This window comes from Dermacentor variabilis, chromosome 4 (assembly GCF_050947875.1).
Source record: "Dermacentor variabilis isolate Ectoservices chromosome 4, ASM5094787v1, whole genome shotgun sequence".
Classification (NCBI taxonomy): Eukaryota; Metazoa; Arthropoda; class Arachnida; order Ixodida; family Ixodidae; genus Dermacentor; species Dermacentor variabilis.
This window is the reverse complement of record NC_134571.1, coordinates 61723852-61954048: the sequence shown is the minus strand read 5'-3', so window position 1 is coordinate 61954048 and position 230197 is coordinate 61723852. Positions and strand designations below refer to the sequence as shown.

At 46.8% G+C, this 230197-nt stretch overlaps 4 protein-coding genes across 7 annotated transcripts; 2 read left to right on the top strand and 2 right to left on the bottom strand.

Moving 5' to 3' along the window:
- Positions 1 to 13147: 13147 nt before the first annotated feature.
- LOC142579255 (transmembrane protein 184C) lies at positions 13148 to 35333 on the bottom strand. 2 transcript variants are annotated; one of them, XM_075689277.1, is made up of 9 exons: positions 34738 to 35332; positions 32095 to 32131; positions 31809 to 32014; positions 30773 to 30847; positions 30569 to 30662; positions 29721 to 29833; positions 28913 to 29012; positions 20549 to 20723; positions 13148 to 14302 (listed from the first exon to the last, which is right to left on the bottom strand). In XM_075689277.1, the coding sequence occupies exons 1-9, from the start codon at positions 34989 to 34991 to the stop codon at positions 14115 to 14117; spliced, it is 1242 nt and encodes a 413-aa protein (XP_075545392.1). In that variant the 5' UTR covers positions 34992 to 35332; the 3' UTR covers positions 13148 to 14114. The 2 variants fall into 2 exon arrangements, with proteins under 2 accessions (XP_075545392.1, XP_075545393.1); XM_075689278.1 differs by having other exon boundaries at positions 14164 to 14302; positions 20455 to 20723; positions 34738 to 35333.
- A 211-nt stretch (positions 35334 to 35544) lies between these two features.
- On the top strand, positions 35545 to 40181 carry Alg11 (ALG11 alpha-1,2-mannosyltransferase). Its single transcript, XM_075689276.1, has 4 exons — positions 35545 to 35870; positions 35938 to 36153; positions 37203 to 38143; positions 39824 to 40181. The coding sequence occupies exons 2-4, from the start codon at positions 35948 to 35950 to the stop codon at positions 40102 to 40104; spliced, it is 1428 nt and encodes a 475-aa protein (XP_075545391.1). The 5' UTR covers positions 35545 to 35870; positions 35938 to 35947; the 3' UTR covers positions 40105 to 40181.
- Positions 40182 to 41693: 1512 nt separating this feature from the next.
- On the bottom strand, positions 41694 to 53365 carry LOC142579252 (fucose-1-phosphate guanylyltransferase-like). The gene is made up of 4 exons (XM_075689275.1): positions 53133 to 53365; positions 50293 to 50463; positions 47130 to 47639; positions 41694 to 44824 (listed from the first exon to the last, which is right to left on the bottom strand). Exons 1-4 carry the CDS (start codon positions 53191 to 53193, stop codon positions 43857 to 43859), a joined length of 1710 nt encoding a protein of 569 aa, XP_075545390.1. The 5' UTR covers positions 53194 to 53365; the 3' UTR covers positions 41694 to 43856.
- Positions 53366 to 53752: 387 nt separating this feature from the next.
- On the top strand, positions 53753 to 227893 carry LOC142579251 (putative polypeptide N-acetylgalactosaminyltransferase 10). 3 transcript variants are annotated; one of them, XM_075689272.1, is made up of 10 exons: positions 53753 to 54113; positions 89913 to 90190; positions 135326 to 135397; positions 169324 to 169592; positions 198473 to 198639; positions 204567 to 204933; positions 206431 to 206680; positions 210838 to 211038; positions 221639 to 221893; positions 222456 to 227893. In XM_075689272.1, the coding sequence occupies exons 2-10, from the start codon at positions 90014 to 90016 to the stop codon at positions 222606 to 222608; spliced, it is 1911 nt and encodes a 636-aa protein (XP_075545387.1). In that variant the 5' UTR covers positions 53753 to 54113; positions 89913 to 90013; the 3' UTR covers positions 222609 to 227893. The 3 variants fall into 3 exon arrangements, with proteins under 3 accessions (XP_075545387.1, XP_075545389.1, XP_075545388.1); XM_075689273.1 differs by lacking the exon at positions 53753 to 54113 and adding an exon at positions 56634 to 56778; XM_075689274.1 differs by lacking the exon at positions 135326 to 135397.
- The last annotated feature ends 2304 nt before the right edge of the window (positions 227894 to 230197 follow it).

Below are 230197 nucleotides of genomic sequence, written 5' to 3'. Positions count from 1 at the left end.
GATGTTATTCACATTTGCTTGGGTGCATGACACCATGCATGTTAATTTAGTTAGTGTGCCTGTGTTTACAAGTTTTTATGGCCGATAAAACTACTATCCTTACTTTATATAGCTGTTCACTAATTTGCTATTGCAATTGATGCTCGCGCAAGGACATTACTTGGTTAACTGATGGGGACGATGGTGTTGTACATCCGCCTAGTTGCATGCATGGGTAATAACTACCCTTCTGCCTCAGTAAAAAATGCTTAATACTTTTCTTTATTGTAGAGAATGTAATCAAGCGAAACACAGAATTTTGTGTGCACATTACCTAATATGTGCCATATAGTTTAAAATGTAAACTTTGTGTAACACGGGGTTCCCACAGGACACTGGAAAACTGAGAAAGTTTACACAACACTTCCGAGCACAAGGTTTTAAAGCGAAGCTGTCTGTGGCTAGGATACTGGGATTTTTTTTGTGTCCGTCACATCGACAGAGTACCCAGTGGCCTGATCCCGGCGGCAGTGCAGGGCCAGGAGCAATGGCTCATAACCCCCTAATGTCGAGGCGTGAAGCGAACATGCAGCACAGCTTTCGTTTCAATATGAAATCATGATTAAAAAATAAGCCATCAAACTACATGACTGATCACGAGGTGTGCGCACTTCTGCGTTGATCAATGTACATTGCCACCAATTCCTTGCGGATGGTCATTGTCACAGACTTTAATGTAGACATCTCAAAACTGGAAACAAAGCAGTGGTTCACCCACTTCGTGAAAGAGTTTGGCTTCAGCTACTTCAACGATCTGATTAAACCAGCTACTGTGCACGGGTTATTCATCAATTTATTTTGGCCAAAAACATTTCTCAAATAAGAAAGGAAAACATCTGTTTATATTATAGTGACCACAAAGAAGTAATTTCAAGGTAATAAATGAAATAAAGGTTTTGTAAACTGCACTGAAACGTGTTTGTGTCATATATCATTTTGAAGAGCAATGTGCATAATGGGCACACATCATGGGATCAGTGTTTGACAAGTTCCCCTACATTAGGTGCAACATATCTACAGCTTCACTGACCAACCACCTTCACAGGAGTGGATTGGCGATTTTCTTTCTTTCTTATCCTCCAGTCACATCATTGATGTTTCCTGCTTTTGCAAACTACCGCGTGTTCTCGGTAAAATAGAAAGCAAGAGAAGTCCTTCCTTGTATGCAAAATTTGAGATCGGCAGGTTTTGTGTTACACTTTCCCTATAAGAAGTTGACTTCCAACCAGCTTTTCCAGAATGGCATTAAGCTAAGTGATAAACAGCTGTAAAAAAAATGTGCTGGGCTAGGATACATGCTGGAATATATGTGAAGCAAAACATTAGTGAAGCGGTAAAATAAAATGCTTTCCATGCATACAATTTTCTTTCATCCTATGCAACATGTAATCTCATGCAATGCTTATGTTTATTGACTACAAACTTCACAAATTTATTATAAGGCAATTTTTATGTTGTCTTGCATCGTCTCTTGTCACAGCGGCACATATTCACTCTGGAGGATTGGCGAAGAATGGGCACACACCTAGTGGCACATACCGAATGGCTAAATCAAAGAAAATGAAGTAAATCAATATCTCAACTATAATGCCTTAATCTATTAATAGATTGTGCTTTAGATACCTGTGATCTGACATATGTTCTGGTTTTATGTAGAGAGAGAGAAATAAACTTTACTGTTGGACCTGGCTTCTTGAGCCCAAAGGTGGGTGGCCTCCTCAGTCCAGATAGCCATGGCTCGCTGCCGCCACCTGAGCCCTGTTCACCAATCGTAGCTGGTTGTCAGGGTCTTGCATCACCAGCAGAGCCTCCCACTGGTCTTCCAATTCTTCCCCTGAATCTGCTTCTTTCTGCATGTTATGGCCTGGTGGTGATGATGACGGTGGTACTTCTCGATTATTCCTGCACCCCAGCACCATATGGCGCAAGGTGTTGGGCGTGTCTGGCGGGCAGAACTTGCAGTCTCACCTGTAGGTGCCCGGATACATGGCGTGCAGCAGTGTTCCATGTGGGTAGGTTCCAGCCCGGAGTCTTCTCCGGGTTACCGCATGTTCCTTACTTATCGTCTTACGCGCGGGCAGGTAGCGACGCCTCTGCTTCCTGTAGTGTGCCGCCAAGATATCCGAGTACTTCTTGGATACCCGATCATCATCCTTGTCACAGTCGTTGGTCTGTGTTCTCTGCATGTCGGAGATGGTTCGGTGTGCATGACCTTGAGCCGTGGCGTGCACCACTTGGTTCCCCGCGAGAGACACGTGTCCCGGCATCCAGAGGGTTTGTGCTGCTTCTATCTCAGTATTGTTCAAGACCTAAGTGCTGCCTTTCCGATCCTTCCGTTCATATACCTTCTACGTGCTTCTTGCGAGTCTGTCACCACGGTAACCAGGGTCTTCTTGCACGTTGCAATGGCCAGGGCTATGCCCAGCTCTTCTGCTGTGCCCGCGTCCTTGGCACGCATGGATATGGCTGTAAGTTGTTCACCCTTATTGTCGAACACGCTGATTGCAAATTGGTTGTTTGTCCTGTACGCAGCTGCGTCCGTGTATATACGTTTCCTTCTTTATTGTTGCTGCATTCGAGTATGTGCTTGAGCACTTGTATTCTCACCTGTCTCCTTTCCTTGTCATACTCAGGATGCATATTTCTGGGAATGGTACTTATGTGTAGCTTGTCTCTGATCTCGTGTGGGATACGCTGAGGTAGGTGCCTCTCATCCTCGACTTGGTAGCCCAGATCTTGGAGCAAGACGTACAAAGACGGGAAGAGCCCTGCCCCAAGATCTGGTTTTATGTAGGAATTTTTTTTTGTGATGCAGAACAGAGGCACATTAATTGCACTACTTTATAGGTCAGCACAAGGCCATAACTAAGGGGGCGTTTAAGGGGTCCTGACCTCCTCCCCAAAGTTTTTTTCATGCTTTAACTTTTTGGGTGATACTAAAATATATACATGCCATCACTGCAACCATGAGTTGCCAAAATTTTTCATACACTAACTTCCCTGATATTACTTCCCTCCTCTTCCTTTGTTCAAGCCTTCCCTTTTACAAGGCTACCTTTGATTTGATCATCGACACTAGGGGCAGCAGCTGCGAGCGTGCACGAGCGAACCTGTGCAAAGCCTGATAATAAGCATTTACTATTCCCTGCACAGGTGGGCTTTGGTTTTCGTTTTTTGCTAACTCTTGCACATCGTGGCTGCTGCCACTACTGGGTTTACGTCTCTGTGCTCTGTTTGCATCATGCCCTCATATGCTGAACTCGCGAAACGTCTTGATGCGCTTGAAAGTGTTCTGCAGGGAAAACAGGCAACTGTAGTCCAAGAAATCCTTGCGAGCGTTAAGTCAAAGATATCTATTGAACCTGAAACGACTGTTGGTGCCTTTAAGAAAGACTTTGAGTAATTCCAGGGGAGCCTGGCTTACTTAAATGAAACTGGTGAGGAATTGAAGTCTGAGAACGAACAACAGAAAATTGCGAACTCGGCACTTACAGATAGAAATGCAGCCTTGGAAAAGAAAATAAGTGAGCTGGAGCAATACTCATGCAAAGATAATGCTGAGCTAAAGTGTAGGCCCTGCACTCAAGGTGAAGACTATGGCAATTCTTCAGGCTGTTGGAAGCAAAATTGACTGCCTGGTATCAAGGGACTACATCGACCTTGCCCATCGAGTGCCATCTGCCTCAAGGACGAAAAACTTGATCGTAAGGTTCACATCGAAGGCAAAGAAAGCAGAATTCTTAAGAAAGACGTGTAAGGCACGTCTTTAGACTCGCGATATAGGCTTTCAAAAAACAGAACCAAAGCCGATCTAGGTCAACAACCATCTGAACAGGAAAACAAAAATATATTTTCGAAAGCTTCATCTCTGAAAAAAGAACATCACTGGCAGTTCCTATGGGCAGACGACTGCCTAATCAAGGCAAGGAAGACAAGACGGGACTGATCTGGGAATTTTTACTAACCATGCGTAAAAGCACTTCTTCGCTTCTTGCAACATGGCTTACGTTTAATCAAACGAACTAGCATCATTGTTGTCAAATTCAAGCTACACAGCTATCTATTTCAATGCAAGAAGTCTCAGAAAACACTATGATGAATTTCACCTGCTGTTATCAATACAAGTTTCCTTTTCACTGGTTTGTGTCACAGAGACATGGTTAAGTGATAATGATAAGAATTTGTATTCATTTCCATCGTACCCTCTTGAATACTGTCATCGCGTGTCATCCAGTCACGGCAGTTCCACAAGCTTTATTTCACAAGACATAGAGTAAAACGCAGACTAGATTTAAACCTTAGTACGGCTGATTGCGAATCGGTATGGATTGAAACCAATAATTCATGCTTCAATACTGGTGAAAAAATCACTGTATTTGGCTGCATCTACCTATCATCACCAAGCTCGTGTGTAAACATGTTTTGCTGCGCTCTAGATAAAATTTTGCATACTGTTTCGAATGAAGACAAAAACATTGTTACCACGGGAGACATAAGTATCAATCCTCTGGATGAGGACTGCGCTTACAGAAAAGAATACATTAGTATCTGTCATGGATACAGTATTGAGTCATTTGAGTCACTTATAATCACTTAAAAATGCGAAGACTTACTATGAAAATGCAATAGATCAAACCGGGAAAGACTCCCGAAAGCAATGGCAGGTACTAAATGTGTTTCTGAATAAGAATCCTACTAGGAGTAGAATAACTGAAATTCAAGAAAAAGACTGCATACTTACAAACCCTAAAGATATTGCACGTGCATTCAGCAACTTTTTTGATACTGTGCCTGATATTCCTCGCAGTAATGACACTCACATTCGCACTTGTCACAACAGTCGTTTTCTCTTTTCCCAACTACACGCGGTGAAGTTCGTGCAACCATTATGAATCTTAAATATTGTAGTCCTGGATTAGATTCCATATGCTCGTATCATATTAAGGAACTTGTTGACTGCATATGTGAAGCTTTCAGTCACGTTGTCAACTTAATCTTTAAAACTTCCGTTTTCCCTAGTGACTTCAAAAGATCAAAGTAATTCCCATGTATAAAAAAGGAGACGTCACCTTGCTGGCAAATTACAGGTCAATATCCGCCTTGCCGTGTTTTAGTAAAGTAGTAGAAAAACTAATAATAGAACAGCGCCTCTCTAACTACTTGGACAAGTTCAAACTATTAGCACCAAGACAATTTGGTTTTCGTCCTGGATATTCCACTAACCTAGCTTTAATAACGCTCACCGACAAGATCAAAGCAGAAATTGATGGGGGCAGATTTGTAAGGTCTGTATTTATCGATTACTAGAAGGCATTCGATTCCCTTAATCACAACATTTTCTTTGCTAAACTCAGTGTATATGGCATAGCGGGTCCATCTTCAGATCTACTGCGGAGTTATTTGCACGACCGACAGCAGCAGGTTTGCATTTCAGGAGTAGTCTGACATAAAAATCATCAACACTGGCGTTCCACAGGGGTCCATACTCGGCCCTCTCTAGTTTCTTACGTTTCTTAATGATTTACCAAGCTGCCTAACTTCTACAGCATGTCTTCTGTATGCAGATGACACCACTGTTTACACCTCCCTTAACGACATTTGTACACTAACTGAGCGTTTAAATAATGAACTAAATAATATCAGTAGTTGGTGTAAAAAAAATTAATTTCTCATTAACCCTCAGAAAACAGTTTATGGTTTTTAGTTCACAAACTAAACCTCAACCTAACCTTCCCCCAGTGTACATAGCATCTCAACCAATATTACCATGTAATGAGTGCTCATTTTTAGGTGTTCAATTAGACTCCTTCCTAAAATTTAATTTGCATGCCAGCTTCGTAAAAAAGAAAACCGCTTGTGGTATTAGGCTGCTCTTGACGGCCAGACACTACTTTCAAAAGCATTATCCTGACATTGTATTGTGCCTTTATTTATAGCCATTTAAACTATATCAGTTCCTGGGGTCTTACATCACTGTCATATAGCTCCATTGCAGCACATCCAAAATAACGCTGTGTGTATCATCGCATCAGCTCCTTATAACGCTCGTGTTACCCCCATCTTCACCGAGTTAAATCACCTCACAATAAATAAAATGATCTGGTACAATCACAGCATTATCATTTACTGCCTACTTAAAAACCCACAATTACATCACGTCATTGGAAGACTTAGGCTTGCTAACACTAACACTACTAAGTTCTTCTTACAAAATAATCTTTTATTTCCAAAATCGCGCAGTAACTATGGAAAACTAACTGCTGGTTTTGCCAGTGTGAAAATGTGGAATAATTTACTGGCTCATGTGAAATCTTCACCTACACTATCATGTTATCTAGCTTGTTTTGTCCTATTCACCTGACATTATTGGTATCACCGAAACTTAGTTACATGCGGGTATTCATGACTCGGAGTTTACACCACCAGGTTACATCACCGTGCGAAATGATCGTCATAATCAAAGAGGTGGTGGAGTTGCATTGCTTTTTCGCTCTGATTTCAAATTCAAAGTCCTCTTCTCTCCGCTAGACATAGAATCAGTCTGCTGCAGACTTTACTACGGTAAACAATTCTTAAACGTATGCGTTTTCTATCGTCCCCCTAATAGTTCGTTGGAAACTCTTGACAACCTGGACCAATTTTTACTGCAAGAGAATTTAGTTTCCTCAAATTTCATCTTACTGGGTGATTTTAATGCTCCCGGAATCGACTGGACGTCTCTCTCATTTTTTGATCATGGTAATGCATTAAACAGGACATTTGTTGAATTATCGTTATCTCTTGGCTTAAAGCAGGTTGTTCACAGTCCCACACGTGGTGACGCAGTACTGGATTTGATTTTTCCCAGCACTGATTTTGCCAAGACGGGTTACAAGTACGAAATAATTGATGGTATCTCGGATCACAATGCTGTTTTTCTATGTGTAAACCGGCCAATCCATAACCAAAGTTTTACGCTGTCCACGTTTCGAGACTTTTCCAGAGCTGATGACGTCCGTATCACGGATGAACTATCCAATAATTTCGACGCATTTTTGGCACTTGGACTATCTAGTGACGTTGATGCGCTCGTGGCGTGTTTTGAAAGCATAGTAAAATCATGTATATATCGATTCGTTCCTTTGAAAACTAAGAAAAAAAACATTAACCTTCCCTGGATGAACCGAGAACTGCTGCACTTATCGCGACGTGCTGGTAGACTTCGCACTAAACGCTCGAATAATCCTGAGGCATGCGTTTTGTACGCTCAGGTAAAAAATGAACTCCACAAAAAAACCACCTCGGCCAAAAATTTCTTCTATCATGTTCAGTTGCCGAAACTGCTCAAGTCTAACCCCCGTAAATTCTGGTCTTTCATATCTCCTGGCTCTTCTTCTTCCACATCTTTTAAACTCAACAACAAATGTTGTTAACGATCCATTAGAGATTTCAGAAGCGTTTAATACATATTTTCAGTCAGTATTCGCCTCGGATGATTCCAGTCGTTCAACATTTGCAACTAACGATTCATATGCAATTGATGATATCAACATTAGCCTAGAAGGTGTTTTGAATCTCATACTAAACTTAGATACTAAAAAGCCAGCCGGCCCTGATGGAATTCCAAATTCCTTTTTAGTACGATTCTCGCAAGGGACATCTAAATATCTGTTTATTATATGTCAGAAGTCCCTTAATAGTGGTGTTGTGCCTTCTTCCTGGAAAAGAGCTAAAGTACTACCTTTATATAAATCTGGTGACAGGCAGCTTTTATCTAACTATAGGCCCATTTCTTTAACTGCAGCCTCATGTAAAATACTAGAACACATAATCTATAAGCATATAATACTGTTCCTTGAAAATAATAACCTATTGAACAGCTTTCAGCACGGCTTCAGGCGCGGTTTTAGTACTGTAACACAACTTACGGAGTTCACTCATGACCTTTCCCATTACATCGACTTAGGTAATCAGATTGACACCATTTTCATTGACTTTAGCAAAGCTTTTGACACTGTACTACATTCTAAATTGCTTTTGAAACTCCATAATATTCTAAATAACCCTCAGTTAGTGTCTTGGATTTCCAGTTTCCTTTCTTTGCGTTCCCAATTCGTGTGCTATGATTCTGCGGATTCGTCGGTAGTCGATGTCACCTCAGGAGTCCCACAGGGATCCGTACTTGGCCCTCTACTATTCTTATTGTTCATTAACGACCTTCCAGACCATGTTACTTCTAAAATACGCCTCTATGCAGATGATTGTGTTATGTACAGCCCAGTTGACTCACTCGCTGATCATCAGCGCCTTAAAGATTCCTTTGTTTCATTTTGTGACTGGTGTGCGACTTGGAAAATGAGCATAAATTTTGATAAAACTGTTCTAATGTCTTTTACTCACAGACACATGCCCGTATGTTATGATTATATATGCAACGGTGTACCACTAACACAAGTTTTTCAATACAAATATTTAGGCATCATTTTTACACCCACCTTGTCTTGGTCTAAACATATAGATTACATTTGTAGTAAAGCGTTAAAAAAACTTGGTTACATCCGCCGGATGTTGTCTCCTGCTCCGAGGGACACTAAATTAGTAGCATATAAAACACTGATTCGCCCAATTTTAGAATATGCTTCCTCCGTATGGAGCCCATATAAACAATGTGAAATTAATTGTATTGAGTCTGTCCAGAGGAAGGCTATTCGTTTTGTTTACCGTCGCTTCGACCGAGACTTTTCACCGTCAGCTGCTCTTACGGAATTAAGCCTCCAGTTTCTTTCTAGGCGGCGGCACATAGAATCTCTGAAGATTTTCTATTCTTATAAGAACTCTCTTTGTCACCTATCAGATCCCTCCCTTTCAATGCGTGCTTGCCCAACTTCAACTAGAGCTTATCACGCCTCTAATATCAGACCACTCCATCCACGCACTAACACTTTCCAATACAGTTTTTTTCCCCGCATGATTGAACAGTGGAATTTGTTACCTGCCAAAGTTCGTTTGTTACCGATTTCTCAATTTTTAAATGCTATTGCTGATGTATAGTTCCTTCAGATTTTTATATTTCGTTTGTTACCCATTTCTCAATTTTTAAAATGCTATTGCTGATGTATAGTTCCTTCACATCTTTATATTTCTAGGTTCTTGTTTCTCCATATTATAATCAGTTTTCTTCGCATGTAAACCCACTCCTGCCATAGCCCTAACGGGCTGCAGTATGTATAAATAAATAAAAATCATACCAATGTTCAATGAGAGATTATATTACTACCTTGCAAACTGCGTCTGTTCTTTGATGTATATTTTTATGTAACTTATTATGTACATTTTTCATTATGACGTGTTGCCATAGGTTTTAATGCTTTAACACTGTAGAAATTGTGAAATCCATTCTTTGTTTGTTCGTAACCCCAAATGGTGGCTTTTTAGTCATATATTATTGTGTAACTAAGGGCAAGGGGTCCCGCTGCAGTTCATAACTGTAGCACCTCTTTCTATACAACATCTTCTGTATAGATGTACCTGTAATGAAACAATAAAACTTGAACTTAAGCGCTCCCTCTCCCACCCGCCTGCCTTGCGCAGCCTTGCACCTCACCGTCACATTCCTTCGTGTCTTAATTTTTTTCATCTTTCACCCCATGGCAGCTCTTTTGTAGGTTACCGATGCTTTCCCTGCCCACTGCCCCTCAAGAAGTTCTTCGCCTGTGTGGACTGCGCTTGATGGCTTCGAGCCCTTGTGAAAAACGTGTACGTCTCTTCCAATGGTGGCGGCAAGTGCATGCATTCATCGACAGTGAAATTGCAACTAGTGTTCGGAACTGCAACGAAAAACACATTTCGCTGACTATATAAAACTATTTTGCTCACAGCTTCTACTATAAAGGCATGGTGCACGGTAACGGCATGGAAAAGGTAATTAGCTTTCATTCATTAAGCCGGTGTCCCCGGCTTTGGTGGCGGCATCAACCGAACTTTTATTCCTTGCCTTAACCAAATTTGAATTTAAAGGGACACTAAAGTGAAAAATTATTTCTTCTGTATAAGTAAATTACCGTTCTACAACACCAAAAACACCACTCTTGCAACGCTAAGACGTTTGGTAAGCCAGAAAAAGCGATAGAATGAAATATGGGTGGCGACGCCTACTTAAGTTCCTGTGCCTGGGGGCTGTGATGTCTTGGATTTTGATGGCATCTTCTAGGGCCTACTAATTATATATAGCAGTACAAATTGACTACATTGTGTTCTAAAGGAACCAAATATTAAACATGGCAAGTTTCAGAAACCTTTATTCAGCCAACGCGGCCCAAATGCGAAAACATACTTTGGAATCTCTGACGTCACGCTGACGTACTGGCGCTGGGGTTTTGGTGCGAAATTCAAATACCGATACTTGGACCTTCCTTTTCTCATCTAATAATAAAACTATTTTTTGGAAATGACTGCCTGCAGGGTTCTCAAACAATGTTTCATTAGTCTAAACTGATATATTGTTTCGCTTTAGTGTCCCTTTAACATACCATTTTTTTTAAAGTTACTTAGGTACAGCTAATGTAAATGTACCCTCTAATTATTATATGAAAGTGATGTGCTTGATTCACTCACGAAAATAAGCCAGTATAAATTTGTATACGGTGCACGTATAACCTTTATATATATATATATATGCATGTTAATATACTGACCGACCCATCAGCAGACAGCAACAGCCACGACAATACTGGTGGAAGAGTAAGCAAAGCTTTGCTGCAAAATTTTTAAAGGTCCCCTCACCAGGTCTGGCCATTTTGAGCTGACAAGCGCAGGGCATACAGTGCGTGCCAATGATCGTGTTTGCAAAGAATTACATCGCTACGCGCTGCAGAAAGGCCTGAAATTTCAATCTCAACGCCGCATCCCTCTTCATTCACGGCAAATCTGCCCGGAGAGGTACGGTGATGTAGTCGAGCTCCTGCACCTACGCAATCGTGTCCGCCGTGTGACGTCGCTCGTGGTGACACGCAACTTCAAGAATTATTCAAGACAACATCTGTTATCTGTGCAATCTGTTGCTTGAATTGACAAAATGAAGTTTAGAGAAATAATGAAACACACAAACGGAGTGTCTGCATGTTTTTTGTTTTACTTCGCACTGGAGAAAGAGAGATGTACTTCTGCTTCATCTGCTTGTTCCCATGGTTGTGCGGTCACATGCGCAGGTAACGGAACTATGCCATTTTCTACCGTGTTCCAGCGCATGATCACGCTCTACGATCCGTTTGTTCTGCCTAAGTATTCGTGTAGCTCTGAATTATACTGCTAGTCATGTTTCCTTGTACACAGCATGCAAAATCATGCGCTGCGTGAACGAGACAACAGCTTGCGCGCGGCGTGGTCAGCAGAAATACATATCGCAGGAAAAAAAAAAAAAGCGAGGAGAAAAAAAATTAAGGCATATATGTGACGTATGCGACACGCGATCCTCGAGGTCTGGTATGGGAGAATGCAGGGAAGGAATTTCGCTTGCGAAGGCAGACAGGGCGAGTGGAGAGAGCGTCTTGCTTGGCAGTGGAGCCCGCCTGCTGAAATCATGGGTTCGCGGCACTGAAAGATTTTTATCCCGGCTATTAATTAGCCAATTTGAAAAATTTTTGCAGCAGAATGCTCCCTAGAGGACACGTAACAACTTCCAGCATATAACCAAAATTTGCTACGGGGCCCTTTAAGAGAGGAGGCATAAAAGAAAACTAAAATACAGGATGCCAAACTGGAAGAGGCAAAAGCTGTGGCCTTTTGTCAAGACTCCAGTATGCTGTGGTGCCGAAAGTGTGTTTTGATGCACTGCGGGACATGAGTGACCAAAGTGAGGGCAAGAGCAAGGCAGTGGGAAAAGATATGTCCCCATTTGGTTTGGGTATACACATTGGCTAAGGCTAAGTTTAGGCAACCAAACCAGACTATCCCTTTAATTTAGGCTCTAAACTGTCCTGAACCAAAGTACCAGGCTGTATCTTACCAACAGGCTTTCTTACAAGCATAACTTGAAGAGTTATCGGTATGCAGATTACTCGCAAAATGCTAGGAATGTTTCCTGTAGCTGACACGACAAGAGAAACTGCCTATCCGGGGATTGCCATCACTTCTTTGCTCAACTGTCAAAAATGTCAGCTTTCTGTCAGAATAGCTCAGTGCCAACAATATCGAAACTTGAAGTCTGTATATATCAGAGCACACAGAAGCTGCATACTGCAGGAGTGCGCTGAACTGAGTTGGTTGGTGAGTGTTTAGAAGGGAATCGAACAGTAAAAAGATCGGACTAATGAAGACGACCAATGCTATGCCGATTGTTGCTAGTCAGTGCTGCTTCTGTTGTCTTTACTACGGAAACAACATGCTGTTGGCACTGTGTCTGTTCCTCTTCATTATGTAGAGTATTTTGCAATGTTCGATTCCCTCTAAACACCCACTAACCCATGATGACCAAAGTGGAGAGAATGCTTACATTCGTGTCAAATAAAACACTGCCCTGAAAGTACAAGGGGTGTTTATTTTCAGTGCATGGTTTAACTGAATTTAAAATACACTAATAATAATTTAAAATACAATAATATTCTGCAACGTTCATTGTTCCCTTTAAAGCTTTTAGCATTGGTCTGATATGTGCAAATATGAAATTATGGTCAAGAGCACGAAGAAAAGTATTTGAGGAGGGGAATCTGCTAGGCCACGACAGCATGCATGCGTGGCTCGATAAAGTCACAGTCGGGGGACGAGGAAATGATGGCAAGACACCCGACACATCGGCTGTCGTGCTTCAGTGAAAACTGCGTTTACATGTTGTTCTAAGGACGTTATGCACAAAAATCGTGATATCATCTGACATACTGCCTCTTCAGAGAGCGCGCCGCACCTGTTTTGCCATCTCAGCGAGCCAACTCATGATAGAGGGCACATAGGCGTTGTGCCCAATGCCATGACTTTACTTGGACGCCCGAGTGACCGCTTTTTCAGCTGCTCAATAATTCTTGCTCCGTGGCCAAGAGTAGGAAACAATTTTCAAACAAAGCATCCATACTATGAAACATGGATAGGAAACAGCAACTTCCTATGAGAAGTATATGGACACTCCTATACCACAGAGCACAAAGGTTGAATAAATTTATTTCCACATCAAAGAAATAGAGATACGTGACAAGCATTCACACACAGTGGCTGAATAAGGCACTCCTTATGCAAATGTTCAGAACAGTCATGCCATATACACGATGCCACGGTCATTTTGGGATGACTAGAGATGCCAGCGGTAAAATTAACAGATCACATTACAAAGTGACAAGTCTCGGCAGCACAAAAATGTGCCTGCGAAGCAGATCAGAGTGGCCAGGACCATTTTACCTAAGTTCTGCTAAAAGCATAACAGTAAAACTATAACTCCTCTCACATCAAACAAACTTAAGATCAAGCAGCTCGTATGCGGCTAGCGCTGCACACCACATGAAGCTCAGTAGCTGTACGGCTGTGTCTAGCCAAAGCTAATTATGTCGTGTGTTTTGTCAGGTAACTTACAATGGTACAAACACTGCACACACAATATATTAGAATTTATGCCACTAGTGTTCCATGAAAAGGGCTTTGGTGAAAGGCAAGATTAACCTGTACATTACCATTTACACTTGCACACACACACACACACCACTTTAGAATTGCTCCGAGAAATGCATAAATAATATGTGCAGTAACACCACAATAGTTATTAATAACTAGGCAGAAACAAGGGAGAAAGGAGGACCCCACAGCAGTAGTAACAAAGCAAACAGGTGTGCTTGGCAAAAAATATACATTAAAGCTCTGGTTGCCCTGAAGTCTCTAAAACGCAAGGAAAACTGCGGGGCACAAGAAGGCAGCAAGCTGCTGCAGTTTCCTCTGAAGTGTCAGCCGGGCTGGCCAATAAAAAAAGAAGAAAACTGTCAAACTCTGATATTCGCTGATGGTGCAACCATTATCAATATCCTCTCGGTTGCTATGTGCACAACCATACAAACAACGGCAGGCAGCTGACAAATCTGTCATCACATAATAACCAATCTCCAACTTTTGGAAAGGCAACCCTAAGTAACATGTGCATTTGTAGAGCTGCCTGCAATGCTCAGATACCCACTTCGAGATGGCCTGTCGTTCAGAAAGTCGCCGGGCTCATTCACCGGAATGTAGGTATCATCTGAAAAGCTTCCCAGCAGAAGTTTTCGCTCGCTGAAGTAGTCAGGCTTGCGTTGGACTGTATTCTTCACAGTGTTGCCTGTAAACAGTAAAAATGAATGCACATTGAGTAACAGACTACTTGTGTTAATCTATGTTCTGCTTTTACAGATGTATCAAACTGAATGAGCAGAACAATAACATAACATGTAAAAGGAATGGCCCACTACTGTTGTTGCTGCAGTTTTTCTCAACATTTTATGGCTAGAAATTACACTTATATGTACGTTTCATTCGGTTCAAAGACTAGCTGACAAGTCTGTTCACATTTGATATGCTTTATGAAAACCATAAGATGAAGCGCAGTAGAAGAAGTGGCAAAAGCCCTTCTCCAAGTGAGGACAATAGTTTTTTAACAGTTCTGCAGAATGCAAATCTTTCACAAACTTATGTTTCACAAACATTGATTAGGTCACCTCCTTTTGATAATCATCAACGGCTATCCTTCTCAGTGTTTTGTTCCTACCTATTTACTTCACCAAGTGGGTTCTGAACATGACAGAAGGAACACACGTGTGGCGAGATGCAACAGTGACTAAAGCTCAATTCTCAAACACAATAAATCTTTTCAATTACGAACGATAACAACAGTATTGGGTAATTCCATCACATGGCAGACGTAAAAGGTCTTGCTTTAACAATAGTGGGCAAATGGTGGAACCATGGCTACTAATATTCCGATACACACAATGCACACGATTTTGATACAGATGATTGTAGAGGTTCTTTGGCAGAAAGTTACGGATTAGAGCACTACTTCAGAAAACTGGTGCTGTGACTTGTACACTATTGCAACTCTTTAAAAAAAGAACTGTGCATACAAATGCTGGCATAACAACTCATTCTATGAAGATGTTAGGAAATGCAATTGCATTAAATTTCAGCCCATACAAATATTAACACATGATCCTGACATCGTACATCACCTCTATTTGTTCGTTTCATTAATAAATTTGAAACCTGGAACCTGGCAGAATGGTGCTACCTTCACCTACACGACTTGGTCTACAATGTGTACCTAAAATTGAACTGCACTTTAGTGGCCCTTTAAAGACGTTCAGCAGTGCCTTTTATGAACTTTGAAAATGCCTTTGGTACAAGAGGCCACCACCTCATGCAAGTCCTTCTACAAGAACATTTTGCATCCCCACTTAAGAGCCAAACTGTTGCTCCCAAGTCATCTTGGCTGCTCTAGCTCTCTGCCATTCCTAGCGCTCTGGAACCTGCAGCTCTCTGGCCAGAGAGTGCAATTCCCCACCAGGTGATGTCACTGGCGGAAAGGCCGCATGATGTGGTGCTTTGCTTCTCTCACTTGCATGCCTGATTGACTATAACTAGCTGGAGGTGAGAAATCACTATGTTTGCCAGATCTGTTTTCCCTGTTGCCTTGATTAATAATTCTATTTAAGTTTTTTTTCTTCTATAACTTGTTGTGGCTGCAGCTATATGGAAGCTGACACAAAGTGGTCATGGCTACTAAAGTAAGTTTGTCTGGCTCACTTGTATAAAAAAGGATATCACATTGCTTATAACTTCACAGTAAGAAAATCTCGAAGATATCAACATGAAGAAGCTGATGAAAGAAGGGGTGACTGACAGAGAATGTCTAGGAAACCAAAAGCACTGACACCATATACAAATGAGATGCAGCTGGTGGAAGAAGAGTACATGCTTGGAAAACGAAACAATGATCCAACCAGCTTGCAAAGCTGGCCTAAGTTCAAAGGCCTTTTGTAGCTATCATTTGGGTAGGGAAACAAGGAGTCACCTTGCTTGCATCCCTCTCTGACCATCGATATCAAGGTCAGAAGTTGATATATCTACTAGAAGGGGCAGCTCCTACTGTAAGCTACATGGCTGACTCAGATTGTAAGGCATGGTGCATACTCAAGAGACCATCAGGGCCTATCCCTTCATTAACTACCATATTTACTTGAATATGACGCGCACTTTTTTTCCAATACAACGTCCAAAAGTTGCGTGCGTGTTAGAATCGAGTACGATCTAAATCTGCATTACAACATTGCCATTCACATTTCAAAATGGCCGCCTCGTATGCGCTACGAGTCTAGCTGCCGAAGGTTCCTGCGTAGATTCCCGTTTTCTGCGTTTGCTCTGTCAGCGTGGAAGCACCGGCGGCGAAGACATGTCACACCACAATTAAAAGGAAAGTGATCATGTGTGCGGAGACAGACGGAAATCGGGCCAATCACAGGTGTTCGAGTTCCCGAAACTTCTGTGTGGGACTAGCACAAACACAAGAGCTGTTCTACTCCGGTAGCTGCTTTGTATGGTGCGGCCACACGGCCCCTATCTCGAAATCATCTGCGATGGAGACAGAGTGTACGCATCTAGGTGCACTGCACTGCATTCTTATTGCTTGGCTTGTGTTGAAGTAAGAGGTGCACAAAGGTCAATTCACTCACTCCTGCTACAGTACTTCCTCACTGCAACGCTTTGATAAAAGAGTTTCCGTGGTCACCAAGTGAGACGTGTTCATATTTGCTTGTGCGTGCGTGATGCCATGCTTGTTAATTTAGTTAGTAAGTGAATGTTTAAAAGTTTATACGGCCAATAAAACTACTATCTTTACTTGTCATATAGCTATCTACTAATTTGCTATCGCAATCAATGCCATGTCACCTTTCGGGCGAAACTGTGACTTTTTGTATTTATTGCAACTTTAGTGTACTGGGAGTAAATTTTTGTTTACAAATGAAAGTTGTATTTCTGTATGAAAGAATGAGGTGCACGGTACTGTAAAGGACGTTTGTTTTTTTACGTTATGGCAAACAGATGCACGTTACAATCGAGTAAATATGGTATGCATAAATGCCGACAATGTGGTCTTGCCCAATGAAAACATTGTGTTTTTTGTGAAGATGGTAAGCCTGTGTTATCCTCACAATTATCAGTTGTGACTGGCTCCACTACTACGACAAAACATTGGCCTTTTCCATGCCTTCCTCTGGCTTAAGTCAGAGTTGTCAAATTCCACACGAGGTGCCTTCAGTGGTGACAGATTTTAACATAATACTAATTCTTGACTGTTGAATTCATTCAGTCACCGCTCAAAAACCACCTGCCTCACCCACACAAAACATTCAAACAGCTCTAGCATGTTAGCAATGACATGCCCTACATGACCCTAATGCAATATTATTCCTAAAGATTGTACAGGAAATAGCTGTTGCAGATATCAAACGAGACAATACAAAATTGTATTGGCCGCTGAGTAGTAACACTAGCATCATGGGGAACATGGAACAGGTCTTGATATATTGCTGTAACTTTTATCTCCTACTTGACCTCATTCTTCATGGAGAGGGATGCGAGCATGTGGACAAGACAGAGGTGCAAATCTACAAGTAAGAAGCTGTGATTTGGTGTCTATTCTATTAACGACTTCATAGAGAGCTGTCCCGATTTGCACTTTTCAGTGGACAGTGCTGCCTGGCTGTCGTGTGGGTTGTTTCCCCATGGCTATGCTTGATGGCTGCATACAGAGGCAGCCATCAGCAATGGGCAAGGCCACATTGTCAGCATTTATGCATACCATATTAACTCGATTCTAATGTGCCCTCAATTCTAACGCACATCTGTTTGCCATGTTTCATCATAGTTGTGGAGCCAGTCACAACTGATAATTGTGAGGATAACACAGGCTTACCATCTTCACAAAAAACACAGTGTTTTCATTGGGCAAGGCCACATTGTCGGCACTTGTGCATACCATATTTACTCGATTCTAATGCGCCCTCGATTGTAACTCGCATCTGTTTGCTATGGCGTAAAAAAACAAACGTCCTTTACAGTACCGTGCACCTCATTCTTTCATACAGAAATACAACTTTCATTTGTAAAAACGAAAATTTACTCCCAATACACTAAAGTTGCGATAAATACCTGCCCAGTGCAGCATACGTCCCCTTACAATGTTGTGTGTGTGTGTGGCTCATTCATGGCTCATTCATGTTACTACAGAGGACTGCCATAGTTGTGAACAGTAAACATTGCTTCTGAGATTCCCATCTGGTCTTTCAGCAGAGAAAATGTTTTGGGTGGTGTGACATTCATGCAGACAAAGGACAACTATGAAAGCTTCTTGTAGCCCTTCCTTATAGTGGCATCATGTCTTGTTATTAAGTATAAGCACCCTACCTGCCTTTCTTTTGTGTTCTTCCTGTGAGCAGTGTCACAATATCTTGACTGCAAGTTAATTACTGAAGTCGCATTAGTTACGCTCGTGTGATACTTTTCCGATTTATTTACATACCAGCTCCTAGGTAGCACTGGAGGACAGCGCAAGTGGTTGCTTGTGATGACACATAACGTTGAGCTTTTGTCACTAGTGCCATGCACAGTGCTTAGCTAACCAATATATTTAAAGTCAGTTGAGGAACTCAAACAACGAGAACTAAAGGGGCTTTGCCAATGTGCAACTAGCATGTTCACTTGTTCCCAAGGCCATGTTAATTCCAGCTCTGTAGTTGAGGGAGAAGCGAGAGTGATGTTCACAGTACATCTCACTGCTGTGCTGACTTATTTCAGTACTAATGCATGATGCCTTCACTTGGAAGTTGGTGACAGCAGACAGTTATATCTCTGCATAAGTGCTGGTTAAAGGGTTGCACAGTGGGCAGGTTTAGCCAGCATGTCATACCAACTTCCTCCATGTGTCTGTGATATGCTGTTGTCAACTGGCTACATAGCCTTTCATTGAGGAGTTGGAGCTTAAGCCCTATTTCTCAACTCTGCTGCCCCTTATTATGCTATGTGGCAAACTGGCATTTAAAAAAGAAATACAGTCAACTCTCATTACAATGGACCCTGATAATTCGACAAAAAACCAAAGTTTTATACGAAGTCCGTAATATCCGGAACGCCTCCCTTCCGAAACTTTCGTTGCAATGTCTAACAATGTTATTGCAATGTTACTGCAAAGAGTGAGTGACGAACATCCAAAGTAAAAAATGAACAGAATAAAGTCACAGTTTCGCCCGCAAGGTGAAGCATCGATTGCAATAGCGAATTAGTAGACAGCTATGTTAAGTAAGGATAATAGTTTTATCTTGCTCGATGACTGTGGAAGGTAGCTGTCAAAACGTTGGAGTGAGGAAGCGCGACAGCAGCAGCGAGTGAATTGACCTTTGTACTGTCTCGCTTCAATGCAAACTAAACGTCGAAAGCACAGCACACACGAAGCTACTGGAACTGGGCTCACTTTGTCTACATTGCAGATCGCTTTGAAGATGAGGCCCGCACAAGCACACACTTCATCCGCATTACAGATCGCTTTCAAGATACCGCGGCCACGCAGCCCCGCCGTAAGCAGCAGCTGCCAGAGAGAAACCCCCTCTCCCTTGCCTCTCTCAGTGCCTTGCATGTGAGAGAACACAGCACATTTCTGTCTCGCCTTCTTATCTTACACATGTGATATTGAGCCGCGATCTTCGGCTGACCCTCACAAGCCAGTTGTCAGCCCGTGTCGACACGGCAAAAGTATGTTTTATACACCTGATTAAAAAAAAAAAAATTGCAGCTAGTGTCGTCCACTGCAGCCAATAGTCCGTTGTAGCGCGATCCGGTAAAAGCGAACTTCGTTGCATTAATAAAATAGGTAGAGCAAACTAAGGTTGAAATAAGGTCCATTATATCCGAAAGTTTGTTGTACACAGGTCCATTGTAACGAACGTAGACTGTATTCATCTCGAAATGAAATGCAGAAAGAAGTGACCTCACCAGCAATGGAGTTCACAGGAGCGTTTTAGTTGTCTTTGTTTAGCCATTTCTTAGTCACACAACTTCCATTTCTGTGCTCCAGTTTTCAGAATTGTTCTTGAACTTATGTGCCACGCAGGCATCTCTGTGACATCGTAACTTCACCATGCATCTCTGTGACACACAAGTGTATTAACTGTTGCCATTAACAAATTACTGTATAGCTTCCTCGTGTAAGAGCAGCATGCACTTATCTCGGATCAAGTAAATGCAACAGTCAGGTTTACTCTTGTACATAAGCTAGTATTTGCTGTAGCAGCAGAGTTTCACCACAGTGGGTACTACACAGCCAAGTCCACGCAGACAGGAGACAGCTAGAGAAAGCAGGGACAGAACAGCCTTAGCTTGAGGCGTGTGTGGTACATGCGCCCATCCCAGGTAGAGTAAAGCACATATAGTAGCCTGCCTTACCGCCATGGCTAGCACGGCCTCTCATACATCCTGTGTCAGGTCAGAGGTCCCGCGCGGCCATGAATGAGAGGCAGCAGGGAGTAGCCCGCCTTACCGACATGTCTAATATGGTCAGACACGTCCTGCGTCACGTCGGACACGTCCCACATGGCCATGAACGACAGGCAGCAGGGAATGGGCCGCGCGTGTGGGTCCACGTACGGGACATGTGAGAAGGCAAAGTAGTGGGCAACCGCGGCCACAAACATCTCTATGCAGATCAGGAAGTCCTGAAAGGAGTGCGCAAACAAAAGAGCTTCTTGTTACTTTTGCCCATCATCCCCAGTACAAGCACAATGTATTTCTGTGTGCAGCACACAAGCGCAGCACACTCACTCAATGTATTCTAACTGTATTTACCTATTATTCTAAATGTATTTACCCAAATCTAATAAGTACTTTTTCCAAGGAAAATGGGCCAAGAACTTACTGGACAATAAAATCCAATCCAAAACCAACACTGCAGCCATGGCATTAGAAGAGGCCTACAGTAAAAGCCAAGATCTATGGCACTGTTATCACAAGATAGCGACAGAGAACATTTTTGTGTAGGCTGGTGGTGATGACATGCTGCTTTCCTTACAAAGCCTCATACAACAGAAAAGCTGTTTTAGATGTTAAGCTAGCAGCAACAGAACTATGTCAAATGTTTTTTATGTTCCGGAGATGTATGTATCTTTGGATGAATTGACAAGGTAGTTAGTTGAGGTGTGAGACACAGTCCCATTTGTGATGGTTGCATAGAGTTGTTTTAGGAATACACAATATTTAACACAACGAATGGAAAGGAAGATGACATGTTGTGGTCCATTGAGCACAGTAATTAGCTGACTGAGAGGGATGTCAATGAACATTACATGCAAATGAATTTCCACACTGTGAAAGAAAATCATGTACTTTTTTTATGATTTCACCAATCATGCACACTTTTTGTGTTAAAAAAAAATCAGGTGCACATAAGATTTGGGCTCCACATTATTTTTTTACTTTCAACACACAAAAAACTTGGTGTGCATTAGATTCAAGCAAATATGGCAATCATTGCGATGCCTACATGTGCAACAAAACCCATTGCCAAAACATTGCCCTTGAGACTGTTCTGCAGATGTGGCCGATCAGGGAATGCTACGTGCAATTGAATTATCATGACCAGTGGCCGGCGCATTTCAACAAAATGATAATTACATTACTCTCGAAAAACTGTGCTGCGGCTCAATGCTTTTATATGTGCCATATTCACACAGTATTTATTTAATTATAATACATACTTTCAAGGCCTGTAGGCACTAGTGAAAAGAGTGGTAATACAGTTGAACCCACTTATAACAATAGTCAAGTGCCACGAAAATATTATTGTTATAACTGATAATTGTTATAACCAGGTTGCATGAAAACAAAAAATTCAAAATGGCAGATGGTGTAGCTGTTGCGAGAAAACTTTAATAGCGGGGAGGCTAGTTCTTCCCCTCACCACCTTCCTCCATCTGGCTTCTGATTGTGTTGACTCATTTAACTGTTCAACTCTGCTTCCTACACGCTCTGATCGCATGTTGTTAACAAGCCGTGGCTGCCGGCGTTCAAGAATGGCACTGCTATAACTGCAAAGAGGGGTCACGGGCAGCAAGTGACATACGAGCTCCGCCGAGCATCGCCTTGGTGGCGCCACAAGGCACCCTGTAAAAAATGCGGGAAGGTTACCGCGGCAGCATCTCGGCTTGAGAAATCCAGAAGAAATGCTGGGACTTGATCGGCACAAGCATCTCACCATGTACTTCCCCCTATCTTGCCCAAGAAAAACTGCATGTCTGTCAGCCTTGCTTGTTTTATGCGAAGCTTGCTGACATCCTTCTCCAAGGCATCCTGGTGCCCCATGTAGTGAAGCAGAAAGTCCCTCGCGAAAACAAGGCCATGAGGGACTGAATCATCTACAGGACTTTCTGCATGCTGTTGAGGCAGCATGCCCTACAGCGTCAGCGCTGCCGTCGTGGCCATAACTGTCACTATCCCATGCAAGCACATTCACGATGATCGCCTCATCTGTTAGATGAGGACGGCATCAAATGCCTTGCGTATATCCACTGTGACAACGGCTCGTGGGTGCACTGAATTGCAGTCGAGGACGTCCTGTTTGAGGCGGGCTAGCACATATTGTGTTGATAGCCCACGGCGAAATCCATACAGTGTAGGAGACAAGAGGTCGCGATCTTTATGGTACCACATCAAGCGTGTGTTGACCATGCTCTCCATTACTTTACAGACACACGAGGTCAAAGAGATCGGACGGAGGTTGGATAAGGTATGTGGTGGTTTACCAGGCTTAGGAATGGGCTTAACCACCCAAAACTTCCAAGTGGAGGGCAGTATCCCGGTATCCCAGACTCGATTAAATTCTTCGAGAAGAGCGTGCTTGTGCTCAAGGGGCAGATTGCGTAGATGAGCCACACCCACCTCATCAACCCCTGGAGCACTATGTACGTTAGCACGCTGCAAGGCATGCTCCAGCTCGATCATGGTGAAGGGGCTGTTAAGTGGTTCACTATCTTCAGCATGTGCATCCTTCTGGTATGTGGTGTTGATGGGGTGAGACGTCTGTGGGAAAAACACTTCAGCGGCCTGTTCGGCAAGTTCCTGAGTGCTGATGCCTTCGCGGAGGGCCACAAGAGCCGCGCCATTGTTGGTCTTGCGCTGGCCGAGAAGAGAGCGCAGGATGGCCCAAACCTTGGACGTGTGAGTCTGTCCATCGATGGATTCGCAAATTCCCATCCAGCGGTCTGACGCGAGCATAGTCGTATATTCTTCGATCAAACACTGTATTTTGCGCAACCATGCTTTTTGGTGAGCAGTGCGACCAGACCGCCTGTACTGGGCGAGAATACGGTGCCTTCTATTCCATAAGGTAAGCAGATGTCTATCAGGCTCTCGGTGGTCAGAGGGAACCCGTAAGTGTTTGGTGGCTCTTCGCTTCGCTATGCATAGCTGTGATACCAGATGGTCAATGTTCTTGGCTGGAGACTGCTGCTGCAGTAACTCGCGGTATTTGTGCCAGTGTGTTATGTGGCTTAGCCGTGTAGTGGCGTGTGGCTTCATCTTTGGATTGGCATGGCCTGCGCGAAAGCGTATGAGGATCGGAAAGTGGTCGCTCCCCATGCAATCGTCCAGCACCTCCCATCGAAAAAGCTGCGGACGAGTACTCCAGGTAAGATCTGGTGATGTGTCTGCTTGGTGAACACAGCCTCGTGTGTGCTTGAGGCATGTTGAGGAGTGGCAGCCCATACTCCGAGGTATCTTACATGATGCGCCGACCGTGCAGGCTGCATTTGTTGTATCCCCAGGCGATGTGCTGAGCGTTAAAGTCCCCGCACAACAATATGGTGTCTTGCGGATATATCTTCTTAAAGTGGGAGGTGAAGCTGAGATCAACAAGTGCCCTAGTTGCCTTATTCCTTGTGTTCTCGGGAACCACATAGACACAAAAGATGAGCATTGTACGCTGTGATGAGACTTCAAACCGCCTCACCCGCTTCGTCTCAAACTGACCCTGTTCACCAGCATGTGTACACAGACTCCCAGGCTGCCCATCGGGCATGTGCTAATGTTATTTACACAGATCCCGTACTGCAGAAGATCCGGCACCAGGCACGCCTGCTCCGCGAATGCGGTCACGATGTTACCATCCACTGGGTCCCTGCGCACTGCGGTATCCCCAGAAAAGAGAAGGCTCATAGACTGGCGCGCGCTCATCTCTCTACCACGCTAGCCAGGGCCTCCGATACTCATCCTCTCCTAGCTGCCACACCTGAGGTAGCAGACCCGATGGCAGACAAGCATGCGATCAAACAATGACGTGCCGCCTACCTCATAACAGTGGGCAATCCACTCTCTATACCGTCGCTTCCACCGAAGGTATTCCCACGGCGAGAGTCAGTCTTGCTTCGGAGAATTCAGACAGGCACCCTCCTTACTCCTCACTTGTTGAACCGTTTCCACAGGGGTGGCACACCACCACCCATAAGTGGGTTCTGTTCCATGTGCACATGTCGTGCTGATCTCAACCACCTTTGTTGGGAGTGACCCCTCTACATCCCACCAAGGCTTCGTGCCATGGCCACCATACAGCGGGGACCCTGGCCTTCTTCTCTCCGGACTTGGGCTTGCCCGGATACCACGTCTCTGGACCATGCCATCGAGCTCTGGCGAGCACTGCTGTTGTTTTTTCAGGACCCGGCGGCACCACTCGTTGGCGATCGGCTCTGCGACAGCCACAAGCATCATGCGGCCCCCACTTAGCTGCCTCCAGGACGTTCGTTAATAAAATGGAGGCAGCCTTACCCTTCCCCTTTTGTAATAACACCCTTCCCCTTTCCACCGCAGCATCTTCTGTGCATTTTATTGTGGAATAAACGTGGTTTCATTCATTCATTACTCATCTGCTAGAAGCACTTTGTTTCCAAATCTATGCAGTGCGCTTTCTTTTCACCGGCAAGTCAAACAAGGTTGAGAAATGACGTGGTTAGGAACGACTTCAACACAACAAACAAAGACAAGCACGAGTGACTTAATCCATTAGCAGAATTTCGCAGAATGAGGGCCACAGAATAAAGAACCAACTGTGAGGGCCCAGCCATAGATCTGGAAGCAGCGCTGGCAGTGCAGTTGGCGCGGTTCATTTGTGTTTCTGAGGGTGGCACGGCGCATAGCTATGGGTGCAGCCCATTCATGTTCAGAGGGGTGGAAAGGTGACGGGAGACGTGCGCGTAAGGCTGGAGTGCATCTCTCATGGTGAGAAGAGCGTGGTGGCAGTTGTGGTGGCGGGTGATCGTGCAGCGGCTTGCATTTCCCTTTTTCTTATTTCTTTTCAGACATTTTGTATTCCATTGCCTTTCAGCACGGACACTCCGCAGCCAGACTTCATCGTTATAACAGATAATGTGGCATGGGGACATTGTAGTAAGCGAGTTATTTTCTCATAAAAAGCATACAAAAAGTGATGGTGCAGCAGCTTTTCATTGTTATAGCTGATATATTGTTAAAACCAGTATCGTTATAAGTGGGTTCGACTGTAAATCAAAAAGTGAAGACAAATGTGTGGACATTAGAGTTTTAGAATAGGGGCCCCAAACGTTTTTTTTGGGGCCCCAAAGAAATAGCGTCGAAGCCACTGCGCATGCGCAAGGCGCAAACTCCGTTTGGGTTTTGCGTTGGGAATGCTATTTCACCGATTTAGCGGGAGCCCAAATAGCGGTCCCAAAAGCTTTGCGTCGGCAAACATGGCTTCACCCATCGAAGCGACGGCTCTAACCTAGCACAAAACTCGGTTCGATTCGCGGTAACGCGTGAGGTTCGCAAGCTAGGAGAAGTGACTGCGGTTATCGCTTTCTCTCAACTAGCGTGTGTTATGAAGATTGACTCATTAGACGCTGCTGATTTTGAATTCGATTGTGGATTTTATGGTTCGTAGGCCTAACACGGCTAAGCTTGGCTGGTGAAGGCTAGTAAAGTTGGTTTGCTCAAAACTAAGCGCAACTAATTGTTTGCTGCTTACAGAATAACCTCTAAATCGTAATTAAACGCGAATACACGCAAGTCAAAATTATTATTCCTATCATAAAATGGTATATTTTATTTAATTATTTCCAATAGCTTTTCTTTGACGCCGTAGTGGCGCTGTCAGCACAAGACGCTATCCGCAAACGTAAAACCCTATTCTAAAACTCTTCAGTCCTACGTGCCCCAACGCTAACACCCGCAAAGCTCTCTGGGGCCCCAAACTATTGGGGCCCCTATTCTAAAACTCCCTATTATAATAGTACATAGCTTAAAGAACAGGCAGCCACATCAACTGATGTACAAAGAAAGGCTGCATGGCATAACTTACATGTTTGTAAATATATTCATTAAAGTAGACAGGATTCCTGATACACTTGAACACTTACACATAGTGAGCTCGGTGATGTCATACTTTGCCTAGCATTGGCCTTTTTTTATTCATTCATTTGCGGCAACAGTAATAAGGACAGTATAACTTTTCTTGCCTCCCCTTATTGTTTCACTGCAACAGCATCTGTGACTTAGAAGATGGGGCAATCGCGGCCACTTGTGCATTTGTTCGTCACATTTTAGTTCAGCCATGACCCGACGTAATGGAAGCAAAGCTATTTGACCTTGAATTAAACTAATGATTGTGCATTTTCATGCCAGAAATCTAGCCACTACATAACAAGTGCTTTCCATACACAGATAATGTCACAGCATACAGCTGTGGACAGCGTTGATTGAGACACAGTGCCCGAAACATTGGTACTTGTGCACCGTGCCATGCTCTTTCTACACTCCAATAGCATTTGAATTGCTTTGTCAGTGCTGCATAAGGGACGTAAGAGTTCATGAAGCAAATCCATGGTGCTCTTAGGCCATATGTAATATCGCATATCAATGTGATACTACAGAAGTTAGGTGTGATAACGGGAATTCTGAACTGAAATTGCTACTTAATTCCGAAGTCAATAAAATTGATCTATAATGCCCTCTTCGCTTCGTATCTAAACTACTGTCATGCGATCTGGGGGATTACTACGCAATCGAACTTCGCGCGACTATTAGTAATGCAAAAAAGAGTTTAGAGAATAATTGAGAATGTGCCAATGTGGCATTCTACTGTGGAGCTCTTTAAGAAATTCTGAATAATTGGAGCACAAGACACATATGAATATAGATTGTTGCGTGAATATCGCCTTAACTATGACTGTCATAATTCTCTCTTCTTGGAGTTAGTAGATCTCCATCTGAAGGAAGCGTTATGTACGGTAATACAAGAACAACAGAAATATGGAATGTTCCATATTGTTGCACTGGCTACAGTCAGCAAATGCTTCTTAACAAACTTCCATGTCTACTAAATGACTATAATGAAAAACAAATCGATATTCGCAAAGTAAAATTGTTTGACTTGTACACATTTATCTTAGCCTACCATTGACCTCTAGAGCAGTTTATGATTTTATTTAATTATATTGTTTTAATGCCACTATTACTACACTTATGTTGTTATGAAATGTTGTGCTGCCATTTGATGCTGAGGCGAAGCGACGTATGTTAACGCATGATGCCTTATGTAGGGCAGTGACTAGTGATGTGTTTAATTTTAAGGTTTTGTCAAAGTGCATGACAATGTTGTGTTTAATGTGATGGTTTTGCGAAAGTGGATGACCATATGAATAAAATGTATGTGTCTCTGATGCTGTCTTTGCCAGTATGGGGGCGAAGGACTCCCTCAAGCCATCCTTGAACGGCTTTTCCCTTCGCCTCCCATCACATGTATGTGAGATAAACCAATAAAGAATCAATCAGTCAATGAATCAATATCCCTTGCACCAAAAAACACATCATCATCATCATGAAGGAAATGCAAAAGAAAACAACAAGAAAAAGAAAAGTGCCAGAAATGAAGGCAAGTCATCTCTTGGAAGGCTCACTAATGGGCATGTCATGCATGTCCTGCTTGCACATGGCTGGCACAATGGTTACAAATGGCCTGCTGCTTTTAAGCTAGCTGCATACTTCTCTAGATTGTCGAGGAGTCTCAAAATTGTCCAGGTATTCCTAGGAGCCCTATTCGGGTAGCTCCAGTGCTACATGAATAGAGCTCCAAGGATTCTCCCCTCGAGGTCATATGGGATTCTCTAAATGTAACAAGGAGTTGGGGGCTCACATTTGCTATTCAGAGCAATTAAATCCAAACAATAAACAAACAACTCAAATTTGTTTTTGTTTTTTCTAGTTTTCTGCTCCTACACACACCTATATTCAAAAGTACAAGGTAGTAGTATATACACCCGTGAGCAAAGGTATATGAACCACAGGGCCGCTGAAAACTGGATTTCTTTGTAATTAACACATATAAACAGAAACCGAAGATTACACTAGAAAATTCGTAATGCCAAGTTTAGATTGCAGTCTTTCATTTGAAGCTGCATTAACTGACAGAGAAAACTAGTTTTATCACGCAATCCCTGGTCCGTATACTTTTGCTCACGGGTGTACGTAGAACAGGATGGAAACATGGATGCCAGCCTTAATGTTATTTTCAGAAAATACCATGTTATATCTTCATAAAGCATCACTGATACCAATGCTGGTGGAATTTCCACCAATCACAGCCATGGATAAACCCATTTGCAGAAAGAGTTTAATTAGCAAATTATAGTGAGCTCAGACTGGTTACTTTTCATAAATATTTTGAGGGCATGGACGACCTAGTATTGCACACTGTGGTTAAGGGATTAGCTTGGAAGGTTACTAGATGCCCAGTTTTTTTCTTGTGTTACAACCTAGATGATTTTTAGACATGCTGTTCCACTGAGATTGAAAACTAAAAAAGATTGCTATACCTAGTTACCTTGCTGAAAGGCACGATGCTTACCTGAAGACCTCTGTTCACATCACCAGCAGTTCCTTTTTCACTAAAGAAGGAGGGGGACACTATGCCCGTGTAAATCAACAGTGAGATGATCACTGATTGGCTGAAAAAGTAAAACAACTGTTTTTATATCTTATAGGAATACAGAAAACAAAAAGAGTTAGAGCTAATCCAATCACATTAAGACTCTATCTCTGCATTTCAACAAAAGCTTACATTTTACTCTATGCATGTCGTGTTTCTTAACTACTAAAAGGGGCCAACCATGATCACTGGCAGAGCTACGAGCAGTCAAGCAGCACATGAATATACTGGTAAATTCCTGTTAGGGTGAATGTAAAGGGACACTGAAGATCTTTGTCTTACCATGAGTCATCTTGACAGAGGTGAACAGAATCTACACGAAGCTAAACAAATGTTGCTGAACTCTTCAGTTCAAAAGAGAACTTATCTGAACAAGATTTATCTCAAACGAAGTTATCGCATACACTTCAAACTTACACAAGTAAAACACTGAGCTAGCTTCAAAAAGCATTCTAAACCTTTGAACATTATTTTTGTGTTTGAATGTGAGAGTAAACAAACATGATTTGCTTCGAGCTAAATTTATGTCACGTGAACCTTCATAATTATTTTTTTTTTCTTCATGTCCGTGTGATCTGAACGAGAGAACACTAAGCACTGTATAGTACCTTTTTAGCTGCATTACTAGATGTACATGATGAGTAGCATAAACCTTGCAAGGTGTTGCTGCACATTTTAATACTTTCATTACACAAAGCAGTATATAACTACAGGAAGTCTTACTTACAAGAAAGAAAAAAAGACGACCGCTTTGATGCACAGAAATTTCGGTATTGGTGACATTGGTGTCAGTTCAGTCCTATAGGCCTTGTAAAACAAGACTAGGCTGTACATAGCAATCTGTGAAAAAACAGTGCATGCAGGTTGAAAGGATGATATCAGCACAAAACAGCCCACATGATGAACAAAAAGGAAGTGCCTACTGTATGATTTAACCTCCTGAGACTCTCTGTATTGCATGTTGGCTTCAACCATTTTCAAAGTTAATTTGCAACTGTTTACGTAAAATATTCGCACCGAATATGAAGTCAGATGCCTGAGGAAGTATACGTAAGTGGTCTGGTCACATTCTTGCAGCCAGCTTTTGAGAAAATTGACGCCAATTTAACGAAGGCCGTTGTGTTGTCACAAATGATGAAAAGCCACCATAAAATGTGTTTCAAATACTGTGAAATGACCATGAAAACCCAGGATGTGGAGCAAACATGGCAACCACAACACGATGTTGCATCCTCACCTCTCTGTTTGTGCAAACAAAAGCAGTTGTTATCATATCATAAACAAGCATAATCGCTTTGTCCATGTACGTGGAGGTCCTGCTTCTGGCATCTGAGACATTTAAATAAAGATTGGTTTTACCTGTTCGTTACATACGATTCAGTAATAAGAACAGACTTGCAAAGCAATTATGACTTTGAGTTGCCTTCAGTTCTTTGAAGGTTAAGTTAAAATTAAAAATTAAATTGTGGGGTTTTATGTGCCAAATGTACATGGTGATTTAAAGCAACCGGTAACAAATGTTAGGACACATGCTACAGAGAAGAAAAAGAAATGAGTAAGGAAGCTTATGCTTACAAACTGCGATATGTTGTTTATAACCACGATATATGGGTACGCATATCCGAAATCAAACTTTCCTTCTCCATATTTTCCAAACATTTCAGTTACGCTGCAAAAAAAGAGAAATGAGACACAGAGACAAAAAGGAAAAAATTTTGAGGATGCTGCAATGCACATGAAAAATCTTTCAAAATATTATGAAAAAGGTTAAGAACTCACAGGGCCAATGCTGTTGTGATTGGTCTGATTACTGTGTACTGAAGAATACCATGTCGACAGGAATTGATAAAGCGCCTAAAAGAAAATAACACAAGCTCTGGTTTACCAGAGAAACATGTGCAAATGGGTGTTGCTCTGTAAACATCACAATTCACAACTGCTAAATTAGCATGAATCCTATTTTCATGCATGCAGCAGTAACATCATATGAGAAAATGAGCACCAAAAGCCTACAGCCAAGCTTTAACAGCAGCTTTTCAAAAAAATTTTGAAGAGGCAGATTCCTTTACAAAGGGGTAAGAACATGATTTGCTTGATGGCACAAGTACCAGTGAACAAATGCAGTTTAGACACATTTAAGTACACCGATGCGTGCCGCAGCAGCTCATTCCTCAGCACCAAGTCACTGGTAAGATCTATGGCTACTGTGGCTGCATGTTGGCAGGCATGGAATCTAAAAACAGTCGTGAGCTTAGAAATCCAAGATTGGTTTGCATTTGCCCATTTGTAATGTTACTGAAGAGTTGATAAGCTTTGTGGCGATAACAGTAAATTGCTTCACAGTAGGCTGTTATCAAGTACTGAAGCAGTGAAGCACACATGAAAATTGTTATTTCTGTAGCTCAACAACTTACAGTGAGGCAATTTGCTGTCAATGATCAACCAGGGAAATTTGTCCGTGAGTAAAATGCTTCACGGTTGCAGCCCCAGGGGCAAAAATGATTTTGGGTCTTTCCAAATTGTAGTGCATCTCATATTTGAGGTATTGCTTTAAAGATAATAGTATTGTGCTTTAGTTGAAGATTAAAAAGCTCCAAGTGGTCCAAATTAATCCGTAACCCCTACACTATGACATCCCTCACAACCCACTATGCAGTTTCAATATGTTTAACCCCCATTAATTAATTCCACCATTCAATCAACTTAGAGACACCGATAGCAAGAAGCAGTTAGTCCTGAACACAAATGTTTTTATGCCTTCTAAACAGTGAAAAACATAGAAGAAAGCATGCTGCACATGAGAAGGCTGACTTACAAGCCACCAGGGCAGGGCCGGAGAAAGCAGAGTGGGAAAATGTGCTTTACAGATGGCCTGTGCTCATCTGGAGATATTTCCATTTCCAGCTCTCGGTGCAGAAAATTCAACAGGAACACCATGAAGTTGTATATCACATAGGCTTCGTAGCACTCCCTAATTGTGTCAAGGTATATTCCAGTCTTTGGCCATGTCAGAGCAAGCCACTGCGGTAGAGACAAGAACGGGAAAATGCAATGATGCATCACAGTGCCACTATTTCTTCCTTAGTAGTGACTGTACTTACGCAGTTGAGCGAATAGATTGGTACCATCCATAGGATTCTGCAAGCAAAAATCAGCACCATGAGAACTACTATGTTACTTCACTGCTGAAATTTATTTCAGAGAATATAAATATTAAAGGAAGCAAGCTTAAAGCAAAAGTCCACTTATTTTCACTACATTAACAAAAGGTTGATATCCCTCCACCAGGCATTAAATTTTTTAGGTATGATGTAAAACGTTTAGGACATATTGGCCACAAAAACACATTGCAATTATCTTAGCCACTACTTTATTCTCTCAAAGATAAGCACCCCTCGTTTGCTTTCATGCCAAAGATGATCACTGCAAGATAGGTAATTTATATGCATAGCAGCTAAAGAGAGATGTTACAATGTATAAGCAACAAATAATACTTTCACTTAGAGGACCTTTAAATTACGTAGTCCAACACCATTTCAAAAGCTAGAAAAAGTTCAAATTTATTGGGTAACTTATGTGCCATCACTGCATTCTGTCATGGTCACTGGTTACTTGACATGGAGTTCTTCAAGGCATTGCCTGCGCTGATGCCCTCGCTGCTATCATAACAAATTGTTTTATGAAAATGAGTCGTTTAAATTTGCTACACTTTCCAAAACAGCAAATATGCCACTATACTGGCTTGAATGCTGACAGCCACTTGAATAAACATGACTGATTTGCATTAACACATTTTTCCGTCTTCCTTCTTGAGAATGACATGGGAGCACAGGTTCGAAAATGTTTACATTTTAGAAAATAGCGTTTATTTATCTTTTCCAGAAAAAACATGGTACACACTTGTACCACTAACTCCATAAGCAGCAATATTTTACTGAACTGTAGCACTCACTGACTCATGCCCACAAAACAAATTCACTTTTTGTCATAACTTAAAAGTTTTACAATAATTCATATGTGTAACTGAATCAAACACATTTAACACAAGGAGGCCAGAGGCATGCTTCTCCAGCCAACCTCTCAGCCTTCCCTCTCATTAACCTTTCTTCTCTCTCCCTTGATAGAAGTGTGTTGTTCTGTCAATAAAGTTTATAGTTGTTAGGTAGCCAACTGGACGTACTTCTGTCTTTTCTTCTTTAACTCTTTTGTGCACACATTTCGAGCTTGTGAAAAAAACAAGTATGATTTACAGCGTCAAACCTCATAATTGGTATTCTGGTAAAACACATTGCTGGGATAGTTGGTGCATTGTATTTAAGAAAAAACCCAGCCGTCCCACCCCCCCCCTTCCAAAAAAAAAAACGCACACAGGAAACATACAAAAAGACAGGAAAGAGGCTGGATTACCAACTGTGGAAAAGAGGACCAGAAACAGCTGGTATTCTAGCCTCTTTCCTGTCTTCTTGTATGCTTCCTGTGTGCATCATTCTTTTTGCTGGGTTTTTCCTTAAAAAAAATCATAATTGGGTGTCTGTTCCAAAGCTTCTCTGAAGATGGTGTACAGTGCACCATGATTGCAACGTGATGAACAGGCCACATAACAGCCAGCACTTCTTGCACCAATGGAGGGGGGACCAAATGCAGCGACATTGCATCACAATGGCTCTGGCTTTCATCACATATTACAATGCATCATATCAGTGTCTCCAGTGCCTACCGGTGGCCCAAAAAGTGCCAGCCGCCATAAGCTCCGAGCATCGCATTTCAAACACCAGGCACTGTACATTACATATACAGCGCTGACCACGGTAAAAGGGCACACCTAATTTGTATTCCAATGGATGCTGCCCCAAGGTTTTTTTCAACACTATGAGAAAGACTCGACCAATATGATTTCTTTTATATCTACTATATGAAAGATTATTCTGCATGCCGTCACGCAAATTTCAAGCTGCTATCAGTGCCAGAATACAAATGAGGGATTCACCTTAGAAAAGTAAACGATACTGCATGTGATCATTACCACAGGGAATTGTCACTTGTTTACTTGCTGCATTGACGTAGAATGCAAGATATAAATGCGGTATATATAAGGATAGATTACAACATGAAAAACAAAACAGGCCTATACTAGCACCACTCTTTGACTGCAGCTGCCTGAACAGCATCACAGTGGTACACACTTGTACCACTGTGCCGCAAAGGCTGCTGTGTGCTTAAGACAATGTTTGTCGCTTGGCTATGCAGATGTTCAGTGTTTGCTAGCAAACTCACCAGCAGGTGGATGTTATCCTAGTATGTTGCGATGTAAACTACTTTTGGGAGAGAAACAAGTCGCTTGAACAGCAAGATTGCCACATAAATGTGGTAAGCACATTCCGAAGGAAATGCCACACCAGACCTCAGAATTCAATACGCCTCGTTTAAAAAAGTTATTATAGCCGATGTAACGAAAGTAGAGGCACAGATAAATTGACGCGGAGCATAGTAGCACTGTAGCAGATATTTCCTTTACTGTGCCATCTCGGACCGATGAACGTTTTATAAGAGCTAAAAAGTTCAGTCTCAATGTTTACATTCAGCGGGTGCAGTGGGGGTGAACAGTTAATTTCATAAAACCTGGAAGCGAGACTATTGAAGCTACGGTGGAAGCTAGTGAGAAAGGTCGGGAGCCATGAAGACGATGTAAACACGACACCCGCCCACACTGGTTTAATTCATCAAACAAGAAACGGCGCACCTACCTAATTATGTGTTTCTGAAGGTGCGGCTTCGTGTAGTTTAGTATGTGCTGGATTATTTCCCAGAAAGTAATGGGAAGGGTCAAGAGAACAAAAACGCCGCTGCTGAACCAGGCCTGAACGTCTGCACTGGCACCTTTGTTCATCAGCTGGACGCTGATAAGTGGCACCACGACGAGGATCACAAGCCCGTAGGCCAGGGCTACGACGAACTGTATCCACAGTTTCCATCTTGAGAGGCACCACGAAAGGGGCATGGCGTTCTCCTCTTACGTTTTGCACGATATAAACAAAATGTTATCACTAGGTAGATCTGAGTCGTCAGAATGACGCATAACTGGCAACACCACCCAAACGCGACGACTGAGTCACACGTTAGCTCGCGGCCTGCAATCTACAAGTCGTACTGACCACACAAGCCACTCTTCTGTTCACAATCAAGTGAGGATTTATCACACAAACCATCACTAACAATTACAGACAAATATTCTTAGCAGCATCGGCGCTGAAATACGTAAGGCAAAAGAGCAACGAACAGCGCACAGCTGCAAGCCCACCGCCATTATCGCGTCTGTGCGTTGCATAGCAGAGAAATGAGAGAGACCTGCAGTGAGCTATGATAGACTGAATCAAATTTTCTCATACCCAGAATTTTCTTAAATATATTGCACTAAACGTCCCGCTTTAACGTAAGGTGTTGCCTAAGATGAACCCGAAGTATGTAAACTGCTTCGAAACTTTGCTCGGTGCTATTTTTTTTAATAGTTTCGCTTCATTCCGGCGCCGCCTTGAAGCGAAACGAGCCAAGTCCGAACATCCTTCCTGAGGTGCCCACTCGCCTACCCTTCTCCGCTATCGCTGACGCGTATGCAGGCAGGCGTATGCGTGAAGTGCTCTGATACGTCTGTCCATGCCTGTACCTTGTACCTGTGCGATTTCTCTGTTTTCGGGTCTCACCCCGGGCATTCACTGTTGTTTCACGCCTTGGCGATTGTGTGCACACGCTGCACACACCGTGCGCACTCTTGCTTGACTTGAACTCCAATGGCAAATTTTGCCGGTTGTGTACAGTGCAACGAAAGCAGAAGCTTTCCCGCGTTTACAAATAGATCGTCCGTGTAGGGGCGCGCTACGTGGTGAGTTTGAATAGTTGTGACGGAGTGATTGCAGTCACGTTGACGTGTCGGTCTGTTGATCTTCCAGAGTGTGCACTATGGCATTCCTGCTCCTCTGTTTCTTCATCCTGTGCCTCCCCTTGGCTCTTCCTTTGCTGTGGCTTCGGATAAGGACAGTCAAACGCACCAGCCGCCAAAGATTCGGAGAAGCAACACAAACTTGGGGCTTCTTTCACCCCTACGCCAATGCCTGCGGAGGTGGAGAGAAGGTGCTCTGGTCAGCGGTTCGAGCGATCCAAGAAAAGTACGCATGGTTTGATGGTCAAGTCTACTAGTTTGTACGCTTTACAAGTAATAGGTCGCATATTGCAGTGCTACATGCCTTTGTTCCTTTCCTTCGATCGTTAACTGCAAGAAATCTCTGGAGAGAACAATACAGGCATATTTTAACTTTCGTTAAGAAGCTTTAGCTCCAGCCCAACTCCGATGCGTCCGATTCGAATACACGCAAAAGCGCTTTTCTGAGATAACCCCTGGACCGATTTTAATAAAATTTGTTGCATTTGAGAGAGAAAGTTAAATTCTAGTGACATTTACAATCGGTATTTTGATTTAGGGCCTGTATGTTGTTAAAATAATCTTAAAGAATTTGCAAGTTCGAAAAAAATAGACGCACGAAGTTTATAAATAGCTCTGCATCAAGAACAGAAATCGCGGTTCTGTAAACGGCATCCATTAGACCATTCCAAGTGGACAGAGTCAATGTCAATTTATATCTTACGTGAATTTGTTACGTTATGTGCAAGGGTTCTGCAAAAGCTGTATTTCTATATTACTGAATTATTTTGGATTGATGTGTAACATATCAATTTCGTCCGCTTTAGATGTACTATCATATGTAATTTATGGAATTGTGATATCATTTTTACTTGCCGAGTTAGAGAGTTGTAAATTTGACAGTTTCGTTTTCTGAAACTTATCGACACTTGCAAATTTTTAACGAAAAATTGACGCGCTAAATCAGAAATTCGAAACCAACAGTCACTAGATTTTAAGTTTAGTTTTTAAATGCAAGAAACCTCATCAAATTGGGTGTAGTGGTTGCCGAAAAAAACAAATTCTCCTTTTACACGCATTTAGATAGGAGCACCCGAGCTAAAGCTTCCTCTTAATAAGGAGCACACGAACATTTCAGAGGGACAATGCCAGCATTGGCTGTGTTTTATGTATTTTCAGGCTGAAGCATGACATGATGCTTTGTACCCTTGCTAAACTTAAAACTTATCTGCAATTAATGTCACTTATGGCGACTTCGAGCCCTCTCAATGAATATTTTATTTTATGTTTTTGCAGATACCCAAGTCATCAGTGTGTTGTATATACAGGTGACCACGGTGTTTCCGGGGACCAGATAATAGAAAATGCTGAAAAGCGTTTCAATGTCAAGCTCAGCAAGTCTGCTGTTCACTTTGTGTTTCTACGCAGACGTTCACTAGTTGAAGCACGACTCTATCCAGTGTTCACTATACTGGGCCAGAGTCTTGGATCAGTGATGCTAGGTCTGGAAGCCATTCTCACCTTTGTTCCTACCATTTTCGTTGACAGCACTGGCTATGCATTCACAATGCCCATATTCAAGTTTTTTGGTGGTTGCAAGGTGATGTGCTACACACATTATCCAACTATCAGCACAGACATGTTGAGCTCAGTTGAAAGGAGAATACAGGCCCACAACAACAGGGGACTCATCTCGAGGAGTGCAGTCCTTACGCCCATCAAGCTGCTGTACTACCGCACATTTGCCAAGTTGTATGCATACTGCGGCTGGTGCGCAGACCTTGTGATGGTGAATTCCACCTGGACAAAAGGACACATCCTCGAGCTGTGGCAGTTGCCAACACGGACTGTTTTGGTGTATCCCCCGTGCAGCGTTGGGGACTTTAAGGCATTGCCAATAATGGACAAAGACAGTGTGTCCAGTGCCGAATTCAGAGTGCTTTCCTTGTCACAGTTTCGTCCAGAAAAGGACCATGAGCTGCAGTTGAAAGTGCTGGTAGAGCTCAAGGAGCAGTTACCCGACTCAGAGTTTTCTAGAATTAGATTTGTCATGATAGGTGGCTGCAGGAACCAGGAAGATGAGCAACGGGTCACCAGGCTCAAGCATCTCGCTGCAGAGATGGGTGTTGAAGACAATGTGGAGTTCAGGCTGAATGCTCCCTTTGCAGACTTGATGTCTGAAATGAAGAGAGCTTCTGCAGCTATTCACACCATGTGGAATGAGCACTTTGGAATGTGTAAGTCTGTGTTGCTTACATTGCTAACTGTATATGTTTACCCACTAGATGTTTTGCAGCTCACACAATGAATGCTTATAGAAAAAGAAAAAAGAAAGAACTTGCAAAGACTCATTCTGCTTTGACAAATAACAGTGAGGTAGAGCCGTCGTGCGGTCAGCTTAACCTGAACAATGAAGACACGTATATGGCAGCTTACCATCGAGTTACCAGTGAGTTAATGACATCTTAGATGAAATCAAGAAAAAGAAATGGGGGCCTGGGCAGGACATGTAATGAGGAGGGAAGATAACCGATGTTCATTAAGGGTTACGGACTGGATTCCAAGGGAAGGGAAGCGTAGCAGGGGGCGGCAGAAAGCTACGTGGGCGGATGAGATTAAGAAGTTTGCAGGGACGACGTGACCACAATTAGTACATGACCGGGGTAGTTGGAGAAGTATGGGAGAGGCCTTTGCCCTGCAGTGGGTATAACCAGGCTGATGATGATGATGATGATGATGATGATGATGATGATGACGACCATTAACAAACTAGGCTGTATGGAGCAAACATCAAATGCTCTAGAAAGAAGACTCATTAGGCTCACATATTCAAGGTATCCCAATTGTAAATCTCTAGCACCCTTTGCAGCAGAAGCAAAAGCACTTAAAGGCAAACAGCAACAATATCTCAGTTTAGATGATATTGATTATAAATGAGTAGCCTATACTGTTGAAGCAGCTTTGACAAGGCTGCAGGGCTAGCACTTGTATAACTTCTCTATTAACAGCCTTTAAATAGCACATAAGCAGATGATGTACGCAGCTGGTGATTAGCGGGTGTTAAGCCTCAGCACTTCACCTCCGAGGCTTCTCAGTGCGCCGTGGGCAGCCACAGGCAACACCTAATCCCTGGTGTTTTTTTTTCTTCTTCCTTTTTCAGTTTAGCTATCAAAAAATGTCAACTTTTGCAAGCTTTTCCTGATGCATCCCCTCATATTTTAAGCAAAATTTTGCCCGGAGGTTCCTCTATATCTACACTATCTGAAACAAAGCTTTTTACGCACCCAGAGTTTTCTTGCAGTTGGCCTTTAAGGCCTGTCTGGGCTAAATATGAGGATGACCGTACACTTAGTTCCTCTAGAAATTGAGTGAAAATTATGCTTTCTAGCATACAATAGTATTTACTAATTTTTAAAAGAAAAGTTTGTGGTAATCATTGCTTTATTTATGTTGAAGTTTTGCAGCAAAATAGAATTTTTCGGTTTACATTGTTCAATAAGAACACTTAGCATCTTTGCTTGCCTGGTTTGATATGGAAAAGAAAAAGAAATCATGGCTGTAAGTGCACTTCACCATCCGAGAAGCTAGCTGCTACAAGATGCAGACTGGCACACAACTTCTCAGCTATTATGTTAAGTGCTTTATTGAACAATGCAAATCTTGTTGCAAAATTTAAGCAATAAAGCACGAGTTCGTACAAGATCTTCTAAAGTTGTTAGAATGAAAACACAAGTTGCTATAAATTCAGCAGTGCTTGTTTTCATTGATTATGTTCAACATGCAACTTGTAACTGTTATTTTATAATGTGCTCGGTGTAATGAAATCAAGTTTCATTCAAGGAATTTAAACAGGGCAATGCTATTTTAGTCTTGATACACGTCTTTTTTTTTTTTTTTTTTTTCCTTTCAAATTTCAGGTGTAGTTGAATGCATGGCTGCAGGCCTACTTGTGGTGGCCCACAATTCTGGAGGGCCGAAAATGGACATTGTGACCGATTATGACAACAAGCGCACTGGATTTCTGGCGGACAGCGTTTCCAGCTACACAGCTGCCTTTAGGGCCATTCTGGAAATGGTACCTGACGAGAGAAGGCAGACCAGAGAAACTGCAAGGCTTTCATCAGAAAGGTTTTCTGATGAGGTTTTTAACAAGTCTTTTCTGTCTGCTGTAGAGCCTCTGACTTCAAAAATTAATTAACGACTACTGTGCCTCAGCAGTTAGAATGTTTGATATGCGCATTCTAAGGTGAATAAATACCTTATTTTGCAAGGAGAGCGTGCTTGCAGTTAGCCATACTTGCAGCTCATAGGTGAGCAAGACTGTGGACGATTTTGGGTCAATAAGAAACTGTCTTGGCACCATAGGTCGGCAAACTGACGAGTTGTCTTGCTCAGACTAGCACGAACCTGCGAGTCATAGCGAGTTGAGGAGAGTCACAGCAAGTGCAAGTCTGAGCGCAGTGAATTAGAGCTTGTGCGAGTCCAGGTGGGTTGAAGTATGTCCGAACAACGTGTGATCGCACGTGTTTCTGTGTTCACAAAACTATGGGAGGATGACTTTGCATGATTTGAGAAAATTGGTGTGTATATTTACAAAATGTGTCTGTTGTAGCAATGCTTGCGACTGAGAACATGGGAATAACAGAGTTATGTTTGTTAAATAAAGCTTTACAAATATGATATGCCAGGATATACAGGAAACTGCATAAGCCTATTTTTGTTGTCATAAAGACCGTAATATAGGTAGGACAGGAATATAGATAGACCCCCCAAGCTTTAATACTAGAAAAAGAAAACTGTATAAACTGGTAAAATAATGACAGGTATGTAAGACGGTATGTAGGTTGTCCTTTTGCCACAGTATTTTTACCTATATTTCGATCTTTATGGTAATTAAGGACCTTGGTAAGAGTTAGCTTCTAAACTGGTTGGTACTCCCTACATCCTGGGTCTCCAGGTTTCTCTGTGGTGTAGTTCTCAGGCATGTGTACTTGCATGATTTTGCCACTGCGCATCTGTTGATAAAGAATGTTTATCCGCACAAATATGTGTACATATATTGTAAGCTTAACACACAGATGGTATTGTCTAAAAGATAAGGTAGAAATGGGTGCACTTTTGTCACACCTCCAAAATAGCAAGCAGTTTTTCAGTCTTTCTTAAACAAAAATACTTGTAGAATTCTGTAAGAGTGTGCTGAACTGGGCTGGTTGGTTATATATATATATATATATATATATCCTTGTGCCTATATATTGCACTGGCAATATATAAGCACAAGGATAAAGAATTTTCATCTGAAATTGCACATGGGCCTTCCTGTAGTAGGAATGTTGCTGATGATGCATACAATGAAAGTTTCAGTAGCCTTCAAGTGGCAAATCCTGTTGTAGCAGAAAGTTATTGTAAAAAGCTGTGAAATGCATGCATCCATACCTGCATTACATGATTGCCTTAGGGTTTTAGACCTTTCCCATGAGAGCACCCAGGATGCTGCCATTATTCCATCTGGACTATTGTAAGCCTGTCAAGAGCACTATGAACACTGGCAGCATGTGCACTTTGTACCTATGTGCATCAGCCCGGAGATGCACTCTTGTGCCCTGGTGGAAAGGTGTACACAATCTTGTGGAGAAAAAATGACCTTCACGAGTGTTTGCTGAGCTCTAATTAGTTCAATAACTTGTGAGTCTGTCAGACTCACAAGCTCAATTACTAGGAATGTAGCACCAGGCATGCCATTTCAGTAAAAATGCGACCGGCTGCACCAATTAAGAAACATTGTCAATCGATAAATCAACCTTTAATTTCAGTTTTGTGGTACAAAAACATATATAATGAATAGGGGTTAACACAAGAATAAAATGGCATTAACTATATTAGTTACTGTATTTATGTGAACCTTACACTAATAATAGTGTGTGTAATCTCCACCTACTTTCTTACACACTTCTATTTCATCTGTAGCGCACCTATGCAACCTTCTAACAATTATGCCAGTGCACATTGATCTGAATTTGAGTAGCACTATCGTTTCACTGAACTGATGATTCCATATCCATGCGAGTTACGAGCCTGTGAAGCTTTAGTTTTCAAATGAGTGAATTCACAATTTCATGAGGTTGAATGAATCTGAGTGAATCCGTGAGGCTGAGAGCTGAAGTGAGTGAAGGTCTAAGTGGGTCTGCTTTCTCCGAGTCTGAGTGAGCCTGGCTGGGTGTGATATCTGGCGAGTTCGAGTCCGAATGAGCCGAAGTGCGCCTGATCTTGGTCTGGTCTTGAGTTTAAGCAAATATTGCCTTGTTCAATTTCTTGCAAGTCTGAATCCAAGTGAGCCAGACAAGCAGATTTCGGCGAGTCTGAACGAGTTCCATTTATTTTGCCAATTTATGTACGGCACATTCATCACGTAATGTGAACTTCAGTGGGCTGCTCAAGAAAGTTGACAAAAACGTGCTTTTCGGGAATACTTATCAAAATGTAATTGACTGCTGTAAATTAACTTTGGAATTTCTGGCATGCTGCTAAAATGCGTGCAGCTTGCCCAGCAGCATACATAATAAATCACTTCTGAACCACTGAAGTTTGCTAAACATCGCTACCCCTTTATTGGATACACCCAAGTTTCACAAGTAACAAATAACGAACTTGTAAGACATAACTGTACAGTCAAACCCGACTATATCGAACCCATTTACATTAAATTATTCTGTATATGGAACAATTTCTGAACACGGTATAGTTACAATGAGTATATATAGCAAAAATTACGCTTAGTGAACAAAAATAGCAGTGAAACCCGATATATTGAACGTCAAGCAGCGCAAAAGTGCCCCCAGAAGTTGGCTTTCCCTTGCTGTGGCGGCGGGGAAACCCGGCGGTGTGGCTCCACCCAACTGCTCTCTCTACTGTGACCGCGCAGTGTCAGGCGAGCCGTCGACACTATCCTGCAAAAAAATGATCCTGGCTCGCCTGCAGTGCTTGCTCAGACAGTCAATCACGCTCTTGTGCCCTCGTCGTACAAGATGGCGCAAGTGAGAGTTTGCGAGCGCTGCATTTCTGGTTCAATGTGTTTGCACCTTGTGGGCCTTCTCCCACAGTGTTGCCGTGATCAAGCGGCAGAACTTGCCTTTTGCTGTGAAGCTCGAAATTATAAATCGAGTCGAACATGGTGAGAAGTCGGATGTACCCGCAGCGTGTAAAATTACGAGGAGCACTCTCGGCACGATCTTGAAGAATAAAGGGGAGATTAGGACTAAAGTGGACAAACTCGCGACCCGGTGCCCGGGGCGCCGGATGTGTACACAAGGCCATGTACAAGTGGCTCATCCGAAACTGCTTCAGACGTGCCAGCTTTTGTGTGCCTGGTGATGACTAAATTCTGATGACTACGACGAAGCTGTTGTCGATGTTGCCGAAGCTTGGAGTGAGCTGTCAGAATTTCTGGAAGCCATTGACGAATCAACAGTCGACGAGTTTGTGAGTGCAGATGATGGTGTTGCGACCACAGGAGAGCTGGAAAACGAAGACTGCATTGCTGACATCGTACCGAGCACAAGTGAAAGTGGGCAAAATGAGGAAAGCAACGGCGGTCCTTTGCCCACATACTCCGAGGTGATTGGTGCACTCGCACTAGTCCAGTGCTTCTGCACAAATGTGGAAGGTTGTGGCCTCAGCTGCTTCGACTCTTTAGACAATGTGGAGAAGTGCGTGCATCGCAGGTAGCGAAATTGTGCAAGCAGAAGAAAATGCAGGACCATTTCATGCAAAACTAAGCTAGTTTCATCAATAAAGTGATCTTATAAATGGTATGTGCTTTTATGACGTCCACTTCTTTAGCAGGCTTATATCGAATTATGCCCTATATCGAACTAATAGGCATTTTTTGCGAGTTCAATATAGCTGGGTTTGACAGTAGTACGAATGCCATGCAATAACTTAGTCACTTTATTAACTAAATATTGTACTTTGGTGCCTAAGAAGTGCTCGTATGTCTTTCCATTTTAATACATCTTCCATGCTCACCTCCACACTGTTCTTTTGTTTGGGCACTTGAGGCACATCTTGTACTACTGCTTGCACCAATTCTAACGTTGACAGAAATGCTTCTGTCATTGTGGGCTTCAATGAAAAAAGTTTTGCTTCCCAGAGAGATGATGCAGCACAATAGGTGGTAAATAGTGAGTTGCACATAACGAGCTTGGAATTTTCCAACAGACCCAGCTTCTTTCCAAAGTAGGACAGTTCCTTTACATCACTTGCCACTAACTTCAAGTCATCATCAATTCCAAAAGCAAGTGTGGCATACCCTTTCCAAGTGGCACTTTTTATACTGATGGTGAATATAATAGCATTACCTGGAACTTCCACCACCTTGTTGCCTAATTTTTCCAGTCGGCAATTGCTGAGAATGCACCTATCTCCCATCTTAATTGGCACTTCCAACCTACAGTGTTCTACAACTGCCGAACGTGGAATGGTAGATCTTGGGTTAATTAGGGAGTGCATTATTACTCCAGAAATGTTACTAGGCACACAAACCTCAAAAGGAATAAGCTTGCTGTGCACAAACCTAGAGGTTTGCAACTCCTCTGCAAAAGTCTCACTGAAACACAAGTTCTCTATGTACTCCTGCATTGTTCCAAGGTGGTAAAACCTTGACAATGGCAGCACCACTATGTGCAGCTCACAGCCTTGGAGGATTTGCTGGACCCTGGGCAGATCACCTGCTCCACCTTCACCAGTCTTTGAAACACATCCCCTTGAACGACTACCTAGAAGCTGCAGAAAATCTCTGTAGGCGTCAATTTCTTGGGTCACTGGCTTGATCTGGGTGTAGAACTTGACGAGTTTGTCCACCACAGAGCAATCAAAGAAGAACACACTGTCGGTGTACACGAACTCTTTGGCACTATCTCCTGTATATGAACACAAATACAAAACAACCTCACTATAAGTTGCACCCAACATTAAAGCACCTTCATTCTATCTGATATTTACTGTAAGCATGAATTCATTACATGCTAATAATTGGCGAGACATTGCATATTTTTTCGTTGTAATTAATAATTTGTTACAGTATAGAGGTTTTACTGCACGCTTTCAATTTTCACGTAGTAGTTCTGCGGAAACCCGCAAGGTGGAGAGAAGTAATTAATAAAGGGAAAATCAGACATCCACCCGTATGTAGCAATTGCTACAAAGGAAACCCATACGGGTTCCTCGAAAGAAAAGCCTCAGAGTTGAAGAAAAATTCATCCTGGTCCGGGACTCGAACCCGGGACCACCGCCTTTCCGGGGCAGCCGCTCTACCATCTAACTTCTCTCCACCTTGCGGGTTTCCGCAGAACTACTACGTCAAACACTTGCCTTTGCTTCGTGTGTTGTCGACAAATTCGACTTCGCCCTGCCATCTGCTAGCCGCCTGGTAATTACTTCTCTCCACCTTGCGGGTTTCTGCAGAACTACTACGTCAAACACTTGCCTTTGCTTCGTGTGTTGTCGACAAATTCGACTTCGCCCTGCCATCTGCTAGCCGCCTGGTTAGCTCAGATGGTAGAGCGGCTGCCCCGGAAAGGCGGTGGTCCCGGGTTCGAGTCCCGGACCAGCACGAATTTTTCTTCAACTCTGAGGCTTTTCTTTCGAGGAACCCGTATGGGTTTCCTTTGTGGCAATTGCTACATACGGGTGGATGTCTGATTTTCCCCTTATTAACTTTCAATTTTCACATCAAATCAACAGTCACAACAAAGCAATAAACAATTGCAGACTCAGGGACACCAACTACCCTTTCAAGATCTGATATTCGAAAAAAAATATTTATAAATGAATAAGAATAGCATAAGGTCACACTGACTGACCTTTTGGGAGAAAACCAACATTATTGCATAATAATAACAGGACTAATTGGACGTGACGGCCATGAAAATTGTTTCCATGTGTAGGTTAATTTTTTATCCTGTTATTTCAGATTTGTTGAAGCTACAGGACGAGTCCTCTGTGACATAACTGATTTCCTTTGCATAAATGATGTTTACTGTGAAAAGTCATTAACAAGGCTGATTAATTTTAAAGGCACACTATACAGATATAAATTCATGCATGTTGACAGATGCGCTTTTGAATTTCAAATAGGCCAGTCTTACAGTGAGCTTGAAAGTCACAAGAGGTGCTAAACTAAACAAAAAATAGCTGGTCATGCTATCCTCTAATCTTGTACCAGCTCTCTATGACATTATTATTTTTGGAAGCAACTTATTGGCACTGCTAAAGAAGGACAAAATTGCAGTTGAAGATAAGCAAATACTCTGCTTGGCAATATGTGATATTTCCTGGTACAAAGAGAAAGTAATGCGAGATGTGTGACGCTACGGTGACATTATTGCTGCTTGGTATAGGCACCAAATTTAAAAAGGGACATTTGGCCTTTATTTTTTTGGGCAACAGTCAACCTGTCTCTGTCAAAGGAGTTAACATTTTTTAACTACTCATTACCGATTTAGTATTTATTTAGTGTAGTACCTCAGAAGGCCAGCTGCAACGAAATGTTGAACTGCTTAAAAACTCAATTTTTTGATAGTGTAATTATAAGGCAACCTCCAGGCAAAATTTTAAGCTAGAAATACGAGTAGATGTGTCATAAATAGCTGGAAAAAATGGATGTTTCTGATACCGGAACTGAAAAAGGGCACCGCCATTATTGCTCACTGGCAGTGATGCATGACCAAGACCGTTGAGAAGCAGCATGGCTCCTAGGCATACCTTCCGAGACTGGGCAGCATCCGTTGCTTCTCGTGGTGTGCTTGAAAATCTCAGAAGCAAAATGCTGGGATTTACGTCGTATTTGCTGACCACCAGACGCACGCATTGTTTATTTGCTATTTAAAAGCTGCTATTATGGAAATTCTGCGTTTATCAGCCCTGCAGCATTGCTATGAATTCTTTGAGTACATACCTCTCTCTCTCTCTCTCTCTCTCTATATATATATATATATATATATATATATATATATATATAGATAAGGAAATTCTTGTAGCATATACATTTTGTTACTAACATGATAGTAACATGAATGAAGGCTACTGTACACAGAATGCCAATAGCTACGGAGATATCCTGGAAGCCCTTTTAAGTTGGCATATTTGTAACCAATTTTGGCCAAAGTGAAATTTCGTTGCAGTTGGCCTTTGAGTCTGAGCTCAGTAAGCAGCAGCTCCTCTTACCTTCTCCTTTTTTGAAAATCGCACCCTTGTCATGCATAAGCTTCTCTGTGGGCTTCTGCAGAACTTCAAGGCACTTGGTTGTCAGGCACACAGAGCTACATTGTACTTCCTCTGGCAGGACATAGACTCCATGTGTTAACCCCACTGAAATTGGGGATGGATGTGCAAGTGCGGTGAATCCGGAGTTGTCAAAGCTCCACTGGCCTGACTGTGCCGTTTCTTCGAGAAGAGGAAGTGTGTACGTCTCTATATCATCTGAGCAAGTCAAAAACACTCCGGCTCTCATCTTGGCCAGGAATGGAGAGTACATGGCCATCTTTAGGTCAAACATTTGTAACTCGGTGGCAGCTATGACTGGCAGAAGTGCAAACAGCTTTCCCAGAGCACTGTGGCTTGGGAGGCGCTTGCTCTGACCACCAGTATGAATAAGCAAGATTCTCATATGACTTTGTTCTTCTCCATATATGTTACGAAGTTGCTCAAGTATGTGAAGGGTTGCACCACCTGAACCTGAAAAATAATATAAAATTATGAATACTTATATCTACCTTTGCTTCAGCAAAAATGATTTCATCATTACTGCAGTTCTTGCTAAAAGAAGTGCTGGACGTAAAATTTTAATCTCGTCATTCTTGTATAGCTGTCGAACAAATATTGATTGTGTGAAGCTTTAACTGCTCTTGCCGTGATGAGTAATTATATCACCCTTTAGTATCGCCTGTATTAGTTTAAAACATGCGAAGTGTTGCTTGGGTGACACAATGTCACTGCAATCAGAGTTTGATACAATGTTGTGTTGCACACTGGGTTGAAAGAGTGCACTCGGACAAACTGCACCACTGAAAGCTTAGTGTGTCATCTCCTGAACTGCAAAATTTATTTTCTATTGGCCTTACGTGAAGGCTGTCCACAGTCAGCACTGCGGAAGAGAAATGACTGGGAAGGGAGAGAACCTGTGGAGATGCTGGAAGTTCACAATGAAGCACCAGTGAAAAAACCCTTTAAAACAGGCTTATTCTTATGTGGGGTGCGAAGAAACACAAGGGAAGGGCCTACTTTACAGCAATGGAGATTGTTCAAAGCACTCGCATTGGGTGGCATGGTGTAGCCTGTAACCAGTATGACGCCATGTGCATGAGTGGCTAATAATACTACACAATCACTCCCTGTTATTGCCATGACATTGCTTTAACTCATGAAGCCCTATACTGCATTTTGGTGTGTACATTGAGCTATAGTTACTGAAAATTCAAGAATGCTGCAGAAATGGCCCTTAAAGGGAACATGTACAGCTGCCGTCAGACTTAACCAGAACAATCGAGATACACCTTTAGCAGATTAATTCTAACACAGGCTGCAAGGAGGAAACAATGAAAGCTTTGGAAGGAAGATGCATTAAGTTAGCAGCTTCAAGGTATCCCAGCAAGAAAGCTCCAGCTCCACGCACAGGAAAAATGAAAAGGCACTTAAGAAGGCATATGTTTGGTTAAGTATGCCAGAAGCTGTACATATATACCAGCCATTCACTTTTGGAGAAGGAAATCTCATTTATTCATTAAGTACAGGCACAGGTGGGCACAGCCTTTCAACAGCCTCTCACAGGCTGTTGAGGGGGTACGCAAATCCACTACCAAAATTTGTAAAGTAGGCTGCACTGCAAAGTGTTTTGATTTTGTTTTCAACCAACACATTAGCTACCCAACTACCTTTCCGCTGCAGTTGTGATGCACCTGGTAGAAAGCGTCAAGAGCGTGTAGCTTCAATCAACTTCAATGCGCCTTCTTGAATTTTTTTTTTCTTCCTTCGAGGGGAAGGCGTTGTAATGAAGGGGAGGGCGCTGCAATGGGCCTTGTCCGTCCCTTAGTGGGTAACCCTGCATATGTGTATGTGTATAGAGTAATCCACTCTCAAGAACATCACTACTATTTGATACAACTTCGTAATCTCGTCTACTTATATGTGGAAAAAGGTAGAGGCCTTATTTTGAAAGTCTAAGATGCCAGAAGCATTTGAACACTAATGATATTGTGGTGGTGGTGGTGGTGGTGGTAATGAAACTTTGTTAATACAGAAATCTATGCGTGGTTATTCCTGGTTGGTTCCCTCTGACAGGGCTCCACTGGCAATCGCGACTCGCTAGGCCTGTTCGAGAGACACCACATGGCTTCCCGGGTCCAGTTCGGAGAGTCTTGCTTCCCAAGACCACGTAGTCAGTGCTTGTGCTGTGACTCATGGCGAGATAATGAGGACTTTCTTCCAAGAGCGACCAACCCTGTACAAATGACACCTTCCATGGTGCGTCTTATTGGCTGCAGAATGCGTGTTGCTGTTTGCACTCTTGAAAAGGTAGTGAGGAAATATTTTTTGGAGAATGCACTCTAGAAAAGGCAGTGAGGAAATTTTTTTTTTGAGAAGTCAGGATAATTCCTCTCTTAATATCCTTCAGAGTACCTCATACTACAGTGCACACATTAGCTCTGTGGGACATTTTCATTCCCACAGCTGCAGATATGTATTAGTGTTCAAGCGTCTCGTGAGTGATCACAGCATGTATGTTGTAGGTGAAGCACTGGGACAACACCTCACTATGCCTGCACAATCTGTAAAGGAATTACCTTCTGGAAGAGTATAAAGGTGGAAAAAAGGTTCAGCATGCTTTTGTGGGAGAACCAGTGCAGCATCCTTAAGACATCGCAAACTATGTTTGCATATGGTATGATATAATTAATTCTGTGCTGGAGTAATTTATGCTTTATACTGTGATTTCTATAGAAAGTTTTAGGTACTGCACACTCAAAGTTAGGGGATGTAAACTACCTGCATACAAATGATTGCAAAAAGATATACAAAAGAATGCAAGCAGAGCGTGGGGCTTTTGGTGCGCAAGGATGTTTGGGTGTACTATTTCTAAAATTTCCCGATGTCGACAGCTACCCGTTAGAAGCAAAAACAAAGCAAAATACAAAAATTCACACCAGTACTTCTCGAAAAAAACTGCAACAGTGACATCTGTAGCCAACTTTACCCAGTTCTTAGGAGTGTGTTGATGCTTGGCTGTATGGGTATACACAATAGTAAACATATGTTCGGCTGATTCTAACAGTCATAACCAAATGACACTCTCTCCCACACACACAAACACGCAAAAGAGAGTTCTGCTTACCAACTTTTGGTCCAGGTGGATCTGAGAACACATGATATGGCACAAGAGGTATGAGACTCTTCTCTTTCCTTTGAATGATTTGTTCACGGAATGCAGCAGCTTGTTCTTCATCAGCAGCTGACATAACAACGGCATCCCAGAAGGTAATTCCCACTTCACTTGGGACCTTCCCTACAACATAGAGAGCTTGTGAAAATGTCTGTGCTTCACTGATATGACAGTTGCAAAAAATAAATAACAAAGGACCCCTGGCACCAATATCTAAGTTTCCGACATACATAGCAAACAACTGAGCTTTCTACTATGAGTCCAAGTGCAACTGCTGTGCTGGAAAAGATGCGAAAATAAGTACGCAAACATCCGGGCAGGAAAGAACATTCCTTCCTATGTGTCGCTTTCTTCCTTGCTTTTGTGTCTTTGCCACTGAGAGAAGTATGAAACATCTAGTCCAGCAACAAGTGCTGATACTGTACACAACTTTTGCTTCTCTTTAATAAGTCTTTTTAGTGGCCAGCCACTGTTGGTTCTTATTGCATCAGCTGGCATGACCAGCTTAGTGCACACGAGCAATATACACTTTTGTCTTTTAAAAATATTTAAATGAGTACCAAATTTTATGTGAAGCCTTTCAATACATTTATATCATCTAATGGTTGTTTTCAATTTATGATCCCGTTTTCTTGCTTTATTTTTACAAACAGCACTCGTTGCAAAAACAGTGTTCTCTGCCCCACCACTTCCCCAGTGCCAGTTTATTTTTCTCAGCAAGATGGCAACTGTGATTATGTCAGTAACATAGTTGGAAACAAAGTTGCAATATGCCAGGTATAAAAAGTGTTGATTATGCATCACATGTACTTTCTCGGAGCTGAAGGCTGCATTACTTAGGGTGCTGTATGACCATGTGTATTGCTGTACTCTAACACACACCAACAGTATAAAAGAAAGTCCAGCTCATTATGACAGCTCACTTTGTTTACTTAAAGATGTGCATTTGTGCACTGACATGATGAAAACTATGTGCAGCCAGTGCAGTGATATAATTAATATGGAAGAATTTGCCAATGCAGTGCTGCCACCTCAAACAGACACGATTGCATAGAATTTACTGTCATACTTTGTATGTCAGTCAGATTAATACATGAAAAATATTGGCATGCACAGAAATTAAGGGTTCAAGATGCGTTGCATCGAGAACCATACTATTGCCAAAGTGACTGCATCGTTTAGGACTATTTGATGCAATTAGATTACAATATTCAGTCATGGCACATTTCATTCCTCACCTTAACTCTTCATACTAGCTGTCAGGCTTTGCCAGTGCTCTTTGAAAACATGTCTCCAGTTGTGGTGGTATTGTTGTTGTTAAAGCACAAAGGAAAAATTAGTTCAGTTGATGATTCATATAAACTTGTATTGGCCTGACAACATGTCATTCTTACTGCATATTCAGCACTTGTGCATCCTCCAAGGAACCAATGGCTCATTGCACATATGTGCTTTTCTTACCACATTCTTGTAATGGCTGATAGTTCTCAAAATTGTGTGATTAATTGTGACAGTTTTTGAATGCACAGGATAGTGATGATTTTGTTCTCAATGCCTCTAGAGTATATAAAATCAGTTCTTACAGAGCAAGAGATTGATAACTGCCCAACATACACTGATTATGTAAGCTTATCATTCGCCCAATTTTTTATTTCGGTAAAGAAGGTGAGGAACACTTCTGTTTTAGGTTTACATGACACTGTAGTTGTTTCGAGGATTTGTTGTTGTGCATTACGTGCTCTGAACATTATTTTTCATAGTGAAACATCACCTAGTGAATAATCACAGCTGCCACAACATATGCACAAGTATCTTTGTGCAGTGAGGAAGTTGTTTCCAGATTATCATCACGACTAAGTTTCAATAACTACGATTATGCACATGAGGGAGGTTCAAAGCCCTTATTCATTAAGATTTGGGTTATTGGAGCCAAAACATTTTAGCACCAACATGACATTGCAGCGACATGAGAAGTGTGCAGAAGGGCACCCCATTATTTGTAACTGCTAGTAAAGCATTTTTCAGACTGAAGAAATAAAGAAAAAGGAAAAGGTTAAGGCTGGGTGATTAATTTTCAGTAGAACCATTTTATATATGATGGGCAATCATTTACTATGACTTATGGATAGTTCAATATAAGCTGCACCTGGAACTCAAAGGCAGCATTTGTGCTGAACACACACACAAGTTTTCACATACGAACGTTTCGCCAGCCGACAATATATTATGAGAGGCGGTACTTTTTCTGTGTACCGTGTAACACTAGGTTGTACATGTGCACAATGATTGCCTATGCTTTGTGAATCTGGCGAAACAAGCCCATTAGTTGGAACGATTCAGGCGTGCCTAAAAGGCAAACATTGGCGTGGGAGCCAGCGGCATCCTCCCGTTTACGATTAGCAAAATAACTGCTGTAATCAGTTTATACAATGGTTTATACAAGCCACACGCAGATGGGACCACTAAAATTGTCTGCTTTTCGTTGTCGGCAGGTGGCGATGGCGGTTCACATCTCGCAACATTTCGTGCGTGCAAACTTTTGAAGAGAAATGTAATTAATACCAATACGCTTCACAGCCACCATTCTGGTTATCGTTGCTGCACGCTCGCTTTGATTTCAAGAAACAGGGAGAAACCGATCGATGGCAAAACTTGTGATGTTTGAATAGCAGCGCTATATTTGAAAGCTGCGTACGTACGAACAACATGACAGTTCTAATTAAACGATACTTAAGCAACATCAGAAGACTGTTTTAGAAAACGAACTAAACAAGTCGCCCAACAATTCATACCTCTAAGCGCTTCGTAGGAGTCAATACACCTTTTCATAAAGGCGGGTACTGTGAGCTCCATGTTTGAATTAAAATCGCACCTTGTGCGAGCAAGACAGTGCTCAGTGGTTTCGAAAGTAAAAGACAGCGCAACGCCGAGACAGAGGGAGTGTTGGCGTACAGTGGGAGTTGCCACGCATTCGCGATGTCATAGAATAAACAACCAACTGCGATGTCGCGATCTAAACGAAACGCGCGACATGCACGCGGTTCGTAGTGTGCTGCCATCTCTGTTTTGTAAAAGAAAGTGTAGCTGATGCAGCCTTGTCAACTGCACCTTAAAGAAATGTTAAACAAATAAAATAAAATACAATATTTTTTAGCTTTTGATAAAAAAAACATTGCATGCTTTTACGTTTGTGAAGAAATACGACAGCACACAACATAGCGTGCAGCGCCATTTTCTAAGAAAAAATAACAGTAGAGTTATATTTATAAGAAAATATTAAGCCGCATTTGGGGCAGAAGTTGTTATAAATATGTGATTTTTTATTAAGGTTACTGAAAGAAGGTCATAAATGTGGCACTGAACATCAGATGATTGTATTTTAGCTCGTTAGATGGCGCCAAGTAACAACGCCCGAAAGGAACGTTTACACGTGCGGAGAAGCCAGCCTCTGGGCACGCATTGGTCGGCGCTTGCCGGCTTCAAAGACTCGGAAGAACGCGGCTGGTGTGCGGCGCGAGGTGATTGTTGAGGCCCGAGCAGCTGCTGAAGTCTCTGCGATCGGTGGAACCAATGTCAACTACTGTGACCTGTGACGTGTGTCGAAACGCTTGCGGAGTTCGTGTGCTAGTGCGGCAAACCTCCGACTGAGCATGCAGCTTTGGACCGAGCCCAGCTGAGGCCGTGTGTGCAGTTTGTGATCGCGGCGCGTCGTTGCCTTCATATCGCGACGCCTCGAAGAACTGGTTTCCAGCAAGACGTGTGGATTAAAATAGGTGAGTAAATACGTTGCTAGCTCCCATTCTATGCGTGGTCACTCAGTGTTTAATGAGTGGCGGGTGGCAAAGACACATCCGAAACCAGTGGCCGAAATATGAGCCTTAATTCTTGTGTGTTCGTGTCGATCTGTCATGAGGAGCTCGCGCTCACGTTCCGATTTGCATGCTCCCATTACACGCGCACGCACGCTTTGCATGCTGCGCTTTACCTGACACGTTTTAGAGCGGCGCACGTTCTAATATGTTTCTTGGAGCAGCTCACGACAGTTTTTCTCACGCACTCTTCTCGCGCTTCGAGCACGCGTTGCGTCACTTATTACTATAATTCTCGTGTTTAACATCACATGAAGAAAGTCATCTGAACAATCACGTATTTGACGTTTTCGCTTTAGCTGTCATTCAAAGCTATTGTGCTTTCGAATCATCTTCATTTCGTATGGTCGTTTGTATGGGTAGGCCGCAACAACACCGGCGCGCGGACTTCGACGTCAGCTGCACCTTTCATTGTCCTTTTTGCCGGAGATATGGGTTTTAATCTAAACGACTTTTATTTACAGTTATCACTTATACGTGTATGCGCTTAGCTTGGCAAAGCGAGGTACTGCAATTGTAGTTCCAGGAATTCCGATTGATGCCCGAATGAGATTATCAGACGCACACATTCCCCTAGAAGCCAGCCACATTTGTGGGCGTCGTTGTCCGAGCCATGTGATAAGACGGCCCTGTAAAAGGAAAATCTCGACGGCGTTTTGATGGCCGAGCCATGGCTCGCATAGATTTTCTGTGGCCCAGCCGGCCTAGCTTCTAGAGAAAGCGCGGTCGTGGCGCTGACGTGCGTTCAATGCGATATATCATTCCGATGTGCACGTAATAGAAAGCGAAACTAAGAAGGAGAAAGGAGTCTGCTTTAGTGAACGTAACTGGATTATGATCCGCGGTGACACGTGCGGGTGACAGATGTGTAATCAGCAGCAGAAGATTCCAATAGAGGTTCAAGGGCGTAGAATTTATTTTCATAACTTCAGTTTTCACGGCCCCTGTTCCCTAGTCCCAAGTCGCAGAATAAATTGCAACCACGAAACGGTTTGTTTATAGTCTATTTTCACATAGAAAGCAGCTCCATTAATCAGCCGTCCTTCGTTAAATAGAGCATTTAGGTTACACACGCGTTCTGATGGCTTTCTGGAATGTCGCTGATTCCGTTCACCTTCAATATCCTTTTTCAAGCTCCGGCGTCGCGACTTTCCTTCTATCTAGTGGCGTTTCCAAATGCGCCTCACTTAGTTTCAGAATGTGCACAGTTTTCTTGTAGTGAGCGTAGCCGGAGAGCAGCCTAGCGAGCCTCAAATTTTCTCTGTCTCGTAACCCATTTCTCTATGCAACCGCAAAACTCTCATGAAGCTTCATCTTCGGTACTCAACAGAGCGTCGGCGGGGAGCCAGTATCAATCTGTGTCACGAAGGACTTGCTCGAGGCGATACAGTTGGAGCTTGAAATCGACGTTTGACATTCGTCCAAGATGGGAAAACTTGTCAGATCTTGTTCCAAAGTAGGAACGTGCGTGTAGCAAGCATCCTGGAGGAAAACCGTGTTACGAACACGTAGACGTAACGAAGAGACATACAGAAGCAGAGGAAATACTTGTTTTATCAGTTCATTTTTAGCCGCCTTCCTGACCGTTGTTACGGCCCGAAGTCCCATTTGACTTTCTCGAGCCGTTCGACGCCGTCGCACGTGGTCCAGCGTGTTGACGTGAACCCGGAAACAAGAAAGGCCGCGTGTTTGATGAAGCGTGCTTTTGCGTGACGGTGCAGTGTCGTTTTTACCGGGGCGATTTGCACGGAAAATGGAGGGAGTGAAAAAAGAGAGAGAGAGACAAAGAAAAAGAAATAACAGGAACCCGTTATGGCGGGAAATAGAACCTGTTATGCGGAAACTGAGACCCGTTATTCACGACGCCACCTGGTTTAAAATATCGGCGGCAATCATATAGGTGTCTTTCATTGGTCGTGGCCTGTTGGGAAGCGATGGCGTGCGGTGAGCTACGTGACTAGCGTAGATCCGTGTTGGTAGCAGCTACGGTTCCTGTCGGCCATACGTTTTAAATCTTTCTCCTTCTATTCATTCCTTGTTTAATATTATTTTGTTACCAATCGTTCTGCTGTTACCAATGTTCTGCTCTTGATGGAAAAGAGGTGACGACACTGACAGTTAATAAAAAAGAAGATTAAAGACACAGGGCTTTAACATATTTGGGCATGACACATCTCCTCCCTTTCTCCCCCTCTTTCTTTTCTTTTCTTAAAGGTCATTACCAAACCGGCCGCGCGTTTTCTTGGCGAGTTCGAAAATTCGCGAACTGTCGCACTTTTGAGGCATCTCTGTGAGCAGCTGCCTCGGTATCATATGAGACCTATATAGAGCCTCATTGCTGTTTTATTCCATTGCTATATGTGAGATGACCTTCTCAAGCGCCAACTGTACATTTTAGTTTTCTCTCTTTTGGGTAAGCGCCTGCAGCCGGAAGGCTTCGCGAATCGCCGTCGTCACTTCGCTTTTCCTTCAGAGCGGACGTAGTTCGTTGTTGGGATCGTTGTGTCTGTACTTCCGATTTTGCACGAGACACCGAGGGGGGCATACGCATTCAGTTGTTGGAAAAGCGGCAAGTATTTTTATTTTTATTGGCGCGTACTGGCTGCATATTCGGCTTCGCGTCTGAAACGGGCGTCGAGTCAAAACACGCGAGAAAGCCTGTTAGAATGCAGACATTGATAACTCGAGCTTCTCGCGTGTGTAGGTTCAGGTTCGGCAGCAAAACCGGAGTGACCAGACCGTGACGGCGTCGTTAAAGGGTGCATAGCAGGCGCGTACTTTGCTGTATAGTTTGCAGCACTATGTAAAAAGCGCGCGTCCGGCTCTACGGCTTCACGGGCTTGTGCGCCTTAAAGCCCGAAATTGTAACGGTCGGGATGGTATCGCCGTTACACGAATCCCCGCTGCGAGCGAGCCGGCCTTCAGAGAAATACTCGCACTAATACAAGTAGGAATGAGTTTCAACTGCAAGCTGGCCGTTTTTATGTACTTTTCTTCACGTCTTGTCCTGCCTTGAAATACAAGGTTAATGCATGCATCTCAGAGCGATACGGGTTTTATCTGCGAATCCCCGCCATGGGTATCGGCGCGCTCGTTTGAGAGAAAGGTCCCGCGAGCGGGCCTATGTGGCGTGTGCGAGTTATATTTTACGACAGAGTCCGTGCTCGGCATTAAAAAAAAAAAAAAAAAAAAAACGAGGGCATCGTTGTACATACGCACATAAAATCGAGGGAAGGCGTCGCGCTTGTATTTGTGTGTGTGTTATGTCTTATGTGTATACCGAGTTTTTCGTTCAGCTGAGGTCTTACTTGCTTTACTGCTGTTGCTGTGCTGTTTGATTTATGCCCCAGTCGACGAATTGCAAAATCAAAACACACTCGAGAACGACTATGAAATTTTGGCATCGCTGACATATTCGCTTCCTTGGTAACAAACGCAGCTGAATTAATTTTCTTTAGAGTTTGCAAAAATACACGAGCACTGAAAGTGGTGAGCGGAGGAGACTTGTAGTAAGATTTTAATGGGCGTCGAAGTTTTTATTGCTTGAAAGATAACAACAGGATACGAGACATGTTGGCGTATGGCTCCTTCGAAAGTATGGGCCTTCGGGTCTGCTCACGGCGGCCTTTCGCGGCAGTACACTGGTATATGTCTTGCATGTTACCGTTACCGCGTTGTTCACATTTATAGTTTGTTCGCAGCATATTCGTTCGCGAATAGTGTGTGACCCGCGGCCATCTGGCATTCTGCATGCAATACAGGCCGCAAAGCACGCGCGTCATCAACATTTGTGTCAGCATCGTCGTCGTCCTGTTTTCCCCACCGCCTGTCTTGTCTGTAACCTTTAGATAAAAGTTGACTGTGTATGAAGGGCTGTCGCCGAGACATCCGTTTCTGCTTTTTTCTTTCCTCCGTTTTATTTTTTACTTTGGCGTCTCGTCGTTTGTTTTCTCCTTGACTTTATTTACAGAAAGAAAGAAAGAAGGAAGGAAAGGAAGTTGAAATGGACGTCACGAAAATCGTACATCACTTTGCACCGAAGAACGTCGGGTGCCGCTCGCACAGTTCCCGCATTTTCCGTCACGCTGATTGACGTGGGCGCAGCCGTGTTTAGAAAGAGCGAGAGGCCCGGTGCGCGCTCTGCCGAGCGTGGAAAAGGTCATATATATCACTGCGACGCAGGGCATGTGCACATGTATCCGTTGCAGCACCAAACGAACCACGACACCAGCACATGAGAAAGGCTCGAAAGGCAGAAACGTGTTATAGGTTGGTTATCTCGTTCTGATTTATTGTTCCGGTCATATATATATATATATATATATATATATATATATATATATATATATATATATATATATATATATATATATATATAATCGTTGGTCCGTATATCACGTGCTGCGCCTCGCATATCGACGCAGTTATTCGTTACGTGACGACGAGAGCAAGAAGTGTCGGAGGTGGTTCTGAAAGGATTCTCAACCTGCTGACACATTATATAGGAGCGCGCGTTCGCGCATAAAATGTTTTTGGAAGCGGCTGAATGAGGGAATAAAGGCACAGCCTTGTAGTAGTTGAGGGACACGTCGTGCTGCAGGCGACGACCCATTCGAGCGACCAGATGCAATCTATGCAAGTGCACACGCGCTCTTATACATGTCGAGCTGAGAAAACGAAACGTTTTTTTTTTATATATATATGTAACGGTTATTGTGACTCGCATCGTGGGATGTCTCGGTATAGAGCTAGAATTTGTTTCTGTTATGTAAAGAAGGGCTTCGCGCATAATTCGCGGGTCATACACACGTGCTCCGAGAGAGAGAGAGAGAGAGAGAGAGCGAGCGAGAGAGCGAGAGAGAGAGAGAGAGAGAGAGAGAGAGAGAGAGAGAGAGAGAGAGAGAGAGTCACCGTGTTGTTGTTACACACTGTAGTTGTTGCTGGCGAAAAATAATAAAATACAAACTTCTTATTTCCCGGAGAGAGCTAGAGCGGGTCAATGTCTTTGCTAGGGAGACTACACAATTGCGTAATACGGTTATGACAAAATGCTGAAATATAGGATATTCACAGCCATCATACTCTCTCAGGCAACGGACATGTCGGTAAACTACTGAGAAACTCACTTTCTCTCTCTACCTCAGAAATGTGAATACTCGAAATTTCTCCATACCCGATGAAATATTTCTTTTGTGCATCATGTAGTTTTCTTCATTTGATCTCTTACCAAATTAGGAAAACGTCGATTTATTATTCGTACTGGCTCGTATACTTTTCGGGAAGTAAACGTTTGTAATAGAGACTCAGAAAGTACTTTTGTGCAGCTTATGTTTTAGTGCGCGCAAAGGGCGCAGCTGCCCGAAACACCCTTCCCCTCTCCTCCCTAAAAACAAACAAACAAAAAAAAAACAGGCGTTTTATTTTATTACTCCGCTACCAACCCACATCTACTTCATTGTGCAAGGCAGAGAACTCTTATAAGCTCAGACGTTTCGTTTTCTGGAAGAAGGCGTTTTACTCCCGATGTTTGCTTGGCACAGTACAGCGAAAGCCTATACGGGTTGCACGTCAGCGAAGGAGGAGGCAGAACCTGCTGTTCGCTTGTCCCGCCCCAAATTTAGCCCATAATCCCTCCGTTGGAGCAATTGGTTGTTTCAAGGAGGGATAACGAGGAAGGGTTATTGGCACGCGAACAAGAGGCACCGGAAATGCGCTGCCGAATGTCTCGTATCCGATTGGCTGACGCGACATGGGTTGTATTCTCTATTGATCACATTTGGGGATAGCAGGGTATACCGTGTTGTTGGACCCGCTGGTATGCCGTACTTAAATTTTTTAAACATAACAATACCGGCGTGAAAAAGGCGAAGACAGATCGAAAAAGGCGATGGAGAGAAAAGTGCAGCCTTTGTATATATGTCGCTTTCTTCATCTCGTACGTGATTAAAAAAATATATATATATATATATATATATATATATATATATATATATATATATATATATATATATATATATATATATATATATATTTCCGGGACAGTTTCACCTTTGCGCGATGTGGCGGGGGTCCCGGAGCTGCGCCTCATACTGGAGCTAGAAACATTATTTCCACTGGCTTAGCCAATCAGCGACCACTGAAACTGACGCCCGCGAAAGTGGTCGATATAGAGTGTGGCTTCTGGCGAAACGTATAGATTTATTGACTCATATTGTTTACACCGCCAAGCCCGCCCTGGTATTTTAGTGGCTGCGGCACTGTGCTATTTTTCACGGGCTCGGATTTCGTCCCGGATGTATTGAACTACACTTCCGAACACGCGCAGCGTCGTTCTCTCTGAATGACGAACTGCGTATAACAAGACCTGCCATTAATGGCCGACCGCCTATCGCGAATGTAGTGGCAGCGTCGACATTTGGGAGATTGAACAACTTGTTCGGACAAGTTGGGGGTAATTGTATGAACTGCGGTGTCGATACAGGAGACGAATCCGTTTTCTTTCTTTCCCTTTTTTTTTTAGACGGATATTCCGTATAAGTTCGTTGCTTTAATTATAGGATCGTGTGAAGTCTTCTGGCCTATCGGCAAGAATCGAAGCGTTGGGCACACAGTCGGTCCATCCATCAAGGTGGCGTACGTTCGTATAACGACGCGGCTGTGATCGGATACCCGTCACTATAGCACGCCCAGCATGAGTCAGTCTTACAGCCGAAAAGCCCAACAGAAAAGGCTTTGTCGGGGAAGACGGGGATGTCCTTTTCGTCCGTTGACACCGACAACAGGGAGTCTATGCAGACTTGGTGACGGAAATTTATGCCGTAGCCGGTGAATCGGTCGCCCCTGCACTCTGCTGTCGTGGCCGGCGCCCTAACAACGACATGCATATGTTTATGTCGTTGGCGGGCAGTAGCGTAGCTAGAAATGTTTTTCGAGGGGAAGGGGGGAGGCGAGCACGCTCATGACGGGAGTATAGGGTGTGGGACAGGCGGGTGTTGTCCTACGTCGGTTTAAGCCAGATATCCCTAGCACACACTGCAGAAACATCAGGTTAGGGGGGCACATATTTCAATGTAACACGACCGAACATGCTAATCGGTGTAAAAACCCTTTTCTTATATGGTGTACAAAACGCCTTAACGGGGGGCTTAATTGTACGTGCAACAACGAGAGCAGACTTTAAAAACATTCATTCAGAAACCTTATAAGTGTTACTCTTTTTATTGTTTTTTTTTCTTTCGCACACCCACTGTTATTAAGGGTTATTTACTATATACATGGGTGTTAAATTGACTGTTGTGCCTGAATGCGTAAAACGATGTTTTGTTAAGAAAGTAACTGGAACGCCAATGCATTCCTCCGCAGAGTTCGGAAATTAATATCTCGAAACTGGTGTCATCCTAAGAATTCGTTCCAAGTGAATCCGCCTTGCGAACTTCACGGCTAGAATTTGTAAATTGCAATATGGGACATAAAATAATTACTTAAAACGTAATAGCGAATTTTTGTTAGTCGATTATGCATTTAAAATCTTTTATTTTGCAAGTAATGTTCGCCTCTCAGAGTAGAACAACTCATGAACTAGGATTGCGCTATCTTCTACAGGCAACCTTTAAAAGAAGTTTTGAAAGTGTTCGCTGAAACAGCAGGTATATAGATGGTGGAAGTTTAAAGCTTTACTCCACAACGCGGCTCTGAACCGAACGTCCCTCGCTGAAATGAATCGCTTCGCCAGGAAGGGCGCTATAAGTCTCCTGCGCCCTGCGCAAAACTCGTGTCCGCTCTCCGGGGGCCGTTCATGGGTTTTCGCCGTTTCCGAGCGCGCGCGCGCTATTTTGTAAAGCCAGAGTCTTGCAATGCCGCAGCGGCGACGCGGCGCGCATTCGCGTCACGTCTCGGTATCGCTTCCGAACGGCGCGCCATTCCTAGTGGCACCGCGGGGCATAAGCGCCGGCGCGGGTCTTGTGCGTGAATTCGCATCGCTGATGTGGGGGTCCCTGTTGCGCCGTTTTGTGTGCGCAACGGGCAGCGCTCCTGATGCGGGTCGCCCAGTGTGCGCGACGGCAACGTGGGGGCCGAGTTGGAACGACTCAGTTAGTGAACTGAGCGCTTCGCGGAGGGGCGCATTTGTACACGCGTATCTCGTTTCGCGGACATCCGCGCGCGGGCGCTCGGAAGTTCTTTGGTGCGTCGGCCTGTACGTGTGCGCTCGGCGCTCTGCGTCGCCTGCATCTCTCGCAGGAATGCAGCGACATCCAACGCGTGACAGCACATATTCGTGTGGGTGGCATGGCGCAGGGGCCATCGTTGAATTGAGAAAGATGGTAGGCGACCCTAATCTTTCACTTGGGTGTTTCTTAGTGGCACTCGCACCTCGGCGTTGGTGTTCGTTAGGTTAAGCGAGCGAACTTGTTTCTCCTGGCACGATATGCGGGCTAGGAGCGAAGGAGGGCGAGGAGGAAGCGCAGGACGCGCCACCTGGCGGCGCGTAGCCCCTTAGCGAGCGGCGCAAGAAGCTCAATGTACGCGCTCTCTCCGGTACTGACGTCAGAGCATGTAACGAGTGCGCGCGCAGCTCTTGTGAGCAAGCAAGCGAGCGAGCGAGCGAGCAGGTGAGCGCCGGGAGAGAATCGAGAGAGGAGGGTGTGACGTCACATCCACTCTGTTAGGCAGATGTTCAGTCTGTGCCAGGCAACTGTTTTCCATCCAGTTTTCCAGCCAGTTAAATATTGTGCAACCTTCTTGTACGTGACGTCATTAGTGATGTCATTACTTCCGGGTTTCCAGGAATTTCGCCCGAGTCTTGCTCACGTGGTGGGTCTCTAAAGTTTGCGAGTCTGTGCTTGGTGTGCGGTAATGAGCGATTTCTAATTGATTCTAATTATTCCGGACACTTCAGCAAGTGAACTTGTAACTAAACTTATGCTCTGATATCATATCATATCTATAATGAAACCCATTAATGTTGTACTGTACTATTCTTTAAGATTTATTTTGAATTTCGTCCTCGGTCGTCTCAGGAGGTGAACCGGAAGTGCTGCGCAAGAAATAAGAGTGTCACTTAATGCTCGTGCCTTTAAATATTCGGCAGAGACACTTAAGACTGGTTACGTGGGGGAATGCGAAAACATTGTGCCGTTTACAGACCTCGGAACGCCGTGGACGCGCTCATGTTATGTACTCATGACGTGGCGCCAACTGCTCCCCATTATCTGCGACGTGACGTGCACAATGACGCACGCACTAGACCAAACCTTTAGTCAGCCGGATGGCTGTGACGTGACGTGTGCGTTGGTGCACGCACTAGACCAAACCTTTAGTCAGCCGGATGGCTGTGACGTGACGTGTGCGTTGGTGCACGCACTAGACCAAACCTTTAGCCAGCCGGATGGCTGCGACGTGACGTGTGCGTTGGTGCACGCACTAGACCAAACCTTTAGTCAGCCGGATGGCTGCGACGTGACGTGTGCGTTGGTGCACGCACTAGACCAAACCTTTAGTCAGCCGGATGGCTGCGACGTGACGTGTGCGTTGGTGCACGCACTAGACCAAACCTTTAGTCAGCCGGATGGCTGCGACGTGACGTGTGCGTTGGTGCACGCACTAGACTAAACCTTTAGTCAGCCAGATGGCTGCGACGTGACGTGTGCGTTGGTGCACGCACTAGACCAAACCTTTAGTCAGCCGGATGGCTGCGACGTGACGTGTGCGTTGGTGCACGCACTAGACCAAACCTTTAGTCAGCCGGATGGCTGCGACGTGACGTGTGCGTTGGTGCACGCACTAGACCAAACCTTTAGTCAGCCGGATGGCTGCGACGTGACGTGTGCGTTGGTGCACGCACTAGACCAAACCTTTAGTCAGCCAGATGGCTGCGACGTGACGTGTGCGTTGGTGCACGCACTAGACCAAACCTTTCTTTAGTCAGCCAGATGGCTGCGACGTAACCTGGCCAATGATGCACGCACTAGACTACACCTTTAGTCAGCCAGAACCGTGGAGCCACTTTGGCGTCGGGGAAGCGTCAGGGAAGCGTACTCGTCTCGCACCCCTTAGGGATTCCCACCTAGACAGAAGTTTACCAAATGTTTATTTTAAAGTCATTAATTTACTTTGTTTACAGGAAACTTCCTGAGAAATTTGAAGTCTATCGGAGTATTTTTTGACGTGTTTTACTATTTGCGCCGTCGGCCATTTTTGGTACCGCCTTTCGGTCACGCCGACGGCGACGGATTTTCGCGTAATGGGGCATATAATGCGTTCGCATTGAAACGGTCCGGTATATTCTATATCTGTGTAGTAACATTAATTTCGCACGTCACAGTACGCAGTACTATATCATACAGAAACGTGATTTCTGTCTCAAAGGGGAAGTCAAAGCATGATTTATCCAAACATCTTGCGCTCTCTAAAATCGCAACATCTTTAATTATCTTTTCAAATATTCTTTCAAATATTCCATTTTCTTTGATACATATATATTAAATGACTGCACTATTTCTCAGTCACACTCTCCTCTGTAACCGCTGGTTTCTCAGGCAAATCACCCGTTTTGGTTTACCGCAATTTGCAAAACGAGTAAGCGTGCTAACCCGTCGGTCTGATTGCGTACTGTGATATTATAAAATTGATGTAGGCCACGTGTAGCAGACAAGAATTGCGAGTTTCAGCACATAACGGCTATTCCTGCCGGCTATTAAAGTCTTCGTTTGGTAGTTGCCCGGAAAGTGAAACCGTCTCAGCGAGGTTTCCATGGCGCTATATAATTTTTGTATCAATGGGATATCTTGCACAAAATTGTAAATGCTAATGTATGTGTCGCCCGTTGATATTTGTAAGTTGAGCGAGACAATAAGAGAGGCGTTATATATAGAACTGTTTGTTAAACCTTGGGGTTTAGCGAACAGCCTCTGTCAGGCTCTTAAGAACGATTACTTGAGTCATATCACTATGAGCGTTTTTTTACGAACGGTTTCACTGTAAGCTGTGTGCGTTGTGAGCAAAAAAATGCTTTTTATTCTTATGGACGTTGTCCTATCTTTGTATACGCGGCGTATTTTTCGTTTCTCTGCTTGTTCTCACTAACCAAGTGTGGTCTACGCCACGTAGATCGCCGGGAAAAGCTTCGATAACAGAGAATTCCGAAGAAAAGGAAACAGAAAGAAAAATTGGGACTTAACGATCTCTCGCTTTTGCTTGAGCTACTTCAACACGCTGTCAAATGTCGCAAATTGCGGATGCACACGCATAGACACAAATCGTTAGCCTTGAATGGGAGCGACGCCGCTGTCGCGCACTTACTGACACCTATCAGCCTGCGTCGGTCTCAAGTTTGTGGAAAGAAAAAAAGAAGGGCGGTATTGTATGCACGAAGCGAAACACAGAGTAGCAGCTGCGCTGCGTTGATTTCTCTTACCGTCAGCGAGCCCCCCCCCCCCCCCCTCCCCTTTAAAAAAAAAAGAAAGAAAAAGAAAGGCATCCATGCGGCCAGGCGCAGCTGTCTTCCGCGCAGTGGCTGTATTCGCTAGCCGCGGGACCTGTTTATTTTTTTCCCCCTTTCTTTCTTCATTTTGCTGCTCCTTTCTCTACAGAGTGCATCCGTGTCACGCGTTTCACGATGTGTCGGCAGCATTTCGGTCAAGAACATTTCAGCGTTCGTGTGCCGAAGTCGGTTGCTCGGATCTCCTCGCGCATTTCTATTGCTTTTCCACGAAATGAGGGCGAAATGATAAATCACATGAGGGTCGTCGTAACACTGCGACACTGCAATAGATCAACGACACTGTAACTCCGGGCTTCTGTAGCCTAGATGTTGCAGGGGTAATCGCCGCTTGAGCACAGGCTAGGTGTTTCCTTTCAGATTGAGTGATTGATTGATGAATTAGTTAATTCGTGACGTTTAACGTCCTAATCCAACGTTGGGGCTATGAGAGACGCCGTAGCGGATGGTTAGGCATTAATTTTGAGCACCGGAAGTTTTCTAACGCTCATTTAAATCTAAGCACAGGAGTGTTTCTGCATTTTGCACCCACCAAAATGCGGTGCTGCCTCCGGGAATCGAACGTACAACCTCGTGCTCAGTAGCATGAGCGGCATGATCACTCAGCCACCGTAGCGATTCCTTTCGTTGTCGATCGACCTGCACGACGCTATATGCGTGAGTAACAGAAGTCCGTATGGAGGCGTCGGGTGTGCGTGATATAGATTATTTTTTTCCTTTCTTTATTTATTTGCTTTTCTGACGAGGCTGAATACACACAAAAAAAATATCGAGGCTTGTGAAAGGCGTTGGAGCTGAAGCAATTGTTCGCCTGGCTTTAGAGGCCGCACCAGCCGAATCGCAGTGTTCACAGGCCGAGTGTACGCCTTGTAGTGTAAAGCGTGATGACGTGAAGTAGTGAAATCTGCGTTGTGCTCCAGCTAGGACAGTGCATACGCTGATTCACGCACAATAGCAAACAATCGATAATGACTATAAGTACGTGACATATATTGTTTTAGTGCGGAAGCGTTAAATGGCTCATGATGCGAAAAATCCGGCGTTGACGGCGTGGCCACGCGATGGTACAAAAGGGCTACGAACACTCAGCCTTTGGTGGGAGTCGAACCCACGACCTTGCGTAGTGGCATAATGTCTAAGCATCGCGCGGTGGTCGCAATGTTTTCGCTATCATCAACGTAGGGATAACTAAGTGCCCCTTGATATTTTTTTTATTTGAAGTACATTATAGGCCCGTAGGGCATTGTGTAATGGGGAGGCGGAAAATCCCAACAGCGCATACACAACCGGAAGAAAAAGGTACTATACATGGTAAATAAAATTTGTGCACATAATAGCAGTAAAGAAGAGGGGACTAAGCAATGCGGAAATGACGAGAATAAATATGGTACATAGTTTAAACGCACACGATAACATAAAAAGCGCATGGCGCATGTATAAGTGCGCAATTCATCAAGCGTGTTATAGCAAATGTAAAAAAAAAGAAAAAAAAGGGGGAAACGAAATGCTTAACTTCAAAATATGAACTGAAATATGAACTGAAATATAAACTGAAATATGAATATGAAACATGAATAAACATGAGCTGAAACATGAATATATGAAACATGCTAAACGATGGCTTCAGTGAAATGTGTAATAAGCTGGTGATGGAATGTGTCAGGATTAGACAGAGATGCAATGCTGTCTGGTATATTATTCCATAATCTGATGGCTCGTGGAAGTGACGATGAATTAAAAGCTAAAGTGTCACCATAGATCCGTGTAACACCCGCCGTGGTTGCTCACTGGCTATGTTCTTGGGCTGCTGAGCACAAGGTCGCGGGATCGAATCCCGGCCACGGCGGCCGCATTTCGATGGGGGCGAAAACACCTGTGTGCTTAAATTTAGGTGCACGTTAAAGAACCCCAGGTGGTAGAAATTTCCGGAGTCCTTCGCTACTGCGTGCCTCATAATCAGAAAGTGGTTTTGGCACGTAAAACCCCGTAATTAAATTTTTTTTAGATCCGTGTAAGACTCAAATAATTGTGCAATCTTTTGGGCGTGCGGGATGGGACATCGAGGTGAAAGGAAATGGTGTTCTGTATTTATTTATAGCGCGTTTTAAAAGCAACCGAGAACAGTTACTCTGTACTCAGCTACTCTGTCGCGAAGAAAAACAGAGTCATTGGTTAAAGTCGATGTTGGCAGTTTCAAACGGAGAGACGAGAAGAATAAGGTGAGCCCACGCAATCTTAATTTCATCTTATCTCGCGTTCTAGGAGACATCCTTTGTATGCTAACTGCTCTAAAGACGTTCAGAACAACATCCTTAGTGAAAAGCCTTGTCGACAGGCATACGCTTAAATGTTCTGCAAGGATTACAGTATACTGCCGTATTTCCTTACCGTATACGAATTAGTAAATCTACAGAGAAATATAAAATGCGAATCGGTCATTGTGTAGCGTCTTTCTTATTTTTTTACACCTTTATCAATAATGGGAAGTTATTTGCCCAGCATGTTGCACGCAGATCTGGCGTAAGGCAAACAAGAATATCGCGTATACGTATAATCTCAAAAGCGTCGTTTCGTTCAGCCTGCATGCGATGCATTCAACACGTATTTGGTAAAACAGAGTACTCGTACTAGACATCACATTTAAATTAATTTTGGTGAGGACAGTCGGGCTAGTTGGTTCGCTTTCGAATGCTTTAGGACAAAACTGAGCTTGATAACATACGATGGTCGAGAGGACAGAATGCTATATAGCTTTAGCTGGCGTTTACTGATCATACACGCTCGACTTTTACATACATTGAAGGCGTCATCAGTCAGCGACTTTCGTCGCAGAAACGCATTTCTTAAACGAACATGCTGTCAGTCAAATAACTCTTATTGGACACTTTCGCATTTCTTCCGGTGTAGCTTCATAGAGATAGTTTTTTTCCCCATAGGAGAGAGACTCCGAGGGAGCACTACGTAATCGGTATATAGGTTGTAGCTTATATGACACATGCTGATAGGGTAACTTAGCGGCCATATCGGGCCATCGCCATTCTGCTCACTCTAGCCAATTTAAGGAAGCCAAAATTCATTTTCAGCTCCACTTCTCCGTTGTTATCCGTAATTGAAGTGCTTCCAAGGTTGCTCCATGTCAAGGCGCTCGTGCTAACCTTCTTCGCCGGCCGGAGGTGTGGTGGCGATGGCGGCTCGAGCAGGGGCAAGGCGAGGGGCACTAAAAAAAGAAAAAAAAACTAGATGAGTCGTATTACTAAATTGCGCTCCTACAGTGCCAAAAGATCGCAGTCTTGCCCAAAAGGCGAAGTATTGTTAGCGATGGAAAAGTATCACACAGCTGCATGAAGTAACGTTCGTAGTCTTATAGGCCGCATATATTGTAGTAAACGCTCCCTTACTAATTAAATTAACAAGCATGGTGTCACGAACACATGAACACATCTCACTCGATGACCGAGAATACTGGCATGATGAAGAACGCAGACAGCTGGGATAGAACGCTCCGTGATCTCGGCTGTAGTAGGAGACGATCATAGGACGCGCGATAGGATGTTATCGCACTTGGACTTTATACAGAACATTACGGCGACGACTACAACATACCGTGTACCGTGTATTCCCGTGTACACTCTTAAACACCCTTTGGGGTGTATATTTGCCACACAACAGTAATTGTCATCTGTCTTGCTTGCGTTTCCTTTCTTGAAAACGCTGCGCTCGCTACTTCCCTGTCGAAAATGCTGTGTCATGCTGATAACGCGCCTGCCGTTCGTGACCTGGAAGTGCCGGGCTCGCGGCGTTAAAGAAAGGAAATGCGGACAAGACAGATGACGATTATTGTTGTGTGGCAAAATACGACCCAAATGGTGTAATTTTGCTTAAGAGTGTACCATGTATTCCCGTGTACCGTGCATTGGGTCCACATTAACGTACCCCAGGTGGCCGAAATTAATCCGTAGTCTCCCGCTATACGATGTGCCTCGTAATCATATAAAGGTATCTAAACGCTATCGAAGTTGTTTGAGTTTGCTGTTTCAGGCAATATGTAATCGCATTGCCCACGAGCCAATATACTAAAGCGAAGCTTGTCTCCTGAGGTTTTGTCTCACAGGGCCTTGACCAGCTGCTGTGACTCACGGTAGACACACAATGGTGAATATACATACAATGGTGAAACATTGTGCTGAAACATTGAGACAAGTCTGCCAGGTTTTCTTACATAATGTTGCGCCCTGTAGCTTTCGCTCACGTTTTGCGGAACATTCGTTTATGACGACGGAGCGTGCAGATTACCGCTCTCCGTTTAATCTCATTTTCGTGCGTAGCGAAGGCGGCTGTTTATCTGTCGCTACATAACTAAACAGTTCCAATACGAAATGTGTAAACGTACAGATAACGAAGCAGCTTTACCTTCGAATGTCGTGGCAGGCGCGCCATGCCCTGGATAGTCTTGTTGATGTGGGACGGGGGGGTGGTGCAGGCGCGCTTTGCGCCGAGCGGCGTTTTCCGCAGACGCTGGATCTGTTCTCTCTCCCCCTTGCGCCGCCCATCGCTTTCGGAGGTGTTTAGAGCCGTGGGGAGGAAGCGGCATCGCCAGCGGTCCGCGCGCCTCCAAATTAAGAACCGCGTTGCCCGAGGCACCGAGCGCGAGATAGCGACGTGGCGTCACGTCGGACCCTCATCCATCACCGGGCCCGTGCTCAAACGCAGGCTTCTCGGGGCGAGACCGCGAGTGAGGGAGGACTGCGCAGTGGTTCGTAAACGGCTTCAGTGACAGGCATGCATGCCAAAGGCAGGCCAAGCTGGGTTGTGCGTGCTGCAACAGCAACGCCCGATCTTTAGGGCACCAGTCGGCAGGAAGGAAGCAAGTTTGCGTTCTGGGTCACACGTTATGGATCGTTCGCGTTTTGTGGATGTATTTTCACTTTCCTTCTTCCTCTCCCGGCCGTGGCAGCCGCATTCCAATATGGACAAAATGCGAGAGACTCATCTTTACTCCGGTTTAGACGCCTGTGAGAGAATCCGAAGCTGTCAAGTTAGAATATCATGTTGTGGTTGTTAGTGCATCTCTAGATGCTGCTGATCCGACTCCTAGCCGCCGCGGTCGCACTCGACAGAATGCTAAAGACGTCCGTGGCCCACGATATCGCAATGGTCCGCAGCCATCCATTACATACCATCATTTTTGGCTCATGTATTATGAAAATGATGTCCTCAGGTCTTAATGGGAGGGTTATTTATTTATTTATTTATTTATTGAATGATTGAATGAATGAATGAATGAATGAATGAATGAATGAATGAATGAATGAATGAATGAATGAATGCAGACGCGTTAAACTCGTACGTTCGAATCGTAGGCGTAGCGATACAGCAATTTCAGCGGCACAATTGCCCGCCGGTTGAAGCGTCCGCTATTGCTAATGTCGCATAATCACATGGCTCCAGCAATTCTGATCTTCTGTTGTGTTTGCCGAATATTCGAAACTTGTTCTAAAGTCTCGCTGCTCTTCACGCGTCTGTCTCTCCCGCATCTCCGTGGCTGCGTCACGCAGTGTACAGGTTCACGAGCTGTCTGGTCGCATTCTCTATGGGTTGAACGGTCTCGTTATTGTGCTGTCTGCCAGTTTAATGGTGCCGCATTGCTGTTCGAAAACTTTGAAGAAACCTGCTTTCGCTAACGCGTTCGCGAGCACCTATAGCCTTACATATATGCATGAACGCGCGGGACGCATTGAAAGGCGGTTCGTCTGGCTTTGCGGGTGGATTTACTGCTCGCGCTCGGGCGCTTATTACGCTCGGGCGCTTATTACGCTCGGGCACGCGCGTAATCCCATTTGCATGGCTACTCGATCGCAAGGCTAAGGCAGTCGGCGCATTCGTGAGTGAATACGACGGAGTGGCTTGTGAATGCGCGGCAGGACCCTACGCGTATAATGACATGCACGCCCTGCATTGCGTTCGCGCGCACCGACCCGATTTCGATTCAGCCGCCGCGGCTGTTGTGCTGGCACGAAATCGCCATATCCGCGCACAGATTTTATCTGAAGCGAAGGGGCGTCATCACATTGGACTGTCTCATACGGGGTTTATGCGTCGACGCATTCTTTTTATAGGCTTGATTGCCGATGTCGAAATAGCGGCAAAGGCGACTTTGACGCGGCATTCGTGCGTGAACTTGGGGATGCGAAGACAGAAAGGGGGGGGGGGGCGGGGAAGAGGAAAGGAAATGCAGGAAGGCTAACTACCTATGCGTTGTACCCCGTTTGCTATCCTACGCAGGGCGAGGGGTGGAGGGAACATTAAACGTGAGGAGAACAGAAAACGACAGCGTGTGAAGGCACGCTTGCACGTACGTAAGTGTTGTGCAGTCCAGTTGAGCAGCGCTCTTGTATATTTATGCACGTATAGATGAGGCCTGAGCTCAGGGTTCTAGTACCCTTCGCACCTAACACGGTCTGTTGTCTACTTGCTAGCCTAGCCGACAAAGTGTGTGTGTGTGTTTCTTTGGGCATCGGTGGAAGGGATCGAATTTGCTCGATACTTCCCTCGCGACCGCAAGTGTTGCGAGCTGCACTGTCAGTCATTCCGGTAAGAAATTGAATAAGCGTAGCGCGAAGGTGACGAATACGATAGAAAAACAATAGAAGGCTGGGCAAGAAGTTCGTGCACGATGAACATGCTGGGCACAGCACCGAGACAGCCGCATTTACGTGAAGGAGGAGCGTACAGAACGACACGTCGAGCGTTGTTGGTTGGCATCACCGCGCGCGACATCCAGGAAACGCTCTCAGGAAATGTTCCCCTCGTGCGACCCAGCGGTTCAAGCAACGGCTGTGCTCATCCAACGACGCTGAAACGGCCTCTACAGGGAGCTGTCATGCTGTGAGCCCGAGCACGTTCTACTGACAGACCGAGAGTTCCGGTGCTATACGTATAATCCGGCACGTGTTTGCTATCGAAACGCGCTGCCCGCGCGCTGGGTGAGCGCGTATATAGAAATCCTGCGCCAGGCAGTCTCGGTCACGATTCGTTGCCGGTATTTTGCGAGCGAGCGCTGCAACGCGCGCCCAGCTCGTTGGTTTGCGAAGCGTGGCGTTTTTCCTCGTCCCTGTTTGTCAGCGCTCCTTCTCTCCCACCTCTCTTTCATTATTTTGGCGTTAGCTCCTTTAACGATGCAGCGAGCCTGCTATTGTGGGCTGTGATGCGTTAGCGCTATGGCGGGAAGCTCGGTGGAGCCGCGCGCGTTCCATCAGTGTCAGTCGCGTCTGGGATGCGGAGGACGCAGCGCGTGTCAACAGCGGCAAACAAATGGGAAATCTTGCGGTGTCGGAAGAATCGTACACATTGTCGACGAACCGATGCCACGTCGCGTTGGCGGTTGTTGTGCGCGTGACCAGCCTGGTGCTTTCGCTTTTGGGCGATGGACAAGGAGATGTACGCGGAATGTATGATCTGCCCGCGGCCCGACAGAAAGAGAAGAAGAAGAAGAATGCACAATGACGTAACACTTTTAGAAATAGGCTCTTCTTACCGACCGGTCTGTTAACGAAAAATGGAAGAACTCACGGAAGCAAAACGAGTCTGCTCTGAGATACACATTTGGAAAACGTGTATAATATACGGACAGCCGGCCAATAAAAACAGTTAAGAAGAGAATTCGTAGTTGTTTCATTGTTTGATTGTCAAAGCGGAGAAGATGCTCGCTGCAATTCTACAGAGATGATAGAGAAACAAAGTGGTGCGATGGCGGCACTTGCTTGTTTATAATACGTCGCTGTTTGTTTCGAAAGATTAAAAACAACACACGCACACGCACACACACACACACACACACACACACACACACACACACACACACACACACACACACACACACACACACACACACACACACACACACACACACACACACACACACACACACACACACACACACACACACACACACACACACACACACACACACACACCGCCACGCCATAGCTGAACCGTTGGATACCTTGGTCATATCGCTGATACAGAGTAATTTATATTAGCTGCAGTTGTTCATCGGTGGTTCTTTATCGATTTGCTTCTATTAAGCAGATCGTGTGGCCTACAGTCGTGAAACACAAGTCGAAAGATAAGCTCTATCTTGCTGCGCTGTACACGCGAACAGGCGGTATAAACGCGTTACACTTGCGTCATACCTGCCGGCTTATAAGCTTAAAAATTCCTAAAAACTCAGCGAAATGGACGGACGGGGGGGGGGGGTGGAATTACACGTATTCTTATGAATTTTACCTTGAGCACACACCTTTTGGGATACACATTCGCACTTTAATAACGAATATTTACATTATAAGTAGCACGCAAGCAGCAGCAAACTTGGAACAGCCGAGACTGACACACGACACATTGTCTGTAGATCGCACTGAGTTTTTCAGACTTTACTTTTGCCACTCTTGCCTGCTTCAGGAACTGTTGAATAAAGTTGCTCGAAGCAAGTACCCCACTAGTAAATACGGCATCACACAAGAAGGTGACGCAAGTACCATCACAGTTCCTTTTTACATGCATGTATTTTGTTGTTTTGCGATCCTGTACCATCGTATCTTTCAACGCCTTTTTTCAACACTATTCACAAAATCTTTCAACACTATTCTTTATCGTAATACATCGACGCAACATTCGTAAAATCGCGTAACAAGCCCAAATACATTACGGAGAAATTAGGAAGCGTTGGCAGGCATGCACTGGTCTAGCAGAAATATATACCCATTATGGCGCGCGCAATAGCAACGTGGCGTAGAAAGAGGGGAAACAGTGATAACACTGACGACATCCACTGCACGACCGACTTCGGCGCTTGATTCCAGGTTGTCTTATATGCGCTTGAGCTGCGCAGCTTTCGACGAAGACAGGCGGCATTCCGACCGCTCTACTGCAGAGCCCGCACCGCGCGATTCGTTCTTCGTTCGCAGCGCGAGCAAAAACCGCCGGCCAGAGCAGCGCGCGTGATACGCGGTACATTTCTCCGCTCGCGCCTCGACCGCGGCTGCCGCTACCGATACGCGCGATGAATAAATTACGGGGACACGTTTTGCGTCACGCTCCCGTACTGCGTTGGCGACCCACGTAGATGTATGCGCGCGCTCCGGCAGCGTGCCGCTTTGATTATCTGCGCCGAGGACATGCTTGCGTTCTCCCCGCGTCTTTTGTTCTTCGCATTCATTGTTCGGCCCTTTTGGCGTTTCGAACGTTGATTTGCCACGCTTGCAGTGTACAGGTATCTCCGATGTGTAAGTGCCTCCTAAGAAAGAAAGAAAGAAAGAAAGAAAGAAAGAAAGAAAGAAAGAAAGAAAGAAAGAAAGAAAGAAAGAAAGAAAGAAGCAAACAAAGGCGCTGCACGAGAACGAATGTGCGAACGGCGACCTTCAGGTGGTCGACGAAAGACTGCTGAAAAAAAGTCGCAGTTCCGCCCGAAAGGCGGAACATTGATTGCGATAGCAAATTATTCGACAGGTATATACAGTAAGGTTAGTAAATTTATCATCTGTCTAAACTGCTCCGAACATTCGCCTATGTAACTAAATTGACAAACGTGGTGTCACACGCGCCCAGGCAAACGCGAACACATCTCACTCGACGACCGCGGACACACGCTGTCAGCGCCGGCGGGATGAAGAGCGGCTGCAGCGGCGAGCCGCATTCCTTTTCGAGCTGCCTTCTCGCTTCAACGCGACCTATAGGTGCGCGAAAACAGAGTGCACGCGACGAACCCTCCCTCTCTCTCCTCGAGAAAATGCCGCCGACACTAAGCTACACAGTGTACTAACAAGCCACAATCCTTCTTCGCTCACCGTCGCGTGCTTTCCATTGCGTCTACAGCACATGGCGCGCGGCCGCGATCTTTTCGCGCTTGCACTTTATACGGAACATGACGGCGACGCCGACGGTGAAGAGCCGCCTGGAGTGTACATATAGTTGCTCTCGCTATACATGTACAGCCCGTGACCGATGCGGACTCCAGTCGGAGTGGCGTTTTAATGACCACGCGTTCTTTTCTTGAGGGCCGTCGTCTTGAGAGTCGATGTAAGAGCGCTGTCTTATTTAAGAAACGAAACGAGCCAGAGAGCGATGAGAGCGAAAGGAGTAGTGGACGGCGGACATAGCGGCGGGTGTCGGTGCTCTTCTTGCGGTCATTAGCGGCGGCCCCCTTTGAATCGTATACTGTTGGCGGAGAACCGACGACAAAACGTTGGAGCTGCCAGCGTGTCGTCGCACGCGCGGCCACTTGCTTTACGACAAGATGTTTACAGAGGGCGGTGGAGTTTGCCGAGATGGAAAGGGAAGAGCATGCAGCGCTTTGGAGACATCAGTATAACGGCATTTTGCTGCTCATCTCGGCACGTCGCCGTCGCGATCTTTAGCGAGCAAGTCGTTTACACTGCGTACAAGTAGAGACACCGTGGTAGCGACGTGGAACTTTCTCACTGCTGGGTGGTTGTTGCGTTTTCCGGCGTTTGTACCGCTGAGTGAGGTCTCTTGGCCGGGATCACGCAAGCCCACACGCTTTCGTGATCGTGTTTTCTTAGTTTGTGTCTTGTTGGAATGAACTTGACATACACTATGTTTGTCTCGCTGCGCACGGGAGCTGAGAAAAACACGAGATCTGAGAAAAAGCTGAACATCTGCGCAACCTCACAACACAGCCTATAGGATTCACATGTACAGCCTCTACTAGTATATGTTAACAACATTGGGATGTTCGGTTTCACTGACGAAGTACTGTTGTACTGTTGCAGGCTCCTCGGAAACCGAACGTTTTCTGAGATTCCGTGGTCCGTAAAGTTTTGTGCTTGGCTGTGCGTACTATATACCAGGGTTCTTAATTCCTTTTATCCGCGTATATCTCAAGACAAGTCGTGCAACTACCGCAGGCACTTCCCGGCGGCGCCTGCAGGCGTTGTGTGCACGTGATCGCGCCAGCACGGAATCGTCGGCGTCTTGGAATTCTTTGATGGAGCGCACACGCGTTCCGAGTCTATAGCTGCCCATTCCTCGGAGCCTCGCCGGCGCTCGTTTTGTTGTGCGCATTGATCGGCTAGTTAGGCGATTCTGTCCGCGTCGCGCGTCAGCTCAATCGGAGGTCCCCTTGTGCGGATCGGGTTGCTGCTGCTGTCGGCCTCTTGTTTGTCCCTCGTTTGGTCCGTGTGGGCTTGTGACGGATGCTGTCTGTCTGCATGCAGCGCGAGGGCTCTGGACGCGCGCTGTTCGTCGAACACCGAACAGCTCGGTTCGTGCGTGACCAGGCCGCAAGGCGCCGTTGCGGCGGCAGCCAGCTGTTTCGACGTTGATGGAAAGGCCAGATACTCGCGTAATTCTCTCGAAAAATGCGCACGTGGTACCTGCAGTAACTGTGGTAAAAACCGAGGGTGCGTTTGTGGCAAGGACTTTCGCAAAACCCCTGCCGCGTGGCCGTGTGGCCACATGCCGATATACCTGCATTACCCGGTGTATATGAACATTTCAGCTTGTACGTGCACGGGACCTCTGTTTGCATTGTGTGAACAAGGAGTTCACTTATCAGAATTTTTCGTTCGTACCTACTGTTTGTTCGATCGCCTTCACCGTAATGCTTTAGGCCAAGTATCACGACTGCGAACTCCTCAAGCTTATATATGAACTGCTTTCGGCGCAGATCTCCATAGGCTAAGGGCCGACTTACGCTTAATCCGCACGGCCTTCCGCACGCGTGCGGACATGCGGAAAACTGCACATCTCGCACACTTCCGCAGAAATTTTGTTTTACACTGGGTCTGCGCGAGCACCGCAAACCGAAACTGGTGCCTTTGTGTGCGGCATGTACTACAGTTTTTCGCACGTCAGCACGCTCGCGGAAGGTCGTGCGGATATAGGCTAAGTCTGTGAACGCACGCATCCCTGTACAGCGTCATGAAGCCGTACTTCTTCCACTTCCCATGTGTAGAGCATCGTGATGAAACAAATTTGACTGTTCCATTTGATGTTGTTTAGTAATGCCTAGTAATGCACCCAGCAACCTCACGAGGCTTTGATAGACACTTGGCGCTTTGGTACGATGCGTGCCTCTTTGTGGTGAAGCGAGATAGCAGCTTCCTGCCCCATCGTGTCCCTAAATTTCGATAGTATACAAGGTGTGCTTACACTGACGTCCGTGCTTTGTATGCGAACTGGCGCATATGCAAATGAGCTTAGGATATGGCCCTATCGACTCGTGTGCTTGGCGCCCCGACGAGTAGCAACTCAGCTTACTATAGAAAAAGCGCACATTTAGCCGAATAAAAATTTGTGTAGATTCCAAAGCTTTTCAGTATAAATTTGGAATGTCTGTACACGTGCTTATATAGGGAAGCCCGTCTCAACGCGCATACCTTAACCCGAGCGCACTTAATCGTATGTATTTCGAAGCATCTTAGCCACACACCGAGTTTCACCAATCTTTTCCCAGTAGGTATGTCGCTCGACGCTATATAATCGAGCTACAAATTACGTCGCCTGTGCATGGCGAGATGAGCACCCGACGTCTCTTATAGAGCGCTTTGTTGTTTTATCTATCATTTTGTTTGCTTCTTGTTTGGAGTGCGTCGGCCGTTTGGAAGAAAAACAAACAAACAAACAAAACAAAACAAACAAGAACGTTTACATCGTGGACTCTCTTTATGCGCTCAGCGAAAAGATCGGAGGCGTTTCACGCTGTCAGAAATGACGTGTTTGGGCTCGAAGTTGCTATATAACTATGGGAACAGCTGTTCGGTTTGAAATTTATGATGCGTCCCTTCACGCAGCATATATATATTAAAATGGCGGGCGTGCAGTTACTTAAAAGCGACGGCGCTTGACAGTTATACGCGCGCGCGTTAGCGCCGCGGCAGTCATGCGTGATTTGCTCTTCTCGTGCGTTATTCAGACGCTGGGACGACGTCACGCACACACACACACCCAGCCTTAGCGCGCGCGCTGTTCCCACCGTCGCGAACTGTGGACGTGTGGGCGACGCGCACGCATATTGTTGTACGCGTTTATGCGTGTGTCCGCGCTACGTGCACGTTCGACGCGTGTGTGTACGACAGGTATGACGCAGGTATATAGTGTCCTTCGATGCCCGGCGCAGCGTGGAACACGCTGTTGTTTTTTTTTTTTTCGCTAGTGTTCTCGCTAGTGTTTTCGCGAACTTGATCCGTGGCATGTCCGTGACTGAGCCGCACGTGAGCTCATTCCGCTAGGTGCCGTGTCACTGCCGCCCCACTGATTGGGAGCAGACCTTCAGGTAAGCTTTCGTGGAGGCTCCGTAACAATTGGCATGGTAAAGTTTGGGCTTGATGGTTGATAATCCTAATTATTCTTGCAGAGCGAGGCTGAATGTATAGACAGAGACAAGAAACAACATGGACAGCGCTGCCTTCCAAGTGGTTTTATTCGCGGAATGGACACTCGTACCGGACTGTGCGATGAAAACACCAAAATTACCGCATTATACCTATAATGCTGCTGGGTTGGGCCTTTTATGAAGCTAGAGAATCGCAGAGCAAAATTAGTTTTTTACCAAAGAGTCAGGAACTTGGGCGAAAAGAAATGGGTGGCCATATAGTGCCCAAGTATCTATACCTCAAAGCGCAGACACGGAATGGAGGAAGAGGTCAAGAAAGTTGGAAATCAAGTACAGGGTAATTGATGGTGTGCATAGACAACCAGGAGTCTACAAAAAGAAAACGAGAGGAACAGAGACGGTAAATTAAATTCCAGAAGGATGAAAAAAAAATACAATGGAGATTTACAGATCCTACAAGAAAGAAATCAGGAGGGAGAATCTGTACGATAACACAAACGGGGTAACTTGCTATTTGAGGCCTGAGCTGGCTGACTGAGGACAACTCGGCACATTGTAAAGGAATGCCAAGATACTCACCCTGCCGGGACCGTAAGGAACGTCTGCATTCCTGTAGCGCCGGGATTCAAAGCTGGTTGGAGCGTTTACTTGGCAGTGGTCGAGGTAAGCAAGATACGTTTAGAGTATTGGTGGAAAAATAGATAGGCAGTGAATATATGGAGCCGGGGTCATTGCAGGCATAGGTAACCTTATAATTAGAGATGGAGATTTTAATGGATAGATAGAATATAAATTAGAGATAGGCGAAATGCTAGACTGCAATAGATGTAGTAAAACCTGATTAGTTCAAGCAGGCTATGTAGGTGACTATTTGTCGCCGCCCTGTTTCAAAGGGGATATCATTATATATTATCGTCATCAACTGACCCTTTTGTTCTTGAGTGTCCTTGTTTCCATTTTACCGAGCGTGGCTTGGTATCAACGTCATGATCTAAAAGGCGGAGAAAGCGCCTCGCGAACTCATGACCTCGTATATCTGTATTGCTTTGTATACCATAATAAATTACTCCCCCCCCCCCCCCCCCCCCCGCCCCGCACCTCTTGTACAAAAGCGAAATACAAGTTAAAGAGATTGCTTAGGCGTATCTCTTTGTAAAGGCGTATTTGTTTCTTCATTTACCGTTATTTCTTGTGTTTGCATGTGCAATCCCTTTGTACCATGGCAGGCTGATTGGTGTATGCTTATATATTATCGTATGGTCATTTTGTTGACACGCATTGCTGTGTTTCTGCGTTTCTTTATGCTCGATGAAATCCTTTTCATAGACACTGCATAAGTTTTAATCATCTTTTTCTCTCATACGCTATGCTCGAGTTCGCTGCATAGTGTTATTCTGTTAATGTGCCGTGTATCGTTTTGCTGCCTGCAAGCTCTGCCTCTGAAACCTTCGATGTCTTTGGCAGGCCTGAATAAATGTAGTTTTTATCAGTGGTGATAAAAGTATCATCATCATCATCATCATCATCATCATCATCATCATCATCATCATCATCATCATCATCATCATCATCATCATTGCGGGGAATGACTCAGGCGCAGCTCATCGTGGCTGGCACTGCCATCGTCCTCTGTTGTTTCTTTTTTCACTTCAACGGTACGACACTGCACAATGACACCACTTGTTTTTTTTTTTTTGTTGCGTTCTTTAAGTTCTGTACAATATCGCCTAGTCGTACATTGCCGTGGATCTAAAAAAAGAAAATGAATTCAGAGGTTTTACTTGCCAAAACCCCGGTCTGTTTTTGAGGCACACCATAGGGGGGGGGGGGGTACTCCGGATTAATTTTGACCACGTGGGGTTCTTTAACGTGCACCAAATGCACGGTACACGGGCGTTTCTGCATTTCGTGCCGCTGATGTACGGACTGACCTAGCGCGTTGCGACAGTGTGTGAAGGCGCGTAGTGCTAACTGATTTAAGAGGACGTTGAAACGTTATACTTCTGAGCACACTTATTTCCATAGTGTCCGGTTTACGGTCTGTCTTTCTTTTTTATGGTTGGTCGTGCGCCAGCGAATGTGCTTCTTGTAGATATCGTATAATATGCTCATACCTCAGAACTGTCTGAAAATAGCAACACATTCCGCCGTTTCCGGTATTTCTGAACGCCTTATATGCGCTTCTTTATTCTGCAATGGAATTGCGTTTCATATATATGCGCTGAATGTTCTACTGACACGCATAGCAGGTTCAGCGAGAAGTTTACAAAACAAACAGGTGTCGATATTGACGCACCGTTAACGGTTCCGAGGTCTGCACGAGTCCTTGTGGCCGTACGTTCAAACATTCCGCGCTTGGGTAATTTCTTTCCTTTCTGCGGCAAAAACTCGGCTTAATTTCACGCATCTCGCATTTCCCCAGCGCTTACAAGTTTCCCGAACTTATAGCTTTGTTCGGGTGCGCGCGTGAAACACGGCCGCTTGCACAACGTGATTGCAGGAACTCTGTCGCACGGACCGGCTCGTGCTCGCGACGTTCCGCGTATCTACGGCATTAATATAAAAAAAAAAGGAAGGAAAAAGAAAAAAAAAAGAAAGGAAGGCGCCTGTGTGCCGTAAACTGGGTCCACGTTAAAGATCCCGAAGTGGTCAAAATTAATGGGCAGTCTCCCGCTATATACGGCCCCCCACGTAATCATTTCATGGTTTTGGCACGTAAAACCGCGGAGTTTGATTAACAGGGGAGGTATACTACGCTGTGCCCGATAATGCAATGAACGTTTTGGGCGAAAGTTGTGCTATGCACTCGCCCTTTGTCCTTTGTCGGCATAGATGTCGTCAAGATGAAGGTGGAAACACAGTGGCGTGTATTTTAATTGATTCATTCCGAAAAATAAAATGATAGAAAAAAGGCGAAAAAAGAAAGGTTAAAATGAAACGCCCAATCCTCAGCCGGCTGTGGCTCCCCGAAATGCTCGCTTGCGTGGGCGTTTTTTCTTTCTTTTTTTTTCGTAGAAACCCGATGTGGGGGGGGGGGGGGGACGTGTGCTCTCGTATTGCACGCAGCGGTATTGTCCGCGCCCTCAGTAATCGTGCGCACTGCTGGGGGCCCTGGAGTGAAACGTTACGAAGACCGCCTTTTATACGAAATCTAGTTCTAAAGTAATTATACACAGCTGTAGTTCCATGGAATTTTTCATGCGAAGCATTCTTTGCGGAAGGTCGCCTCGCTTTAGTATTTAAAAAAAAATGACGTGTCACCGACGGTGGAATCGATTCTCTTCCTTTGAGCGCTGCAGCTCGGTGCTCTTACCATTAGGCCACGATTATTTTTATTGTTATTATTATTATTATTTTCCCTTTTTGTGATCGCACGCATACTTCTCGCGTTGCAAAAGCAGCCATCTCTTCGCAACACTGGCATCTGCGCCCCGTGTCCCTTTCTTGTCTCCTTTCTTTGGGACATAGCCGGCGCTTTGAGGAATCTTGTTCGACTGCACTATCTCCGGGATCAGCCCACCTTCACCAGTACTCTCGTCGTAGCGGCTTGCGCTACGCAGGAACTGTGACACGTTGTACCGACTTCATGATCGCCCAAGTCAATCGTCTTTTTTAACATTTCCTCGCCGGGACACAAACGCAATTGTCGTTTTACCATACACACCCAGCCTTAGTGACGTTCAATTGTATAACGGGGAGTCCCTGATGACTTCAGAAGCCGTGTTCCTCTCGTTTCGCGCTCTTCCACTGTCTGTGTAGAACTCGACAGTCGCTGTGTCTTCAGCTCACGTCTAACGGCCGGCGCAGAAATCTTGCCTTTGCCGCCATACGATCGTTTTCGACGTGGTCGTTTTCGTGTTGCTGTCGTCACACACACACACGCACACACACGCACACAAAGCTGTAAAATTTGGGCAAGTCCACCTGGTATCGGTTTGCAGAACTCTTAAACAATGCTGGATTGCAAGGTACCTACAGGATGCTTCGCGTCAGGTCGATTCCCACAGTTCGTGGGGTCTCTACAATTTTTTATTCTCTTCCTCCCCGCCCCTTCCCTCCCTTTTTTCGTTTGTTTGTTAGGTATGGTCGTTCCCGTCTTTGTATGTTTCCTGCGTTTGGTGGATCGCTCTACGGTGGCGCGTATATAGAGTAATCGGGAAACACCTGGAGGCCGCAACCATTAGAAGGCAGAATACTCTTGGGCTTTGAGCTGTGACGTAACGCGGGAAGGCCGACAGCCTGTTCTTAGCTGGAGCGTCTGCCTTCCATGATGACGCCGCAGTCAGCGCGCGCAAGCGTTCTGTTGTCTAGAAGCGCGAGACTCGTGCTATACAGCGCATGTTATTTCGAAATACTGCGCACCCGCGCGAGTAGCCTATTTAAACCAGAGGGCACCACCGATCGCCTCGGCCGCCGCCATCGCCATCATCAAAATCATTGCGTCATCATCATTTAAATGCACTGCTGTTACTGCAAGCCAAGCACTCATATCCCAGAGGTCTCCGATTACCTCTGCCCTGCTTCATCAGTGAACTCGCGCTATGCTTCGAAATTTTCTACTCACTGCTCCATCCTTGCCGCCCGCGACTGTACTTTCCGTTCCTGGGCAGCAATTTGGACTCGGTAATAGTATAGCGATCTTCGATTTCATGAGGTTCTCGAAAAAAGAAAAATGCTAGAGGGAACTCTGGCGCTATAGTGCTTACGAGAACTGCAAATACGGCGGTTCAGTCAGCATGGGAATGATATAGCTCGTGAATTTAGTAATCTTTGTACTTCAGACTTAAAACGGCTTTGTGATTGCAAAAAGATGGATTGTACTGTTGTCGGTAAAACATTGCGTCGTATAAATGCTACAATGCAATGTGATCATACATGTGGGGAGAAACTTATAGTCTTTAGACGTTTAGAACTAAAGTATGATTGCGTGAAAAATTTAGAAAGATACCGCGTAATAAATAACGCGACAAGAACGTCTGATGACGCAAGCACGCTAATTAGGTAAATCCATGTGTACTGCCCAATAACTCCCGTGGTGGCTGAACGATCGCGGCACCCTGCAGAGCTACCTCTAGTAATCTTCTTAGGAAACACGATTATCGGTTTTATTCTTTCCACAAGCTGCTTAACTCGGCAGAACGACAGTCAGAATGGCAACCATGTCGCCCGCCGCTGTGGCGCAGCCACTACGGAATTGTGCTGCTGAGCGCGATGTCGCGACTTGGATTCCCGGCTTCATTTCGATGCGGAAGAAGTGCAATAACGCTTGTATATTCTTGGATTTTCTTGCGCGTGAAGAAACCCCAGGTGGTCAAAGCCAATCCGCAGACCCTCCACTACGGCGTCTCTCAAATAGCGCCGAGCGTTGCTTTGGGACGTTCAATTCCACGAATGAATCAGTCGTGCAGTCACGTTTGTAACGCGTTTAACTGCGAGAGGTGAGCCGTCTGCTTTTTGTTCTGCGACAGTAGTGCTGACATCGCAACCGTTGATAATGTGGTCTATACGTACTTGGTTTATGCGCCTGCTCTGCTGCTGCTGAGGTTCCCGCTTCAACGGGGACGCGCTCGCCGCATGGTCGCTCTACTTTAGACGCGACAGAGCGCGGACGCTTCCTAACCGCCAGTGTCCCATTTTAGACGACCCCGCGGATTCGACGGAGAGCTCATTTCGGCAACTTGTCAAGGCTGGTTTAGAGGTCTTCCCTCACCCTCGCGGATTCCGAGTTACGCAGAAAGAAAACTAGAGCCCTGTTCAGGTCACGCGGCGGGGGGGGGGGGGGGGGGGGGGGTCGATTATCTCGTGGTGCCCCGAATTGCGCTGTCGTGCGCAGGTGTGATATAAGAAGAGGAGGAAAAAAAAGTCGCGTTTGCTCTGCTGTTATTAGAGGCGTAACGGAGGAAGGCCATAAACGTGTCTGCCATATAGGCGGCGTAGCCCTAGGCTTGAGGATGGCACGCGAGTGGTACGAGAATATGGAGAGCTGTAAAGTCGCCATTATGTACCGCACATGTCCGTGTATAGGAACGCTGCCAGCCTCGAATGCTGCTCCACAAAGGCGCCGCTATAGAACAAGCGTGCTGCGTGCGACCAAAGCTGATCGATTGCGAAATAATTACCACACGACGCAACGAGACACCGTCTTTGGCGAAGAGTTTCGAGTTCGGGTCAGGCTGACGAATGGCGCCCGCTTCCTCTGTACTCGCTGAGGATACTCGACGCCGTTCGGGGTCCTTCATTAGTCGGGTCGGCTGCGTAATTCGCGTGAAGGCGTTGTCGTCTTCATAAGAGTCGTAAAGCAGAGTATAATGATCGCACATCGCGCAGTAAGCTTCCAGGTGTACAGAAGGCTGCGTGTTTCCTCCGTCGGGCTCGCGAGACTGACCGGTTGTTAGGTTACAGTAAGATTGGTCATTAGGAGAAAATGTTGACCTCGTGCTCCCAATAGTCCCGAAAGCGAAATATGGAGTCGGAGCTGAAGGAGGAGGAGGAGGAGGAGGAGGAGGAGGAAACAACTTTGTTGACACCAAGGACTGGGTCCGGTGAGGGGGGATAGGAGTCAGGGGAAGAGGAAGACAGCGGGCCATCAGGCCGCTCTAGGTGGCCGAAAGTCCTTGTGCTTCGGCGACCCCTATGGCCCAGCATACGATCCGGAGTTGATCTCCCGGCCGTGAGCTGCGCAGAGCAGCCTCATAACGCTCCCGTCGCTCAGCCCCCTCAAAGGGCGGGGTAGGTTTGTTTGGGCAATAACGATATATACGATTAAAGTCGGCTCGCGGACTCGAGATGAGACGACAATGGGGTAAGGCGCCACCCTGATGAATTGGAGAATTGATGAAATGAGAAACGAAAGCTGAAGAAAAATGTATTTTCACGACTGTATTCATTGCTGAGAGGATAAACAGCTTGAAGGGGGATGGTTGGCACGCTTTCTGAGGACAGTGGACTATGGTCGATCATAACAATGCCGTTGTGGATAGGCGGCCACAATACGAGCCTCAGGCTATGTTCTTTCCATGCTTAAAATGACCGAGGTTGAAAAAAAAAAAGGAGAGAGAGGACGCGTTATGTCGTACGCTAGTCGTTATCACGTGCTACTTCAAAAGGCCAGCGCAGCTATTGATGCGCGTGCAAGGCGCTTACACTGAGCACTGTCGACGACCTTCATAGATGATGGCACCTCACAACGAATTTGCTGCAAAAAGGTTCTAGCATTGAAAAGGGCGCTGAACAAGAGCAACACTAAATCAATTTTGACTGGAATAACGTTTCTCTCAACATTCTACAGGGTGTCCCACGTAACTTGAGCCAAGATATTAAATATGAAAGGCGCGTTTTAAGCGAGTTGAACCGAACGCATACTATTCGCATTGGCCTATAGTAACTCAGGCAATCTTTTGTTTTCCCCGTAACTCACTAATTAATTAATTACCCGATATCTTAATTATTGGCTGGGAACCCCAATTATGATACGCAGATTTGTAGTGCACCTTCAGAAACCACCGATCGGGTTGTTTCCTTTACGATACGTCTCACGTAGTCGTTTTTTCGGGGTTGCAAAGAAAGCCCGCGAAATATGAGAAAAAATCCACGTGACAGAGAGCTTGCGCAGTCGTATCCTGCTGCTCTCAAGCATGCGTTCGGTGAACAAGGTCGGCTGCATCGTGACTGGGGACGAGGAAGAGGCAGGGCGTCCTTTATCTCATCGGCAGCACTCGGCCAGCAGCGTGCATTTTCGCCCTCATCCGACGCGAGCCGACCTTGTTCACCGAGCGCACGCTTGAGAGCAGCACGATACCACTGCGTTATTGCGGTGTAACCATAAAACGAAGTAAACTGTTGAAGAAAGGAAGGTGGCTGCGTAAAGCAACGGGATCCCGCAACTGAGCCCAGAGTCGTTGCCAGGCCAGCCCCGACAGTTTTGGGCTGACACACAAGGATTCTCTTGGATGAGCAGCTGCCTTGGTTCATTTCATTTTTTTTTAATTACTGGATGAGCCTGGCGCGTGGAGCGGATCAAGTTGGTGCAGTGTCAATGGATGAAAGAAATTCAGCGAATGATCGCATTCCAATCCTTATTGGAGCCAAGTAGACAAAATAAACTAATTGGGTGTATTTCACCAACGCGAACTTTACTGGTTGGTAAAAAATAGAGAAAAAAAAGGGGGGGGGGGAAGAAGACTTCTCTATTTCTTTAGACTAATTGTTAGAAGACGCTGTGAAAATTTGTTGTTTCATTTCTCGGGGCGAACGACATCCGTCTCGAAGCAGAATTAATAAGTATATAAAGCGACGATCACGTTCTGTCGCACGTGCATGCTAAATGTATAACCATAAAAGTGTTGATGGACTGGATTGTGGCGTAACATAACGGAACTCAAGCAGCTGCAGGGCACAAACGGCGTTGGTGCGGAACGTTCAGCGTTGGGACGTCTTTTTTTTTTTTTTTTTAGGCGTCGTTTCGGCCACAATCTCATTAGCGGCTCGCCTTGAGCACCTCGTCGAGACGCCCGCAATCAGCTTGTTTTCTACCTCCCGGCCTTTCTTCGTGAATGTGTCAGCCCAAAAGGAAAACGTGTCATTCTTCTTTCTCCGATAATGGGATCGGAGGGCGCACTTTACGAATTGACGTGCGGATTTGAGAGCGCCAATCCTCCGTCGCGTATTTCCTTCCGCATCGTTTTGCCCTGTTGGACGCGTCGTCGTTCGTTTCTTCTCAATGTCGTTCGTGGCCACCCGTGTGCCTATGCCGTTACGTACGAAGAAGTGCGCGGGTAAGTTACGTCACTGTGGGCGTTGAATTGTTTGTCTGCTCAAGCACGTTTTCCGCTAGGCGATGAGCCATATCTGGCGTTCGTTTGGACCAGAGGTCGTTTTGTTATTACGACTATTATTAATTTTTTTAAAACCCTGAATGCGTTTATTCCCCTCCGTCGAGCCACCGTATCATAAGCGAGATACGCTAAGCTGGTTCAGCTCGTGCGAGATATGAGAACGTCATCACTACGTTATGTGCTTCGTAGTACTGCATACTTCAGGCGGAGCGTTCGTGCCGCTCTGAAATATTGAGCGGGCGCTGCGCGCTTTAAAGGCTTTCGTTTACGTTATCAACTGCCGCGGGCTATTTCTTCCTTCCTTATTTATATTTTTTTTGTAGAATTATGTTTTGTGTAGGCGCTGTTACGCGGCTGATGCAACAACAACAACAACAACAACAACAACAACAACAACAACAACAACAACAACAACAACAACAACAACAACAACAACAATGACAACAACAACAACAATGACAACAACAACAACAATGACAACAACAACAACAACAACAACAACAACAACAACAACGACAACAACAACAATGACAACAACAATGACAACAACAATGACAACAACAACAACAACAATGACAACAACAATGACAACAACGACGACGACGACGACGACGACGACGACGTTCTCATCAACACGCACATCAGTGGCTGAAGAGGCAGCGGCAGAGAGTGACAACGGGTGACGGATCTTGCACACACATAAGAAAAGTGGCATATATAACTTAGCGCCCCTAAAGATTGATAAATTGAAATAATTGATATTCCTAAAATTACTGTACCAGAAGTACACGGCAAAAAGCGTTTTGAAAGGAAATGTTGGCATTGCACCTACATGGCTGTAAACCAACGCTACGTTCAGGTATACCTAGAGCAAGTGCAGTTTCCTAACTTGCCTCGGCCTCGCGCATTTCCGGGGAACTAATCTGGTGTATTGAGGAAGGCTTTTGAAAAAAAAAAATAAACTGTAGCCCCAATATACATACCTTGCATCGAGATTTGTAAACTGATATCTTGGAACTGGATTTAATTATGTTATTGAAGGCGTCCCTAGTAAATGATATCTTTAAAAAAAAGAACTATCAAGATTCATTTCCACAGCTACATCTGTTAAAAAGCTGTTAACGAAGAAACTAATTTATCTATTTAACGTAATGAAAAAAAAACTGAATGACTATCATACAATATTTAACGCGCGCTTGAGCGAGTATATGCAGTAACACAATTTGTTTTCTACTAACTTTCCCTTTAGAAAACTTTGTTTGCCTTTTCTGATAATTTGAAGATTTTCGCTCGATTAAAAAAAAGTCTTTCGTTGACGTGCCGTCAAACTTTTTTTATTATATATATAAATAAAAAAAAACGTATGCCTATAGCTAATCTTGAAAAGCACACATCGCCCGCTGCAAACGAAATTATGAGCGTGCACTTCATTCAACTGATATTGCGGCAGCTCGTTAGGTTAGGAAACGTCCTAGATCGTAGCGGTATCGGCGCCTTCTTCATATCTTAGACAATGTGTCATTTTTTTTCCTGTTATGTTGCTGTGTCTGGTCGCGGGCTTCTGTACCTGACGCTTCTTGCGCATGATTGCAAAGATGCCTTTTTTTTTCTACTTGGACATACATGACCTGTTGGTTCTGCTTGAATTATAACTCGCTTCCCGTTTTTGGTTTAAATGATTGAACTTTCACTGCTCTACTGTTTTATTCGATAGACTCCGGGGTCTCGTCAAAATACAATATCCCGTTCGCTCTCCATGTCACTCACTCATTTTCTTCTTCTCAATGACCAGCGCCTAAATAATTTAACGATTGCTTTCGCTCGATTATATTCCCTGCTTATCATACACAGTTCACGGCCGACCGATCCTGGCGATAACGTGTATGTAGCGCTGCTCGGACCACTTTCGAAGCACGAGAAGGAATAGCGTCGGAGTGTGTAATCGTTACGTTACATGCCAGCAGAGTACAGACTTTTCGTAAGTGATAACCAGTCCTATCCCTTCTTGTGTTGCACAGGCTAGCCGCCGACTGCTCGAGCGGGGGGGAACATCTCCGCAAGAAGGATGCCCGGGAGTCGCCGCTGTTCCTCCTGACGACGCTAGCGCCCCACAGCAGCCATGCGCCGTAACACGCGGCGTATGCTGAAGCTGGCGCTGACGGCGCTGGCGTTGGTGCTGTGCACCACGCTTCTGTTCCGCAGCCTAGCCGGCAGCGGGAACCCGGTGCTGGACTTTGTGCCTGGCGGTGCCTCCTTCCTGCCCAAGGCGCCACGGGAACCCAACGTCGGCGCCGAGGTTAGAGCCCTTCCGCCTATCTATCTGGCTCGTGGCCTGGCCTTTATACTCCTGACTTGGAGCGAAAAAAAAAAAAAGGGGGGGGGGGATCGTGGGAGGAGCGACTACGTCTCACCCATAGAGTCAATTCCTACAAAAATTACCAGAGGGAAATTTGAAGCGCTGGCGCCTACGGGAGCTGCAAATTTTGTGGTTATTCGGCCAGCGTGGGAACGACGGTTGGTGCGAGGACCTGCGGATTTGCCTAAATTGTGTCCTTCTGATTTCAAACGTCTTGGTGACTTTGCAAGGTTATCACTTTCGAGGAAGTCCTGCATTACGAAAGCGACAATTTGCAATGAATATGCGTGTGCGCGGAAACTTAATTAATATGCCGTACTGCATTTGGAAAACTTCGATTTCTTGGAAATTGCATGGGACAGGTAAAGTGCTGTAAATAACGCCGCGACAACGTCTCAAGCCACAAGCGCGGATGTTAGACAAATCCGTCCACTGCCCATCGTTCACATGGTGTATAGCGGCTCAGCTCGTGACCATTGATGGTGTTAATTTTATTGGGAGTATTTCCTAAGGTAACACACACATATTGTTCTGGCTGACTTACCGATCGACGCTGCCATCGACTCCAAATTACGCTTTTCTTTCTCGTCTAGCACAGCGCAGAGCCAAGGTGTCATTTGCTGCGGCGACGTGCGCTCGTTCAGAATGCAAGTGAATTTGCTCGCCTGACTTGGGTAAAATTTGGTCAAGTCTGACGAAGTATGCTTCGAATGCTTGATTTTAATTTATTTGGCGTAATAATATTGGTCACTAGCAGGATAATTCAGGCGCAAAACTTGGCATGTTGAATCGCGCTCCACAACCTTAACGACGGTGCGTTAGTGTGACGCCATGGACTTCGAACTATTTTCGCTTCTTTTTTTTTTGACTGTTTTTGTTAAAGGAAAGAAATATTCTCCATGTTCAGCTGGTTGAGTCTTTAATGCCTTTATAATGATCTGTAACCTTTGCGCATCGATCGACTAATAACGAGACCTGGGCGGATGCTGTCAAACTCTCATGACGTCAGAAAGAAAAACTAGCGCGGAATTAGAGGTCATCTTTCGTTCTTGCGTCATTTTTGGCGTACAGAGTCTCCGCTCACGCCGGGACCTATGTATGTGGTATACCAGGAATGTAATAATCCATCCATCCTCGAGGCGTGTACTGACATGTATATTCGAAGCTTTACTAAAACTCTGCCATACGCTTCTCGCTCCGTAAAAGGTGAAACATAGCAAATATGAAGGTTGGAAACAATTATAAGATATTTTCAATTTGATACTGAAGTGCGGTACCTCATGTCATCGACATTATTGTGACATTGTGACACAGGGTAAAATTTGCTGACGTATCGCAACGATAAGGCTAGGCGTGATGGTGTTATGTGATATATAGCACCGTGTGATATATAGCTCGAATGTGGCAGGCACTGCAATCATACGAGCGGAGTGAAGTAAGCTAGTGTATCATGACGTCGTGACGCATACACCTAGGTACTGAAACCGAAGCTGGTTCGGAAAAAAATAGTATTATGGTAAATTAGTCAGGCCGCTGTGGCGCTTGTTTACGTTCATGCTTTTCTTAAACGTATATAGTTGTTCCTTCGTCGCAGTGGAGAATAATTGTTGAGGCGGAAGTCGGCGAAACTTATTCTGCCTCGAGAAACGCGTGTGCAATGCGTGAAAGATGGAACAGAGAAGATTTATGGCAGCGCAAAGAAGGCGCAAAGGAGGATAAACGAGAGAGCAGCGTTGGACGATGGTGCCACGCTGCACCGCTATCGCCAGGCAGCAAGAATGTGTGCGTGCGACTTCGCAGAAGAGGGACCGTGCAGCGCTTCTGAGAAAAAATATATACGGAAAGAATGAACATAGTTCACTTAAAGCACCGTACTTTCGTACTGGTTCACAATATTCTTTCTTTCTTTCTTTCTTTCTTTCTTTCTTTCTTTCTTTCTTTCTTTGCTTTCGAGGTGTTCCCTTCACGAAGAAAGGAAGATAAATATTTAGCGCGCTTGGGAAGCGACGAGCCACCAATGTGTTGCTCCAGTCGAGCCTACGCTGGGCCTCCCAAGTCGTTAGCGCGTTGGAGAGAGAGCGCCGCCACGGGGACTTGGCGTAGGCGACCGCATATCGTCGCTTCTTCGGAGGGACGCCGCCAAGTTTCCGACCGCGGTGATTTTTCGCGCTGGCGAGCAGGTGGCAGGTCGGTTGCGAGCACTCTCTGCGCGTCAAAGCCACCACTAATATAAGTGCTTGAGAGTCTTAGAAAGTCTATAGGTATTTTACTACGGTTACTATAAATGGGTCAATCCATTGACAGACTGTGAACTGCTGGTCTTACACATTTTTTTATCGACTAATATCTATAGATCCACTGGAAACAGCGTGTCCAGGAGATGTGTGGACCACAGCTAGGACATATTAAAATGAGCTTGTTAACGACTTCATTTTTTTTCTCGCGACAATGTGTAGGCTGCCAAAAGAAAAAAAAAATGTCCGTGGCCTTGGCGTTCTCCAGCTGTGCACGAGGTCGCGGATTCGATTCGTGTCTGCGGCGTCATCAATCCGCTGATAACGGAGCGCAAAGGCTCTCGTGTCCCATGCTTTGGGTGTGAGTTAGAGAACTTCCAAATGGTCGAAATTAATCAGTAGCGTCCTGCAACGTTGTTTGTCTGAGACTGTGTGTTGCTTGGGAACGTTAAACGCAAAAAAAAAAAGAAAATGAATTTTGATTTTGACACAAGGCTGGCAAAACGTGGACTGGCGTCGCTTTTTGCTTGCAAGAGAGAAAGAAAAAAGAACGAGAAGTTGAATGTGTTCGTTCAGGCTTTTCCAACTGATTGCAACACAAATCCAGTCATCGTGACATCCGCGTGTCGAATTTGGCGCTGCACAGGGTTCAACGCTGGGTCCGTTCTCATTTCTAATCCATTTCAGCGGCACAAGAAACGCATCTCTCACCGTGAAAATATTCGCGGACGACTGTATTATGCACCGAAGAACGAGCGAGACTGGAGATAAGAACGCATTGCAATCAGACCGAATATACTTTTATTTTGGTTCCACTAGTCGCACGTAGAGCTTCTCTAAAACAAAGACCATGATGTTTACAACCGCAAATAACTTTGAACCGAGGTACCATACGCGATTCGGGCCATTCCTTCTCAAAGTGTATCCACATACAGATGCCTGACAGTCCATTTACTTTCTGATATATCCTGGAACGAGCACATTATTACCATGACCAGCAGGCCATCCGAGGCACCTGGGTTCATTGAACGTAACTTGTATTTGGCCAACTTTTCCACTAAACTAATGGTATGCAGTACGCTTGTCCGCCCAAAGGCAGAATACGCCACGATAATTTGGAAACCCCGTCTGACGTATCTGTTCACTAAAGTAGAAGCAATACGAAAAAAAAAAAGCGCAATGATTTATCTCAAAAGAAAAATAATTCGCGCAACTGTGCAGCATCGCACCATATCAAGGAATCACTTTCATTGCTCTCCATTCAAAATCGCAAACATCTGACGCTATTATCAAACATTCATCTGCTTTATCGCAGTAAATCCTTGTCGCACGAATCTCACATGAACAGAGCTTATAGTGTTTTTGTGCGGTAAAGTCACGCCTTTAAAAGTGCAGCCAAAGAGAGCGACCTTCAAACTCAGTTACCGAGTACGTACCGACGATTCACTACGGCGTTACTTTCCGCTGCCTTCCATGCACTAATGTTTGTTTCTTGCGCATAAACTTTCCAGTGCATGGCGTTTCCCCGACGATGAAAGCATCAAAGACACCGCGCGCAGTTATCACACCCACCGTTGGCGGCGGCATCCTTTGACACTGCGTTCGAGTCTGAAAATGCTCTGGCGCTGCTCCGACAAGTGCCTTAATAATGGTAGAAGCGACACACAAAAGTGGGTTACGTAGTGTGGTGATGTGAGAAGGAAAAGGCAGCTCCGAAACGGTTTCTTCGTATTTTTGAGCAGTCAGTCTGAACGCACTCTGGACAACCCCATTACATCGCTCTCTGGGGTGATTGGGAGCGTACATTGAGGAAACATTGAGCCGTTTCGTGGATGATGTTGGACCAGTGAAAGGCAATCGACTTAGGGATCGTATTGTCATCGACTGGCTGCACGCCGGCATCTCTTGCGCTTCATGCGTTAGTCGCTCGATCCCGTGGCGGTGTACATAGTTTTCGAAAACGTCCTTGAACGTACGACATTTGAATTGAATATCCTGCAGTTATGTCCAGCTTGTTACAATCCGAAACTCGCCTTGAAGGCTATAGGTGAATGGTGATATACAGACGTAAGTAATGCAGACAGTAAAACTTAAAAAGAAAAATTGTTGAACTTCCCGACAATGCACATTGGGTTATGAAGGACGTTGCGTGTTGTTGAAGGGATCTGGAATAAGCTTAAAGGGGTTGAGACACCAAATTTTGAGGCTATAAAAAGCCTGTTGTAGGCTGCTTCTGTATGCGAGGACACCCACAACGAGGTATTGTGCTCCGTAAATATTTCAAAATAATTGTAATTCAGCTCCAAAAGTCGCTAAAAGCTCCTTCTCGTGGTCGAGACCTATCGCTAGCGCGGCTGCTACGACGTCACAGCGGAGGAACGGAAATATTGACGTCATAGCACACTAGCACAAGAACGTGACGTATGATCAATAGCGATGAAATGTCGATTACGGAGCCTGCTGAACCGAGAAACCGAGCATAGATAGCCTCCACTATGACCGAGCTACATGCATATAGAAATACTTTCTTAATGCAAAGGGGTAAGACGTGCAGACGCGGACACAAGAGGAGAGAAGTGGACAACACGAACGCCGCACGGCGGCCCGCGAACGGCAAGCGGCGTGCGGCGAGTTGCCGTGCCGGCTCCGAAAGGGACTAGGATATGCAGCCATTCGTGTCCACCTTTCTCCTCTTGTGTCCGTGTTTGAATGCCTTACCCCTTCTTTGCGTTATGAACCCTTACCAACTAGATCAGCTTTCTGTCGTTCTAAAAGTCTTTTCTCTATGCTACAGGCTTCTAGAACACTCTAACGGAGCTAACCCTGGCCCCTGCAGGCTAACCGAGACATGCACAGCGCTGTAGCGCAGTCGACGCAGCGTCTTCGAGTTGCATAGTTCGGAAACTCGGAGCGGTCTCTCGTTTGCTTGGCGTTCGTCAACGTGTAAAGGCCCGTCCACGTTACCGGCGCGGCAACTCGCCGCACGCGCGCGCACGCCGTGTGTGTGCGCGCGCGTGCCTGTGTGCGTGCCTACGTGCGTGCCTGCGTGCACTTTAATTCCCAGTAATTCCATTCGTACAAGTTGAATTCAAAATCTTCTCGTTGGAAAACACTCGTGAAGAGATGTTCTTTAATAGAAGATAATTCAACATCTTTCATGAGGAACGTTGCAAGACCCGTTTAAGGGACAGCCGCTAAGTTTTTACACAAGCGTTTTTCTTTTTTCATTTCTTCTTAACCCAGTCGCTCTAAAGTCTTCACGTTGTTGTTATGTTGACAGTGTGGTGTATAACGTGTGGTACAAGATACCTCGTCGGATGGTTTATCGTAAATGTAAAACACCCGATAAGAAAGAAGAAAGAGCAGCGCGGAATGCCCATGCCAGGCGAATAAGTTACGACAGCCGTTACCAAGCGCGAGAAACGACCTGCGCTAACCAACAAAATCTGACGCGAACGAACAACGCCGTACCGCGGTCCCGTCGGCCGAGGCAACAGCAGTTGGGAAGCTGTTGATCTGCCCAGAGCTCAAGGCTGCGTCGATGGAACTTTGTGCGAGGAAAGCGCGCGACAGCCGGTCGCCACTTTACGGACGGCCTGGCCGAGCGTCAGGGAGAAACGTCGACGACATTTCCACTCCGCCAACCGCATTAGTGCTACGCTGCTTTTGCAACCCCCCCCCCCCCCCCCCCGCCCCCCCGGGCGCCACAACCAGCCGTCGCGAAGCAGCGACCGGAGGTCCGATTGCGCTCATTACGGTGACTGGACGACAGGGCGCCGACTTTTTTTCTTAATTTTTTTTTTTATGGGGCCCGCGCCCACTCGTTGACGTCGATTCCGGGCTCGTCCGTCGGTTGGCCTCCCTTCTTTCTATACGTGATGCGACGGGCCCCCCCCCCCCCCCCCCCCCCCGTTGCGATGATGACAGATGCGCGGATTGGAGGACGGTCGGTGTGCTTATGGCGCGGGGCGAGCGTTCTCCCAACGGTGGCGACACCGGGCACTGCTCCGTGGCGTGCGCAAAGGCCAATCGGCCGCTCCCTCGAAGTTGTCGCGCGAGCACAGACGACACTAATTTGACATTCGTGTGGCCTTTTTTTTTCTTTTTGGTATAACGCAGAAGTCTGTGGCAGAAAAGTTCGACGAGTTCTGAACGGTTTGTTGCCTGGAAAAGGGCATAGACGGGAGAAGTCAGAAAACCGTATTATATATATATATATATATATATATATATATATATATATATATATATATATATATATATATATATATATATATATGCGCCGATGAGTCGGTATGTACGATGTTAACTCTCCTTTCTTCTGTAGTAATGATGTTGCTCCTGATCTCTTGATTGACAGACAAAGTTAAATGTTTAACACTTCAGAGATAGGCCTCACCGAGCATCATCGGAGGAAGAGCCGCCGCTGGGTACTGCAAACGTCTGGGCGTGGGAGGATCGTTTGACTAGGTTCCACGGCATCACGACACACTACCAGTTACAAAGACGCGTATACCCATTCCCTCACGCTGGGTTGGACAGGATGCAAGCAGTACACTTCAGACAATTACAAACAGATTCTTACAGAAACCCCAGACTCATGCACGCCATATATCCAGACATGTACACTACAAACAGATGCACATCGTGTGGCGAGGTTGCCACACTAAATAACATGTTATGGGAGTGTTGGGACTTAACAAGTCGGGCAGTGCCGACCCCTCCGTCTCTTCCACCGCCAGCCTCCGGTCACGCTGGAAGACCGCACTGCTCAGCTCGAACCTGACAGCACAACTCTGGGCCGTCTAGCGAGCCGAGGAAGCCGCTTCGAGACAAGGTCTCGGAACCGCGTCCGAGGCGGGTGCCTAGACCCACTAAAAGGACGCCGGATTCAAATCTTATTGACTTGAAAATAAAGTTTACGCTCTCAGAGATAAGAACTCTGGTGGCATAGGCAATGTTGCAGAGGCCCTGGCTGAGAAGCAACCAAGCAGCATAAAAGAGGTTAAGTTTTTTAGCTGATCTAGTGGGGAGACTCGGTGTGTTTTGAACGGAAGTGAAAGGCAACAAATTAATCGCGATACCAAGAAAGGGCAAGAAAAAAAAAATAAAGTGAGCTCGTCTCTTTTCCGGGTCTGTTGTTATACTGCGCCGTTTTGAATTTCTTTTTCTCTCTCGTTGACGTTTAGAACTCTTCACACTTAGCTTTCTACTTCTTTTTTTTTCATCAGTGATACATTTTTCAGTGTGCTTCTTGTATTGCGGAAGTGTCGTTACTTGTATACCTTTGAGTATGTGCATGCACGTGTTTCGAAGTTTTATATTCCTCTTTTTGTAGTGTACCACTCCCCTCAATAATGCCCATGTCGCCATAAGGGTACCTGGAATAAATAAATAAATAAATAAATAAATAAATAAATAAATAAATAAATAAAGTATGCGTTTAGTGATTTTGTGCATATGGTCACGCATGCATACAAACAGCGATACAACTCCCATTGGCGTGCACGACAGAGGTATGTACCAGTCATTCTCACCAGCGCCTGTGCGGCGTGCGCTCCTTCTCTCTTGCGTTCACGCTGACGTCGACGCCCCGTATGCGCCAACCTTGCTTTGTCGCTGAAGGCTCCACTACGGCAGGGGCGTTGACCTCTGCGGTTACTGGAGGGGCGTCGCCAGTCAGGCAGTTGGTTATGCAGTGAAGGCAATGAGAACAGCGGATATGAAGTTTTCCTTTCTTTTTTACTGAACTGCGTAATTAAATAGGCGATTTTTAAAGATGTGTGAAGCTTCCTGTTCTCATCAAAGGAAAAGGCAAACGAAAAGTAAAAAAAAAAGACAGCATTGTCGGTGGCTGGAAGGCGAACCGCACAACATGCGCATTAGGAATCGAGAGTGTGTTTTCGCCCTCTTGGCTGTGGAAGAAACAGCGGAATTCATATCAGCCAGATCGCAGGAATTGACTACGTGGCTCTCTTGGCTGTCGTTTAGTACTCGGAAAAATTGAGATCAGACCCTTTCCACACAACGAAAAATCGACGGGTCCCCAGTGACTCTTTGTGTCAAGTCGAACTTTTCCCGTGAACACGGTGTATGCGGTCGATATATAGCAGTCCGCTAATACAGCAGCACGTGCTAGTTTTCTTTTTTTTGCTTTATTAGTGCTTTACCGCTGTTTCGTTGTTTTTCTACCGGACAGACCTAATTTCTCTGCTCCGTGATGATCATGTGACTGCATATTGTGGCGGTCCATTTCGTTTCGCCTTTCTCAGCATTGCCTTGGAGGTTGTCACGTCGCTGTTATTCCGACTATCGGCCGCTGCTTGCCAACGAGTGATAAGAACGCAAGAACTGAAAACAAAATGAATTGTTGGAAGAATACGACTTCAGTGTGACTTAATTGCACGACGAAAAAAAAAATTATGGGGTTTTACGTGCCAAAACCACTTTCTGATTATGAAGCACGCCGTAGTGGGGGACTCCGGAAATTTCGACCACCCGGGGTTCTTTAACGTGCACCTAAATCTAAGTACACGGGTGTTTTCGCATTTCACCCCCATCGAAATGCGGCCGCCGTGGCCGGGATTCGATCCCGCGACCTCGTGCTTAGGAGCCCAACAACATAGCCACTAAGCAACCACGCCGGGTTAATTGCACGACGAAGTAGAGGGTTTGCAGACTATCACAGAATTTAGGTTTTTTTAAATTTCTTTTCTCCCTATGGTTGCAAATGAAACAGTTTCTACGCTTATGCAAAGGAAAAAAAAAACGCAAACGTTAATTGTGGCGCAACGTCCAACGGCCGCAAACGCCAGCCGAGAATAATGCATGAGACGTTCGGTCGTCTGTTGTATTAAACGGCTTTGTCTGCCGCGTAGCAGCGCAGGCGGCATTCATGGCTAGCGGTGTAGCTTTCAGGAGAGAGAAAAAAAAATGAATAAACCGCCGTCTCATACACGCGCTTCATTTCCGCGCAGCCTAAGCATGTGGCCTTGGCAACAGGTTTATGTGCGTGCGTCGTGCGCTGCGTTACACACTGCATAGGCCGGCCTCGTGGGTTTTTGCAGCGACGCCGCTGCCGGCGATTGCGGCGATTGCGGAAGTTGCTTTTGCAGTGAGAATAAACAAAAGGGAAAATCGGCGTGGGACGGGGGGAAAGGTGAGCGAAGTTCACTGAAGGGGGCGGGGGGCTTCCGCGCCGCGTTTCTCCCCCCTCACGAGTTGCCGTCTTCTTGGCCGGCCAAAGAAGTGGGACACCGCCGCCGCGAATGCGCGCTCGGTCCGTTTGTCTGCGGTCACGACGGCTTGGACCGGTCGCTTCCTCGCCGCCTCTCAGCCGTTTCGCCTGCTCGTGAGATCCCCGCCGGCGCTGCTTCCGACGTTCGTTTTGTTTTTTAGTCGTAAGTGTAGTAGGCTCCCGCTCCCCACCTACTCTTACCGCCTACCTCTGTCTGCTTTTGCGTCATCACTTGATTGCACGTTGTTGCGTTCCGCGATTCCCTTTGTTTATTTCAGGCCGCCGGTGGTGGCCCAGTCAGTGGCTGGGGCACTCTGCTGCTGGGCGCGCGGTTTCGGGTTCGCCTTTCGGCTGCGGCGTCCACGTCCGGACAGGGAGACGATGCAAAACCGCACGTGTAATTTTAGATTTACGTGTGCTTTAAGAGAACCTAGGTAAGATGGGTCAAACCCGCAGCGCACCTACACTAGGGTATTTCTAATAGCTGAAGCGTTGCTTTGAAATGGTAAAGACAATCAATCAATCAATCAATCAATCAATCAATCAATCAATCAATCAATCAATCAATCAATCAATCAATCAATCAATCAATCAATCAATCAATCAATCAATCAATCCCTATTTTACGCGTTCATCACTATAGGAGCTAAGCTTGCTGTTTTCAGCTCAACCTGCGCGTATAATTCAAGGAAGGCTGTCGGGAGTTTGCTGGGACAACGCTCAAGAGAACGCCGCTGACTATGAACCTGGTGGTTGCACTTCGTGGCCGGGGGGGGATATGACTGCTGCGGGAAAGCGGACTCGACTGCATAACCAGGGCTGATGTTCCAGCGACGAGAGATCGATAAGGCAGAATTCAGGGTCGAATGTTCGTTTTCGTTTTCCCAAGGCGCTGTTTACGAGGCCGCCAGCGCGGTGGACGACGTGGCACGGAGCTTGCGAACTGGTCTGCCCGTACTTCCTGCTATTGCGACGAAAAGATGTGCGTGATAGGTATCGTAAGCCTGTCTCTAGCACAGAAGTGGTGTAGCAGCGTAAGACGCGACTGTGCCCTTGGACGTGCGCACCGAGAGAGCTACATATTTTTTTCCTTGAGATGTTTCGCTGCGGCGGTTTGTGTCGCATACTGTAAGGTCACAGCCTTCATGCTATAATCAGAGTAAGGCACGCTGTTCACGGGTCATGCTGAAAAGCTCTGTGGCTGTTGACACTGGTCGATTACGGTTTCCGGCCCCATCTTCGTTTAATCACCTGTAAATAACATTTTATTTCCAAAACAAACGAACAAACACAGCTTGCGTCAGCCAGTCAGGAACGAGAACCAGAAGGTATACACTTCCCCGTTTCGAGCGACTAATCTTCCCGTGTGGGACGCGCTTTGATCGCAGGGGTGACGGAACGGTTCACAGCGCACAGTGGACAAGCCTTTCTCTGAGATATGCTGCCGGTTTTCGTTCCTGTCTGGCTGATGCGATATCCGCGTAGCAGTCTGCGCGATGCACAGCGATTATGAGACGGAGTGTACAGCTCCCGTTCGGTGGCGAGTTTACAGCGCGATGAACCGGAAGCAGTATATGGGCGCATCGTGACAGTCTTCAGCGTTGTTCCGAAAGAAAGCGAAGGAGTCCACATAAGAAAGAGGAGCTTGGCCGGAAACCGTAGGGAACGTGACCGTTATACCCCTCTCTCGGCGGTCGTAAAACGGCGCGGCTTTGGCTTCGACGGCTGGCCTGATGGTGCCATTAGCCTTAACGGTGGCGGCAGAAAGGGGAGGGGGGGGGGGGGGGGGAGTCCCTTCTCGCTTTGTGAGGTTGGTAAAGGGAAGGAGGTTCTGTTTGAGGAGGAGGGGCGGCGACGGGTACAGGCGAGCATTTTTCTTGGACTATGCGATGGTCAGGCCAGAGATCCCGAGCGTATATTCAGACTCTGCTGTAGAGCATACTTGCAAGTGCGGAACTGTTGTAAACGGAGTCGAAGCGAAACATGTACCGCGACCCAAACGCAGAGAGGCATGGAATATGCCTGCGTTTTGGGACGAAGAAGCGTACGTGGAACGAGCGCTCAAGCACTTTAGTGTCTCTTGGTGAGTCTTCCGGAGAAAACAAGTGATCGGCTGCCGGGTTCCACGGCTGTGATTGCGTTGTACTGCTGCTGTTCCTTTTCTTTCTTTTTCTTGTTGTACGTATGTACGTCAACTCGTAAACTGATTTTCAGTTTTTGTAATAAACTGCGTTTGTGAGTTAAAAAAAAAGTTTCGGCATGAATCACTTTCGGCAGCACCTTTGCCGAGTTTTCTAGAGCGGCGCACATGGATTAGTCGAGAGGATGCCTTGTCCCGACTTCAGCGTAGCGAGAGATTGCGCACAGGCCGTCGACGTTGGAAAGAAGCTCTGGAGCGAGATTATATATTGATGGAGCGGGCGAGGGAGACGCGGGAGCGTTCCCGTTTCCACTCTAATGGCTCTCTAATTAGCGTAATTCGGAAAAAGCCGGCCGAGTGAGCGCGCCAGGCGGTGGTTGCGGCGCAGCTGAGTTGCTGCGGATGGACGACCGAGGCGGCCCTCTAATAAGCCTAGCCGCACGCACGCCTGGCCGTGATCGCTCTTCTTACGCTGCAGCTTTCCATCGCATGCCGAAATCCTTTGCCATCTCAGCAACGCTTGCCGCGCGCTATAGGCTCCGCGCGCGTCCCAGTTTCGTACGTGCGCGTCCGTTAGGTGCGCTCGTGCGAAGAAGCGCGGACATTGGCGCCAGAATGAAATGTGAGCCTGTGTCATTGAAGGCAGGTTTCTTGCACGCCGCTTTGCTTCAGCCCCGTTTGGCATTAGGCAAATGAATGCAGGTGCCGACTCTCTGGCGCTCGCGTGGGAACGCGAACACGGATCTTCCCGTGTGCTTGGGGCAGCTGGCGAGTCTGCAAGGTTTGGGATACGCGTATCTGCGCTCGTGGCTTATTTCGGGCAGGAATGCTCGAGAAAGTCGTCCACGGTCCGATGCCGGGTGCTTGGCTGATTCCGGCCTAACGCATGGCGCGCGCGTGCGCGTTGCTTTGCATGCGAAGGCTCTGGAATCTGCTTAATCTTTTCAGAAAAATGGAAGACAAGGAGCTTGGATGAGGGGAGGTCCCACGCGAAGGCAGATTCTCGGACATGCGCTATCGGCCGTCTTTACGCTGCATGTAGACAAGATATATGCAAAGTCAATAGCGCTTCGATCGAACAGCCCAATGATTCCTCTGGAAATCTGCAAGGTAAAGTCAGTTGGTTATTCTAAAGAAAACGGTAACTAACACCGACCAAGCCGAACAAATTATGAAATGCTTGAGGTTTCGACCCCCCACACGGCAGCTTTGTGGACAATGCTCCCGTTTTTCTTCGGCTCGGTCGACGTAAGTTCGATTTTCTTCCCGATTCTTCCCGACCAAACGAAGGGCCGTGAGACTCTCGACTTCATCGATTGGTTATTTGTTTCGTCATTATGGTGGGCCATCGTTTGGAGCTGTCGATTAAGTGCTTCTTTCTTTTCCTGGTGCCGCGCACCATCTTAGTGGGCAGAGTGACCGTACCGGAAAGATGGTGCAAATTGCTGGTTGCGTGCCGCACTAGGACACGTTTTCCTTCCGCTGCAAAACTTCTCGCCAATTCCGCACCCGTTTCTTTTATAGTTTCATGCTTCTTTCACATGAGTGCCACTTCACTTCCGTGTTTTTTTTGTTTTTTCGTCGAGCGCGGTGGCCGTTCTTTACGCTCTTGCACAATGTAGTCCCCTCTTCGGAGGGCTCCACTATAGCTTAACAATTTACGTTCCTCCGAAGTATACTCTAGCCGTCAATGACCTACAACGCCTCTCCGTCGACCGACGTTCGCTTTCTATCGGTTGTGTGTGGAGCAGCGCGCACCGATGCCTGCTTATTTGCCTGTCGAGCTCTCCTCCAACCGCCTCGATGGAGCCGCTCGCCTTTTGATCATCTCTAAAACAGCCTATAGCGGATAACGGTCCGTCTTCCTTCCTCTGCCTTCGCCTGCGTTCGTATATAGCGTCACCCACCACTTGCTGGAGACCGGAGAAGATTGGCGCACCGGCGCGCTCCGCGAGCAGGAGGCACATAAATCGTTCGCCGCCGCTACCGCCGAGATTTGTCGGCGGTAGGCTGGAGGAGGCGTCGGTTCATCGGAACGAGTTGAACACGTGTATGGATTGTTTGCCGGAGCGCGCGCCTCGAGTGCTCTTTTATGGCGGCCCAATCGCGGTTCGGAGAGCCCGCGCACATTTTGAGGTTCCGCGGAGCGAGCTGGCCGAGGCCGGCATTGAGCGATGTGTCTCGGCGCGGCACTCTCACGTGTATGGGTCGGATGCGTTCCCGCTTGGCGGTCCAAGGCGCGCGGGGAAAACGCTTGCCTCGGTTTGTTTGCATCCACCAGGTTTCGCAAAACAACAACAACAACAACAACAACAACAACAACAACAACAACAACAACAACAACAACAACAACAACAACAACAACAACAACAACAACAACAACAACAACCTGCGGCTGGGCGGGCACGCGAGCGCCACTCGACTATACTTGCGGCTCGTTGCAGGCTTTACTGGTTGAGCCTGTATTGGCTCTCCTAAATGTGTGCCCTGTTGTGCTAGCTTTAGATTTTTAACGCGACATCGTTAAGGGCCCCGTGTCTCAAAAAATACGGCGTCGGCGTGCCGCGCCAAGCGTCGACCGTCGTTTCGGGAATAATCATTCCGCACCACCCATACCCAACCACAGAGGCCCTCTGTGTAGCGCAAAGAAGTTACTGAACTAATCGAATTTCTTAAAGTAAGATGCGTCAGAAAAAATCGCAAAGTACGACTTACAACCTACAGACATGATAGCGTCGGATTGTAATTTGAATATACGAGACAAGATTATTCTCTTACGCGGAAACTCAAACACGAACCCCTTTTAACGTGATAGCGTTGTCCACCTGCTGTTCGAGATCTCTTTTAATGGGAGCAGCGCGGCCTTCTCGGTTTCTTGCACACCAGCAAAAGAAAAGAAAGAAAAAAAAGACATAAAGGAACAGGAAGACCCCACCACAAAGCTCACCTTCGTGCATAGCGTTTGCCGCTAGCGTTTCTCGGTAAACATTACGGTAAGCTCAAGCGTGCTTTGCTTTTTTGTGAACCTATGGCATATGACGTTTTCTGGGGAAACTAATATTACTTATCGAGGAGGACTAGTTAAGGTAAAGAACTGCAGCGTTTTGTTCAGGCTTATGAACAACATGGGGAACTGTTCAACGGCCGTACTTGAATATGAATGTCTAGTCACTCCTGGTTTATTTGGCGCTCTAATTCACGATACAGAATGCTGCCATCTGTCCCATTTGCTTGAATGGAACTAGGTAAGTGGAAGCGACTGCTGGCGCGGGCGCGCTTCGGTATCTAGTTTTTGAAGAAACGTCGAATTTAGCTCGGCTGTTATCGGACAACTCGAAAAGCTGCGCTGACGGCGCGCCCTCTTGCGTCGTGCTTTGTTCGGCGCGGTGTGACAGCTGTTCTAAACGACAAGCGGAGTCATAAGCGATTACTATTTTCAGCGACGTTTCGTTCTGTGCGCGTATTCGTCGGCTCTATTCGAGGGCTGCGCTGCTTTCGGAAATTTTCGACTCGCTGTTCACAGCCCACATTGCAGTAATTCGGTGTGTGCAGCGCACACAGTTGCAGTGCATGCTATATGTTACTCCTCTAAGCGTGTTTTCTCGGATCGGTGCAAGTGGGTTCGCTTCGTTATAGGCAACGTCTTCGCATGTATGTTAGTGCACGTGCGTTCGCGGCGTGCGCGGTGCGACGTTAGTTTCGCTGCTACGATTTTAAAATGCCTCTCGCTGAGTGATTCTCGTATGACGTACCCTGCAGGCGGTCGAAAAAAAAAAGAGTTCTTGCAAGGAGTTATTGCTTCAAATAGAAAGGAAACAGAGAGCGTGTTCCCTGTCTGCGTTGCCTTCTACGCTTGCTGTATTTATCATTGTGCTGCATCGAAGAAGGATTGTTTGACTAGCCGGTTGAGCGCTGGGTCGATCTGTCGTGTGGCGGCGACCGCAGCTGTGGAGAAAGGAAGAAGACTGGCGCGGTCACAGCGTCCGTAGTTGTAACACTTTTGTTTAGATTTTTTTCCCACGCTCAGTGTCTTTCGACGAGTCTCCCAAGTTTAGACAGCGTTATTTAGTCTTCGGGCGTAACGGATTCGTACGTGAGTGTTACGCGGTGCCATATACAAATGAATTGTACACGTTGCGACATAATTTACTAAATCATTATTGCGTTTCTGGTGTAGCTGCACATAACGTGCACCGTGACGTCCCAATAGCATGACTGGCCTTCCCGCAAAACGCACTCATTCCTTGGTGGTAGCTCGGTCTGCCAATACGGGGGGAGTATTTTCATTTGATGGCTTTCGGCGGTGCCGCCTTCAGTGCGCGCTTATTGACCACTTTAGTCTATGTGTATGTGTCCAACCTAATAATACACTTTCCATCAGTGTTTTTACGTTGCGTAATTGTATAAAGCGCTGAAGCGATGCTCGTCACTGTCCAGTGAGAAAACTTTATTGACGTTACGTGTCAGAAAATTGAGTAGATGCACAAAATTTAGTATCCCGAAACTGAGACATAGAGAATACGGTCATAAAATGTGTTTCGCTGTGCCCGGTGTGCCACATTTCGGTGTGCTTGTGTCTGTGGTATTAGCCTTGTTGTGCTGTCTTCGATGCTGTTGCAAGTATTGGCATTAGGGCTAAAGTGAACGGATGCGCTTACAGTTGTTCGTTCCTCGCTTTTCGAACTTCTCTCTAGCCCACAATGCTGATTCACTAAATCCATGCGTCGATGAAAAGCCATAAAACTAGATCTTCTAGATAGTAGCCTGTGAAATTACTGTATACCTGTATATTTAAATTTATTCGACAGCTTTTTTTGTAAGTGTCTGTACAAATGTGATTGACGCCTTGAAAGCTGTCTTTGCCGCAGTTTGAGGTTTTGTAGGGAGAAGCCAGTTTCTGTAATTTTTGTTTTTGTACAAACGGTATAATTTGTGTGTGCTGGTGAACGAGGACGTTAGGGGGACAGCAGTACACGTAATTCTCAACGAATAGAGCTGTTTTAAAGGTACACCATTAAGGCACAAGAAGAACCTTCCTGTATTCGCTAAAATGCGCCTCGTGACGCAACGTAAGGTGCGTGTGATTTGTTCAGAAAGGAGGTGATTTCAGCAACGAGTAGGCGACCGCTGATGTGGCGAATAGGGCGTGTAGCCAAGCTAGGACACATTAAGCGGGGACATGTAGCGTAGTACAGAGGCGAGACTGAACTTCATGAAAGATTTTGCAACAATAATGGGTGATTAGAAGGCTCGTAGTGTATAGACAATCAGAAGATTGTTGAATCTCAACTAAGTGAACTTGGACTCAAGTATAGAACATTATGAGGTGCATTCGAAGAGAGCACTGAGGCTTCTTAGCAGTTTACAAGTACCCGTTCTACCCGCCGTGGTTGCTCAGTGGCTATGGTGTTAGGCTGCTGAGCACGAGGTCGCGGGATCGAATCCCGGCCACGGCGGCCGCATTTCGATGGGGGCGAAATGCGAAAACACCCGTGTACTTAGATTTAGGTGCACGTTAAAGAACCCCAGGTGGTCGAAATTTCCGGAGTCCCCCACTACGGCGTGCCTCATAATCAGAAAGTGGTTTTGGCACGTAAAACCCCATAATTTAATTTTTAAGTACCCGTTCACTGAAATTCATTATATTCCGTAGCAACACGGAGGAGCCAAATGTTTTGTGTCATCTAACTCCAGTATTCATGCATTCCTTGCCATTTATTCTGTGCATACGCTGTCATATGACTAAGAAACATTGCCTTCGTTTTTTTAATACGAAGCATTATTTGATTCATTAGTGGCACTTTGCGATCGGTAGCTAAGTTCATGTCTCGCCTCGCCTAGCCTCGCTTTAATAAAAAGAGGTCATTGTGCAACCGACGTGTCCCTGATTGCGTTCGACGAAGTGATTCTTTCTGTCGAACCGAAACAATGCTGTCTGCTCCGCTCGCCGCTCACGTATATGACGACGTCAGATAATCTAAAGTCGCCTTGCACTGATTAACAGGCTCGCGGAAACGGCTTCTGGTGCGCCTTTCATTTGATCTGGCCTGCGCGGTGTGCTGGTATTTTCGGCGCGCACAACTGCGCTGCCAGAACCACCGATGCATGGTACCAGAGCCGAAAGAGCACCGAACTGTGCGGCACCGCACAGAGTGGGGCGTGCGCGTGCGCGTGCGGAGGGGGGGGGGGGGGGGGGGGGGAGGCGCCGCTACTATTGCGCGGCCAATTTGCTGTCTCGGGAGGAGCGCCGGTCTCTGCCTGCGTGCGCGCGGCGCAGCGGTGGGAAAATTGGCCGCACGGCCGTCTGCTCTCGGCGGCTTCGGGCCGAGCTCCCTCGTGACTGAGGCAGCGCGTCTGCGGAGAGCGCCACCCGCAGTCAGAGACCTTCGAGGAGAGGTGCGGTACCTTAGTTAGGAGGTCGCGCGTGACCGCTGAAAGCGCGGAGCTCTCACGCTACGCACCCCGCAGAGCTCGAGGGGAAAGTTAACGGTTCTGCGGGAGCGTAATGAACGGTGCGCCGACTCCAGACTGACTGGACACGGCAGTATATTGTGGTAGTTCGCATTCGTGCGGCACCTCAAGTGTTTTCGCTATGGCTCGGGTAATGTTCTGAGAAAGCAGTGCGTGCAAGCAGCCTTGCGCTCTTACATACTTGATTTGCATACTCGTGCTTGCATACTTGCTTTGTGAGTTCGCCTCCGCTGCATTTTTTCAGCAGGAAAAAAGATGTTTTGATTCAAGTGGAGTTGGGGTTACTTCCAGTGTGGTTACTTCCTATGGAGAGTTTTTGATTAGCGGGCGCTAGAGGCTTGCTTTCATCTGGTGCACGCAAGCCCCTTTGTTTACATCGTACTATATGAATAGAAGCGTGAATTCAGTCATTGTCTGAAGAACTGCTTCCTAACCAGTGTTCACTCTTCGGCGCGCGGATTTACTGTGAGTTAACAGCCGTCGCTAACCCGAAAAGACATTTCACAGCACTTGTTGGCGTTCATTACCAGAATGCGAACCGCCGCTTGTTCTCTCTTGCCGTTTGCAAGTAATTACGAGACGCGTTACGTACCGTTATCGGGGTTGATGGGGGAGCCATCCTCCATTCAAGCAGTGGACGCAGGCGCGCTAACACCATCCTGTTTCGCTTACAATGAGAACTCCGAACAGCCCGTTTCATGGTCGACACGCATCGTATTGCCTCGGTGTCGTTCCAACTTGACGGTTATTCGTGTCTTTTAATTTTTCTGCTATCCTTTCTTCCTCATTTTGTCGCTGTTATGCAGGTGAGTTCTGACACATTTCCCTTATATTTGCTGCCCTTATGTCACTGCTACTCACCCGCTGCGGTAGCTTGGTGACTGTTGCGTTGCGCTGCTATCTCGATGTCGCCAGTGCGTGCCCGGCTGCGGCTGCCGCATTTAGGTGGAGGCGAGACGCAAGAGCGGTCGTCTACTTGGATTTGCATGCACGTTAATTAACTTCAGGTAGTCGAAATTAATCCGGAGGATCCCCACTACGGCGTACCTCATAGTCATCATCTTGGCTTTGACACGTACACCCCAGAACTTAATTAATTGCTTCTTCTCCGACGACATTGCTCATCGAATCTATCTGATGAGAGTGACAGTATTAATTTCCCTGTAGTGATTGTTGATCTATAATTGTCTCATTTATTCATAATCTCACGCATCATTGAGAATATTTGTATATCATGATTGGCGTTGACCTTATGACAGTAGCCTATCAGCTGTAACGCCAGTTTTCAGAGCAATTTACTTAGGTGTAAATAAGTGAATAAATTGTAAGGCACATTCCTTTGCGACAGCAGCCTTTTCTGAATATATCGGGCGTTCTTGCGAAGACTGCCGAAAATTCCTGAAAATAGAGTGGTCAAGATCAAAATGTAATTTTTTTAGAAACCGTATTATCGGGAACGACGGGGTGAAAGAAATCACGTGAGCAAGAAACGCCAGCTCTTGACATCATCTAACGTCACCTGGTCTGCGCCACGAAAGCCGAACCATCTTCCCACTTGCTGATTACGGCTCGTATCGCGTCTTCTTTCAAACGTCATCGATGCGCCAAAACGAAACTTCGTGCACTAGCTGTTGGTAATGCTTGTCTAGAGTATTACTTGACGGTGCGTGGTATTGGGGCTCCCTCTTTTATTGCGATAGCAATTATATGGACACTCCAGGGGCATTTCTGCCGTCGGCGTCGCCGTGAGGTTCCGTGCAAAGTTCAAGGGCGATAAAGCCGTCGCTTCGCACCGTGTGCTGCATGTTCGAGTGAAAGCAGGTGAGGGCGAGCCAGCAAACATGGTTCAATCTCGCGTGCGCGAATGAGGAATACGGCCCGGACGTGTGCCCTCTCCTGTCGCGGTGGCGCGCGAGGCAGGGGGGTCAGGCGAGGGAGGAGGGATGTTCTTCTGCGGTGGCTGCTAGAGTGCCTCGATGTCCTCCTCGCCCGCCGCTCCGTACAGAGTGGAGACAACCGCGGCGTCTACTGCGGCGTTGGCCACGTGAATCGCGGACGCCGTAGTAGACGCCTTTGGCGGATGGCGTAGCGACGCATTGCCGGTGCAGAGTGCGCGCATTGCCGGTAGCTTCGTATGCCCTGTGCTTTCGACATTTCGTTTGCGTTGAAGCGAGAGATGCACGAAGGTCCATTCGCTTGCTGCTGCCGCGATTACTCACTCCAGGATTTTGACAGCGAATTTCCGAGCTCATAGAGGGAGGTGTTTTCATGTTTACCTGTGCCTACATGACACCATGCTGGTTAATTTAGTTAAAATACGTTAGCGGGCTAATTGGCTTGAATCTATAATAGAATGCATAAGCGCGACTGGACAAGGACGTAGAAAGGAGCAGACACACAAAGACAGCGCTGTCTGTGTGTGTGAGTTTCTTCCTACGCGCTCGTTGTCACGCTTACGCATTCTGTCATTGTTAATTTAGTTAGTAAGCGAATGTTTACAAACTTATACCGCCGCTAAAACTACTATCCTGACTTCGTACAGTTCTGACGTATAGGCTACTTTAACAGCGTCTAAAACCACGGTAGATGCTCATGACTACGCATTATTTTGATAATTGTGTTCGGCTAATATCAAGTCCAATGTTAATTTTTCCAGCGTGGGCTGCTTTTATCCATCAGTGCTTCGACAGCATATGTACAAATTATTACGAGTAAACCTTGCCGTTGTGTAGGGTTTTCCCTCACACCAGAACACGCAGTTGATTTCAGACCGACCTTCTACCGAAGCTTGGCTAGCTGTCTAGTCTCTTACGTTTTGCAAGTGCCCTTATTCATTAGTGTACAACATTGTGCAAACACTCCACATAACTATATAGCACTGTACAGGAACTGAACAAAGTATGTACAGGCTTCAGCGCCAGCTGAACGCACATTAGACCACCTTGCTTGTACAGAGAAGCTGATCCAACGCAACAATCAAGCATAAAGAGGTTTCTGCATGCTTCTTGACCTGACAATACGAAAGCCTAAAAAATGCAGTAAAAAAAATGAAAGCGGAGGCTTGCTGCAATGAGGAAAAAAATAAAAGAGCTCCATGTACAATAGAAACCCGCTTTCACAGCTAGACTTTACAAAGCCACGTGACGGTAAATGTGCTTCTCGATGTAGAGTATAGGTGGTCCTGCAGTCTGTCGAAATGTCGATTTCTATTGGGCGAACGGGCGTAACTCAGAACGACTTGAAAAGCGCTCTTCCTCCGTGGAGCCTCGGTTCGGTGATGCTGGTGCAGGGCGGTGTGGACGGACGGACAGACGGATGGACGCCCCCTGAAAATTACGAAAGTTATGAAAATAAACAGCAGATTGAAACGCCCTCTGAAATGAGGTTCTTGCTGTTCTAAGGACTTAGTGCACGTGCGTGAACATCGTTAACAGATTCGTCCATGACGTAAATTTGCTCTCTTTGATCCCTTACATGTTCTAAAAATTGAATGGACGAATGAATGAAATATGACACCCACGAAGAGGTGTTCTTATAGGAGTGATGCTCGAACTACTCTTACGTATATTCCTTTTCTCGACTTTCTCATGTTTGCCGTTTAAGTTTCGTAATTTGCTTTCAAGCGAGTGCGCGAAGAGGCCTTGCTACAAATTATGTACTTTTAAAGTGTCCGCAGGGTAACACGAGGGTCGCATACAGTTTTCTTTTTCCGATTACCTTGTTACGTCTTCCACTTTTGGAGGTCCGTAGCGTCCACAGATCGCACTGAAGGCGTACGGCTTCGTTTGAGGCGTCAATTATGCAGAGGAGCGGTAGTGAGAGAGGCAACTGTACAGCAGCAGTGTCGCACACGAGGCGGCTCGTCGTGATTAACGAAAAGAAAAAAAAACGCGTGTGCAAAGAGGCTTTCGTGTTCGCGGGTGAACTGAGCGTTGGCTCCCAAGTATGAAGGGCTCTTCATTTGAAAGAAAAACGCGTGCGTTCAGGAAATTGAGGATGAGGCAAAGGGGCTGGGGAGGCCATGGCTCTGTAGAGAGACCGTTACTTGCAAGGTCCCTACTATGTTGCTTTTGTTTGGTTCAAACTTTCTCTGAGATACTCTTAAAGGAGTCGACATGCGGGGGTTCTGTCTTGCCGTTCAAAAGCTGGTTTGCGTACTCTTAATTCTTATATTCTTAAGGAGTAATTGTAGGTACTCTTTGTTGAAGCTGAAACAGGAAAAACAAGTACCTGGGGCTTAGGTTTTTATGACTGCAGTCTGCCATTCGTAATGCTATAGGAACAATACTATTATTCAAATTATTTTTGTCCAACATAACGCACTTCGCTTATCTCTGCTCTTGTCTCTTCAATAGAACGCTCGATATTTCTTTTCTTTCTTTTCGTGGTTTATACGCGTGTGTTTACACTGGTGCTATTTATTGTACACTTCTTAATTAAAGATTACATTACACTCACACTTGTGCAATGTAGGAAATGAAACCGGCTATAGTGACTATGCCTACAGCTATTTATTTAGGACTTGAAGACATTTTTATAAGATATGGCGAGCTGTCCTTGATAAAGCACTGTTTTATTAAATTTCAGGGGCCTAATCAGGGGTCTCATCAAGGGCCTCCTTTCTCCTTATTGCGCGTATTTTTTTTTCGTGCTCGTATCTATTCTCAGGGCGGTACAGATGTTCGCAGTAGAAGTGCGATAGTAATCAATCAGCACTGGAGGTAGTCGCTTTGCTATTATTTCTCTGTAAGCTTCCGCTTAAGCAGCAATAATTTAGAGCATTCGCGCGCCGATAACTGCTTAGCCAGGGAAATTTGGTACTGAATGCAGCTCGCGCCTGGATCAGCCAAAAAATACTCGGAAATGGTACCACAATACTTTGTTTGCACATCGACAAGCTCAAACGTTCGCTTTACCTTCCTCTAACTAGTCGCTACCACGGTAGTGGCGGCTTATCGGACCGTGCGTAAAGCAGTAGTTGAAATGCGATGCAAGCAGGCTCGGCCAACTAAAGCACATCGCGTTATCTTCCCTAATATAGGATGTTTTTTTTTAGCTGCACCATATTTTTAAAAATTGCCTGTGGTAGCTATAGCACAGTGCTAACCCTTGAGCTAAATTACACGACGAGGCGACCATTACTTCTACGAGAAATCAAAATACCTAGCTGAATAATTAACATAATTATACTAATCATATCTTATCTAATTATTTTACGGCACAATTGTAGCTAGTGAGTTTGCAAGGCATTGTTATCACTTGGAAAGAATACTGAGTACAGCACCGGTTTCGAGACCGCCGCCGCCGCCGCCGCCGCCGCCGTCGTCGTCGTCATCATCATCATCATCATCATCATCATCATCATCATCATCATCATCATCATCATCATCATCATCATCATCATCATCATCACCACCACCATCATCATCATCATCATCATCACCACCACCACCACCACCACCACCACCACCACCACCACCATCATCATCATCACCACCGCCACCACCACCATAATTATCATCATCAGCCTATATTTATTTTTATGTCCACTGCAGGACGAAGGCCTCCCCCAACGACCTCCGATTACCTCTGTCTTGCGCTAGCCGATTCCAATTTGCGCCGGCAAAATTTCCAAGTTCATAACCACACTTAATTTTCGGGCGTCTGCGACGGCGTTTCCCTTCCCTTGGTACTCATTTTCTATACCTAATGGTCCACCGGTTATCTACCTTACGCATTACATGGCCTGCCAATTCCATTTCTTTCTCTTAATGTCAACTAGAATATCGGCTATTCCCGTTTGCTCTCGTATCCACGCCGCTCCCTTCCTGTCTCTTAACCTCGCTCCTAACATTTCTCGTTCCATCGCCCTTTGCGTGGTCCTTAACTTGTTTTCGAGCTTCTTTGTTAGCTTCCAAGTTTCTGCGAGTTTTCAGCCGAGTTTCGAGATATGTACCGTCAAACTTGCGGTAAAAATACACTGGTATTCCACTTACCTTTTTAAGAAAATGCTGTTTATTGCATTGAATCACAACGGTAACTGGAACACCAATGCATTTCCTCGGACACTTCGGAAGTTATATAAAAAGTAGCGTAGTCGTGAGCATTCCTTCCACGCAGATTCACCTTGCAAAGTCACCGGCTACAATTCGTAATGCGAAATATGTGCCGTAAAATAATTAAACATAATTAATGTAATTATGTTAATTATTCAATTACTCATTTTGATTTCTTGTAGAAGTAATGGCCGCCTCATCGAGTAATATAGCTCAAGCGACAGAATCGGGCTATTCCGCCATACGCAATTAAAAAGAAAAAGGTGTTACAACTAAAAAAGAAAGCACTTCGTATTTCTAACAGTGGCGAAAATAAGACGAAAGTCAACCGTGGATATCGCGACTTTCCTATCATGCATCCTGCTAGAGGCGGTCTGTCGGTGCGTTTAGCCACGGGGCTGTTGTTGCGTCAAAGGTCACGCAAACATGCAGTTTGAGCCATGCGCGGAATCGCCAGAAGATAACGGCATTCCCATAGGTAGCTTTCTTTTTCCTCCGGCTGCTTCTTTCTATTTTCTTCGCCTTCGTGTGCGCGCAGCCTCCCGAAAGTGGTACAGCTTGTGTAGTCTCGGGGTGTCTGCCCTTGAGGCTGACAGTGGGCCTTGCTAAGAGCGAAGCTTCCCGCAGCGCCGTCGGTTGAACCCAGCGGTTGAACCGCGCTTCTATTACGGCTTCTCTCCCTCTCTATCTCTTTATTTCTTCGGATGGTGCCATAGGCCCCATTGCGTGCACTAGACCGTCTTTTGTTTCTTTTACTCGCGGTCGGTGGGAAGAAAAGACGTTGGCCCGGGTCGTGGTTTGCGCCCGCAGCCCGCGCATAACAAGCCGCCCTTCGCTGGCTTTTCCTTTTTCTCATTCTTCTGTCTCTTTGTATATTTTCGCTCTCTTTTCGCTTTGATCCTTCTCAAAGTCCCTTTCGCGCATTTCGGCGACGTCTTTCCGAAGGAGTGAACCGGTGCCTGGAGCAGCCGTACGCCGCTATTTAGCGGGCCTCGATGCAGGCCTGCAGACTCAACCTTAACGAATGGCGGCACACTGCATGAACGCTCTGGACGCTCTGGACGCTCAAATTCATCCCATGTTGTCGAATTTCGGCGTATTTGAATTCTAATTCAAACAGAGAGCTCGTATCCACCCTGTGCATCAATGAGACACTGGAAGACATCCAATTAGGCAACATAACAGCATCAATTAGCTCCTGACCATACTTCGCATACGCGAGCTACCACTAAATTGCCGTAGCCTGTATGGGCGCCAACGTGAGAAAATCCAACCTCAGCAGCCTAGTTTGTCGAAACTGCCCCGCGGTGTGTGATATAACTGCGCACACTTATCAGCTATTGCGTTATCATTGCATGCTATGCTTTCTCGTGTCTTCCTCTTATGTGCATCGCATGCGTTACAGCTTGAACGCCTTCATTTACTTAGCGTTTGCGTGCACGGGAACGTTTGGTTTTCACTGCAGTTTGAAAACAGCGCGGCGGACACTTTTAGGCCACGCGCAGACTGGAATGTCTAAATACCTCCAACGGGTTGTTTCTGCATGGATAAGGGAAGTTCCGAGACTGACCCTGGTTGTGGCAGTTGCCCGCAGCGGATTTGTTGCGATTGTCGTTTCAGCATGGCCTGACACCATGAGAGGCGTTTTTTTCGAGAGGCGTTGTGTGTCGTTGTCGATACTCTTCGACAGTCATTTTTTTTTCACTCATCGTGGATATGTTCGCACGTTGCTAGCGTTTTGGTGTGGCATGATTGCTAAAGTAATTAAAGCAACGTCGTTTGAAATCGAGGTATCATCGTGATTTACTTGTCACGTGTGGCTTCATGACTTCATCATCACCTCGTATCAAAGCTAAACACTACGTGCCTCAACGGATTTAATTTGATGTCATGGTTTTGTGGCCGGCTGGCTCTGAAAGAATGTGTCCACACGATTAAGCGCAGAAGACGAACGAAGCAACGGCACGTTACGCAGGTTTCTGCGACCTCTCGCCTCCTTTCACGCACGCAGCTGACATGAGGCGAGGTGGCACGCGATGCGCCCTGTGCACAGATTTGAGGTGTGCGACATTTGAGGTCACACGAGTCTCAGCTAGCCTATGAGGCGGTCTCGACGGTCACGTTACGTCACGGTTTGGTGTGCTCCTTCGACAGTCGAAGCCGAAACTGATCGCACAAGGAGCACAACGTTTGTACTCCATGCCTTTGTTCTGCACGCCACGTTCAACAGTGTTACATTTTGCATATTAAATACTCACCGAAAAAGGAATAGGGGAACTGCGAAAGCAAGAGAAATTTTCTTTTCCACGACCCTCGCACGTCTCGAATTACCGACTTTTGGGAGGTAACATCGACTTGCAAGAACGGCGTTGCTTCTTCGCATCCACAGCTCGGCCAATTAGTGCAGCTTCAGCGGCTTCAGCAGAGAGCGCTATTTTCTCGGAGGCCGTTCCCATGGCAACTTGTTGCCGCCTCGCCCTTCCTTCGCCGCGCTCCAACGATGGCGTCAAGGTTCGGTGCATCTCACTTTATTTTAGCTTTATTTGCTCTATATTTTATCATCTGCGGCCCCCCTCCCCCTTTTTTTCTTCTTTTGCCTTAATACGGGTCTTACTCCTCTATAGATGCTATTGGCCTTACCCGACCTCTGACGTTCGATGAAAGACGAGGCTCTATATCTGGACACGCGGGATCGCCCGAAGGAAGCATTGGCAGATTGCTGCTGCCTCCGGCCACTGTAATAAGAAAGAGGCTATACCCACGTTTCCCTCCGTACTTTCGGGAACGCGCTTGATTTGTGGCTACGCTGCCGAATGTATGAGGCTCCAACGTCGCCGCCATCTATACCGCTGCGCCGTCGCTTCGACTGCCGTGATGTGGTTCTCGAAATACCGCCGTTGCCCCATGAAATCAGTCGTGGAGATTATACCGTAACCTTCTATTTAACCACTACGAGGTTCATGAAGAAGGCGTTGACCAAAGCCTTCGATAATGAACAGGGATGCGGTGCAGACAGGCTGCGGTGTGTGCCACGGTGCTTTTCTTTCATTTTTTTTTTAGCCCTAATGCGTGCTATGCCTGGCGACCTCGACTCTTAGGGGAGAACATCTCATTTGTATTCGTGCACTCATCGCAGCTGAAATTTCGCAAAATAGCCTCCAGAGCTAACCCTTCCAAATCGCATGTCTTCGCAACGCGGCACATGTACCCCTTCGCAGTATACGAAATGAGGATGTCATACCTGATTGGGTACACTAATGAGGTGTTTTGATATTTATGAACCACACCGTGCTTTGGTTACGGGAGCGAGTCGTACACTTGGATAGAATGTATTACAAACGAACGAACGAACAAAATCCCACGGTACACTGGTTATAGCTACCTTTTTATCCTGTGGATTTGCATGCGATTCTTCCTTTTTCTTCGTCGCTTACTTAACGGCCATGTTCACGGTTGCGTGGCATTTGCCACGTCGGGGATGTTCCGCTCATGACAATTTGCCACTTGGAAGTGTGCAACTCTACGTAAACGTAACGTTACTACATGAAATTCATTCCGGCGCCATCTCTTGAATATACTGAAGACCGATGGGCGTAAACAAACAAACAAACAAACAAACAAACAAACAAACAAACAAACAAACAAACGAACAAACGAACAAACAAACAAACAAACAAACAAACAAACAAACAAACAAACAAACAAACAAACAAACAAACAAACAAACAAACAAACAAACAAACAAACAAACAAACAAACAAACAAACAAACAAACAAACAAACAAACAAACAAACAAACAAACAAACAAACAAACAAACAAACAAACAAACAAACAAACAAACAAACAAACAAACAAACAAACAAACAAACAAACAAACAAACAAACAAACAAACAAACACAGGAAGATAACACGAGCTCACTTGTTGTCTGCTCCGCACTGACATTTTTTATCTTCTGTTTCACGTTTCCGTGTAATTGTAGCTCTACATTTTATCATTCATCTGTGGAACGCGAAGTAAAGCAACTGGATAGGAAACCTTGAGAAACTGGAGCGGACAAAATGTTGGGAGATGGGAAATTAACTTTTTTTAGTAGGACTTGTTGCAGGCTTATTTCGCACGAGGTCGCAAGCTCAATTCCCGGCCACATCGACCCCATTACAGCGGGGCTCAATACAACGAAAACGGTCGCGTACGTTAGAGTTAGGGGCCCGTTAAAGGACCCCAGGTGGTCCAAACCATAATCCGCAGCCATTCACAACGATGCCCTACGTGACACACTGCGCATCTCGCGCAACTAAGGCACTTTTGAACTTCCTCAGAAACACTGGCCTCCTTCAGAAACATTTGTCATTTGGTTGTTGTGGTGTGTTTTGTGTATCTTGTGCATCTGGTCGACTATACTGTGCCCATCCTGTCATTTCTCGTCATACCCATCTAAAATAGCATGCTACGCAAGCCGCCAGGCAGACCTCTCCAGGATTCATTAAAGAGCCTACCTCTCTCTTTCTCTAAACCTCACAATGTAACCCACCTCCCTCGGCAATCTGGCGCGCTTCTCACGAATTACAGAACTACTTGGCTACATTTGCAAAAGAGACCTCTCTGCTCATACATTCCTTCTATATCCTTCCGTTCCCTTCACTCTCGATACTTAGTTCTTTCATCGTCGTTCACCGAAGCGGGTGTAGGGAGGAGAGCCAGTGTCCCGCACCATTCGATCAAGGCGATTCCACATTGAGCCGCGTATTGACAGCGCGAGCAAGGGGGCGAAGGAGCAGGTTATCACTTATACAACAGCGTTTCACCTGGGTCGCCCCGCAGCGACAATACCGCCTGTAGTGGGTGAGGAGGAAAGCAAAACGGCCGGCAAAACAAGGTTGGCGCGCATCGGGCCCGATCGATGGACGCTGTCGCATTCATCGGGCCGGAGGCCTCTAGCGCGGAGAAATACATTTCGCTGTCGCTCTTCCCCGCTGGGCACCGCGGTGCCGCAGAGAAGCGGGACACTGCGAAAATGGCGCAATAATATTGCAGCAGGGACTGAGCTATGTGGGGGTTCATGTTGGGGGATCTGATCGCAGGTTTATCGAAAAGAAAAAAAAAAGCCAAGACACTGAAGTGTCGTGCCCATGGTGCGGTTGCCCTCTAGCTGTGTGCACCGCGCATACCGTGTTCATACATTTGAATGCGGCGAGTCCCGGGCGCGTTCTGTTCCCGTTTTGTTTATTTTTAGCATATATTTTTTTTTTGGTCGGCGACACTCTAGCGCTCTCGTGTTTTACTTCCATCCCCATACCCACGAGCGGATCTGCCATTTAAGTTCTTCTGAGTTGCTATACTAGGAGCCTTCGGGTAACGCCCTTTCTCGATCGATGTCGATTTATAAAACCGTGCGTGGTTTGTATTTCTTTGGAAATGTTTGCCGCGGGAACAAACTTTGTTGCAAGCAGAGCAGCGTGGGACATCACTGTGGCGTGCCTTGCGGTCACGATGTTCTCTTGAGCCATCCATTTCGGGCGTTTGAGAGTTTACACGAGCTTTTTTATACGTGTTGGGCTATTACACGGAAGCGAAGATTCAGCGGACCGACTCTAGCATAGAGTTTCCTGATAAAATTACCAGGTGAAACTTTGGCTCTGTGGCTGTTCAGCCAGCATAAATGTTCATGATTGTAAGTAACAAGAAATGCATGCATATTCTGAGATTTTACATGCAAAATCACGATCTGATTGGGACACGCCGTAGTGGGGGACTGCGGACTAATTTGGACCACTTTGACGTGCAGGTAAGTTTAACTACACTACCGTTTATTTTTTTTTGCAGTTCGTCCCTATAGAAATGCGGCCGCCGCAGTCGGGATCGAACCCTTGACCTTGTTCTCAGCAGCGCTACGCCGTAATCTGCAAGCTACCGCGATGGATAAATGATGTTGTTTTGGTACATGGAATTGTCTCGTCTTCGGGTTTCTGGCTTGAAACGTTATTGCAGTTTTAGGTACTGTCATTTACCCGCCTAAACTTCCGAGCAATAATTAATTCAATTTTCTGCGCCCATCATTGCAAACTGTTGAATTTATAATTTATAACGCAACGTATGTTGTTGAAAGAGTAGAAAATGAACAGTTCGCGGAGTGAGAAAACTGATTGAACCCTGACGGGTGAAGTTTAGGCAAATCCGTGTACTGGCCATGTTTCTAACGCTGGATCAACTGCCGAACTTGCGGCTCCCGTGGACACTAGCGCCGGAATTGCCTCTTTTTATTTTTTGATTTTTTAGGGAACACCGCTGGATCAGGAACTGCTTTCGAGAGCCTGGTCAAGGCGCGCCATATTTTCGACCATGGCCGCACATTTGTTTTATTCCGCTACCATAGAAATCCGGACAACACGTCGTGGAATTGGAACGTGTGCCCTGCCCCTGGCAACGCCAGATCTTCATGCGTGATTAAGTGCCAGGTTTTCTCTCGCCGCGGCATAGACGGATATACTCTGAGCATCTGACTACTGAGTCTAGTCCTTGCACTATCATATCGCTGGCTGGGCTAACAGACACGTGTACTCTGCAAATAATTTATAAACCGGGCTAAGATTACGTTTAGCTTGTACTTACACACTTAATTGTGTTTTTCTCTGCGTTTACGGCCATCAGTGTTCCTGCCGTTCCTTAGTACAGTTTCCACCCGCTGATCAGTGCCACGTTTTTTCTGTCGCTACCCTTTCCCTAAACCATATAATGGTGGGAGATAAGAAAGAAAGAAAGAAAGAAAGAAAGAAAGAAAGAAAGGAAAAAAAAGAAAAAAACTAAATGGTCCAGCTACGTCCGAGGATGTCGCTATATTGTGAGAAGCTTTCGCCCCTATGTTGTTTTTCTCTTTATGCGTACTGTGCGTGAATCGTTGCCCACAGTATAACTGCTTTCCCGTTGCTTAAATATACGCATTTTAAGGCGCCGGTATTTACGCCCTCCTGGCGTCGCTCCGAGTTATGGGCGCAGATGCCACGACATCGATGCGACCCAGCGGGATCGGAGCCGAAGCTGCGATGGTTCTGTTGCGGCAGCAGCTTCTGAGGACTTTTGTTGGTGTCGTCCTGGGGACGGCCTGCGCAATCCATTTGTCAGGCTCTGCCTGTGCCACATCGAAATGGCGGGGGACGCTGTTTTCCTGGCATCGCTTGCGAAGCCCGTTAGGAAGCTCTATTGGTTGATGGCGTTCTTCATTTTTTTCTTGTTTATTCTGGTGGATTCGTGGTCCCAAGTTCGCTAAAGTAACTGTTGGCCTTCTGAATGTTGTGGTGTTTTGTTTACGTGTATGCCGCCACGTGACGGTATATGGAGTGATGTTTGCTAGGCCATCTGTTTTTGGCCACCCGAAGTGAATGTTGAAGTCTACTCCGTTTCATACATAGCGTGTAACGCTGTGGAGGCTAGCAAGGCTTGTTGCAGTAGCCGAGTTCGCACCAAGGAGTGTGTCGCTGTTTTTACCAGCAGTTATGCGAATTGCTGTTTATTTTGGCTCAGTAATAAATGAAACAAACGTTTTCAAACCTAAGAAAGAACAAACTGAGTTTACGGCTGTTAGCACGTTGTTTTTAAACCATTCTGCTTTTCGTTATTTTCTATTTCGGGGTTTTCACTTGCAGCCCGTCGAGGAAGCTTCACGCGCAGGCTCGCAGTGGGCTTGGTCTAATATGAGCGACCACGAAACCTGACCACGAAACGCGCGATGTTATATAAATTGATTAGCGAATTTCTGGTTTAGCTTGCACGACCTTCTCAAGCTGCTAACGTCGATGCTCAAAGGCGACGAATTCCCGGTTTCGAGCTCCATTTTTCGGCATCATGTGTGCTACGTTGTTTTACTTGATGCTGTTCAGGCACGTACTCCACCGTAGAAAACAAACGGTAACTGCACCGTCCGGCAATGCGCAGGCACATTAAAAACCTGCTTTTAGGGGGGAGGGGGGAATTGGGGAGGCGTGTTGTGTTGCACTTGTGCGCGTGTTTACCTGCTTCGCAGCATAGTGCGCTAATAATCCTCAACCTTCGCATTGTGCACACAAAAGGATCGCATGGTACGGGCTATGTTGTGCCACCAACCTTTTTTGATGCGCCTGTTTGGTGCACCTGTTTTGACGACACAGGACGAAAGAAGATCTTTTATCCTTCTACAGCGAAAGCTGTATATGACTAACTTTCCGTAGTTTTGTAGCGCGTCCGGGCAACAGAAACTGACTTAGCGAGTTCTAACAAACATATACGGGTTGTTGGATGCGGACGCTTTTCCTGGCATCACTCAATTTCCCCGACCACATCAAATCGCCGTCGCATTCCAATTATGGTGCGCAGGGGTGCGTCCACCACGTTGCCGGGCCCGTCAGATAGGTTGGCGAACCCCACCTCATGCGGCGCACGTCGAGCTAATGCTCCCCCCCCCCCCCCTCCTGCTTGGCTCTTCCCGAAAGTGCAGCGGGAGGCTGGCACGGTTCCAGTTGGTTGATCTTGGTCCCGAGCAAAGCTGTTTTGCAGCTCTGAAAGGTTGTTCGAGTACAACCCGTCTCCTCCAGCTGAGCGCTTGCAGGCAAGGAGGCAGTGCCGGTGGCAAGCCACACATCGGACAGTGCAGCCCTTGGAGCGACCCCATGGGTCGAATGTGACGGCACTTGCACGGGCGCCTACTATTGGAGGAAGATGACGACACCTGAGCTGGCTCGACGATTGGCCGAAAATGACGTGACCGCGAGTGACCGAAGGGGTTAAAAGCGAGAGACAGGGAGAAGAGACATTCCTGCATTCATTCTTTCATTCGGTCTTCTTGCCACGGGCCGCAGCGTCCGATTTGCTGCCGGCCGTCGATGACTTTATGACTGTTCATTACTTTGTGTTATTACTGTAAATAATGTAAATAAAGCTTCAGTTCTCAAAATCCTCCTCAACGTCGGCCAACTCGCGCACTCAACGGCAAGATGTAATAGGGTGCAGTGCGGCGGCGTAGATGTCAGAAAGCGGAACAGACTAGAACGCTCTCCGTGAACAATGGCGTCACGTCAAGGTCACCGCAGTATACAAGTAGGAGAGGTATCGGTGTTAAAAACAGCTGCGTTATCGATGAGGCGGACACGTATAGTTCGTACACCCGAAGAACAATGTGCGCAGAAGGCGCGCGAGAGAACAGCAATGAAAGTCTAAACGTCGCCGGCGCGAAACGACTACCGACGAAGAACGTTCCCGCGGTCCTGAACTAAAACGACGATGGCGAGCCCGGACGCCTCCGATCGAGCAACGACGCCACACTCGCTAACGCAAAAAATGACAACCATTCCACTCTGTGAAGATGGAATGGCAGCGAAAGCACTTTGCTTTTCGTTTGAGGGCTTTGACTGTCGTCAGCTTTCGCTGCCATTCCATCTTCACAGAGGGGAATGGTCATCTTTTTTCTGGTCGGGGAGCAATTATGCGTGGATAAGCGTCTGTACGTCTTGGCTATGCTCTCTTCGTGACTGCGGTCTAGACCAGAGATGAGAGGTATAGATCCCTACTTAGGGAAGTGCTATACGTTAAGGCCGTATCAATTTAAGTGCTGTCTGTATGCGAAGGGTAATTCAGCGCAATGAGAGTGTCCTCAAATATTATGATATTGTAACGGGCATTTCAGACTACCGTTTAAGTTTGCGAATCACACAGCCAAATGGTGACTCCACTTTCACGGTGCGTATTTCGCTTTTTTCTTTTTTGTGACGTGCGCTACCGAACTCGCGCAGTGTTTGATCGATCACGACAGTAACGCCAGTTGCTCCATCCTCACCGTGCGGCTCGCGCCGAGAACAATGTTCCGATGTTTGTCGGCGGCGGGCTCCGTTCACTACAAGCGGGCCGACAAACAGCTCGCTGCGACGCGGCTATCTATATGCTGCTATATATACTGCCGCTTTCGATCGATCAATTTCCTGCTCCCGGTGGCTCGCATTCATCGGGCCTCGATGTAATCACGTGAAGCGAGAGAATGGCCTGGCGGCGCGTTATCTCGGTTTCGGCCCCGTCGAGGAACAGTCGCGCGAGCGCGCATTCACTGGGGCTCTGCTACACTCACGCGTCCGCACGCGCCTTGCAGCGACCAGCAGCTCCCCGCCGCCGCATTCGCCAACGTCGACGCTGCCGCGGGCGCTTGTGCGAGCGTGCGCTTTGTTTCATCCACGAACGGTGTCGGCGTGCAAGCGGCTGGCCGCTGTAACGGTGGTGCGCGCTGGTACAAGCTGGGCACCGGTGCGGAGTGATTCATTGCTCGCCGCAGGCAGCGCGTGTGGCGGACAGGGCGTCTTTGATCTCTCTCTCTCTCTCTCTCTCTCTCTCTCTCTCTCTCTCTCTCTCTCTCTCTCTCTCCTTGCACCGTTGTGCCTTCAAGACACACGTGTGTGGCGGCGGGACAACAATGACCGCCCGAGGCACCAGAAGGCACCCCGTTGTCGGTGGCACCGCGCGTGCGACGGCGAGCGAATCTCGAGGCTGCTTTGTGCGCGAGGTCTCTGAGGGTTCCCTGTGCTTGCTTTGACGGTGGCGCCATTATTCCGTGCGGCCGCCGTCCAGCTCGCTTCCCCTTTGGCGTCATCTTTATTGCGCGGTTGTTAAGGAGATAAAAATATCCGAAGGTGGTGATTATTTGGCAGCGCTAATTAGTAAACAAACGATAATCTCGTCGTGGTACGCCTCTATAGCAGCATTTCTTGGAATGCGGCAGTGGTAAATAGCGTCGTATTCCTAACACAGTGCATCCTTGTATTCGTCACTGTGTTCTCTAGGAAAGCTGTAGCTCACTAGTTCGACCAGACGTGGATATATCGAGTACACTGACTTGTCGCATAGAGGGAGAGAAAAGCGCTACGGAAAGCGTCACGGATAGGTTATGGCATACTGCTTCAGATCACGAATTCGTGCTCGAGTGGTGAGTCACGCACGCCGTGGCTGCATACACGCATGGTGGGGTGCAAATACCATTCCTGAACTCCTGATTCAGTTGCCCGTTAAAGGAAGCCCGGTGGCCAGAAGAGTCCGGAGATTGTCATTATTACGGCGTCTCTGATAACCTCGAGTTACTCTTCAACGTTATTCGGCGTCTCTGATAACCTCAAGATTTACTCTTCAACGTTATTCGGCGTCTCTCATAACCTCAAGAGTTACTCTTCAACGTTACTCACCTTCAATCGAATCAACAAACCCACGATTGACGGAGAGGTGCGAATAGCACCGAGGGAAGAAATGGAAAAATGGTGCTTCGTAATTTGGGCGTCTCCCTGCTGTTTCCTTCTGGTGCATGACTGCACTTTGTGGACCAATTTCGTAAATGTAATCCAGCGAGCAACGAAAGCTCGTACAGATGTACGGCTCCTTGAAGAGCAGCGGCAAGCCGAGAAATTCGAGCTTTCGTATTTTTGTTTTCTCCCTCTATTACACACTTTCGTCCCTTATTTTGCTGCGCCACGCGCTACTTGTCAAAATGATCCTGGCGTACGTAGCCCCGCAACGCACCGACAAGACCATGCTATCGATGGAGCGCCACCTTGTAATCCGATTTCGGTTCCCTCGCCAGGTCTTGTGTACAGCGTCACCTCTCCGGGAACCAAACGTGGACAGCCTTGCCGCGCCACTTATTGTTCTGCAGCGAGACACCACAACCATCGCCACCGTTCGTTGCACCGTGCTTGTATGTCCCCAGTGGGATCGCGGTGGGCGTGATCCGATTTGGGGACGGCGCGGTTCCGCGGGTTGGGTTGTTTGTGCCCCAGGCTCCCCCTCGACCCTGTGTCCGAACCCGTCGATGAAGCTGCCATGGAGACGCAGCGACGTTGCCATAGTGCCTAAGCTGTCTGATTCGGAGGCATTCGGGGCACATCGCAACAATGCCATGTCATTTCCTCTCCGTTCAAGCATCTCCGTTTCGGGGACGCGATCCCCGAAAGGCGTTAGCCGTGCGTCCGGAGCGTTTCCATTTTATCTTTGGGCAGTGCGCGCCATGTAACGCTTGTTCAGTTTCTCCTGATGGCGCTGGCATTTTTGGCGTTCTTTTCTTTTATACGTTTATTTCACTTAAGATTCGCAAGAAAGAAACACGAGGACATTGCTTTGGCGTTACCCTGTGGTTACATAAAGAAATTGGCAGTTTTGTCCAAAGACGAAGCATTGAAAGCGGTAGCAAGGTTTAGCTCCAGGTACTCGCGCGGTGTTCTAATAATACGCGAAGGCGACGTGGCGCGTCGCAGCAAGCGAGAAAACTGCCGCTGCGCATAAAAAAAAAGAAAAAAAAACAGCGGCCTGGCAAACGTCAAGCTTTTCGGTGGGTGGTTTATAGTGTGTGTTTGGCAGCAAATTCCGCTCTTTACTCGCAGTAGGTGCTGAGCCTGGTATTCGCATTGACACGCTTGACGCGCTTTCGGCATTCCTGCGCGATATGAGCCGTTTACGAGCCCTCACCTAGTGATATCATGTTTGATACGAAAAGCTGCGCTTTTGTTTGGCGCGTGGCTTAGCCTATGCTGAAGCACTTGGACCCGAGACTTCGTGAATTTGGTCACGTGTTGTCATGTTGTTATTCAAATGCAGAAAGTAGGTTCACTTGTCCCGCAAGGAGTGTGGTCGTTCCGGACCGGCAGCGCATGCTTGATGTCTTCGCTACGCTGTGACACTACTTACTCGTTCGTAAAAAAAGGTGAAGTGGCCCATGACAATATGACTTTATCGCATGTGCCCCCCCCCCTCCCCCCCCCCCATAAAACTCGCCTCACGTGCTAATCAGAACATGCTAGGTTAGCAATAATAAAGTTGATAAGAGAGGGAGAGCTAGAGAGAGCAAAACAAATTCCTTAATGCCATATTACGCGGTATAGTTAAGTCGTCAATAGCTGTTTGCGCAATGCTGGAATCGCAGTAAGTATAGCGTTTTTTTCTTTTATCCTCCCGGCGCCTTGTTCCAGACGGCACATATACTGCTGGCAAACTGAAATATTGAAGCAGGAAGGACGATACTGTTCACGCTATAGAATGCGAATGTTTTAGCAAATGTTGCTTACCCTAGCCTCACCAAAACCCTACTGGTATATTCAGGGTATAGTCGCGTGGGGCGAAATGATTAAGCGTATGCGAATAATGAGTCGGTAAGGTTCCTTCTGTGTAATTTGCACAGCGTTCGAACCTTGAGGCGGGCTCATCTTTCATGAAATATGACGTGCGTCCTATCATGCCGCGCTGTTAAAGGGAAACTGAGTATGAACTTAAGTGTTTAAAGTAAGTTTTCAAGATTTACGCGTCAAACCCACACTGTAATTACGAAGCACGCTGTAGTGGGCGACTCTGGATTAATTTCGACCAGACGGGGTTTACCTTACGGGCCCCCGATGCACGGGTTCACGGGCGTTTTTGCATTTAGCCCCTGTCGAAATTCGTCCCCCGTGGCCGGGATTTGAACCCGCGTCCTCGCGCTGAGCAGCGCAACGCCAAGGCCACAAGCACGGCGGATAATATTAAGAGGAAGCTTTATCCGGGGCCGCAACTCCGACGTGGCCTATTTAAGTACGCAGAAAAAAGTACGCAGTAAAACGCAGAAAAGCTTTTCTGGGATAACCTCCGGACCGATTTTAATTAATTTTGTTGCATTTGAGAGAGACAGTTAAACTATAGTGACTGTAGGAACTTGGTTAAAACACGTTAGCAGGCTAGTTGGTTAGAATCCATGATAGAGTGTATAAGCGCGACTGAACGAGGACGTAGCAAGAAACAGATGCACAGAGACAGCGCTTTTTTTGTATCTGTTTCTTGCTACGTCCTCGTTCAGTCGCGCTTATACACTCTATCATGGACTGTAGGAAGCGGAATTTCGATTTAGGTACTGAATTTCGTTATAAGAATTTTCAAAAATACGAAAGTTCGGAAAAAAATAGAAGCACGAAGTTTACAAATTAATGGCTCTGATGAAGAAGAGACATCGCTGTTCTGTAAACGGCATCCATTAGACCATTCAAAGCGGACAAATTTTGTATGTCAATTTATATCTTACGTGAATTTGTTACGTTGTGTGCAAGGGTTCTGCAAAAGTTGTCTTTCCATATTACTAAAGCTTTTCAGATTCATGTGCAACATATGAATTTTGTCCGCTTTAGATGTACTATGAGATGTAATTCACAGAATTGGGATATCATTTTTCATTGCTTAGTTAGACTTCTAAACTTGATAGTTTCGTTTTCTGAAGATGAGTGATCTTCGCCTACTTTTAATAAGTAATTGACGACCTACATCAAAAATTCCGAACGAACAGTCACTAGAGTTTAAGTTTTTCTTTTAAATGCGACACATCTCTTCAAATTTGGTGCAGTGGTTGCCGAGGAAAACGAATTCTCGTTGTACATGTATTTATACATAGGAGCACCGGAGCTAAAGCTTCCTCTTAAGGGGAACTAGTTTGGTAGCTGCTTCTTCTGAAATACTATATAGGCAAGTCCTACCGTAGGCGTTATATGCTTTGTAGATTGGAGAAGGTTCGATCACGGTAAACTCGGGGCAACGCCAGCGTGACTTTTCCGCACAAGCTCCCTGTGATGTCGTGGATTTAAGCAGAATCTGCTTGGGGCAGCGTTTACGAATAGAGAAAGGTTTCATTGGGCAAGATAGCAGGCAAACACTTTATGAACTGGCAGAAGTTTTCTGTTTTACCCCTGCACAAAAATGACTGTTATACGTGGCAAGACCTTGAAGTTTAGAAAATATTCATTACGGTGGCTCTCTGGTTATGGCGCTTTGCAGCTGCTGAGTGCGAACTCGAGGGTTTGATCCCCGCCCGCATTTCGATGGAGGTGAAATGCAACAACGCTCGTGTATATATACTTAGATATATGTGCGCAATAAATAACTACAGTTAGTAGAAATTAAATTCCGAGCCCTTTACTGTGCCGCCTCTCGTAGGCACATTGTTGCTTTGGGAAGAGTTTCCAACTAGTGGACGTGCCCATTTGGTCTGGTGCTGAAGTGCTGATTGGCTGGGGGTGCCTCTCTCCTTCTGACGCGTACCCCAGCCCAGCCAATCAGCACTTCAGCGGCAGAGAAAATGTACACGTCCGCTAGGTGAACATTTAACAGAATGCCCCCTGGTGGGCCACAAGGAAAACACGTATTGCTTGCGCATGCAAAGAATAGACGCCGCGAACATGCACAGCGAGCACCGCGGCGTCGAGGAAGAAGCGGAAAAGGCACGAACGCGGCGATTCTCTTCTCCACCTCCAGGCGTCTTCCTCCTCCGGCGATCGCTTCCCTCGCGGCTTCAAACATAATCTCGCCGATTTCACAGACGGGCTATCTACGCTTACGCGTAAACATATTGGGCACCCTCGCCCGAATGGCTAAGCATTGAAAGCTATAGCAAGGGCTGAAGTTCCTCAGACGGTATTCTTTAGAGTACGTGCGACATGTTGCCGGCGCGACAGCGCGCAAGGCAACTTCTGTTGCGCTACAGAAACAGTCCCCTGGCAACAAAGGGCTTCCCACTATGCTAGCCGTGCGCAGGCTTGATGAGGCGCTCCGCCACCGGCTTTGGAGGCCTCGATGGTGCACGAGGTGAGACAAAAAAAAAAAATATGATTCGCACGCACTGTAGGAATCGATGTAAACGAAGCTTTGTATGCTGTTTGGATTGGTTGACGATAATTAGCGGTGATGTTGGCGGCTGATGTGTAATTTTTTCGGCGTTTAGTCCAATATGGAGAGTGATGGGCTGCTCTGGGTAGTCCACAGAACACACAGGGGGACGTGTTTGCTTGGAGTTGTTGTGCGTCGTTGTTCGTAATCTCTGATAGGGTTCATCATTATCATTGCCTCAGATAGCACATCCTATCGTGGCAGAAGTGTTAAGCTTCAGTTGAATTAAGGGGCTGTACGTCGTTCAGTTAACTATTATAATTGGATGTATACATCGTATACATACATTCGCGGTCTGCACCACGTTTCGCTGCTTAGAGAAGACCTTCCTCTTCAGCGTGACGCTTCTTTCCGGCCTGGGCGTCCTCGACGCTGAGTGCATGCTTTGGAGACATTTCGCTGGCGCGTGCTTACGTGCTCCTTCTGTATGCGTGGCCACCACGCTGTTGAGACGCCAGCTCCAAGCGCTCTCTTCGGGCTACGGACGATTGTAATGCTTACAGTATCGCAACCCAGCACGCAACCCCCAAAGCCCAGCACCTGTATTTTTGTCCTGCATCTGCACAGGGATGCGAGCACAGCACTCGTTCATACACACAAATTGTGAAACGCTGCCGCAGCGGCGCCAGCCGGGATGGATGGATGGATGTTATGAGCGTCCTCTTTGGAACGGGGCGGTGGGTTGCGCCACCAAGGTATTGCTAAGCCGGGATGCACGGAGGCGAGCGCCACCTGGTGTTTTTGTAAGAAACGCAGCGGCGCGCGCGCTAGCAAGGCCACAGCAGCAGCAGCAGTCGGGAGAAGAGGCAAGGAAAGTTTCGCTGTGTGTAACTTCAGGGTTTTGCATAGCTTGATGTGCACTGTCCGTTCCGCTCAGACAATCTGTACGCACAGCGGTGTGCCGTGCACACAGCCGCACCGCAGGGACGCCAGTGTTCGTGCGCGTACCGCGTATACCAGCAGCGGAAGGCAGAGCGATATATCCAATGCCCCGATGTATGCAGAGCCGATTGAGCGGAATATGCGGGTGCGCCCACTTGGCTTCGTCGTTTTCTTTTCCTTTTTTTTTTCAGGCAAACGCAGTGCGCGTCTCCCGCGTCTCTGGAGACCTTCTATAGCGTGCTCGTAACCCTCCATGCGCGAGCAGCGCTATACCGTCGATACCGCGACAGCACGGCCGCTGCGCCGGAGGCGTGACACGGGAATCGTAGTGGGAAGCCGTCCTTCTGCTGCGATGCTTGACTGCGTTGCTATAGACGACGATCAATTCAAAGGGGATGGAGACGAGGCGGGGTAAATGTTCGCCCGCGAAAATCTTATATCTTCGCGTTCAAAGCGAACGAAACCGCTGCGATTGCGCGAAGCACGTGGGGGGGGGGGGGGGAGGCTTTGCGAAATTTCGTTTGATGAATACAGCGCTTTCATGCGCGCGTTGCTTGGATTCCATCTTCCGGGTGAACGAGTGATTGGATCACCATAAAACTTGCTTGAGTGCAAGGCCGAATCTTCGTAAGGCTTCTGCAGGGCTGGATACCTGTATTTGTGTTTCGCTGGCGGTGTCGTACGGCTATTGAGCGCAGCACGAGGTAGCGAGGCAGATTCCGGACAGAAGCGACCGCTTCCTTGCGAGCACCGAACGAAAAAAAAAACATTTTGGCCCTTGTGTTACAAGAACTCCCAGTGGATAAGGTTAACACAGTGCCCTCCATTACGATAAGCCAACATCAGTTCAATTTATAAAGGTGGGTATAGGCAGTCTGTGCTCAGCAGCACATTTCGTCGGTGTTATATGGCCGCCGGCCTATCGCCATGTGGCATTTAGAACGGCCGCGCTAGTGATACTCTATCTATTTAGGACAAAAGAGACTTTTTATGGACGTAACCTTATTTGTGAGCAATAACTTCCGTTTTCACCATTTTCAGTCTGCATCGATTGGCGTGATCACGCTCGGGGAACAGTTGGAAATACTCGATGCACTTTCGAAAAACTGTTGGGGAATGCGTCGTAACAGCAGAACTTTATGAGATATTTAAAGCAGGGCCTACTGCAGTACGTTCATGCTATCCTGAATGTAAAAGGACTGCGCTCCTCTTGCTATGTTGCTTTCCTTTCTTGAAAGCGCTGGCATTAATAATACCCCTCCATAACAGAAAATTGGATCGGTTGCAAGCTTGACACTTTTCTTCACGTTTTCAACTGGCCCAACTTCCTGTTAAACTACGTGATGGGGTTCCGAGAACAATTTTAGTTCAAACAAACAAACAAACAAACAAACAAACAAACAAACAAACAAACAAACAAACAAACAAACAAACAAACAAACAAACAAACAAACAAACAAACAAACAAACAAACAAACAAACAAACAAACAAACAAACAAACAAACAAATAAATAAATAAATAAATAAATAAATAAATAAATAAATAAATAAATAAATAAATAAATAAATAAATGTAGCAGTTCAATAATTCACGTGTTCTCGCGTATCCAGTGCATCCACCTATTGTAACGAGGGTTTTATTCTCAGCGTTGAGCAGGCTAGTAACGGTCATAGTCAGTCGTCTGCCAGCGCTAACAGCTCGTGCTCCACACTCGTTCAGCGGATTCAACGGACGTGACAGTCCTCCTGACGTGCAACTTCTTATTCTTCAATTCAATTGATTAAATAGTTCATAATTGTTCATTCGTAGGCCTGAACACGAGTTCGCTGGAATATATTTGTGTGGGGGGACAATTTATGACTCAGCTCCAGAAATGAGGGATCGTGATAGAGCAGTCATTAGAAAGGTTGCAACGTTCTTTTCAGTGAGATGCTTCGAGAGAGTTCTTGTCGGCGACAGGCGCGCTAGGCAGCTCAACGTTTTACGCAGAGGACGTATATATGTAGCGTCCAACGGAAATGCGTCCTACTTGGTCGCCAGTATTACGCGTCGCTGCGCCGGGGTCACCGTGTGCGCTCTGCTTTAACTCGCAGGTGCTACCGCGCTTCGCCGTTCCACTGAAATCATGCGTGCCTTCTGCGCCGCTGAGCGTAACTGACGGGCCGCCGGTTTCCACCCTCCCGGTTCTATTTCGACCTGCCGCATCGTTCTGGTTCACGCTTAGTTCCGATACTACTACGCTCTCTGAGCAAACACAGTGTCCGCGATAGACTCAGCGTTACGGTCCATCCGATTGGTCTCCGCGGCTTGCCGAAGGGCAGCAGACATTTTTTCAATGGCTGAGAAGCAGCGCTTCTTCACATTGCACTTGTGCCAGGTGTTTGGATCGCACCGCTGGCGCGAGTTGTTGTGGTCGCACCGCTGGTGCGATCGGTTGGGAGACTCGGCGCTGACGCCCGTGGTTGTACCTGGGTCGCAAGCCCCAAGGGTAGCGTTGGCCTGGCGGCCTGGGGTACAACTGGAAGCATCCGAAGGTCCCGGCAAAGCATGAGTCGACTGGTAACAACAAAACAACTTGTTTATTTTAACATCGCAAAGAGTTGGTGGTCAGGTTGACCGAAGTAGAGAGACGGGAGTGCACTTTACTCAACAGAAGAAATCGGAGCCCTCCTTTTTGGCGTCCGGGGCAGCTGTTTTTATACTCTCGCAGTTGAGGGCAAGAAGGAACCCCTCAATAGACGAGCACGTGATTGTACAATGGGATAAGGTGACGCATACTGTCGTAGCGCCGTTGGTCGGGCACAAAGACTGGGAGGAGAAGGTAACCTCTACTCTCGTAGCGCCTCTGGTCGGGCACAATGACTGGGAGGAGAAGGTAACTTCTACTCTCGTAGCGCCTCTGGTCGGACACAATGACTGGGAGGAGAAGGTAACTTCTACTCTCGTAGCGCCTCTGGTCGGGCACAATGGCTGGGAGGAGAAGGTGACTTCTATTCTCGTAGCGCCTCCAGTCGGGCACAATGGCACATACACTCACACACGCACATGAAGACACGTGGCATCGGAACATGCCTGGACGCGCTTGGCGGGGAGCGTAGCGGCGACGCCGAACGGGCCAAAATGTCTGCCGCTTTGTTGCAGTCGCGCCGGCTAAACCGCGCGTCGTAGGCGAAACGTAACACAGGCTAATGGCGGCTCCTGTGATAGTTAAGAGAAAGGCTTTGCTTATGGTCTATTCGTTCAAATACACGTGGAACGCGAGAACCACCGAAACGCTCTTAGCCGCAAAATTAATTTTTGTAAAATTTCTTAACCTGAGGAACAATTGCCGCCCACTTTGTTTGGCATAGGAGAACGCCATAAGAGCACTCGTTTCGGCCTACGCGAAAAAAGAAATCTTGTATTAAAAAACAAAAACAAAATTCGTTCTACTTCGGAGTTTGAAACCGAAACGACTTTCTTTCCGAAGCAGTCACTCTATGTGTGAGCTAAACGGGATACTCGCAGACGGCAGCTTCGTGCCGTATCAACCGACATCTCGAAAGTCGGGAACACCGAACAATTAACTAGTAGACTATATTCTCCAAAAATCGACAAGGTGTAGGAAATTCCAGTGGAAGAAAAAGCACCATCGTCCTTACTGTAAAAAAGAATACTACAGAGAGACCTATTTTACTGGCCAATTTTCAACTGCGAAATAAACCTTCCGTTGGTGATGTTGTTCCATTTGATGGTTTCTGATAATTTGTCCGTTTTCCTATCGAGTGCAATTGTCCTGGATTTCAGTTTATGCTATTCTGTCATTATTATTTTTTTATGAGTACGCTGGCAACTTGTCTATATTTTCGGGAACATCGCTCTTCTGTGTAGCTATATTCTTGCTTACTTAACACTTTGTTTCTCAACGGCAACAACTGTTCCCGTCACTGTACATGTGTTGTGATATTGCATGCATTGCGGACGTCCTGAAAAAAAAAAAGAGTAATTTCAACGTCAACGCACGCGACAGTTTACGGTATTAACACTAGCGTTGTCCGGCAACATGCAATAAAAAAAAATGGGAGTCAAAATTTGTGTTCCTACTGGTATTATCGATAGGAACAAATGGTTAATGGATGCTCGTGAAGATCAAATGGATGCTCTACTTGTCATCAAGGGGCAGTCGACTGCTCTACAGTAAAGTGACGCAACTGTTGAGTTTCCTCTTACTGCTTGTCGTGTCGGCACAACGCAACGTCTCATGTGCTGCAGCCAACTTTGCATGTGATCACATACGCGGCGCGAAGGAATGCATTTACCGTTTCGTCCTTTCCTTTATTAGTCGAGCTAAGCATTTATGCCACCGCGCATGCGCGTTTTGTTTTGTTCACGTCGTAGGTGTTTCGACAGCGAGGTGGCCTCATTGAGCCACCGGCAAATGGGAACGGCAGTAAAGCGGAGGTTAACTCGGTAAGCAGCTGTTTTATCTTTGGTGCCTGCAAAACAAGCGGTGCTTCATAACGCTCTCGTCTTGCTAATTTTGTTTTCGCATTTTTGTTGCCGCGCAAAACGGCTTAAAACGGAAGCGTTATGATCTCGCTTTGGTGTACCCCTGGCCCAAATGCGTGACATTATATATATATATATATATATATATATATATATATATATATATATATATATATATATATATATATTATATCCTACTTTCTAGCGAGCGCGACCGACTTTCATGCAAAGGGTTGCACGAGGTCGTGCGCAGTTGTGCGCGAATGCGTTGTAAGCGTTCGAAGTGTTTGCGGCGGTGTTCGGTTCTTTGCGGGAGAAAGTTCGGTATAGTGTCAGCTTTTCGTAATGTTTCTATTAATACGCCTTCGACGACGGCGCTAAACTGTTTGAAATAAAGAAAATGAAATGTTATGGTGGCTTTCGTTAGTCCATTGTCGAATGAGATAGTTTGTCTTCTATATAAAGATTTGGAAGACGCTTAAGCTTCGCCTTTAAGAGTGAAACGCGCTCGCATTCAAATATCCCTGACTGCTTCTCACGCTTCCCGGCAACTGCAGCTTATGTAACCGTTATGTTTACCGGGAAACGCTGGCGGCGAACGCTACGCACGAAGGCGATCTTTCTGGTAGAAATGCGGTTTCTTGCTTGAGCCGATCCCCTGTTACTGTTTCGTACTTTTATTATTTCAATCTGAGAAGATCTAGTATAAAAGGTATGTGCTGTCGGTGTTTTTTTTTCATGACATCTGTTTGTAGGCTGTCATTCTGAGAATTCCGTGGAATAACTTTGTAAGGAATGAAAGACAAGGTATGAGCAACTTTGGTGATAAAAGAGTGGTTGGGCTCTTGCTTCGAAATTATTTTGTCGAAAAGATGGTCGACGCTGGACGCCGGATTCTTTTGCGCCACAGGGCCCTTAACGCTGTCGCGATAAAACTGCAGGGAGTCTGTATGTACACTTTTTCTTCTGTGGTGCGAATTTTTGTGCATATCATTTTAGTATCGCAAGTACTCATAGTCGCACTGACATGTGGCATGGAGTATGAGCTTTCGTTCTGTCCCCGCCTGTAGCTTCAGAGAACGAACGCAGAAGGGCCAGCACGTGGAAACCTCGTCAGCAGTGTGGCGCAGTCGAGTTCACTTTGGAAGGTTAGTGAGTAAAACACTGCGTGTCAGTGTTATGCAGTCGTGGGAATGCTGCTACAATTTCTCCAATCTGCTACATCCACGCCACAAGTGAGAGAAACTTCTTCAAAGCTGCTCCAGGACGAGCCGCGCCGCGTAATCTCGGAGGCCACGACGAAGAGGAGTTGTGGTCAACGCCATGTGGCGGTGACCGCCACCTTGTGTAAAGAGTGCGGTCGTATATCTCTTGCCATCGATAAAGCTGAATGAGCTAAAGGGTCACTGAGCTAATTCAATACAGGGCGCCCTTACGCACGTTCGCGGTCCGTCATTAGGCAACTGCGTGCGCCACATCTGCGCGTTGTGCGTAGTTCAGGATCTTCTGTCGTGCCTATAGCAGTGCGCGCTCGGCCCGTTATGTGTTGTTCGCGTGTCCCGCATTCGTGCTTCGTATCGACGGCGTGTCCTGGGTGGTGTAGGTGTTCCTCAACCGACGACGCGCACTTTGCTTGGTCGGCACGGCGGCTGTGTCATGGTGCACTCGGGAATATAAAACCTTACCCCCTTGCATGTTATTAGGTGCTTTCCTGTGTTCGGTTTACCTGTGGGTGCTCGCCACGGCAGCGTATTTGTGGCTCGGCCATTTTTGCTAAGCTAGATGTATTTAGGCCTAAAATAAGATTGCTCCAATGATCATCCTGCATACTATACCGTGACTGTATTGAGATTGTTTTGTACCTTTGTGTGGCTGGCTTTGCCGTTAGGATCGCTGCGGTATTAAGCATGGAATGCTTTTAGCTCCCGTTGCTGGCGACCTTCAAGTGACCATGATCCAAGATCCAGAGCCGTTATCCGGGTATCGTTGCTGACAAGGAAATTTATTCACCCGTAGGCACGCTTACAACTGTGGTATGAACAAAAAGTACAATATAAAGTGCATCACATGTAATACATCATACTTGATGTAAGCAAAACAGATTAACAAATGAAATAATAAATGGTGCCTACTTGACACTGGCTTTGCCACACACAACAACATCAACAACAAAGCTCATTACCACATCCACACAAAAGCATTATTGTCAGCCTCGAATTCATGAAAGGTATCCGGGGCACATACAGATACAGTCTGAACTCAGGCAACAGAATTGAGCATTATTCTGGATGTAGAAAGACTTTGCCTTGGGAGACGGTTATGTACCGCGTAGACCAGCGGCGATGAAACTCGGCTTCACCGAGATTGAACAACTGTTCTTCAAGATGACCCCATATTATCACCCGAAGTTTCCGCATTCTGGGGTACATTGCTCTATTTGACTGCCGAGATCGTTCTGCGATGTTACGGAAGCACCACAAAATGTAGCTAGCGCTGTAGTAGACGAGACTCGCAAACCGATCGCGGCGCTGTGGTGGCCGCACGATGGATATTCCGAACATTCTTGCAACTAGCTTCCAGAAGGTGCGTGCTACAACGCAGTCCTTTACTACATGCGCGTTGGTCTCTGTTTGTGCGCAATATATGCATTTATCATTCGCTACCATATGCCAGCGTTGCGAGAATAAAATGAGATCATCCGGGCAGACAGTCTAAACTGTAAAAAATGCGGTCTCTGGCCCCAACCCTTTATACAGGACCGCATTGCATACGCTAGTCGCTGCGCAAACAAGTTACAAAATATATTGCTTCCGAGTTCTTCCTAATGTTTGTTCACAATATCACTGAAGCTGTAACTTTTAGTAAGCTGAAGTTTTATTTGTGATTTCCAATAGCGGGGACGTTCAGAAGGCAGGTAAAGTGCATCATACACTTGATTGTCATCTTTTGGGAGCTGAAACGGGGTTGCCTGTGCTCTTTCCGACGCCAGCAGTCCGTTAGTTCCGCAGCGCGGGCTTTGCGCCGCCTCTTTCGAGAGATGGCGCCACGCTGCGTGACCAGGCTGGCAGCGTCTGGCGCGCCTGAGATGGTTGTGAAGTAGTTGTGAGTAATCGTTGTAGTTACTCCAACCAATCTGCTTTGCTGGTAGCCATTCCATGCTCACATCTACTTTCGATTACTGGAGAGCCGGCGTGTTTTTAAAGCTATTTTTCGAGCATACTGGTTCACTCAGTGTGGCTGGCGTGGTGGTTGTAGTTTGTTCGTGACTGGTCACGGACGCGGATTATCTTCCTTGAGAATATTAGCAGTGATCAGTGCCGGTACTCTGGAACCATTTTCGACACTCATGAATGGTGCCCGGCCGGTAACCATTCGGGATCATCATCCTTGACTGTTTACAAAATGTACCCCAAGTCATTTTCCCTGCTACGTGCTTGGCCGTTCCGGCCACTCGATATGTCGCCATTTCGCATGAAATTCGAATGCACAGAAAGTCGTCTGTGCGGACTGTAGAAGCACGTTCCTCACAGCTTGTAGTAAGTCCTTAATTGACGACTGTGTGCATTTTCTCCTCTTTATGCCTTACAGCACTCATGTTTATAAGCCTATGTCTCCGGAAAGCATGATGCTTAGGGAAAATCGCAAGAAAAATAAATTAAATGAGCGAGAAACCTAGATGTGTTGGCAGAGTCGTAGAAAACGGCCCGTAATGTCACATCTAGCGAGTCCTTACGAGGCTGCGAGCCCGAACCCACTGGGAACGCACCAAGCTCCGGCTTCGGATTCCCGCCTCGACCGTGGCAGTGGTATCAGTCTTGGCACCCCGCGCATTCGTTAACACGCGGGGAGCTCTTTTTAAATGGTCCATTGTTCGATCGGGAATGGAAGTGCAGCGCGGAAAGAACAAGCAAACGGGAGGGACCAAGGCAACGACCCTGGAGCCTTTCGGCTGAAAGAAGCCGGCGAGCCGGAGGATGAGGAGACAGGCCCTGGTGCCTGGCTCGTTAGTATTCACTCCCGCGCGGGATCGCTTTGAATGGGATGGCTTGGGCCTCCCTCCCGTCTTCCGCTCGCACCGCCTGCCTTCGTTCGTTACTGTGGGCGGCTTGGCTGCGCGACTCCCGCTTTCGTACGTTAGCTTCCTCCGCCTTTCTTTGAAGTTGTGTGGAGAAACCAAGCCTTTGAGCCACCGGTCGTCGGATGGCGGCAGAGAAAGCCGAGAAGAGCGCACTGCCCCTTTCGACGGCGCGCTTGCTTGCCGGCGACGCGCCCTGCCGTTTATTACGTTTACTGCCTCGTGAGGCTCTCCTTCTTTCTTTCTCTCTCTCTTTCTCACTTTGGCCGCACTTCTGTGCGTGGAATCGTAATGCTGCGCTGCCCACGGCCTGTGCAACTGCATTTCTTCTCGCGCGCGTGAGTTTGTGCTAGGCGTGAGTTTGTGCGAGGTTCGCGCTGCGAGGCACACGGATCGGTTGGCATGGTTGGCCGCCACAATCGAGAAAATTTTACACGACCCGCGTATGTTCGGCATATTTACCGCAACCTACGTTTTTCTTTGCCCACGCGTGTGTAGGCGGGCTTTGATGTTCCATCAATGAAGGCCTGCCGTTGGAGAGTTTGCCTTTGGCCGCTCACTTGTGCGCCGCCTTAGGTAAATGCGTGGGCGAAGGCTGCGCATGAACTACATCTTGCAGAGAATATTTCTTGTCATCGTTCCAGTCGAGTGAGTGAACCCTGCTATATATAGCTTCACGGTGATGTTCAAGCCAATGATGAATGTTGAGAAAGGAGTGGCAAAGGAAGAAGGGCATAACCGTTACGAACTTGCGGCTCAGGAACATGGGCGTTTCGGGGCCGCGCTTAAAGGAGCGACGTAGGCATGATGACGGTCCGCTTAACGTGCGTTTAGTTTTTTTCTTGATGCTGAAAATATGGACCATATGTACGAACAGAAATTTCTCCCATCGGCGCTTCTTGGGCCGCGAAAGTGTAGGCATTTTTCCTTAAACGATATAAATTCCGCCTGTATGATTGCAGACACCATAGAAGCAGATCGATCGGTAGCTGCGTCATCGAGAAGTTCATAAAGTGATCCCCCGAGCCCGCGGTATAATGTAGCGACCTGTATCCGAGCTGCGCACGTCGCTTCGTAGCGTATAGTTCGCTGAGCGCTAAATGGTTCGCTCTCTGGAAGATGGGCAAGTGTGCACGACATTCCTCCGGCTCCCGCCGATCGACCCCGGAGAAAGACGCGGCCTCGCCGTCAGCGCGGCGTCTTCCGCTGCGCGTCAGCGTTTTTTCGAGCGCTCGCTGCGTTGTTGTTCGGCGCGTCCAAAGTGCTTCGTGATAAACTGTCTTCGCCCTGTCCCGCGTCGTGGCGCGCGTTCCCGTGCCCGTGTGTTGCCATCTCGCTTCTCCGTTCTTCGATTTCTCGATGCGGCGGCGCCACTCGGAGAAGCGTGGCGCGATACTTACCGAAGCCATTTTTGTCAGCGTCTTCCGGCCGAGCCACTCGATACTAGCCTCATGTTTTCATCGTTAGTGCTTTCTTGATCGTTTGGATGCACTCCAAATCAGTATTTTTTTTTTCGTTTTATTTTTGATTGTTGATATTGACCTTTTTCGTCTCGTTCGCTTACGGAAGAGCTTTGTTCAACGTTTCGGCGTTCGTGCTAAGATACATTTCCGTTAAATGTTGTTTCGTAGGAAAATCACGTTAGATCGCGTGATTGGCTAGCCTTTGTGTTTCTTTTTTTTTTTAACGCTTGCACTTCACGCAGATTTCCTGCGGTCACAGATGCCCCGCTTCGCACAATTCCGAACCATTGCTTCTTTTACACGACAGCTAAGTTCGTATGCCGTATACGCTTTTCCCAACTTCGCAACTTCCTCTATGCACATTGTTTGTGTTGACCGAGAGCTGCAGAGCGCCACAAGATTATAAGACCTTAAGAGGAAGCTTTAGCTCGGTTGCTCCTATCTAAATACATGTAAAAGGAGAATTCGTTTTTCTCTGCAACCAATGCACCAAATTTCACAAGGCTTGTTGCATTTAAAAGAAAAACTTAAAATCTAGTGACTGTTGGTTTCAGATTTTTGATTTAGGTCCTCAATCGTTTATAAAAAGTTGGCAAAAATCGAAACTTCTCAAAAAACGAAACTATCAAGTTTACAACTCTGCAACGAAAAATGATAATACAGTTCTGTGAATTGCATCTAATAGTACTTCTAAAGCAGTCAAAATTCATATGTTACACATGAATCTCGAAAAATTTAATAAAGTAGAAAACAGCTTTTGCAGAACCCTTGTAAACAACGTAACAAATTCATGTAAGATATAAAATGACATATAGAGTTTGTCCGCTTTCAATGGTCTAATGGATTCCGTTTACAGAACCACGATATGTTCTCTTGATGTAGAGTTATGAATTTGAAAACTTGGTGCTTCTATTTTTTTCAAACTTCCGAATTTTTGAAAATTCTTGTAACGAAATTAAAGACCTAAATAGAAATTCCGCTTCCAACAGTCACTAGAATTTAACTTTCTCTCTCAAATACAACAAATTTCATTAAAATCGGTCCAGGGGTTATCCCAGAAAAACGTTTTTGCGTTTTACATGTATTTGAATAGGCCGCGTCGGAGTTGTGCCCGAGCTAAAGCTTCCTCTTAACGGCCTTTTTCCTTAGCTGCACTTACACATTTAGTGGCGGCAAGCGTTATTTATGTAAATAGTCTTTCGAAAAGAGCGGCACCGGCGGTCGTTAGTTGCCTTTAAACTTGAGCTTCCTGTACTAATAATTAGTTGTCAACGCTCTGCGAACACAATGCCGGCAGCACTAACAAGCAGCAGTGGCGACCGTTTAGGAAACAGCCGTCGCTCACCGCTTCGTTCCTTTCGTTTTATCTCAGACGCGAAAGGGCAAAGCGAAAATGTCGTCACTGCATCCGCAGCAGCCACAACGACGACTGCGACGTCGCGCGACGCGTAGACAAAAAGGAGAGGAAGCCCCTGTCGGCCCGTCGCCTTTGCTACGCCTTCACGGCCGAACGAGCGCGCGTGCGGAGATGCGGCCGAGCGGACCGAGCGCCCGTCTCGCCAGTATCCGCCTCCGCGTGCCCGCGACGACGTCGTGGTCGTTGAAGACGCGCCCGTCTTCGTGACCAGCGAGCGCGTCTCTCTCTCTCTCTCTCTCCGTTTCGCCTCGCGTTCTCTCCTCTTCCGCGGACGTACGTCGCACGCTGGCCCGCCAGTCGAGCCGTCAACGAAGTGGGGCTGTCTGTCGCCTGCGCAACGGGCCGAACGGAATGCGGAACGTCTGTTTTGAGAGAATGCGCGCGGCTCGTGTCATCCTTTCCTCGTGTCATCCCCCCTTTCCCCCCTCTTCCTGCCCATCTCCTCAGGCGCCTTCTCCAGACTTGAGATTACGGTGGAGTTGACAAGTCGAGAAGTTCGCGCGTGCTCCCCGTTCTCTCGCACCTACTACACTTCAAGCTTACGGCTTTCCGACGCACGAGTAGCCTGGCTGACGCATGATGTATTCGCGTGAAGTTGGATGTTCCTCGATTTCTTTCTTCGTTTTCTTTTTTTTTTGTGTGTGTGTTCGTGTGTGTTGAAACATACCTCCCGTATTCGGGCAGACCTGCCACGACGGTGGAACGGACACGGTGCGGCGTGTCTGTCGGAAGCGTGGCAGCTGTGCTTTCGAATGCGCGGTGGTGTGCTGGGACTAATGGATTACCAAGCTGGCCCGTTCATGCGTTTGGCGTTTACGTTGAAGGAGTGCTCGGATCGTTGGAATAACTGGCTCCTTTCGGAGCGAGATGAGCTTGTCGATTCGGGATATCACTGCAGCGGTTCGCGGTTTCTCGCAGCGCTCCTTGTCAGGGTTTTTTTTTTTCTTGTTTCGGGGCAGCTGTCGCGTCTGCCGCGGGCTGATTTCTAGGTGGGCGTTATTTACGCGTGGCAGCTTCTGTCGAAAATGACGGCGATGTTTCCACGATAAGTGTCGCTCGAGTGATCGGAGGATAACTTGTCATGTCCTCATTTCCGTTTTATTTCCATTTTTTTTTCGCCTACATTGTGTAGCGATCTGATTTTGTCTCGTTCGGCTTACAGCCGCCTCGCCTTATATACTCTTTCAGTGGAGCGTTGCCACAAACGTATCGTCTGTGACGCCTTTCTTTCTCTCTCTCTTGCGCCAGCTCTTGCAGTTGGTAAGCTTATAACATGTAGTATCGTGCTTGAATTACAATTTAACATGTTCGCCTATGTTTCTTGTTACTGGCCCACTTGCGACGATACATCAGATTATTTGAATCGATCATAATATTTCTTATGTACGTATAGATCACAGAAAGTTTGAAATGTCGAAGCAGATACGTTCTGCAGAAATAAATAAATAAATAAATAAATAAATAAATAAATAAATAAATAAATAAATTCCGTGCTCAGGAAAAACCCTAAAATCTTAGTGCTGACATACGCATGCATTAAGAGCCAAAAAAGAAGAACTTGCAGAGGAATGTAAGCAAAAAGAACAATAATGAAGAATACATACAACAAAGAGCAAGGTAAACGAAAAAGAAAAAAGGAAGAGAAGCGCAGTGAACAATGTGTTGAACTACGACACAACAACGCAAAGCTCGGAAAAGAACAATGATAGCGAGTTAGGAAAAATATCGAGATCATGAAACTAAGCGTTGTAAAGAGTCAGTATTCTGTGGATGGTTCAATTGGAAGGCATCATGTAACCGCGCGAACGACAACGGACGAGGAAAGAAACACACAGGACAGGCGCGGCCGCCCTGTGTGTTTCTTTCCTCGTCCGTTGTCGTTTGCGCGGTTACATGACGTATTCCAATATCGACCACCAACTAGCCCACCTCTCTCTGTTAAAGACGGCTGAATGTTGGTGATGACAGGCAAGAACGTGGAAAGGTCTTTGTTCTCTGTTGATGATGCGCGGAATACGAAACATGATACAACTAAGGAGTTCGAGCAGGTGAGAATACCGCGAAGGAGTTTGAAAAGAAACAGAAAACCAGCGCGAAATCATCGCCAGCAACGAAGTAAATGCGATGAAAATAATCCAACAGTGCTATAACAAGGTCGACATTCCGGGTTATAATAATAATAATAATAATAATAATAATAATAATAATAATAATAATAATAATAATAATAATAATAATAATAATAATAATAATAATAATAATAATAATGTTTTTGTTATCGGTGCAAAATACTTTTGTATACACTGAACATGTTATGACAGTTTCCTTTACGGAGTTTGAACCTCGGATTAAGCTTTGTATCGGGTCGCCCTTTCCATACTGTCCTTACTACTCGTGAATGCTTAGAAGTGCTGCGCTCCCACCTTTTTTCGTTTTATGTTGAATGTTTACGTGTATGAATTTGCGCACTTCTCCACATGCGCACTTGACATGCCTGTACTTACGCAGGTGTTCGTACTGCATAGTCGCCAGGCGTAACGAAAGAGAGACGACGATTGACCTTTAGACCAGCTGGCTCCTTTTGCCAAATTCCTTTCATGTCGAGAGGGCATATATATTTTTGCGTGTACGTTCCTGTACGTGTACTAGTCTGCTTAGGTCTGTGTTTCGCGCTGGGAGCGTGCAATGCATTTAGTCTTTTTCTTTTTCTTTTTTGGCGCCCTCTTGTTGAGTTTATAACCGCCGCGGTGGCTTAGGGGCTATGGTGTTGCGCTGCTAAGCACGAGGTCGCGGAATCAGATCCAGGCCGCGGCGGCCGTATTTCGATGGAGGCGAAATGTAAAAACGCCCGTGTCTCGTTAATGGGGGGCACGTTAAAGGTGGTCGAAATTAATATGGAGTCCCCCCCCCCCCCCCCCTCCCCTACGGCGTGCCTCATGTTCAAATGGTGGTTTTGGCGCTTAAAACCCCCGAATTCGGTTCAGTTTGTCGCGTTTATTTATTATGCTGCGCAGTCCGTGGGAAACACCGGGAAGAGTTATTGCGCAGAACACGCGACTCCCGGTCGGTGGCCACCACCTTGATTTATGAAGAGCCTGCGGTGCCGCAAGTTTGTCTTAAGCGACATCAGTATCGCGGGGCGTTGTTTAAGGAAAGCGCCGGAGAGGGGTGCGATGAAATATCTATGGCGATAAAGAAGGGAAAGATAGCAGCTATGCATGTTTATACACAGCCTTCTTCGATTAGACAAAGGACAAAAAAGAAACAGGGAAAGAGTCAGGGGCCACCCTGGCGCTGACTTACAAAAAATATTTATTGCAAAGGAACATTGTATATACATACGCGGATGTTGACAAATTTTCGCTGCGCCCGTCAAGCATTCGGCAATGCCCTGTCAACCTCTGAACCCTAATCTTGGAAACGGAGGTATAGTTGACAAAAAACGTGCATATATTGTACGAATAGTTTCGGCTTCCAATAATTCATACACTTGTTTGTTTGTAATTGTGCAGATAAGTGGTTTATGCTTTGTGAAAGCTGCCATTTGTGTAGATGAGTTTTCAGTGAACAGGGGTCGTACAACGTATAACTATTCCATTCTGATTTTGACGTCAAATTTACGTAACCGCCGGCACAAGCATCGGGCGGTGACCTGTAGCGTTTGCACAGTCTGATAAAGTCTCTCCTCGTTTATAGGAGGTCACTTTTGTTTGCTTTGAACGCAAATAGCGTTGCCTCCTTGACAGGTTTTTCCTATCTGATTGGCTGGCGAGAGGCGAGGAGCGCGCGGGTGTGGAGAGGGGCTCGGTGGGTCCAAGCTTGCGCAGTGAAAGTACAGATAACCGTATCAAGAGGGCGTTGCCGGTGTCTGTGATTGGACCGCTTCCCCTTGCTTAGCTTGCAGCAGCTGGTCGAAAATTGCGACGGTGTGCAACGGAAGGTTAAAAATGCCGCTTAAACGGGTCCCCAGCGAAGAAGTGTTGGCAGAGCCAGGTCGCACGCTTGCGGAGAGGGCTGGGCCACGTTATACCCTAACATTCCTATCATGCGCAGAGAAAGCCATTCTCTCCGGCCGCTCTGAGTAGCCAGTACCAGAGCGATCGACGGGCAGCCATATTTATTCATTTCGAAACGGAACAGTCTCCGTCTATTCCGATGGTAAGTTCAGTTTTTTTTATTAATGGGCATATTATTGGGCATCTTTAATGCGTGCACATCACTCTGACGTTGTGAGTTTTCGCAGTTTTGTGACGTCGCGTGACAGGCAGGCGAAGTGAGTGCAGACAGAATAATTTTGACCAATGGAGGAGGGCTAATGGCGGAAAAGGCGTAGGATCGGAAACGAAGATTTTTCTTTTGTTCTGCCTAATTATGAATAATCTGCACTTATACGTCAAATCAAATGGAGAGTTTTTGCTGGTTTCGCGACGTCGCGTGACAGACCGGTGTAGCGGAGGTGGTCCTAAAAGTTTTCGACCGATCGTGGAGGGCTAGTGGCAGAAACGGAATAGAAACAGATCGGAATAGCTTTACGTTGTAGCGCCCGAGAAGAGAAATGTGAAAAAAGAAAGGATGGATTTCTGGCATTGCATTGTGGGAAGTGCTTGTGTCATCCGCCATCGGGCAGAGACGGGTCATTTAGCAATATTCACATTCGGACATCTGAAATAGAAAGGTTACGCTCGAATTAATGCTGTATGCACACCGTTTGAAGCAGTAACTGAGGGCGTTTTCTTGCTTGGTCTGCGTGCACTGTCCTCCGCGCATGCTTCTCTCTATACATCGCGAGTGCGTTCCGAGTCCAGAGGGAAAAATAAAATGAAAGGTCTGTAACGATTTAGCGGTAAATGCGAGCGAAACGTGTTAGCATTACGTCGCACCTTTTTGAGGTATCGGATCCATGATGTAAACGACGCTCACCACACTGCAAAGTGTTGTTCAGGTGCTGAATCGACATACGTTCTGCCTGTGCGAGGGCAATTTGCAACTGACGGTGGTTGCAAATACTGCGGAGGTTGTGGGTTCGGCTCCCACCGGCGACAAGTAATCTTTTCGTCCACTTTCACTTCTCTTAATTGCTTTCTGCATTTCAAGTTCAACTATCCAACTACAGCTAATTTCCCCGACGCTTTACTTGGCTTTATTGTCTGTTGGCCTTTATATATATATATATATATATATATATATATATATATATATGCTTACGAAGAAGATTCTACTTATATTGAGGACGACGGAACGAGCTATGGAATGAGCATGTAATGAGGAGGGAAGATAACCGATGGTCATTAAGGGTTGCGGACTGGATTCCAAGAGAAAGGAAGCGTAGCAGGGGGCGGCAGAAAGTTAGGTAGGCGGATGAGATTGAGAAGTTCGCAGGGACAACAATGCCACAATTAGCAAATGACCATTGTAGTTGGAGAGGTATGGGAGAGACCTTTGCCCTGCAGTGGATGTAACGAGGCTGATGATGATAATATATAGCGGATTTAAGGGGTTCGATTCTATTTTGTTTACCATGACGACATAAAGCCAACAGACAATGAAGCCAAGCATCGGGGAAATTAGCTGTAACAAAATGAAAGCGAGCCCCTTACACACGCACACGTGTGTAAGGGGCTCGTGTGTAAGGGGCGCACACACACACACACACACACACACACACACACACACACACACACACACACACACACACACACACACACACACACACACACACACACACACACACACACACACACACACACACACACACACACACACACACACACACACACACACACACACACACACACACACACACACACACACACACACACACACACACACACACACACACACACACACACACACACACACACACACACACACACACACACACACACACACACACACACACACACACACACACACACACACACACACACACACACACACACACACACACACACACACACACACACACACACACACACACACACACACACACACACACACACACACACACACACACACACACACACACACACACACACACACACACACACACACACACACACACACACACACACACACACACACACACACACACACACACACACACACACACACACACACACACACACACACACACACACACACACACACACACACACACACACACACACACACACACACACACACACACACACACACACACACACACACACACACACACACACACACACACACACACACACACACACACACACACACACACACACACACACACACACACACACACACACACACACACACACACACACACACACACACACACACACACACACACACACACACACACACACACACACACACACACACACACACACACACACACACACACACACACACACACACACACACACACACACACACACACACACACACACACACACACACACACACACACACACACACACACACACACACACACACACACACACACACACACACACACACACACACACACACACACACACACACACACACACACACACACACACACACACAGTCGTGCAGTTGTACAGTCGTGCATGATTAACAAAAAGCGAACCCCTCTGTTTCCTTTCTCTTCGTTAATGTAAATATATGCAGAGCTGTGTAGGAATCTTGTTGGCTCCGTTGGTTCAATTGAAGAGGAACGAATATACGGCATACGTTGTTCTTGCAGAATACATTTCTGATGTTTCGGTTGGTATACCAGCTTTTGTCAATGTCTGACCCACCAGCCGAAACATCAGCAATATAATGTGCAAGAACAAACTATCTCGTGATCTTTTCTCTGAAATTATATTGCAGTTGACAGTGGTCTGCTTGGGACAACCGTCAGTTGCATTTCGCTCCTCGAAGAGGCAGGACGTGTGTCGGCTGAACTCCTGAACATATATGCATAGACCTACACTCATACACATGCTCACATACACGCTCTTCTAAGCTCTCCCATCTCCTCTCTACCTCTAACACGTGATCCGCTTCCTACTCTTCAAATACACTTTTTTCCCCCACTTTGACACTTCTAATGCTCTTGCCCATTAAAAATACAGCACGCGTAGATTTTGTTCTCTGTCTCGAACGCGGAGAAGTATAGTCGACGCTTTGCCGCTAGCTTCGTGAGTGCTCGTCTCGCTAATGCGTTCGGCATTTATACCTTCCATAGAAAGCCACGCTCCCTCTCCTTTTGGAACAGCGTCTCTGTTTTCACAGCCGAAATCACTTTCGCTGGTTTGTTATATGCGATATTTCAGTGCCTTGCTCATTTTCGGTAGACGTCTCGAACTGAGCTTTGGCTCCGTTATGCGCCTCATACCGTGCTTCCTGCAACTGCGCTGCTTCTACGCCTCAAAAAACTTTCGCAGTACGAGCGACTTGAAGCTTCCTGCTCTCACTATCCTGTTTTGTTGTCTTTGTAAACGCGCTGTCGTCGTTTCGTTCGCTCGCATAACACGGATTGAGAAATCGTTCGAGAACTCTCGTGCTCTTTTTTCCTGCTTTTTGTGTTCGCTTCTCGCTGGCCGATCTTGGTTCCGCTCCGCGACGACTGGTCCGCGCTTATTTAATCGTCCCATCGGTGAGGCATAGTTGTCCGCGAAGCGTTCCTATTGTTAATCTAATCGTCTCGTTCCATCCACGTTAACTCGATGAATATATATTTATTGTTTGCGGCTGTAACAATCGTGATATACGCTATTTACATTTGTCATCGGTAGGGGATAGGGGAATGCGGGACGTCCTAATAAAAATGAATTCTGTGTGGGCTCTTCAGCACAATTGGTTGAACCATGATGGATCTCATCCGTGCGTCGTAAACATTCAGTTAAATCATTAATGCGAATAGAGGAACTAGCGGGGAAGGAACCTATAAAAAATAGCCATATTGTATCGTCCCAATCACGTTAACTCGATTAATATATATTTGTTGTTTTCGGCTGTAACAGTCGCGCCTCCGGGGCTGGTGTTTATGCGGTTTCTTGTGCCTATGCGAGCCAATAAGTGCGCCTATTTGTTTGCTTGCGGGTGCGTCCGTGCGTGCTTGCGTGCGTGCTTGAGTGCCTTTACTTATGCTTGTGTGCTCGCGTGCGTGCGTGCGTAATTTATGTAGTACAGCATTCACTTCACAACTCTTTCCTCGCCTTGAGCACTACAGTTTTAAAAGCGCTTGTAGCGAACTAATCTCGCCGGAGAAATCCCTAAGAAATCTGATCACCAAACCCGCCACACGTTTCTAATTTTCGATTTTTTTTGTTGCTTGCGAAACCTTTTCGATTCGATCCTGCCGGCGCCTGCAGACGCCTAAGCTCGAAAGCATAGCCGCTTTGCGATGCCGTCTCGATGTGCAAATTGAAGGCGCCACAGGCACTTCGAAATTGCTTCTCGTGGCCCGTTTTGGATCGTCGGTTTTTCTAAAGGGCTAGTCACGTACGGTGTCCCCACTGGACTAATTTAGTTTAGCTGCCCAGAGAGCCAGGAAAAAAGAAGAAAAAAATGTGCCAGATTGTTCGGGTTTCAAATAATGCAAGAAAAACCAACCAAATGATAGAGACAGCAGCCGAATTCATTACTCTGGCGTGTTATGCTTGCTTCATATATAGGGGCTTGCCCGCTCTTCATATTGTAAAAATCCAAGCAGTGTTTGCTGAAGACTCTTTCCGCCAGATTCTGTTTATTTCTTATAATCTCCCCTGCCAAGCGTTCAAAGTGGCGACAACGGAAAATTTTAACTTGTTAATATCGTTATCAAGTCATGCGGTATTAAAATGCTCGATTAAAGAATTGAGCTTGTAGGTAATCCACGACTTGAAGGCTACAGTGATCTGTAACTATGCAGTCTTAATTTGTCTAACATTCTGCATTGTAACAATGTTCTTGGTTCAAATGACTGCTCAATTTCCTAGCAAAAGGCGGCAGGTGAGCTAGGCACGTTGCCGTTGCTTGTAAAGCGTGCTTCACCACAATAGAGGTAGTAATGCGGGTAAGCTTGTATTTTCAATGCCGTACGCACTGTGGAGGCAGCTTTCGCGCGTGTCGTGACCTACGCTGCTGGTACACGCTGCTGGTGCTCGCACTAACATGCAGGGAGGCTCATCGATCAATATTTTATCCCCACGCGCGTTTTTATTTATACCGAACTTCTGATTCTGCTGGCAACGGGGTTTCGGTTTTGTAATTTTTGTCCCCGTAGTTTTGACTTCACCAGCGCTGCTCTCCGACCGTTTCGCGATGCGTCTCCGATAAGCGTATTATTCCTACGTGCACAGCGAGCGTGCCAATCGAACCTGACAAGAAAAGAGCCATTTTCGTCGTCCCTCTCACACTCCACCGTGTCGGATCAGTGCCCCACACGCCGTCAGTTTCGTTTTCCGAGCCGCTGTGGTTTATTAACGTTTCGGATCCATTTATAATCGTAGTGGCCTTCGTGTTCTTTCTTTTTCTTTGACATAAGCTTCGGGGCACGTTTATCAAGGTGAACGAAGTCAAGCTGGTGTGCTCTATGTCACCGTGAAGCACCTCCTTGTGCGTGTATCAACGTTCTAATTTTTGTGTAACACGAAAACGAGCTTTGAGACTTCTACGAGCATTCGTGTCGTTTGTACTGCGCCCTTTACCTCAGGCGACAGCGCTTTCAATGGGTAATATTAAAGGAAATCAGGAAGAAGTTTCCGAGGGAGTAGAGGAAAAAATAAGGAATATATTATCCCATATTTTGTCATTTTGTCGCAGTTAACACAGCTTGCTTACAGGCAATTGCAAAATACCCGTGGAATTGAGAATCTCACATACTACGTCAGATACGAGAGTGACCGAACAGGAGGCAATGTAAACAAAGCATCAACGAAAAATAAAAAAAAAAGTACCTGGCCGAAATAGCCCATCTTTGTACTTTGTATAATATGTTTACATTTTGCGTACGTTTCCAAATTAAACTGACGTTCTTTTCTTTCTTTTTTTAAGAGCTGACTCGGAAGATCCTTTGGTACTCCGTCTTATGTCTTTTCTCCCATCCTTTCGTACTATAGAGTAGGTCTTCAGGATTTGGCTGGGGACAGGGACTATCGTATGATGAGTTGTTACCCTCGCTGGACACGTGTTTGTTTCATCGTGCTTTTGACCAGCGGACGATGTCAGAGCGTGTGCGGTATTTCATTACCGGCATTTGTCGAGGTTCCTTGATCTGACAGAAACTGTGCCATCGTTTCATTTTTTTTCTTTCTTTTTGCATAAGATGATCTCGGTGTGTGCTACCCTTTGCTGAGTTACCTCGGCCTTGTGTGTTATTGGAATACGGTAGCCATGATCGAAATTAGAATCCGCGACCTCGTCTTCGGCGTGCGTTGTTCTTTGTGCCTGTGGCGTTGGCGGACTCTATAAGGCGTGCCGTCCGCTCATCGAGCGACGTGCCTCCATTCAGCGATGCCCTTCATCGCCATTCTTTCTGTTAACGCTGCGAAGAACCTCGCTACCGCCGTGTTGTGCTATTCCCGTGGCCACCACCCGTACCGCCGTCTTTCGGCTTGCGTGCTCGCGGCGTTGAACGCATGGGATCTGGTGTCATAGTCGGCGGAAGCTCGCGGCTCAAGTGACCCATCGATTAGCACTCGCGGAGCGCTAATATTTGACCGGCCTGAATAATTGAGTGCCTGCTGCGCTGTGCCAAGCCCAGCGCTATCTCAACCACTGTTTGTGATTTTGCTTAACTGCGAACTGCTCGTCCATTTTTCGAGTGCTGCGACGCTAGGGTGTGTTGTCGCCGCACGTTTCATGTGTCCCGAAAGGCGCTACGGAATAAATAGTCCGGTATCACAATGATATTGCTGCTTTTGTCGCATGTCTCTTGATGCGCGAGGCCACTTTAGGGCATGTCCTTCCGTCGGTGTCGAGCTTAGCACCATTGTGAATACGTTGGCTGTGCCACCGGCGTTTTTCTTTTTTTTTCTTCTTTTTGTCATTACCACTTTGGATGGAAGACATCCGGTTCCGCTTCTCTTTCTCCGTGTTCAGAGCGGGGCGGAAGCGGCTGAAACAGATTGTGGCGCTGGTTCCGTTATTCTCTGTCCTTCCCGCAGCACAGGCACCATCGTTCGAGCAAGCGTTGACTTGTTTCTCCCCTGCGTTTTATTTGCTTCCACCTTCTTTGTGGCAGCAATAAATAGACTCCCCCCCCCCCCCCCCCCCCCCCCCGTCTCTACTATTGTGTGCGCTTAAGCACACTGGTAGCGATCACCACCGCTGAAACAGTACGACTATCCTACACAGTCGACTCAAGTTCTGATTTTTAGTACCTAACCACGGTTGCATCGCGGCGTCAACAGAAACAACCCGCAAGCGTTGCTATATACACTTGACGAAATTTATTGGCTAACTTACGATCAGTTCTTTGAGGAGCAGCTGACGCTGGGCTGATGTGGTGAAGAAGTGAAAAGGGCTCACAGCATAGCTGCTTGCTGAAAGAACAACCATGGCGCAGGCTGAAGTTTTCTTCTGTCTCGCCAAAAAAAGTTACTTGTACTTGTTTGCAAAACCTTTTGTCCGCCTTCTGCGCCTGCGGCCAGCGGCTTTCTCAACGTTTGTGTTTCGCAAAGTCAGCAAGCGTGCTTATTGAAAATCAATACCGGAACTCATTTTGGTTGGATCCTTTATAAACTGTTCTGGAAAACTTCTGGTCAGCGAAATTTCCATAATCTTTCTCAATTTGTTCATTTTCCTGCTTCGTTTTTAAGCTCAGGCTCGCTGTATAAGCCGGTTGTCTTAAGCGTACATTGATAAAAGGGTTGAACGAAGCAGTGTCAAGTGCGAAGTGTTTCGTTTCTTGTAGACCCCCAGCTTTGTGATAGTTGTATTCAAGTCACTCCAAGGTATACACGTGCGCACGTAGCATGACATCAAAATATCGGATAGGCCAGTCTTCATTTTCTTCTTTGTCGCTGCGAACACTCGGGTGAGGAAGTCTGCATGCGAGGCGCTCAACACAGCTATTAGCTCGCACAGATGTCGTCGTACGCAACTATCTCCTGCGAGTTTTTTTCTTTGTTCTTTCTTTTTTTCTTTTTTACTGAGAACTGATTTCCCATTGAGCTAGCGGGAAAGAAACAGGTAGGAACTGTCTTATTTGTTTCTTTTTGCATTCAGCGAGCCTGTCGGTTGGCGTAGGTGTGTGTTCTTGTCCATTTATTTTTTCATTATGTCCTTGGCTATAAGTTCCCACTTAGAAAAATACTCAAATTAAATGGAAGTGCGTAGAGGCTTGAATGACTTGTGAACGGGCCATACGTTTCCTTCTCCGTGTTACGAAATTTGAATCGCTGGCTTTGGCTAAAGAATGAGCACTAAAAAGATGTAAAAGGTAACAGTATCATCATCATCACCATCATCATCATGCTCCTCCTCCTCGTGCTCTGCTTCTTCTTCTTCTTCTTCTTCTTCTTCTTCTTCTTCTTATTATTATTATTATTATTATTATTATTATTATTATTATTATTATTATTATTATTATTATTATTAAACCGGACATCTCTAGCTGTTTATGACCGCCATATTTCGCTCTGATTGATTGCAGTGTTATCTTGTTTTTGGTTTGACTGCATTAATTCGGTCACAACAAGCACGAAATGATAGAGCAAAATGCTCTGCTTCAAAGTAAGCGTACACAAATTTCTCAACGGTAATTTTATCAATTCAGTAATACTACGTTGCTTTTTTTCCTTGCTGCTTGTAATCTGGGAGTTGGGATATGTTCGCGCTGTTTTTACTGGCAATATAGCAACAACAGCAGATGCAACAAAACAGATTCACTGAGAATTGTCACGAATGGCGTGACAGCGGCATTTACATGGACGCCGGATGCGAATTGCCTATTGGTTGCATGGCTTCGTAGAGCGGAGACTGTGAGGTTCTGGCTGATTATGCGGTACTGTTTTTTTTTCTTGCGCCCAACATTTTGTCGTCTCTGTGCGCGCGCGCGCTTCTGTGATACGTTCTCTTTTGGAGAGGGAGATGTACAGCTGGTGGTGAAGGCCTGCCGGGCGGAAAAGGTTGTCGGGAGAGGGACGTATGTTCACTTCCCTGTCATTCGCCTCACGCCCAAGAAGAAGAGGAAGAACAGCGGCCCATAATGAGGCTTTAGTCTGTTTACTCGACGCCTTGGAGGGGCTCCCGCTCGCAGGCTTTTGTCTTCCCGTTGTCCTCGCTGTATTTTGTTTTTCTTTTTCTTTTTTTTTTTTTTTGCTCCAGCTCATTCCCTCGCGACTCTTCTACGGGACACGCTGCACTTCGGAGGTGAATGAAGCCGGCGTAATTAAATGGATCGTGTCTCGCTCTTTTCTTCCTGCCTCGGCGCAGGATAAAAGGGCCGCCGAGCGGTGTTCAGAGGCGTGAGACTTAGGAGTGCGAGGAAAGAGGAGAGAGGCGCCCCCAGGCGACGCAGAAGGGCGTCTGTGTTGTACTTCGGCGGATGAAAGAGGGACAGTGCGCGCTGCGTTAAGTGGTGGCGCAGAACTGACGGGGCCGTGCGTTAGTCAATGCGCGCGGTGGAGGCGGCTTTGCCGCACGTACTCTCGTAAACAAGCCGCAAAGGTTTTTTCTTTTTGTTTTTTTTCTCAGCACGGAGGGGGTAAGCGGGAAATGTGGGAAAAAATGGGGCGCGCGCGGTCCCTTCGGAACGGAGAGCAATGCTTAACGCAAGACGCCGTGGTTTCTGCTCGACTTGAAAGAGGCAATAATGGCGGAGCTTCTTGAACGGCAAGCTTGCATTTCACGCGCACAACATATGGTTACGCCATGGCGCTGATACTTAGTGACGTGGTGCATTGCAATGTTTTTCACACTTGTTGCCCGCAAAACACTTCTAGCTAGACCCATTCGCATGTCGTTCGCCTCACCCCCATCCCACTTCAATTTGCTTGAGTATTTTTCCTATTGGGAAAGTGTTTTTTGGTAAGTGACGTTATGTCATAACGGGAAGATGCTTTTTAAACTACTCTTTATTACACCGTGCCGAAGAAAAGCGACAACTTACGAAGGTGACAAGTAGATTTTTCAGGGTGCCAGGGTATATTTCTAAAAGCCTGGAGAAGCATTCACAATAGAACTTATGTAAAAAGGAACCTTTTTGTATATTTTGAACTGTCTTGCTCGACTTCTGGGCCCTATTAAACGCATGTGATAACTTCGCAGAGTGGTTAACTTATCAGTAAATGTGCTACCGTTCAGAATATCGACTTACTGTAGAGATGGACGGCAGCAACAGCTCTCGTAGCGCCGTCTTGCGACGCGGAGCATACAAAGCGACACTGCGGTGACCAACTATATTATACTCAACTGCTGGTGTAAAGCGTCCTTAGGGACTTAATCCTTAGCACGTAGCCATGTTATGATTTTGGTTCGATGAGAACAATCATGCAACCAAAGATCGTTTGAAACGCAGTGTGGTTGCACAAAGCATTACAAGCTGTCACTGCAATAAATCACTGCAATCCTTAAACGGCAATACGTTCGAACAAGCTAAGCCTCTTTAATAACAACCGACGCCGACTCATCATCACAGCGAAAACACAGATAATTGAATTGCTTTACTACTCACATGTAGTTATTGTGTGATAGTAAGGGATACTTTCTTAAACGCGTTTTTTATTTCTCATCTTACCAATGTCGTGGCGCGTCCCTGGGACAGTGGTGCAGCAGCGCAGAGTGTCGCCGAAATGCGGATTCACACGACGGATAATATCGCCGACTCAGACCGTGGACGAGTTGGTGCGTGGCCCAGTGACACAGGATGACGATCGAAAGCTGCTATCTCGCCTGTGGCATCCCTATGGCCGGAATGACTCGGATCCGCTCGGAAAATCCTGCATAGACTGAATCAGCGATATTGTTCGTCGTTTGAACATATCTGTAACGCCATTACTTCCTTATATAGCACTTTGCGTTACTATAACTCCGTACACAATGTTCTTTTCGGCTGCGATGTAGTTAGCGACGTCGGAAACAGTCAGTTCTGAGCTCGTTCGAAGTGCCTTGCCGACTACTTTAAACTACAAAATGCGCATTCGTTCTGCCTAAACATATGTTGAAATCTAATTTGTTCGATTAATGGAGCTAGAAGTGACCTCCTGAACAACACTCCTGCGAAGCGGGAATAGTTTTGTGTTTTCCCTCGAACCAAGTTTGTGTGCGATCCACAATTGAAGTTACCCGAGTACATGTCAAGAGGGTCCCATGCTTCTCTGTCCTATCGGAGGCATCGCTGGCGGTGACGTGGTCGGTGTCAGATAAGTGCAGATGCGAGTCCTCGTTTGCCAGTGCATTCATGGCGGGCAAATCTGCCCCTGTCTGCGTTTGCCTTTTTGATCGACGCTCTTGTCGTTGTAGTAGTAGCCCTTACTTCGTTGTGGGTGGCGTGTCTGAAGGTGCGCAGGATAGAAGAGGGGGAGTGTGGTTAAGTGGGGTCCTGTTGGAGGAAAGTTGCGCTTTCCCTTGAGAGAGAGAGAGAGAGAGAGAGAGAGAGAGAGAGAGAGAGAGAGAGAGAGAGAGAGAGAGAGAGAGAGAGAGAGAAGGGAAAGTGCAGTAAGAGTTCCTGGCATCTCCCGATCGAAGGGAGCATCGCTTGAGCATCGACGTGTGCTGGGATCACTTTGGTTGGTACGGTGCCGTGTGCTCCAGCAAGGAGAGAAATAGGTATAGCGAGCACTTTGCTGCTGCTGCTGTTGCTGCCGGTGCTGTGTTTTTCTCTTTGCACGCTCGCACAAGCTATTTGCCGCTCGGCTCGGTAGCTGGCTGGGCTGCAAGACCGGCGATTAACCAGGCTGCCGGTGACGCTTGATAAAGCGCCGGTTGCGTTGCGCCGGAAACCGATAGGGGCCCGAGTCCACTCCTGGCTTTAGCAGCAGCAGCAGAAGCATCGGTGGCTGAGGGCTAATCCCGAAAACATGCCTTACGCCGGTGGTAGTAGCCGAGCTATTTTGGCCTACGCTGGCCGAATCCTGCTTCTTGTGCCGCTGCCGCTTCGTTCCTTTGTGATACTCCATCTTGTGCTGCTATGTTGTCTTTGCTTTTTTTTTAGATTGTCTCGTGCAGTGATGTTGTTCTTTGGTGTCTGCGGTGCGTGGCTAATGACACTTCGGCGTCGGCAGTTAGTCGGCTGGAAAGACGGGCTGCCCTGCGTATCGCCATTTCTCCCATTCTTTTTATCGTATTCCCGCGTCTTCACCCCCTATATAGGATAGGTTGGTCTTACTGCAGAAGCTCAGTTGTTTTGTTCAGCCGTTTGCTTACCTCACTACCTTGTTTCAGTTTGTCTGCTTGCTCGGCAGAACGCGGTCGAAGAATGTAGCTGCATCTGGAAATGTCTCAGTACTTCGGTTTGGTTTATTTTTCTTGCTTTGAATTAAATAGAATGTCCATCATGTAAGATATAGCGCGTGTTTCTCACTCATGACGTTGTTTAGTAGTACGTTTGTCAGCCTTTCCATTGGCGAATGAAACGTGTGGCATTTCAACTACATTTGCAGTAAGCATGGAAGAAAAAACGTGGCATGCGTCTTTGCTGAATTTGGAAGCACGGAGCTAGATTGCGAAGCGGTCTTTATACATACTTGTACTCGTCATGCGGATGATGAGACGCTTACTGGTAGCATCTTATACTGTCTTCGTAATTATGCGCTCTCCGCGTCGGCACGTTGTATAAATGCAGTGAGACCGAAACTGAGACTTGGCAACATAAGAAGTAGCTCACTGAAAATATTTGGAGTTATAGCAGTGGCAGGTTTAGCGTGCATACAGATTACCAGTACACTCATTTTGTTGCTTCCTCTCGCGCCGTTGCAGAACAATAATGCTTCGTTTACATATTCACAATTTTTGCGATCCGTGCTAAGACAACCTTCTGCGCCCAATAGATACCTGCGTGCGTTTACGCTTCTCTGCATGCTGCGTCGTTGATTAACAACACTAACGTCTTCTTTTTCTTCGTATTAATTCAACTGATAAAACTCTGACACTGAGTTTATATGAATGTGTATAATGCTAAACTTAACGCTGTCGGATATTTGTGAAGAACCGTAGTAAAAAAAGCTGGCTATTTTGCATTGTTAGTCATTGTGGGCAGAAGCTAGCTTTTGCAATGCCCTTGCGTTTGCATGCGTTATTATACGGAGATTTTAGAGTAAGGTAAGAGGACAGTAGAGTATGTTGTGGTAGGCTAGTACTGAAGGAATGAATGAATAAATGAATGAATGAATGAATGAATGAATGAATGAATGAATGAATGAATGAATGAATGAATGAATGAATGAGCGAGCGGACATGAATCCAGACCGAATTGAACCTTCCAGATTTTAGCGCACTCAACCGACCGTAGAATCGTGCGCAGTAATAAAGCGATGCCGATTTTGTTTTCAAGCATCCGTTATTCGTTCAGGTGGAATTGAACCTGACATGTGAATGTGCGGATGCAACTTTCAGTTGAGCATTTGCTCTTACGGAATACATTCATGGTCGCTGTAAACCTTGCACTGGTATGGCTTCTTCAATGCAAATTTCGGTTTTCCATTTTTTTGTCGCCCACGAGAGTAAGTGCCACCTGGGTGTCTGTTACATGTGCCAATGGCGCATGCACATGTGTATAACATGCTAAAAGTACGCGACTATATGCGACGTCGAGTGCGGCGCGTGCTGCATCCACTACGCTGACTGATTGTCTAATAAAGGCTTAGCGATGTGACAACCAGTGCCACGTGGAAGATGAGGTAGACGGAGTGAACATGTTTGAGGTAATGCGAAGGTCGTCCGATGGTTTCCGTCGGAAGCGAGGGGAAGGTCGTTGCAGGCATTGGCAGAGAACGCTGCGGCAGGGTGCACAAAACCCCGAAAGCCTGACACATGACTCCGAAACGCTGTTTGGCTACTGCGTGTTCTCCATTTGGTCGCACAGTAGGATATTTCTTCTCTTGTGATTAGGTGTGTGCTGTTCAAATATATTCGCACCGTGACACACCTGTGGTTGTATATAGATACTTCTTAACCGCTACGCTAGTGAAATGTGTGTAAAGTCATGTAGATTTGTCTTTAATTTATTCTTAGTTTTCCTGGATGCGTTGTACAGATCACATTTCTGAAACATAAGCTGCATAATTTATTTATTTCACCACCTCTGCCTTCGCAGAAACCTAATTCGACATTCAATACATTACCACCTGATAAGTAAAGGAGCAACGTGTAGGGCATTCGAGAAAAAACTTAGCTAACATTTTTATGAGGGAGTGTAATTTGCACGGTGACGCCAAGTTTGGTTTGGGTTGTCCGCAACCAAAGGAAGTGAGCGACATAGTTGCTAGCCCCTATCCCCCCTTCCTAGCCTCTCATTGGCACTGATACCGTAGCTGGACCATGTGGCCTTAAAGAAGCGCATGCAGCTGGTGGTCTTGTTCTTGGGTAGGTGGCTGCTGAATTGTGTTTATTTATTTATTTATTTCAGTATACTGCAGGCCAACAGTTATGGCCCATGCAGGAGGGGCTATACAAGGCATGTAAATACACTGTGACATAAAAAAGGAAAAAGAAAAAGAAAGAAAGGCACTTTAACAGATTGCCGCTAATAGGCAAGCAGAAAAATATATATACAACATGTACATATTCATTCATATATATACGCATACGCACATATACAGCACTCATTCACTCAAACAAATGCTCTTCTAGAGCTTTAACAAAATTAGGGGACTGGAAGATGGCCCCTGGAAGACAGTTCCAGTCGGAAACTGTCCTCGGGAAAAAACTGTGTTTGAATGTTTCAGTTCTTGCAAAAATTGGTTCCTGTAAATGACTTCCTGTGTGGTGTGTTCGTCTAGACGATAACTGTTTAAGTTCTGTGGGATGCGAACTGTTTAGTTTATGTGCTAAAAGGTTATGCAGGAACAACAAACGGGACATTTTCCTACGTACTTGAAGTAGTTGGATGTTATTTGTTTTCATTAGTGTCGTAGGTGAATCAAGCCTTCTGTATTTGTTATAAATAAACCTAATCGCTTTCCTTTGGTGCTAGGATGCATGTACTAACATCCTACCTCCTCGCTTGCGTCTTTTACCAACCGATAGACTCGCTAATTACTCTATCGGGCGCGTTCGCCCTGACATTGGAATTAATAGCACGCGCAGGGGCGCGAGTTGTTCACGCAGGCGAGAAAAAAACAAGGGCCCTGTGGAGCTCTCCCCGAGCGAGCAAGCACTTTACAGTTTAAAATTGGCGGCGCCTTCGTCGGGTCTTTGATCTTACTTTCCATCTTCGAAGTGGGACGGGGGGAAAGGGGGGAATGGAGGGTTAGAGGAAAAGGGAGTGGTGTGCTTGCAGGGGCGGTCCACTTTCTTTAGCAGCTCGATGGCGTGCTCGCGTACAGGTTGAGAAATAAGAGAATGTGCCGTGGCGTGTTGCGGCCGGCGTGCTTCTTCGACGTACGCTGCTGCCTTTCGCATTATTCCTTCTTATGGTACCATTGCCGACTTTAAGCTGTTGTTCCTGTGTTCCGACAGCACGCCATAGTATCCCTCTCTGCATGGTTTACGACGCGTTCACTCCCTGCATGCACGTCATGTGAGCGAAGACTGTTATGGTAGGGCGCGGAAGTCCGTTGGCCGGGCTGTGGAATTGTTTATTGGTGACTGAAACGAACCGAAATATGGTAGGGCGCGGAAGTCCGTTGGCCGGGCTGTGGAATTGTTTATTGGTGACTGAAACGAAGCGAAATATGGTAGGGCGCGAAAGTCCGTTGGCCGGGCTGTGGAATTGTTTATTGGTGACTGAAACGAACCGAAATATGGTAGGGCGCGGAAGTCCGTTGGCCGGGCTGTGGAATTGTTTATTGGTGACTGAAACGAAGCGAAATATGGTAGGGCGCGGAAGTCCGTTGGCCGGGCTGTGGAATTGTTTATTGGTGACTGAAACGAAGCGAAATATGGTAGGGCGCGGAAGTCCGTTGGCCGGGCTGTGGAATTGTTTATTGGTGACTGAAACGAAGCGAAATATGGTAGGGCGCGGAAGTCCGTTGGCCGGGCTGTGGAATTGTTTATTGGTGACTGAAACGAAGCGAAATATGGTAGGGCGCGGAAGTCCGTTGGCCGGGCTGTGGAATTGTTTATTGGTGACTGAAACGAAGCGAAATATGGTAGGGCGCGGAAGTCCGTTGGCCGGGCTGTGGAATTGTTTATTGGTGACTGAAACGAAGCGAAATATGGTAGGGCGTGGAAGTCCGTTGGCCGGGCTGTGGAATTGTTTATTGGTGACTGAAACGAAGCGAAATATGGTAGGGCGTGGAAGTCCGTTGGCCGGGCTGTGGAATTGTTTATTGGTGACTGAAACGAAGCGAAATATGGTAGGGCGCGGAAGTCCGTTGGCCGGGCTGTGGAATTGTTTATTGGTGACTGAAACGAACCGAAATATGGTAGGGCGCGGAAGTCCGTTGGCCGGGCTGTGGAATTGTTTATTGGTGACTGAAACGAAGCGAAATATGGTAGGGCGCGGAAGTCCGTTGGCCGGGCTGTGGAATTGTTTATTGGTGACTGAAACGAAGCGAAATATGGTAGGGCGCGGAAGTCCGTTGGCCGGGCTGTGGAATTGTTTATTGGTGACTGAAACGAAGCGAAATATGGTAGGGCGTGGAAGTCCGTTGGCCGGGCTGTGGAATTGTTTATTGGTGACTGAAACGAAGCGAAATATGGTAGGGCGCGGAAGTCCGTTGGCCGGGCTGTGGAATTGTTTATTGGTGACTGAAACGAAGCGAAATATGGTAGGGCGCGGAAGTCCGTTGGCCGGGCTGTGGAATTGTTTATTGGTGACTGAAACGAAGCGAAATATGGTAGGGCGTGGAAGTCCGTTGGCCGGGCTGTGGAATTGTTTATTGGTGACTGAAACGAAGCGAAATATGGTAGGGCGTGGAAGTCCGTTGGCCGGGCTGTGGAATTGTTTATTGGTGACTGAAACGAAGCGAAATATGGTAGGGCGCGGAAGTCCGTTGGCCGGGCTGTGGAATTGTTTATTGGTGACTGAAACGAAGCGAAATATGGTAGGGCGTGGAAGTCCGTTGGCCGGGCTGTGGAATTGTTTATTGGTGACTGAAACGAAGCGAAATATGGTAGGGCGCGGAAGTCCGTTGGCCGGGCTGTGGAATTGTTTATTGGTGACTGAAACGAAGCGAAATATGGTAGGGCGCGGAAGTCCGTTGGCCGGGCTGTGGAATTGTTTATTGGTGACTGAAACGAAGCGAAATATGGTAGGGCGTGGAAGTCCGTTGGCCGGGCTGTGGAATTGTTTATTGGTGACTGAAACGAAGCGAAATATGGTAGGGCGCGGAAGTCCGTTGGCCGGGCTGTGGAATTGTTTATTGGTGACTGAAACGAAGCGAAATATGGTAGGGCGCGGAAGTCCGTTGGCCGGGCTGTGGAATTGTTTATTGGTGACTGAAACGAACCGAAATATGGTAGGGCACGGAAGTCCGTTGGCCGGGCTGTGGAATTGTTTATTGGTGACTGAAACGAAGCGAAATATGGTAGGGCGCGGAAGTCCGTTGGCCGGGCTGTGGAATTGTTTATTGGTGACTGAAACGAACCGAAATATGGTAGGGCGCGGAAGTCCGTTGGCCGGGCTGTGGAATTGTTTATTGGTGACTGAAACGAAGCGAAATATGGTAGGGCGCGGAAGTCCGTTGGCCGGGCTGTGGAATTGTTTATTGGTGACTGAAACGAAGCGAAATATGGTAGGGCGTGGAAGTCCGTTGGCCGGGCTGTGGAATTGTTTATTGGTGACTGAAACGAAGCGAAATATGGTAGGGCGCGGAAGTCCGTTGGCCGGGCTGTGGAATTGTTTATTGGTGACTGAAACGAAGCGAAATATGGTAGGGCGCGGAAGTCCGTTGGCCGGGCTGTGGAATTGTTTATTGGCGACTGAAACGAAGCGAAATCGTATTTTTACTAGTTGTGTTGGGACCGAATTTCTGCTTCCTATCTCTCATCCTCATGTGGTCGCTGTCATTGCTGTTTTCCTTGGCGACGAGATGACTGAAGACGCATGGATTAATCTCTAACTTGGGAGCGCCAGTTTTTGTAATGGGTCTCGGTTCGCAACACCTCTCTGAAGCCGAAACTCACAGAAGACGGGTTTGCAGCAGACCCTGAGGCGAGCATTCTGGACAAAACTCTTGTCTTCCTGATTTTCCGTAATTGTACCAACTACTACGTCAGCAAGCACTTTAGAGAACTTCACATGATCGGGACGCATGTCCTTGTTGTCCGCGTCAAAACTAACGCCTGTGCTGGCGTATCTTCGTGAAACCGTGTTTGACAGTCGGTCTTACGGCGAGACCTTCTTGGGAATCGCCTTTTATTACGCTCGATTGTGCTTACTTCAGCACTGCTGAGATGTCTTACGGGCGTTGCAAGACGTTCTTTCTGCGCCTGCTTGTGGCAATAAACAGTTGTTGTCGTTCTTTGTTTAAGCTTTTCATCCACTTTTTTCTAGTGTCTTTCTCTACAATTGACCTTTTACTTATGAAGTGGAATTTAAGCGAATGTACTCCCGTAAAACATTCTGCTTTCCCAAAATAGAGCGGTTCCTTTCTTGCGCTCTATGCGAAAGTGGTGTGCTCTCAATAGTGTGTGCAGAATATTCCAAAACTTAGCTGGCGGGAAGCAACAGCTGAATCTCCCCGAGTCCTAAGCTTACAGCGACGAATTGATCGAGTGGTATCGTCTGCACTTGCGTGCAAGTTACTTTACAGCGTGTGCCTCTCAACTTGAGGCTGCGCCTCCTCTGGTGAAGGCGGTTCTCGGCATTCTTCGTTTCTTTTCCCAAAAGCTTGTGCGAGCATTTGTAACTGTGTCGGCACTGTCGGCACTTTCGGCACGCTTTCCCGCTTCTGTTCTACACGCGGTGACGATTCCCTAATGAAGCGGTTGCCCCTGGGTGTGGCCCTGTGGAGCACGTCGCCGCGTCGTTTTCAGCGTCGCTAGCTGCCGCTCTTTTTTTTTGCGATCGTCAGTCGTTCTGTTCCCCCTTCCCTCTCTCCCCCCTCCCCATCTCTATCTCTCTCTTTGGGTGTTTCCCCCGTTGAGTGCCGACTCTCACTTGCTGCTCCCCTAGCGACGGCGCGTCTGTCCCGACCACTGGCGCCTCGTATCACCAGGCCCCGCACACTCTCAAGTTCAACAAATGGCCACAGAGGGCGAAAAGTCAATCGAGGCGCGTTTCAGCGTAAGCGCGCAAGTGTAGCTACTGTAATTTGGTCGAATACTTTAATTTGTGCTTTCTCTGCTAGGGGCGCTGAACATGCCGGATTTTTTACTTTACCGAAACCATTGACATAAACAATCGAGGTGTCTAAGGATGTTTTGTTACCTCAGACAAATAGGCAGTTGATTTTTTTTTAAATTCGATTGTTGAAGCTGCTTTTTAGTCATAGCGTCAAGGTTTTTGTACTTGATTAACCACCGACAGCCGACAGCCTATTGGTATCGATGTGTTTCCTGGCCGTTGGCGTTCGAATACTACGGCGGTAAAACATTTTCGAAAGCATGCTGGTTTCGCCCGCGAGTCATTACATAGACTTGCTGTAAAGAGGTCTACTCTTGGCAAAAGATAGTGCCTCATTTTGTTTTGGGCGTTGATTATCATAATGAATGCGGCGGAGGTTGAGGGAGTACGCTTGAAGGTACGTTTTTATGCCGTTGATCTCCATAACACCGTAAGTACGCAAACCGATGTCGCAGAACACCCGATGCATCATTGTGTGTTCTCCGTCATCGCTTGTTTGCTGTACGCCTACTAATTCTTCATTTCTTCTTCAAGTGTTGTACCCTCCTTTTGTCCTTGTTCTCTTGTGCTTCACTTACAGTATGTCGTTCCGTCAGCTGTAATGCGCATTTGCAAAACCAATACGTTTGATAAGACGCAGTGGTTATCATAATTTTACTACACATGTATTAAGCTGGCACATATGGTTCAGATACAGATGCCTGTTTGCGGACTTGCACGACGTTGATGCGGAGATTAGGATAATTATGACATCCGTAAGGAAGAGGCAGCTGACGGCCGTAAGCTGTTGCATTCTTTCCGCCAAACTACCCGGCCTAGTAGTGCTGTAAAGATGCTGTACAAAAGTGACACGCGGTGACAGGGAAATTATTATACTTAGCAGCCGACCGTACGTTTTGTAGCTTAGGTCTTCTTTCTTGTGCGCTTGTGCTACCCTTATTAATGAGCCATTTCTTGACTATGTTCTTGACTATGTAACCGCGTTTGTGTGGATGCGTAGACGTGTGCTCTTTGTTGTACTTGTAAAATGCAAATAAAATATTTTCAGGCTTACTCAATCTTTGGTGTCGTGTGCGTTTATTCCAGTCGAGGCCATCGTGCCACCTGGAAACCGCATTCTGTCAGTAGCCCTACACGAAATGCAACAGCTGGAGCGCGGCGGCACAACTCGGGGTAACGGCGGCGTAATAAACGAAAACCCGCTCGGGATGCCCTTAAAAGTCAGTTCAGAGTGTGCCTCAACTCGATATGACTCAGCGCTACATGTATTCTGCTGCGCCTCGATCGTGCTACCGCCAGTTTGGTTGCTGTGTGGCAAACGTAGCGCCTACATATATATGTAGGCGCTACGCCTGCCACACAGCAACTAAACTGGCGGGTGCACGATCGAGGCGCAGCAGCCGGAAACCCAGTAAAGCCACAGAACAGCTGGTAAAGCCAACGGCCATACTGTGCAAAACCCCGTTTCCGTTTCCTGTTGTACAGCGCCACCTGTGGTCGCATACTTTAGTTCACGACGCCACCGCTACGCTTATTTCCGTAGCACTGTGGAAGGTACAGTTTCCCTTCTCTAAGTTTGTATAGGTGTTCTGTGGTATCACGTTCTGCTCTGGTCGAACGTGCAACTGCGTGGCGACGCTCTACTCGTGAGCTGCGTTTGTCTTCGCTTTCCTGTCGCCTGCTCGCAGGCATTGGCGGGAATAGATGACCCGTCTCGCTTTCATCCCGCACGGATTGCGCTTTTTTCATCGATTAGGACCCGTAGTCTAAAAATATTTGTGACGCTACAACTGTGCCTAAGAGCAGATTTCAACCAGCCATTGTACTAGACAAATTATTAGCGAAAGCGGCTAGCCACTGGCAGACGGCATATACTGACGAAAAACTTTGTGATCTCGGCCCCAGATTTTGTTTGGTCTTGCAGTGCGTCGACGCTTAAAAAAAGAAAAAGAACGACATTTTTCTGCAAAAAATTTATCTAATGACCCCGCGAACAAATACTTGCTCGTGTGCCTCTCACTCCTTTTTTACTTATTAAACATGAATGATAATTACGCGTATGACTTTGAAAGCGCTCTACCTTCAGCAGGCAACTATGCCATATGTAATGTTGCGAATGAGATACACCCGGTCATGGTGGGCGACGCAGACAAGAGATACGGGTGTGAACGAATCTCCCGGTTTTGCGCTCAAATTCGTTTCTAGGCAAGCACTGCTCGGAATGGTTAGTTTAATGTCACCGTTTACATGCACGCGCTTCCTCTTCTTTGAAATGAAAAAGAAGGAAAGAAAGAAGAAAAGAAGGAGAAAAGGAAAAGCGAATCGATATTGGCGAGTTTCTGGAAAAACGTGGGGGTGTCTAGCAACCACTAAATAGAAACGGTGAAACATTTTAAGAAATGGAATGCTGCACAGCTATATGGAATCTACCAGAAGCAACAAAGAGGCACGCACAATCGTGACCAAATGTTTGAAAGACCACAGGTATTGGGAAGTGCGTGGGTGTGCGTGGGTGTGCGTGTGCGCGCGTGTTTGTGCGAGTGTTGCAACCTAGACATGCAGCCTGAAATCGAGTAGCATACACAACGCAGTTTCTGAATTTCACCAGTTAACTGCGAATTCTTATTCCAGGCTGCTCAGCCACGCCGGAAGAATTATAGTCTCCCAAGTTTTGCTTAGGGTGGTACGGTGCCTACGCGCGTGCGAGAATATGGCTGCACTTGTTAAGGGCAGCCGGCCTTCTAAGCGCGGCTAGGGAAATATGCGTGAACTTGCGACGGACGTGATAGAGTGTTACTGGCACGGACTCGTCGGAAGACATAATGATACAAGGGGTGAAGGGAAGGACACGGACTTACCGGTGCTGTTGATGCAGACGGGTGCACCATCGTCTTCTCGGTGCTTCTATGCTCACGTTTTCTTTTCTTTGTTTAGGAAGAGCGGCGAGTGAGAGAACGAGTATATAGTAATTTAGAAAGCTCCCGGTCACACCGAGCAGGGGCAGTTTCGTTGTGCTCGCGCCGTGACCCTGCAATCGAGAGGCGTAGGCCGGTGTCCCGAGCCGCGCTGCGTAAATGCAAGTGCGTGCGTGTATGACTGTGTGTGCGTTCGCGTTTGCGTGCGTGTAAGGCGCAGTGATTTTGCAGGTGCTCGTTAACCACCGCTGAATTTTCGTCTAGCCTCCAGAAGTATGTAACTGCCATGGCAAGGGATGGGAGCCCAGATAATGTGCTGGCGTGCGCACTCATCTGGTTGCAACGAGGGAGAGAGCTGGACAACTTAGCAGACATTCTCCATGAAGTCTGCGGATGTCCTGCAGCTTCCTTGAATAGCACATCCAGAACGTCGTCCCTGCTTGCATCCGTTAAAATATGTTCAATTAGTAGCTAACTAGACGCAAGTTTACGGCAGTTGTACTGAACTTTGTTAACACGCGCGGAACTTTTTGTTCAGTAGCTCTGGCAGCTATACTGAAGGGTAGTACTTTACTAATGGACGTGTTCGGAGCACATCCTTTTCGCTCTGCAAGGCTTGGGCTGCACGCTTTTCTTCGAGAAGTTGTTGTTTGTTAACTGTCGCTCGCGTCTTTCTTGTTGTCTGCAGGCGCAACATCTACGCGCCCAGCCTGCTGTAGCGAACGAACTGTCGGCCGGTGGCCAAGTGGACGCCGATGGCAAGAAGGACTGGCACGACCGCGCCATGATCAGCCGCGAGGCGCAAGCCAAAGGCCCCGGCGAGCAGGGTGCCGCCTACTTCCTGCCGGCCGGCATGGACAAGAGGAAGGACGAGCTGTACAAGGTCAACGGCTTCAACGCGCTGGCCAGCGATTTCATCGCGCTCAACAGGTCGCTGCCTGACATAAGGCATCCAGGGTGAGCGGCCGCCACTGTATCTCTGTACTATTGGTTCGCTACATCTGCAGGTCACCTTTCACCGACGGGAAATGCTTCCGTGGCTTTTTTTTAATTATTATTTACCTGGGAGGGCTTAAGGACAACAACAATCTTAAGACGTGGCTATTAGTTTACTTGGGAAATTTAAGCACTTGCTGTACGGCGAAATTTTCTCGGCAGCAGCTCACATTCGCCACCATTCATATTCGTTCAAGGAATTAAGCTTCGTGGGCACGGACGAAGCACGTGTCTGCGCACGTCGCTACATGTTATAATGCGATAATTTCGCCACTTTTAAACTAAACAAGTCCGTGTTAGTGCCTATTGTGTCCTCTATGCAGTGATGCCAACTCCGAGGAAATTTTCCTTGAAATAGGGATTCCATACTTTGTTTAGGGAAAAGAGTATATTTGTCCAAATCTAGGGGAAAATCGTGATAAGACACTGAAACGGTGACACTGCCGACGTGATGGCATGTTTTGCTTTCAGTGACCACAATGTACCTTCGCATTAGATGCGAACTATGACTTCTGATCTTCCAGTAGTGCAGTGAACGCATCTCGCCAAGTAAATGATTGGGTGTGGACGTCCCTGGGACCACTATCAAAGTACTGCTATTGCGTTACAAAAGTATGCTGGAACACCGTACAAAATGGCACAGACAAATCTGTGCGTAAGCGGACACGTATGCCTTACGACGAGCAAGACTATGCGTTCGTGGCGATAAACAGCCTTCGATGCTTGCGCATGCTAAAATTTATCGCGAACCGCCCATACGCAGAACAATCTTGGACAGGGCATGTGTTTAGGCGACTTTTGCTTTAGAGTGAAAAATAGCCATGTATCTGCGTGCTTCGCTGGAAATGACGCGATCGTGCGTATGCGGGTGGTGCTATGTCAGTACATGATATATATAAAAAAAAGTATTTGCGTCTTTTGTATTGGCGTGGTAAAGTGGCATAGTGTTTTGACACCTACATTCTGCAGAAGTAGTTTGATGCCCATTTTCCTTACAATTCGAATAAGCTTTCGTGTTAATTTGGAACTCCGTTGTAGGTGTAAAGCAATTTTGTACAAAACAGCAAAGTGGATACATGTTGACTCTCTTCTTTTGTGAATACGGCTTCAAGCAGGTGGCTGTGTCGTTAGCGTAACAACTTGCACGGCACCATCATTTTAGCTTGGATCCATGACTTCATTATTTGAATATTTTCAAACGAGCTTAGAAACGAACTTAAACTATAAAATTTGCAGCCTCGTTTACATAACACAGACAAACATTTATCATTACATAACTCATGTCTACAAACGTAGCAACCACATTTCTAAAAAAATCTAGGGAATATATAAAAATCCGATTTAGGGAGAAACTAGCTTCGGATGTTGGCGGAGCTGCTTCTACGACTCCATCGGGCTTCAAGAGACGACAGGCTTAGCTTTGACGGCACTCCAGTTGTATCGCATCGCAGTTCTTGCCTCTCAGTATGCGTCATTCTCGGCATTGAATGGTGAATGCAGACGCGATTTTGTGCCCGCCCTTCTTCTAGGATAGGACAATGCACGTACAGCCTCTCGCACACTTGTCCAGAAAACGGGGTCGGTGTGCCGATGACGGAATTCGCGAAATCTATACTGAAAAACGCTGGATTTAAACAACTTTGCTTCTGAGCAACTTTGCTTCTGATTGGCAGGTCATCGCTAGCAGTGCAGCCGGGCCTCGATTGGCTCGATTGCTTAGCCTCGACTGGCTTACAGCGGTGCGGTGGATAAGCGGAAGCTTGTCAAAGGGAATGGCAGAGCCCGAACCAGAGCCTCACCAAAATTATGTCCGGCCAAAAACACGCTCAGAAAACAAGGTGCCGTATTCGCAAAGCCCTTCGTTCGTAAGAGCTTTTCGCCATTCGCTGGCCGCCTTTCGCTAATGATATGTCCAGCACCTGGATTGGCTGGAACTTGATCCTATGATTAAGTATAGCGTACAAGAACCTTTACTGCGACAGCAATATTTGGCGAAGTTGGCCGTCGTTGTGGTGCTCCAAATAAAGTCCGAGTGCGAGGAGAATGACCACCTTATGCTGCGGGGTCCAAGGGCAAACAGGCGAGGGTACTCCGAGAAGGATGGTGGCTCTACGCGGCCTTTTACCGCACGCCCAGTGTTGGGAGGTCACGTAATCGAGAGCGTGCTAGGAAATTACAGCGCGTGTCTCCTCTTTTGGTCCGGTTGTTGTTGCGCATGGCTGTTCGCGCGGCTGAACGCATGCGTACTCGCGGCCCGTGCGCCGTACGTTGGAAGTCATCAGGAGCGGGTGCTAGGGCGGCCAGGACTAAGGCCGAGCCGAGATGGCTGGTGTCGTCATGCGCGCTGTATTCCCGCGTCCCTAGTGTTTGAGGTTGCGTAATCGGGAGCTTTTTTTTAGGCGTGGCACAATCGAAATGGTGCACCGGGCGGCAGCACAAAGCGTGTGCCTTTCGGCCAAGCGCATGCGCTCTCCGCTGCTGGGGCTTCTCGCCGTGCCAGCGTTTGTGACAGCGAGTGCGCGGGCTCATCGCGTGAGACCTGTTCGTATTTGCCTCCGCGCGCGACACCAGCCTGGGCAACTCGATAGCAAATGCATTGCTGAAAGGACTCGCAAAACGCGGCCGTTTTCGCGCATCTCTTTACGTCATAGCAAGCTGTCCCGAAGCAGTGGCCTGCGGTTAAAATGCAAGCTCACTTCGGAGCGCATCACCGCGCTCCATTCGCTCAGGGCGAGTTCGCTGGAGGCAGTACTACGCTTCCCCAGGCACACCACACTCACACACACTTCCACAAAATAAGACAAAAAAAATAAGATAGCAGGAATTCGATGCATTCTATAGACTTTGTTGCTCGCAGCCCTTTATTTAAATACAGGCAAGTGAGCGATCGAGCGCATTCGAAAGAGAGAGAAAGAGAGAGGTAGCAGCATGTTCGCCCGCGCCTCTTCTACCGATCGAGTGTGCGCGGTACAGCGAGGTATGGATATTTGAATCGATCGTTGAGGCACGAGTGCGCGCGAGATTGCCTCGCTGCGCCCTTTTTACTTTCGTGACCGGGTTTTCTCATCTTCGCCCGTCTCGCGAACGCCAACTCCGCGGTGCTGTGTGCCTTTTTCCATCTGCATAGTCGGGCGAGAACGCCATGTCATACCGCCGCTGGCAACGTGCCCTCGTAACGCGAGTCTGGTGAAGATGAGTTGGTGGGCGAATCAACGAAGTCAGAGGGCGAGTTTCAATATATATATATATATGTATAGATAGATAGATAGAGAGAGAGAGAGAGAGAGAGAGAGAGAGAGAGAGAGAGAGAGAGAGAGAGAGAGAGAGAGAGAGAACAATTAAGGTCTGTTTGAGTCACCGAACTGAAGAAGTAAGCTTACCGCAGAAGCTCCGGCCGCTTAGAGCCATAGGAAGAGTGAAAGGGGTCACAAAAGAAAGACCCAAGCGCTGACTGCGACAGCAAGGTTAGGCGTTGCACTTGGACTTCTCGGACGGTGTTTCAACTATTGACAATTGATTGTTGCAAGGCTTTTAAACTTTTCTGGTTAATGGCAACAATCATAGTCTGTGGATACTTGTGGGTCACGTGTTGATCTTGAACATTTATAAGCGCTTGTACACGGATTCTGGAATACAGTTGGAAGTAATTGCGCACGTCCTGTGCACTTGTGTCTTCTCTGTCCGTGTCCTTTTTTTTTTTTTTCGCTGCTCGTCAAGGTTTTCAGCTATGAACCAACTGGCTCAAGCAAAATTTTTATTGCAACTATACGCGGGGGTGTATAACGCGGACGCGAGATGCGCGGGTGCTCCAAAATCTCTGACACACTTAAATCTTTCAACTCACAGGGCCTGTAATGGCATCGCGCGGGCGCTACTACGCTGCCCGTAAAGAGAAGTGCCAGTGAGTTTACATCACTTTCAGGCTTGAACACTGATATAGTTTTGCACTGAGAAGGCTTAGGATAATAGATATGCACAGTGAATGTTGTGTTTCGTGAAAATTGCTAGCGGGCTGCCATTCTGAAAACTCTGAGGAATAATTTATTCAGGAACGTAAGACGTGGTCAGAGCAACGTTAGTGACATAAAAAAAAAGCGCAGCAATATAACCCGCCTGTACAATATATGTAAGCCTGTCGCATACGTTTACCTAACTATATGCTGTTCCCCAAGGCGACGCCGATGGCGACAACGACGGAGAAAACTCGTTCGGAGTGTCCATATAATTGCTATCGCAACAATAGGTTTGCGAGTAGTATATATGGTATTGAAATGTGTATTACGCATTGAAGAAGAGTACTTTTCGGAGAATCTCGACAAAAGACACATTGCGGCTTTCGGCGGCAAAGGCTTCCCGCAACCTTCAGCCCAGGAAACCGCAAAACGCGACACAGTGCTACCGCCGACCTGAGAATCTTAAACCTTCGCACTTCCACAAAATTCTCGCGCCATTGGCTTTCCACGACTAACGCGTCCCGCAACTCGGTTGCGAGAGACCGGCGGAGAAAGTCCAAGTACACGAAAACGTCAAAAAACAAAAAAAGTAAAAGAACTTGCAGTAAGATTCGAAGAAATCAATGTCTTGTATCGAAGGAATGTCGCGCTTCACGGCATGTGTTTGTTTCAGGGTTGAAATTTCGGCAGCGTTTGTTGTTTGGTTGCTTAATTACGCAGAGAACAGAGCCGATGACTGGTGCATCTGTATACATAGCGGTAGTACAGATGGGCTATACGTATATGCCGACTAATTTTATGTATTGCCTGTACTGAGTCATGTCGGGCGACATCGTGGCTTCCGTGAAACAGTAGTCTGCGGGAGACGTGGAGAAAAACCGAATAAAATATCGGCAGTTAAAAAATTGGCAGAGGCGGGGGTGCATGGAATCTGTTTAGATTGAAGATGTAAGTGGTTGGAGAAAACATTGAAGATGTCGAAAAAATGTTTTCCTTTTCGTTTTCTTAAACCAGAATAAATTTGAAAAAAAAAAATCAGCTTTCCCGCAGAATTCTTCGGTTGCGATGCGACACCTTTCGACGTATGTAAAAGTTTGGTCAAAATGAGGAGTTTGGGAGTCTGCGAAGCACGTGGATCCAAGCACCTGGATCCAAGCACCAACCCTTGAGCCTCCTCGCCCTGTAGCGTACCGCAGATTCCCCGTTCTTCCTCGGCATGTGAAAGAAACTGGTCAAAGTTTGGTAGTGGGCTGACCAAGCTACGCAACAGCTTCCCAGGGGATCGTGTGCACAAACTTGTGTACGTGCACTCGAAATTCAGTGTACGGAAGGCTTCGTCCGCTGCACAGCGAAGCGTTGACGCGTCAAGCGGAATTTTATCGGACGCCGATTGATACAAATATCGGTTTGACGCTTTGATGTGAAATCGATGCCTTGACGTGAAACCGTGCCTAGATTTTGAACCCGGAAGCTCTGCTGGTTCTTTTATGATACAATAATGTAACAGTTATATTGCTTTCAGTGTTAGATAAAAAAAATGTGCTGGGTTTCTCATTACACTGTGCGCAATAGTCTTCTTTCAGTGTTTCGTATTTTTCTGAAAAAAAAAAACGAAACATGAACGACAGAAGCTTTTTCACGCCCCTTAAAATTTTATCACCCGCCGTGGTTGCTCAGTGGCTATGGTGTTGGGCTGCTGAGCACGAGGTCGCGGGATCGAATCCCGGCCACGGCGGCCGCATTTCGATGGGGGCGAAATGCGAAAACACCCGTGTGCTTAGATTTAGGTGCACGTTAAAGAACCCCAGGTGGTCAAAATTTCCGGAGTCCTCCACTACGGCGTGCCTCATAATCAGAAAGTGGTTTTGGCACGTAAAACCCCAAATATTATTATTATTAAAATTTTATCAAATTCTGCATCTATAGTTTAGATCGCGATGGCACAGCTACTGCGACCAGGTCAGGTCATTGCAGTGGTTCCTTCTTTTCGCTTCACCGGCTTTTGTGTGTTTGTGAGTTTTGTCGCTTTGTGCGTTTCGCGACTTTGTAATTGCATTGGCTTGAATCGGGCGTCCTCGAATATCGTGTTTTAACCCCCGTATTAAGAAATGTGCCTTAACTTGAAGCCCCTGGTTGACTTGATCAGAACAGCGCCTGACGTGAACGCACCGAAGAAAACACATTGGGCATCTTGTGCGTTATTTTGACCGAGTCAAGCATGGCCTTCATGCTAAGGCGCATTTTTGAATACGGGTTTTAGTGTGGCGACCCTTGGGAACTGAGAACTAAATATTTGACCCACCCGAAAGGCAACAAACATTGACTGTATCCTGCCAATACTGGAAGCTGTGACTGTTGCTAGGATAGAAATATATTAAGGTATATAACAGAATATGTGCATTACGTCAAGGTACCTTCTTGGAGCCGACAATGTTACATCTGACATTTGAATAGCTGCTTCAGAATAAATTATATTAAGATGCGTATATTAACGATCCTGCTTTTATAGCACGCTGTAGCGCGGCGCCGTTCATGCGGCGTGCATATCTTGCTTCTCGAGGTTATGTCGGAAAAGAATTTAAAGCTCAATAGTCTGTTTCGTAAAGAGAGTCGTGATATTACTTGCAACATTCAAAGTTTGAACACCTCTGCTCATTGATGTTTTTCAAGTGAGATAGCAAGTTTACGTGAATTCCGACAGAACCAATGTTTCAGACAATAAGTTTTGTCCGCGTTATTAGCGGTGAGGCATTCTTCGCGTTTCTCAATAAATGGCGAACTTTTGTTCCGTGAGGACGCCTGAAGGATACGATGCCAAGGAAATGCGGGGCAACGTCCGTTTGGAACGACGGAAGTAAGGACCGTTATTCACGAAAAGCTCGTACGTCAGAATTTTTCTCAAGAGCGAATTCCAGCCCATTCTGATGCTGGACATGCACCAATAATAAGGAAGGCGACCAGCCAATGACTAAGAACGCTTACGAATAAAGAGATATGTGAACTCGACCCAAGACGCAGAGCGCTGCGTAACAGAGGTGCGACTGTGCTGCAAGTCGTACAACGTGAGGGCGTACATCTTTTTTAGGGGATTTCATTTTTTTTTTTGCGAACTCTCCCGAACTTCCCTGACCGTGGCTTCTGGCTGCTGCTGCTGCTGTCTTGCCCAATAGCTCACAAAAATTAATTGCGTGCCAGACGGGTGGGATCGAACGTCGGACCTCAGGGGCCGTATTCGAAACGATCCGCTTCGGCGACACTATCGCCTTGGCCACGCCTCCGCCAACGTAGCTCGCTGATTGGCTGTTTTAGCAAAACCGGAAAATAAATAGCGTCATCTAGTATTTCCGGCCTACGTCAATTTGACATCGCGCTGTTGTTGGGTGCTTTCGATATATTGAGTAAACGAACACGTCTTTTCGCGATCGTTTGGTGGTGTAGCGTAGTAGGGGACAAGAGAGTTGGTAGTTTATAGTACTTTTTTTTATGGCTATTTGCACGTAGTTTTGCGCAGCGATATTTATTGACTGTTGATCGGTTATTACATTGTGTTGCCTTGTGTAAGTGACAGTTTTCGATGACGGTGGCTTGGAACGGCTGGTAGCGGCACCACGTACCACGGGTTGCTTGCGTGGTTGGCGGTGACCGTGGTGTTGGTGGCGAAGTGTATACAGTAAAGACAAGTCAGACGCCGCCGCTCTGGCGGTGCGCGATGGCCGACACACAGACGTGGAAACGGTGTTTCGCAACAGCCTGGGTTATAGCAAAATTTATTCATTGAAATGCAAGATTTCACAATTCCTTTCTTCAATTTATTCTACCTAAAGCGGCCGTGGCCAACCGTATACTGAGTGCGCAGAACGCGCACTGCGGCCATTATACACTCGTAAACAACGCACCCGAGCAGCTCTGCACTCGCCCGGTGCGCTATCTCGCGCGTTGTCAAGCGTTCGAGCGCGCGTGTTGTTAGTTCATGCTGTCGTCACGGGAAGCAGCCGGTTGATTTATTTAACGTGACTATCGCCGAGGCGATAATATCACCGAAGTGCATCATATCAGAATACGGCCCCAGCACAGCAGCCGTCTGGTTTAACCATTATATGCCAGAATCGCACGTATTGTTTTTTTTCCCCAGTTACTGCTGAAGTGAAGCATATTTCCGCAACGGTTTTCGCACAATAATGGCATGCAAAAGTTTTCGTTGTTGCAGGTTATTTTTCGTTCCTTCTTCCGCTTTATCGAGGCGATGCAAGACTTCATCGGCCCTTGTTCGCACCGCACGTATAACCTCTTTTGCGTTTCATTGATGATGGCATCGCAGTTTTAAAATCGCGCGTGGTATCTCTGCCGTCTTTAAATGATGTACTCGGTGACGCAGTAAGAATGCCATCTTAATGTCTCAACGATTACGATTCTCTTATTTAATTACTTTCCTGGCGCTTTCTCAAGCGTTGTAATCGCGGCTGGCCTGGCGACTTGCGCTTTTACAGCGGCCGATGAACTATGCGTCTTCTTAAGTAAATTGGTTCTTTGTGACTGGTGATGCTGTTATTGAAGTTGTCCTTCTTTTTTCATTCCTCGTGCAAATGAATTTTACGCGAGCATCACTTTTGAACCGCAAAACAAATAATCGGACGGATTCAGACGCTCTTTCGCTAACAATGACGAGGAACGTGTTTTGAAGACCGCGAAACAGCGTCGTCTGCTTCCATTTCTTTGTGTGCGCTGACCGGCGCTGCTCTAGGATGGTCTATTACGTTGGTTGTGCCGTGCAGCACTGCCCCATTATTTAATTATTCAATTAATATAGCGCGATTCCGGCGCTTATTTTGGCCCACTATTTAATTATTCAATTAAAACAGCGTGATGCCCGAGCTCAGCGCTCATGCATTGCGTGTTGTCGTGTCGTCGAGGTCTGCCCCTTTTTTGGCATCTTCAGACGGGCGTAATTTATACGTTGGAGTGCGGTCGGTCGTGCTGGCAGTAGTGGCCATCATTGCATCAAGTTCCAGACTTTTTTTTTTCTTGTTGCCCGTTACTATTCACGTAAAAACAAATGGCTGCAGTCAATTCCTCTTTCGCACTCGCTCGCTCATTCACTCACCGACTCACTATACGCAGTTGAAAAGTGACGCACGCGTTAAGTCCGCCTGAACGAAGGAGCAAAAGAGAAAAGAACGGAAAGAACTATTTCTAACTCACTCACTTGGCTCTCTCACTCGTTCCTTCACTAAATTCACTCCTTACTCGATGTATGCGCTATATAAATGATGCCCGTGTTAATTCCGCCTGAGCGAGGGAGCAGAATAGAAAAGAAAGAAAGGAATAACTCGCTGACTCAGTCACTCACTCAGTCACTCACTCACTCAGTCACTCACTCACTCACTCACTCACTCACTCACTCACTCACTCACTCACTCACTCACTCACTCACTCACTCACTCACTCACTCACTCACTCACTCACTCACTCACTCTCACTCACTCACTCACTCACTCACTCACTCACTCACTCACTCACTCACTCACTCACTCACTCACTCACTCACTCACTCACTCACTCACTCACTCACCTACTCACTCACTCACTGCACTTCCCTCGTTTTCCCGAATAGCTGCTTACTGTCATACACGGCCCTAGCCCTGAATACACGCTACTGCAGCTTATGCACGTACGGTGACGTGTAGCTGATTTAGTCCTTGCGGGCATAAAGTCAGGAAAAAGAAAACAGGATTGTGCGAGAAGGCACGGCTTTTACATACACACACCCGGCTCAGGGCTAAGAAAAATAGCTACTTCCCTATTCCCTAGCTTTCTTTGACGCTCGTTCCGGCGCTCCCTTCGTGCTACCGGGCGTTGCGCCCAAGTAGGCTGTGTGTGTATAGGCCAGACTGTTTGCGTAGGCAAGCGGAGTGGGCTTCACCGCACGGTTCTCTTCACCTCCTACTCGGATCGGTTTATTTTCCCACGGCGCGTGCCCCGGCAACGAATTGAGCGAAAGCCTGGCGTGTTCTGATATTTTAATTTGCTGTATAAACGGGGTTATCACTTCTTTTCCGCACTTGCTTCGTCGGTTCTTTTTTCTTTTCTAGTCGCCGCTCTAGGGAATGTGCTCTGTCGCAAGGACCTTATTTAAAAAAGCAAATGTGAACCCGCCTGTCTTTCGCCCATTTACTTATTCTTCCTAACCCTTTCTCTATGTATTATCCCGCGTTGGGTCTCCTGTGCTTTTCTGAAGTTTGAGCTTCACTTTTGTGGGGATCTGTCGCGAGTGTTTCTTGTCGGCCTGAAGTTTTCCTCACAGCGGGAACGTTGCTGCGTGTGCATTCGTTAAGAAGGACGGCCTGGACGCTATATTCTCGTACTTCTTCGTCTGACTGCTCCATTTTGGTTCTCTGGCGTCGTGGTGTCCAGACACCGCCGCTTGCTTTATTTTTGCTTGGATATCGCATTGGCTGTATAAACAAACACTCGCACGAAATTTTTCTTCTGTTCTCTTTGAGTGTCTTTTTCTAGTGGTGAGAATCATCCGACATTTAGGACGACACTTAAAAACATTCGTGAATTAAATGCAGTGAATAGAACGCGATGTGATGCTCGTCACTCTTGGCTAAACGCAAAAGCAATGTCCTAAGGTGGCGTGGTCAAAGGAGGGTTAGGACGTATCGGCTTCGGTACGGAAACCTTGTTCACTCTTGGACTGAACACTCCCGAGCGATGCTTCCACGTGGAAGCCGTAACGTCTAATCCTCTCTTCTGTTTTCTTTCCTTCCCTTAATACGAGTCGACTAGGCAAGATGTCGTCCAATTATCAATTTCATGACGAATATCACCTTCGACTTGAAGACGTGTTTCCCTTCAACATTACGTTTTAGACGTTACTGGAAAAGACGCCCAGCCTTTCTCCTAACAAGGAACGCGCGCATGAGTATCGAGCCGCGCGTACAGTGAGCCCCCAGAAATTTGAAGCGCACTCCATATATGGCTGGCTCTGTCCTATACCGACCCTTGGTATAGTCTTCTCTTTGTGCGCATGGGAGTTCCTATTGTGTTGCGGGTCTGTCTACGTTGCCGTTTCCTCCTATCCTCCTATCCCCCGTGGACCCCCACAGCACTCCGGCTTGTTCTGAAGCCGTAACAGTAGCATTGTCGCTAAGAAAAGAGCTCGCGAGGCAGTGAGTTCGGTCCACGCGCCCTTTGTTAAAGCGGGCGAGATAAAAGGCGAGCGTGGTATGCGGTCGCGACCGTTTTCCGCTTCCTACACACGCACACGTGCACATACACCCACACATGGACGTATAAGGGGGCGCGCTGTGGTGCCCGCGGAAGAGTGCACAAAGGGCACATCATGTACTCTGTGCGATAGTGGCACGCCGCAGCCTATTTGGTCGCCGCTTGCGAGGCTGAGCTCTTGCAGGACCGTTGTTTCTGAGCCGATTGAATTGTGCTGCTGATTGAAGCAGAGTGGATCTTCGGAGATAAAGTAAACGCAAGTGAAAGGCCAGCACTGTGCTAGCTTGATTATTTCTGAGTTGTATTAATAAGCAAAACATTTCCCGAAGCCTCGGCTTCTTACACTTTCCCTCGACGCGGTAGCATAGCACACTTAGAACATATGCTCTGGCGGTGCTCCGCGTTACGCAGCGACACGGACTACACCAAATAGCGTGGGTACGCGGCTCTCCATAGCCCCTAACTAGAAGAACAGACACGGGCAGTCCATCGGGCCCGCGATGAGGCCGAGAGGCTAGGTCTTCCGGTCCCGCTGTGGGAGCGGCCGGCTTCGGGCTAAGAATCTAGCGCGACCTGAAGGACCTGAATAAAGTTTTTCATACCATACCATAGACTGCCCTCACCGTAGCTCATGCGGAGAAACGGTTCTGGCAGGTGAAACGGTGTATTTGAATGCATTTAGCTCTGTTCTCTGGATGTCTGTGTTGCTAGGACGTTGAGAAAATGCTGGGAAGAGACGAGAGCACTGGACGATATCGTGGGGCCGCGGTCGCGAATAATGATAATGACGCGGGAAACTGGCGATCACGGATGACCACGTGCGACGTGAGAAAATGAACAGAAAATGAAATGAAAAAGAAAATGAGCGTAGCTTATATAGAGGCGCTTGGCTAATGCGGAACTGTAGGGCAGGCACAAGAAGAGGTAATTGGCGTTGCGCATGACAGGAGGTCATTTTTAGCGTCGTTTTCTAGCTTTTAATTGTGGTCAGTTCGCTGCATGCTTCTCATTCACGCCGTCGTTGGGGTTGTGTACAGCTTGTTGGTTGTCCCCGTCGCCGGTGCTGACGATGTATTCTGCCGATCCGCGGTTCTCCCTCGGGCCGAGCACGGACCTCAGCGCGTAGTGTATATGTCGCAGTTCTGCCTTGTCCTTTACTCTTCCCTGTTTCGTGTCTCGTTCCCTTTGCGTCCTTTACGCAGTCGAAGCACCGCTGTACTTCTGCACCGTGGAAGGGGCTCGATGCTCATTACGTGTGATGTCTTTTATCTCTCCCGCTGTTTCTCTCTCTCTTTCTCACAGCGTTGCCAGGGTCACTCATGCGCAAATTTATCTAGTGTCTCCCTCCTTAGTCATTGCCGCTTGCTTCTCGGTGACCATTAGTTCGGCCGTTTCGTTGTTGAAGTTTTTATTCCTCTGCCGCTGCAGCGTGCTGCTGTTTTCTTTAATAATACTAATTTATTTATTAGTAAAAATACAGATAATTACATGTGCGTAGTATACATAAGGAGGTCGCATAGTCAAAGATTGTATCGGGACCTCCTTATCTCGGTGCTGTTGCGTTGTATGCACTCCTTTTTTGTTATGAGCACTGCTCGGTGCAGTGTTTCCTTACCAATTTGTAATGTCTTTAATATTGTGCTTTTGCCTTACTCATTACTAAGCGTCTTATCCACTGTAGCTTTGTGAGGACAAACTTTCCTGTCCCGTTTAATGAAGAGCGCGAGAATGTCCAACCACTATGTAGAGAAGGTCGCGCGAAGGTTTAATAGCTGTTGGCGCAATTTCCAAGAAGCATCCGGCAGATCATAGAGAAACATTATGATTGGTATGCAGGGCAGGCTCAGGTCAAATCGAGTTGCGCTGTGACCTGTGCGTCCGCATGTGTTATTTCTGCGCACGCATCACTGCATGTTTACATACTAGAAGTTTACATGTATACGTACAGATATCGTAAGCCGGCTGTGTGTAAAATCTTCTTCTTCTTCTCGTTATTATTATTGTTATTATTTTGCGTAGCTCAGCTTAGCGACTATCTTGCACCAATATACCATGCAATGGTAGTCGACCTCGTCTTGAAACATGAAGATTATCTTAAATACGGTTTGGGTTCGGCTTAGCGTCGATGACAGGATGTGCCATTTTACGCAGTGTCGATCGCGCTCTAACGGCCTTGATCCCGCTATCTTTAAATTGTTGTGTATTGTGGTGATTTCGTGCCCTACGCAGGCGCTAAGCTGCGATGAAATTTGGCGTCCGAATAGTTTATTGATGTGCGGCTGCAGCGCACTGGGATAATGAAAGTGGGCGCCTGTGTACGAGGTGACATTGTAGAGGCTGCCATAAGCAGTCAAATTATGTACGACCTGTCATTGTAAAGTTGCATCGGGAAAACACAGTGCTCTGATACCATGACAGAAACGAGTGGCACTTGTGCTCATGCACGTTAAACTACCAAACTTCGAATCTTCGTTTCCAGGATTATGGGGGTGTTAAAAATAAAAAAATAAGGCGAGAAAGAGAGGCAGAAACTGAGATTGACAGCGAGCGAAACCGGATGACAAACAATTTGACAAGAAGCGTCCTTGTAGATTCCAGCTTGGGCATTTGTTCCGCCACCGCGCTGTTCCGCCACCGCGCTGTTCCGCCACCGCCACCGCCACCGCCACACACACACACACACACACACACACACACACACACACACACACACACACACACACACACACACACACACACACACACACACACACACACACACACACACACACACACACACACACGCACACGCACACACACGAATTAATACAAACTAGCCCAGCTCTCCACCCTCCTGCACTGCCCATACTGCATTCCACTCTCGTCGTGCCCTTTCCTCCGCATCTTTCTGTCGCGCTTTGTAACCCTTGAAATATGGTCGCATTAGGTTTTGCCTATTTCGACCTAATGACAGCACCCTGCAGGTTCCAAGAAATAACGCTGTCTATTCTCGTGGCCGAGAAGAAGAGGAAACGAGCAGAAACAAGCGGACATTGCTACACGCTGTCCAGCCAGAGTGATAGATGCGTGGCTCTGCGCTCTATCCTAAGAGCACTTGGCCTACAGGGCGCTGAGCGGTGCAACCTCTGCCGCAGGCTTAGCTCAGCCTCCCGTGTGGCTCGATGAGTTTGTGATCCCCTCCCACTTCAATTCCGCTCTTTCTTCTGCTCGCCTCGGTAGCGGAAAGAGCCAGCTTGTTTGTTTTCAAGTACCGGCCGTAAAAAAACAGAAAGGAGGTATCGAAACGGCAGAGCGAGCAAGAAGCAGAGGGTATATATACTGCCCCGGAAAACGGGGTTGCTGCTGTGGCCTCCTCCTCCTCCTCCTCCTCCTCCTCCTCCTCCTCCTCCTCCTCCTCCTCTCAATTTCTTTTGGTTTCATTCGCCTTCGTTTGATCGTGGTGCGCGGGGCTCGTTCTACCAGTGCACTGGCCGGTGGGAAAAAAGGAACAGAAAATAAATGACTGCCTGAGCTTTTTTTTTTTTTTCATTCTCTTCGTGTCACAACAATGACCGTGCGAACGCCGGTGGCACGATTTGTTTTCATTTCTTCTCTTCTTTGCTGTTCTTTTCTCTCGAGTTCGTCGCGATATAAGAGAAGCACGAAGGCCGCGAGCACAAAATTGCTGCTTTCATTCCTTGCGTCTTCCTGGTTCGCGTACTGCCCGGTCATTGCTTCGCAGAGCGGTGGAGGGAGCTTTCAGAAGTTCTCTCGACGTACTTTCTTTCTTGCAGTTGGCTTTAGTTACTTATTTTTTTTCATCGAGCGTAAGAAACAGAAGCATTACTCGTCTCATGCCTGGTTCCGTGGACGAATGGAAAAGCCCAGTGGTCTCGGCCTTTAATTGTTCTGTTTTTGTTTGTCTTGGAAACGGCGATGCCATTTTCTGGTGATTGCCGTCACCAGCGTTCAAAGTAATTTGTTGCAGTAAGTCACGTGTTGGAGGGCTGGTGCGTGTGCGTTGTCTTCGCGGCCACAAGTTTATGCAGCTTGAGCAGATGTTCGCGTGAAATTTAGTGCTCGATTGACAAACGTTTTAGCGTATGGCGTGCTATTGCGAACTAAGCAGCTTACATGCATAGCTCAATTTTGAATCTTACTATAGTATTTCACGTGAAGAAAACCGCCAAAGCTTCCGATGGGTATTGGGCAATTTAGTGACATCAGACGTGCAGCCTGTTTTGATGTTGTGCCTGTATCCGCATTGGCAGTGTTTTTTGTCCCTGATAATCTCGATACCTCTGCCCTCCCTCCCCGAAAAAAACAAAAACAAAAACAAAACTATATCGCGTATTTGAATGGCACTGTGTGCTGCTGTACATTCTGGTGACAGCTAAGGAACACTTTCCGCTGACGTGGTTGTAGGAGCTGAAACCTGTCGGAGGTTCGTGACAGCCGGCAGACGTTTCACGCCTACCCTGAAAATACTGGCTTTCCGTGTAGTTTTCTTTATTTATGGGAAGGAATCAGCGGGAGCGGACTAGGGACCTGGCGCGGAAGGCTTGCCTGCTCTGGGCGTATTCATAGAGCGATTGACGTGATAAATAGGAACAGCCACCCCTATGTCCTCCGGCCACGGTGCGTTTACGTTATCGCGTGCCTCAGTTCGCATTTGCACCTCGCACAATCTAGTTTGTAAGACGAAGACTACGTGAGAGCCGGCTCTTATGACAGCCTATATACTAAAGAAGGCCTTCTTCGAGACGGCGACCTGTGGTGCCTCGGGCTCGAATACGCCCTTGACGTCATCGTCCTCCGGCTCTTGTGTCTGGGGCAGAGGCCGTCGGTGCGTCGCAGCTTGCCGAGAGGGTCGCGTGCAACGCATTAGCCCCGGGAGAAATGGGCGAGAAAGCAGCTTGCGCGCCCTTTGAGCCTTCGCACCCAGCGCGGCTCTGTGTGCGCCTCAATGTAATATTTATACGCGTAGTGCGTGATGCCTCGGCCCAAGGCATATTCCAGCTCTTCCGCGCTTGCATGATTCTACCCACGCCCCCTCTCTCACTCTCTCTTCCTCCTCGTCCGTCGACCTGTATGAGGGCCTCCCTGTTGAGAGCTTCCTCCGAGTACCGCGTCTCCACTCTCCTCTTATTTCCTTTGGCGTGCCTCCGGCTCTTATGCGCGCGCCCAGGAACACGCATATTGCGTTAGCAAACTTTTCGCCGGATCTCCCACGACGCTCGCGTCCATTCGTGACTTCGTATTGCTTTCTTCATTTTTTCTTTCGTTTTTTCCCCTTCATCTCTGTTCACCTCCGCCCATCCGTGGTGACCCCGGGGAGGTCGTAGTGCGAAACCCACTACAGCTGGAGCGGCGTGCGCTCGGGTGCCGTTCAACGTATGCGAGTCTCTACAGAGCGTCATGCCTTGCGGTTCGCCGAGCGTTCGAAGCACCGCAGAGCCCCCAGCGACGCCCCGCGAGCGGCCTATGAAGCATTGTTTGCTTGTATTCAGCAATGCAGACATTGAGATCTATGTGTCTCAGAATTCGCGCAATCTGTTGGGTATTTGTTGTTCGCCTCAAATGGGCGTTGAATCACTTTCTGAGACACCGCGGTGCGTGTATTGCATGTGTAGCTTTTTTGTCACTTTCATCGTTTGATTGTGGTAACGGTCTGGTAGGAAGTCAAATCTATATGAGTATGATGCCAGGATCCCTGTCACGACTGCATTGGCCCTGGTCACGAGAGGGGTCAGTGATATAAGTCCTTTTACGACGGTCTTGCCGTAGTCAGCTTAATGGCTCAGTGTGGGCGATGCTATTCGCTAATGGCTTAGAATGCAAAGGCAGCAACTTGGCTTCGCCATGCGCCAGCACTAGCCATAGCCAGCCTGCAGGGCGCCCCTGGTGCGTCTTCCACCCACCAGACACCTGTAAACTAATAAATAAATATAGAAGTTGTCGGCCGTGAGAACAGCGATGTCTGCTCGACAATTGTCATTTTGTTGCGCTGAGCTTTAACACCAAGAGAATGAGAGACAATAAGAAGGAATGACGAAGCACAAGCTACCAACTATTTAATCTTGTCAGGAACACGTTGATAGACGTGATAGGAGTGACCGATGTGGCAAGACCACAACTGACAGTGCGGCCCGCTAGAACAACTGATTTTACCGACACCCCTTGAATTCTGCGAAATCGGCTTCGCCAAGCGGCATAGAGGAAGCACTTACGCACTTGTCTTTTTCTTTTGTGATTGCAAGGACTTTACATCCTTCTCTTCCCATTTTTCGTTTGTGTTTTTCGGATTGCTTTTGTCCTATCTAGCAGGGTTGAACGTTTGCACTTCTTACAGTGCGCCGCCAAGTTGCTTGTCGCTGCAGGTAACTGACACGTCTATTTGTGCTCCCGTAATCTGCTCAACAATCGAGTCAACTTAAGGCGGCGGTCAGACTGCTCAAGCTAGGGTCGCGGGTAAGTTGACGAGGACGCTGTGGAGCGACTGCCAAATAAACTCCGACGGGATGCCTGTTAAATGACATGAGAAGGCTTTTTGCTTGTTTAGACCTAGCCAACACTCGAAGCGTCTCGTTGCCTTAGCCTTCAGGCAAGAGCTTCTGTTCGTTTAAAATGACACAAACGAGGAAAAAAGAGACGAGGAAAGGTTCATCTTCAAAAATATTTTGTGGGCAAGATTATTGCGAAAATTTCAGTGACATGCGCGTACCTGTGCCGCCATTTCTTGGCCACGTGAGGCTACTCATACGTCTGTCAACGTCCTTCAAGTCGGTGTGAACAGTCACGTAACCTGTAATTGTTCACGCGCGTTCTTGCAAGTAAGCATGTTGCTATGCTGCCTTGCCCGCATTTTAAAATGCGTGTGACCTGCAAATTATTAAAACGAGAGAATAAAGGATTTTGCAGGGCACGTTGCCGCTGTCAAGAGGCTGCCGCAAGGTTAATGCGGAGGGCTTCCAAAGATCCTTCCTCTCCCGTCTGCGTCTGGCGCTGGCTTTAGAGCCTCGGAAGGCGCGGAAAGCGGCGCGCCTCCGGCCCGTTGGCGAGCTGAGCAAAATTAACTTCGGTCCCTGCTTTCGCCCCGCTCTTCGGCTGCTCGTGCCCTTATACGCTAGATCCACATCTTTGTTTCCATTACAACCGGCGTGCTCCACGAAGTAGTCATATCCCATCAGGCTAGGCCGGCTGCCCTCGCCGACTGCGCGGCCCGTTTTTGCAGCGTTAGCATCGCTTGGTGTCTCTTGGCAACGGAGCTCAGTGCGACAGGATGCTACACCAGAGCTGCTACTAAGGGTCGGGCGTTCTATCTCTCTCCCCTTCCTGCTTGCTCTTCGACTCTCCGCGCATTCCCGCGTCGCGTCGTTCTTACCCAAGAAGAAAAATCGGTGTGGGTCGGGAAAAGTTCCACGTTCCGCGGTTTCCTTTCATCGTGCGTTTGCCGTTATAGTTACTCCTTTCTGCTGCGGGAACTGCTGGCGTGCGCGCATCGCTGCCTTGCGCTTTACGCTGTTGGTCGTGCAGTGGTTGTCTGTGTATGCGGCGCTGTCTTGCCTTCGTTCGTGGAACTCGGGTTTTGGCGCTGCTTTCTCGCTTTTGTAGGCTGAATGTCTACTGCCCCTTTCTTTTCCTGTGGGGTTGTGTGCTTTGGGAACTAGAACGCAGACTCGAGGCCTTCTTCCATCAGTTCGGTAATGTCTTCTTGTTGCTTAAGTCCTAAGTGTTTCATAGCGATGACTGTTATGAGATTCTGTCCTATTTCGAAATATCGCAAGTCTTCGGTGGTGGTTGTCGCACGACGTTGCACAGGTTTTGTTCAAGTAAAGCTACACCATGATGCAAGCAAGTGAATCGTACTACTATACATACAACATCGTACCGTTGTGCACGGTTCCTGCTGAGAAAATACTTTTTTAGTGAGCTGATCTATCATAACGTTTGAATGAAAAATTAAATTATAGGGTTTTACGTGCCAAAACCACGATCTGGTTATGAGGTGCACCCCGTAATGAGGGACTCCGGAAATTTGAACCACCTGGGGTTCTTTAACGTGCACCTAAATCTAACTACACGAGTGATTTCGCCCCCATCGAAATGCGGCCGCCGTGGCCAGAATTCGATCCCGCGACGTCGTGTTTAGCAGCTCAACGGCATAGCCACTAAGCAACCACGGCAGGTATCATTACGTTTGACTTAAGCGTTACTGACATTTAGTAATTCGAAAGCCGTTAGACTGTATGCGCATTATGGGTTGCACGGTACGCGGGTCCTTTAGGTCAACGCGTTCGACTTATGCAAAGGTGTGCAGAGCATCCGCTTAGCGTCGGCTTAGCAGTGGTCCCGCCCGCGATAACTATTACTCTGCCCATTGCGCGTGTCCTCGAGGGTTCTCAATGTCAACGCATAGTGGAGTTACTCTTAAGGGGCTCTTAGCTGTCGCTACCTTTCTTTCTGTGAGTTGTATATGCACAAGGGCTGCTTTGTTCATCAAGTGACACCCATGTTCGAGTGCATTGCTTGTTGTATTATAGGCAAGGGGTCATAGCTAAGGAAGGCTAACTGTTGGACTAGTTGGTCTTGCAGAATTGTTTAGGGGAATGAGCGAAATAAAGGAAAAAAACAAACAATGACGTGCACAGCATCTCTCTATATCGTCCGCATCAATCGAGTTTTAATATAAAAGATAGAAAATAAACGAAAACAACGTGCAGCGTTCCTCCCCCCCCCCCCCCCTAGGTGATCATGAGGGGGCAATGATCATGAGGGGGCAATAATGGGGGGGGGGGGGCATTATTGCCCCCTCATGATCACCTGCGGAAGTGACTCAGCATGACTGTGTAACCGGTGGCTAAACCTTTTGTCACACCTACGTCGCACACACTGGTGAGCGTGAGAAAGCAAAAGTTGTTAAAAGGTCACTCTTTCTTGACACATTCTAGTTTTCTGGACCAATTATAGTTTATTATAGCTTATTCGGGGTTAAATTTCTTTTTACAATCCATTGATTAGTCGTCCTTTGCACAATAAGACGCCGCCTTTTCTATTTGGATGGTGTTTGTCGGGTATGTATGCGCTCTTGAGGCCTGTGCATTGAGGACGTGCATTGACTGTGTAATTTTGACTGCGCGACTGAGGGCGTACGTGAAACCATTTCGTCGTCACCTCCGTAACCAACAGACTGATCTCAAAGTCTGGCACTGGGGTTATTTGGCCATTGATGCAGCTTTCAGATTGGTTCAACATGTCTTCTTCGGTCGCTCTTGGTAGAATTTGGATAGAGGCCATGAGATTGTAAGCAGTTGAAGAGCGTTTCTGCTGCAAAGAAAAAAAAAAACGATCGATGTAATTTCTTATAGGAGGCATCTCCTGAAGAGAATAAGTGTGCAGGCTGCCGTGTAGATAGTGAGATGCAGTCAGTTTTTGAATGCTAATTACTCGTTCCTTCTTACAGCAGGCCACATTGTGTGTATTGACTTATTCCTACGGTGACGGAGAACACGCAAACTTTCTTTTCAACCTGTCAGCATAACGCTAAAGTTTGACATCTTTTAACAGCGCAGCTGTAACTACTCCGGGACATAATTCAAGGCTAATCTCCTCTGCGGATAGGATTACATTCCCCGCTCTCACGCACAAGCACTGAGGGAGAAGCGTGCTAGGATAAAGCGGCCGTTGACGAGGAACCAGCGTGAAATAAAGCGACACAAGTGCATGTACCTTGGCGCTGCTGTCATAAGCGGGAAACCTTGCTGTGCTGGGCCTGACAGGTTTCAGCTCGAGAGCGACATGGGAGGGTGCTTAATCAGTCCGTTGAGTGACCCGGAAACGTGGACAGTCCGCGATCATTAACACGTCACGCTGAGGCGCGGCCGTGAATGAGACAGCGCGCTTGGCGTGTTAGGTGGCCCGATGGGATGCGGACGTTTCTACCTTGGCGCGTCGACACCATGAAAACGTTAAGGAAGAGGTGATGAGAGTTAGCAGACGCAGACAGGTGGCATCTCAAACCAGTGAGTTTTCTTCGCTGATTAATTGGACTCCTGGAGACAGAGGTGTTAGAGTTAAGGATCCTTTTAAAACTTGGTTGCATGGTTTCGTCAGATACGAAAGTTGTTGAAAAAGAACTGTCATATTTTTTTTGTTGTTGTAGAGACTCTGAATGTCGTTGTGCGACTAAATGAAAATTCCGGGTTTGCGCGTCGATATGAAAAAAAAAAGTCTGATGGATCCTTCCCCTTTTCAAAAGCATTGGGCAGTTTGCAGCTGCTATGCAATTTGTTTTCTCCTTTCTGCCTTACTTCTAATGATTATTGACGCCACTGACAGTAACACGAATTAAACCTGCAAGTGTCACAAAAGGCTAAACTTGCACGTGACCGTCGGAACAAAAGGAAAGCTTACTTCATTTGATTAGGGGTGAAGGGCGCGCTTACGCTTTACTTCAGAACTGTGTTTGCTATAGTAACACGTGTCTGCTTGCATTTCTTCTCATAGCAGTGCAGCAGAAGAATTCCTACGCCTTCAGTATTTCAAGTAATTAATACCACACCTCTTCTTGGCACCTTCGCTGGACGGTTCAATTAACATCTTTGCGATGCAACCGGACTCCGCCGAACGATCAAGCGCCGTAAGCTTAAAAGCTTAAAGTCGCAGTGCATACATTGGTTGCTTGCAGTGTGCCTCATTATGTTGGTTCATCGAAAGTCATCGCGCTGTTCATATTTCGCTAATATGTTTTTAGACCTTTGTGATAAGCAATTCCGTCTTCTGAGGACGGGCTGCTTCGTTATGGTTAATTTTGAGGCTTCAGAAACCCCTGGGAAAAAAATAAAGTGTCATATCTTTGTTGAAGAGACTCTGAATGTCGTCATGTGACTAAATAAATATCCCGGCTGTGCGCGCCGATTGGAATCCTCCTTAGGAATCCTGCTTAATAAATGTATAATTTGAGGACTACAATCCAAACTTGGCATTGAGAACTTTCCAAGGCGCCTGTAAATTCCTGTTTGCGTGTATCAATTGATAATAAATTCAGTCTTTTTTTCGACGATCCTGTGATTGGTATGTTTTTGATCGCGGCTGCACATCTTATAGACTGGACACCGCTCGAGATAGCGCCGAATCCCATTAGGAGGCCCGTGTCGATATTTAGAAATGTCGTTTGGCTTTTCGTTCGGTAGATTTGTATTTTTTGCCCATGACTGTCTGAATTTCACTTGAACCCCGTCTTTCTCCTTCCGTGCTCACTAAGCGACTCTTTATCACACCAGAGAAACTTAAATGCGCCCACGTCACCTCGTTATCTGCGCAATACAGCGCTGCCCAAAACGTCGCAGCAGCCGCTTCGTTTTTTTTTCTCCCGAGGAACCCCGTGAGCGGTGCCCAACGCATCGCATGCCGTTGTGACAATCTGCGCCGCGCTCGCTACAAAAGCCGGCTTGCAGAATGAAATTTGCATGGCCTTTGTGTTCCCCATTTCAATGTGAGCGCTTAGAAAAACCGCCCGCTGTCTCGGCGTCCCCAGCTGCGAGCCCGCGTTTTCTAAGTAGAATGCTAAAATGAGGCTGAAGTATTTATCCAATCCGTATGCCGCCTTCCTTCTCTCTCGCTATCTCTTCGCCCCCGCTCGCCGTTTCCTGTGTGTTGTGCCTATTGTATATTTGTCCCTTTCACATCCCTTTCCAAGTTTGTTTCAAACGTTTCCTGGCATAAGCTGTAGAGGCGTTTGCTGTTGAGGGGCTCAGCTGTATTTCGCAGCATCGGGATGATGGTATAGCAAATCTGAAAGCTACAGAACAGATGCGCGTCTTCTAGTGGAATGTTCGTCTGGGCTTCAGATGTGGAGCGGGCTTGGCAATTTCATCCTCTCCGTTTTCTCTCCTGCTTTTACAAAACTCTTAAATGAATTTTACGACAGCTCTGCGTAGGACGTTTGCCTCAACCGAGAATTGGCTGCTGCCATAGCAGTCGACAGGTTTTGTCAAAAGTTTCGATGTGGGCAGCAACGTCAGCAGGCACGCTTGAGCTCCGGAGGGTTATAGAAATCCCCCATTAGTGGTCTGTGTGTTTGTTGTGACTAGAGCTATGAGAGGGGTTTCAGTACGCGGCCTAGGCACAAATACGGCATCGGGCACACTGGTTTAAATGCCTTTGAAGAAATACTTGTACCCCATGCCATGGTGATGTCGTCATTCATTGCCAAGTCATGGTGTAGCGTCTACCGTCGATGAAGGACTGCTTTTAGGAAAGCTCCTTTCTTGCTAAAGGAAGGTCTCATCACAAACCACTTATGAGCTTTCGCGGCTGCGTGAAAATTCATTATTGCGTAGTTTATGAAGCCCGAGATCACTGTGCACTGCTACAAGGATCACACGATGCAGCAACCGCCCGTTCTTACTGCTCGCCTTCATGCCCTAAAGCAATTACCTATTGCTGTTTGGAGTCGCAAGGTGTGGTTACCTCATCTTTCCACTGGCATAGCTCAGCATTCATCACGGCTTGTAGCCGGGAGCGCATTCACCGCGCTGTGCGCCCCGCGCTTCCCTGCCTTGACGGTCACAATGAGAGAAAGCCTGATTGCAGTTAAACAAACTCGCTGTTTATTATTGCGATATCAATTACATGGACACTCCAGGCGCATTTCTGCCGTCGCGTCACCACGGGCGAGAACACCGTCCCTGTACGCACAACGCTGTACGTGCGAGTGAAAGTGTGCGAAGGGAGCCGACGAATCGGGCGGGCTCAATCTTGCCCGTGCGAAAGGTAGAGGAGCGGGGAGGAAAGCGCCGTCTTCCCTTGCGCGCTAGGCACGCAACGTGCGAGGCACCGGGGGAAGGGGGAGGGAGGGACGCGGCGTTCTACTCCGGCTGTGGTGGCTGCACGCGGTCGCGCGGCCGTACCATGAGAGCTATCTGCGTTGGGAGCATGGTCTAGGTGCGTCGGCGGCCCGTAACTTTGTGCGTGCTGTGTGTTATCGGGGCTGAGCTTGCGTTGAAGCGATAGACAGCACTAAGGTCACTTCGCTCGCTGCTGCTGCCGGGTTTGCTCAAGCCAGCGTTTCAACAGCGTGTGTTCGCGGTCATAGAGGGTTATGTGTTCATGTCTGCTGTGTGCTCTGACACTATGCTTGTTAATTTAGTTAGTAAGCGAGTGTTTACAAGTTGATGCGACCCATAAAAATGGTATCCTTACTTCGTATGGCTGTCTGCCAGTTTGCTATTTCAATCGATGCTTCGCCTCTCTGGCGATACTGCGACATTTTTTTCTCGCAGTTGCCTCTCAAAAACGTGCTCGTTTAGTTTGCGAGCTATAAGTTCGTTTAAGTTTTGAATGCTACAAGGAACAAATAGTTTAAATGTTGCGAATTATGTCGTAATAAAAGTGAACTGGTGGGCGGAGGTGGGTTCCTTAAGATTCATGTAGCAAGCATATATTCAGAACGCTCTACGGAGGCTTGGAAAAATTTCTCTTTTACATTTTGCTGTCTTCGTTGTCGCCGCAATTTTTCGCCTGTTCCTAAAGTTTCCTTGTGCGTCGCCGCGCAAGAAAAGGGAAAAGGTATTCCAGTCGACATGTTTGCACACAAGGATAAAACAACGCCTCACAAATGCTTTTACTAAATATACTAAAAGGAAACAAAGACAGTCTGGTCAGCTTTACACTACAACACAAATCCTGTGATCGGTTGTAAGGATGTGCGAATGTTCTAAACTGTCGAATAACGAAACGAACAGTGTCATATTCGATTTATTCGATTCGGTCTTCGAATCGAATAGTCATTATTCGTAAATGGAAATATTTTTCGAATATTTCAAAACGACAAGTTCCCCTAAATAAACATAATATTGGCGCAAGAGTATGGCAAACTATCAACCCACAGCCATAGTATAGACATGAAACGTGAGAACTTGCGTTGTGGAGCAGGCTACGTCACTTAGAAGGCCATGTTTTACTGGCTTTAAAACTATTAATGTTCACCTTAGCTTGAGCTCGCCGAGTAGGTCGACGCTGAAGGATTCAACACGGGCGACACACTCACTGAAAGCTCGCGTTTGCCGAGTTTACGTGGATGTATGGCGTGCTAAGCTTTTTATTCGACTCCACTCCATCGTTTCTCTTCTTCTTCTTTTTCAACTTTCATGGAGTGCTTTCCATGGCTGATCTTTAGCTCCGCGTGCTATATTTCTCTCTCTCTCTCTCTCTCTCTCTCTCGCTGTCTTGAGAGCGTCGCATTAGTGCGCGGGCGACCCAAAGCGTATTTTACTGCTCGCCTGACGACCCGCGGTGCTGGATAAGAAGACCGGAATTGGGGAGCGCGCTTGGACCGCAAAACGAGCAGAAAGAGCAAGAAACGATGCAGCGAGGTAAATAACTGCGAGGCCAGCTACGATCCGCTTTATCCCGCGGCTCCTGAAGATGTCTCGCGCCACGACGAGCTTTTGCCTGCGCAAAGAATGGCGGCTGGGAAATCCTTTGCCTGGGAAAAAATATGCACCAGAAAAAAAGTAGTTTCTTTTGTTGAACTCCTCGCTTTATCAAGATTTAGTTCGGTGCTTTGTTTTCTTTTTTTGATGGGACTGCCGTTGCTTTAGTCAGGGAGCGGCAGCGCGTTTTAGGTGCTTGTTAATTACGGTGGTTGTTGTTTAACGCGGTACCTATCGCTAATATCACAAGGCTGTTTTAATAAAAGTAGGTTTTGCCTAGCAGTAGTCACATTAACAAATAGCGGCAGTAGGAATTTCAGCGAAATTGCCTGTGTGTTTGTGGCTGTGCAATTGCTCATGGATGAAAGTTTCTGTTTATGCTCACGTTCCTGATTTCACCACCCGCCATTACGTGGGCGCCACAATCAGCACAACAAAACCGGCATATCTCCGTTGGTTGCGGCTGTCGCTTTTATCGGAGGTTACGGTCACTTTCTTTTATCTCAAGAGCAGATTGTCTTCGCCTTTCTGGCGAAAACCGCGATATATTATGAGGCACGCCGTAGTGTGGGACACTGGAATAATTTTAACAACATGAGAACCTTTAACGTGCACCAAATGCACGGCACACAGATGTTTTTTTTTTTTTTTTGCATTTCGCCCCGATTCAAGTGAGGCCTCCAGGACTGGGATTCGATCCCACGCCCTCGGGCTAAGCAGCGCAGCACCAAAACCACTACGCCACCACGGCGGTTACATCCTCGAAAACAACTGCCGTGTTTGATCGTGTTTGCCTGTCTGTTGTTCCGCCTGCACTTTCCCGCGGATAGCGTTGATTCTGCTTCCCCGTCCTACTGTTCGGGCCGCAGATTTCCTGGCGAATCCACGGCTGTGGCGGCGCACTGTCGAGGATTTGCCGCAGCCATCGCCTTTCGTTCGCCATTTTGGTTCCTTCGTCGCTCTCTCTGTTCTTGCCTTTCCTGTTTTTCTGCCTCGACCTCACCGTCGTCCTAAGCCTCAGCGCAACCTTCCCCGCTTCGTTTCGACCAGTCGAGGTTTATCGGCTTTAACCGGACAAGTCGGTCCGGGGATTTGCGGGAAGTGGAAGCCGCGTCGCCGACGAGCGTTGGAGCGGCGGCCGGCCACTCTTGCGCGCCTTGTTAGGTGGTTTCTGTGAAAGCGGGAAACGTAGCATTTGTCGTGCGTGTGAGAAATATCGCTTTACCCCTTCCTTTTTTCTTTCTTGACGCGAGCCTCGTTCGTAAACGCGTTCGCATTTGTGAAGTGGCCGCAGCAGCAATGGCAACAAACACGGCGTAACGAACGAGCACGAGAGGAAAGGGAGTGCCACTGAATATTAAAAAAAAAATCTACTTGGGCTCTTGTTTCTCGCCATATTGGCTGATGAGCACACGTCTGGGCAGCCGTAACACCTAGTCAAGAAATGCAACAGAAATTCTGAGAATTGTCTACTAATGCGTAAGCAATCTTTGGCTCGGCTGTTACTTCGCTTTTGCTTACTTGCTTTTCCTAGCTTATGCGTGTCTACCCATCGCTTTTCCGTTGTCAGAGGAAGGAAATGCGTGTATGGAACGGTGTGGAGATGAGTTTTCAGGAGGCCGCATGACCCCTTCAAGGCGAACCTATCGAATGCCGTCACAACGGGTTTTACCACAGCTGTCTTTCCTTTTTGATTTTATTTTCTCTTTCTCATTTTTTACGACCTTGACGCTTTGACGGCGACGTCACCAGTTTTTTAACGCATGTACTATTATCACATGTGCCAACCTGTTATTTTTATACTCACCAGCCCACAGCAGGCTTTTCTGCACACAAAGCCATAATGCAGGAAAGTAAGCTTTCAAGGCGGCCTGACGGGAACTGGTCTCTCTGCGATCCTTTTCGTTTTTCCCCTTTTATCAGCGAAGCTGGTAGCCTATTTTTGGTCTGGAGTTTTTGGTCTGCGCTCACCGAAAAAAGAAACGGCAGCAGTAAAAGGGTCTTTTTGAGTTTCCGCGTAACAGAACTTTGTTTTCCCGCATATTCAAATTACAATTCGATTTTGTCATGTCCGCAGGTTGTGTGTAAGCCGTACTTTACGAATCTTGTGACGCATTTTACTTTGAGAAATTGGATTAGTTCTATCACGCATTTGTGCCAGGGGGAGGGCCTACTAAAATGAGGATGCATGCTGCACCTCCGCACACCCGCGTGCGCGTGACGAACGTGGGCACGCGACGTGTCGGTCCTTGATGCATGGGCGCCCTGCCCGTTGCATCTGTCGCACAGCGTGTGCTGTGACCGTAATAGACATTAGGGCAAACACTGTTCGAAAAATTACAGTAGCGCCTCACTTCGCGAACGCGGGCTAGGCGCAAGCGTATGGACGCCGCGAACATGCACGGTGAGCACCGCGGCGTCGAAGCACAAACGGAAGGGGCGCGAACGCGGTCGTGGACGCTGCGTTAATCTCGACGTTGTGCGGCACCTTGTGGTCGTGGTGCTTGTATAACGTCGGCAACAGCTTCGCTTTTCATCCACTCTCACAGGGTGGAATGGAGACGGAATTTTTGCAGCGTAAGCATTTCTGTGCTTACCGAACGAGAAAAAACAGTCCGTACGTCACGTAAGACGATCGCTTTCAAGATAGAGTCCACAGCAGCGAGCGACTTTGCCTTCGTGCTGCCCGTCCCTTTAACGCGAACGAAGGGGCGACGACACAGCGCTCACGAAGCTCACAAGGTGCTCACAAGGGGCAAGGTGCTCACACGCCGCACCTTGCCCCTTTCACAGATCGCTTTCGAGATGTGGGTCTGCGCGTTTCTCGTTAACGCGAAGCGGCGAATACACAGCGCGCGGAGCTATCATCAATCGGCGCTATCTCTCCGCATCTTATATCGCTTTCAAGATACGGTCCTCGCGGCCGTGCCATACGCAGCCGCCGGAGGAGTACGCTTGATCACGGTTCATAATGCTCAGACGCGGATGGATAAGGCGCTGAAGAGCGACAACGGCTTATAATGATCGGAACGTCATCAGCACACCTGGCGTCGCCTCCTGCAGCACTTTGCTTGCGTTATCAATTCACTTCACCTTGAACGTCTATCGCACGAGCAAGGCACGCACGTAGAGTATCTCCAAGAGAACATCTTTGTGTGTGTTCTTCACATTGTGGTAGTGTCATGTCATGCCGGTTTTGCCTTGTTGACGCGATAAACTGAGTCTTGTCCTATGCCTTGTGCAGGTGCCAGAAGAAGCGCTACGTGCCCAAGCTCCCCACAGCGAGTGTAGTTGTCCCCTTCCACAACGAGCACTGGACGACGCTTCTGCGCACGGCCACCAGCGTGCTCAACCGGTCGCCGCCGGAGCTCATCAAGGAAATTATCCTGACCGATGACTACAGCAACAAAGGTGAGGCTGTGCCGCCAGGCAACAGTGTTTCGCACGATCCTCTTATGTGGCGCGCACTTCACGAATTTCCTAACTTTAAAAGAAAATTTGGATTCATTGACTGTAAAACATTTAGTTTTAGGTTTCTTTATTTGACGACACTGCCTGCTAAAAATGATTGGTTGTGCCATTCGACTCTGTATTAGGCGGGCTATTGCAACAAAAAAACTTGTCAAGGTTGAGGACTGGGCGTGTTGGTATAGCATATTAGAGGCTCGATTGCGCAACATTTGGACGACACACACAGAAGAGAAACACACACCACAAGCGCTCTGTAATTTGTGTTTCTCTTCTGTGTGTGTCGTCCAAATGCTGCGCAATCGAGCCTCTAAAAAAAACTTGTCCTGCACTTTGCATGTGACGATAGAGAACACTTTCTCGAGCACCAGAAACGAACAGTTGATTTGAAAGATTTCCGTGTGGGCGTAGCCACCACACACCGCGTACATATTAGACGACTTGCGGGATTAAAGTATAACCGGTTGAATTGATCATTGTTCGCTTGATCATATAAACATTTGAATTGATCTGTGCTCATCTACATACTTGGTGGTATATCTATTACACGTTAGTCTTTTGGAATTTGGATGGGGAAAAATAAAGGGCTAAATTTTGCGGGCATGTTGTATTTGATAGCTGCCGGATTTCATGTCGTGGCCATTGAAGCGGACTTTGTCTAGGCAGACAAAGACAATGGACCGTTAAACTAAACTTTGTCTTAGAATACGAAGCCGACAAAGGTTGGAAGTTCGCCTTGCGAGAAGACACGCATGGATGCGCAGCCCCCCACCCCCCCTCTCTCTCTCTCTCTCTCTCTCTCTGGCCCTTTTGCTCACACAATGGTTATAACGACATGCAGGCATCCGTGCCCTCAGTTGAGCGAAAGTGGTACCCTTATCATCAGCCGGCACTATGCGCCGAGCAAGAAGCTAAAATGGCGATGCGGCCGATAAAGGCAGAATGATCCTGCGGGCTCCGTTCTCTATCGACCCTTCTTATCGTATCCCGTTTCGTTCCCTCGGAGAAGGATCGAGGTCAGAAACACGTATCGTTTTGTTCCTTTGACATTCCTGCGAGAACAAAACAAGAACGTGTTTCCTTCCTACGTATAGTACATGGCGAGGTGTACGTTGTATGCCGAGGCACGCTCGGCGGCGAAGCAGCAGCTGAAGGTCGGCGGGTGGGTGACCGGGCGACAAATAATGTGCGCGATGAAGGAGAGGAAGAAATAATAAATACTCAGTACAGATGGAATAAAAGGCAACGTCACACCAGCGGTGTCAACACGGGACACCGTCGAGAGGACGAAAGTAACGAGAGGGGGCTTTCGCTTCCGGAGATGGCGGATACGGATCCATAAACACGGCGCCACGGCCACCGAAGACAATCCGAACGCCGCGTGGGGCCCGTACGGTTGCATTAGCGGCAGCTGCTGGAGCGATTATCTCTTAAAGAGGAGGGCGATCGCTGTGACCTGGCCAAGGAAGCCTCTCTTCCATTATAGCTGTGTGCAGCAACAGCAAAAGCGGTGACCGGGAAATGCCGAAAAAAAAAAAATATCACCCGCCTCATCCCTTTGCCGTATCTGCTGTTGGCTTTGTTTCGTTTTGCTTTCTTTCTCCTTCTTTGGTTTATTCGTATCCGCTCGGCGCCCTGTCGCCTCGAATCATTTTATGTGGTCTTTTTACTGGATATGAAAAAAAAAGAAGCTTTCGTCGCTAGACAGGGTGATTATTTGGCCTTATGAAAGCCGAGGAGCAAGCGCTTAAGCAGCCAGCAATACAAAGCAAAGCGCTAAGGCTTGGTTGATTTCTCCTGAAGGGTACTGCGAGAGCACGCGTCTTAAGGGAGGAGAGTCAGAGAGAGTGAAGAAACTTTATTATGAAGTGAAAGGATTTGTGTGGTTTGTGCCCTCAGTCCAGGGCCCCAATGGCTGTCGCTACCGCTCATGCTCGTCGTATCAGGGCCAGCCAGACCTGAGGCTCGGAGCGACGGAGGATCGCCTCCTATTCCGCATATGTTGGTTGGGGGGATTGTAGAACAGGAATATCCTTCGGTAGTTTTCGGCACTCAATCGTTACGTGGAACGTCGTCGGTGGTGCACCGCAGCCTGGACAGGTGGTGGGATATAATGTTGGGGACAACTTGTTGAGAAGGAGGAGGTTAGGATATGAGTTGGTTTGAAGCCGTCTCAGGGATACGACTTCATTCCGGGAGAAGGATTTAGGTGGAGGGTGATATCCCAAGCGCCCTAGTCTGTAAAAGTCTAGAGTGTCATGGTATGTGTTGGGAAAATTCCTTGATATGGGTTGCTCGCCTCACTGCCAGGTGCCCGGCAGGTTAGCTCTCGGGCAGCCCCATGAGCGCGGTCATTGCCCGATAGTGAGGCACGAGCAGGTGTACAAAGCAGCTTGATGCGTGGTATTGAGGAGAGTCAGGCAAGGATCTTCTTCAGGATGGAGGTCGCGAGTGTGTTTCGCGAGGGCTGCTAAAAGATCGGACCAATGCAATGAGCAGTTCTCTCGGGAAGGACGACAAGGTTGTCATAATCCTCCTAGGAGGGCGAGGAAGCACCAAAGCGTGGAGACTGCTGAATCGTTCCATTTTCTTTACGTATCCGTGCGTGTTTGTGTGTGGACGCAAATATGTATACAGTCGTGAGCAAAAGTCCAGAGACCACGGCATCGGCAGAGAAAGTTAATTTCTTCTAGCACAGCCGTGCAACGTGAAATGGGCTTGATGCATGACGCTGGTCAAACATACGCACGTTGGCAGTACCACTTAATTTCACTCTTTATGCCTAGGCTGCCAAGAAAAAAAAAATTAGCTGCACCTCTTGTCCCAAAACTTTCGCTCTCGACGGTGGGTGTTTGGGTGCGTGCGCGGGCGAAAGAACGAAAGGTTTTCCGGTACCACGGTATTTATTTATTTATTTATTTTATTAGTAATGACGAGATAATCGTCTTATCAAGGGACCACTGTCTTGGGCGATAACCTTTATTTGTTATCAAAACGTGGTGCTGTCATTCCAGCGCTGTCTCAAGAGCACGTATCCCTTACTTGTGCTTATGCTCATGCTCATTTTACTTGCATGTGCGCAATATCATTCATGCGAGACACGTGTACTGTCTACGCGTAAGGGGTGATCACCTTTAAGTATTACGAAAATATTAAATATTGCTTGTTGCAGATAACATGTCTTGTCCTTGAGCTGAATTATTCGAAAAGGCGGACATATAGCACAAGAAATGGAAGAATATAATCAACAAATTAACACAAACTAATTGATTAACTTCATAATTATTTACTTTACGGCGCGTACTGCAATTTACGAATTGTACCCGGAAAGCTTTCAAGACGTATCCACTTGAAATGAATTTCCAATATGACACCAGTGTCAAGATATTTCCCAAAGTGTGGGACAAAATACGTGGGCGTTCCAGTTACTTTTGTGCTTCAATGCATAAAAAAGCGTTTTCTTAAAAAAAGTAAGTGGAGCAGCAATGCATTTTCAGGGCAAGTATGATGGCGCATATGTTCAAACTGGCGTCATTCTGGAAATTCTTTCGAATTGGACACGTCTTGCAAGCTCACCGGCTACAATTCGTGAATAGGAATATGCGCCGTAAAGTAAATAATTCAAAAGATAATTAGTCGATTTCTGTTATTTGGTTGAATATTTGTTTCGGTTTCTAGAGCAAGTAATGTCCGCCTCGATGAATAATCCAGCTCAAGGACTAGAATTATGTTATCTGCAACAGGCGATTCTTAAAAATTCCGTGAAACTTCAATATGATCAGCCTGTATAGCTTATTAGGATAAAAAGATGGCTACTTCTTTGGAATTTTCCTGAACTTTACTGTACTAGTTGTCTGGAACTTACATAAAATTTTTCATTATCTGGTCGTTGAAGCGAGTGAGCCTGAATACACAGATATTCAAATGAAATTACACATAACATGCAACGTTTGTCTCTACTCGTTACTTATACTGTCGTGGCCTTCTGCACTTGTGTTCGATCTCTTGTAGCCCGAAAGCGTTATAGAAATAATCGCGCCTCTCGGCGACCATAATTTCACTTTGCATAGGTCTCACGCAGGGTGCAGCGTTGGCATCCATTCATTAGTATAGAAGACCCGTGGTTCTTTCCTTTAAGCGTCGTGGCACGTATCGTTTTTTAATGTATGAGGCTTAGGAGTTGTTGGTTCCTATAATCGGCGCCGGATTCTCCTTTTCACATAGAAACACAAACTATGGAGGCCACAGACATGAAAAAATTACATAAAGCCACTCGTAAACTTTAAGTCAACTCATATAGGTACGTCAAACAAGTCTAAAATCACCTCAAGTAATAATAATACGAAAAACAAAGAGCACCAACTCCAGTCACATAATTACGCTAAGATCAAGGCGCATGAGAAAACACAGAATAAGTTCACACGAAGGCTAATGAATCCACGCATAGAAGGGAATGAAATCAGCCCGCATTAAAACGTATCGAGGGAGCTTACAATACATGACCAGTTCTCTACTTAATATTTTCCGAGAATCTCGCTCGCTTCTGCAAATCTCTGGAGCACCATTAACGCTCGTCGGGGCTCGTATTCGCAAGTTCTTACGCCATAACTGCTTGGCAACTGCATGTGCCAGCCAATCGTAATGTTTTTCACATTTTTAACAGATGCAACCGGCTAGTGGCAAACAGCGCGTGCGAACGAAAAGATTTACAAATTCGCCTCCCGTTTCCATGGTTTCTCAAGTCACCTACCTCGAGGCACCTCTTTGTTGGAGCACATTAAACTAAGTGCCCAAATGGCGGCACGAAGTCTGTAGATGCAACTAATTAAGTCTTACCTTTGTGGATGCCTCGTCCCATCGCTGTGCCACTTTCGTCTCACACCATTAGTAATCGAATAAAACCAGTAAAATATTACATAATTACTTCGCTGTGAGCCGCGCGCCCTCCATTTTCTCACTCTTCGGCATGCACACGATCGTAAATGAAGCCTCAAGTTAATAACACGATTACCTTTTGGCTTTCACTTTCACTTGCTTGTTGCATTCATTTCATTCACTGAAGTTAAGTGGCAAAGCACTTTACAACGCACTGCGTGTGGAATGAATCAATCATACTTTTTTCCTCCTCTTTTTTATAGTCTCTACCGCTGCATCAGCTCTCGTTCGACTCGATCTCAATTAACTTTATCTCTAGAAGAAAGACTGGCTTGTGAAAAATGACATACAGAATTTTATTGACCCACCAGCACGAACTTTGGGTGCTGTACTTGACCCCGGTAAACATCATAGCACTTTTCGAAAAATGCGAAAATGAAAACCTCTGCGCTGACTTATTTTCTTGTTATAATTTCATGCACGGAAAACGTGGTAGCGCATTGTAAAGCTTCGGCAAAGTGCACGTAAAGTTTTATTGGGATGTTGAGCTTGGTAACGGTATGTGTTTCTTCTTACTATTTTTTCACTGACGTGCTTCGGATTCGCGTTCGGCGTGGCCTTGTCTAGTGCGCGTTAACGCTTAGTCAGTGCAGCGTAACTCATTACCTAAGGGCCGCGCAACGAGCGATCGAGCAAAAATAGTGGTAGCCATAACACTAAAAGAACGAAAGACAGTGGCGTCGATTAGAGAACAAAAGGGGATAGCCGATTTTCTAGTTTAGGTTAAGAGACAGAAAGAAATGCAGTTGGGCAGGTCATGTAATGCGTTAACCGGTGCTATATTAGAGTCTAAAGAGCGGGTGCTGAGGGAAGTGAAGGGAAACCTACGCGGATTTCTCGGACTGAAAGCTTCAGTTACACTCCTCCACGTTGGTCTCCTCAAACCCCGCCGACTCCTTCGTTGTCTCGCTCCTTCCAATGCCGCGCCCGTGCAGAGCAGCTGAAGAAGCCCCTGGAGGACTACATCGCCAAGCACTGGAGCAAGGTGCGGGTGGTGCGTGCGACGCGGCGCGAGGGCCTGATCCGCGCGCGGCTGCTGGGCGCCCGGCAGGCGACCGGCGACGTGCTCATCTTCCTCGACTCGCACACCGAGGCCAACGTGAACTGGCTGCCGCCGCTGCTGGAGCCCATCGCCAAGGACTACCGCACGGTGGTGTGCCCCTTCATCGACGTCATCGACTACGAGACGTTCGCCTACCGCGCCCAGGACGAAGGCGCGCGGGGCTCCTTCGACTGGGAGCTCTACTACAAGCGGCTGCCGCTGCTTCCCGAGGACCTGGCGAACCCCACGGAACCCTTCAAGTGCGTGCATACTCTGCGCCGCCCGGGCACATGTCTCGCCGTCGCATAGCGCACTGCCCGCTTGCTCTGTAGTCCCAGTAAATTCAAAGGGTATCCACAAGAAATACAGATAGGTTCTTGCGCTTCTGCATCACAAACACGATAACTTGATTTAAAAAGTTACACGCTTTCGCATTTTAGCGGGTAACTGACGTAATGCTTCGAAATGCGTCGTGAGAACAAGACAGAGGGAACAGGGAGAGCACGGGGATGGTGATCTATATCATCTGAAAGTTTCATTACACAGAAGTGGGGGCATACTATATACACAAAGAGCCAACACGTTATGAAAGGTATATCCACGTCATATACGCAAGTTAGCGACACTATTCTAATTAATACAATCGGTTTGCTAATTCAGGCAGAGATCAGCATAAAGGCTGCAGAAAAACTAATTGAACTAAAAAATGTGTCCCGTTACAGCACAGTGCGCGCATGCTTGTCGCTGATCTATCCAGCTATAGAGCAAGCCGTTTTTTTTATTCGTTGATGGAACAGAGGATTTCGTCACTGGGTGATTCCTGCGTGACTTATATTTAACGTTCCCTGCTGTCCATCATACTTATAGTAACCGACATCATTTGCTGAAATAATTGTACTATGGTTCAACTAGAATAATCATTTTCCCTATGTAATTCTGGCATGAGATCTAAGGTAATCCGACCACTAAAAGTTACACAATTGGAGAAAAACTCATAGGAGCGACCAAATAACCGCATATAGAACATGAAGTCTGGCTTTGAAGTAAGGCGTACATTGCCCTTCCAAATTTTAATTACATTAATTCTACATTCAGACCCAACATACAAGTACTCGCCGCTCTTGCCGTTATTTACTGTAAGGAGCGCCACTTACCTTTGAAAACGCGAATACGTGCTCCCTTGTACGATCTGCCTGGTTCAGAACATAAGGGCACGTGTTGCGAGACAGAGAAGCCATCTCATTTCGTGTCTGCGTGATTACTTAAACATCCGAGTTTTTCGAAGCTATCGGAGGTAAGCAGAAATTCATCCCCTGTGCGGACTGCCTGATCAGGGCCGTACTTTACGCGAAATTTACTTTTCTGACAGGATCGGTGTAACAGCCGTTATATTCGCCTGCTGGAGATATGCCCTCACGATTCACGAGTAGTTCCCAGCGTCTTCTATAAAGGTTCGGGCAGGAGTAGGGCGAGAGGATGTCTGTTCTTTGGGTAACAAGCGGCGCTACCAGCGAAAGTGTCACCTGATTTCACTATATTTCAGCACTTGGGGAGGCCTTGGCAATATGTTGGCCGAACTTGCACGTCTCGGTTCTTCGTGACCTTGTAGTATCAAAATATTGTGTGAAATCCAGCTGCGGAGACTGCGGGCAGTACTGGTTGCTTTCCTGCTCGTGCGTCGAGTTCTTGCGTCCACGTCCTGTACTTGGCCTCAGTGCGTGTCAGCTGCAGAGTCAACGTGACTGGTGCACGCGCAGGAGCCCCGTGATGGCTGGCGGCCTGTTCGCCATCAGCCGGCGCTACTTCTGGGAGCTGGGCGGCTACGACGAAGGCCTGGACGTGTGGGGCGGCGAGCAGTACGAGCTGTCCTTCAAGATCTGGCAGTGCGGCGGCACCATGGTGGACGCGCCCTGCTCCCGTGTGGGCCACATCTACCGCAAGTTCGCCCCGTTTCCCAATCCGGGCATAGGAGACTTCGTCGGCCGAAACTACCGCCGCGTAGCTGAGGTACGTGGCAGGGTGCCTTTACAGTTTGTTTGGGAACGTTGCACATAAACAGGGACGTAAAGATAGAAACAATTTAACATGGTGATGTGGTCTAGTTCCGGTATGGCAGCAAGTAACGCGCTCTAGTGGTCCCTTCACCGTCGCTTTGGGCACTCCCCGGTGCGAAGGAGGGCACCACGGCGCGTTTCCCAGCGACGTTTCCCAGCCATTTACCCCAGCGACGTTAGCCATCTTGGTCACCATCTGGTGCGCGGAATGCTAATAGTTTACACGCCAAGCCCACAAAGCGAAAATGAGGAGGCGATTGCGGCGCATTTACATTACTTCTTGCGTGACGCGTCACTAGCGCGAACGCTATCCGCGTTTCCTCTCGTCTTTTCAGGGGAATATTCTTGCTATTCCTGGTGACCACATTATCTCCGTGTGGTAAGCAAGTAAATGCGATTTCGTCAAAGCAGAAAGTCAAGTGTTTCAGCTGTTAAGACAGCAGCTGCCCTGTGAACCAACTGAGAACTGGGCTGACTGGGCGGTGTGTTTGTGTAACATGCTATGTCTTCAAGGGGTGCCCCTGATGCCAGAGACATTATTTGTTAGACTACTGTTGATCTAATTATCCGTAGTGTCACTGACGCGAGGTATATTCGTCATAGTCGAGTATCCATCCCAACACAATTTAGGAGACTGGATCTCTCTTCACTCATCTTGGAGATGTATGGACAGGAAAAGGACTGGGAAAGGGAACGTTTCTATGCACGGCAGTTGTTTACATCCCTCTTTGTTCAACTTCTCGCGAACCGATGCGAAATGTGAGGTACCAAGCCCGGCATTGGCGAATATTTTACTTTGCATGCTCGGCATTCAAATAATGCAGAAGCCGAATGTATTGCGCGTAAAACCAGAGACGCGGCTTGCAGATTTCTGAAGCGTCCATTGCCGTTACAATCACTAAGCCGAACCATTTATGTCGCTCTTCGCACCAGTGAAACACCGGTCGAATAGGCACTTGGGCGGCGTCATTATCCGGAAAGAAATACGCTCCCTCTCGAAGAACTCTGTTCAGCTACAACCCACACGGTGCGTATCTTCGTTCATTCATTTGCACACGGTGAGGGATGGACGAGCGTGATCGGTCCTGCTTCGTTGGCTTCGTTACCCTGCCAACAGTGAGCCGAGTGCGCAAATACTTCCTTTGGTAACGAGAGCCCGAGGACTTCCGGCTGCGAGCCCTTTAGCTCCGACCCGACGTCACGCTTGGAAACGACGCGCACGGCACTTCGGTTGGCTGCTCTGTCCGCGGGAAAGGAATGATGCCGAGAGCGACGACAATTAATCGTGAGCGCTTTTGACGATCCTTGCTTTTATTCTGCGTAATTAATCTTCCGTCGCGCTGTACGGTCGCGTCGTCGGCAAGGCTTATGGGGTGCGTGTGCATAGCCGTGGCGCACTAATCAACGAGAAAGTAGTCGAAAAAGAATGGATTTGATGAAGGGACCTTGTCATGCGTTTCATTTCACTCTCTCATATGACTGCAATGTCTTGAATGTTCGATGAGTAGGGGGAGAGAAAGAGCACCAGAAACAGCAGCACGCCGCGGTATCACTTTACCGCGGCGTGCTGCTGTTTCTGGTGCTCTTTCTCTCCCCCTACTTTCATTCCCTACCCCCTGTGCAGCGCGGTTGAGGTGTCCTCTGCTGAGAGACAGTTACTGCGCTGCACTTTACCCCAACCTTTCCTTCCCATATTCAAGAATCTCCTTCTCTCTCTCGATGCGTTTGGTGATATTTGTCTTTGGAATCTTTCCTTTCCACCTTCGCTTCACTTTTTTTCTCATCTTCCTTTTGAGCCAGTAACAGGGTGTACAGTAGACCGTACAACTGCTTCCGTCAGTCTGTCATTGTTCTGCTGTTTCTCTTTGCCACCTGTTTCCTATACCTCGGTTTTGAGCGATCGAGCGTCACTATCTAACCACGCCTTCCCCCTTTTCGAAGAGCCGTTTTGCCGCCGTCTCCTCTCTGTGCCTTCGCTCATCTCTATATAGCGACGTTCCTAAGTAACGAAACATTCCAAAGCAACCCGGCTTCCTCAGATTTTGAACAGCGGCCTTGTCGTCGTGTTTTCTCGGCGTCTCGATCTATCAGCGCTGTAGAAGGATCGACATTTGGGCGAGTTGGTACTGGTTGAACATCTTCAAGGGGCAGCGCGAAAAAACGACGACAGAAGGCAGGAACACACAGGACAGCGCTGTCCTGTGTGTTCCTGCCTTCTGTCGTCGTTTTTTCGCGCTGCCCCTTGAAGATGTTCTATCAGCGCTGTGTTTCAGTCATGAGACCTTACCAGCTAGCCCAGCACTTCCTTTTCTTTAGTGGCGCTGACCTGGCGGCTTTTATCAGAATGGCGCAGCGTGCTGCGAGCCTCTTCTTCTGTCTATGTTTCTCTTTCTTTCTTCTTGGAGTGGGGGGGGAGGAGGGAGGGGGACTGGCCTCTTCCGTTTTGCCAATTTCAGCGTCGTATATGGGACGCTCGTAAAAGCGTGGGCCTTTCGGCGTGGAGGGACACTGGCTCGCCTTTAATGCGACGTCGAAGGGGCGCCGTTCTCCTGCAGTGGGCGTGGAACTGCGAGGAAGTGGTGGACGTCGGAAGGAAGGGAAGCATGCTGTGAGAGCCGCCCAAGTCGTCTTTTTGGCTGCTGTCTCTGTAACCCGTCTACCGCAGTTTCGGAGATCGCGCAAGGCAAAGTAAATGAACGAATCAGTGTGCCAGAAGAGTCAAAATAAGAATAGAGAGTCGCAGTTAGGGAGAAACTATAGCCGAGTGCGACCATATACTATGTACGCGGCAACGACGCCGAAATTGTTTTTCTAGGCAATCAGTGCACCCATTTCGATGAGGTTAGTTGCATTTAAGGGAAGTTGAAATCTGATAATTTTGGTGAGTAGATCTTCCACGTATTCCACACATCCTTCTTTTCTGGGTTACCGTTTCTTGGCAATCTTTATAAAAGAAGTGGGAGATGGTCAATCAAAACTATGCTCTATACAATCGCTCTAATTTAGCTTTTTTTTTTGCTATAAACTTGGTTCATATTGGTCTATCGGCTGCCTCACGAGATAATTTCTCTGTTTCACATGTATTTCAATAGGGGAATTAGTGTTGGCCCCGAGCTAAGGCTTCTTCCAAAACGCACAACTGCAGATGCAGAAACTTGACACTAACTTGTGGCCCGTAGTGTTTCAATGTTTCAAATACATTTGACTAACATCGGCAGAGACTGAACCACAAAAGTGCGTCCTCTCATTGCTAAGTAGATCAATGGATTGATGCTTCGAAACGGCACACGCGTGCTGTGCGCTCCAAAGCTAAACCGCATAGCGTTACCATATTTTAGTGCACCTGGGCGCTTGCATATTGTAATGCGTACGCGAATGCGTGAGGTCCAGCTGGGCACAGTGGCGGTTTCAGAATTTACAAATCAGTTTCTAGGTAACAGATCTCCAGGTCTTTTCAATATTTATTTGACTCTTGGGGTCATTACTGCGTATTGACAGAGCTGTGCCTTTACACTGATCATTCTATTTTCCTCCTGCACCTAAATACCTAAACACTTGCTATAATCGGTGACAAGATGAGAATTTAGTACAAGATTTTCCCACAAAACCGCACTGCATCTTCCCTCCGTGCCTCCGTGCTCCAAAACATGCTTTCCAGGAAACGCTGACATTCAAGTTCGCCTGCGCCGTGACGCCACGGAAATGTGCGAACATAATTGGCTGCCCATCTGTGCAAATTCTATTTAAGTTGGACAGCGCTGTTTTACCACTGCGTTCGTACATAGGTTGTCACCAACTGCAGTACTTACGTTCCGCTGCTAGGGAACAAATCAATGCTGTCGGTGGCAGATATCTCGTAGTAGTAATTACCGCAGTGGCAAGCGGACTAATAGAGAGCTGAAGCGTGTCCGTTATTCCGGCAAACGCGGGTCGTTTGGGCGGACTACCGGGTGAGCGGAGGCGTAATTACACGTGAGCGGCCGGATTGGCGGCGCGACCAGGTGGCTCCAGCTCTCCGGCCGTCGACGCCGGCGTTTGCAGGAATACCGGACACGCCCTAAAGCTTTCAAATAACCAACTCCCGTCGCATCTTTCCCGCTTGCCGTGCAGGTGTGGATGGACGAGTACAAGGAGTACCTGTACATGCGGCGGTCGCACTACCGCAACCTGGAACCCGGTGACCTGACGGCGCAGAAGGAGCTTCGCAAGCGGCTCAACTGCAAATCCTTCAAGTGGTTCATGGAGAACGTGGCCTTCGATCAGCCCTCCAAGTACCCGGCCATCGAGCCGCCCGACTACGCGTGGGGAGAGGTGAGCAGTGCAGACGCATTTTATTGCGATAGCAATTATATATTGCTACGGAACAGCCGCCACAGTGTGGCTGCACTGAGGAGGACGAAGACGACGTGTGTGCCGGCTTGATATAGCGTCGCCATTTTGGCCTCCGTTAGTTTCTGTGTAAATAAATTGTAAATAGCATTGGACTTCAGCTACACGTAACAATATGGACAATCTAGCGTTTTCGCCGTCACTGTCGGCACTGTGGCCGTCGCTGCCATGCTGTACCGAGTAAATTTCCACCGCTAGGAGAACATATGTGGCCGGCGCTGTGAGTTTGTGACCACGTGAACTACCACGGGTGCGAGGGCCGGCATGCGAGGTCGCACCACCAATGCTGGTGGCATCATGCGCGCGTCTTCCCACGAGCCCAATGTTCAAGGTCACTTTAATCGAGTCAGCACTACCATATGGCAACGCCTCCTAGATAGCAGGTCTGTGCGCTCTGCTTTATGACGCCATACTACTTGGACCGAAATTTCCATTGCCAAGCCCGGCATGACGAAAGAGGTGACGTCAAAATCACCGCAGGATACTCGGGAGCGTCCCCATCACATTCTATGGCAGCCGGGCGAGGTAGCATGACGTCACGGATCGAAGTGCACCGGCCTTGTGCTGTCTAGGAGACCTTTCCTATGGCAGGGCTTAAAGGAGTAGATAGCGTGTCTCCTCGTCAGCTCCGACATCCCGGCCGTGGCTGCGTGTTGCCATATACAGAGTGTTTCTCGTAACTTGTGCCAAAGGCTTAAAGAAAAAAGTGGTTAGCCGCAGTTGAACAAAACCAATGCCATGTGGTTTGCCGTCATGAGGCGCTCCTTAGAGTATTTTTTATATTCCGCCTAATTAGTTAATTAACTAAGATGAATTATGCAAACATTTTAATATTCATTTTAAGGCTAAGTGCGTTTCGTTGTGTTGTATAGAGGTGGTTCAAAAACGACCGATCGAATTTTTTCGGCAACGTACATGCTGCTTCGCGAATTTTTTTCGGCGTTTAAAGAAAGCCCGCGAAATGTAAAATAAAACCACGTAACTGCGCTCGTGCGCTATCGTATTGCAGCGCTTTCAACCGTGCGTCGAGGCTATCGCTCGTCAGGGACGACGGCGCTTGCTATCCTTGTGCCACCGCCAAAGAACCCGATGCATAGAGCCGCGGCCGCTCACTTCACCATGGTCCGCTCGCACGGTTCTTTGGCACGAATGGCGATTGAGAGTGTTGCAACATACGATCGCACACGAGCGAATTCACGTGGTTTTATTTCATATTTCGCGGGCTTTTTTAAATGCCGAAAAAAAGATCACCACGCCGGACGTACGTTCTCACAAAAAATTGGATCGGTCATTTCTGAACCCCATCTACAACGCAACGAAACGCATTTGGCCCTAAAGTGAATATTAAACATTTTGCACAATTCGTCTTAGTTAATTAACCAATTAATCGGCATATAAAGAAATACTCGAAGGAGCATCACATGACGGCAAACTATATGCCGTTGGTTTCAGTCAGCATGCGGCTAACCACTTTCTTTACATTCTTCGCGCAAGTTGCGTGAAACACTCTGTATGGTGTGGCTGCCTGCGCACCGTACGCTGCATGTCATCTGCTGCGGATGCCAGGGCGAAGGGCCAACATCGAAGGGCGAAGCGCGAGCATACAAAGATGAGCCGAGAAAGCTGTTAGCTTCAAGCGCGCTGTCTACAAGCGCGTCCGGCGTTGTAGGTCATGTGGTCCCAATTGTCGAAACGCGGCACAGTTGAAATTGTGAAGTGAGCGGCAGCGCGAAAGTTTTGGGACAAGCATGCGCTTTCCCTGGTGCTACCGCTCTTCTTTAGCCAGCGTTGTGACAGCAAGTGCTGGCAGTCATCGAGTGGTCGCGGTCATCGAGTGAGATCTATTCGTGTTTCGATATTGTTTTTGAACGCGTGACGCCACACTTGTTTACTTGGAAAGCAAGCGTTTACTGCAATTTGTATGACCCCTAAAGGAACGAACATTATTCGTGTAATTGTCTAATATACTTTGCTATCGTTAACAATGCTCCATTTTTCGGGAATAACATTTTTTTGGCATCCCGTATTATAAGCTTTTGTGCACTGCGAAGCCCGAAGGCGCGGGATCAATACCGGCCGCGGCGGCCGCATTTCGATGGGGAGGAAATGCAAAAACGCCCTTGCATAGCATGTATTGAGTGCACATTAAAGAACTCCAAGTGGTCAAAATTAGTCCGGATTGCTCCAGTATGGTGTGCCTCATAATCCTGTGGTGGCCTTGGCACGAAAAACTTCAGAATTTCATTTGAAAATTTTGACATCGGCTTCGGGAGCCATCTCGCTAGCATACGTTTCTTTTTTTTTTTTTTCGAGTAACAGAAGTCTTTGCAGCAGCTTTTATAAAGGCACGATATTGGTTACCTTACGCGACACACTAAATTGCGTCTTATTTCTTCTTACTTCTTATTTGCGTCGTGCACCTCTACCACTTGCACTATTTCTGAACATTTTAAGGTTATTATTAAGAGCTATAAATTAGCAGTACATTGCTTTGAATAAGTTATCCTGGCCCGATACCTCATTGATGGTATGATCTCTGTTCCTCTACTCAGCAGGAGGCGGGTACTTCCGAGCACATTATTGGCTGTAGTAGCTCGGCGGTCAGCATTGCGCAGTTAACACCGACCGTGCGCGTGTTCTTACCTTCACGCACTTTTCTTTTTCTGTCCAGTCGATGACGACGGAGCAAATAGCGTTTCTCGCCAGGTGTGTACCGCCCTAACTTTCGAGACAAATTCTCTCGCACCTCAAACGCCTCTTGCGCCCTTTAGGAATTTCATAGAGGGATGGGGAACGAATCGCCGAAGAAGCCGACCGAGAGAACTCCACCGCCCGGTGGACTTGAAGCGACGATGCGGCTTTTCATGTGAGCGGCAGTTTTTTTGTGTGTGAACGTTGGTCGCGTGCTCGACTCTCTCTTTCAACGTCCTCGCAGCCAACAACGTTCCTCGCCCACCTTTCTCTCGTCGCCTTCTCGCGGAATCGATATGGTTTCCGCCGCTCATCTGTCACCGTCCATTTCCACCGCGCGGCAGCCAAGCCCGCTGCGACGGCCGTATCGCGCATATGGGGCGCGCGCACGCCCGCGAAGTTCGTTGCACGAGGGAGCGCAGTGCTTCGTTTCGCTTCACTTGTCTCGTATTCGCGAGATTCGACGGTGACAAAAAAAGAGGCGCGCGCAGACAGCGCGCTACGCGCCGCCCGCATATCCACCGTCCCTCGGCGTTCTTATCTCGGTGTGTTCGTGTCGTGTGTCCCGACACGACCGCGGAACCGCTTCCACCGTGCGCGTCCGCGAAGTCGCGGCACCTAGCGAGCCGCGATAGCACGGCTAATGTCGAGGAGGAGAAACAGCAAATTGCGCCCGGACCGCGTTTCGTCGTTCTACGCGGGGCGGTGGCTGCGCGTTGTCGTGTTCTCGCAGCGCCGATATTGCGTCTTTTGCGGAGAGTGGCCAAACACTTTCCGTGAACGTTGCGGCCGCCTTCGCCTCTACACTTCGGGCCCTGTTGCGAGCGCTTCTGTTTGTCTTTCCCCCCTTTTGCCATCTTTTCTTTTTATTTCTATCGGTTGCTCTTCTACATATTTCTCTCGCTCTCTCTCCGTCTTTCCTTCCTTCCTTGTTTATTGTCGTTTTCTTTAGCGCTAGGAAGTTGAAGTGATTTATAGTACCCAGTAGCGGCGGTGGCTTCCGTATCGTGCCGACGCAAATTATCACGGCGCCGTTGTTTCCCGGTTTGTCGTTTTCACTTGCTTCTATCTCTCCATATTTTTCTTTATTACCACCGTGCGCGCAACACAACTCCACTGTTGTGGCTTCGGTTCAATGCATAGTGTCGGAAGCTATTGCAACATAAGCGATGCTCTGCGACGATGCTATGTATACATATCGTTTGCTTTTAATGGCCTCTTACAGAGATGCTTTTATGACTTTGCTTCTTCTTTCCGGAATTATAGACAGCTAGAAGCATGATAAATGGTGGCACGTCGCACCACATGTTTACTTCGCGTGCGCACTTCGTGCTTATTTCGTTAGCTAGGCTGCCTTTTGTCTCTCTCTCTCACTGTGTGTGTGTGTGTGTGTGTGTGTGTGTGTGTGTGTGCGTGTGTGTGTGTGTGTGTGTGTGTGTGTGTGTGTGTGTGTGTGTGTGTGTGTGTGTGTGTGTGTGTGTGTGTGTGTGTGTGTGTGTGTGTGTGTGTGTGTGTGTGTGTGTGTGTGTGTGTGTGTGTGTGTGTGTGTGTGCGCGCGCGGGATACTGGCACATGTAGACTTCGGGATTGGCTGACGCTCGTTCTGTCGTAAATGATTGTTAATCAGTGCAAAGTTTTCGGCGAGTGGGTAAATTTTGTGCAATACCCTTGCCCCTGGGTAGAAAACGACGCAAGGCACTCGAGACGCTATGCCTAACAACTTCTTAATTCATAAAAAGAAAGACATAAGCTGGATTCACAAAGCTTTTGTATCGTAAGCGCTGCTTCGGATCGGTTGACCGCAATCAATAATGATATGTGTATCACCATATTTGGCTAGCCTCTGTTCTTTGGAGCAGTTGTAGCGTAAGAAGGTCTTTCGTGAACACTAGCACACGTGCTTGCATACGTGCGTATAGATAGCATACGTACGCTACACATAGGGGTATGAAAGGGAAAATTTCCATTTAACCAGGACGTTAGCAGATCGAAATTAATGGACAATTCCTAGCCCAGTACCAACACTAACTACCACTATGTACACATAGTGGTAGCTAGCCACTGCATGTTTCAATGCGTTTTCGCTATCTTCGTGGGTCATCCATCACCAGCGTCGTTGTCAAGCATATAAAGTTTGAACACTTCAACCAACCGCACAGCGGTCAAGCTGCCGGCAAAAACGTTCCTAGTTCGGTCCAGTAATTCCGCATGTAGTCCTTCCTAGTACTGGAATTATACCGAACTCTTGTCTGTTCTGTGTGAACAATGCAGAAAATACACATGGGGAAAGGTATCGCGATGGTTTCAACCCAACAGCGTTTCCTACCTGCCAGTGTAACTTCGTTCATTCCACGGCTGATTAATTCTGCGCCACGTGTTCTAGTTCCAACTATGATGCGTGCTTTTTAGAGAGAAAAAAGTTCTGCATGAATGCCACGGCGAAAAAAGAAATAAAATTAAGCCTTCAAATGTTTGAGTTGTAGGGAAGACCGAGCTAAAACGTAGCTATTCTTTGTCCCTAAGCGGCGCAAGGCGATAAAGAAAAAAAAAAGGAGAATGAAAAGACGCTAGAATTAACGCTTTGTGCTGTCTACGCGTCTCAGTTCGTGTTTCTTTTTTGCCTCCACACGGTGAGAAAACGATTTCATGTCGCCGGCGCTTTCGTAACAGGTGTGAAAGCTCAGCGTGGTTTTTTTGCTCGGAGACTTACGCAACCATAGACGCGAAATTGAAACGTTTGAACAGAGGAGCGTATTCGTTCGTGTGCAACGTTAACAGTAAGCCCAGTTTACCTTCGCTCCACTTCTTTCTTTCTTTCTTTCTTTCTTTCTTTCTTTCTTTCTTTCTTTCTTTCTTTCTTGCAGCTGCACGTGTTACTATGAGCTAAAAGATGCTCTAAATCAAACAGTAGCAGGTTCTTGCGTCACCCTTGCAACACGAAGCGCAGTTTGCGTGAGGGTCTGCAGTCGGCGTAAGTTTAAAAGGAAGCTTTAGCTCGGGTGTTCCTATCGAAGTAGATGTTAAGGCACAATTCGTTTTTTTTTTCTCGGCAAACGCTGCAGCAAGTTTGGCGAGGTTTGTTGCATTTAAAAGAAAAAAAAAACTTAAAATCTAGGGACTGCTTTCGCGAATTTTAATTAAGGTCGTTAAAATTTAAATTGAAATTGGGGAAAAATCGCACATTTTCATAAAACGAAATTATAAAGTTCACAACTCTGTAACTCCGTAATGAAAAACGATACCACATTTCTGTAAATTGCATCTGATAGTACATCTATAAAGCGGACAAAATTAATATGTTACACGTGAATCTAAAAAAAAATTTAGTAATATGCTAATACAGCTTTTGCAGAACCCTTGTACACAACGTAACGAATTCATGTAAGATATAAATTGACATATAGAATTCGTCCGTGTTGAATGATCTAATGGATGCCGTTTACAGAACCGCGATGTCAGTTCTTGATGGAGAGCTATTGTAAACTTCATGCTTCTATATTTACGAGATTCCGAATTTTTGAAATTTATTTTAACAAAATTCAGGCCCTAAATCGAAATCCCGCTTTCAACAGTCACTAGAATTTAACTTCCTCTCTCAAATGTAACACATTTAATTAAAATCAGTCCAGGGGCTATCTCACAAAAAGCGTTTCTGCGTTTTACATGTATTTGAATAGGCCGCGTCGGAGTTGCGTTCGAGTTGGGTTCGAATGTGCTCGAGCTAAAGCTTCTTCTTAACGCACACCGGAGTGGGAATATTCCCGCAAAAATAACAAAGAAAACGTTACCGTTGCAAACCACGTGTATCATTTTCAAAAGATGTTACTTCCTCTCTACACATCGGCAGAGGCTGCGTCGCCGTTCATTAAAGCACTGCTGAAATTGCATCGACTTTCGGCGAAGGTATCTGAAAAATAAAAAAAATCCAGGTCTTCATAAGCTTGAGCGAAAATTGAACAGCGAAGTACCCGAGGCGATAACTGAAAACGAGGTTTAGGCAGGAGTGAAAGCGGCAACGACATGAGAGAAAGATAACGATGAGCGAAGTAACTAGTCCGTGGACCGCATGCGATCGCTAGTTGCGATAGCGGCAACAGCGGGGCGTTCGTGTTAGCTCAGCGCGTGAACAAAAGCTACAAGGCTCGCTTTTCGCGTCGTTCAGGCTTCAATTTTTGAAAGGCGCGATTTTGCTTTGCTGCGCACCGCGCGGTTCCTATCACTGGCATTGTCCTGTCTTCTTTCCTCGGTTCGTGTTATTTTATCTGTTTTCTTCCTTTTCTCTTCAAGAGCCCAACAGAAGCAAGCTCGTCAGTGTTTTTCACCGTCGAACGGTTCCTTTCTGTCGCTGTGATCTTAACACTTGTTAACTCCTGTTTGACATCACTGGCTATGGGGCAAGAGACTGCGTGTCTGTTGGACTGCTGTGTAATGTAGTCAATGTGGAAGGTCTAGAAGAACTTCAGTATCAGCTAGTTGGTGTTTAATGCATATCGAGAGGTCGTCGTTTTGCGTTGTTGCTACGTGGACATGGCTGGTGCCTGCAGCATTTTCACCTACTACTTCTCGTAGGCCCACTGAAAAATAGGTCTCGCGTGCTTGCAAGGGCTTTGTTTTCAAACGATACTTTTCGCTGTTCAGTCTTTCGTACCACGTAAATGCATATTATACTATATTGCGTATCAGTGTACGCGTTGCAGCGTCTACAACAGGCTACCTCACATAGGGCTAACTAAATGGGTCGCGTGTGCGTGTGCGTGCGTGTGTGCGCGTGTGCGTGTGTGTGTGTGCGTGTGTGTGTGTGTGTGCGTGTGCGCGTGTGTGTGTGTGCGCGTGCGTGTGTGTGCGTGTGTGTGCGTGCGTGCGCCGGGGATGTCGACGATGCTTTGTAGTTTACATAAAAGTGAATCCCGACTGCAACTGAGCGAAATCTAGTTGCGTTTTAGAAGAGCTGCGCGTTTATGCGAAAGACTGGACCTAGTTTTCCAGCGATCCATTTTGTTTTCCATTCCTCTGGCCCTTTCTTTATTTGCTTGGACGCCGTTTGCCGCGCTGCCGTTATCGCTGTGATCTTCCACTCCGCGCGACTTATACAGGTTAGAAGATTAAATGGAAAATTACAGAATACGGGCCCTGCCTAAATTGGCTACGGATATTTACTGGTGTGCTTCACGTTTGATGAATAAAAAGAAAGGAAAAGAGCAGGCTATGGCAAGCAAGGGAAACGAAAAGTATCGTAGTCAATCGACGCGGAAGACCTGCGGAATGAAATTTTCGCCCCATGCCTTTTTTTCTTTCTTTTTTGACGAAAGTGTGGCACTGATACTCTCAGTATACCAGTTGTAATTAGCGGACGCTGTTCGCAAAGAAAAAGCTAAACGAAATAAGAAAAAAAAATGCATTGGCGAAGTGCTGCTTGTGGGCGGTCATGCTCGGTAAGCCGTGGCGGAACGGTGTCTGGAATTGAAGCGTAAAGTGAGCATCAATAGCTGCTTGAAGCGTTGAATGAACCGCTCAGAAATCAGGTGGCCGGTCCTGCTTCATTTATTCGTTTCTTTTTGTCGCAGTAAGTGGCGCCAAATGCTATAATTATTGTTGATGTCATTAAATAGCCGAAAGAGATACAAAAAGGACAAAATGACATAGCTGTTATGCTGAAGCTACAAGCCTCCTTGCACAGATCGGTGATAAGCAGGGTCTGTTATCCCATCCACATGGTATTGATGTCGCTAACGACGAGATATATTGTGAAGGGCGGGGATGGCACCGCTGGATCTCATGCATAGGGTCGGGAGGAACTCGGCAATGCAGAACTTTAGTGCGTCCGGTATTCCGGCAAGCGCGGGCGGTTTGCCGGGTGAGCGGGGGCGCAAACTTGAGCGGCCACATTGGCGGCGCCAGCTGGTGGTTCAAAGCTCAACCACATAAACACAGAGCCAATTACTATATTCTTTTTAGCTGGGATGTAAATTTTCGACAGCGGCGTGATCGTGTTCACAATTACGCCGCTGCCGAAAATTTGCACCAGCAGCGAAGCATAATAATGGTAGGTTACTGCAATTCTAGCTCTGTGTTTGTCTGGTTGAGCTCTACACCACCAGGCGGCTGCACCGCTTCGGCCGCTCACGTTTGCGCCCCCGACCATACGGCAATCCGCTCAGACCACCCCTGTTTGCCGGAATAATGGACACGCTAAAAGTCTCTACTGTTACTGTGCCGCGGTATCACGCCTCAGTGGTTTTATCTCATGGTTTGCGGGTGATGGCTCTTGTTTAGCAAGCACAAATACTTTGGGAAGCTAGAATACGTCGCTGTGGTGATGCTCGTACCATGGCATATCCCTGGCAGAGACCGGAAATCTGATCGTTGGTGATCCAATGACTTGGACACTACCAGCGGAAATCCGTCTATTGCGAACTATAAATGGAGCAGCTTTCTTTTTTTAAAACTCGGAGCCTCCGCACGCAAGAAACACAAAAAATAAAACGTTGTATCCGCGAGAATGGACCCATGTTGCAAACACCGTGGTCACGCTCGCTTTGAAATCCACGTGCCCCAATGACATTCTTCCACGAGCTCGCACAGAGCAACCAATTATATGCTTCGCGGACGTCAACGGTCTTTCGTTTCTGTGATCGTTGAAAGCAAACGTGTGACCAGTATAATGTCTAATCCGGCGATATGGCAGTTCGCGGTTTTTTGCTTGGTGTTGCAGGAGGAAGTCGCTGATGCTTGGCTCCAGCGCACTAACGTTTCTGAGGCATTTGTCTTCTAAGCTGCCCAACACAGGCGCGAGGACAGCTGACAAGAACTTATACCGCGCGATGGCCGGATTTCTCGTGTTTTTGTCTGTTTCGCGCTGGTTGGTACCATAAAGCCATACAAACTCACTTTCTGTTTTCTAGTGGTCACGGCTTCTGTCTGTGTGCACTTGAGCTCTTTTAGTGCGTGACTCAAATATGCTTATCACGAAAATCCGATCACCCGACGAATATCCGTCCCCTTATGTGGAAAACCAGCCTGCAGCTCGCATCGGGCACGCGAACTAAAGAAATGAGGAAGTAACGCTGCGTCAACTCGCCGGAGTTTGCAAGTCAGTATCCCCTGATGCCGGGATCTTTACTTCCCCTTTGGCACAGATCACTACTGTTGGTATAGCCAAAGCTTACCAATGTGAGCACTACTTTCCCGACACGTCCTTGTTTTTCTTTTTTTTCATCGTAGGGGTAAATTGAGACTACGCGCATGTCCATGCATTCATCTTTCTTGTGCTTCGAGTGCGACATTTTCACGGGACGCAGTCACGTGACATTCTCTCGCCATCATCGGTTTTTTTTACGCGTAATCCGTGAAATCGGGAGGCATTAAAGCGCGCCTGTGGCGTCGGTAGCGTGCAGTTCATTCGCCTCTCTTTTGTTTGCGGAGGAGTTGCTCTTTCATATTTGAGAAGTTTCTCTTCCAACGGCTTTAGGTGCAAGCGACTTGATTCGCGCGGCCAGCTTCTGTGCCTAGCGTGTGTTTTCCTATGAGTGGAATACTGGTTTACGGTAATTTGCTTGCTCTCATTTAGCGCTTACAGTCACTCGTTTCCTTTTAATGGTTCCTGTTACTTGTTGTCAGTGCGACGAGCAGATGCTATAATCAGTATGGCTGCTTGACCGTTGGTACCACCCATAGGGTTTTTGTGAGACGTGCATCGTTGGCTGGTGGGCCTTTCTTTTTTAAACATGCTGTACGCGAACTTTGTCGCGGAGAGGCCGGTGTCATTGAGAAGTATTGCGCATAGCCGAACTCTCAACACGCCATGCATGTCTCGCCACTTTCCTCTGCGCAGATCCGGCACGAGAAGAGCTCGCTGTGCATCGACACGCAGTTCAAGGGCCAGAACGAGCGATTCGCGCTGGAGAAGTGCATCAGCGACCACCGAGACCAGTCCGGCGAGCAGCAGTTCGTGCTCACCTGGCACAAGGACATTCGGCCGCAGAAGCGCACCGTCTGCTTCGACGTGTCCAGCTCCGAGCCCAGGGCGCCCGTGGTGCTCTGGAGCTGCCACGGAATGCACGGCAACCAGCTGTTCAAGTACGACACGGTACGTACGAGACGGAACGACATTATGGACTTATGCGTTAAGCGGCTCAAGAGCTGCATTGGCGAGGCGCTTCGGGAACGTTTCGGAAAGTGGGTCGGTGTGCTCGCCCACGGCATTATAATGTCGTGTCGTTGAATCTAACGAACTTCGTGCTTGTGTCTCCTTTTGTTTTCCCGTTATTATTTCGGGTGTTGGCAATATGCTACGCTGACAATACTAGGTGAAGGTAAACACGACGTGGGCTTATTTCATGGAAGTTGTCTCGCTACATTTGGCCAAATTCTTCGGGATTACACTCGTCTTGACAGAACGCGAAGCGCGTGCGCTTTTGAAAGTTCCTTGCACTGAATTTGACCGTTTTCTCCCCAAGTAGCGCAGGTATTAGCAAGTATGACAGGCCTATTCTTTTGACCGAGTTTTAGAGCATTTGCATGTTTCATAGGAAGTAAAATAGCAGCCCTATGCGCCCGTATGTACTGATGAAAGTGCTTGCTGCTCCGCGTAGTGGAATCGAGAATCAATACGTGACGTCTTTTTATTGTCCTCTTTTTTTTTTCTCCAGACGACGAAGCAGATCAGTCACCCGATCACGGCTTCTTGCCTTGACTGCGACGCGGAACGGCGCGAGGTGTTCATGAACTCGTGCGACCCGAATTCGGTGTCGCAACGCTGGCTCTTCGAGCACGTCAACGAGACGGCGCTGACCAACTGGTGATCGCCGGAGGGGCGCGCACGTCACTATAAAAAAAAATATTTCTTGCCGCACTTTCGAGAGCCTCTTCTGCGACTCTCGATGACGTTGGCGACTCCATTCAATGCCTGACTGCGGTGACGCCGCTGGATGACTGCCTGGAGCGCATAACCCGTCACCGTCTGATTGAAAAATGACTTGTCCGTGTTTCATCTGTCCAGCCACTTCGCACAACATCGCGTCGCTGCACTGTTGTGTCATGAATGTGAGATATTTAGTCTGGAGACAGATTGAACACGTGCGTGAACGCGTGATGAACTTGGTGGTATATTTACGGGAGTCTCTCAAAGCGCCTTTTCTTCTCTCTCTATTTTTTCCTAAGTGACTTTAAGTAGAAAGAAACGCAGACTCTTCACATATCTTTCATGCTCTTCTACTAGACACCTGTCTGGGTGGCAAAGAAAGCGGTGTTGTCTGTAACTGAACGCTTTGTAGAGTCCCAGTCGCGTCGCAGGGTTGTGTGACGTGGATAACTGCATAGTGCGTAGAAGACCTAGTGTGCGTAAACAAGACCCAGCGTTTGCTTTTGTGTGCTTATTTTTTTTCTAAGGACAAAGGAGGGCCAGCTCCTTCATTGAAGGCATTCCATCTCTGTTGCTGAAAGTCGCGAGGTTGCAAGGTCATCGGCGTCACTGAATGAAGACGCGAGGTGGTGGACGGACGGGGTGGTCTAGGGAGGCTGTCAGCGATAGCATTTGTGATTTCAGCTTAATGTTTGAATTGGCGTCTTGCGATGGTGCATCGATATTACGCTCGCGTTCAGGTGTACACATTCCAGTCGCCCGGTGCGCTCAATCCTTTCTTGAACGATGTTGCGTGGTGGACAGTACTAAGTGGTGACCAGTACTGAGTGGTGGCCAAGACCCAAGTGCTCCGCTCTTTCAGACAGCACTCTCTGGCGCCCACAAGGACTACCTAAAGGCCCCACCGAAAGCAAGTCCGTGGCATCGATCTGTGTGTGCGTGCGTGTGTGTTTGACCGTGTGCGATGGACAAATGTGCGTCTTGCAAAACTTCTTGAACTTCTCTATTGACTTGGTGTTGCTTTTTTGACCGTATTTTTTTCTTAGAAGCAATATTTGTTGTTCTCATTGTTTTGAAGGGTCTGCTTGTTTTGGCGTTAAGTGCGCTTGGGACCGGACCTAATAAGGCTGCCGAGTCCCGGATGGGCTGTTTTTTTTTTTGTTTTTGCTAGAGCAACGAACAGAGGCTAGCAGTCTGACGAAGTGATTTCATCGCACTTAGACCAGGAACATGCGATTCGCGACATACGAGTGCTTTTCCGAGCCGCGTAAGGAAAACTTAATCTTTCACATATTGAGCTCTATTCATTTTTTGTGTAACATAAAACTTTGTCGTCGCGGCTGCAGACAGGGTTGAACCGATACTGCTGTGCTAATTTGCAATTTGTCTAAAAAAAGGAAGACTAAAACGCGCAGGTGTTGCAGCTGCTCCGTCAACCACCATCACTGCATCAGCTGAATCGGAATTGATCGTGGAGCCACATGCAACAAACGTGCCATTCCGTTTTATGGCTTCAATCAGCTTTGGCGTCTTCATAGTATATTTTTTTTCAGCGGTCACGTTTAAAGCTGTCGCTGTAGGCAGGCAGGCAGGCAAGAAAGCTCGAAGAAGCGCAAACGGTAAATGCTGTGAAGCGACCCTGCGAAATCCGCCCGCTCAGCTGACCGCTATGCCCCATCGGGTGGACAGCGCTCCTGACTGACCGAAAGGGCGATCGGTAGGCCACAGCGATTCTTTTGCTCGACGCACAAAGCCTTCAGTCTGATTGTTTGGTTTGAGGGTTCAGCCGTAGCGACTTGCCTGCCCCTCGTGATGAGCGCTGCGTTTCAAAATGCCCTTGCTGTAATAACAAAGCCCAAACACTGGAACGCTACATTATACAACAGCTCCGCATACGTGGTCAGAGCGGCCATTGGGTTTGCAACCGCATCGTGTGCACGTCTTTCTAGTGGCCGGACGCGAACGTAAAGTGATTGCAAACGCAGCGTTGTCACTTCAGGCCTTAGTCGGTCGCAGTGTTTGGAACTTTCCTCTACTAAGCAGTAGTGAAACTGACAGCTGTCTAACGGTTGTGTGCCCCAGAAAGATGTAGTTGTCCCTTTTGGAGCGCCGTCAACCATTGCAGGCATTGCAGGTAGCCGCGTCGGTACTGGCCGGACTACGAGCCCAGTGCTTCGTATTCGCCTACGCTGCAATAGAGGGGGCTCACGTCGCAGTTCTTTCGTCGGGTTGGCCAACAAATTCCTCGGAACTATTTTTCTTTCTTTTTTTCCTCGCTGCGGGCTCTGCGGAAAAGCGGTGTAGAGAAACCAACAATTGGGAAATGTATGGTTCTGAATAGGGACGTGTCATTAAAAAAAATATTAGCAGTAATGTTCTCTGAATAACACATTGGTTGACAGCGAGGTTTCCTTTACAACTTAAAGATATGCACTTGTTCGTCGCTCTAGTATTATCAGAATAGCCACCGGTGATTAAAAAAAAAAAGAAAAAAAACGTCGTGCCAAGTATTCTGAAACACCTGCTGTTGGCAGTAGGTTGTCAAGGCCTGGAGGATGTTCGTTATTTCCGTGAGAAGACGCGGTCTCCAGCATCAGCGTGTAAGACTTTAACGAGTCCATTATTTAAACTTTTTAAGCTTTTACCTGCTGCTTATTCTCATCTCGTTGCAGCGCTGTCTGCGTCCAGAGGAAGTAACAAAAGCTTGTTTAACTATTGCACATTATTGGAATAATAATAATAATAATAATAATAATAATAATAATAATAATAATAATAATAATAATAATAATAATAATAATAATAATAATAATAATAAATTATTATTATTATTATTACTTTCTTTTTAATGTCATTCATTACAAAATTACGCGTCAGCTCACCAAGCTTATATAGATTAATCAATGAAGGCAGCCTGCACAGGCGCAGCTTCTGAAGTCGCGGTCGTGACTACTACATTACTCGCTGAAAACTGGCGGCGCCGGTACATAACCAAACTGCTTCTGCAGAGCGTCTTTATTATTATTTACTATTATTTTGTAGAGTGAGCAAAAAGTGCACGCACATTTTGTGTGGCTTTATGGCTGCAGTCAGTTCGATGACGAGCCCGGTCATTTGACTGCGTGAAGTTCGCTCAAAATAGTTTTCTTTAAAAAGAAAAAGGGGCAGGTATCTAATGGTTCTAAAAAACACGTGCCTCGAAAAATTCGCATTACAGTGGAAAATGATAACCTGCCGCTTCGGTCCTGTCTTCGACTTTCTGTGCAGCATTCGCTTTGCCTGTAACACAATTCTATTACATTCCTTTTTTTTTTGTACTGAACACACAGAGAGCGTGGATGAAAAAAAAAAAGCGATATGCCATCTTGATATTAGTTCCGCCAGTGGTGTTTGGAGACTGTGATATACGTTATACAAGCTCAGTGATCCTTTTTTGTTCTAATATCATTGTTTTTTTTCCCATTTTTCATGTTGAGCAAGGTTCTCGAAGCTTGCATAGTATTTAGGTAAAAATGAAGAGCTTTTTGTTCTTCCCTTTTATACTCTGCGGCTATATGATACTGTGGCCATCTTTCTGTCTGGTGTCGAGTTACTTATTCGGAAAGTGAAATGAGTTTCATGCGAACAGGAATCGACCTTCGCGAAAGCGCTACCAAAATAGAAAAAAGGGGAGGTCGAACTTGTTTTACTTTATTTTATTCTGCGTTTTTTTTTTATCATGGCCCGTGTCGCATTCCAAACATTTCCTGCGCGCTCGTCGCGATCGAAAAGTAATGCGAGTGACGCATTTTCGTTTTACTTCCGGTTTTTGGTCATCTTTCGTTTATTTGGCGACCGTCTCCGCTAGGTGGCGGAAATCGTGTGTTTTGACGACTGTCTTTTTGGCTCATAGCAAAGTGCACTTCCGTAATGGAGGAAAGGAAAACAAAATTCTGAGGAGGTTCCCTGACGTCACTCTCCGCTATATGCGGCGCTGAAAGTCTCTGCGATTGGAGTGTTGGCGGAAGAGAAGCAGGGCAGATATTCATACAACTGGACTCGTTGCAAGTGTAGGTAATGGTACGGTATAGCGTTAAGATATTTTAAATACGAAAGTTAAGACGAAGATCGGATAGGCAAAATGCTAGATGGCTATGTATGTAGTAAAACCTGATTAAATGAGGCAGGCTAGGGGACTATTTGCAGGGAAGGCCTACATTATCATCATCATTACGGGGGTGCCCCCCGCCCTCGCGCTTTGCGCAGCCTCGACCACTGATAACGAAGCATGGAAGCACGTGACAGCTGCCTGTCCCGGCTCTGTCGTTTACATCCGCGATCGCGGCGCATCGAATTGGAACACGCACGTCGACTTCCGGGCACTGTCCGACGTGCGCCTATCGACGACGCATCCAAGGCAGGCGCCACTCGCACCGGTGTGTCGGGCTCCACGGCAACGTCATTTGAATCTCGCAGAGCATCCAGTTTCCTTCAAAAATTACTAGAGCGAATTCTGGCGCTACTGTCTACGAAGGCGGCAAGTGCAGCGGTCCGGCCGACACTGGGAATAATAGACAGTGCACGGATTTGCCTAAATTTCGTTCTTCTGGCATCAAAGGGATTTTTGACTGTGTAAGTTGATCATCATCAACAACAAAATTGCGTTATAGACGCAGCACTTTCGGAATAATTGCGCACGTGGACAGAGACTAACTGCCTTGATATGTTTCGAAAACTAAGAGTGCTCGGTAATTTAGAAGGATAATGCGTAATAAATAGCGCCACAGGAATGTTTGAAGCCACAATCGCGAAAATTGGACAAATCTTTTCTAACCATCGTTCTCAGGGTAACGGAAAGATCGCGGCGCCAAAGCTGACTTTCGTAATATCTGTAGCTAGCTCTATACTGTATGCAGCAATCGGATCCGCCAACAACGGTAGCGCCTTTCTTGAGGCCTGAATGACGCGTCACTTCCCGCGTACATTTCGCAATGCATCTAAGACTGGTGGGGCGCCTCCTCAGTTTTTCAACTTCCTCCATGGCTACCGCACACCGTGTCGATCACATGGTAAGAAGAAGCTGTTTATAGAGACGTCGTGTGCGTAACGTTTGTGTCGGCAATCCATTTTCTCTCTCGTCGTCTTGTGAAACCTGATGTGGTGGAAAATAAACGTGGGATACACGGGGAGAGAATTAAGGGCAAGTATTTTGTTTTCTCTGAATAGTAATAAAAAAGATGACGTTTTTTCTCTTCGTCTTCTTTGTGGCTATGTCTCAATGTAACTCTTCTCTCTTTAGGCGGGAAAAAATATTGCCGAGATAGAGTCAATTTCTGCGTCACGATGACGTCCCTGTATCTGTACGCTAGTATTGTCACAAAGAGATTAAGAACCACGTCATATACTGGGTCCCGGCACACTTAGGACCAAAGATCGGCGACGTCCCCACCTTAACGAGGTGGCACACGAGGCTCCGCACGCGCTTACAGACCGCGCGCGCGGCTTCACCCGACCACTCGGAGAACAAGGACGCCCCCACTACATACAATGAAATCTCTAAACACTACTACCTACAACGTAGAGAGTATAGGACGCCACGCCCCACGCTCACTTTTGCTCAAGCGGTTACACTCCGAATGCTACAAACAGACACATGCCCCTCGCAAAACAGACTATACACCACTACGTGCCTGAGCTCTACGACAAATCTTATTGCACCAATTGCAATACATCCCTTAACGTATATCCTTTACTCTGGTGGTGCTCGCAAGCTCACATAAACTCCGAACCGGACAAGCGCAATTCTGAAACAGCAATCAGCAGCTAAGAACTCGCTCCCCAACTCTGGGCCGTCCAGCAGGTCCACGACGCCGCCAGGAAACTCAACCTCGCGGTTCTGTCGTGGGAGACGCCCACTCCATGAGAGCGCAAAGCTCTCGTGGCCTGCAGGACCTTGAATAAAGTAGATTTTCTTCCTTCCTGCCCACGAAATAAACATGGCACGGCTCTCTCACAAATTCATCGTCTTAATATCATCTTCATGCGTAATAAATAGGCACTTAATCAAAAAACCGCAAACACAAAATCAGTTCGTAAGCGACCTCCTTCATGAGGCACCTAGAAAGAATGAAAATATTGGAAAAACACGGAAAAGATGTGGGTATATGATTTCGGAAACAAAGTATCTTCCCGGAGTCTGGAAACTTGTATTGTTTTTCTTTCGCGGTACTGATTGCAATGGACAAAAATAAATGCATATATATATATATATATATATATATATATATATATATATATATATATATATATATATATATATATATACATATATATATATATATATATATATATATAGGTACATGCAATATGCATGTACCTATATAGCACTGAGAACACTATAAGCAAGTTGCTTATAGTGACAGGAAACGAGACAGTATAAAGAAGTTCTGCGTTCTGCAGTTCTGCGTTTCCTTTATACAGCTTTTTTTTTCCATCAACATTTGAAGTCTGGAATTCATTACCGGGCAACATTCGTTCACTACTACTAAAACAATTCACGCAAGCTTGTTTATAAATGTTGTATGTTTGTTGTTCATCTCACTCCTGCAATAGTCTCATTGAGACTGCAGTATGAATGAATAAATAAATAGATAAATAAATAAATAAATAAATAAATAAATAAATAAATAAATAAATAACACCTTGAGGGGACAATTCATCACCTTCTGAGGTTATATATGATGCAAGCAGCAACCATTCATCGCAGTAAAAGCTAGCGAGAAAGGTAAAGCTAAACATGTGATTAAAAGTTAACTCTAGTATCAGGGACAATAATCTTGGTCATAAATGGCTCAGGTGCGTAATCATCCGGCTGTAATGTGCCTTCGATGAAGCGAATGTTTCAGCGTTTCGGCCTATCATATGAAGTTTGGTACTTTTACGCAGACCTACTAGCGAAAAAAAAAGAAAAGAAAAAAAATGGCCGACGATTAAGCTTCTTGGTAATGCGATCTTTGAGCGCAGCTGCTGCCTTATTTCAACGACAGGCAACCGCACAGAGAGCACGCAGTGCCGAACGGAGGCGGTTCTGCTTTTCGGATTGGGCAGCACACACCGCGATGGGCCGCTAACGAGCCGGCGCTCCGTCGACGCGCCATCGCGCCATATTACAGTTGATCACTGCGGCGGAGACGGGGGGGGGGAGATAAGCAATTATTATTTAGTGTTTCTTATGGGGTGGGATGAGGAAACGGGTGGAGAACAGGGGTATTCAGTAGAGGTCACGCACTCATTCACTCACAGACAGGCCTCGATGTGGCCGAACAAGTTGGGTGGGAAGTAGAAGTAAGAGGACAAAACGCTGTAGTTGCGTTTCAAGTCACGGCAACGGCACTGCGCCAGGTAAGGGGAGGTATAGGGGAAGAGTGAAGGCATGAGTAGGACAGCCAGGTGCAAGCATTACCAGAGGCGACAAATGCCACTGAGGAACGCGCCCCGCAAACGGGGAAGCGAGATACACGGCTGAGAGCCGTACAGCCATGCCACGCGGAG

Excerpts from the sequence above, each read along its gene's own strand:
- LOC142579255 (XM_075689277.1), bottom strand. The coding sequence starts at position 34,991 with ATGCCCCTTTCGTGGTGCCTCTCAAGATGGAAACTGTGGATACAGTTC. Across the intron at positions 30,663-30,772 it reads ATCACAACAGCATTGGCCCT|CGTAACTGAAATGTTTGGAA; the intron begins GTGAGTTCTTAA and ends CTTTTTTTGCAG. Across the intron at positions 14,303-20,548 it reads TGACCATATTAGACATGTCG|GCAACACTGTGAAGAATACA; the intron begins GTAAGGCGGGCT and ends TACTGTTTACAG.
- Alg11 (XM_075689276.1), top strand. The coding sequence starts at position 35,948 with ATGGCATTCCTGCTCCTCTGTTTCTTCATCCTGTGCCTCCCCTTGGCT. Across the intron at positions 36,154-37,202 it reads GTTCGAGCGATCCAAGAAAA|ATACCCAAGTCATCAGTGTG; the intron begins GTACGCATGGTT and ends ATGTTTTTGCAG. Across the intron at positions 38,144-39,823 it reads GAATGAGCACTTTGGAATGT|GTGTAGTTGAATGCATGGCT; the intron begins GTAAGTCTGTGT and ends TTCAAATTTCAG.
- LOC142579252 (XM_075689275.1), bottom strand. The coding sequence starts at position 53,193 with ATGGAGCTCACAGTACCCGCCTTTATGAAAAGGTGTATTGACTCCTAC. Across the intron at positions 47,640-50,292 it reads TCCACCTGGACCAAAAGTTG|GTTCAGGTGGTGCAACCCTT; the intron begins GTAAGCAGAACT and ends ATTATTTTTCAG. Across the intron at positions 44,825-47,129 it reads GATTTTCAAAAAAGGAGAAG|GAGATAGTGCCAAAGAGTTC; the intron begins GTAAGAGGAGCT and ends GTTCATATACAG.
- LOC142579251 (XM_075689272.1), top strand. The coding sequence starts at position 90,014 with ATGCGCCGTAACACGCGGCGTATGCTGAAGCTGGCGCTGACGGCGCTG. Across the intron at positions 90,191-135,325 it reads AACCCAACGTCGGCGCCGAG|GTGTTTCGACAGCGAGGTGG; the intron begins GTTAGAGCCCTT and ends TTCACGTCGTAG. Across the intron at positions 198,640-204,566 it reads CGATGACTACAGCAACAAAG|AGCAGCTGAAGAAGCCCCTG; the intron begins GTGAGGCTGTGC and ends GCGCCCGTGCAG.